The sequence below is a fragment of the Cheilinus undulatus genome, linkage group 7 (assembly GCF_018320785.1).
Source record: "Cheilinus undulatus linkage group 7, ASM1832078v1, whole genome shotgun sequence".
Taxonomy (NCBI): Eukaryota; Metazoa; Chordata; class Actinopteri; order Labriformes; family Labridae; genus Cheilinus; species Cheilinus undulatus.
The window spans coordinates 35,780,220-36,049,909 of NC_054871.1; the positions used below are offsets into that span (position 1 = coordinate 35,780,220).

Genomic DNA, 269,690 nt, shown 5'->3' on the forward strand with positions numbered 1-269,690 from the left:
TTTCAGTTTGCACTGTTGTATGGATTTGCATCTATTTAACAAAAACCTACAGACCAGTCAACATGAGTGACATTTTGCAATTTTATGGCGAGTTACTTTTTTTTTTTTTTTAAGCTCACAGTCGTTTGGGGCTCAGTTGTACATAAACCTAGCACAAAAAGCAGGGAAGTTTGGGATTGATAGATTATTTCTTTGTTGTAACAATGCTTCTTGGCAATGAATCTTGTATTGTTAGAAAGCCTGTTTATTTTCCTTTAAAATGGTGCCATATTTGTAAGGAACATGCATTTGTGGGATGAGCAGCAGAGCTGAGTATGTGGGTTGCACCTATGAAAAAATGGCCAAATCTTCTCTGCCAATGCCATATAGCTTATTCTGCCATTGACTCTCGTTTGGTGGATTCAATGACTGAAGTCTAAAGAAACAAGACATAGTGGCAATTCAGCAATTTATTTATTTCAAAAAACAGGAGCCTCAGTAGCAAGTGTAAGAATCATATACAGCCACAACAGGCTGGCACCTCCTCCTCATGCTGGTCACCAGCCTGGTCACACACTGCTGTGGGATGGCATCCCATTCTTAATAATAATAATAATAATAATAATAATAATACATCACACTTATATAGCGCTTTTTGGACACTCAAAGACACTTCACAAACAAAACAAAACAAAAGGACCAAAGGGGGTCAAGAAAATGCAACAGGTGAGTTTTGAGTAGTGATTTGAAGTTTTGTATTGAGTCCGAGTTCCTGATGTTTTGTGGGAGTGAGTTCCATGGGGTGGGGGCAGCTGCAGTGAAGGCTCGGTCCCCCAAGGTCCGGTGCTTTGTCCTGGTGGTGGGAGTGAGGAGGTTGGTGTTGGCTGATCTGAGGAGGTGGGTGGGGCAGTGCTGCTGAAGGAGATCGGTGAGACAGGGAGGGGCCAGGTTATGGAGGGACTTGTAGGTGATGAAGAGGACCTTGTATTGGATGCGGTATGGTATGGGGAGCCAGTGGAGTTGTTTGAGAATGGGGGTGATGTGGTCTCTGGAGTGGGTGCGAGTGAGGAGGCGGGCGGCAGAATTCTGGATATATTGCAGCTTTTGGAGATGGGTGGAGGGGAGACCATACAGGAGGCTATTGCAGTAATCGAGTCTGGAGGTGATGAATGCATGGATGAGGATTTCAGCAGCAGGTTGTGAGAGGGAGGGGCGGAGACGGGCGATATTGCGGAGATGGAAAAAGGATGTTTTGGTGATGTGAGTTATGTGCGTTTTGAATGAGCGAGTGGAGTTCATGATGAAGCCGAGGTTCCATCAATGAGGAGGGAGATGTTCTGAGCTGAGGGGAGGAGAGCTTGGGGACCGGTGATGAGAAGTTCTGTTTTATTGCTGTTGAGTTTGAGGAAGTTATGGTCCATCCAGGTTTTGATATCAGACAGGCAGTATGTCATGGTGGAGACAATAACAGGGGGCATGGATTTGGAGGAGATGTAAACCTGGGTATCGTCAGCGTAGCAGTGGAAATGAAGTCCATGGTGACGGATGATGTGGCCGAGGGGTAACATGTATATGATGAAGAGGAGGGGCCCGAGCACCGACCCTTGGGGAACACCGGTGGTGACAGGGAAGGTGTGAGATTGGACGTTGTTTATGGAGACGTAGTGGTGGCGGTCGGAGAGGTAGGAGGAGAACCAGGAGAGTGCTGTGCCAGAGATGCCAATGGATTGTAAACGGTGGAGGAGGATGGTGTGATCGATGGTGTCAAATGCTGCGCTGAGGTCAAGGAGGAGGAGGATGGAAAAGGAACCAGAGTCGGCGGTGAGGAGGAGATCATTTGTGACTTTCAGAAGGGCTGTTTCAGTGCTGTGATGGGGGCGAAAACCGGATTGGAATGTTTCAAAGAGCTGGAAGTTGAGAAGATGATGTTGGAGATGGGAGATGATGGTGCATGCTTCAACCTTTTTTTTTGCAAGTCAGTTGTTTTGGTCACTCTGGCATGAACAGCACGCCCAAGCTGATCCCACAAGTATTCAACGAGGTTGATGGTAGGACTGCTGGCAGGCTATTTCATCCTCTCCTCTACCAATTCTGTAGATAACCTCTGTTAAACCCCACTCTGTGGGGGCTCCAAGTCACTGGCTGCAGAATCTCATCTCGATATCTCTCTGCATTCAGTGATGACAAGCCTTGTTTTTCCCGTGAGGAAGATGCCGCCTCACACCTTCACACTGCCTCTACCAAAAGATGTTGCTCTATAAGCACGTGTCTTCTCAAAACTTTGACCCTATGAACTGCCAACTGCCATAGGCAGAATTTGGACTGTTTGTTGAACATAACGTTCCTCCACATGTTCAGGTTCCAGTGCACGTGTTGCAAACACTAGTGCAAAAGGGCCTGATGGTGAAGGGCAGTCATGGTAGCCCTATGAGACCTGAGATTGGCTGTGTGCTGTCTGTTCTGGATTGTCTGGCCAGAGAGCTGGCCATATTATCCTGCAAACCTTGACTGCAAATCTGTAGAAGACGGCCTGCAGTTCCAAAGTGGCAGGGTGAGGGAACAGCCTTCTTGGAGTGTCATCTTCTTAGGATGCCCACTTCCTGGTCTGTTTATGGTTTCATTCTCCCTTCATTCCTTCTGTCATGAGACCTGTGTGTCACAATGGGTATTCTAATCCCACTGGCTGCAAAATCAAATCTACTTAAGGGTACAAATAAAGTAACTTGAACCTGAACCTGTCTTTGGCATCCCCCCTTATACAGAACTTGGTCTTCAGTTTGGAGATGGTACTAAAGTTCACTACAAATAATGCCACAACTTTTAAAGATTCATTTTTGGGCCTTTACATGCTTTATTTGATAGAGTAAGGACAGTGGATAGACTCTGAAACAGGGAAGAGATTGGGGAGAGAAATGCGGTAAAGGGCCACATGCCGGATTCAAACCCTTGCTGCCTGCGTACATGGGTAGCACCTTAAACCACTCGACCATCTGCACTCCCAAATAATGCCACAACTTGTTTTTTTTTGGAACACCAGCTTGAAGTTGCCCTACAGGCCCTATCTAGATCATTCAAATGTGGCATGCTGATTCTTGGAGCAGACACCTACTGGCCACTATAACAGGGCCATGCTCACAGGTATGCCAGAAACTAAAAACAAGGGTAAATAGCAACAGCAAAATAAGTTGTTCAGCACTGGCCAAGAAAATCTAGCACATTTTTCATAGGAGCAACCCACATCAGCTCTGCTGTTTAACCCAGAAATGCATGCGCCATTTTAAAGGGAATGGAAATAAACAGGCCTTCCAACTATATTGCCAAGATGCACTGTTAGAAAGAAGAATTAATCTACAAAACACACATTTCCATACTTTTTGTGCTAGGTTTATGTAACCAAACACTTGATGAGTCAGTTTTTAACTTTGAAATTAAAAAAGAATGTCATTACATAAAGGAAAGAATTACGGGAACCCTTCAGGCAGGTGATTTCCTTCCTTAAGAAACACGTCTATAGCAGTTACACCTGTAGCTAGTGCCCGCCCACTTTACACGTTGACCAATCAGCGCAGTGAACACAGATGCCCCTCAGCGTTGTGACAGGTTTTCGCTCCAGTTTCATGGACAAGGAAGTTATAGTGGGACGAGAAAGAATCCTGCTGCTGTATTTATGTAAAAGAAAAAAATCTCCATAGCGTAAGTGCTTGATACCGTATCAGAATCACCGACAATCCTCTGAATGGCAAAGCGAACAGGGCGACAGAAGAGCCAGCTGCCACCCTGCTACTATGAGGGATACCTGGAGAAGAGGTCGTTCAAAGATAAGGTAGGTTTTAAGGGAACACGTTTGGGGGGTTTTCTGTGCTGAGGTTATCGATATTATTTTTTCTAATGCAGCAAGTGAAAGGAAGAATGAAAAAAATATACGTTACTGTAGGCCGTTACATAAAATGTACAGGAGGCGAAACCCTGTCTGGCAGCCTGTTCAAAATATTAAATAGGTGGGCTGTTGCATATTTTAGACTAAAGGACAGTACTTTTAAATCACTGATTGGGCAGTTTTACGTACATCTATTCAATAATTGAAATGTAGGACCACTCACTACTTTAAAATTGTAGTTATCAGCATAACCAGCATAACAAAAGCCTAGAGCTGTAAAGTGGAATACAATACAAGAGAAAAAAGCCAACAATTATGTAAAGGACTCTATTTGGAAAAACGGGAAAACTCTACTAATTTCTGTGCTAATTTTTATGATAATTACTCAATTATTAGTATTACTTTTACTGTAACAGGATTTCTGTTAATGCATGAGGTTGTTTTCTCTCACACAATGTTCCCAGAATGAGGATGGAAAGAGAAGCGGGATAATGAATCATGGCATCCAAACAATGTACGGAACATTTGAAGAAGTTCTGACAGCTTTAGTATGTTTTGAATGCTCCTGGCAGCTTTAATATGTTGTGTATGTCAGAGTTAATCAACAGCTTAGAAACAGACTTGTCTCTGATCATCATATTTCTGTTTAAGGACATCCTAGCATGTGCTTAAGGTATAAGTAGGCTGCTACAGACCTTTTTTCAGTGTGTCTACACACTAAAATAAGGGTATGGGATGAAATTGTCAAGCTAGAAACAAGGTGAATTGTTTTTTCAGTGGGTGGAGCTGCCTGCTGTTATACAGTTTCTCATAATTTGTGTGGACTTTGGCATTTACTTTTTTCTAACAGTCTGTTAAGAGCTCTTGTGTCACTCCAACTGGTCTGACTGCTTCTCTGTTTTTGTGCCATAAAGATATGAGCAAGTCAGATAGTAGTGTCAAACCAAAGGCATAAACTGGCACAGCAGGATTTGCAGACCATAAAACCTGCGTTCTGATCCGTCAAACCCCAGCGGATAAGAGATTAATGAGAGCGGGACATATTTTACACAGGAATGACTCTGATCATAAATACATAGCACCTGTTATGTTTGGAAATAATCTGACACCCATTCAAATGTTGACGCTTTAATTTATTTCTAGTTGAACACAAACTGATGCTTTGTCAAGGCCAAAAACTCTAAACAACTTTACTTTCCCACATAGAGATGAGTTTGTTCATACACCTGATTTGGTTTATGTTGACCCAATTCCAACACTGTACTTATTCAGTTCACGCTTTGGTTTCTGGTGTGGTTGTAACAAACATTTGACTCATCGAGTCTCTAGAAGAATGTCACCTGTGCAGACTGCAACTGTCCTCTTTATTTCCTCGTTATGTAACAAGAATTTTTAAATCAGTTGCAAACATACCCTTGTGTTTTTTCTCCATTTCCCTATCTCAATAAACTTTCTTTTCCTTGTGTGTGCAGACATCTCGGAAACTGTGGGCCTGTTTGTGTGGAAACACACTGTTCTTCTTTAATGACAAGAGAGACAATAATGTAAGTAATTACAGACAGTTGTGGCTATCTAACACTCTGTATCACATCTCTGTAACTGATTATTCGTCCCTTCTTTGTCTTTGTTTGTATGTGTTTCATTAGTATGTAGAGAAGGTAGAACTCAGTGGATTCCTGTCAATAACAGATGACAACAGCCAGGATCGAAATTTAGACGCAGCCAGACTCAACCTCCAGATGAAGGATGGAATCATCAAATTCAATGTGAGATGAATAAACAAGTATGCAGATGTTTGTCATTTTTTAAATCATGCCTTTTTTCACTGTTTTCTTTCCTTTGTTGTCCCTACAGGCCCCAACCACAGAGGCTCGAGAGCTGTGGAAAGGCTATATTCACTCTGTAGCTGAGGTGTGTGCTGTAATAAGCCTACCTAATTCAAAGGACAAAAAAATCCCTTAACGTTTTTTTGTTTAAAATAATTCAAATTTAAGAGACTGGAATATGAATACTGTAAAGACATTTGAATAGACGCTCTCTGAAAACAGAAATGTTTTGTCTCTCTGCAGCTGTCTGTACCTACTTCCCTTAACCTGCTTCCTGGCCAGATCCACATGCTAAGAGAAGCAGTAGAAGAGGAAAAACAAAGAATAAAATCCAGCCCTCCACCCTCTAACAGAGACTCAGACACTTATGTTTGCCTCAAACCAGACATGCCAAGGTGAGTATTGACAAGACTGGTCACTTTTAGAGTTGATTTTATGATTTTACTGATCGATTTTAAAGCTCTTATGGGTCTTGCCCTAGATTATATCTCTGAGACGCTGACCCAGTATGAGCCATCAGGCACACTTAGATCCAGGGGCCAGAGCTTCCTTGTCGTTCCAAAGTTGAGACTCAAATATAAAGGAAACTGGGCTTTTGCTCTTAGAGCCCCCCGGCTTTGGAACAACCTACCTGTAAAGATAAGACTCCCAGATTCAGTATCAGTTTTAAAAACCACACCTTAAAACTCTCCTTTACAGACTTTCTTTTGTGTGATATCTGTTTGTTTTCATCACTCTTCTATACATTTTGCTGCTCTTACTTGGTTTATCGATGTCTTTTTCCTCTGCTGTTGTTAAAACACACTTTTTTGATTTATTTACATGTCCTATCTCTTTAAATGTTTTAATCCTGTTTTTGTATTACCTCTAGTGATGTGATTATGGCTGCCTTTCAAGATTGTTTTTGTCACTTTCATTCCTTTAAATTGTGTCAATTCATCTTGACTTTTGTGCTTCAGTTTGTTCAGAGTCCATGCCTTTGCTTTGTCTGTTAAAGCACTTGGTAAACCTCTGTTTTAAAAGGTGCTTTATAGATAAAGTTATGATAACAATAATAATAATTATTACTATGTTCAAGTGAACCACTGCTGATTCATATGTGCTCACTGCAAAGGGATCATACAGTGTTGATGCTAGCCATTAAGGTATCATCCCTGAAGAGTCCTCGGAAGACTAAACTCAGTTACACTTTGTATTTTTAGAAACTGTCTTCTTTTCTTAGAGATATTCTTGATTCCTTGGAATTTGTAAGTGGCACTCTTCACCTGTGGACAAGCATCTTAATCCATTTAGCTGTGTTGTTCTACCAGTTCAGCCTTTAGCGTTGATGACGTGTTGATGGATGTGCATAGCAGTGCTGTCAAGGCGCAATGATGTGTCGTCCTGGTTGGTGACTTTTTAGTTTTCAGATTATCTAAATGATTTAAGGAACTGAACAGCAATTCTCAGAAATAATTGAAATTGCACTGAGATATTAAAAAAATGCTTAGAATATAACAGATGATGCATATTGCTGGCGTCAGGCCAAACCCTCATATCTCCAAAATCACCACTTGTCATGGCATGTGAAAAAAACGGTACTTTTCCAATGATTTGATACTTTGTTTTCATTGGCAGCTTGTTTTTTCACATTTTTTTCTAGCTTTGAAATTTGTCAAAATCCACCGGCAGATGTAAAGGGTGACCAGTAGACCTGTTGTATTAAAAAAAAAATAAAATCATGAAAAATGGAGATGCAAGGTTTCTGCACGATGCCAGCCATGCAAGTCTAAGTACACATGGCTGGTATAGCAAAATTGCGAATGGCTCACTAAATCAGTCACAGTTGTAATATAACAGGTATTAGAACCTAAAAAATCCTGGATGATCTCTTGCATAACAACTGCTCCTCATAGTCCCAGACAGAATACTGGTGATTAAATTCACATCTAATCGTTCTGTTGTTATGTGCTCTAACCAGACAGCAGAATTGTATACATATTCAGTACATATACAGTGTTGCTGAAGTCTGACTAAGTCGCTTCTATAAAGACTGTTTGGTTTTATTCCATTAGTAACAGTGAGAAGATTTGCCCTCCGTTTCATCCTGTGTCTTCTACTGTTCTGCAGCTGTTACCACAATGTGTCCCGTCTGGAAGCAGAGCTGCTGCTGGAGAGAGAAGCAAAGAAAGGGAACCTGCTGCTGAGGCCAGGGAGAGATGGGAGCTCTTTTGCTGTCACCACAAGACAAGACTTAGCTGGGTAAATATGGACATAGGCCTACTCAAAACATTAACATCCACACTCTCACATTTAATATTAAGATGTAAATACATACCACAAGTCTGAATAAAAACATAGTTATCCAATAGTCAGTGAAAAAGTCACAAAGTTATAGCTTAATCAAATGTGCTGCCATGAACATTTTTGAAAAGTTTTTGTTCATCCGTGTTTGATCGCCTGTTTCTCTGCTTTCTATCAGCCCTGTATTCAGACACTACCGTGTGGCACGTAAACAAGAAGGATTTTCCATTGATGTGGACAATCCTGTGAGTATTTAAAATCTGCTCTGCCTCAAATGTCTCTATCAAGGAATTTAGGGCAATCAAGGAAACAAAAACTGGTTGCATTGTTAGCCGTAAAATTTTGCAGTTTTATCACTCAGGAGAAAGAGAGAAGAGAGGAGATTGATTGTAGTTAAGATTAAATGCAGGTAATGTTTTACTGGGGAAGAAGAGTATCATAAGAGGCAAATTATGTTATATAAGATCATATGACGCTAGTCCTGCTGCCACAGTCACATGCTTTCTGCACTTGTCTTCTTTGGTTTTCTCGAATGAGGATTTAATTTGAATGCCAGAGTCATGACTCATCTATTGCAGGTGTTTTTACTAGTTCTCATAAATTGATACATGCATGTAGTTTGTATGTGTTTGCATTTCCAAGGTGGTTTTGCACTGTTTACATTAGTTGTTCATTATTTTGTTCATTTATTAAAGAAAATATTTCAGTTGCAAAGAGAACATGTTGCTTTCTTGCTAATGACACTTAGTAAGTGTAATAGGTTAAACGGTCATAAAACAGAATTTTTATTGGGGTTGATGTGGTTAAGTGTAGCTCAAAATTACTGCTCTTACATCCCACATGGAAATCACTGTACTTAAACAAACGTGTTCTCTGTTTAGGTTTCCTGTTCAACATTACATGATGTGATCAACTACTTAGTGCAAAAAAGTGAAGGAGCTCTGATTCCTCTCAACATGGAAGGAACATACGACCGAAGAATCTGTAAGATATTTTGGTTTTATTTGTCTACTATTACTACTTCTTTTTCTTCTTTTGGCTTCTCAAGTATCAAAGTACGACTTCCCTGCTTACCTATAAAATATCTACGTTTCTTTGGTGTCCAGGCACGGCAGCTTTTTATATAATACCATTTATGCACAGAGTCATTTAAAGTAGTTTAAAGTTGAAAACAAAAATTTTATAACACTAACAGCATTAAAAGGTGGCAAAGGGGGCATTGTAAGCATTGCAGAAACAGAGTAATGCATGTTAATGCATGTAATCAATTTTACAAAAACATGTATTAACCAGCAGGCCTGCATGACTCAATGAAGTGCTTTATTTTTACAGCTTTTATTTTATCAGATAAAGAAAATGGAGAGAAGAGTGTTCAACAGGCCCCGCCAAACAATGAACCACCAAGCCTGCCCCCAAAACCAGGTATGTGCCCATGTAGATAGCAGCACGCCATCATGAACACATCAGCTACTGTTTGTTAGACCTGCTTACTGTTGAGCTTTGATGCATTCAGGTATTTAAAAAATACCAACCCTGCAACTGTGTATCTTAATCTTGGGCTTTATCCAAGTCCCCATGACACGGAACTGAGCTGAAAACCTGCAATTATCTGAATCTGTAAGCATGTGTGTTATACAACAAACCAGTTACACAGACCCTCCTATAAATGTGACAAATCTAAAGTAAGTGGTTAGGACCAGAGTTTTTGCTCTAAGGTAGAATTTAATTTTCAGCCCACTTAACCGTATCCGTATGATTACTCATAAGGGACATAGGGGACAACATCCTCAACTCACAACATGATATGATTATGAGTCTGGGTTTACATTTTATCTTTTTTTTACATGTTTTTCTATATTTTTTCTTAAGACATGGGCTTGAATAGGTGATAATACTCTCCTCATGACTTCTCTCCTGCTTTTACATTTGTACGTGCTTCCCCGTTTGCATGCCTCTCTTATTCAGTGGCTGATGTTGAACATGAAGAGACAAATGCACATAACACCCTTAGCTGGTTAAGGAAACAGAATTGCAATATATTTGTGTGGTTTTATAAAACTGATTTCACTTGTCATTCTTGAATCATTTTTTATGGTATTGCGAGGCATTTTTAAGGACCCATTAATCATCTTGCTTGTTTTTGAGCCTTTAGACAGATGGTAGAAATTCTTCCTTAGAGATTTGCTTAAACTTTGGATTAAGTGACTGAGGCAATCATTGGCTATACGAAAAGTCTGCAGAAGTGTTTCAAAACCTTGAAATCTTGTGACTTCTACCAACCGTGTCTGCTTAATACTACTCATCAGGCAGGTGTTCGCTCTAATTTGTTAGAAATGTAGAAACTACAAAGACTGACTTTGAACCCTTACATTTCCTCATAATCATTCAATTCAAATTCAAAACAAGTAAGAACATTTTGATTAAAAAAATTTACTGAGGCAGTAATAAGGCACAGCTGTGCTTTGATATAAACCCTAACATCATCATCAATTGGCTGAAACTCTGAAAGACCCAGTGGGCCCTCTCTAGTTGTGATTTATTGATGATATGATGTCAAAGTATGTGTAAGATTAACACAGGTGCTAGCATCCTGGCAAATAGTTTACACCCATTTCGAAGCTGAAAAGTGTGTCAAGTTGTTCTGATGTTAAAATGATCTATTCATGCCACTTCATGATCTGTTTTTAAAACTTTTTTTGCCCATTATTGCCACTTACTGTTGCCACTTTTATCCCAGCTCTGCAAGTTATTGCCCATTTTTTAACCTGGTTTCATCTTTTAATGCACATTTTTGCCCCTTATAGTAAATTTTTGCACCTTTTTAAACCATCTTTGCCAAATCACGTGCCACTCTTATCCCAGTTTTGACACTTATCACCCATTTTTGACACTTTTAACCCATTTTTGAAACCTTTTTTGGTCATGTTTAATAAACTTTGCCTCTTTTTTGCCTTTCATCACAGTTATTTCATTATTTTTCATTAAAGTTGTCTCAGTTTATTCTGCTTTATTTTCTTTCTATCTTGAATCATACATTTTTTAAATTTTTTGTCTACATTTTTTTATCCAGCTCCTAAAACATCAATCCCTGAACCAGCACCAAAACGAGTTGAAGGGAATATTTATCTGAATGACATGTGTAAGTATGAACCCACCTCCACCCATCCCACCAATCGGTCCATCTATCATTGCTGACATTTTCTCTTCTGTCATGTAAACACAAACTGGTCTGACTTCATTCTTCCCCACTGCTAACTTTAGTCTGTTTTTTTTAACAGTGGAGGAGATGGAAAAAGGGACGGAGGAGTCCCCAGAGGTCCCACTGCCACGTAAGTCTCTTATCTGTCATCTCAAAGTAAAAATATGTCCCCTTTATAATCTTTGTGACATATTACATATCTTTTTGAATGTAATCATTACAATTTTGGTCTTTCTAAAGCTCTAAGGAGAGCAATAATGCCTCCAGCAATAGCTCCCCGCAAATGGTCTAGTACAGCATCGACTCCCTCTTCTACCAAAGATCCTATAACAAAAATCCTCTCAGAAACTCCAGGACAGAGTAAGTTGTCTATTCTTCCTTTGAGATGATACAGTCTTTGGATTATTTTCAGTCTAATTACTTTATGTGATGCTCTCTTGGCATACCAATGCTTAAAGTTTGGTATTTTTTAGTTCCTCTTGCAGCACTCTCTGAGCTGAAACTAAAGCTGGAACAAAAGGCAAAGAGTGTAGAGTGACATCTCCAGGTGGGAATCTCTAAAAGCCTCTATGTCTCCAGTCCAGAGCCGTTAACTGAATGAGTTGTGCAAGATGAAGAAAGACATACGAGCAGAGAGCAGCTCTGTCCACACGGATACCCTCCTCCTTGCGAACTGGCTGTCAGCAGTAAAGCTGTTTCAAAGATTAGCACTTCATTGATTTGCTCTTCTCACTCTCCCTTTAACACATTGAATCAGCTGTAACTACTGTATATGTCACATTAGCCTCACCATGTTTGTTGTACTTTTGCACATTAGCCACATGTACATTCTCCCAATCATGCTGTATCAGTAAATCACTGTTCTTGTGTACATTTTTAAGCGTTGTATGTATTGTATATATTTTTTGTATAAAGCTTAGATAGCATTTCATTTCCTGCTTTAGAGGCATGTATATACTGTTTGTTGCTGACCGTTTTTGTGTATTTTTCTTTCTCTCAGATCAAGTCAGACACAAGTATGTATAAGCCAAGCAACAGTAAAAATGAATGAGAAATAATACCTTGTAAAATGTTGTGTATGTTTTTCCTTTTTTGAAGCAGTAATCAAAAACAATGTTATCATACTTCTTTATTACCTCAATGACTGATACACTATGGTGGAAAACTATTTACAATAAACTGTGACTTTATGTCAGCATGTGAAATAAAGTGAAAATAATTCTCAGCTGGACACTTCTTTAAAGCATTGCAGGCTACAGTTATTCAGAAGCATACACTCATACAAGGAGGAACATGACAAAGCAAGACTGTAAACAAGTGACACAGATGCTACTCAGAGGTTGAGCGGTGCACAAATAAGGACCTCAGCTTCCATGTTTGCCATCTTTGAGCACCAAATCTGGCTAACCTTGGATAAATTTGTTAACTGAGGCTTCTTTCTATGTGTTTTATTGGACTATGGAGAGTCCACTACTAATAACTGGATACTTTTCAGCAAATTAAGAGGTGCAATTAGGTATAGACACATACATACTTTACATACAACCACTAGGGTGCAATCAGGTGAATAGAATGTCAGTACAGTCATTTCCAAGCTCTTGAAGCCATATCTGAACACGCTATGACTTCTGTACATGTAACACTGAAGAAATCTCCCTTCTAACTGTCTGTGTAGTCTAGCTGTCAGATTAAAGTCCACAGCTAAATGTGACTAATTTAAGCTAACAGAATAGGAGGTTCTTGAACCCAGTTTGGACCTGACTACAGAAAGTGGAATATATCAAACACTGTTAACTCTGCATGCCTTTGCAAGAAACTAAAACAACATCCCTATGTGTTTGTTATTTTTATAATCCATTAGTAGCTGGCATAGTAGAGCTGAATAAACCCTGATTGAGTGAAGAACTACATTCTAGTCAGTAGCATTGTCTAGTAGCATGTTTCTTTTGGGTTACATAGGTTGGTTGAAGACTAGAGGCAGATTTAGTACTGGAAAATTAACACCAAGCAATGTTATCAAGTTATATTGACACGATACGTTGTATATTGTAAAGGGAGACCGTTTCTTGCAGTGAAATATGAGCATTTTGTTCTGTTTGGAAATGAGGAGGAAGGCACAGGGAGAGAGCACGCAGGACAGGCATTTACCCTGTGCCCGCAGCTAGCTGCATTGACAGTACGGCTGAAAGTTTTGGTGATGGACAGGAAGAAAGAGCAGCGGCCAGCGCTAAATCAGTGCTCTAGCAGCAGGACAGTGCTGAGTGAATATGCAGAGAGAAACTAATACGACTAAAGCTAATGTGTCCCAGGTGATCTCAACAGCCAGAGTCATACTTCTGTAGAAATCTGCCTGACGGCACAGATGACTCACTTGTCCTCAAAACCATTTATGCTGTCATGCAACACAGACACTGCAGGTGGAACAGGCTAGACCATCAGAATCCAGTGACACAACACTTTCATGATATGGCTTTGACTGCAGCAGAGATTATGTTCTGCAGCGGTGAGTGTGGTGGAGCACAGCTGGGGGGAATCCAGCTGGCTCTGTGGATGGGTCTAGGTGAGGCTGGCATTGGAGCTGCTGGTGTTGCTGTTCTTCCTCTGACCGCTTTGCACTATGCTGGGAACTTGCAAGCCAGTTACCACTGAAAAACTGCCATTCCACACCTGCAGGAGAAATAAAACAAAACAAAAACAGGGAGTTAAAAACAAGAAAAAGTTGCAGAACAAGAATTTGAATCATCTCCAAGCTTTAAACAAAGTCTTTACCATGAAAGCTGGTATGACTGGCTGCTGGAACTTGGTTTTGAAGGTGTGCATTAGCTGTTTTGTTTTGGCATTGTAGAAAGACAGGACACCTGAAGACAATGAAGACAACATATTATAGATGTCAACTATGTTTTTAAATCAAACTTCCTAGTTTCAAGGTTTTTCAGGAAGAAAGTTATAATTCTCTAGTTTAGAAAGTATAAATAAATAAAAAATACAAATTTTCATCCATAAACATTATCTTCGAGGAAAAAAAAACAAAATCCACCTGTTTTCTGTTTGGTTTCTTTTAAATTTTAGACTTTACACATTTGTAAACTAGAAAAGCACTCAGAGATTGCAGACCTCTGCCATTAGCCCTATCTCCCAATAGTAAAGAATCCTTTAAAAAATCCCTGGATCCAGGTAGTGATCCTGATCAGTCCCAAAATCTAATCAGTTCCTCCTTATGCCATTTCTGACATTTCCTGAAAATTTCACGAAAATCCGTCCATAACTTTTTGAGTTATGTTGCTAACAAACTAACAAACAAACTAACTAACTTACTAACTAACTAACAAACAAACAAACCCACCTGATCACATAACCTCCTTGGCAGAATTAATTAACACTTTACAAACCTTGGAAAATTTTTAAGTTTATCCTTAGAAATTTCAAATTTTTTAAACTCAGAAATTCTAAGTTTGTTTTCTTGTAAATGTACGAGTGCATGATCTCAAAAATGTTGGGTTTTGTGGCAAAAAAATTTACTGTTTTGCTCACAAATCTCCAGATCCTCTTTATTTTTTCATCTTTTAGTTGGGCCCTCATATGCCTTCTTAAATTATGTTTCTAATCATGATTTTAGAGTCCAGTAAAATATGTGACCTTTAAATTTAGGAATTTCCTGCATCGGTCCTGATGATTCTCAACAGCCACAGCGTTCAATTTGCAAAGATGTACACGCTAATGACATCATAAGGCTGTGTAAACCCTGGGGCCATATTGAGACAAAGCACTTTGTCTAGTGACCAAAACCAGAGGAATTTTTGGACAAAAAGTAGAAGGAATTTCGGTCACTGAAGGTAAGTGAGACTTTTAGTCCTGTAAACACTAAGACTGCCCCACAAGTCCAGGTTTTTGACAATGATCAAAAGCAAGTACCAGGCAAGGCTGAAGGTGGAAGGTGATCTGCAGTTACGTAACCCTGCATCAACTGCATAATTACAAACACATTGATCCCACTAAATTATAGCGTAGAGCATAATAATCAGTTATCATTAGGTCTTAAATTCAGAACTGAAAGTGAATAACCGATTGCCTGGGTAATATGGATGTTTAAGGACATATGCAGAACAAAATATTAAATTAAAAATGTTTAAATAAAAGTGTTCAAAGACGAGACATGAGTATTTGAAAATATAGTTGTTTAGATTTTTTATGTTATTTTTCAAGGGGGTGGGGGTCCACAGAATAAATTATTTTCTCCTAGAGGAGGTTCATTTTCCCACACTTAGAAAACCCCTGGTCTAGATGTTTTTTTTGTTGTTTTGTCTGTAATGTTTTAAAATGCCTAATTGTTTGGACACTAGTTTGGACATTGTCAGGTTTGTTTTCAATAGAAATCAACAATTTCACAAAATGCCTTATTAGTTTCTGTTTTTGACTGATCAAAGAATCAGGATTTTTTTGCAGCAATACAAAATGTTGCTTTGTTCAGACCAAATGAACAGAAATATTCAACTTCTGTTATTTTGTAGCTAAAAATATTTTCAACAAACCATTACTCACATTGTCTGGGACCATGAAACACTATTCTTATGTTAATGGGTTGATCATACCTTCGTCATAGTTCACATAGACTCCTATACTGTCTGGGATGGGACAGTCCAGTGTTCGGGCCTTGTTATTGTGCTTAGCTGTGAGGCTCTGCTGCAGCCAGTTGTTTAGATGGATGCACCAGGAAGCGCCGCTTTTCCCCAGCTGGTCAAAACGTCCGAGACTCCTCAGGGCCACCCCCACTGCGAAGGCTTTGCTCTCTTTGTCGAACTTCACTTCCCAGTACTGTTGGCCGGCGTCTATCACCGTGTCAGCTGTCGTGATATGAGCACAGGTAAGTGAAGGGGGCAGTGCCAACGTCAACGGCAGTATGTTGTTTCATGGCTGACAACCATAAATTACTTGTGCCTATTAAATCTTGGTTACATAATATTTGATGAGAGTTATTAATGTTGACAGCTTCAAAACCATATCTTCAGTTTGGAATGTGTGAGATCCTAAAGCACATGTCAAGTCTGGTTAAAGTTTGGATATCCATGAAAGCAAAATGTTGTGCCTTTATTTATTCATATCCATCTGATGAAATCAGCAAACCAGTTTCCTTGAGCAGCTATCCCCCTAGCATACTCAGACATCTCTTTGCTTTGATGCAGGTGTACCAGGGCTCACAGTTAAAAGGTGATTCTTCATCTTTTTCTATTTTCCCTGAGATGTGAAAGTTTGAGTACACTCAGCTATTTAGTTATTTTGCTGAAACTTCTAGCAGTGAACTAATTTTTGCTTTCATTGCAGCTCATTTTCAAATTGCTATAAAGCCATAACTGCAGTCTGGTGTGCATTTTCCAGACTGTACAATCCTGTTTTTGCTTACCCAGCACTGTATAGGACTCTGCAGTGAATCTGTCTCTGCCTGGCCGTGCTGTCGGTGCTCTCTTTGGTGACATCAGAGCTGACCTGATGAGACAGAGACAGATGGTAGACGACAAACACTCAGAGCTCCAGATTTTTGAGATGTACTCATAATGACAGTAAGTACATGACCACAGGCCTTATGAGTTTTTTACATCTCATTTCAAAGTCAAGGCTTAAATTTAAAGACACTGCAGCTTTAGATCCAAACAGACCTGGCTGGAGAGTGCATCGGAGAGTTGGTTCGGTTCTTCTCCTTGCGGATGTCTTGTATCTTCCCTCCACTGCTGTCCCACTCAACACTCAAGTCCTCCACCTTCAGGTTCTGGTGGGCCGAACCAGAGTCCAGTTTAAAGGTGAAGGCTGCAAATAAAACCAGACGATTTATTAAGAAAACTGATGAAACATGTTCAAATATTTCTACTGACAAAAACTGTTTGACTTTTCATGCATTGTCAAGTTTAGAGAAACATTAGCCAAGATCTAAACATAGTATGCCTCCATTTTTCTTACCATGAGTTTCTAGTGTAACCGGCTCAGAGAACTCTCCTGCCACAGCTTTGTTACACGCTCTCACTCTAAACGTCATGTACCGGGTGTCAAAGCGCAGACCTGAGGACAAAAAAAGCTTCCTTTATGAGTCAGCTTCCTCAAAGTTCAGACATCCTCTCACAATCATCCTCCCACCTGTGAGTGTGTGCTCCATCTCCCGTATCCCCTCCACCACCATCCACGGGTAGTCTTCTTTGATGCGAGGCGGACCCTCATGGTTTGTGCGTCGATGCTCCAGTATGTAGTGGTCGATCTTGTTGTCAGGCTCAGAAAGTGCCCACACGATAGTCACTGTGTTGTCACAAACCTGGCATTCTGAGACCTGGATCTCTGGAGTTGCTGGAACTGAAGAGAAGACAAAGTTTGTTTGTTACAAGGGAGGAATATGAAAAATGCATTTCCTTTATTAATGTTCAGGAAGTTCAGTATCGTTTGAAGCATCAAATGAAGTAGTTTAACCTCCATAGACCTTGTGTGCAGATATGAGAACATTACATTTTTGTTTTCCTGGAACACAGCAATTATTTCTGCTTTTTGCTTCAAATGTTGGGAGTATTTAAAATTTAATTCCAGGAACTTTTTGAAATTGTGGGGATATGTTTGTATTTTTTGGATACTTTCATTGGGGGAAATTTGCTTTGAATTTATTTTTGGCATTTTCCTGGGGATTTTGAGCAACTGTTTTGATTTTTAGGGGAATTTGTAAATTTCAAGCGTCTTGTTGGGAATCTGACATTTTTCTGGGCTGGTGTACTTAAAAACTTTCAAGAATTTGTGTGGAAATTTTAGGAATCTATTTTTTGGATTGTTTCATTGGAAGTTTTGGGGAAATTTGTTTAAAATCTTTTGGCATTTTTATGAGGAATTGAATTTCAGGGGAAATTCATGGAAATTTATTTGAAATTTTCTGGGGGGGGGGTTGTACATAAAAATTTTCAAGAATCTTCATGGAAATTTTTATGGATGTTTGATGGAATATTCCCTCATTTAGCGGCATTTCAATAAATGTATTTGTAAATTAAATGAGAAGTTTCAGGGGGACTGCGTTTATATTTAGGGGAAAAAATTAAAAATTAAAAATTAAATTTTGGGGGGATTCACATGGAATTTTATGGGAAATTGCTGTTTGAATGTTAGGACTTTATATACAAAGTTTCGCTTAAACATTATAGAAATTTTGGAGAACTTTTCACGGGCTACTTTATAAATATGTTTAAGAGTTTTCACAGAAATTTCTGGTAATTTCTTTGAAAATTTTGTGTGGATTTTGGAAAGGAAAATTTCCATGAAAATCAGAACTTGTGATGGAAAGTTTGTTCATGTTTGGCCTTAAAGAGTCATTGTGGTCCATCACCAAAAAGACTCCACCATATGTTTCAGAATAACTGACAACATTTCTTACTAGCTGAAGACCCCAACAACAGCCGAACATCTGCTCAAAAACCAATCCAGTGCTGTATTCTTGGAAGCAAAACCTTCAGGAGATTTGTGTCCATCATTTTTAGTCAAAACTAATTCCCATTCAGTGACCAGGTTGAGCATTTAAACTCACCAGGTCCAAATTATCCCAGATAAGAGGGAGAAACTTAAAATGCATAACAAACAAAAGTTGGGGTCTCAGGAGGTTAAACATAGAAGTTATTTTAAAGCATTAAAGCACTGGTGAAGAATGTTGGGTTTATGTGGATTGTGGCGCCCCCCAGTGGACAAAGCAGTGCTTTTTCTGTTTTGCTTGGTCTGTCCTGCTAAGTTGGGTTTTTATAAACAAGTACTCATTCTGCTTTCTTTGAACAGTTAAAAATATTACTCATTTGGGATTTTTTGTGATAGCTTCAGGAAAAATAATTCAGATAAAGTGATTGCTTTTAGCCACTTGGGGGCAGCGCCACACTAAAATAAGCTGGATGACCCTGCTAACCATAAAAACATAGTTAAAGTGTCAGCATACACTAATTCATCAAATACAGCAAAATTATCATTTATTTTCAGTATTTTAGTGTGAACCTGGTAAATAGAACTCCAAAATTCACTCTTAAGCTTGGTCTGTTCGTTAACTTGTCAGTTAGCTTTTGTCTGTTTGTTGCTAAACAGGTGGTAAACAGTAGCTTCACCAGAGCTTTTCTCTGAAAACAGATTCCAGCAATCACACTGAGCCCTAAGGGGAGCCGAGTGGGCTGTAAACCACACCAGTGCATCAGTGAGATTAGGAAGTCTCGCACAGCTGCAGAGTGGGCTGTCAGCCCTCTGTGGTTTCATCACTGTGAGCGACCCCTTTCACATTACAGAGGGCAAGTCATTTCACTCATTAATACATAATACCAAGAGGAGGAGCTTATTGAAGCCAAAGCAAAGGGACACTTGTTTGGCACAGAAACACTGTTAATGTTTTGTGATTTGACTTTCTGGGAGAGAGTTTGGTCCAAAAGAGGACTTTTCAAAAAGAAAAGAGGACTAGTTAAGGCAACTTTAAAGTTAATGTCTGTATTCAGTTTATCGACATTTGTCATTATGGCAACATTTAACAGCATTAGGTGATGTCAAAAATTTTTAAACTGTAATTCCTGTAGTCCATCTTAAGTATACTAGTAATATGAACCATAATATAGAATATAATTACATTTTTTGAATGTATAAATAGGATTAATATTAAAATGGGTTGAGTTGGAACTATCTTATGGTTAGGTAGTTCAAACCTTAATAATGCAAGACCCAGTCTTATAAAAAAAATTCTGAAGAGGATTTGACAATGTCTAAAACAGATCCGTATATGGACTATTGCTTGGATAGCCCTGTAAATATTGAACTTCATTTAAAAAAAAGAAAAAAAAATACATATATTTATCAAAAATTTAACAGGACTTGTACAAATTTCAAATTATAGATATGAATCACTCAAAATTAGGGAAGCACAATATTGGATTGTTGCCTATATCCAATATGCCGACAGTCACAAAATAATTTTAGCCGATACCAATATTCAAATGTATGTCAGACCTGAAACTTCAGTTCTTAAAACATACAATTTGAGTTTGAGGATAAACAAATTTCTGTCCTTAAAACACTCTTTAGAGTTTAGGAAAGATGACGAATAAAGAAAAAGATTCCAGCAGATGTACATGTCGTTCAGAAAGTATTCAGACCCCTTTATTTTATTCAACTTTGTAGTGTTGCAGCCTGATGCTACAATTGGAAAAAAAAAACATTTTTTCTCACATTAATTTACACTCTGTCCCCCATCATGACAAAGTAAAAACAGAACTTCAGGGTTTTTTTTGCAAATTTATTAAAAAAAAAAAACCTGAAGTATCATACTGAAATAAGTATTCAGACCCTTTGCAAAAACACTTGTAAATCAGCTCAAGTTCGTCCTGTTTCTCTTTATCTTTCTTTAGATGTTTCTATACCTTGATTGGAGTCCATCTGTGGTAAATTAAATTGGTTGCACATGATTTGGAAAGGTACAGCCTCTGTATAGAAGGCCTCACAGCTGAAAATGCATATCAGAGCAAAAAAAACTGCCTATAGAGGCAGAGGGGTGAAATGGCTAGATGGACACCTCTCCTCATTGTAAAGCACATGAAAACCCACTTGGAATTTGCAAAAAAAAAAAAAAAAAAAAATCTAAATGAAAGCTAAGCGGGCTTTCATGTGTTTTGCACTGAGGAGAGGCTACTGTCTCGTCACTCTGCGATGAAGCTCAGATCGTTGAAGCACTGCAGTGATGTTTGTCCTTCTTGAACTTAATCTCATCTCCACACGGGATCTCTGGAGCACAGTCAGAGTGATTATCAGGTTCCTTGTCACCTCTCTTAGAGGAGCTTTCTCCCCCAGTTGCTCAGGTTGGCCAGGTAACCAGCTCTTGGAAGAGTCCTGGGGTGCCATATTTCTTCCATTTGAGAATTAAGGAGGCCACTGTGCTCTTGGGAACCTTCAGTGCAGCAGAATACCCTTGCCCAGATCTGAGCCTTGCAACGATCCTGTCTCTGAGTTCTGCAGCCAGTTCCTTTGACCTCATGGCTTGATTTTTCTCTGATATGTAGTGTCCACTGTGAGGTCCTCTATAGTGAGGTTTACCACAGGTGGACTCTAATCAAGGTGTAGAAATATCTCAAGAAAGATTGAGAGAAATGGGAGAAACTTATCTCGATGCAGTATTTCAATTTATCTTTCTAATTTATGTGCAAAAAATTCTAAAACTCTGTTTTTTCACTTTTTCATCGTGGGGAACTGAGTGTATATTAATGAGATTAAAAATAATTTTTTGACCATAGCATCAGGCTACAAAGTTAAAAAAAAAAAAAGTTGAAAAATGAGGGTGGTCTTAATACTTCCTGAAAGCACTTCAGGTCTGTTGGTCCAGCCAAAAACTCCACAAACGAATTTGTTCTTACAGCCAATATTTTCAGCTGATAAAGGCAGGGTTTTTAGACAAAATATTGGTTTAAAACATTGTCAGGCATCTATACATTTATAGATACTGTTAAATGAGTTTTTAAGCTTATATCTGCTAATACCAATATATAGATAATAGATAATATGAATAACATCCCTACTCAAAAGTCAATGTTTGTAATTCTTTTAAATATAAAATCTTAAATGAAGTAACTAGTAGCTACAACCAGTAAAAGTAGTAATTGTCCCCTAGATGTAAAGAGTAGAAACATGAGAAGGAGGTGCTCAGTTCAAGAATAGCACTGGTGTAAACATACACCACACCACTGATGTAGTTTCTGTTTGCGGTTCTCTAGTTTCAATCTGGATTTCTTTGTATTAAAAGTGGAGCAGACCTGGGAGAAACTTGAGGCCCTGTAACATCCCCCTCTCCTGGCTGAAGTCCACCATCAGGTGACTCATGTTGTCACTGGCTTTAGCCTTCAGGGAGAGGCGAAAGGCTGGAGCCATTGTCACGCTGTGGACAAAGAGAGACACACAAAACAACACAAACAAACAGAGTGGAAACAAGCAGAACCATTATTCAACTAAATAAGAATTAAAGAACACAGATGATTCTAATACGGCTAATCAAGAAAAGCCTCTAACTAGACTTCTGTTTCTACCACTGCACTCATCAACCTACTCAACATTTAAGCTAAAGAGGGAACAGCAGTCTCTGAGGGAGAAGCTGGCACAAGATGGTACAAGACAGTGGCAACACAAAGACAAAAGGCTCTCAGCAGAAAGGTTTCCATGGTGCTTATTGTCTACCAAATGGGTGCGGTAGCTACATATCTGAACGCATGCATCTACATGAGATAGCTTAATGTCCGGGGGAGTCTATGACAAAAGGGAAGCAATGGATGGCTGAGTACTATACCTATCCTTAATGTCTTTGGCCGCCTGGTGGAGAAGCAGAGAGGGCGTGGAAAAAGAGAAAAGAGGGGAGAGATACGGAGCAAAGAGAGAACTGAGTTGTAGCCCATCATGTAGTCTTTAATACAAAAACATGCCGGTGGCTGTGTTAAAGTAACTGCTAGTATGACACCACAAGAGGGACAGTTTGCATCATAAATATGGACAATGAAACCACCATCAGTAATTATAAATGAGGTTATATACAGATAGAAGAGCAAAGAGTGACGCAGCATGTCATCAGAAGTAGAGTCAACTGGTTACCTGAGTAAAACCGTCTGTCTCAGAGGAGCACAGCGTCTGGTTGGCCAGCTCTAGCAGCTCCTCTGAACTCTCCAGGGCTTTGGAGCAGGCACTCAGCTGACTCTGAAGAAAAGATCATACCACAGTCAAACAGAGTACATCTGCTAACTCTAACATATTTCTATCTGAAAGAATGGAAGTGCTCTGTTCCCAGAAGAAGAGTCATTTGAGAATCATGGCACAGTCCTGAGGCTACAGAGGTTTAATGTACGCAACATGACCAGGACAGAGAACTTTAAGACTTATACAATTGTAAACTGGGGAGAATAATAATACCTTGTGTCAGTGCATGCGAACATAAATACTGATGAAAGAAGAATAAATAGTAGACAGTAAAATATTAGCATCAGCTGTAAAATCTGAAATACTTGTTGTTTAACTTGTGTTTTACTGCAAACACGTACTATATCACAGGCTCTTTAAAGAACAACCATTCATAGATCAATAAAGATCTATATCTATACCTATACCTATATAGGGTAAAGATCAATAAAATAAAATAAACTCTTAATTGTCTAGATGACCAAATCAGCCAGCATGTAAAGACTTGATGTTTACTCTGTATGGCTTTCCTTTCCCACCAATCACTTTTATTTTCATTTTATTAAGATGGTTTACTGCAGTTTTTATTAGATTAGAGATAAATTTAGTTAACTTACTTCCTCCCCCATTTCCAAGGACAAGTTTGTTTCTGTGTGAATTATAAGTAGCACTCTGGTTTAAGTAAAAATCACATTTATGATTCTTTTGATTGATGCTGAGATCACATCTATCAACCCTGATTACTTTCTGATATTCTCATCAACACAATGGCAAAACATGACAACTGTCCTAAGTGTTGCTCCGTTTCTTACACCCCAGGTTACTAAGAGCGTCTATTGCACATTTTTGCTAGCATGATTGTGATGGCCTCTGTTACTTCTTGAAGTCTCCTGGAGCTGCTTTCATAGGATGTTGTATTACAAAGTGTGCCAACTGAGTTGTGTTTGCAGGACTTGAGGGGCTATCACCTGACCTTTCCATTTTTTTTGTTTCTAAACTGTGTTGTTATATAAATACATTAAGTGTGAATTTCAAATGATTAAATCAGTTTGTTTTGTGACTGTTAAGGAGCCACAACCATGCAACAAATTTAGACATTTTTTTGTAACTGTTCCACGTCCAACTCTTAAAACCAGAGTGGTTATGTGACTGAAGTCATTTTACCTTTTTGTTCAAAAATTAACACAGATAATCAATAAGGATGCACAATATAATCAGCATGATATTGGTATCAGCAGATATAAGCTTGAAAAATACAAATATTGATATTATTATATGAAATTTTCTGCCCATATTTACAAATGACATATCAGCTACAAATATTGGCTGTATGTATGACAATCTTTGTGAAGCTTTACGCTGGGCAAACAGACCTGCATCAGCTGAAGTCTATTTCTCTTTTTCATCCTGAAACTTTAAAATATGTTCTAAGCAATGAAGCTTGTTTCTTTACTCATTCATAAACCCTCATATGTTTTAGGGAACAAAAAACGTGTGGTTTGCACTGAGGAGAGGATACTGTCTAGTCATTCTGGCATTGAGTGCACATTGGTGAAGGGATTCAGTGATGTTTTTCCCTGTGGTACTTTACTCATCTCAACACAGGATCCCTGGAGCTCAGTCAGAGTGATCTTGGTCACCTCTCTTACTAAGACCCTTCTCCCCCGATTGCTCAGTTTGGCCAGGCAACCAGCTCTTGGAAGAGTCCTGGTTGTTTCAAACTTATTGCAGCAGACATTTTTTGCAGACATTTTTTGCAGCCTTCCCCAGACCTGTGCCTTGCAACAATCTTGTCTCTGCACTCTGCAGGCAGCTCCTTTGACCTCATGGTTGACCTCAACATGATCTCATGTTTTCGCTCTGATATGAATTGTTAGCTGTGGGGCCTCTTACAGACGGGAGTGTGCCTTTACAAATCCTGTCCAATCAATTTAATTTACCAAAGGGGGACTCCAATCAAGGTGTAGAAACATCTCAGCTAAGACTGAGAGAAATGTGAGGCACCTGAGCTTAATTCCAAGTGTTTTTGCCAAGGGTCTGAACACTTATGTAAATGCGATATTTCAGTTTTTTATTTTTAATAAATTTGCTAAAAAATCTAAAATTCTGTTTTCACTTTATCATGATGGGGAATTGATTGTAGATAAATGAAAATAAAAATTACTTTTTCAACTGTGGCAGCAGGCTGAAACATAAGAAAAACTAAGAAAGTGAAGGGGGGTCTGAATACTTTCCTAATGTACGGTATCTTGGTATCAATATCAGTATTGGCTAAAATTAATTTGGAAAACCCCATTTTATCAGATATTGGGGGAAAAAATGATTAAATATTACCAACCAGCAGCTGCCTTTCTGTCATCTTCTTCAGCTCCCACATTTTTCAAACTAACTTAAGTATGGTTTTTCTCTGCCCCTCTCTTAAATTAAAGCAAGAGCTATTTTGATGAGAGGAGTGCAGCACACGCTGTGCTGCAGAAGGATGGGTGCACTCTATTTACCTACCTGGACAAAACAAGCACAGCATGTAGGAAATTTCAATTTTAATTATCTTATTTTTATGAGCGTGGGAGTCTCATAAAACCAACACTTGATTTATAGCAAGCACTAATTATGATGAATGTTTTTTGATTTTATTAAAGCCTAATGAGTTTAGATTTTCCAAGAACAGAGTTGGCTGTTTATATAAAGCTTTGAGATAGCCTTTCAAGATCAAAATCAAAAACATATGGCCAGGTGGCTTTGTGTTTTAATACCAAGACATCAAAATAAAGAAATACCATTCACTAAGTGATCTATATAATTCAAGAAATGACAGAACAGAAAGGCTGTCTTTTTACTTTTACATTTTCTAATACAAAAAGAACACATATCTCTCCTTACATTTAACTTAAGCAAATAAATAAAAAAAGATAACCTACTTTTTTATCATGCATTAAGAAATTTAATTATAAAAGCATTTACCTGTAGCTCATATGTGCGGCTGGCTCTCTCCTGTTTGATGCGTGTCAACATGTTTTCCTTCATCTCATCCAGAACAGCATGTAGTGAATTGAATTCAGACTCCAAGTCCTCCTGGACTCTGTTCGAGTTAGCCTGATATTACAATAAAATAAGTAAGTAAAGGGGAAAAACACATCTGAGGTAAGAAGCTGGATACACTGAAAGAAAGGAGAATAGAGGGTGTGTGATTGTACCTCTAAGTTGTCCAAGCTCTGTTTAAGAGTGCAGGCAAAGTTTGAGATCTCCTCATTCTTCATAGCCAGTGTGTGGGTGATTTTACGCAGAGATTCCTTGAGAAAATAAATGTGTTTTCATTGAATCAACGTGCTTGTTATGCATGATAAGGGTGAATGAAAACACAATGCCTTTACACATTAATATTCTTCATCAGTGGCCTCACAGACTGAAGCACAGGGGAATGAATGGCTGCAGTTTCTCCTCTAACACTTCACAGCATCCTCTGTAGTGTTCAGAGTAATCATTGTGTTTGGAGATGGCACATGGAGCTTTGGGCTTTGAGCAACCTTTTCAACATGATTAAACACGGGATCAGAGAGGGACAGAAAGGGAGGACACTTCACGGGCGGAAGGATGCGCATTTCTAATTAAATTATGCAGCTTCTCCACAACTGAACAGCCCACTCATAATAAACTGGGTCGATTGCATTACAAATCTCACCTATATGTCGACTGCCACTCTAGTTATGTTTTATCTACAGCTGATCTTACCGCAGTGAAAAGCCCTTTCTTGCCAAAGGACAGTGTAATGTTTGTTGATGCGAGAGGAGCTACGCCAAGGCCCCCCATCCCAGACTACAGCGCCGATATATCGATAAGAAGTCCTCGAAGGTATAAACAAGGAAACTCCAGCGCTAAAAGGACTAACACTGACTCATATATTGTACATTTCTGCAACAAACGAGCCCGTGCCGCATCCACAAACTCCTCAGTTCCGCAGCTTTATCCTCCTCCTTCCTTTGTACACTACGCCCTGAATGTCTCTCCCCATCAGAGACACCTGTTCCCCCAGGCTCCGGCTCACCTTCTGGTCCCCCATCTCGCCGCCCCAATGCACCGGCGCCACTCCTGCTGCAATAACCGCCGGTATATCTCCTCCGTTCCACGGTTTTTTGGTTTATTTGCACAGTGGAGCTGGTACTGATGCTGCCGGAGTGCAACGCATCTTCGTACGAACACCAACCACCAACGCCTTTGGGCCGTAGTGCGTAGGGCGCATGCGTCAGAGGAGCATTCTGGGTACTGATGTTTCTGCTCAGCTGCCTTCAGGAACGGTCGGACAAATCGAAGAAGAGTGAAGAAACCAAGTAAGAAGTTTGTGCTTCCAACTAACAACATTTGGCTTGTTTTACCGCGCTTAAACAGAAAGTAGACGCTGGATAATCTAAAAAGTCCAGTTTTTGTGCGAACTAGTGTAGTTACAAAGGAGAAGGAGGGTGGTTAGTTAGCCAGAAGAGCGTGGTATATATGACAAAACGACTTTAAAACATATATTTATGAATACAGTGATTTAAAAGACGAGTCAAATAGTATTGTGAAATTCAGTATACAGACCTTAATTTTCTTCTCTGTATGGACTGTATATTTATAAAATGCTGCCTCTCTACAAGGTCAATGTTAACTATTGTGCACATACAGTCCAATTCACCAGTTCAGTTTTTGGCCAGTCCAACACCCGTATTCTGTATTGTAGTATCATACTGTAATAGGCTGCATAATGACTGTTGTGATTTATTTATTGTGTCAATGCATGAGTGTTGGATATGTTGCATTTGGTACTAGCCTTGGTGCCACATTTCATCAATTTTGTTTATATTTCCTGCCCATTTTTGCCACTTTTGACCTGTTTTTGCTATTCTCTGCCTATTTGTTTGTCTCTGTTACCAAATTTTTGTCACCAGTAATTATTTTGCAGCTTTTAGCCTATTTTTGGCACATTTTAATCTTATTTCACATCCTTTATTGCTCATTTATGCCACTTTAAACCCATTTTTGCCACTAGTAGCCCCCTTTCACCCCTTTTTATTTGAAATTATTTGCCATTTTTATTCCCAATTCACTGTTCTTTTTTTGTCAATTTTTGACACTTTAAATCATTTTTGCCACTTGTAACCCCCTTTTTTTTAACCCACTTTGCTGCCTGTTTTTGCAACTTTCCACCTGTTTTTTTTTTTTTTTTCATTTTTTCCCCTCTGTTAAACAATTTTTGCCACTTTCAACCCTGTTTTCACTTTTAAATCCCATTTCACAACCCATTTAGCCAAGAATAAAAAACCTGAACCTTGATTTTTGCCACTTTAAATCTATTTTTGTCACTGGGAACCTCTTTCACCACTTTTCATGCCCAATTTTCTGCTCATTTTACCCTCAGTTCACTACTTTTATGTCAATGACCACTTGAAACCCCTTTTCACCACCTTTGCTGCCTGTTTTGCCACTTTAAACTCATATTTAAACTCATATTATAGTGATTTACATTTACTAAGAGCTTAACTGTATCAAAGTGAATGTAAGACATATATTTTAACACCAGAAATGACTTATTCTTGTGTTTTTTTCCAATAAGATTAAAAGGTTATAACAATGTGAAATAAAAGCACTGTTAATTTTATATTCACACACTACAACACAACAGAAGAACAGAAATATTTAGTACTTTTTAATATTATCACCACTGTAGCTGAGCACTAATTTGAATGTTGTAAAGAGTTTATTCTACTGATGAATTCAGAGGAGGGGAATATTCCCCCTGGAACCCTAATGTTTGGAAAAAAAATGCAGCAAAAGTGCCCTCTAGGATGCCCCTGTTGTAAATAAATTGGTGCATCTTAGAAAATAGAATATTGTGAAAAAGTGTATGTTTTCCCCTTTGATTAAATACAAAATGTGAAACTTCTATGTAGATCGATCTCATAGAGTGAAATATTTCAAGACTTTTTTGTTTTAATGTTGATGATTATGGCTTACAGCTCACAAAAACCCACTTTCTCAAAATATTAGAATATCCCGAAGAATCAGTCCAAAAAAGAATTTATAACACAGAAAAATTGACCTGCTGGAAAATTATTCTCACTCAGTTATTGGTTGGATCTCCTTTTGAACAAATTACTGCATCTATGCGGCGTCGCACGGAGCCAGTCAGTCTGTGGCACTGCTGGGGTGTTATGAAGTCTAGGTTGCTCTGATAGCCGCCCTCAGCTCGTCTGTATTGTTGGGTCTGGTGTCTCTCATCTTCTTCTTGATATTTCCCCAGAGATTCTCCACTGGGTTCAGGTCAGGCCACTTGGCTGGTCAATCTAACACAGTAATACCAGTCAGCAAACTAGTTTCTGGTATTGGCTTCACTGTGGGCAGGTGCCAAGTCCATCCTGGAAATGAAATTAGTATAAATAAATATAGATTAAACTTCTCAGCAAATGGAAGCACAAGGTGCTCTTTTATCTCCTAATAGGTGGCTGACAGCATTGACTCTGGACTTAATAAAGCAAAGTGGACCAGCAGCAGCAGACATGACAACCCAAACCATAAATGTGCTTTGATACAGCCTCTGATACAGCCTGAACCAGAGTAACTGTACTTTTACCTTTTCACTAACATGTTGCACACACAGCATCAGAACTTGACCAGAAGACAAACTATAGCCTTCATGAGGTAAGATCCAGTCTTTAACAGTCAGTGATATATATGATATATATGACAGTGTAATTGAAAATATGGCTGAGTTCTAGTTTAGCTCATATAAACCTATAAAAGCCACTGTCCTACTTAACAAATGATTTGATATCATTTCAGTGCAGACAGTCTGTCTGAGCAAACAAGCTCCTCAGGTTGTGGTTTTCCAACTATACAGATTCTTTGATGAGGTGTTTTGAAAAATTGTTTCTCAGATGAGCTGATAATACACAGACGTTTGTTATGCAAAGCCCTTCCCACACAGTACACCTCTATTAAACACGGCTTTTTGCAATATGTGAAACTGACTCATTTTTAAATAAATATTTTTGATGCCTTTATAGTCCCTCTGTATGTTACGGAAATTCTATTTAGTGCAAAATCATAACAAGTTATCCCAGGGCAGGTCTAGACTGTATTCTTTATAATACAGTTTACTAAAACTACTGTAAAAAATTTTAATAGTGCAGACATTTGGCAGCAGTGGTGGAAAAAGCAGGCAGAGAGTTTGAGCAGAGCTGAGCTCCCATTGGAGGCGGTCTGCCTGAAGTTTGGTAGAGAGGAGGAACTGACCAAGTCAGCATCTCATGTGTCAAACTACATTGTAAGAAAGTATGAATTGTTTTATCCTGTCTTATGTCAGTTTATCCCCCTGAAGTGAATCAAGCAGGTTGTGGTTGGAAATTGAGTCTCAAAGTTCTCATGCTCAGTTGTGTTTTGACACAGGAAGCCAAGAGCTGATCATGTAGTTAGATGCTTTGGGGCAAGGTGAAGTGCGTTTTAGCACCCTTGCACCAAAAGCCACAGGGGTTTCACAAACCCCCTTCTTTTTTTCTTGAAGACATTGCTGTCTTTTAGAAGAAAAGAAATGTGTCCTCAGCAGGAAGCTGCGCCTGGTTGACAATGAAGGAGAAGTAGCTAGCTGCTTTTGTCTTTTCATCAAAGAAAATGAAACGTTTAAGCATTTGGTCCAAGTTCTGTGATGACTTTTTGAAAGCCTACACTATTTTCCATCATATCTTGTTGTTATTTTTCTCACAATACAGTAATACACAAAAAAAACATCTCCTTCTCCCTCCCACACAGACAGGTTGTTACGTCTAGCGCTGTCATATGTGCAGCAGAGACAGGATGAGTCTGAAATCAAGACCACCTCTCATATGACACCATGGAAATGTGGCGGAAAGAAGTGGCTCTGCTCTTACTTACAGGTAAGACTTGAAATTCAACTTGTCTCTGGCTCAAAGTTAGGTGGCCACAAAGTTATAAAAAGTACTTTTATAAAGCTGCATTTTATTCAATAATTTTTATACTTTGAAGTGACTTAATCTCCTCTCTCTATCTTTCTTGTCTGCCCATCTATAGTAGCAGCAATGTTGATGTCGGGCCAGGAAACTGTGATCCTGGATAACAAACAGAAAAGCAAAGATATTCCTTCTGGTTCCTCTCTGATTTTGATCTGCGGTTTAGATATTGGCAACACCCAGAGATATCGGGTGAACTTTAATTTTTCCCCTCCTGGACCATCCTTCAATGAATCAAGCAAAAAAAACCTATCAAATGATATGTTTATGAGATTTACAACTACCTCCACCAGTGCGACCTACAATGAAGAAACTGTGTTGCGACTTACTTTAAATGCTACAGAAGTAGAAAGTGGATGGTACATTTGTCAAATCAAAGTAGAGCTTCCTGACCTGAAGTTTTACACCAGTAAAGGAGCAAAAATCAATGTTGGTGAGTATTATTTTAATTTAAAAATATAGTGACACTGCACTTTAACTACTCAAAGTTTTTCTCATTTGCTTTGGAACTTAAAAAAAAGTTTTTCTAGCTGCCAGTATAAAAGAACAGTTTCAGCTGCTACATTTAGAAAAAGAGTGAACCTGCAGAAGGCATCCTATCTAGGATGATGTCAGTAAAATAGTCAATACTACCAAAATGATAAGTTTCTTTGGCATTGTGGGGGGAAAAGATGATCAAAAATATGAGGATGAAAGCAAACTCTTGTATTTTCTTCAACTCCTCACTGTCACACTTTTAGAGGACAGTTTAAGTGATGCTGAATGCCTCCCGTTACTGTCATTGCTCTTCGCTCAGCTGAATTTGATTGTGTTTCAAAGATGCACAAAAAGAAAATAGGCATTTAGTACTGCATGAACTTTAATGAGGCCTTTTGCACCAGAAATAGGGTGAAAAATTAAAAATTTCATCAGCCCTGCCTTGAGCTAAAACATTACAACCCGTCCTACGCTGGAAACAAAAGACCAAATCCATCAGATGAATCAGTTTGCATTAAGAAAGCTCCCATTAATGACTTAAATTATTTTACAACCTTAGAGAACAGGTAGACCATATTATCTGTGCTGATTTAAAGGGACACAACATTAATCCCCATGTAATCAAATTTCTGTGAGCAATGCCAAGAAAAAAAGTCCAGACTCATTAGTGAACCACCATCTGCTGAGACTGGATGATCTGAGAAAGTATTAGAGGGAGGAGCAGAATTAAAACATTGATCAAGAGAAATAAATTCACAGTTTGACAGGGAAACAGGCACAGAATCACGAGTTAACATCGGTACATACAGTATGCATTCACTAGTTATGTAGCAAAAAGAAGCAAAGCCAGGGTGATGACATCTAGTAGCAAGTTTATAATTTGGTAAACAGAAACGGACTTACAGCACGCTTTAGTCATCACATTCACACCCGTTCACACCACATTCAAACACTGATGGCAGAGTTTGTTATATAAAGTGGTCAGCAATGTTAACCCGATTAATCAAGTTAAACTGGATTGATGAAGGTTAATGAAGGTCCACATTAGCGTGCTGCTTTTAAAATTGCGATTGTCTATTTCATCACACTTTGGCTAAGGCGCATCAGTGTCTCCCTGCAACCACAGTGATGTAAGTCCACCACTGCCCCTTCATGTCTCATTTCATTCTTAAAAACTCACAGACAGCTCAGTGGACAAGTCAGAAGATGTGTGAACCTTGTGTTATCAAACATTTACTTTTTTACGGTCCCTTATCTCCTTTGGGATCCGCAACAAGTCTCTTTCTCTGTGGTATTCAACTTTGATCTACCTATAAAAGCAGTTCTTTGTCCAAACAGAAAGTCATATATGCTTAGTTTAAGACTGGTGAAGAATACAAAGCAACATAAAAACAGTTCTGAATGCAAAATAGTGGAATATTAAAATGTGATTAATCACGATTAGCTACAGAATTTCTGAGATTAATCTTCTGACAGCACTAGTTTTAACTAACCGCATTCATGCACATCTTTACACATTCACAAATCACTGGTGCAGCAGTGGGAGCGAACAGAGCTTAGCCTAAGTGTCTTGCCTGGGTGCTGGTGTAGCTCAGTTGGTAGAACCGGCCTCCTTGAGCAGAGGCTACCGTCCTCCACACACTGGTCGCTGGATTGATCCCAGTCTTGGTGCATGTTGTCCCCCACTCTCTCTCCCCTGCACCAAAAAAAAAAAAAAGTCTTAAAAAGTATCTTGCCTAAGAGTGTATTAGTATGTTTCTGTAGGAGCTGGGGATTGAACCTCTCCTGATTGTAAGATTGCTGACACTGCCTACACTGTAAAACCTGAACAAGATAAGCATACTCAAAATATTTGTTGAAACTGATTTTGTCAACGTTTTTGAGTAGACTCAAGATAAAATATCTAGTGTACAGTACAACCCCAGATTAGTTAATAGCACTGAATGATATAAAAAAATTAAGAAACTGATAAAACAGTGTTTTTTTTAGTAGCAGGTACTTAACCATTGTAAGTTATATCAACTCAATTTTACTCTTACATTTATGTTAGGGTAACTAAACTTCTTTAAGTTAAACTAGACTGTGGAAAATTTCCTACACCAAAATAATTCTGTTTGAATCCAACTCACAACAACATGTTTGAGTACTTTTCATGAAGCTATGTTCTTCATCCGCTGCTATTCTCCCTTATTTCTAACACATACTTCAATCTGGAAGTTACTGAAAGGTAGGAAGGAAGTCCTCTTCCATCATGTTCAATATACTATCCACAGATTATTGTTATGCTCCCCACAGGTGAGACTTTTCTAACTCAGTCAGTAACTTCACTCATGGTGCAAAAGTCTAATGTCCTAAGGCATTCTTGGAAAACTGCAGATTAAGAAATGATTGTCAAGTAGTTTGAGTTCAGTTACAGAAAAAATACTTGAAGTGACTGAGTACTGTTTACTTAAACTTTTAAAAAGCATTGTAGCAATTCAGAAAAATTGAACTGAAAAGGCTGTTTTGGATTTTTATGTACAACAGCTCATTCTTTTTAAATTCCTCCAATTGTTCAGTCTTACAGAGAAGGAAAGTAAGGTGCACTTTGCTCAGAAAGTACTCTTCCACAGAGTTCAGTGACTTTTCCTTGTTAAGCATGGTTCCCATGGTCAGGACTTCTCTGAGTCAGTAACTCCACTCATCATGTAAAATTGTTTCATGCCTAAAGGCGTTCTGGGAAAACTGCAGATTAAGGAATTACTGTCAAATAATTTTAGTCAGTGACAAAAAAAACTTAAGCTGATTGAGTTCTGTTTACTTAAAACTAAAAATGTGTTCAATAAACTCAGAAAAAAAGAGTTGAAATAGCTTTTTGGGATTTTTAAGTTAAAATGACTCCATTTTTTAAACAGCCTTCAACTGTTTGGTTTTATAGTTCACTGATCCACAGTTGCACAGTAAATTCAGCAGCCACTCAATATCAAAGCTAGTCGCTGTCTCTGAGCAGAGTGTGATGATTACACAGACTCTCGGTGCGATATTTCTTGTAATCCAGTCATTTCCCAAAATCCTAAAAAAAAGTAAACATGAAAACACAGCAGAAAATTAAACATAGCAACTATATTAACAGACTTAGCAACCTGCTGTAGAAAAAACATACAAATCAAATCAAAATATGAAAAAGAAATACCCCACTCTTACTACAAATGAATTTCAATATGCTGTTTATCTGATAGTAAAGCTATTGTATAAACTAAGAAGTATACTTGAATACATTCTCAACCAATATGCATTTATATACTTTTGTTCAAGTTAAATCATTTGCCCTTTTTCTTGTGCAAAAGTAACAAACTTCACATTTCTAAACAACTTGAATTATTATCGATGTATTGAGTCAAAGCACCTGAGAAAAACTATTAATTGCGATTCTGCTTTTACATCCTAGACACTGCAAAACCTTCAATCTTTGCAAGTATATTTGTCTAATTACATGCCAGAAATATCTAACTACATTCATTTAGATGCTGAATACATCTATCAAGCCAGTTTATTTCAAGATATAAAAACAAGAAACAACACCTTTATTACTTGTCTCAGATAAAAAGCAGAGTTGACCTGTTGGGTGTAATGAAAATGAAATGAAATGAAAATTAGATGGACTGTGTTAGTTAGTACACTTGCTTAGATAAGAGTTTTTGCATTGTTCTAATGTACCAGACTGAGCATGATCATAAATCTGAATAATGTGACGTGACACAAGGAGGGGATTAATTCATACATTTATACACTCATATTTGCCTTTCCTATATTAATATTTTTGATAATAACATTATGTTTCCTCCATGGCAGCAAAGAGCAAGGAACATACAATGTACCCGCCTAACACGCCCATAGTTATGGGTAAAAAAGGTGTGTGTGCACAAGTACTTAGCTCTTCTGAAAAGTAATGCACCATTTATTTTGCACTGTTGGGACTGTTATGGTGATGGTGAGCATTTTCAGGTGGATGTTGCTCTTAGCGGAAGGATGTTGATGTCTATTAATAAAGGTGATAAGACCAGAGGTGTGAAGTCGAAACTGTCTCAAGGTTCAATGTGTTTACCTGAAACTGTCGTGAACTGCACTCTTGCTTTTATTGCCAAGTACGTTTTAATATCCAAGAAATCTGACTTTGGTGTTTAGTGCAAAACAAATAACATAGAGGAAGAATAAAAGTATCAAAAAGCTATTAAAAAGTAAAATTAAATAATAAGGGATTAGACTTAAATATAGATAGATAGATAGATAGATGGATAGATGGATAGATGGATGGATGGATGGATGGATGGGTAGGTAGGTAGGTAGGTAGGTAGGTAGGTAGGTGGACAGACGGACGGACGGACAGAAAGATTGATTTTTGTCATAAGTAGTAAATGAAAGGTTTACTAAAGGCCTTGCACTGCTGTTAACTTAAAAGCCTGAGAGACCTTTAAGTTTACAGCAGTGCCACTATTGCTCTTTGTAGAAGTACCTTTTTAGTACTGCAAAAATGTCCATTTTTAATGTCAATAATTCATAGAACCAAGCAACTGCACTTATAAAACTAGTTATGTATTATGTAGCAATTGCAAATCGCAATATTGTCCTGTATAACTGCAATCGCACATCATTATCAAATTGTGCAACATGACTTGCCATAGTGACTTGTTAAACAATTAATCTATTGTGAGTCCCACACACTAATTTGCCTACATTTACAGATAAAGCAACATCATGTAATCATATTCAAGACAAGGTTTTTCTTTTACAGTTACTGACCCTCCAAAAGACCATCCTTTCCTGCTGCTGGACTGGTGGATGTGGCTCTTGTTGGGGGTTTCTACTGTCATTCTGGTTGTCCTGCTCCTCATATGCATCTTGCTGAGAAGAAGATACCGCAGGCTCAGAGGTACCTACATTTTCATGTTCAGGGTTAAGACAAACATCTAGATCTACTGACACGGCTGTAAACACATCTAAAGATTGCAAGATAAGCGCTGTGTAGGCAAGAGAAGCAGCAGGACTGGGGGAAGATGCTGCTCTGAGAAAAAGACAAAAAGGAAAACTTTCCAAAAAAACGTAGACATGCAATCAATTAATATTGCTGGTTTATTTCTGCAAGGATTTGCATTTGAGATTGCATGTTTTTTGTGTTGAAATGTGAATTGAAGTTATATAGGATGCTATATCTGCCCACCTCACGTCTAGTGGATGCACACAGTAAGCAGGTGGTTAGTGTGGTTTGACAGCAAAGTGTGAGACAAACTAACGTCTGTCAGAGCGGAACAACGAGTGTGCTACCTTCTCCTGTGTGGTTTAAAAACATGGCACAATTTTCTCTAATTTTTTGAACAGACCACAGCCCTAAAAGGCAAAGACCTCATTCTGCAGGTAGGGCTCAGTACATAAGGAGCACAGTGGGCAAAGTGACAAAACCCAAACAAACAGATATTTTCAGAAGTGGCGCAAGCAAAGCGGAAAAAGCCACCCACACTGAACCACCAACCCACTACTTTATCCACTTTTCCAGTTATTGATGGTCTTTCTTGAGAATTATCTACCATTCACACTTTATGATTTGCGTACAAAACAATTTCATATCTAAAAAAGTGTCCTTATAAGGAGATGATCTTTCATATGGAGGATAAGATTAGATAACTTAAAATGACATGACACAACATAAGATGTACCTTTGCTGAGCTCAATAGTGGGAAAATCAAGTGTTTTAAACAGCAAAGAAGATATACAAAAAATGGACATGATGCACACAGTCAGTAATGAATCAGTAATCATATAAAAGGGAGCAACAAAACTGCGGTTGTACAGCCACAGAAATAAAGTTTATACATGCACACGTACATTTAGAGAAAGTGAACATGTTACTGCCTCAGCTTGTGAGATCCTCAAACCATAACACATCAATTTCACAGTATTTGTATTATATAAAATTGCACCTAAGTGCTTGAAGTTAGTTTGCATTTTCTTCTAGCTTTTTTTAGCACTGATAATAATGATGGTTATAATAATAATAATAATAATAATAATAAAAGACAAAAGTGAAGCTTCAGTTAAGTGACTCTGCCAGAGCTGTGAGACTACATCAAGTCTATTCATTGTAAACTGAAAGACTTTAGACTTATCTTAAGGTTTAAACAAACCAAAATTCCCCCAGAATTCTTACATCCTCTGCTTATTTTTCTTTTTTCCCAGTGGTCGCTTTCCTAAAACCACTTTATGACGATCAATACATTGTTGTAATCATTTAATCACAAAAAAAGTAAAATTACTGCTTGTAGTTTCTTTACCTGGTTGATATGCTATCGCTGTTTGATATTTCTTTTTAAAGACAACTGTGAACTGTGACCAAATTAATAGAAAAAAATGTCATATTTTCCTTTGATTTTTTTAAACAGTTAATTCCTGATTAAATTGATGGCGAGAATTGATAAAGAGGTACAACTATGCTGATCATAAAACATATTTAAAAGTATATTTTCAGTAAATACACAATTATCTGCCATTGTCTTAGTAATGCACAGAATAAGTCTTTAATCAAATTAGGTACTGTTATTCTATTAAGTTATTTATTAAAATGTATTTAAATATGTATTTCAAATATTCACCACCTTTAAAAATTAAAGCAAAGTGGAGTTTAAAGTAGGACAGACATGTCGCTGACAGACACAGCTATGTCTTTCATCCTCGTGTAAAATGGAACAGGGCATTCGCGGTGAGGGCACCAAAACTGTGGAACAATCAGGTCAGATGAGTCAGTCATTTCTTTTAAATCTCTTTAAAAAAAAAAACACACTTTCTCAGAGAGCCTATCCTGACTTTGTTATATGCTTTATTTTTATTGAATTTAGGGTTTTAAAATCTCTTCAAAAGAATTTTGTCTTTAGAATTCTTTAAAGGCATTTATTGTGTTAATTTATTGTGTTTTGTTTTTTGTGATTGTCCTTTTGCTTTTGAATTATGACCTGCCTGTTTTATGTTTTAATTTTTATTTATTGCCGCCCTTTTAAAGCACTTTATAGCTGTGTTTTGAAATGTGCTCTAAAAATTAAAGTTATAATAATAATAATAATAATTATTGTTATTAAAAGATCAGAATTACTGCCAGAATTTTCTCTGAGGCTCTTCTTTCTTAGCATTTAAAATGTGTATAAATCTATTTAAATTTAGCTGAGTACTTATTACATGAAACAGCACTTTGTTTTTTGCACAGTGGCATAACCAAGAGAATGTAGGAAAATCTGTCGGCCCATAGGTCTGACTTTAGAAAAGCAGTTTTGATCCTTTCTTCAAAATATGTTTTATTGCTTGTAATTGTAGGCACATTTTATTAGGGAAATCTGGCCCACATAACATTACAGCCTCAGATAAAAGTAACATATTTAACATTTCAGATTATTTCAGATCTATTGCCCCCTGAGGGATACAGTTATGTACTTGAATTGAATTAAAATGAATTGAATCAGTTTGTTCCCAACAAAAGTATTTCAACATCATGTGAAGATATGTGGCTGAGGGTTTCATCTTCGTTTTTTCCCCTTGAATGCAGAAACATCCCATCCCATCTATGCAAACACTCGCATGGTCACCAAACAGCCTTCACCTCGGCCAGGGATGCAGGCTGACACCCTAAAGAAAGATTCCTCCTCTCAGAACATCCGGACCCCAAATCCTGCCAGGAGACACGACAATGGCAAACGGAGAAACAGACCGTGAGGAGGTTTAAGACCTCACATGTTGCTGAGCTTGCTCCTCCTCAGATGTATGTGGAGACTACAGCTTGTTGAGTTTTGTTGTAGCAAAGACTGTCTTCATCATCACAAAGCTCAATACAATGACAGTTTATGTTATTGGCTCCTTCTTTATTATTTTTACATATTTCTTTTACATTTTTGTGATAATTGTGTTAAGCAGTCTATTTAAAGTGTTTATTTATAGACCCATGTTTCTTTTTGTAATTAGATTTATGTTTCTGAAATAGCTATTGAACCATTAGTGTGGTTATTTGATTTTTTTATTCATATAGAAAAATCCAAATAGAACTACAAGGTGATTCTCTATGGCATGGCCAATAATGGATTAGCAAAGTTTAAAAATAGTTTATTTTTATTTTCCACTCTGAAAAAGAAAAATGACTAAAAGTCATAAATAAATCAAATTTATGCTCTCAGACTGGATATTGTCATCAACAGGGCAGGAGCCTCAGATTTATTGAGTCAGGGGTCCTTATGTTCATATAAAATTTATTGGAACCATGCTTATATATGAATATATATACAAGGCTCACATATTTTACTGTGGACCTCATGCAGTTCTTGGCTGAAATAGACTTTAAAATGATATGTAGATCCATGCCCCCTTTATATCAGCAAATACTGACACATGTTTTTGTAGAAATGTGTTAAAAGAATGATACACAAGGAGTAGTCACTTGATGCAGCTCACTTCTTTTTCCTGAGAAAAAAAAAATCAAATACTTCAAAGTAAATGTGAATAGTCAAATGTGACACTGCTTCTACTGGTTTCTCTCCATTGCTGGAGAATTGATTCTGCACTGAATGTAAAGTTTAGTATGATCTAAATGAGACAGAGTTGATGAGCTTTACACTGTAATGCATTTACGTCTTCAGCCCTGTTGATGACAACATCCTGTCCCAGTATGTGAAAAAAAAGACTAAATTATAATATTAAAAGTGTTTTCACTTGATTTTAGAGCTTTTGCTCATTCATTCTTTACATTGAAAAAGAAAAGCACACTGTACTTCAATTTAGATTTTTTTCTATTTCAAAACTTAAGATTTTTTTGTTCGCCACGAAACAGGAAGTAGTTCATAAAAGGGTATAAATGGTAATAAAGCCATGAAAAATGGTTTAAAAAATTCTTGGTGCACTAACAAGCTCATGGATTTGAATTCCGTTTGTGGGCGCGGCTTAATGGCTCAGTGGCGGCCCCTAGAAAGTTTCAAAAACCAGCCCTGGCAGCATGTTCAACCAAGGATTTTGACATTTAGAAGGCATATGTATTCTGCCTAACTTGACATGATGGATCAGGAAAACCTTTAATACACCGTGTTTGGGAAAGGGCAGAGGATTTGAAAAAAACTCCGAGTGTGATTGGATAAACGTTGTGTCTGTCAAATCTTTACGGGCCAATCAGAGCAACAAAACACGTGACATAGCTGCTATCGAGGTACGCGTGCGCAGCTACCGAGGAATAACACAAACCATGGCGACTACAGACATGTCAGTACACGACTTTTGTCATTTTTTCTAAAGAAAACAACTCAATGCTGTTCTTTGTTCTTTTAACGAAGAAATGTCATCAGGTTCTGATAAAACTGGCGCTTTAGCAGCATCCACGCTTTCTCTTCCGTCATAATTGCACTGGCCTCTTGTTGCTGCTTGTTTACGTCACTACTCCGCCGCAGCTGAAATTACTGCCCCTCGTCGCTGATTAGTCCTGTCACTTTCTAACTGGGCCCAAACGGTTCAGATGGGAGCCTTGCAAGATGGATTAGCCAGTGAAAAATAAGGAAATGGGCGTATCCATCTGCTTTGCAAGGTTATATCATGCCAGGACGTACAAAAACATCTTGGACCCATTTTGCCAAGTAAACAGGAAGTCCTTCAATATTTTTTTTGTTACAACATTGGTCAGCCAAACTATTTCCAGGTGTTCCTTTAGGACAGTGGTTCCCAACCATTTTTCATCGGAGACCCCCCACTCGTTTCAAAGACAATCTGAGCCCCCCCCAAGATCCTAACAAAAAAATGATATTGTCATATTGTTGCCAAAAATCAGTCAAAAATCATTGGTAAAACCCTAAGGAACCCTAATTTTGACAACCTCAGAGCAGACAAAGCCTTACCCTGGGCTGAGATTTTTGGCGCCCCCCCAGGGTGTCCCGGACCCCAGGTTGAGAACCACTGCTTTAGGATTATATAGTCTGAAGGCATTCATCTGATTGACTAAAAAATTGTTGTCTGCTAGAAAAGACCTCAGGTAGTCTCTGCAAAGTTGACCAAATCTGCCAGTGCTTTTTCTTTAAATTAAGTACATTTTTACTAGAGTAACTGTACCTTTACTTGAATACAATAAGCCTGTACTTTTTCCACCCCTGCCTGTTGATGGCAGGATCATGTCTCAGTGTGTGAAAAAATGACTAAATGATCAAATCAAAAGTCATTTCACTAGATTTTAGACCTTTGCCTATTCTATCTATTCTTAAATATAAAAAGAAAACCACACTGTATTTCAATTAATATTTTTTCCGAGTCAAAAAAAAAGAAGCAAAAACCACTATTTTATATATGGGTGCCATTTCCGCAACATAAGTCTAAACACCCTGTAAGTAGCAGCAATCAGCCACTAGATGGCAGAAGGTGGATGGTATATTTTTTTCTTTATTTTTCAACACCTGATATGTTTTGATTGTGTTGCCAGTAGTCTCGGTGGAAAGAAATCACAGTGGCAAGTTGAATTTTCTGGCACCATGAATTGTGAGGTGTTCTGATAAAATGCCAGTGTTTAGGCCTATTTGAAATGTGTGATTTTTGTGTCTATTATATGTTAAGATACTGTTTTGCTGTGTAGTTTGTAATTTTTACCATGTTGTAAGCATATAATATTATGTAAACCTGGCTTTAAAGTTATTTTTTCATTTCAGTGATGGATAAAGTCATTATAAAATAAAGAAAGGAATCCTCCAAATCACAGAGATGTTACTATTGTTTTGCGGTCACAGTTGATTGGTTGCGAAGTGAGCGAGTGTGTTTTTTTGAAGAAAGGTAGAGTCACATGACCAGGCACTGCCTACCACGGGGAGCTGCCAGTTAATCGCTCCCTGCAGGACTCAGATGTGGAGTGAACGTTACAGGTGGAGCACAGAGAGTCGAGTCTGACCAGACAAACAGAGGCACTTTCAACGGCGTTTAACGTAGATGCTGACAACTCCCGGTGAGTCTGACACCGACGACATGAGCCTCTGTTCTGACTTACTGACTTGTTTGTGTGCAGCTTCGTCCCAGCAGGCTTCTATTATTTTTTGCCACAGGTTAGTTCTGGGAATTGGATTAGGCAAGCTGTAGGGGTTTAGAGGTGTAACTTCACTGTCTTATCTAAGATTATGGGAAATCCTAATCTAATAATAGAAGCTAGACTAAGCAGTAGTGGGATCTGCTTTAGGCTGCGTGCAAACACTTTCATGCAGACAGACAGAGACAGGGAGATAAAAACTTGTGGGGTCGTGGGTAAAGCTTCAGGTTAAATGTCTCAGCAGTGCATTTTGAAATTAGGCTGTATTTGTTCATATAAAGTGCAAAGATAGTCCTCACTGAAAGCTACTGACTCATTAAGTTTCCCTTTAAAGCTGCAAAAAGAATCTAGTGGTTGCTCTCTAGGTTTTCGTTATTTGTATTCACTCCACATAACCAGTGCTACTACAGCTAAAAATATGCATAGTCCATTCAACATCAAATCTACTCATGCCTGTGTTTTTATTATGACTAAATAAGACTGAATGGTACAGGGGTGCTCTTTAGTAGCTTTGTAGGTGGTGAGAGTTACACTGCATGATATGTGAGTGTGGCTGAGCGAGCAGAGGATATATAAATGCTGTCAGTGCACTTGCTCAGGGGATTGCCCAATTTCAGCTGTCACACTGCAGCTCAGTGGTGCCGACTCACACAGCACTGTGTAGTCAAAGCTATGCAATGATGCATTTACTTTATTATGTTTTATATACATGCACTTTGGTTGTTAATTTTTCTATGCTTTAATGCCTTCGTTACAGAGTGTTTTATAATGATAGAGTAAAAAAAGTACTGATCCCCAGTTATATACTCACTAAATGCTGCAGCAAAGGAGTGCATTTTAGTCCACATGCAGGAGGTTAATTGCAGAGGTTTATGATGAGGTTTACCTGGACAATTGTTCTGATTCTTTATTACTTTTAGATAGCCTACTGTTAGTTATTCAACATACCTTTTAAAATAACTACATCCATTTCTTTAGATATATTTGGGATCTTTGTATGCCTTATTCAAAGAGAAGAACAGTGTATAGAGTGGGGGAGATTCATGCGGGAAAAGAGCCTGCAGGCTGGACTTGAACCTGGGCTGCCCATGCACATGGGGCGGGACCTAACTGGTAGGCAATCTGCGCCTGTACATCTGTTTCATAAGGCAGGTGCACTCCCTAAATTGCACAAGTATTTTGTCAAAATTTCTGTTCTGAAAAGCTGCTGATATATTTTTGCAGTCAAGGCAGTGTGCATCAGTTTGCATGCAATTTGTGATGACTAAAACCAACAAAGTTTCAGATATAAGGCACAAGGGACTTCTTTGTGTGTTGCTGTTGTATCAAAACAGGTATCAATTTCATTTGCGTTTGACTAGTATCATACTCGAAGTTTTGGATTATCTTAATTAGAAGATGAAAGGAGGTTTTCTTCATTAATCTCTCAAGGAGAACTTGAGTTTTTCCACCCTGTTGTTGAACATGCTACCCACATATAAGCTGAAATCCATCCACAAACAGGATCATATGGATGCACAAATGGAGAGATGTCAGAGTGGGGGCTGCTGCCCACAAAGGAGCGCTGACCTCGCTTAAGGGCACCTCAGTTTTCAGAAAGTGTACTGGCACCCCTCCAGCTGCTAGACTGATTTCCAAACTTAGTTTGACTTGGACTTGGACACATGACCCTCTTGTTCCCAACCCAAGTTCTTACAGACTGAGCCACTGCCGCCCCCATAGAAACAGGAATAACCCAATATTGGTTGCCCAGAGGACCCGTGGACTTTTTGCAGTGGTTTCGATATCCTTTGATTATGCATCCAATCAAAGTTGAAATTCTGGAATCATGTCAGTCCCAACATTTACACCACTCAACATAATGACATGTTTAATCTGTAATACTTTACAGACATTCATACTTTTAAAGACATTCAAATGCTCAAAAAGCAACTGTCATGTTTATACTAGGTAATTGCTATTAACTTCGATCTAGAATTACTGCACTAATTTTTCTAATTGCAGTTAATTGCATACTTTATCGTCCCTTTCAACGAACTTCGGTTAAGCCCCTGCAGCATCTCCCTACAGCCACGCACAGTGATGTAAAAAAAAGTCTACCACTGTGCCTTAATGTCTCACTTCACTTTTGAAAAAATATAGAAAGCTCAATACACATATTAAGAGTCACCTAAACCATATGTTATTAAACATTCTACTTTTTACTGTTCACTAATTTCTTTTTTTAATCCATAACAAATTTGTTTTTCCATGGTTAAGTCTTTAATCTACTATGAAAGCAGGTCTGTAGCCACACTTTAAGTCAGTTACCCTTAGTTTAAGATAGAAAGATCCAGAAAGGAGAAATAAGCAGATTTAAATGCAAAATAGTGGAATTCTTGAATGCAATAAAAAGGGTGTGATTAATCGAGATTAACTATAGAAATCCTAAGATTACCACAATTAAAATTTTTATCTTTTGACAGCCCTAGTTTATATCAATATTAAAAACTAAAATACCTTGCATTCCTTATTTGACTTACCCCTGTGTGTTTGGCTTTCTGTTTCAAGTGTAAGAAAAATGAAAATATTTGCTGCAACCCTGGTGCTGACTCAGTAAAGTTAAATAGACCATTTCAAGAAATCAGGTCTTTGGTTTGTTTTTCAATCTAACCTGCTCCACATGTATTTGTTGTCTTGGGTGTGGCTGGCTGGTCACAGCAAAAATTAGGGTTTAAATTACATTATTAGGCTTGTCATGCCATGACATCCATTGATTATTTGTGTGTATTTCGCTTCGATTTAATTTATGCAGGACAGGCAAAAACGGAGAGAAATGGAAGGTAGCATGTTGCAGCCTTGGTACTTGCTTGGTAAAGTTGAATAATCAGTTTCATAAAATCAGTTCTCCAGTATGATTTTCAGTCTAACCTGCTCACCACATTTTGTTGACTTGGGTGTTCCCATCTGTCAGTGAACTTGTCACACAACACAGGCGGAGCAGGCAAAGTGTTCTGCTCCTCTTATTTTTCCTTTGTTCCCCAGCTCCTGCTGAGACTTGCCTGAGCGTACATGTGTTTTTCCTCTGTATTTGTGTGTGTTCAAGTGTGCATTCACGCTCACCCAGACGTGTCTCACCAATGAGCACTCATTTGTCAGAGAAGAAGTGACAATCTAACCGAACAGGTTAATGCATTTTTATTTATTCTTTGCAACATCATCTTTATTTTCTTTGCTTTGACAGTATACGATATCCACAGGCTTAATGATACGTGCTGTTCAAGGCTTGAAAACTGTCCACACAGCATGTTTTAAAGTATTGTTTTCCTGCTAATTACAACTCTTGGAAAAAAGGTGGCAACTACTGTCATTATCATGTAAAGAACCGTTTGTTTTTAGCCATCTGAGCTTGCAAAAATATAACCTGGTGCTGAACTGGGGTGTGTTTTCCAGTGAGTGTTTCACAACAGAGTGTTGGTGACACAAGAGGAGTGTCAAAGGTGAACTCCCTCCCACAACCAGTTTCCTGTTTAGGCCCCTGTGATGGAACTATGTATCTCTCCTACCAACCAGCCTGCCAGCATGCTGCTTAACTGACTGGCACACAGAGACAGACAGGAAAACAGTCAGCCAGTGACTCAACCAGCGTCAAACCTGTAGAGCAGTTACTCTGCCACACAGGTAAATCAGTTAGAGCCAGAGGAGGGCTCGCCCGTACAACACAGCGCAGTGTAATGCAAATGCACCTCACCATACCCGAGGCCTTCACTGTCACGGCTCGCTCCAGCTGTTCCACTGTTCACACAGCTCTTTGGGTTTGGATTTGTTATGAGTCACGGTGATGACAACACTCTGCTTGTCTGTGCATGCTTCAGATGCTGCTGTTTAGGAGTTTGACTTTGAACGCAGCACGTAGTTGTTGTGAGAAATCACCGAGGAGTTTTGTAGATATTGTGGAGGCTCCTGAACAGACTATAAATATCCTCATGCTTCATGTGGTTGGAGTGTCTGGAGATACAGCTGTAGGGCTTCTTCAGCCCATTGTGCTGCTTCATCTGCAGCCTTTGAACTCACAGTTGTTCACAGTCTATGACTATGATGAGGAAAAACCACCAGCACGGTGCAAACCTTTTCAGGATTTCTGCTTAGCATAAAGGTACATGTGCCAAGTCCATCTGTACATTTATACAGACACTATTTTTGTTTTTCTAGTTTTGTAGATGTTCCTTTCCCTCAACTATGACTCTCTAGTTGCTGTATTTATATGCAAACGGTGTTCAAAATGTCACATTTCTGAAGAAAGCGTCACAGTGTTTTTCATTTTATGCTTGTGCTACACTGTTTTTCATATCTTTTGCCAAATTCAAATGTTTTTAAAATCTGTGTGGATAAAAACCGAGGGTGTCTTTTACAGGAGAAATACAAAGTTACACAGAGTTGTTCTGCTTTCTCTCTGCTAGGAGATCACCAGATATCACAGCAGTGCTCCACAACATACCCTTTGACTCGGGGGGGAGCAAACTTAATTTAATGGTGGTTTAAAGTTTCTGTGCTCACAAAGTGTCAGAGAGACAAGCTGAAAGGATAAACAAAGATGAGGTCTGAGAACTGAGAGGAAGTTATAGCATCAAACTCCAGCATATTGAAAGAATCAGTTTTACACCACCAGCTGAATTTTGTCACCTTTAATTATTCTAATGATTTACTAGTTATAAAAGCAACTCATAAAAAGGTCATTATCCACTTTGTAGTATGCTGCCAAGTGTAGCTTTTGCAGCTAATGCACCATTAAAAAAATGGAGTTTGGCAATGAAATGTTAAAGCCTTCCTCTGAGCATAAGGAGTCAAAGATACCATGGGAGGGTCTTTCCTGATTAAATTAAAACAATAAAAACAGGCAATAAAAGTTTGGAGACCCTTAACACAGGCTAATTTATCTGGAAAGCTTAGAATAACATTAACTCATGCACAATCAAGGATGGCTAGTTTTTCGAGAATCTCAATGCTCTACAGTTAGCCCTCTGTAGTTTTAACTCCTCCAGGTTTACATTAGCCAGACAGTAAAAGTGAAGTGATTGGTCAAGCAGGAGGGCTGTGGTGGTTTTAGTGGTAGTGTGATGAGTGATTATCTAGTCTTTTTATAGTATAGGTGCACGACTTAAACTTTTGATAACATAGTAAGTTAAGTGTCTGCTGGTCAACTGATGCATTAAATAATGACCTTCTTAAAACTCAAATCAGTTCACCCCAAAGTCCAAGTCTATGCTTGTATCAGATTTAACCAAAAATCCCTTAATTCACTTTTTTAATAAATTGCATATCTTTTATTTTGTAATAAATCCATCAGTCATAACAGATGCCAGAAAAAAAACATCATAGTCTATTACAAACCCCCCCCCTACCCCAAAGAGGGGTCAGTATACTTCTAGTTTGACCCCGCCCTGGGATTTCTGTGGTCTTCTGCGTTGTGGCTGAATTGCCGTTGTTCCTAAACGCTTCCACTTTCTAATAACATCACTTACAGTTGACCATGGAATATCCAGCAGGGATAAAAGTTCACAAACCGTCTTATTGCAAGGGTTGCATTCATCTGATTACCACACTTAACATCACTGAGCTCTTCAGAATTACAAATGTTTGCAAATGGAGACTGCATGGCTAGGTGCTTGATTGTATACACTTGTGGCAACGGGTCTGATTGAAACACCTGAATTCAATGATTAACAGGTGTGGCCAAATTCTTTTGTCCATACAGTGTACTTGCCCCATTTTAAGATTTTTTTTCCTTTTCTGTCCTGCATGACATTGTATGACATTCTTTCGAATCCCTTAATTCATTCTTTAAAATAGTGCCCACAAGATTTAAGCTCAGTGACCCTGACCTTGTACCACCAATTTTTTTCAGTTCATCCTTCAGCCAAAGTGGACATTTCTGCAAAGGTTGGAGAAAATGCTTTAAAACATTCTTGAGATATTGTGTTTACAAGCAAGGCCAAAGGCCCAACGCATGATCTCTGACCTCCAGATCTATTTAGTCCACCCCTCAGGCATAGGAAATTTATGTGAAGTTTGTGGAAAATCCCTCAGAGTATTCTTTAAATGTTGCATTCAAAAGCATGGGATGACCATGAGGTCAAGTGCCCTTAACCGTTTACCTCCAACATCATCCTTGAGTCTGAGAGGGCATTTGTGCAAAACTTGAAGAAAATCCCTTAAAGTGTTTTTGAGACATTGCATTCTCAAGAATGGCCCTCCTTCAAGAGTTTCTCACTTCTGAATAGGTGAACTCATGAATAGAAGTAGTAGTAAAGTAAATATTTGACGTGGCATCCAGCCAGACACACATCTCCAAATGAATGCTAATGTGGCTTGTTGACTGCTGGATGTGGTAATAAGTTGCCAATGTGTTCACCAGAATACATTTCATTGAGGAGTGAATTTATGTTCATGCTTTCTTCTGTTTTAACTCCCACAGAAACAGACAAAAAACACAGTTTTTTACTTTCTATGTCAGTCAATTTATATTTATGTAGTTACAATTCATAACAGGTGTTTTACATTGTAAATGTTTCAAAACAATTTTCTTAAAAACTGAGAGAGGATAACTGTATTCTTTGTTATGACATTTATAGAAATCCAACATGAGCAAAAGACTTTGCAACATTTAGAAAAGTAGCAGTGGTGAGAAAAACTGCCTGAAAACTGAACAGAACCAGACTCTTCATGAGCAGCCATCTGTGGCAGCTGTGTTGGGCTTAGAAATTGGGATGAATGGAGAGACAGAGAGAAAGAGATGGAGACAATCAAACAGAGAAACAACAACAGCTAATACAGATTTATGGCTTCAGCGCCAATAATATTAGCAACAACAGCAAAGAAATGATAACAGGCTGGTCAAAGTTTAGAACAGTTAAAGTCAACAGGCCTATTAAGTATTTACAATGTTGTTGACATTAGGGTTGGTCTGATAGCAGTAAGGGTTGCAGATTTGATATTAACTGATATAAATGATTCATAACCATAACCAATTTATCTTTGGAAGATTATTTCTTTGTTGTAACAATGCTTCTTGGAAATAAATCGTATACCTTTGGAAAGCATGTTTGTTCCCCTTTTAAATGGTGTCACATTTGTAAGGAACACACATTTGTGGGATGAGCAGCAGAGCTGAGTTTGTGGGTTGCACCAATGAAAAATTTGCCAAATTTTCTCTCTCATCATAGGACTCCCTACTGGCAACATGAGATGGCACAAATGGTTCTTACCTTCATTTCTATTACTGTGCTCAACCTTTTAAGATCAGATTTTGAAAGAACAACATTGATAATTTTTCCCTACGCAGACATGTTACATTAAAGGATGTTTGACCGGTGATTGTAAACATTTCAACATCTCACCAATTTGACAGGAAGTATTTGTAATTCTCATACCAAACATCTGATTGCTTTCAAATTTCACACATACATGAAGGTCTGCCCCTTTTCACATTCAGAAGTTAATTGCATTGTTTTGCTGTAGCTCCCCTTACTGGCAACAGGAAGTGACATGATTAGGCCTTTTCTTTATTACTGAGTTGAACCTTTCAAGCTCAGATTTTGATTGCAAGGTAGCAATATTTGTCCACAGCAATGCCATGTCTTGTTAAAGCAGTGGCTCTAAACATGGGGGTCTGGACCCTCTTGACACTGAGGAGTCACCAGATGCCCTCCAAAAAAACAGAGAATATTTTTGGAATGAATTCAAACTGGGTGTTTTTTTTTTTTTTACCAATTAATTTTTCAAAATGTATGTGTAAAATTGTTAAATACGAAATAAGAATAAAGTGTTTAAAAAAATTCTTTAGAAGTAGGCTAAGTCTGCACACGGCTGTTCTTGAATGTGCACTGCTGTTTTCAACTGTGCTTCAACCAGCCTCAGGTACAGGCCGCAAGTCTTTGGCACCTTTATTTTGGGGGTCGTGGGCTGAAAAGTTTGAGAACCCCTGTGTTAAAGGATGCCTTTCTGCAGATAGCAAGCATTTGTCTTGCCATTTGAGACAGGAAGTTGGTCTATCTCTGATTTGAAACATCTGATTTGCTTCAAATTTCACATGTATAATCACAGTCTGCCTCTCTAATATTTAAATTTGAATTTTATGGCTTTGCTGTAGCGCCACCTTCTGTTAGACACCAGTAGCACCTTTTACATAATGCCTCCTGTATTATATTTATTCTTAAATTATAAAAATCAGTCCTGCTCTTATCGCTTCTACATATCAGCATCTTCCTTTGTCATACTGCCACCTACTGTTGACAGGAAGTACTACCTCATATAAAAAGTGCACTTTGCTCATTAGTTTGAATTTTTTGAGAGTCTTGTGAGGATTAACACGGTCTCTCTGCAGTGCTGCAGCACACCGCACGGTTTTGCTAACACCCAATAGTTCCCACATACCCACAGTTGCGACGCACGTTGACATTCACTGGGATGCAAGGGCCCTTTAGTGCTGCTTGTTGCCCTAGCTTGAATTTGCTCACATTAAAGAGTCTCTTGTTATTTAAAAAAATGTACGTAGTAACTTGCGTGAAGACCTTTGCTTTGGACTCCCGCCACCCTTTCCCTACACTCGCTCTGTTAACACATGCTCATGTCAGTGTGTGAGTGTGGCCATGCATAAACACAGGAAGAGAAGAGAGCAACAACTGCTGCATGCTCTTTTATTGTCTCAGTCATACCTGCCTGTCTGCAGTGTTTTAGAGGATCTGTCAAGCACTGTGAGAAACAACCTCCAGTCATTCCATTCAGCTTTAACCCTCAACCTACACACTCTCTGCCCCCCACACCCCAACAACCCCCTCACAGCCTGTGGGCAAAAATATGCTAGACGTTGGCGCTCCAACAACAAATGAGCAGTCCTATACATGCAGCAGCTCGTCCTGCTGTGTCAAGTAACAACAAGGAGGGAGCATGGCAGTTTGTTGCAAAACGCACATTGAAAACCGAGGTTGTTCAGAGGCACTGGGGAACGAGCTTGGCTGCCTCTCCAGGGAATTTGGAAGCTGTCATTTTCTGTCAACAGGCGAGAGCTCTGCGGTGTGTGTGTTCAAAGGATGCACCTCTATGAAATGATACGAGTGTTTTTCCCTCTGCGAGCTAAAATCTAAATAAGTGTTGCAAAGCAGCTGTGTTGTGCGCCTGCCTTTGAGCCGTGTGCACCAAAAAGATAAGAATATAGTTTTTACCTTGCGAGGCTGCTCTTAAGTATGCTTTGTATGTTATTCAGAGAAAAAAAAAGTGCCTTGATGAATTTTGAATGAGGCCGCGCTGCTCAGTTAGTCAAAACAGAAAAGAAAGTCGCCGAAGTGATAAGTCTCAATTCGGCGTGATTCCCAGGGTAGGGATGGAGCGTTAAAGCAGTGAATTATTGTGATCTGCATGCATGCCTAAACCTGAACTGATCCCCTCTGCTGCATGAACCCCGCTGAGCCCAGAGGAAGCTGGTTCTTATCAGGGAGGAGGACAGGAAGACAGAGTGGAGGAGGAAGAGAGAGTGGGGGGGTTGATGGGCAGCAGGGCGATCTGCAGTACTTTACTTAACATCAGTTTCCTCTGTACGGTTTACTTATGACTTCACAACTCTGCATTTACAATGTGCTCTGACGATGCAATGAAAGGGTTTATGATTTGTCATATGACAGCTAAATGTGACCAAGCAATCTGGTTGGACAGGAAGTGGACTTCTCTCTCCTTGTATCAACCTGCCTTCAAATTACAGGAAGCCTTGACTATATAACAGGATGGACAGCATTATTGTTCAACTGTTGTACGAAGATGAAGCCAAGATAACCCTATAATGGACACCAACATACTTCCAAAGTCTGCTCAGTAGGAATCAGATGGAAAGGCTGTCAACAAAAACACACATGTAACTTGCTGAGAAAATGTCAAAGTACCCTCAGGTCAGCTCAGTTCACAGCAGAACAGATTCATGTGTCAATATGAAGAAGATATTCACTGTTATTGAAGTCAAGTTGGATTCTTCTTTCTGTTTCCCCTCTGCTGATCTCCTTCAAACAGAGATGTCAATCAGGGCATCTCATATCTTTTTTATAGCATCAAGTTACTAGCCTAATTAAAGAAATCTCTCATAAAAAAGCTACAACTTTTGATACTAACTAGTAATCCTGACAGAATTCATGTTTGAGAAAAACATATGACTTGTTTTTAACTGTGAGAGTTTAACTCTTCCCATCTGTTTACATGGAAGAGGTGGGTTTTCAACCTTTGCTGCAGTCAGTCAGTAAGGACAGCTTAAAATATTTTGGCTTATTGCAGCAAGGTGTTTCTCTGCACATTCTTTTTAACAGTCTGTCTTTATTCTTGATGATAGATAAAGGCTGGTATCTCAGAATAACACAACAGGCTATTGTTCTACTGGTTTTATGATCAATTGTGATGTACAAATATAAACAGTAATGTGCGTAAGTTTTAGGCATGTTTGGGCCAAAAATTAGGGCATAGATTTGGTGAGTACACAGTCTGCCTGACCTGTAATTTTCACATACAGTGGCTGTGCCATGATCTGCCAGCTTCCTCTCTAGTCAATCAGATCAGCTCCATTGTCCACGCTCCAGTCCGGCACCGTTGCGTCCCTGAAGCGCCACAATCCACTCTGCTGCGCTTCGCTGGTGATATGCTGCAGGTCTGTTTTCAGCACTGGCCACTGCCAATCTGTCAATCAGAAAGCCCCAGATAGGAAGTCAAAAGCGTATAGTATCCGGTACTTTTAAAATACAACACAATGCACAGACTCCCGATCGTAAATCATCCCTATATCAACATTATGTCTCATCCTGCTGTGAGAGCAAAAGGTCAGTGGGAGGTCAGTGGTTCACAGAGCTACAAAAGCTCCATTGACAAGGAAAAGTTGACTTTTGAGGAAATTAAGCCTAACATTTTTTTACATAAATCACATATCCTTAATTCAGTATTAACCTTGTAGCTTCCTTATGTACTCACCCATGGCATAAGCCATAATATCATGGACTTATACCAGAAGGGATGATAAATTAACCCCAAAAAGGTAAAACGGGTGGGGCACTGTGTTAAAATAATTGTGGCTTAGTACTAGTAAAAGCACAAAACACGAATGAGATGCAGAGATGAACAGAAGGACAGCTTCTAGTAGCAGTTCCCATAACATTATGTAAAAAACTTCTACCTAACATCCAACATTTCTACAATGAAAAACAAGTTTTGTCTGTCAGAGTGGCTTCATCATGAAATCCACCGTGACAGGACATGTCCCGTTACAAGTTTAGAAATCAAAGATTCTCTGGCTTTAACAGCTGTTGGAAATATCAGGAGTGATTTAAGTTTTATATACATACAACATAAAAGTAGTAATTTTTAAATTAATATAGACAATTCATTGCAAAAATTCAAATATTGTAGCTTTAAATGAGGCTGAAACCCAAGACAGACTACACCTTGAAAGTGTGGCTCAAAATCCCAGGTTTTTCCTTTAAAAAGCCATTAAGTATTTTATAGTCTTAGCTTTCTGATGTAAGATCTAAATGATCATCTCAAGCAGGTTTACTGTCTTTAATTTTCACTAACTTGCTACTTACTGCCTTTATTTTGTTGTTGATTATTATATGACATTAAATAATGTTTGCTTCTTATGAGTCAGAGGAAAAATACCAGCACTTCAAAAAGACATCATCACATTCACATTGCAGTTATTGCAATGAGGACACATCATAGTTTTGGAGTTTTTTATGTGTTAAATAAAGATTCCTGAATGATGAAATGTTCAGTAGAAAAAGTGGACGGAAATACTGAGTAGCAGGCAAACTGAAGAGAATATGTTTTCTATTTTTTCCCATCTTCAAATGTAAACATCAGTCTTAGCATTAAAAGCCAGTCTTCCCACGTCATGGATCTTTTTAATTATTAACGCATAGATTTTTTTCATATCTCTCTTCACAGTTGGCACCATGAAGATGATCTCCTCCAGCACTCCTCAGCAGTAGGCGGGCAGCATGGCTTCTGCTCCTCCTTCCAGAGAGGACCAAAGTGGCTCATTAACGCTGCGCTGGAGGCTAACGCCGACATAGATCTATTTTACTCAGTACCAAGACTTCAAACTGAACCGAAGCAGGCTGAGTTCCTCTCTGCTGGCCTGGTTAAACATATGTGTGAACTGCCTTTAAAAACAAAGATGACTTGTGCCAGAGCGTCACATGTTCAGGAAAGGGCCATCAACACAGTGTAATAATAGCAACATCTGGACTGAGGCTTTGGACCATGTTTTGTCTCTGATTGGGTGCGTTGGTGGCAGAGCTGGACCCTGCAGCTCTTCCACACTTAGATAAACCTGGACTCTGAGCCATGTCTCTTCTGACAGTCCTGAGCATCGTCTGTGGATGGATGCTCCATGTTTCATTCAGTACCCTCAACACACACTACGGCATCCCACGACAAACTGTCCCCTACCAGAGTAAGACCCTTACTTCATGTTCCCTTGAATGCCTTTGCATACTGTGCCTATAAAAAGTATAGACCCACTTGGATGTTTTACCATTTTATTGGTTTTATAAATCAATCATGGTCAAGATAATTTGGCTTTATTGGCAGAAGATTTTTAGAAAAAATGTCAAAATGAAAACAAATTTCTTTAAAGTAATGTCAATTAAATAAAAATATGTAATAGAAAATAGGCGACTGTATTAATATTCACCCCCTTTAAAGTGACCTACCTAATTCAACAGAGGTCCAGCCAGGTGGTGCTAGTAGTCTCACAATTAGTGAAATGGGGATCACTTGAGTCCTGTGAATGTCTGAAGTGATTGTAGTATAAAGACACCTGTGTCTGGAAGGTCCACTGTTTAATCAGTATTCTTGGCTACCATTACACTATGAGGACAAAAGAACACTCAGAGAGAAGGTTATTGAAAAGTATAAGTCAGGGGATGGATACAAAAACAATTCCATGGCACTGAACATCCCACAGAGTTCAGTTAAATCAATCATCAAGAAATGAAAAGAATATGGCACATGTGTGAACCTGCCTAGATCAGGCCATCCTCACAAACTGAGTGACCGTGCAAAAAGGAGCCTAAGAGGCCACCCAGACACCTGTGACTACTCTGAAGGAGTTACATGCTTCAGCTGCTGAGAAAGGAGAGACACTGCATACAACGACTGATGCTCAAGCTCTTCACAAGCCAAAGCTCTATGGGAGTGGCATGTTGAAGAAAACTCATTAAATCTCAACTAGCGTTCACCAAAAGGCATGTGGGAGACTCCATGGTCAAGTGAAAGAAAGCTCTTCGGTCTGATGAGACCAAAATGGCCATCAGACAAGACACTTGGCTGTGTTTGGCGGACTCCAAACACTGCACATCATCACAAATACGCCATCCCTACTGAGAAACCTTGTGGTGGCAGCATCATGCTGTGGGGATGCTTCTCAGCAGCCGGCTCTAGAAGGCTTGTGAAGGTAGAGGGTACATGAAAGCAGAGAAATAGAGGAAAACCCTGTAGGACAATCTTATTCAGCCTGCAAGAGAACTACAGTTTGGGAGAAGATTTATTTTCCGACAAGACGATGCACTGAAGGAAAAGAAAAACCTACACAGAAATGGGTCAAAGACAACAAGGTGAATGTTCTGAAGTAGCCCATCAAAGCCTAGACCTAAATCCAATAGAGAATTTTTGCCTGTTTGAGACCTATCCACACAGACTCAGTGCTGTGATTGCAGCCAAAGGTGCATCTACTAAATACTGATACGAAGAGGGTGAATATTTGTGCAGTCACCTATTTTACATTACATTTATTTAATCAAAATAAATTTCTGAAGATCTGCAGATATTTTCTTTGACATTAAATATTTTTTTTGTCCATAAAGCCAAACTATCTTCACCTTAATTGATTTATAGAATTAATTAAGGAGTAAAACATCCACAGGGGTACTTTTTATGGGTACTGTATGCTTAGTGATTTGTGGCAGATTGACTCCTGTGCTGGAGCATGAACTACCTAAATTTCTATTTGTTTGAGACTATATTTGAGTATTTTGTTTGTGCTATAAGAACATGAAGTTCAAATTTAACTGCTTGGTTTGTGTGCAGTATGGCACAAGCTTCTAAATTTAAAAGATTTTTGTTCTTTCGTTTTTGCTGTTGGGGCATTTTTCCAACTTCAAGCAGTTACAGCAACTGAAAAGTACAAAATACAATATAATGAACCGCAGTGTTATGCAGATATTCTTCTGTTTAGATGAGCTGCGGCTGTTCAGGGAAGAAGGGATCTTCAACTACTCCACCATGCTAATGAGGGATGACCTGGGTGTAGTGCTGCTGGGAGCCCGAGAGGCTATCTATGCTCTGGACATCAACAACATCTCTGTGAGAAAGGCTGTGGTAAGAACATAACATGAGATTCAAGAAAAAACTGTCAGAAAATGTGGAAGTGTGGTGCTTGTTCTGATTAATTTGAAGCCGCTGTAAAAAGCTGATAAAAGCATGCATGGCTAAAAAAGAGTAAGAGAGGAAAATGCAAATACTCTTCTGCATTATAAAATTGTTTTTAATTAACTTTTAATTATTGCAGATTGAAACTGAAAGATGAAATGAGCATTCATGAAAATTTGTATGCAGTGGTCGAAGGCATTTTATCAAATAATTAGTAAGCTGCTCACCGTCAGACTTTTGGTGCCTAATCTTGGATTACAGCAGGGTTTCCCAAAACTTTTAGCTTATAACTCCTTCGAATGAATTCATGTCTATTTGTGATCCCACATCAAAGGTTATGAAGGTGTGGATGTGAATTATGAGCAGTTCAGGCAGAGTGTTTTTCCTCCAAATGTCAGATATGGAGGATTTTTTTGAAGGCTGACAAGGTGAAAGTATCCAGTATTTCACAAGATTTCACAAGGTTTGGACTCAGTGGTCATAAAAAGCAAAGCCTCCCGCTTTCTTTTATTATTCAGAAATATTTCATTTGCTTAAGTCATAATCCTAGATTCTTTGTATGTCTTTCTCTCTAAATCATGGCTAAAGATCTACACAGAATCACCTTAGATTGTAATGATATTTTCTCCAACACTGTTGTCTCTTTAGCTGGTGTGTGTTTGCATGTGGAATTTAAATGAGCAAGAGTCTTGTGAGAGCTCTATATGGTGATCTGTTGATTTATAATTATACTTCCACAGATAACAGTCACAATTAAAGAGGGCTTAGCGACCCAGCCAGCAGGTACCTTCTCCCAGAGTAACTAACTGGTCTTGGCATGCTGAAAACAATGACATGTGTGAGGTTAAATGAGCTACAGCTTCACTGTCCTGCTGTGGGTTGCGACACAGTTCCTGCATGCTTTGACAAGACTCCCTCTCTCTGTTGATGCAGGTGTATTGGCGAGTAACTGAGGAAAAGCAGAGGGAGTGCAAGTACAAGGGAAAACATCTAGAGGTTTGTGTAATGTCTTTCAAAACACTCTAAATTTTACTTCTAGGGCAAAGATAAAGCTGTAAAGGATGAGTGAAAGCATTTACTCCCTGGTGCAGTTTATCTCTGTGCATTTGTAAATCATTTATATGGGACTCTTTTTTTTCCTTTTCAACTCTGCACACTGAATTCTCTTTGAAGTGCTTTGCTTACAGCTACAAGCCGAATGTCCAAATAAAGGCATGAGATGAAAATGCACATTCACAGCCTTGACCCTTTGGTCAGCAGCTCAATTCAAGGCAGCCATGGCAGTCGGTGTATGTATGTGGCATGTTTGTGTTTTTGCGGCTGAACTAACAGAGCTCCGACCTTGGCATTCTCTGGGCTGGATCTTGTTGCAGGTGGAATGCCGGAACTACATCCGAACTCTGCACAGACTGAACGACACTACAATGTACGTGTGTGGCACCAATGCTTTTAGCCCCTCCTGTTACCACATGGTAAGTGTGCAGTGTACTATGCAGTTAGTTTACAGGATTAAAAGTTAACCATGAGGTTTGGGACATTCAGCTCTTTTGCAAATATGTGCACATTTTCCCTTATGATGATAAATATGGGGACGTTTAGAACTCCCCTATACGGAGGAGTGATTGTGATTCTGCATGCTTTAAGCATGAGGTCGGCACCCTTATTTTTTCAAGAAATGACATGAAAGATTGAAACTAACAACATGAATAAAACTCCTTAAAACTTCCCAAAAATCTTATTTTGAATTCATAAAACAAGTGCAAACTCTTCTTATAAATAAGAATTCTCATATAGAGTTAATAGTGCATTTCACGGGACTATTTTATGTTGAGGATTAATACAAATATAGTTTATGCTTACTATAATCTGCCTATGTTTATCTGATAACACATCAGCAAATGAATTACTGTAGCTAACTGATACATTTAACAGTATTTACCATGTTCATTAGAAGTATTTCTTATTTACTTTTAGTAGAAAAGCGAAAGTATACTTTATGTTTACTCGGATCAGAGGTGGATCTAGAGTTTTCTTATTTTTGTTTGGGCCATCAAATTTGCTTGATAAGAAAATTTAGGGGGGGGGGGGGGGGGCAAACATAGAGCAGAATTACTTTGGATTTTTAATGATAATTTTTTGGGAAATATTTTATTTAAGATTTTTATTCTCTCATATCATTGCCAAAAACACTATTTCAAATTCTGGTATATATGCAGTGACTCTTTGTAATGCACACGCTGGAAATCAAATCCAAGAAAATTAACAATTTTTTGGCAGCCAGGAGTTGTGGTGTCAAAAAAGTTAAAAAGTAACAATCTAGTGGCAACATAGAAATATGTCCATAACACAATAAAGCTTAATTATTAATGAAGATGTTTTTATAAGTCATATTCTAAAGTAGAAAGAAAAGGAGATGTGCCACATTGAGATGCAAGGAAATTTACTACAAGTCTGCTTCAACTCAGCCCAAATAATTTTTCTCTAATGCTTTATTTTGGTTAGTCAAATTTATAGAAACAGAAGCACCACTACAGCTTTTTTGTAAACTGACTTAATGTGTATAAAAACACAGAAGCTAGAAAATATATGAAAGAAAAAAACAATACAGACTGATATAGACACACAAGCACATACATATCCATGTGTAACATACAAGAGGGCATACAAGCATAAAATCTACGTATGTCTTACCCCCTTGACTTTTTCAATTTTGTTATGTTTCAGCCTGATGCTACAGCTCACAAAAACATTTTTATTTTCACTAATCCACTCTCAGTACCCCAACATCTTAAAGTTGAAACAGAATTTTAGAAATTTGTGCAACCAAAAACTGCTTTGATTTTACAAAAAACTTCAAGTGGGCTTTCATGTGTTTTGCACTGAGAAGAGGCTTCTGTCTAGCCACTTCTTCATAAAGCCCAGATCAGTGGAGTAGGCTGCAGTGATGTTTGTCCTTGAGGAACTTAATCCCATCTCTGACCATCGGGTTCTTGGTCACTTCTTTTATTAAGGCTCTTCTCCTCCGATTGCTCAGTTTGGCCAGGTAAACAGCTCTTGGGAAGAGTCTTGGTTTTGCCAAACTTCTTCCGTTTAAGAATTATGGAGGCCACTGTGCTCTTTAGGGCAGCAGATTTTTGTTGTGGCCTTCCCCAGATCTGTACCTTAAAACAATCCTGTCTCTGAGCTCTGCAGGCAGTTCCTTTGACCTCATGGCTTGGTTTTTGCTCTGATATGTATTGTCAGCTGTGAGGCCTTCTATAGAGAGGTGTGTGCCTTTCCAAATCATGTCCAGTCAATTTAATTTAGCACAGGTGGACGAAGTAGAAACATCTCAGCAAAGATTAAGAGAAATGGGAGAAACCTGAGCTGAATTTCAAGTGTTTTCACAAAGGATCTGAATACTTTTTTCAATGTGATATTTCAGTTTTTTTTTTTTTTTTTATCTTAAATTGATTTGCAAAAATGTTTAAAATACTGTTTTCACTTAGTCATGATGGGGTACTGAGTGTAGATTAATAAGAATTTTTTTTTGGCTGTAGCATCAGACCACAACATAACAATGCACTTCATATTATTAGATAAATACCAACAAATACTTCATGAAAAAGTCTCAGCAGGACACTTCAGATGAACTAATGTATATTATTGTTGATATTGCAACAAGTTAAAGGGTTATGTAGTAGGCCCATGCCTGTTACATGCCAGACCCTCACAAATACATCATGTTTGTTGTTAAGAACATATGTGTTTTTTTGTAAAGCTTGCTGTTCTGGTATGCATTTTGATAAAAAGACGGAGTAAGATGACTTCCAGGTCAATTCAGTCCATTTTCTGGAAACAGCTTATGCTGTCTCTGTGACTTTTTTTTTTTTAAAGATTTATTTTGGGTTTTTTAGTGCCTTTATTCAACAGAGGAGGACAGTGGATAGAGTCGGAAATGGGACGAGAGTGGGAAGAGATATGCAGCAAAGGGCCACAGGCTGGATTCAAGTCCAGGCCGCCCGCATACATGGGTCTCTCCTTAGACCGCATCTGCGCACCCTCTGTGACTTTTTAAAGGCTTTTTTTTTTCCCTCCAAATCCAGATGTGTGTCCAAGAAGACCTATAGATCTGTGGATCAAGTTTCAACATAAGATTGATTTCTGACAAGGCAAAAATCCGATCATGGTTTAGGATTGTTTTTTGGGTTGGCCATAGATCCACCAGAGACTAGGATGGATTATCAACCTTCTATCAGTTTCAAGTCTCTGCAGCATATTATTTGTTCTGAGAACACCCCCTGAGTTAAAGATGAAGGATATATCTAAATATTCTTGGTTTTTCAAATTGTAACAAAGTTGCAAATATATGACAGTTGATGTTAATGGGCTTCAGCATTAAATGACTGCTAAAGACCTCTTATTCTAATTCACTGTCGGAACTGTCTGAATAAAGTTACATATTGTGTTCCTCCTTTGTCTTCACTTTAAAAAGTTTTATTTCCCCTCTGTCTCCCTCTGTTTCCGGCAGACGTTTTATAATGGACAGCTGAGGCTGGAGGGAAAGCAGGAAGAGGGAAAGGGGAAATGTCCTTTTGATCCCTTCCAGAGATACTCCTCCCTCATGGTTGGTGAGTGTTTGAGTCAGGTGCTGCTGCCAAAGAGAACAAAGCACAGAATACTGCTGAATGTTCAAAGTGCATCAACAAAAGTGATCAAGCATGATAACTGTTCGCAGACTTTGATAGCCACGAGACTGGAGCACCACATGTTTTATAAATACCTCCCAGCATCTGCTCTCTCCTTATTCATTCATCACACAAGTCCAGTTCAGATCAGTTCATTAGTGGGGATATAAATCAGATAACATAATAATTATAATTTCCAGGAATTTTTCCTCACATCTTATTCCTGTCTAACAGGAAATGACCTGTATTCTGCTACATCCATCAACTTCTTGGGCTCTGAGCCTGTGGTTCTGCGCAGCTCGGACTTGGCTCTCCGCACTGAGTTCAAGAGCTCCTGGCTCAGTGGTGAGTTCCTCCTCTTCAAAAAACTAGCCTTTAAAAGTTTTATATCACAGTCGGCATAGTTTAGAGGCATCAGCCGCAGCAACAACCACGCTGCTTATGCATGATGCAGCTGTTATCTGTGGATAACCTTCAATGTAGCTGACACAGATCAAAGATTTGAGATTTTTCTTTGCTTTTTGCATTAAAGCGCTCATTTCGTGTTTTATGATTTCAGAGCCAAACTTTGTCTACATGGAATTTGTGGATGAGAGTTTTGATAGTGCTGAAGGCGATGATGATAAAGTGTACTTGTTCTTCAGTGAGAATGCCATGGAGTATGACTTCTACAGCAAAGTAGCAGTGTCTCGAGTGGCCCGTGTCTGCAAGGTATCATTAAGTACAGAATAAAAACTAACAGTCTCTGCAACACCTCAGGTATTTTCAGAGTTTGAAGTATTTAAAGGCAGTGTTGTGTTTAGTTAAGAGAGAGAAAATATTACCTTTTGTGTCTAGGCTCATGTCCCCTGTCTGACACAGGTCTGATTGTTGTGGCTAAAGGGGATTACTTGCAGAACTGCATATGACTGAGCGCTCTGTCTCTGTGTTTAGGGGGATATGGGAGGCCAGCGGACACTGCAGAGGAAGTGGACTTCGTTCCTGAAGGCTCGTCTAGATTGTTCCCTCCCTGAACCCAGCCTGCCCCCCATTGTCCAGGATGTCTTCCTGCTTAAGCACAAGGACTGGAGGAAGAGCGTCTTTTATGCTGTCTTTACTCCCCAGTCGTAAGTACTTAAAATCAAATCCTACAGCTTTATGGCTTAGGTGGGTGTTGACGTGTAGCTGCAGACAAAGCCAGTGATGTTGAGTTTGTTTTGAGCTTGTTGCAACAGACATGCATTTTATGTTTGCTTTGAGATGATTAGATTATCCTTCTTTTTTTTTTTTTTAAGGAACAAAGTCTTTTAGTCTGGGCAGTTTCTTCACTGCAACCCCAAATGAGAATCCTTACTGTGGAAAATGTAAACAAAGGCCAATTCATCCCTTGAATGTTTGATCCTTTTATTGATTTTATAAATTAATCAAAGTCAATATAATTTGGCTTTTTATTTACACGTGCCTTATTCCTTTTATTTCTTCATGATGGATTTAACTGAACTCTGGGGGATGGTCAGTGCCTTGGAAATTTTTTTGGTATAATCCACTGATTTAAACTTTTTAATAACCTTTTATCTGAGTTGCTTGTAGTGCTCTTTGACTTCATGGTGTAATGGAAGCCATGAATACTGATTAACCAATGACTGGACGTTCTGGACACAGATGTCTTTATACTACAATCACCTGAGACACGTTCACTGCACTCAGGCAACTCATTTCACTAATTTTGTGACTACTAGCACCAGCTGGCTGGACCTCTGTTGAATTAAGTCAGTCACTTTAAAGGAGAGGAATATTTATTTTTTTACTTTACATGTTTTTATTCATTTGACATTACTTTGTAGAAATCTGCTTTCATGTTGACATTAAAGAGGTTTTTTTTGTTGTTGTTTTTTTGTTAAAAAAAGAAAAAAGCCAAATTATATTGACCCTGACTGATTTATAAAATCAATGAAAGGGTAAAACATACAAGGGGGTAAATACGTTCAGGCACTATATATTCCTCATAGTTATAACCAGTCATCCGGGGTAAGTTGGTCATATTATATTAATATCCTTGTGACTTCCTTCTTGCCTTTGCTGTCAAAAGTTTTGTACTAGTGTCTTATGATATATTTTCCACCCATTGAATAAAATACCACCACATTATTTTTGGATGAGGGACTTTTTTAAGTTTTAGAAGTATGCTTCAGTCAACTTAAAATGTTTGCTAATTTGCTGACTAAAAATGGACAATTTGATGCTTCCAGGAGCTTGTCCCAGGTATCTGCTGTCTGTGCATATGCTGTGTCTGCCATCCGAGATATTTTCAATGAAGGCAAATTCAAGACACCTGTTGCTGTGGAGACGTCTCACGTCAAGTGGGTGATGTACACTGGAGAGGTACCAGTCCCTAGACCGGGAGCGGTGAGTCTGAGCACTTTATTGCAGCCAAGTTTGTGGCTATTAAAGTGTAGAATGCAAACCTTAACAAAAATACAAGGCTAAATAGAGGATTTTGTTTTTCAGTGCATTAATAATGTGGCCCGTAAAATGGGGATGAATCGCTCTCTGGACTTGCCTGACAAAACCCTCCAGTTCATCAGGGACCGTCCCCTCATGGACGAGGCTGTTCGCCCTCTGACAGGAGGGCCGCTGCTGCTCAAGAAGGGAGCTTTGCTGACTCGGATTGTAGTGGACAGTGTGTTGGCGCTGGATGGACAACAATATGACGTCATGTTCATTGGCACTGGTAAGAAAGTTATCTCTGAAAAAATACAGGAGACCAAATTTAGGGGGAAATGAGAAAAAGTTTCAACTTTAGCTGTGTTTACAGCATGAATATTCTGCTACAGTGAATTTAGTTTTTGATCAGAAGGATCTCTGATGCAGATTCATTAAAAATAAGGAAAACATTAGGGTTTTTATTAATCAATATACTCAAGCTACTCTGATTCATAAAGACTACCTGGTTTGATGAAACAACCCTGATGTCACTGTTTTTATTCAAATTTTACAGAACTCAGATCGATGCAGAGAAATATGTGACTTCTGCCTTTTTCCAGTTAGAAAATAAAGGACAAAACACATAGATGTGGGAGAAAGGGCTACACATTTAATCCCAGTAATATTGCTTTTTGTAAAAAAAAAAAAAAAACAGGGCAAGTATAAATTTATCCTGATTCAAAAAGGAAAAGGTTTCTTGAAAACAAGCATTGCTTTCTCACTGACCTTAGTATAATGGCCATTCTGCCACACAGTTTTGATCGAGTCAGAAGCTCAAGCCAGCTACCCTCATATTAATTGGTGGTGGTCAAAAAACAAACAAACAAAACATCATTTGGATTGATTTCATATTCAAGAAAAGCATACTATAAACACAGCTGATGTGTTATATATGAAGAACATCAGATTGACATACAGTGCATTAAGAAAGTATTCAGACCCGCTTCTGCTTTTTCAGTAATCTGATGTTGCAGCTGTGTTGCAGCTAATGATGCTTAATCAGTTTAGAATACAAAAAACACATTTCTCATGAGTAATGAGTGTGTAAATAAAGGTCAGTATCTTTGATGTGCTACTTACATTGGTATGTAACGTACTAATTTTTTATCTTCTGTTAGAAAATGGTTACATTCAGAAGGCTGTCAACTACGATGGAGAAATGTTCATCATCGAGGAAGTTCAACTGTATGAAAATCCTTTTCCTATAAGCATCCTGCGACTGTCATCCAGCAAGGTTACTCATGTTTATTATAGGTGCAATCTGATTTATTAGACCATCATTCTCACAGGTTATAATGACCACTGCTGTTTTTATTTGCAAATACTGTACAGTGAGCTTCAGTATGAATATATATTGCAGTTAAATTATATCACCTCTTAATTGCCTCCAATAGGAGATGGAGAGGCTTTACAGTAATAAAGATTAAGTGTTTATGGTTGGTCACTTTGTGTGTCTTTTGTGTAAACAGGGTCAGCTGTATGCAGGTTCTGAGTTTGGTGCTATCCAGATGCCCGTCAGTAACTGCAGCCACTATGACACATGTGCAGACTGCATCCTGGCCAGAGACCCTTATTGTGCCTGGGACTTCATCGCCCAGCAGTGCTCCTCAGTCTATAGCTTAGCATCGTCTTCAAACCCTGCATTACAGAGTCTGAAAGAGGGAGATGTCTCACAGTGTCCTCAGCCAGGTATGTTTATTTACAGTTGTTTGATCTCATGCATTGCTGGAAAAGTGTTTTGAGTCCCAGAAGTCTTCTTAATTAGTATTCAGTTGAAAAATCCTGGTGTTTGTGTCTTTTTTAGAGCCGGTAGCAGCTGTGGATTTCACTCTGGTTCCAGAGAACAACATCCAGCTGCCTTGCCAACTCCACTCCAATTTGGCACAGGTCCTCTGGCGCTTCTCTGACCAAACACTTCAGTCCAGCAACAAATACTACATCTACAATGGGGGCCTCCTCATTCTGAGTGCTTCTAAATCGGACGCAGGCTTGTACACATGTGACTCAGTGGAGCAGATCAATGGCAGAGCGTACAACCGGACTGTGGCTGTTTATCGATTACAGCTCTCCTCTGGCTCAGGAGCAGGGGGCAGCACTACTCCTGGATATGGCGTGACAAATTCCTCAGACTCTAGTAACAGTCTGAATACAGCTGCACCAGCACCGGGGCCAAACGAGGCCAGTGAGGACCCGCTGTCCCCTGAGAATCAAAGCGACACTGGCAGGGTGACACGTTTAGAGGTGGCCGTGGCTCTGCTCTCTCTGCTTTGTCTCTCCCTAATGGGCGTCATATTTTGGATCTGGAACAGAGGGCATTGGGAATGCGTCAAGTTTGCAAAACGTTCTGGTGCAAGCGAGGCAAAAAGGCAGTCAGCCGAGTACATGCATATCCCGAACAGAACTTCAGAGATAAAGCTCCTGGGGCCTGAGTCCGGTAGACCTTGCAGTGCCAATAATAATCACTCTGCTGTTGACTTCAAAGGAAACGGGGAGCACCACTTCACACCTATGGCCAACATTTCAAGCCTGGATGGTCTGGGATACATAAACGATGAGTCAGAGATTTGACTCTGCTGAGGTAGAGACATTAGGTGAAGGGCCGACGACAGTGCACTAATTAACTTCCCATAGGTGTCCTGCTGTAAAAAGCTTTTCACATTATAAATTCTTTTGATAGGGGTGCTCTGTCTCCATGTCAATTCCTGACAAAGTTCATCATTTCTGTACTCTAACTGGGCAGCTGATGTTCACTAAAGAGAGTTTTCAGGACTTCTGGTGGACTTTTCACTCCAGGAAACAGTTGAAAATTCATTTTTGTATCAGTGTAACTTTTGTATAATTATTGTGAATACAATTTGTGTAAAATATTGTGTACAGCCAAGACATTTTTTTCAACCACTATTTATTTGACAATGAAGTTTTTATTTCAGCAATTGTAAAACTTGTGATTGGAGTCTTGAAAATGTGGCTAATAATTACACTGTTAGACTTCCAGTTTGGTCCGTGTATTTTCTGGCAGTTCCAGCCTCAGAAAACCCAGAGAAACTTTTGTTATTATGTTTTTTGCTTTTGACCAAAAAAATGTAATAACTTAAAAAAAAAAACTAAAAACATGTTCATGTACATTTTTCATTTCTAAAAAAAGGAACAACTGAATAATAGGCTGTTTTGCAGTTTTTTTTGTTTTAGTCACAAAAATGGAAACACTGGACACTGCATCAATTGTTTTGTACACACAATAACAAATAAACCTTTGCACCAAACATTACAATCATAAAATGTAAATTTGACTCCTGCTGCATACATGGATAAATACCTCCAGCAGTCCAGGCTTATTTATTCATATTTATTTATTGTCCCCCTAATATTGATACAGTCCATTAATTCACTAATACATTTCCATTGATATTATTTTAAATACATTGTATAGAGCAAATAGACCTAATATTATACTGTAAAACATGGTGGATTGCTTTGATTTTGACATGAAGACTTTTATTTTGAAATTTGCACCTTTCCCATGGGGTCAGATGATTTCCTTTTCCTCAGGTGTATCATTAAAACAGAAAACAAAATAACAGAACTTGAAGATAAAATTGGACCAAGTTTTTCTTAAATTTGTTTTCAAGTTTTTACCATTTTCATTGTAATCACACAAACAGGAAAACGGAATGCAACATAAAATTAAAAAATTGGTCCAGTTTCTGTTTGTTGTTTTTCCAATTCTGTTTTTTGTTTTCTTGTTTTAAAGAAAGACTTGAAGAACAGGAGAAGATGTGACCCAATGGGAAAGGTAAACATTTCAAATTAAAAGCCTCCATATCAAGATAAAAGCCAACATAACCACCTACAGTATAATAGAGGGCTTTTTTCCTCTATACAGTGTTTTACAAATCATTTAAGTAGTAAATTTACAGGTGAATTAATGGTCTTAATTATTTTTAGAAATAGTTTGATTACACATACAATCCTAATAAACCTTTCACACCTAAGAATACAATCATGAATATTTTTTTTTCACCTTTGGGATTGAAACAAGAAAAGACGGAGGAAAACAGTTTTTCCCCTGTTTTCAATTTTATTAAAAAAAACAAAAACAAAAACCGAGCAAGATTTTCTCTGTATTTCTGAAGCTTGTTTGAACCAGCAATGGACCTGCCTGAAAGTACACTGACCAAGGCTCCTTTTTTCCATTTTTTCTTTTTTTTTAATTAACAGGAAAATGTTTTCTTTATTTTTTTCTTTACATTTTCTGTCAAAAAACGAAAAAGCTAGATAACAAGACTTCCCCTGAATTTCTGAGGCTGATTTCAAACAGGAAATGGAACTGTCTGAAAATCCACTGACCCGGTTTCCATGCACATTTCATTTGATGGATACTGCTGGCAAACTAGGACGAACCTAATCAAAGGGCAAACTAGCTGTGTAATAACTCAGTAGTTTGTACTGCTCCCTTCGTTCAGGTTTACAGCTTAAAATGGACCATAGATTTACATCTACGTTTAGAAATTCAGACTTTTGTTAGTTGAAATAGAGTGAACTCATGCTCTCTGTCTCTTATCACAAGATGATTTCAGAGCTGTAAATGTTGTCAAATCATTGAGAGTGTCATTGGGAAGTACAAGTGTGGGTGTACATTTCTGTCAGTGAGCAGACTCTACATCAGACACAGCAGATAACAACTCTGTCTTTTGGTGTCAAACTTTGGAAAATTCAGTCTTTGTTGATAATAAAAAAAGGGCTTCCTTGAGAGTTTGACATGTGTCTAGCTGTCAGTAATGATTACCTTTCTGTCACACAGCTCAGGAATGTATTTGAAAACAATCCTGGGATTTAACCAGCATGCTTGTTGTCTTTAAACAGGAACTCATGTGAATTTTACAGCACTGTAACATGGATAATAATATCAGCAAAAACACACTGACACCAAAGCTCTGTCTGTTTTTGTTGCATATGTCTGAGACAGATGAAAATTATAGGAATGTAGGCAAAATCTGCGGTGTCTCTTTCACACTGTCATTAACTTCAGTGCTCAGAGCTGCCGTATGTTTCATCTTAAACAAGTGCTGTAGATCTGAAAGGGTTGAAGTAGGTCTGTACTCAATTATTAATCAGTGCAGTATAACATACTTGTCAGTAAGAGCCAAGGTTATATATTTATCTTACCAGGTGGTGGATTTAGAAAATACCACCAATGCAGTTGCATATATTTTGCTGTTAACGGGCTTTCGTGCTTGGATCTAAATATTTACTCCACAGGAAGAAGATGAAACATTTGCCTAGCATGTGGGCTAAAACTGAGGTGTAACTTTCTTTTTCCTTCACCGGCTTTGCTTGTCCTAAAAATCTTTAATGAGGTTTCTTCTCATACTTTGAGTTAAGGCTTTCTTGCATTTTTTTCTATGTTGCTCATAGGCTTCTTTTCCTTCAAAATCCCACTCAGTTTCTTCAAACATTTCTGAGTAAATCAATACAACAGCAACATTTCTTTGCAAGAGCGCAGGACTCAACGCTGAGGAGCAGGGAGTCAGAGGAAAAAAAACAACAAATAGGGCAGCCAGCTCATACATTTTCCAAGTGGTGGGCAGTAGTCCAAAACATATGGCTCAGGGTGTTACTGGTATTTTTGTAGACTGTAAGTTAATTAGTCTATTTTTACAGCTTTGGGGTGGTATAGATGTCAATATAAGCATTAAAGCGCAAGCATTGTTGTTAAACTGGATGCATTTGCATAACCTATCACTCGGCTGTATAGTAGCTTGGGCTAGTTTTGAGTTAAGTCAGTATTTCAGCAGAAAAATCCAAACATTAGTTATTTATCCACCCAACAAGTACAAACAGACAGACATAGTGAGAATAAGAATATTTATTGAAATGTTGCAGTATTTAAAGGCTATTTTTATGTCCATACATTTCATCACTTATCTAATAACATGGTTCAAATAATAATCTTGGCAGTTTGCTTTTGTAACAAAAGAAAAAATATGTATTTTTAAACTGTGGAGTAGTCAGACACCTTTTTATTCCAGTCTGTCTATTCTTCATAAAGGTCTCACTTAGAAGCTGAGCTGTTACATAACCTGCATGGTTAATCTGATTCTGAAGTGAGGTTTATTGGCATGTCAGTTTCTTCTGTCTATACTTGGAAAATCAGTCTGCATTGAAACAGACTTTACTTGTAGGCTCTCACTTCACTGTTAATGCATTTTCACTTCTTTATCTATCCGCCTGTTGTGTAGTCTGTGTCTGTTAGTATTGGCTACATGAGGTCAGTTTATTTGAAGTTAGAGAATCTGCTTCGTCCCACTCCCATGATAGGCTGCATGCAAGTGCACCCCAGACACCAAACACAAAGTATCATCTATCTGGGTGAAAGTGAAAATGGCTGGAACATTGACAGCAGCTGATAAGGTGCTTTCACAGCAAGGCGCTGACCACCAAAAGCAAACAGTGCAGCTCTGGAATTACAAGAACCGAGAAATACTGACACAGAACAAACAAAACATCTACTTTGGGTGTTTTCTTTTCCCAGTATAATAATAGGAAATAGGAAAAGCAATTTTTTGACACATTGGTGCTCAGTGATAGGTCTCTGATTACAGAGGAGGGTAATACACCGACATCTTTTAAAATACGCTCACACACTGCTTCACTGAAGCACGAGTCCAGTTTAAAAAAAAGTGGCACTTGTGTAGGTGATAGTCAAGCAAGTTGTTTCATTACAGGCAAAGTATGCATGCATATTGTGGTGCATTTCAGTAAAGCACAGCCAAAGCAGGCAAGCACGGAGCTAAAAGGCACAGCATATCAAAATTAAGTAAATTCCTACCGGAATACATAATCTCAAAACAAAAAAGTCTGAAAACAAGGAAATCCACAAAGTAAAATTTGTGCAGCTGCAATAGAAACAATCTAAGCATGCTACAATTTTGCATGCAGATCTGATTAACACATAAAACAATGCAATCATAAAGATCCATAAGGCACATGTCATTCATTTGCTATCAACTCCGGTTTGTTTCGTTACTTAAGTTGCTATTTCCATCTTGTAAGACTAAGTAAATTCATTTAACAAAAGTGGTAGTTCTCTCTTTCATTTTGGTACACTACATGTAAACAAAGATGGAATGGAATGATATATCTTAAAGATAATCCTCCACTACAAGAGCAGGGCATTAGTGTCAAAGCAGTTTGATAAGACTTTTTACAGACATCCTGTAATATAAAATACATTTATGTATTTTTTCTTTTTAAAGATTGAAATGACATGGAACTTTTCATCACAAAATAATTGCTGAGTATCTGTCTCCACCTAGAGGCGACTCTCAGCTATCACCACTGACTGTTGTCAGGATAGCTTGGCACTGCGGCGGGGTACTGAGGCAAGCTCGGGCCCTGGGCTGCCTGGGAAACGGCATTGAACCCTGCTTCTCTCACCGGAGCACTCTTCCACATCCCAGTGCTCCACTCTTCCTGAGCTCGTGCCATGCTGCCTCCGCCGCCACGGTACAGTCTGTGCACCTGTAAAGGGACCGGAAGAGAGAAAGGGAGGGGAATATATTCATAATGTGTGCCTATTTTCAATCATCTGTGTGGGTTTGGGACAATAACTGAAATGCAAGCGTTTGTGATATTTCAGCACTCACCTTAATGAGAACCAGTGCCATTAAAGCAGTCACCAGAGTGAAGAGCAGTGCTGTGATAAGCATCACTATAGCCGAGCCCACATTATAGCTGAAAAACATCACTGTGGCAATCCAGCCACTTTGATGTGTAGGTGAGAGTGACATGGAGTAGTGGGTTAGTGTATCACATTGTTTGCAACAAGCAAATATTCAAAGTTACTTATGAGCCATTAAGCAGTGGGGAAATGGATGTAGTGAAAGACAGCTTAATGATGATGAGTGTAAAATTAAGTCCATATAGTATCATAAGTAAACAGCATTATTTCACAAGCACATGTTCTGTTATTGAACACAATAGACACTATAAATCAATTCAAAACTAAGCTGGCTTCCTCAAATATGAGTCATCTTAATATTTTTAAGATTACTTCAACAATAATTTAGAAAGTGAAAGCATGACAAATGTGGTGTAATGACTGTTTAGCTCAAAACCCACAAAATGAAGAATGCTTAGAATTAAAACCAGAAGTTTTTTTTTGCAATTATATTGTCCCCCTCTTTCTCCACTTTTATGGAAATCCCCATAAGAAGTATGCACATGACGTCACGGTTGACAAGTCACAGCGATTACACTCAGTGAATGGCAGAAAACACATTGGCTAGTGAGAAGCAACAACCATGTTAAGCCTGAATGTAGTGAAAAAAGAGGTGTACTGAAATCAACATTTAAGGGAAACAGGGTCTGTTGAGCCCAGGTGAAACTAAAATCATAAGTGTTTAATGTAACAATTATTGCCAGACAATGTTTTCTGCTGGAAGTTTTAGTCCTCATCTAATATATCTCTGAGAAGTGTTTGAAGGCTTCAGTAAAGGAGCCACAGAATGTAAAATCAGAGTTACTTTAGCATGCTGAATGCTTTCTGTATTGTCTACACCAGAGGTATCCAAACGTTTCCAATGAGGGCCACAAACAGAAATATATTAGGGTGTTGGGGCGACTTACATATATCTTACTTGAGGATATTAAAGTTAGTAAAACCAATCAAATTATGGTTAAGCTATGTTTGGTGATTGAGCATCCTTAAATGGCAAGTTAATGGCTGACAAGATACATTTTACCGATTTTTTTGGCGAGGGGGGGGCGCGCAATCAGATTGCAGGGGCCCCTGGCAATCACTGGATTCACCCCTGAAATGCTGTTGGTACTTCTTTTGCTATCCTAATCTTTCAGAGCCTTATAAAATTAAAGTGTAGTTACTCTTTTGAGTGCCAATGGGCTCTATGCATGAACTGCTTCCGCATTTGGCATTAGACAGCTCCCTCACTTCCAGTCGGGAGAAGAGAAAGGCATATGATGGCAAATTCGTTGCGGTTTACTCGCTGTTTGCATGAGTTACCTGAGCTGACTGTCAATGACAAGTTAAATTTAGTTGAAGATGTACATTGCAGCACGCAGCAACGATGTACAGAGGTGCTTTTAACCTGTTTTTGAAACATCATTTTAGCATGTTTGGATGCCAAGCGATGATGACAGAGTAAACACAAACAACAATCAAAACAAGAAAAACAATCGAAACAAGAAAAACCAACGAAACGGACAAATTAAGGCAGTATAGGAGGTTCTGGATTCTGTTTTGGCTTAGCATGTATCGTTGGGCGGAAGTTGTGAAGCGGCCTTATTTTCCACCGGAAATATGCCAACCCCTGCCATGCATAGAGCCCATATTTTTACCATTTACAGTGGTGCCCCAATGTTATCACTTAAAAAAAATCAACAAATGATTGTTGTCAAAATATTTGTTTGCAGAATCAGCATGGTAGTACCGTCTTGTGCTAAAACTACTAAGTATAATACAGTCAAGCACAAGCTTCATGTTCTAATGTGGGCCATATTTTGTTTTATTTTAAGAATTTGCAGAGTACTAGTCACAAATGGACCGTAGACAACATTTGGCCCCCAGGTCACAGTTTGGACACCCCTGGTCAACACCATCCCGACTAACTGGTTCACTTCAGATGAAAAGATCACTTTGAGTTTCTGCAGATCATGCATACAGTATCAGAATGATGAGGGCACAGCATCAAAGGACACTGGATTATATTTTTGTTTGGTCCTTATGTCCTTCTGTTTTTACCAAACATAACAAATAACTCATCTGTAGTTATCTTTAACAGATTAAATCAAATAAATAAATTTACATGACTTCTATTTGAACAAATACCTGTCTAAATTTTAAGAATTTTATTGCCATTTTGCCACTTAGACCAATGTATGTCACAGCTGGGAACTCCACGTAAATGCATACCCGCTGTAGAATTCTTAACATAATCTTAATGGCGTGACATAAAAACTGTTATCCCATGTTTACATATAACATGCCATGTCTGCAAAGTGACCTAGCCTACTCAAACACCAGCTTAAACTAGGAATCCACAGAATAAAAATGAACCCATGACTCTGTTACCTACTTAATAACATGTTATTTTTGTGTCTTTGTAATCATCAAACAAGATGTAAAGATGTAAGAGTATGCTGGGAATACAAGCTCAGATTTGCATAGATTTAGTATAACACCCATGACACTGGAGAACCAACAGATAACATGTATACAATCTTCAAAGCTGGTTTGGTTGGACTCACCATGTTCCCCAGCCAGAGATGCCTATAGTCTGGATAAGGGCCAAGACACATTGAAGGAAGAAGACGAAGAAGAAGGCCATGAAGTTGAATGAGCTGTCAGCCCTATGAATGACATCACACATATAAGAGAATATAAAATGACCTGATACAGCACAAAAACAAGCTTGAGTTACTCTATTTTTGTTGCAAGGGATTTCCTCCTACTTGCTGTCACCTGTAGATACAATGTGGGTCCAACAGGGACACAATTATACAGTACAAAGCATAAACAAATGCTGATTTAAAATACTTTGAGTGATAGGACCTTAAATTTTTTAATCACGCTTTTCTTGGTATTTCCATGCAATAAATATCAAATGGGAAACAAAATAATTGAAAATAATACGTGCAGTATGAAGCATTATAGTCAGCTAGAAATGGATTTCAGATGAAATATGATGAAAATGTTTTAGTTTTTCTTAAACTGATCACTTGTTAGGAGACCATCAAGCATCTAGTAGTATTGCAGGTGCAGTGATAAACGTGCTACTTAAAACAGCCTCACATGCAGAACATCCACTGTTAAAGAGAAAAATGATCAGACCAGCTCACAAACTGTTAGTCCTACTCAACTTAAACTTAGAGTGATTTCATGTGAATCCTCTGACTTGTCCAGACTGCATCGTTATACTAATGATTTTGATAATCATGGTCCAGTCATAAATTTAGCCACACAAATAACTGTAAATACCTCTGAGTCCAAACTTTGACCCACTTTTTCTCTGTGGTTTCCTGTTCCCTGGACTATCTGAGTGATCAGTTTGTCACTGTGAGAGTCCTTATTCACATCTGTCACAATCACTCAATGAGCCACAGCGGCTCTTAAGCAATCGATTTCCAAGGTCCTCAAAATCAACGCTTACCAAAACTCTTCAAGAGCCTCAAGAATACATCAATAGGGAAAACAACTACCTAAATAACCCATCTTCATCCACTGACAGGCAACAGAATGACAAAATAAACAGACACTTATTTGATAAAACCTACAAGCTCACTTAAAGTGCCCCCATTCAGTTCTCTCATTTAAAGCCAATGTTGTGAGTAACGTTATCTAAAAGGCAGAGCTGATCAGGAAAGCTGTTACCTGTAAGGCTTTACCTTTCAGAGGACTCTTTGAAGTGTAACATCACCCTTGCTACTTCTCACAATTAGAAAAGAAGACCAGAATAATGTTTGGGTCAAGCAGGTTTACATAGCAGTCTTCATGTGTCACTTTGAATCTTGATAACTGCAAAGTGTCTCGGTGTCATATAGACAAGAATTTGGAAACAGTTTTGTTCCTTTTCTTACTTGTGAGAAACATATCACGTCACAAAATGCAAAATTTTCATGACAAATAAAAGAATTTCTTCTTCTATCTTGTTCATATACGGAAATCTTTGTACAGACCTGTGGCTTTGCCAAGGCTACCTGCCAGCAACTGTCACTTCTAAAGGTTTACAGATTAAGACTGTCTCAAGCTACAGATATCTTGGTATTTTGATTGATGAATCTGTCTTTCACTCCTCACATTCAGCAGCTGGTTAAAAGGCTAAAACTGAACAAAGCTTTCATTTCAGAATTAAATCCTGCCTCGCCTATGAATCCAAAATGAGGCTGGTTGCTTCAACGCTTATGTCAGTGTTGGACTACGGTGATGTTTTGTCTCAGAGTTTTCATGCTCCCGACACAGTGTTTGTTGTATTAACGTGTTGGATGGTTGCTCAGGAACAGGAACTTATAATTTTTCGTTCTCAGGATGTTTTCTTACTGTCCCAAGGGTCAGAACTGAACTTGGAAAAAAGGCCTTTAAATGTGATGCTACTTTTGGCTGGAATGAATAACAGAAGGTCCTGGAACTTAATGACTTGGTCTCACTGGACGCTTTTAAGAGGATGCTAAACTGGAGGCTCAGAGGCAGACACATCTGTTTGTAGCTATTCTACCTGATCAAAGGGGTTTTTATAAATGTTGTCCAATACCGACAAATACTTTGCATTTATTCATTGTTTTCTAGTATGCGTTTTTTTTTTTAAGATTTGTTTTTGGGCCTTTTCGTGCCTTTATTGGATAGAGGACAGTGGATAGACTCGGAAAAACGGATGAAATTGGGGGAGAGACATGCGGCAAAGGGCCTCAGGCCGGATTTGAATCCAGGCTGCCCGCGTACATGGTGCGCGCCTTAACCACTCGACTACTGGCGAGTGGTCTAGTATGCTTTTAAGCTTGTATGTATGGCTTATGTCTGAATCTTTTTTAACTATGCTGCTGTCTATCCTGCCCTAGACACACTTGAAAAACAGATCTTTAATCTCAATGAGGACTTCCTGGTTGAATGAAATATAAAACAAATAATATTCACCCACTGTGTTATGTGCACCCAATTAAACTGCAGTTGAAAAACGATTTAGGTTCATGAGATTAAATAGAGGAACACCAACCTGAAGGCTTTGTAGAGTGGTCTGAACCAGCAGGTATAACTGCACGGGCTGAAGAGGATGAGCCACAGAAGAGAGAAGCCAAAGTTGGTGGCATTACCACCACCAGCCCACCAAGCAATACATGAGATAACATTTATGCACAGGGTACCTGAGTACACTGCAGGGGACAGGGGAGATGTAAAGGGAGGGGAAAAAAAAATAATATTATCAATTTCACTTAACAGAAGGAAGAATGCATATTTTTTTCTTCCAAAATGAAGAGAAGTTATAAAATGTGCAATGTATATATATATGCATGCACTCACTCATCCAAAGTGTGTAGACTCTGCGCACCAACTGTTGATGGGGTGCAGGGATCTCCTCTTCAATGTTCTGGTAAAAGCATGGCTTTATTTTCATGAACTTGGGCAGTGGGGGGAAGTTATTTGCACGCTCTGAAATAGGAAGTGGTATAGTAGATTTGTAAAATGTAAAATTGAAAAACCTTAAACATTTTGGATGTAATAAAAAACAAGTCTTGCAAGTACAGCTGTTTAAAGAGGTAAGAAAAGCAGAGGATATCAATAGGATATAAAAATTGACAAACCTGCCATTTTGAATTCCAAATTCTATAACAGAAGAGAGAGCAAATACGAGCAAAAACATGTCAATACTCATATTTTGATGCAATTTAGACAGCAAACCAAAACAATTTCACTTATGCTTGCACATGTTAAACTCCCTTTTATTTGAGTTGTGTCAAGGGTCAAAGCATTGCTGACATTTACACGCTAGTTAAAATCTTCAACCAGTTGACTGAGGAGGATGACTGTAGCTCTACATGGCTGGGGCGGCGGCACATTTTAACTTCAGTCAAACTCTAATGCAAACAAACTTTAAAACAAATACACTGTGTTTTTGCAACCAACTACCCTTCAGACTTTCACCTATCAAAGGCACCATGCGTTTTCAGTTTTTGCTGTCATTTACAATGAATTTGCTATCAGCTGAAGCATGCTGTTGGGCAGCTCAGTAACGTTATTTAACATATACAAGGGTTAGCTCTGTTTCTTTATCTGCTGTTGCTGCTTCATTTGACTATCTTGCTGGAAGTTTGCTACGACAACAAAAACACTGTAACAGCTGGACAGAGTAATAAAGACATATTAATATTACCGGGATAACGTTTTTCTTCTCTCGTTTCCGTCGACAACAGCAGGGGTCCAGGAATCATCCAGGATGCGCTTTTTCGACCCCATGAAGCTCACTGCGGCTGCGCTGGATAGTAGCGTTTGTAGTTTCGAAGTGTGTATAGTCAATGCGCGTTGGTGCTTAAAGAACTACAAGTCCCAGGATTGCTGAGAGCGGTAAACGGGAAACGCGTGACACATACATGGCACTCACTTTGAAAGGATCCCACCCATTTAATTATATGACTGTAATCTGTAAACAGTTTAAGACATGCTCGATATTTGGTATTATGTTATAGCTCAGAAATGTTTACGTTATTCACAAACATGCGACACCTCGTAACTGATGCGCAAAAAATACTGCAGTGATTGTTAAGCTTTCTCTCAAAGTGGGTAAAATCTAAATGCATATCAAACAGTTATTAAGGAATATCATATGCTCTGTCTTATTAAGATATCTCTTGAACTGATATCCTTTGGGAGGCAAAATATGACATATGTTCCGATATCTTCTTTCATTTTGCTACCTGAACATGGCAACTTCGACCACTTAAAGTCAAACTCTGCAGCCAATGAAAAAACCCGATATATCCAAAATTAGGCGTGAATAGTTGGGATACTGGGAAATACCTCGATTCATAACCCCGGGTGTCCCCGTCGGGTGGGTTGATTGTTACACCTTTATCCTGAAAAGGTAATTCCCAATAAATTGACCTTAGATATTTGTCATGATTTACACGAATAAAAGATTTTCTGCCAATATTTTTTACTCTAGGTCCAGTGAAATCTTCCTTGGCCTTATATCCAACCAGGCACGAGGAAGCGCGCAACACAGTATCTTAAAACAAACGCCCCCTTTGGTGACCAGTAGCCGGCTTTGCCCAATCAGCGCCGTTTATTGATGAAAGTGTCATACTCCCGCCAATTCCGACTGAGGAGCGCGAGGCAGTCAGCGGGGTAAACCAAGGCAGTCTGTAGGAGATGAGGAGAAAGAAGGCGTAATGGTTCATGTAGATTAAATGTCGTTTCAATAGCACTGTTGTTTTCGGTTGGTTGACGGGAACACATTTTGCGGTTTACGCAATCTTTACCATTGTTTCTGCCGGTGAAAGTCGCAAACGCGAGGAGCCCCGGCTTAGTGGTTGGGATGTTGGCGGCGGAAAACCCATCTGTTGACGGACACTTAGCAGCGACAACCCCACGCAGAAGAGGTAACGTGAATGCTAATGATGCATGGCTAGCAGGCCTACAACTGTGCATTCATGATTCATCTACTGATAAAATATTCTTAAAGTTGTGATTTTTATCAGTTTAATCAAGTATTCATCAAGTAATGTCAAACTGACAAAGGTCGACCTCTGGCTTACTGCTGACTTAGATATCGTGAGGTGAACGCTAGCCTAGGTAGCATGTCCAGGTAACGTCAAAGACAGCTACCAGTATTATTAACAGGAAAACATGAAAAGCTGCAACCAACGGTTTTCACGCCGAAGCTAACTTTTGTACACCCAATTTGCCTGCCCGGCATAATGATGTTACGTTACCATATGTTCATTTAGTATCTTTAAGTGGGGCAAAAGTGAGTGGGGTACAGTAACGCTGTGCAGGGTAAATTACACTTCAGTCAACCATCTTATCCACCAGTGAACCTTTTATCTATAAAATACTTCACTCCTAACATCGTGAGTATTAGCAAGCTTGGCTATACGGTGCCCTCTACTAATGTTGCTATACTATATTAGGGAAAGAGACACTGGCTAAGTTTCTCTAGCAGGCAAGCTAGGCGTACTAGCATCCGTGTCTTGGTTAACGTTAGCATATCAAATGGAAACCCTTTTTATTCATCGAATCTAAAGTTACTCTTTTGGCTTCTTTCTTTCTCTTCTTAATCCGCATTTCTTGTGGATTTGGTCACGGACTCACAAGCTCCACCACTCTCCGATAGTTCAGTTCAGTCGTCTTGAATGTTTGTTTCGCCTGACAGCACTTCAAAGTGCTGGGACTCGGCTGGGCCTCCAGCAGCCTCAGATACACCGGTTGGCGGGAGAGCAACCCAAACACAACCATAAATGTTACATTCGTTGTCACACTGTAATGTAGTCATGATACTGTAACCAACTTATATAATGCCTAATTCCTCACATTTGTCGTTAGTACTACCGTCTTTGTGTTGTAAATTCGGTGGATTGTGTTATTTTTTCAGGTTTGAGGAGGCACAGTGCATTAGCAGCACAGGCAAGAGGCTAATACAGTAGTAAACCAGTCTATACAATACAAATGTTGCCGACTGAAGACAGTGAAAGATTGGAAGTGTGATCGGATCGGTACTTGTGACGTTGTTTTTACAGATAAAGTAACCCATACGAATTTCATCTCAAGCTTTATTGACAGTGTTTACTATTTTAGGGCAATTTTGGTTTGATTTATTACAAAATGCCTAGATCCAAAAGTTGCCAATGATTGATCTGTGCCTTTTATTTCAATGTTTCTTTCGTTTTTGTTCTTTCAGGCATGGATTGTAAGTCAAGTAACAATGCCAACAAGAAACTTATTCAAGGTAAACCCAACACTTGCTGTTTTGAACAGTTTTTGCTTACATTTGAATTGTTCCTACTGTTTTCATTATTTTTTGAAACATGTATGTATTCAATGGTAAATTCTTGTAATATTTTAAACATGTTGGATTTTTTAATGCTTTAGCATTTATACATGACAGGGTTACACATAAATCCAAACCATTACTAGTACCAACAATAAACAAATAAAACTAAAAATAGCCTACATTAACACATTTCACAACAACGTCAAATATAGGAGGAATAAAGAGTGCATGTTCCACCACCCTGTTAAATATTCATTTCATCATCAAAAGTTCCAAATTATCCCGTACAGGACTGACACAGGTGTCCAAACAAGGCAAGAAATAGTTTATCATAATTGATCTGATTTAAATCAATACTCCTGGTGTTGAGATGCACTCCCATACTTGATTTTAAATAGTTTCAGTCTTAAGCTTGGTATCATCTAACAAAACTGCTGTTCGGTTCATACCAAGAAGGTTAAAACACTAAAGAACCCATGCTTCTATTGAGAAACATTTTGGTATATGAATTTTCCAGTCAGACAAAATCATTCTTACAGGCTGTCAAAAATGCTAAACCGACAGGTATTCTGTATTGTCTCTTTTTAGCTGGACATGATGTGAAATTTACATTAATGATATCTGAGGCTAACTTGCAGACTTCTGGCCAAAAAGACTCCTTTGGATTCTTAAATTCTTGATTTTACCTTTTACCTTCCTGGATTCTTGATTTTACCTTGTTGCACAATCTTGATTTTAATTATTTTAGCTTCACTTTTGTGCCTCACTACAAACAAATGAGGGTTACCCCTCATTGTGTGTTTTGTGGATGCAAATTAATAACACTGAATACTTCGAAAATAAATTGACAGTCACTAAGAACAAGACATTATTTGATATTTATTAACATGCAGGATACCAGCTGAATTATTGTTATTCTATTGGAATCTGTTCATGCAGTTATAATCATATATATTAGAAATAATCGTTGCACTTTTCTCTAGATTTCTTTCTTTGAATTATTTTCCCGTTGAACCATTCACAGGAACTAGAAAAGCACTCAGAGAGCGCAGACATCAGCCCCATATTAGCCCCGTATCCCAATAGTACAGAATCCTTTAAAAAATTCCTGGATCCAGGCGGTGATCTTGATCAGTCCCAAAATCTAACTAGTTCTTCCTTATGCCATTTCTGACATTTCCTGAAGATTTCATCAAAATCTGTCCACAACTTTTTGAGTTATGTTGCTAACAAACAAACAAACAAACCCAGCCGATCACATAACCTCCTTGGCGGAGGTAGTAAGATCTGAGTGCATAAATCAATTCGTCCATGTGTTTGTCATGAGAATGTCTTTTGTTTGTCTCGTGAATAAACAATTACCACTGTGAAATTGTTTCAAACTTTACAGAATTTGAGTTTGCAGACTGCATTTTGATGAACAGCTTTGCTGTAGATACAATGTCTGTTTGACAGTAAATAGCCACCGCGTATCTAGTATGACGACAGACTTTGTTTTGTGTTTTCTGCTGCAGCTCGTCTCCCATTCAAGCGTCTGAATCCTGAACCTAAAGAGGACCAGCCGCACAAACGCCCTTGTGCACATGCCTGCCCCAGTACAGGAGTGTCAGACAGGGAGAATGAGTCCTCTCCTCTCCCAGTACACAGTGGACCACCCTTGGTTAATGGTCGCGGGCCACTTGATGGTTTCCTAAGTCGTAGGCGCCCTGCACCCTCCAATGAAAACATGGTAATAGACCTCACCTCGGAAAACAGTTCATCTCCCACCAGGCGCCTTCCTTCATCTGCTCCTGCCTCCTCCTGCCTCCCAACAAAAGACAAGCACAAGAACAAGGACAAAACTGCCTCTTCTGGGAAACCCAGCAATGTTGATCTGACACCTGAAGTACACACATTAGACTGCACAGTAGCCAGCAAAGATAATGATGAGGACTTGGAGGAACAAGATGAAAATCAGACATCAATCTCTCAGCTTGACACAACACAGGATTCTGAAAGTGAGCCAGAGGAGCAGGATGAGTCCGGAAATGTTTCCAGTTTAGGAAATAAGTCCACACTGTCTGCATCATCAGTTGACTCCTCGTCTGAAAGCTCACCAGAAAAGTCAAAGACCGAAACCCCTACAACCACCTCAACACCTACGACTACACCTAAAGTATGTTCATCTCCTGTTGCTTGTTTTTATTCAGTCTCAATAAGTAACTTATGATAACTTATCTGTTAAACCATGCAATATTAATCAGTATTACCAAATGCTTGTCATTAAGGTAATGTAGGCAAACACTATCAATCACACAGTTCCTTTTAAAACGCTCATCATGGTTGTTCACTGTTTAGAGCAAGTTTTGCAAAACAATTAGATTTTAGAGGTTTGGTGACATTTTACCATGTTTTCTTCTAGAGATGAATTGTTCTGATATTTTTAGTTATAAATGATGTTAGTTATCTTATTTTTAAATGCACTTGTGATGTGATGTCAGCTAAGTGTTGAATAAAATTCACCCTCTTGTCAATGGCTGTTTTGACAAAATCAGACACCTGTCTATCAGGAAAGTTAAACAATGTCTGAGTGTTTGGATGCAATGTGAATAGGGGAAAGGTATTAGGCAAACAAAATCCTGGTTTGAAAGTATAGGGCAATAGAAAACACTAACCAGGATTGTGAAGCTGTTTAAAAAACATTTCTAGAATTCTCACTTGATTTCTTTCCTCTAACAACATAGGAGCCAAAGACCACTCCTAAGATACCAGCAGATGAGAAAAAGATAAAGAGACGCTCATTGAAGGTGGGATTTTTAATGCACTCTCGTCTGAATTCTCTGCATCATTTTCTTATTGTCAATTTAAAATGTGTATCAAACACAAGTTGCTGTGTTGCTTGTCAAATTTCTCATCGATTTTGGAGTTGGTATATTGATACATGAGAAAAACTGACCAAACAATCACACTTGTAGAGTTTACAAGAACAAGAGGAGAGGCTTCGGCTGCGGCAGGAAAAAGAGCGCCAGAAAGAAGAGGCTAGGGCTGCAAAGGAGAAAAAGAAAGAAGAAGCTCGCAAGTTGAAAGAGGAGCGACAAAAGGAAAAACGAGAGAAAAAAGAAAAAGATGAGCGAGAGAAACGAGAGAAGAAAGAAAAAGAGGAGAAGGAAAAAGCCGAAAGGCTAAAAGCTAAAGAGGAGCAGCGTAAATCAAAGCTAGAGTGAGTAATGGAAGTCCCTTGGACTTAAAATTAATAAGTCAGCTGTGTTTATATGCTTTTGATGACTTAGCCCACTGTTTTCTTTTTTAACTGTTCTCTTTTCAGGGCAAAGCTTGAAGAAAAACGCAAGAAAGAGGAGGAGAAAAGAATGAAAGAAGAGGAAAAACGGTTGAAAGAAGAAAAAGATGTAAGTCGGTTTGAAGAAAATGTAATTTTTTTGTGCTGTAGAATTTCTGTTCCATATTTAAATTGGACAATTTTATTGGGTGTATGTTAACCAACACATCTCCTCACAGCGCCTCAAAGCTGAGAAAGCAGAAATTACACGGTTTCTTCAAAAGGCCAAAATCCAACAGGCCCCAAAGGTTAGTGGCTGCAGTTTTTCCATTAGAAAAATATCAGGAAAAAAATCACGTTTTTGTCATTGTAGTAAGGACTCGAATGCATTTTTTTTCTATCAGGGTAAATGTATTTTATTGTCTTCTTTAATGACATGTGAACTGTTTATATTTTACTGACCAGTGGGAGAACTTTAGATTTTTTGTGTATACTGTACCTATACATAACATTCTGAGGAATGCAGCAGTGCATTAGTTTTACATGGCTATTGGCCTGTATCAGGCCCTGTTTACAGATATTTACCCTTTGGCAAGTAATGCAGCATGAATGAATGTCAGTAGCAGATTTAATGCTGACATTTATCATACCTAATTGCAGATTCAGATAAGAGGTTTTTATTGCAGAGGAAGTGACCTGTTTGACAATTTGATCAGGTTTTTGGCTCAAACATGAGGACATTATGGCACTGTTGAAGTGGTACACAATAGGAGGTGATGGGGAATAAAATAGTATTTGTAGTCAGCTAAATTGCAAATTTACACAGCCAAATTACCCTGAATTGTCCCAATTATTGAGTCATGTCTGTGTCCCTAGCTAAGGCCCAATAAGAGCTAGTTGGAATTTTTAAGTCATTGCTGCAGGATCAACATTAGGGTTTTATGTTTTGGACTGGAAAATATCCCTCATATATTGTACCAGCTCACTGTCAACTGAGTTATTTCATACTTATAGCATGACTAAAACTTGTTGTTTCTCCATTACAGACCCTTGCAGCAGCATGTGGAAAATTTGCTCCATTTGAGATAAAGGAGAATGTGTACCTGGCACCATTGGTCCGGGTTCACTGTGATGAATCAGTCCTGGAGGAACTAGATCAGTGTTTATTGAACCCTGATGAAAATTTAAATGGACTAAAGGACTGGATTACGCAAAAACCTCGTTGGTCTGGACCCACCAAACCACCACGGACTAAAACACTCAGGTGAGACTGGCTGTAGAGATTATCTCAGTTTATGCAGTATAGATGCCTCATTTTCACTGACTTCAGTGTTTATTACAAAAATAAGGATTGCACTTTTCTTATTTTGTTTACTGAAATTTTAAAGGTGCAGTGTGTAAAAATGGGACTATCAACATCTAACAGTCAATTCTGGAGTGTGATGCTCATTTCTCTGGTGATTACTGTGGGAACCAGTCAAGTTTAAAAATCAATACATGCTTAACTGTTATTTAGTTCCTTCTATGGTGCCATAGAAACAGGCAAAATGCAAAAATCCAAGATGGCAGCTTCCTTGGAGGGGACCCTCCCTATGTATGAATAAAAGGCTTATTCTGAGTTAATTTAAAACATACATTTAAAAAATGTGTTATCAGATGTCAACACTAATTTAGATCAATCTACTTATAAATGTTATGTTTCATTTTAACCAAGCATGTTCTGCTAAATGCTAATAGGCTAAATATTACACACTGTACCTTTAATCCAAGTATACAATAGTGGTGAGTGGTAAACCAGTATCAAGAACGTTGCATGTAAAATATCTGCTACAGAATAGATTTTTGCAACCGCATCATCACCAAGTGTAACTGATGCTGTTGTAGCAAAGCAGAGTGAAATGTGACACAGCTCAGTCTTAGTGCAGTCATCAGCACGTTTCCCTCCAGCGTGAAGAGCAGCCTGGTAACAAGCCAAACATCAACGGCTTGTTTCAGTGTAACTAATGTGCAGCACAGCAGACGGGTAAAATGTGTGCTCTCTCCTCTTGTAGCCTGAAGTTTGTAATAACTGCAACATACAGCAAGTGTTCCAACTAGGGGCTTTGACACAAGCAATGATCTGCAGTGGACTGATTCATATTATAATGGATTACACAACTGTTCAGATGTGTATTTTAACTAATGGATTGCTTGTTTAAAGCCCATAATGATTCAAAAAGCAGGTTGTGGTGTTAGACAAGGTCAGAGAAGCAGCCAAAAACTCAATAGTTCGTCAACCAGCTGGTAACACTGCGAAAGCCAAAGTAAAATCACTATAAACACTGTTTTGGCCAAGTTATTCACAATAAAAGTTTGTTGTTGTTATATCAGTCGAGTGCTATATTGTGAATGGCCAGATCAGTAGCGGCTAACACCTAAAACACCTGAGCAGGAGAGAAAACAAAATTAAAACCACAGGTGCAGTTACAGAGAAGTGAACACAGAGAGACATTTTTATGTGGTTAGATGTTCAGACATTTGTTGAGCAGAGTAGTCCTGCGAAATACTCCGTAGATGCCTAAATCAGCTCATGATGTCCTTAAAAATTGTCCTTGATCTCGTAGCGTCCCCAACTCTTTTCTGTCTGGAAAGTGTTTAAATTCCAAAAACATTTGTTTTTCTCCTGAGGACAGTATATGGTGAATTTTTTGTAATTATGAAACGAGGCCAAATTGATGATGACATTGATTTTTAACCAAAAGAAAAATAATTCCCCATAAAGCAGAGAGACTTCAGGTTTTGTGTGTCACTACGCAGAAACCCCAATGTGACCTGGACACGAGACAGCTGTTACTGTGTGTATAAACTTGGGCTGGGCAATAAATTGATTTAATTGATGAATCGGGTTTTTGGAAAATTAAGATTTTAAACTTGAAAATCGCACTAATATCAAAAGTAAAAGCTACTGTAAGAAGCTTTAATTTTATGTTAATTCTGGCAACCCACAGTGTTCTCAAACAAAGAAACGTCCTGCTCAGTTTTGATAATCATATTCACCCTGAATCCCTTTTTTATGACACTGGTTCTGTGGCAGAGATGATGAGCTATCAAATACAGAAATAATTAATATTCCTCTGAGCCTCAGTATAAACAGACTTTAAACTGCTGAGGATTTGATGGACTTCACTTGAACGCTGGGCACTTACACAGGGCAGCTCAAATGAATGATTTAAAATTTTTTTTGTTTAATATCTTTGCCCCTGGTGGTATGGCATGCTTGAGTCCGTTTCTAGCTCTTTCCCCTGTGCATGCACCACTGTGTACTACGTCATCTGATTGTGCCCTCGTGTCTTGGTTACAGCGTGGTGCTTAAAAGGCTTTACCATACCACCATATCACAGAATAATACTTGTTTATAATAAACAGATAAAATCAAAGTAAAATCCAGTTTTTGGGTTAGGATTAGGGTAAAACTTATCCCCTCCCTGGCAAATCACACCCTGCAAACCGCATTAACATCACTGCTGTGTGCTAGGAGCCAAGGCAGGCTGTTATTTTAATGAAATAAAGTTACCTTTAAAAGAATAAGATACATTTTGGGCTGACTGCTTTGCTGCGTGATTTGGTTAAGATCTCATTGCGAAAATAAGAGGCCACCACACAGTAAATGTGTTATTTCTCTTTAGTCTTACAATAAAATATCCAATCTCTTTATTGTCTCTCTTCTTTACTGTCCTCAGAGATTGTGTTGCAGTGGAAGGGCCTAAACCTGATGGTATACCGGACCGTAAACGTTACGGACCCATGAAGCTGCTTCAGTTCCATGAAAACTACCGTCCAGCCTACTGGGGCACCTGGAGTAAGAAGAGTTCACACATTTCACCTCGCTGTCCACTCAGACAAGATAAGGTAAAAGACACTGCAACGGCATCAAACTTCAGCTTGCTTCAGTGTTTTCACTTTACGTAACTATATTTGTTACTGCAAGAGTAAAGGCTGAATTTTCATTACAGGATCTGTTGGACTATGAGGTGGACAGTGATGAAGAATGGGAGGAAGAGGAACCAGGAGAGTCCCTGTCACATAGTGAAGGCGTGAGTTTCAATGCTGGGTAGAAGTTTTAAACTTACAGGTTAACGTGGCTATTTAAAAAAATGGGTAGGATTCAATGGCCCGCTTTAAAAGGATATTTGACTTCTAATTCTGAAGCAACATTTTGTTTGTCAAAAGAGCAACTGTTTTGGCAGCTATTGGGAATCCTTGCAAGCTAAACTAAACATGCCCAAACAATGGCAATTCTTAAAGGCTTTAAAAGGAAATACTCCTAATTTCAGTGATGTTGAAAGGTACCTTGCCTGCGTCTTTTACGCATTAAATTCTGAAAAGACAGTAAATCCACTGTCTCTGTCTCCAAAGGGGCACGCCTCACCACTCCCATACAAAAAGGAGCATGTGTCTAAGAGCTGGTAGTTCATACAGGGCAATACATTGTTAAAAACAAACTCATGTTGACACAGGTTACATTTTGTACTGTCTCGAGCTCTTCTCTAAGTCTGGCAAATCTTTTTCTGGAAGAACACTTTATTCTGAGAATTTTTCTCACTGCAATAATTTTATTATACTGATGTGGTAGAGATGCAGTGTTTTAATTAAAGAAAAGTTTTCTCCGGAGAGTAAGTAGACTGCAAGAAAGGATGGTCACATTTAATTTACAGGTGCAAATGAAGCCTGCAGGACTCTTACATTTAAGGCAGTAGTAAGTTTTTGTCTGCAAACTGCAGAGGATTTCATAAACTTCACTGACTGACCTGAGAATTATAAAGCTTATGGTTAATGTCTCATTTTGGTGCATTCCGTCTGCATCTTTCTCTCTCCCTCCCCTGTATGCATGGCTTTTGTAGACCAGCTTTGACATGACAAAGCATTTAAAAGGATTACATAATAACAACCTCATACAAATCAAAGTAAAATATTGTTATTGAAACATATAGTGACATGCTGGGAGATTAACTGAAAGATAATCAAAACTGACATTCAGAGCCAAGGTTATTTTTTCCCCCTTTGTTATCCTCTCTCTACTAATGCACCATCCCCTTAAAAACACACCACTCAGTATCACCACTCAGACCAGGCAGTATCTGGTGTGACCAGCATTTGCCTCACGCAGTGCAACACATCTCCTTCGCATAGAGTTGATCAGGTTGTTGATTGTGGCCTATGAATTGTTGGTCCACTCCTCTTCTATGGCTGTGCAAAGTTGTTGGATATTGGCAGGAACTGGAACATGCTGTCGTATACACCGGTCCAGAGCATCCCAAACATGCTCAATGGGTAACATGTTCAGTGCGTATGCTGGCCATGCAAGAACGGAGATGTTTTCAGCTTTCAGGAATTGTGTACAGATCCTTGCAACATGGGGTCATACATTATCATGCTGCAACATGAGATGATGGTCATGGATGAATGGCACAACAGTGGGCCTCAGGATCTCATCACAGTATCCCTGTGCATTCAAAATGCCACCAATAAAATGAACTTGTGTTCGTTGTGGTCCAGGTGGCTGGTCTCAAATGATCTTGGGGGCTAGGATGCTAGATGTGGAGGTCCTGGGCTGGTGTGGTTACACGTGGTCTGCGGCTGTGAGGCCGGTTGGATGTATAGCCAAATTCTCTGAAACACCTTTGCAGACGGTTTATGGTAAAGAAATTAACATTCAATTCACGGGCAACAGCTCTGGTGGACATTCTTGCGGTTAGCATGCCAATTGCACGCTCCCTCAAAACTTGTGGCATCTGTGGCATTGTGCTGTGTGATAAAACTGCACATTTAAGAGTGTCCTTTTATTGTGGCCAGCCTAAGGCACACCTGTAGAATAAACATGCTGTCTAATCAGCATCTTGATATGCCACACCTGTGAGGTGGATGGATTATCTTGGCAAGGGGAAGTGGTCACTAACACAGATTTGGACAAATTTGTGAACAATATTTGAGAGAAATAGGAATTTTGTGTACATAGAAAAAGCTTTAGACCCTTGAGTTCAGCTCATGAAAAAATGGGAGCAAAAACAAAGTGTTGCATTTATATTTTTGCTCAGTGTAGATTTAGCCACATGATATTGTTTCACAAGTACTCAAGACTGATGCATTAAACTTAGAAAAATAAACATTTCTGGGAGGGCTGGGCAATATGACCTAAAATTCATACTGCGGTATAAATTGAATCCCTTCACGGTAACAGTATATATCACATAAGAGTAAAAGTTATAATGGAAGTGTTTCTGAATGGTTTATAGGCCCTTAGCAAAGCTTAATTGATAATAAATAAATAAAAAACAACAAAAAACAGATACAATTTAATTTTGAGAAGATTTATTGTGCAGATCTTAAAACTCAGCATTCTATGGTGCAAAATAGTGCAAATGAGCACTAAAAACATTGCTGACATTTTCAATAAAAACAGTACAAGTCTGTTTTCAATATTGCAAAATGGTGAAAATGTTGTCAAGTACAATTGCTCACTTCTTCAAGAACTCAAAAATAAAATGGATATTGTAAACAGTACTTCTAGTAAAAGAGGCTTTCTATAATGCAAATGTCAAAAACAGTGAAAATTTTGCCAACAATAATTTCTCACTTCAAGAACACAATAATAAACTATACATTGTAAACAGCTCTTTAAGTACAACAGCTTGTTTTCTGTAATACAAAATAGTGCAAAAGTTACCAAACACTAATATTTCTACATCTTAAAGAACCCAAAAATAAAATAGGTATTCTAAATAACACTACTTCTAGTACAACGGGCTTTTGTTCTATAGTGCAAAAGTGTTACTCAACACCAAATCTCTCAAGTTGCAGATATTTTTCAGAAAGAAATGCTTAAATTACACTTAGCTTTCAGTTAAGAAAAAACACTGCATTTTTCAAATTAAAATCAAGCTGCAAACACAAACACTAAACTTTGGTGTTTACTCCAGTTCACCTGCTACCCATCCTCTTTTATAAATTGTTAGCCAGGAACACAAGCTTGTTCACAGTCTCTGGCTTTAATGTAGACCAGTGGCATGCAACAATGTTGCCACCAATGCTAGATGCCCTCTCTGATGGGGCACTGGTGGCAGCGATGCAAAGATATTTCTTTGCAAGGCTTGCCACCCTTGGGAAAGTAGCCTGATGCAGCCTCCACCACTCTAGTGGGTTAGCTTCTCCATCAACCTCCAGTGACTGCAGGTAACTTTTTATCTCCGCTTCAATGGCATCTCTGTCAGAGAGAGCAGCTGGGCCAGGCTGAGTGGATGCTTTTTTGAAAAAACTGCCCAGACTCCGTTTCACCTTCTTAGATTCTCTCTCCTCAACCTCACCAGCAGCTGCCGTGCTTGTTTGTGGGGGTGACTCTGTGGCAGATAAAGCTTGCATCTCAAGCAGTGCCTTAATTTCCGCTGCTGCGCTGGTCTTGATGTACTCCTTCTGTCATCAGCTATATATGTGTCTTTGAACCGTGGATTGACAAAGGAGGCCATATCCAGCAGGTCATTGGTAGCAGGGTCAGAGTACTTCTCAGTAAGATACTGGAGGATAGCCGTCTTCATGTGTTTTGTCAGGTCTGTGGCATCTTCAGAATGAGGAAGAACTGTATTGTTTAGCAGATGAAGCAGAGGTTTGAGGTATGACACACTGACATATTCTTCGCCAGACAGTCCATCTGTGAACTCCATTAGGGGACTGAGGGTCTTGCTTACAGATTCCCAAACATCAGTGTCCTACCAAAGAGGTACCAGATGTCTGGTCTTTTTATCTGCTCTCAGGACCTGTGATATGGCCTTCTCCTGTTCAAGAACCCGCTCTATCATCTGTTGGTGTGACCCCCACCTTGTAGCTGTTTCAGTGATGAGCCGGTGAGGGGGCAGGTGTAGCTCAGCCTGGGCAGTGGCCGATTCTCTCTTCCTTTTCCATGTATTTGAAAAGGCACTCACAATCCTTCTACACAGGCCAATTGCGCGCTCCACATGAGGATCTTTCACACGTCTCTCTGTTAACAAAGTTAAAAGTTGTTATTACTTTAGTTTCATCCCCAGAGCATCAGACATCTCTACCAACAAAACATAAAAATACTATTCAGTAATCTGATAACAGATTAAATAAATGAATCAAAATTATTTTGCACCATGTAGACGTGAAATTTAAAATGATCTTTATCAGTGTCCATATTATCAGGCTACATTTAATTCAATTTATTAATCTATTTGCACATTACTAAATGCAAGTACAAAAAATAGTTCTGTAATTAAGTTATGTGAAACAGGATACCCTAGGAGGCTGATGAGCTATCTTAGTGGGGCATGGACACACAAAATAAATAATACATCCAGTAAATAACACAATCAGCATCATACACAGCATACAATAATAACAGCTTTGCTGGTTGGCTATGCCAAGTTGCACTTATGCCATCTCTGTATACCAACCTAGTGGAGTAAGTACATTAAAATAGCTTATCATGTTACACTCCTATAAAGAAAAGTTTTAACCTACCAATGGTGAGATGGAGCCTGTGACTGAAGCACTGCAGCCTTTTCCAGTCATTCAGAGTCACTGCCTTCACCACATTTGCGCCGTTGTCAGTGGTTATGCACACTTGAGACTCTTCCCTGAGACCCCATGACTCCAGCGCATCCTTTAATCCTTCTGCTATCGCTTCAACCGTATGGTCATCAGGGAAATATGAAGTCTATAAGCACCGGCTGGCCAGTTCCCACTCATCAGTTAAGAAATGGATCATGAGGCTGATATAACGCTCCATGGTGTGACTCATGGACCACAAGTCCGTAGTATTGCGAAATACTTTGATTCACAGAAGTCTTTTTCAACTTTCTCTCAGAGCTGGCCATGCAGTTTGGGCATTTCTGTCTCGCGGCTCAGCACTACGAATCGTGGATCATGGGTTTTGATCATGTCTTGAAACCCGCTGCGTTCCACTGTTTGGAAAGGGACCATGTCTTTGCACAAGTGTATCGTAATGGGTTTTGTAATGTCAGTCCAATGCTTACTCTTTTTATCATAGGGAGTACTCTTTGAAAAAGCTTGCGCAATAGAGGTCTGCGGTTGGGTAATAGGGCAAACTTTTTTCTTCCCTCCTGTGTTCGGAGACTGACTGGGTGTTTGAGTGGAGCGCATCCTCTGGCTCTCCTCATACTCAAGGACATGTTTTGTTTTTAGATGGAAGAACAACATGCTTGTGTTACCTCTGCTTGCAGGCACTGTCACTCGACACGACTTGCAAATGACATTTTTCTGCTCACTATCCAACTTTGAAAATCAGAGCCAAGTCCAATTCACTGACGTAGCACTGTTTTTTTTTTTTAACCGGCTCCTCCTCCTCCTGCTCCGTGGTCTCTGTGCTTGGAGCCATTTTCACACTGAGGCAGATATGATGACATCATCAACGAGTGTTGTTGCGATTGGTTGGTAGAGTCCAAATCTCTACCACAGGACAAATTTATATCATTTATACCGTCTACCCCATATACCTCACACCACTAATTTCAGCCATTTGTTTTAAAATGATGTAAATATTACAGCACAAACCAAATCAGGGGTGGGATAACCATTCATTAATCATTACCAATGTATAAAAAAAAACTTTAGTCGTAATTCTTACATTTGCCATTATGGACCAGCCCTAATAGTAACTGAGTAACCAGCTCTGGAAATGCTGTCAAAAGGTCATGTTTTTACAGTGGGTCAACTCCCACAAAAAAGGGAATGTCTTTTCACAACATGGATCACATTCTGTAATGTAAGACTACAGCTTTTATAAGTGTCATCTCATCACTGCGTACATTTTATCTTCATGCAGTAAGTAACAGATGTTCATGATGCAAATGAAATAAGTTCACCTAAAGGAAAATAAAGACAATTTAAAGAAAATGGAGCATAGAAGTAAACTGTAATTAGAAATAAAGCTTTCAGTGCTCAAATTTCCTGACTCATTTTAATTTAAAAACGTATCAGTTACTGTTTAATGTTAATGTTGTGTGGAACTTGAGATCAAATGTGACATATTTGGGTTTTTTTCAGTAATCCAGGCTTAAATCCCAAATTTTGCTTTCTGCAGTGAGACAAATATCAACAAGGATTTATTGGTATTCTTTCAATTTCCAAGGGTTCCACTGAAATCAGCACCCATGGGTCCCAGGGATTGACTGCAGCAAAAACCTTGCATCATCACTGTAGTTTCTATGAATCAGTATCTTGAACAACAGCTTAAAAAGACTTGTGTTGATATTCATGATTTTCAAGCTTTCCCATGTGAAATTTTGTTTTAGATTGAGTAAATACATTAAAAATATAAGATTAATGTTTAAAAATATTTTTTGGCTTGTCTGTAAAGTTAGTGAAAGCAAGATTAAAGAAGGCCTTAGCTCTATGAACTCTGAGGATGTTATGTCCATCTAGCTGGAAAATTAGAATTAATGAAATGCTCATATTTTATTCATAAAGACTTTCTGATTATTACAGGAAGATGAGGAGGAAGGGGGTGATGACGATGATGATGATGGCTTCTTTGTTCCTCATGGCTACCTTTCTGAAGATGAGGGGGCGCTAGAGGAAGAAGAGGTATATTTGCTTCTCCTTACAACAACACTATTTCTTATGTTCAAAACGGTGTTCTGCCCTCTTATGCATCACTTTTCACAAATGCAATTTTCCAGGATGGTGGTGACCTGGAGAAACAGAAACTACGGCAGAAACTGAAAGCAAGGGAGTGGGATGAGCTGATGTCCAGCAAGAAGAAGTGGAAGGTGCTTGAGCCGGTGGTGAAGGGCTGCGTCTGGGACGGAGAAGGACCTGGGCTGCAGCTCTTTCAGCCTTACGCTGTGTGTCTTGTTGAGCCTTTACCCAAGTCTGAAAGCAGCCCCAGCCCAGAGGAGCTAACACAGAAGAGCGAAAAGGAACAACAATGTGAGTGTGCTCCACATGACTCACCTGCATAACCTGATTAAAAATCTTTGTGTTCATATATCAGCATAATGACTAAATCAAATAGAAGTTTTCTTGTTTAAATTGTTGAGCCACAGCCGTTTTAAATTATTATGTGGAAGGGACTTTGTTTATTTACAGTCAGATTTCTTTCACATGTTGCTGATTTATGAACTCTTGATGCCTTTAAATAATGATGCTCTTTCTTCCTACAGTGCTCGGTCAGCTGCTGCCTCTTCTGCATGGCAATCTCAACAGCGGCAAAGTGATCATTAATGAGTTTCAGGAGTTTTGTCGCCAACAGACCTCTTCCTCCACCTCCTCTTCACCTCCTGTACTGTCCAGCCCTCCGAGCCCAGCAGAAAACATCCCCACCAGGTTTAAAAACACTGACATAAAAATAGACTCAAAACAGCTACAAAGACAGAAAACGGATGTAGTTTTTTTCTGCTTTCTCCAGCCACTGTGCATTTTATTTTGAAAACATCTTTTTGAATATTTCTTCTTCTTTTTTATCAGAATACAATTGAGACGCCTTATCAAGAACAATGCAGTTTATGAGAAGCGCTCCACATACAGACGCTGCTGCTGGTACGTGCACACAGAGGTCCTGTCCCGTTTTGGCCAGGAGGCTCTGCCTGTGCCCTGCCAGTGGAACTACCTCACCCCAGGAGCCCGAGAAGAGTCTCGTGAAGAATCCCAGGCAGCCACAGGGTCCTTGGGAAACTCCCCCACTACACCTCAGAACTCGTCCACCACCCCTTCATCATCAAATAAAAGGAAAAGCACGGGCAGCATGTCGATCACGAAGTTCATGAAGAGATGTACTGACACAGAGCAGGTAGAGAAACACAATTAGAAGTTAAGACTAGCATGCATGCTGTAATATAATATAATACTTCTTTATGTGCCTCATCTTTACCCTTTCTTGTAATCACTCTGTGAAAATATGATTTAACATATTGATGCAGCAAATTACATCGATGTTTTTTCCCCCAGACGGAAGCAATGGAGGCAGATGGTTTTCAAGCAGACACTGAGGATGACGATGAAGAAGACTGTGTCATTGTTTCCACACAGGGTGGTGAGTAATCTGAAATTAAGTTCTCGTTTCTGATATCTAAGTTAGATTTGATAGTTTGAATTAATAACAGTTATATTTCTGAAGTACTCTATGTTATTGGGCTTTTTGGAGTCATACCTTAACATTTAAACTTTGGTAGCTGTTTATCACTGCAAATTGTCATGGAAGAGTAAAAACACTTTAAATTTTTAGTGGAGACTTGCATGTAAAAGTAGACAGATTTGTTGACCAAATTCCAGTGGATGTGTGTGTTTAAAACTGAGGAACAAATGGTTTATAACTGGGCTTTAAAAAGCTAGACAAACCTCTCCAAATGCTCTCTGTCCAATCTTGTAAGGGTTATTCAATGAACCATTTTACAGGGATCACATTTGGAACCAAATAGATGTTCTTGTCAGGTTTGTAGCTCAAGTCTGAAGCTAACTAGCCTAGCTTGCATCCAACAATCAACCTTGTGTGGCCTCGTATGAGTTATGGCTATTAAAAATGAGTAACTAATTAAGAACGGAGACATTTTTCAGTGTCTTTCTCCTTCAATATACCGCTGCATTCAGGTCTTCCACTGATTAAAGCAGTGCAGTAGGTCTTCAAAAAGTTGTCTCAGAACCTGTCAATCTTTTCTGAACTTCTGGCACAGACTCAGTTTCTTTTAGAAAAAAGAAAGTCACCATGTTAGATCAGGTGAATAGGGAGGTTGATTAAGCACTGATTTGTTTTTGGGTCAGAAACTGCTTTACAGAGAGCACAGTGTGCGCAGTAGTGTTGACTCACCGTAGACCCCTCTGAAACCCAGTCCTCCAAAATGATAACCTTAATCTCAAAGAAAACAATCGACATGGTCTTAAATTTGGACTTGCTTTGTCGTGTTTTCTTCATCCTTGGTTACAATGGTGTTTTCCAGTGAATTGACTGCTGTTTTGTCTCAGAATCGTATTGGAAGAGCCAAGTTTCATTGCATGTAATCTAGGGGTGTTAGAAAATGTCAGTACACTAATATATCGCAATATTTCACGGTGCAATACTGTATCGATACTTAAAAATGCAGTATAGATATTTTAAATTAATAATGTACTTTGTTGGTGCGGTAGTTTGTGGTGTAATTTCACCCCCTGACTGCTAGTAGGCGGCAGCCACCACCAGCTGGAAGCAAGCAGTTGACTCTTCCCTCTTCTCCTCTGCTTAGACAATGAGATTACGCAAGACTTCTGGTCTGAGCAAGCTGGTTGCTCAAGCCTACACAGTAGTGCAGCTTCTGCTGCATTCATGGCAGATATGTGGACTTATTTTGGCTTCCAAAACATTAAAGGCGGTATAGAGCTCTACAGGAGTCAAGTCGTTTGTAAGATATGCCACGCCAGAGTGAAATACTTGGACAACACGACAGACCTGAGTGCTTGGCATCATAGCGATAGCTTAGCGGCTAACAGCTAACATGAGAGAAGCCTGCTGAAGCTCTCGCTGATTTTTACTCATCATAATTACCCAGTCAATACTTTTTACATCGTAGTGTCGCTAAGAATGATGGCTTCCGTAATACAATAATAAAAACACTGGCCTGTCGCGTCACGCCCTCCTCACAACACAGTCTATCAGTCCTTAAAGCTGGACATGAGGATCGGTCTTCCTCCACAAGCACCTTGTCATTACGTTAAGACATACGAGCTGATGTACCGTGAACAAGTACAGGTGCATCTCAAAAAAAATAGAATATCATGAAAAAGTTCTTTTTTTTTTTTTCACTCTTTTCTGAAAGTGAAACCCATATATTACATAGACTTGTTACACATAGAGTGAAATATTTCAAGCCTTTATTTCTTGAAATGTTGATTATTATGGCTTACGAATAAGAAAACCCAAAATTCAGTGTCTCAAAAAATTAGAATATTGCATAAGATTAATATAAAAAGGATGTTTTAAACAGAAATGTCAGGCTTCTGAAAAGTATGTTCATTTCGGTGCGTTCAATATACGGTTGGGCCTCCTTTTGCATGAATTACTGCATTAATGCAGCGTGGCATGGAGGCGATCAGCCTGTGGCACTGCTCAGGTCTAACGGAAGCCCAGGTTGCTTTGATAGCGGCCTTCAGGTCATCTTCATTGTTGGGTCTGGTGTCTCTCATCTTCCTCTTGACAATACCCCATAGATTCTCTATGAGGTTCATGTCAGGCCAGTTTGCTGGCCAATCAAGCACAGTAACACCATGGTCATTGAACCAGCATTTGGTACCTTTGGCAGTGTGGGCAGGTGCCAAGTCCTGCTGGAAAAACATCTCCATAAAGCTTGTCAGCAGAAGGAAGCATGAAGTGCTCTAAAATGTCCTGGTAGATGGCTACGTTGACTGTGGACTTCAGAAAACACAGTGGACCAACACCAGCAGATGCCATGGCAGCCCAAATCATCACTGACTGTGGAAACTTCACACTGGACTTTCAATAAATAAATATAGACACCCACATATACATACAAATTTATATTTATTTTATTAAATTACAAAAATATTGCTTTGCTCATAGTATCGCAGTATATCGATATCAGCACCCCTGTATACTATCGTATCGCCAGATTCTTGCCAATACACACCCCTCATGTAAACACCCCTTTAAAAAAAAAAAAGGTTTTCTTTTGTTCCAAAAATGCCTCCACAAATTATCTTGCCTTGTTCTTTTTGGGACAACTTTGGCACACATGTTTTTCATGTTTAACTTTTCATGCAAAAAAAGATTCAGATTCAGCTGTTTTGTTCAATTTCAGCAGAACTTTCAAGTTAATGTGTAGCTCAACTTTCAAGTAAATAATTTTCCCACACTTTAGCAAAAACTTGTGCACTTCAAATCAGTAGCCAGCAGTCAACTTAAAAACGTGACTTATTGGAAACTTGCAGCATTGGTGCATGAATACCCAACTTTTGATATACAACACTTGGTGTGACTGAATCACGGGGTTTTATCCTCTTAAGTTCAGTCTCATTATTTAATAGCCATATTTAATAGCCATTAGTCTTATAATTTAATAGCCATACCTCATATTTTATGCACAAATGGAAATTTAAATTGTTTATCCTTATGTCCAGTATTATTGTGCGTAGGCTAGTGCCTACAGTGATGGCTAGTTTAATCATCTTCAGTGTGATGACAGATGAAATTTCAGACCAAAGATTCATAACCTTTTTAGAGTTCTTTCACTGGCCAGTATAGGTAAGTCTACTACACCAGTCTATACACCAGTAACCTGACACGCCAGATGGATTTGTTTCACACATGCATCTGGAAAACCTTCAATACTAAGCGTTGGGGAAAGGGCAGAGGATTTGGAAAAAACTGTGATTTGAACATTCTGTCTGTCACATCTTTACGGGCCAATCAGAACAATAAAACACGTGACGTAGCCGCTATCTAGGTGCGCGTGCCCAACTACTGAGGAATAACACGAACCATGGCAACTAAAGACGTGTCAGTGCACGACTTCTGTCGTTTTTGAAAAGAAAACAACTCACTGCTGTTCTTTGTTCTTCTTTTAACGAAGAAATGTTGTCAAGTTCTGATAAAACTGGCGCTTTAGCAGCATCCACGCTAATCTCTTCTCCCATAATTGCACCGGCCTCTTGTTGCTGCTTGCATACATCACGACTCCGCCGCGCCTGAGAGTATTATCTGTCGTCACTGATTGGACCTGTCACTTTCTAACCGGGCCCAAACGGTTCAGACAGGAGCTTTGCATGATGGATTTGCCAGTGAGAAACAAGGAAATGGGTGTATCCATCTGCTTTGCAAGGTTAATACACCAGTAGACTTAGCTATACTAGCCTGGAAAATAATCCACTGGTTTCACTAGTAAACAACCAGGCTACTAGCTGAAGCACTATAATATGCAGAGCTTTCACCATGGCTTACTGGTAACTCCTGTTTGTTTGTTTGTTTGTTTTTTGCAAGTAAAGCAGAGCTCAGTCATCTTTAACATGGCATAGCACATATCAGTGCTCTGCCAGCTGACAATAAGTTGTCAGTCGGAGCTAACCTAATCAGCTTGGCAATGATGAACACCAGTAATATAAAAAAATTTAAAAAATCAATAAAATGATGGTACAACTTTTCAGTGCTTTAGTACTGAGAGACAGGTCTTGTGCTTCAGTACAATTGCTTAATGTTAATTTTTTAATCCACTGGATTTGAACTCTGCATCAGAAAATCTCCAAAGGTACTGGAAATGTTATCAGAGTATTAAATGTTATGATGCAAACATGTTTCCATAATGTGACGCCTTGTTAATTTTTCTCTATAGCTTCTACCAGGGAGAGTTCCTCCACCAGTGGAGACTGTCCGATGGAGGTCACTCCTTCTGACACAGCCTCTCTTCCTGTTACCAGCACTGCTCCTACACTCGCCACTGCCTAAAAACAGGAAGGTCCAGCTGTTCACACCAAGAAACCCAATGTCACTCATTAATTCCTGCTGTCTGACTCTGAACTCTGCTGTGTTCAAGACGGATCAGATGCTCCTGCGAAACAAAGTATCACACACTGGTACAGGCAGCTCACAGCAGATGGAGACTGCTCAGTATTGAGTGCTACATGCCTAATCTTTCTCTCATAAGTTAGGGGGCAAACTTTCCTCTGTAATGTAGTTGTGCATAAAATGAGTGTCTTACTTAATTATTGAGGGCAGATTTGTCCAATAGCTGGTCTTGGTTTTGTATTAAAGTCTCAGTCAGACATGTTTGGAAGGGGCCAAATTACATGGAAAATGGAAACCTCTGTCTCTGCATGAGCTACAGCAGATTAAGTTGAGCAGAGAAAGGGAACGCTGAACTGCATTGCCCTATTTTCTCAATAAGAGTCATACAGGAGATCAGAAATGGCATTATTTACAGTTTGTGATGTGTTGATTTCATGTTGCCATGATGTTATTGGATTTCCTCCAGTATAACTGTATATATGTTGTCACATTAAGAGTTGGAAATGGAGAGGCTGAAAGTCCATCTCTACATTTCCCTATGGGTGCATTTATTCTGCATTTTCTAAATCTAACAGCTCACTGGAGTAGTTGCTAGACCTGTACTTGCACCAATAAGTCCAGTGTCACAGTGTTTTATAAATATGTATTTTCTGTATTTTTGAAGAATACTTGAACAGGATAAATTCATTAAACATGAATAAAAGTACTGCACTTTTAAATTCCATTTATTTCCTTCCACCAAACCTGAAACATGTTTTGATGTGTGATGCATGCAACGGCTTTCTTCTAATATGTTAAGAATTTAACTTTTTCATCTACCTGCCACTTGCATTTTTACTCACCGCTCTATTCTATCAAGCTGCATTATTTAATGAGATATAGTATAACAATCAAGGCTTAGACTATTCAAGTTATAGGCTGTTTAATAAGGGAGTTGTTGCATAAATTATCCAAACTGTTGTTTTTTTTAATGACCAATCTGTCCTGTACTCTACTATGCAAACATTTGCTGTGCTTCCTTGCACATTTTCTGCTGTCTCAAGCCAAAATTCAGGCTTTGTTTATCTTTTTGGACTTGTGACAAGCAAAACGTTGGTTCAGAGACACCTTTAGCAGATAGTTGCAGTGAAAGAACGACTCTCATGATGCTGAGTCAACCATCGAACTACACAGCTACCTGTAAACATTTGACAGCTCAGAGACCGGGAGGAGGAGGCAGGGTTTTTGATCAGTGAGTGTGTCGGTCCACTAGGCTTTGCTCAAAGTCAGTATGAACCAGCAAAAAAAAAGGATTTGATTTATGCTGGTTACTCCAACAAAATCACTCTTAGGTAAGGCTACTTTTATTAACCTGCCTCAGTGGCTGGAAACTTGAGCAAATTTGCCTGAAACTGCTAAAAAATACCCACATTTTTGGCTTGTGGTAAGTGCTATTTCCCACCCTTGAAAACAACATACCTTATTTGGGTCTGTTCTGGCAGGTTAGACTTATCTAAGAATATGGAGGATGTTTTAGTGCCTGAGTGCTCAACAGAACATGTAAAAAAAGGGCTGTCAACATTAATCCCATTATTTACAATGAACTATGATGCACAATAAGTGCACTCATTTTTTTAATCCCATATTGTTTTTTTGCTTTTAACAAACATAATAAAGCTACTGCAGCATCTCTATAGCCAGTGATGTAAAATAAGTCCATTAATGCACCTTATTGTGCCATTTTAGTTTGAAAAACTCCATCAGCTTCATGGACAAATCAGAAATCACCCCCATCTTTTTCATGTTAACATATATCCTTTTTAGGATACAAGTTACTTTTCTGTGGTTAAGTTTATATTAAAATCTTCAATCTACCTATACAAGCAGCTCTATTACACAACAGTCCACAGGGCCAAGTTAAACACCAGTTTAACCTTGGTTAAAATAGAGTGCTGTGCCTTCTAACCAATTATTGATCCATTTTCTCTATTAATACTACTTTTAACCTATTGGGGACACTCCATTATTATTATTTTTTTTTTACCACCCTTAACCCATTTATGAATGCTACCTCCATTTTTTTTCCCATTTTAGTGACCTCTTGTTGCTACTTTTAACCCAGTTTTTGCCACTTGTAGGCCATTTTTGCCACTTTTAACCCGTTTTGATGTCTTTGTCCCTTCTAACCTTATTTAAGCTACTTATTTCCCAGTATTGCCACATTTTGCCTTTTAAAACTACTTTTAACCCATTTTTTCCCAATTCTTTCTCTATTTTTGCCACTTTTTTGCCCGTAAAAGCCATTTTTTGCCAGCTAATCCTGATTTTTTTGCACATCAGGATTAGCTCTGAAGTCTGACATTACTTTCTTAGTGGTTTATTTGAATGAGCCCATCCAAATTGTTAACATCAACAATTAAAGGGTAATTTGTTTCAAGAAAAGTTTATATTTTTAAAAAGGCTGTTTTTTACTTCAGCATACATTAATAAAATTCTTTTTGCTTTGATAAGAGTGGTTGTTATTCAGGTTAAAAATAAAATATGGTTATCACATCTTACCTTTACAGTTGACAATAATTTTGCAAACCTTCAGGGGCCCCCAATTTGTTGAGCCCCAGAAAGATTTCCCCTCCATCCCTTCTTATGGGCAGCTGTGGGTATATATAGAGGTATAACAATATTTCTAATAATTCTGTTTATTAAACAAAAGATGCAAGCAATGTTTATTACAGGCAGTTTTAAAGCAACAGAATTCAACTCAGTATATCAGGACTTGTCACAACTCACCAAGTGTTAATAAAGGTTGCAATGCCGATGAACAAAAACACTCTTCTATTTAATATGAACTTGTGAACGAGCCAGGAGAGAAGTGTACAACATTGCTTATTATTGACTTGGCCTTAAAATGCTTGGGTTTTCAGTCAGACTGCACATCTGGCACCAACACCTACCCAGCTGTTATGTTCTGTACTTGTGCAACTGCAAGCACAGGTTTAAAGTTGTGACAGATTTTCAGTCAAAAGAAATGCAATTTAAATCTTCTGGGATCTTTGTCAGCTGCATGGTTGTGCAAAATTAATACATGACAGAAGCAGATGAGCAATGGGAGGTAGGTTGTTGTCATTTAACCAACCAATATCTAGATAAACTTTAATAAGCCTTTACAGGTTACTTGTGTAAATGGAAGAGCTAGTAACAAAAGAAATGGATCATCTCCCAGTGAAGTGAAAGATTGGACTAAAACATGTTTAAAGGTTTACTTAAGTCAGTTTCACACATTTGGATTCAGAGCTTTCTGTGGGGCTTGTAGGAGCTATAATTTTATATGCTCCTTCCATGTTATAAATACAGTACAATTTTATGCCAAGGTGATGTGGTAGATACAAACAAATACAGTCCATGCTGCCAGTTTTAACAACAGGAAAGTAAATCATGCCTGTCTACATGCTAGAGCAAGTTGGATATATGAAGCTTCTGCAATGAGTCTTGTCTACTACACTTGTAATGCTGTACTTACAGAAATGTCATTGCATGGCTATGTCAGCATAATACACAGAAATCCTTATCAATATTTGTAAATGGTCAATTTTTAGCCAAATTATTGAGAAAAAACTTCGGATTTGTGGTTTAAAATTTCAGTTTGTGCTCACAAATAGAAAAATAAAATACGATTTGAGGTTTCAATTATGGACACTAACACATTAGAACTATAAACACCATCCACACGTATCTCACACTAAATTTATACCAGACAGCCAACTGTTTACACACAAACACCGTTTTAACTCGAGCAGTGCCAAATGAAAGAAAGTTTCAAAGCCAATTCAGACAGAAACCAAGCCGCTTTACATTATAGCAGCTCAGTGCTGAGACTTTACACACAAGCCAACAAGATTCATCCACATTTACTGGTACTTGGCTTCACTGCTCTACTCAGTTTTCTTCTACATGCCTGTACAGCCAGAGAAGTACACTGTTAGTAAACAGACTGAAAAGAAGGGGAAGTAGTGCTGACACAGTTAAAACAAGGTCTCTCAACATGCCACGTGAAGTATACCTGACTGGTTGACTGTTGGGTTGAGCACAGAGGACTGCTGCTGCAGTCTGCTTACAGCACAGCATGTACATTCACTCAGGATGCAACAGAAACACAACACTTGCCCCCTGCTTTCTCCGTCCATCTATCTGTTAGTAGTGCTTCCTTCAACACTATGTGCTGCTGAGACAGTCTGTAGTGTGACTTTATCCCCGTCATGGAGGAGGAAGGGTATGCTCAGCAAAACAAGCACATTAGGGTGCACTGCTACTTACTTAAGATAGAATATGAAAAAATAAGCTTATCACTAGTCATCTGTAAGGGGCAGGTCCATCCCAGCAGTGCTGGAGGGAGGCAGCAGGGGATGTTCAGGGACTGACTGTCTGCTCAGCTGAGGGTCCGAATGTTTTCCAGCAGCTCTGGTTTAAGGAGTGTGGGGCTCTTTCCACCGGCAGCAGCAATATCTGCCTGCACAGCTGCATCCCAGGAAAATGTGAGCAGGGCTGCAGGGACCTGGGGTAAAGATACAAATATGATTTCATGTTTAACTGAAGCAATAAACAGTCAAAGTTCAGTCATTTATCTATACACTAAATCATCAAAGAAAAGATCAAGGCAAGAACAAAAAGTGTCAGAGGCTTTTACTCAATAAAAGCTCATCAAGAATAACTCAACAGATCTAGTAACAACCAACATGGTGGTTCAGTGGTTCAACGGTTCAATAAATGGTTCAATAAATGTCTCAAAACTGGCCTTTTATACCTCATTTGTTCCTACTTATTAGGTTCCTTTTCAAACAGCTTGAAACATACATCTCAATAAGGAAAAAAAACCTGTTTCCCAAAAAAAGAGACTACCTCATGTTGTTTTATTATTTGACCATTATCAATATTAATTTCAGCATAACATACTATAAAACCTGTTAGAGAGTCTTTTATAGAGGATCATTTACATGTTATGGGGTTTGATTATAGAAGATGAAGAATATTTGAACTGTGGCAAGAATTATGACACATACATCGCCGGACAGGTCTCTGGTTTCAACTCACCAGGTTACACTCTGCGAGAGCCACGTCTTCGGACTCTTGTAGTTTCTGACTTCCAGGTGCGATGAGCTCAAAGGGCTGCCAGCCGTCCACCAGGGACTCTCGAACAAACCCAAACAGCACCGGCAGCCGGTCCCATGCATAAAAGGTCCCTGTCGTGACACATCATCTTTACTAACCTATTTCCATTTATATTTGAACTTTTGGTGAAACATAGCCTTACTGTAGTCACTTAATGACTTTTTTAAGTGTTCTGGATTAGTTTTAAAATGTTAACATTACCTTGTAGCAGGTTTCCATCAGGTAGTCTAACCCTGAGCAGGGTATAGTTATATTTCCTTCTTTCCCTCTGCTCCTCTCTCTCTCTCATGGCCTTCGTGCGAAGCATGGCGTTCTTCTCCACCAAATCACTCCTGAAAAACACATAAAAGATGTGAAGATTGTCTAATATAGTTCCTTCAAATGGTGAACATACAAGACTAGAAAACAGGATAGAGAGTTAAGCATGATGCAGGAAAGACTGATAACAATCAATACTGGGTGTTTTCTAGGCTACTGACAAACACAGCACCATGTGCTAACAGCATGACAGCACAGCATTGACTGTCCACGCTGCATCTTTGATATATTTCCCTCGCTGCCATGTAAATGTCAGTTTTCCCCTTAAACAATATTATATCCAGTACTTTATCTCAAGTGTGGACAAACAGAGGAGAACTGCTTTTACTGCAGAAGGTGGTATAGTTTTGCCTCCATGTGATAAAACTCAGAGCATTTCAAACACAGATAAAGATAATATTAATGCAGCACCATCTCAGATTTTGTTAACCAAGCTAACAATCTCTTTGAGTGAGAGAAGACAAAAAAAATCTCTTTAATTGTCCATGTCAATGTGAGCAACAGGGTAAAATAAACATTATCAAGGGTGTGTTACAGGCTTGACAACCGTGGCTAATAATAATATGTGTTCTTACTATTTACTGTGCAATTGATGTGTGCAAAAGATGTGTGGTCTGAGATTGTTTGGAGCAGATGCAGCTTTGAAAGAAAATGTAGCAGCAAATAGTTTTGACATCTAAAGCCCAATGTAGCGCTGGATTGCATTGCACTATATCATGATATAATTAAACCTCTCTAACCACTTATTCTAAATGTTTCTGTACCTCTGTTGCTGCTCCCTCTTGAGCTCCTCGGCCGTCAGATTGTAGAATTCTGGAGGCAGCTCGAAGCGTTGGGCATTTGGAGAGGGTTTGAAAACTTGAGGCTGCCTGTCCAGCTGAGCCCTGACTGGCTCTCCTCTCTGGAGACGATCCCTCCTCTCCTTCATCAACTCCAAGGCATCGGGACTCTGTTCTAGTAAAACCAGGAACTCCTCTTCCTCTTCTGAAACACAAAACATGTAATGATGACTGAAAATGGCATATTACACTTTCTATATTCTCATTTTAAAATGACCTTATGAAGATTCACAAGCATTTGTAAATAAATGGATCAGTTTACCTTGACCCTCTACAGGAAGCATGATACTTGTGAATCCCAGGGCCTGCAGGAACTCTCTGCTGCCTTCCACGCAATTAACTTTCTCCTGGAATATCATAAAAGTACATACAGTATAAAGGAAGTAAAACAATACCTTCCCTTTTGTCATACTCTCAAAGATTACATGAAACTATTAAAAATTAAACTTTGATCATGTTTGAGGTCAAAACTACAAACACACCTGGAACACCTTGTTGCTGAGTTTAATCTTCCTGTATTTCTCTTCTGTGGGGTTCTTACAAATATTGTCAACATACCTGTTCAAGAAGAAAAAATAAAATACTTCCATTTGAAATATGACATTAAGGAAGATATTCAGCCATTTGAGAAAAGTGGAAAACAAGTTAGAGAGTCAAATGAAAGGAGGCCTCATTAGCAGGGCTTTCCATAGACATATTGAGTAGTCAGCCAGTAGGAAAAAGTCCCTGATGAGGGGGGTCCAGGGCTTTGGAGGCCCTGTCCTACTGTCTCCATCTCTGCCTCACAGGGACAGGTTCTCAACATGTAATATTAATATGTAACAGTCTATAATGTGCCCTGAGATGTGTTTGACGGTCCGTCACATTAAAATGCTGGGTTGCAAATGTGTGCCTGGAAAAAAATGTGGGAAAAAATCTATGATGTGCTCTTGTTTTGAAGGATATGTCCTTATTTTTTTCCATTACATCTTTTGATTCCATTTGAAGTCCAGCTGCACCATTTTATAAAATCAAAAACACGTTTATGATTGCAAAATGTTAGAAATTTGCGTCACGATTTGACATTAAAGAGATGTTGGTCCTGATGTACGACCAGTTGAGAACTACTGTCATAGGCTATCAAGTCTCCCTGGAAAAAAGGTCGCTGATCTTAATGGGACAAACCTGGTAAGAGAAAGGTTCAATAAATAACAGACAAATTGCTCACCCCAGTTCAAGAGGGAGTGAGAGAGAGTGATCTGATATCATTAGGTTGCTGCCACCATGACTTCTGAAACTGCCTGTTATACAGTTATGACAGAGACAGTCTCCATGCAGTAGAATGTAACTCTCTTGTTTTGCTATCTGTCGATCACTGAAGTCTCCTCTCAGCTGAGCACTCCCGTGCTCCTACACCGACAAACTAAGCGACGGGGCTGACAAAGACAAACGAGCATCTTCCTTGTGATCCAACCAATTTCAGTGGGGGATGAGTGCTTTACATGTACAGCAAAAGCTAGGTGCTACTTATTGGTCTTAACTACTTTATTGAGTAAACAATAGGGAAAAAGTAACTGGCTGTAATTAAGTGCAGAGTTGGCTGTTTGGCTGACAGCTTGTGGAAAGCCCTGCTTTTAAGGAAGAAATTTATCATCATTCATTAACAATGATGTGTCTTACTTGCTTATAATGTCCACAGCAGCCTTGACTTTCTCTTTATCTTTGTTAAATGTGTGGATCATCATAACAGAAGCTTCAACTTCATCCTCCTCAAACCGCTGGAGGTAAAAACAAGGTTTGTGTTTTGACAACAGAGCACATTAGAATAACATTCAGCCATTGTGAACACCAAACATGCAGGGAAGAATTGAAAATAAGTTTGGATTTGAGCAAAAACAAACAAACAGCAGCTTCAGACGTACCATTAGAATGGCCTCCTTAATATGAACTTCCCTCTCACTCTTAGTGAGAGTGGTTCCAGTAAGAGGACAGGTGAAATAAACACCTGACACTGACAGACAGGCTGGATCCTTCACTGGCACTTTGGATCCCTGCAAAGGATTAACATTCACCGATAATGCCAGACTACAAACTGAGTAATACAAAATCTTCATGTTGTTTTTTTAAATAACCAAACAAATATCAAAAATACCTACCTCCGCTGCAGCTGCCTTTTCTTTTTCAGCCAGAGCAGCCGCCTCTGCCTCCAGCTCTCTCTTTACTACAAATACAGAAAGCATGCAGCCAGTCAGCTTTCTTTTACATGATCAAAAAAAAAAACATAGTCTTTACATTTTAACAGATCAGTGAGGTTATTTAGAAAACTCTCTCTAGACTGGCTTCCTCAGTAAAACTACCATTTAGATAAACTGTCAAACCCAACACTTTGAATGAAACAGAATTTAGTCAAGGATAACTGAAATGATCATTACAGAAGTATTTGGCTAAGATTACCTGAAAATACAGATTTTGACAGTGTTTAGAAGGTATGCACAGTATTATCAATATGATATCGATATCTGCGTATATCAAACTGAAATAAGGATTGAACTTTTAGGTCTAGAACTACATTTAAATATTTGTACCAATATCGCCCAAAATTAATTTGTCAATATCGGCATATTGTATATGGACAAAAATCCAATATTGTGCATCCCAAGTATTAAGGTTGAGGTGTAAATGCCCTCTGCTTATAAAGAACAACAGTGCAACAGCACTATTTTTCTCTTTAGTCTTAGTCTTTAGATTAAATATCTTTTAGTTTTAGTAATTTCAACCCTTTTTAGTTTAAGTTGACGAAAACCCAAAAACATTTTAGTGTAATTTTAGTCCATAAAAAGTCTCCAAGCATTTTTTGTCTTTACTTTAAGTCAAAGCATTTATTCTCTAACCTGAATCAGGAAACAAATCATGTTAGTGTGTTCTACACACTCCGCCAAACCTAAGGTCCCTGCTTTCTACTGCTAAGAGGCAGAATAGCTACAGAAGCATTGTGTTTTTTGACAGATTTACCCACAGTGGAGAAATGTCATGGATTTTGAATGTCCGAAGAAAACGAAATTGCATTTTAGTCTGGTTTTAATCATCTTGACAAAAACTAAACTTACATTCTGTCAGTTTTAGTCATCTCAGATCTATCTTTGGCTAGTCTTAGTCAATTTTTGTCATGGAAAAAAAAGGCTGTTGATGAGCAATTTTAGTCATAGATTTAGTAGGTAAAATTAACACTGGAGTCAAAGGTATAAGAAAATGTTTGTTTTGTGATCTTGAATTGCTTCTTCATCTAAAAAACACAGATTTTAGAAATAAATATTTCACTTGTAGGGGGTTGAAAAAGATAGCTGTGCTATAATATAGCCTGTTATTTAGCTCCAAACTTAAACTTAAAGTACACTCATTAGAGGAACCTTCAAGCACAAACAAAACTTTCAAGGCTGTAAAACAGGAAGTCATTAACATGGTTCGTCACCCTGCTTTAGATATTGTGACCTGTTGCACTTTATTGTATGATCTTGTTTATCATGTCAACTTACCCATTATATGACAGTACAAAATACACAGTCCTACTTCAACTGCCCTAACACAATCAATGAACTCTCGGTTACACGGGGAGGGGTGCAAATGTGATTTCAGACATCATTGACAGCTACAGTTGTTTATTCTCACCCTGGTTCCTAATGGCGTCCTGAGAGGTGTGGACCTTCGGCCTCTGATGCTGTTCAATCCTCGCCAGAGCTGCAGCTCCAGCCCTCTGGGCTCCTTCACTAGGAGCATGACGATTATTCTTTGTACTGGAGCTGCTCTGCACCACCTCTTGCCTCCTACTACAGAGTTAAAATGTCAGACAGTAAATTTACAGGACATATTTCTTCATGTTCGGTCACAATTTCCGTTAACTGGAGGCACCACAGCATTTTCTCGCGCCAGAGAGCTAATGAGCCTGTATGCTAACAACAACACCCGGGCGCCTATATCATATTATCTCTGTTTTCAAGAGAATAGTTAGGCGGCTTTACGGCGAGTTAAAGTCACTTTGTTAAGCAACTTAGAACACTGACTCAATAATCTTGTTCATGGATTAACTAACTCCAACCGCTGTGGCTATTATATAACGTTGCTAACCGCGGTGAACGATTAGCTTGTGAAACGCTATCTAAATATCTGCACCAGTGTTGTTAACGCCACGATACACTACTAGCAAACATATAACCCCTCAATGAGCAAAAGACATCCGTTAACTGATTGAATTCCGCAAACCGTTGACAGCTCAGGTTAGCTTTGTGGCTAGCATTGGAGTAAATGACCAAAGTTTGGTATTTACCTCGCATCTTCAGTTAATTTCTTCCCTGGTCCCGCGGATTTAAATTTAATGTCTTTCTTAATGTCATCGAAAAACTTCTTCATTTCTTTTAACTGTCACAGAAGATAAATGTAAGAGCAGAAACACAGAAATATAGACGAAAACCTATCAATGCTTGGCTGGGAGGAGGATCATAACAAGTCTATCAGCTGACAGAGACCAGCTTCCGCCCCACAGACGGTCATGGCGCCACCCTGTGGTAAAACAGAGAAATGCAGAAGTCGTGACAATATGTAGGAAGATCGAGTTTAATTGCTTCATTTCCACAAGTTATGCTTCAGATGTTTCATACAGATCATTCGAAATATTTTTTTTCATTGGAGCACCATCAGGTACAGGGCTGTCTGAGGTTATCACTGTGGGATTTGTTGATAACCTCAGCTCCATAAATTAATAAGTTATTAAGCGGACTCATCATTAAACATGAACATTTCTTAAATATAAAAAACAAGTCTGAATAGTGTTAATTAAGATTTTACCTTAGTGTGCTTTCCTTAAAAAACATAAGCGCATGCTCACATATATAAACCCCCTCAAAATTGCATACCAGCACAACCCAATTACCACTGGCATGGTGAATACCAGGAATGGAAAGTAACTAAATATATTTTCTCAAAGTACTGTAACTGAATAGTTTTTTCCGGGGAACTTCTACTTTTTAAAAATACATTTCAGATCAGTTCAATCATTTACTTTTACTTCTACTTCAGTAAGTTTTAACCAGAGTAACTGCACTATTACCTGAGTACAATACTTCTGTACTTTATCCACCTCTGATGACTACATAGTAACACATAGAGAGAAAAAGATTACACATCACATCCTAAAACAACAGTTGGACTCAGCAAACAAAAGTAAATAGATCTAAGCTTTGCCCACTGTGATTTCAAATTTGGGTGAATGTGTGGGCAAAGTTCCCCATCATGTACTTCAGCAGTGTTTACATTCGTTTTATATGGGTTTTGTTATGTTTGGATGTTGCCTCTTGTACAGTGATCCCTGGTTGAGTTCTTGTGGTCATATTTTTTTATTTCTGGTGGACTGTTGTTGTTTGTGGTGTAAGACACATCTGCAGTCTATAGTTATCCACTTAGTTTGAATTCCCACCTGTGACTGTAGGTGCTTCTAGATGCATACTGCATCAAAATACATCGCATTGCTATGAGCTTGACTCTCTGCTTTGCTCTTGCCAGAAGTGGCAAACTTTACCACAGATTTTCAAGAGTTGCGGCAGCTCTGTCAAATTGTAGAATATTCAACATGTTCAAAAGTGTAGTTGAATTATATGCAGTGCGGGCAAATAAAGAAAATTTGAAGGTATTAAATTTAACTCTATATAAGTTGAATTAAGGGGTATAGAAAATGGATGGATGGATACGTTGAATTAACACTGTCAATTTTGCAATATCATGAAAACCATACAAGAGGATGGTGGCTACCTGAGTAAAGTTTAAAAATATAAAAGTGAAAAATGTATTAATTAACACAAATGCTCATTGTAACTACATGCATCTATTGATAAACAATGAGATTCAATTAAAGGCTATTTTAACGGGACAAAGTAGTTATCTGGAGAAAGCTTCACTCTGATTACAGCAGTGATCGATTTTACGAGGGACACTTGACAGCAACATCGCACGCACTCTTTCGGCGCCGCCGCGAGTGCCACGTCAAACGTGACGTAGCAGGAGGTGTAGTCCGGGTGGGAGGTGTCTTAACCAGTACCATCAACCTCTTAGTCGCTGATAGCAAGTAAATGGTTTGAAACCCTAGAGGAACACTTGTCCAAGGTAAGAATCCAGTCTTTCATCCATGTATGTGTTTTTACAGGACTGTTTGTTTCATCCGCTGTTAGCCGGGGAGCTGCCGGTGTCTGCTCTGCACCGGTGCCCTGTCAGTCGCGTGCTGCTCATGCTCGATACAGCCGTTAACACAATGATAACCAGAGTTTACACAGCAAACATGTTAATTGTGAACACAACATAGTAACAGGTACCCCTTTTTATTATCCTAGCGTAACTCTGAATGTAGCATTCTTACAACATGAATCTGGCGTATTTACTGTGTTTTGGTAAGATACATCTGAACTTTGAAATCATGAATACAGTCTTTTGAAAACCTGAACTGAGAAAGCGTGGATATTTAGTATCAGAACTCCTCTATGGTGATCTATCGCTACGTACAGTTATAAGAAATGCATTGTGTCTAGCTGTAGCCCTTAGTATCTCATCCTGATGGTTAAAGGTCTCTCCTGTAGTGATGATGTCCTGGTCTAGCAAGGTGCTCACTGAGGGCGTGTGTACAAGGAAAAAAATAATTAAGCATTCCAGAAGTACCTTCTACCTTTCCCTACAGTTCCTGTAGAGCATACAAATGTCATACTGGGTGTTCACATGACTACTGGTTGTGCTTGTTTTACTGGCCATAGCTGACATGCAGGCATACAACAGAGCTCAAATTTGTGTGAACCATCAAACAAACAAACAAAAAAATGTCCCATTCATCCCATGTTTTCATGTACATATTTCAGGGTGACAGAGTTAATAAAAGTGCTGTTGATCATGGATCCAAGTACAAGCGGACTTGCCCAGAAGTTGGCTGAAGCCGGCCAATCTCACCTCCTTCAATTCTGGAAGGAGCTGAGCCCTGAGGAGCAGGCTGAACTGATCCAGGGTCTGCAGGGGATGGACTTTCAGGAGATCAATGGATTCTTCAAAAGTGCCATGGAGACATCCAGCAACACCAAACAGGAGAAAATGGATGCTCGCATGGAGCCAGTGCCCAGGGAGGTGCTGGGGAGTGTGACGAGGGACAGGGAGAGTTTAAAAGACTGGGAGGTAGCAGGTGAGCTCCTCCAAATGGTTGATCCCCTAAGATTCTGATTTTAATACAAGAGAATTTTTGGCAATATTTGTTGGTTCAATCATTCATACTGCAGAGGAGCAAATACAAGCTCTTAGGCAATACTTGATACTTATAGTAAAAGCTTTAATCCCCTTCAATAAGACTAGGGTATAGCAATGAAGTGGTGCTGTTGACTAACTGTCAAAACGGCACACAGGTGGGCCAAATGAATAATAATTTATAATCAATTCTAATTGATTTTAGACTGGGAAACCATAAGGTGTTTAAAATACTCATGGTAATCCTGATACAGTGATGATGAAATGGCAAAGTGGCATCTGTAATAAAACTTTTTGTTAAAGCTTATCAAGACATCTACTTTAGAAAGCCCTCTTTGCTCGCTGTGTGGTTGTCCACACAAACAAACTTCCCAATCTCAGTCTCCTGTGTAGGTTTGACATATGAGTTAGTCAGCTTGCATTGGTTCACTAAACTTTGCGCAATCACTCTTGCAGTGGGGGTCTGACCATTTAGCGAGCATGTTGAATTTTTTTCCTGGGAGGATGAAAACATCTGGTTTTGGTTTGAGCCTGACGTAAATAGAGTTACTGCTTGACCTTCATTCATGATGTCACTGTGCTTCTGCGCTAACAAATCTGAGTGCGTGTGTGTGTGTGGGTGGGTTGGAGCGAGTAATCATTGTCTAAAGGGTCCACCCAGTCTGCTGTTATAAACTTTGTCGTCTGGTTCTTGTAAGAAAAAAAATATTGCATAGCAAGTCACGTAGCAGAAGTTTATGTAAGATAAGCTGGAAGTGTTAAAGACTATTGACCAATGAACTGCAATAAAAGCAATTATGCTTGTTTAGGGTTATTGGTTTTCAGGGCAAAGTTATTATTATTACCACTGTCAAAGTCCAGAGGGACAAGTCATAAAATGTTAGGTGTTGGCTTAATACAAATGATAAAAAATCTTTCAAACAAACTTTTAACCATATTCTTTATTCTTCTTTGAATAAGAACTCAAACTGCCGTGTTCTTCGTTTAGGTCTGCAGTGCATCTCTCAGAGCAAAGTTGCAGTGTTGCTGCTGGCCGGTGGCCAGGGAACCAGGCTGGGTGTCTCTTACCCCAAAGGCATGTATGATGTGGGGTTGCCGTCCCACAAAACCCTCTTTCAGATCCAGGCTGAACGCATACTGAAGCTGCAACATCTGGCTGAGCAGAAGCACAAAACCAAGTGCTGTATTCCCTGGTAAGGAAGGTTATTCAGAGAAGACAAGTAATATCACAGCAATGTCGCCAGGCTTTCAGTCAGTTTAATTGCTGCTTTATACATAAACAAGAACTGATCTCAGTTTCAGTGTACGTATTTATTTTCATAACGAAAGCTGAAAACATTTGGCCTAATTGTGTTTGATGATGACTAAATGGGTCAAATCTCTGCCAGCATCAAAGGAAACTAATTGAAGGAAGTTGTGTTACTGAAAAAGGATTATTCCCTGTGGACAGGAATCCAAGGACAGTTTGAAAACTTAATGATGCAGATACCAGGAAGGCAGTGGAGTGTATAAAGTTATAACAGTGCTGTAGTCAGGACTTAACAGTTATGTCAGATCAAGCAGAAGACATTCCTTCAACAGATCTGATCCTATAAGGAAGTTGTTTCATTTTTATTGCTTGTCATAAACATAAGTGTTACCTGTCTTAACATCAGATTGAAGTCAGACGTTTTCAACGTGTTGTCTTGAACCTAAGGAAAAAGTCAAAATTATTTTTTTGGGCATATAACCCTCTTTCCTCCCCTACTTGTTCGATGTGTTTTACATATACAAATGTAATGGCATTTAAAGGAATCTTCTGTTTCTTCTGTTTTGTCTGCAGGTACATCATGACCAGTGGTCGGACAATGGAGTCCACTAAGGACTTCTTCTTGAAACACAACTATTTTGGCCTGGGCAAGGAAAACATCATCTTCTTCCAGCAGGGCATGCTACCAGCCATGGACTACAATGGCAAAATCATCCTGGAGAACAAAGGAAAGCTCTCCATGGCCCCTGGTAAGATCACTCATGATCATGACTTTAGCTCCATTGACAGAGCTGTAAATGTCTTAAACATCATAAATAAGTGTGACTATGTCTGTTTCTCAGATGGGAATGGGGGTCTCTACAGAGCTTTGGGGAACCAGGGGATTATGGACAATATGGAGCAGAGGGGAGTTGAATTCGTCCATGTGTATTGTGTTGATAACATCTTGGTCAAAGTGGCCGACCCCGGCTTTGTTGGTTTCTGTGTACAGAAGGGTGCGGACTGTGGAGCTAAGGTTGGTCGATCCTTTGGCTTTTTTGTTCTTTTCTTTGTTCTTTTCATTTTTACTGTATCTACAACCCCTCTTAAAGATTGCAGTCATTCCTTAAGATGAACCATAATGTTCAAGTGAAATTTTTTAAAGCTTTACATGGTCAAAGTGCATTTAAGAATCAGCTATCATAAAGAGTACATCACAGTCATATCACCTAATCATATGGTCAGGCACCATTTGTTAGAAATAAAAAAATGTTGATGCACCAGCAGGTTGAACAGTAAGCTCATCGTATTCCTGTCAGTAATGTTGTTTGATAAAATCATCCCTCATTTATGTGCTCCTGAAAACCTGATAAGCTCTGTGGCCTCTCATCAGACAGGGAAGTCATAAAACTGTGATAAGGAAACAAATAAAATAGGAACAAAAGTAAAAAAAAAAAAAAAAACAATTAGATGGTGAAAGAAAGTCCATAATATTGATTTGAGTGAAAAACAAATTTATCTTGACAAAGCTGAATATGACTCAACTTTTGTGAAATATCAAACATTTTTAAACTTAGAAATTTGAGCGCTGTTTTCTCCTTGCATGCTTCATAATGTGTCACATGACCTTCGATGCCATCCACTGATACTTTGCTGAGTTTCTGTTTCTTGAGTTTTCTGTCCCAAAATATTTTTGCTTTCATATTGCTTCTTCACTGCTCTTTCACATTTTAATTAGAAACTTTGTTACAATGGTCTCTTTGGCCGTTTACCTATTTGAGTAGTAGTACATTCATTTTTCCAAAATGTAAACCTTGAATCATAGGCTGTGTAAAACATGCATGTAGGCTTGGTGAGGTCACACATTGGCACAGGTGGAAATTACTGAGTAGCATCTGAGGAGATGTACAGTAAAATATGATCATTCCTTATTAACTAGAACAACATGATAATAGATATCCAACCAAGTTGTTCAGATAAAATCCCACCTCTGTAATAAAGTGAAATGCACAGCAATTGACATTGTAACTAAACTCACAGAGTTGAATTTAACACTAAAAGTATCCATATTGGCCGACACTACGTTTAAACTTCACATTTAAAAGTCTTAAATATTTTAAAGTTGGCAGAGCTGCTGTAAGTCTTGATTATCTGTGGCAAGGTGAGTCGACTCTGGCAAGAACAAAGCAGAGCAAGGGTCAAAGTCAACATCAGAGCAAGGCATACTAATGAAGAATAGGTTCTATGTGTTTAGAGCACCTAAAGTCACAGGCAGGAACTCTAACTCAGTGGATAACTTCACTCATGGTGCAAATGGGACAACCGAAGTGGAAAATGTAAAAGAGTGTTGTACTCAAGTAAAAGCATTGTTACTCAGGTTAAAATTAACTTAAGTAGAAGTAAAAGTTCTGATTTAAAATGTGCTAAAAGAAATATAAGTACCCCAAGAAATACTCAATAACAGTCCTTTAAGTAGATATAATTAGTTTCCACCTGTGCACATTGGTTTCTGAGGCGGACTTTTGTAGTTCACTGGAAGCATTTGCCAAAGTATTCGGCTAGTACCTGGTAAAGCTAAAGCTGAAATCTTCCAGTATGTTTGTTCATATATATGGAGTGGGTTTCAGTCTAGTATTTAAAAGGTGTGGCCAGTTTGCTATAGCAACAGTTTGCCTTGTTTGTAGTTTGACCACACAGCTGCACCGTCTACTCCTTACCACTGGGTGGAGACACAGACAACATTTCCTTTTCTTGTGGTTTTACTGAGAAATAAATTGATTGCAGCTTTCTAGGAAATTGTAGTGTAGTGCTGTGAACTTTCTTTTACTATTCATCATCGTCTCAGATAACACGTGTGATGTTAAGATGTCACTTTTTCCTGAACAGTTTCTTTGGACAGAGTGTACTTTCATTTTGGATGGAAAAAAGCTTTTCGGGGTAAAACTATCATCCTCTTGTAAACAAACCATTTTCTTACTTGGCTTGTAATATGCACCAGTACAGCCAACATACTGGGCATGGAATAACAGCTTGGTATGTGCCTCAGTAAACAGGTTCATCAGGTTCACACTGGTTAAGGAAGAAGATCCACCAGCATAGCCAGTGTAGTTAGTTTCACTTTAAGTTTTTACAATCACATATCAAGGCCTATGCAGTCATTTGATCAACAAAGGCACTCCATAGAAACACACCATCCCATGAACAGTGCACTGTTGGTAAAACCCAAATTTAAATCTGTGTTTCATGCACCAAAAGGTTGCCCAGCCTGTATGGGCTTTCAAGATGCTGGAAATAAAACTGACTAGAGCAACAATATCATGAAAGAAAAAAGAGGAAATACAATGCTGAACATGCTAAACAATGGCAAACTAAATAATAACAAAGTCTAGTTTCTAACACTTTAGAACTTTGGCCATGTTTAGCACTGAATATAATTTTAATCAAACATAAAGTCTTTTTCTATGCTATTGGAAAGTAAATAAACACAAGCTGAGCAGGCCAAAACTCATTTTTTGTAAACAGATACTGAATTATTTCTTCCTGAGATACAGGAAACACATGTGGAAAGGTTTCTGAAATAGTTGTATATTTTTTAGTTTAAACTGCAGGACTATGCGTTGATTCAACAGCCTGTATAGAGTGGTTAAATCTATAGGATTTTCCCATATTGTGCCCCATACATTTTGCCCTCTACAAGGCCTGGCTGCCGAGATGCATCCCCACGGCATGATGCTGCCACCACCATGTTTCTTAGTGGGGATGGTGTGTCTGTGGTGTTGTTCACTGTCCACCAATCACATTGTCTTCAACTTGTCCATAGAGTCTCCCACATCCCTTTATGCGAACTCGAGTCGAGATTTAATGAGTTTTCTTGTATGCTCAGAGTAGTCATATATGTCTCGGTGGCCTCTCTCACTAATCTAGTTCTTGCACGGTCACTCAGTTTGTGAGGACGGCCTGATCTAGGCAGATTTACACATGTGACATATTCCTTCCATGATGAATTTAACTGAACTTCAAGAGGTATTCAGTGCTTTGGAAATTATATTATATAGAAAATAACATTTTCTCTGAGTTGCTTGGAGTGTTCTTTTGTCTTCATGGTGTAATGGTGGCCAGGATTACTGATTGACCAGTGACTGGGCCTTCCAGACTGTCTCCAGCTGTAAAAAATATAAGCAGTTGTTACCAAGGCTGCTACACAATGAAAAATAAACAATAATCAAAGAGGACAGCTTGCATCAGTTAGGAGTTGACTGAGAGCTTAGTAAGTGACAGTGATGCACAGGAAGCAGAAGCTGGTCTTAAAACAGTTTAAACACATTTATGTTGCTAAGGTCTAGACTTTCTGCTTGGGTAAAAAGATATGATCTAAGAGTTATTCATACATGAGAAGGCAACTATTGCTATCTGGACTTCCTAACTTGATTATGAAAGAGGTAGATGCCATGGTATCTTCATTAAACCACAGAGTAGACAAGTTTTCATGTATTTCATCTTGTGAAAGTTTTATGTTCATGCCTTTTTTGTAAATATCTTCTATTTTTTTTAGGCTGTTTCATCGCGTGCTATTTACTGATGCTACTATGTATGTTTTGAGTGAACTCGGTGAGATATTTAACTTTGAGCCTTTTCTGTTTGACATTAAGTTTTGTGGTGCAGCAGAGATGGAAGGATCAGATCAGAGCAGAGTCCCACCCTCCCCGATAAATTACTGAGCTCTGCTTCAGTTCATGTGGCTTCCCCACCACCACCCCTCACCCCACCCCGTTTACAAACCCCCTCATCAGGACGCTCTGTCATTAGCGACAAACAGATGGGGAAAGGGCTTTTTCACTATAGCTTAGTGACTGTAAAAGGAAGAATACATGCTAGAAAATCAGATCCTTTTTTATTTGCAGTTTTGGTCTTCCACCACACTTTTTTTAAAATATATTTTTTTAGTTTATTTGCCAGTCATTTTCTAATTTTATTTCTATCATCTCTACCACTTTATCTGAAGATCTGATAAAAATGGGACATCAGAAACTTTTCTTTCTTTTGTTTTTGTTTTTCCTTTTTTTTTTGGAAATGTTAATATAAACACTTATCCTACTAATTACAGGATTTCTATGATCTGTTTTTGTAGGTGGTAGAGAAAACTAATCCAACAGAGGCAGTGGGTGTAGTCTGCAAGGTGGATGGCCGCTATCAGGTGGTGGAGTACAGCGAGATAACTCTGGCAACCGCTGAGAAGCGCAGCGCTGATGGCAGACTTGCGTTCAATGCTGGAAATGTTGCCAATCACTTCTTCAGTTTCTCCTTTCTTAAAGACATCGTACAGTAAGACACTCATTCATGCATTTTGTACATCTGTCATCCTTTTTTCCCTCAAAATTATTCAAAAGAAGCAAAAACCCACCTTTGCTAATGCTTTCTCTCTATATACCAGGAAGTACGAACCACAGCTGCAGCACCATGTGGCCCAGAAGAAGATCCCATATGTGGATGCACAGGGTCAACTAATCAAACCAGACAAACCAAATGGGATTAAAATGGAAAAGTTTGTCTTTGACATCTTTCAGTTTGCCAAGTGAGTGTCTTTTTTCCATAGAGGGCACAGAGTGTGTGACAACATCAGCAGCTGCCTCTTACTTTAAAACTGAAAGACTAACAGTACAATGAATATCTTGTGCTACCTTTGAGAGGTGGCTACTCCATATATATTCCTCTGGCAGGCCTCAGGGTCGACATTTGACTGGACCATGATCCATCCCTCCTTTTATGGACCAACCCATTTTTCCAAACCCATTCCCTATCCACTAGCCCCAGTCCTGCTATTGCTCTAAGGTCTGGTCCTGAAGCAGAGCCTGCCAAACTCTGCAGGAGTATGGAGGTTTACGAGCTGTTCTCTCATTCCACCTCCTCCAGTGTTGCATGACATCAGCTTTGAGTCACGCCACTACTAATAGAACTTTACATCTAATGAAAGGATTCCTGTAAAAACTGAATGATGGAAAAATAATGCAGACACATCCAGCTCTTTTGAGGTTTGTTTGCACTATTTCAAAGTAAAATGGATGAAAAGTAGTTTGTGGTGCTGCTTGGTAGATGGATTACAGTTGTGTTCGGACTGGCACGCTGGCAGTTTTAGAAGAATCCAGATGGCCTGACTCATACCGAAGCCAGATTTTCAAAAAAGTCCCACTGTTTGTGCCCTTTTTCTTCGCACTGTTGTGTTGAGTTAATTTGCTTTAACACTAAAATTTCAGAGTTTTTTTTATCCCTAACTGAGCACTTGGTCTGTTTAGAAAATGGATCAAGGCCCCAGGAAAAGTGTGTCACTGAGGGGATTTTGAGATATATTTGCTGCTTGAAATTCTTATAAAAAACTTTAAACTTTATAGAACATAATGGGGCACAATCTTAGATTAATTTCTAAGTTCACAGAAGTGCAGACTTGCCTTTTTAAATTAGTCATTTATTTACTATTATTTTTTATGTGTACCTGTGAATTTTTCTTTTTGGTACCAGAGGTCTGAACAATACAGTACTGAACCTAACTTACCTTGAAATACCTGACTAAGACTGGCCTTTTCAGAGGTGGACTTGTGTTAACAACATCTTTAGGGCTATTTTTTTTTAAGAGTTATTTAACTGAGACAGCCTCATTGGGATTACACATGTCATTTTCAAGAGTGTACTGGCCCAGACAGACAGCAGCACAATTAACAGAATTACTTTCTTGTTAGAAAGTGGACACGTATATTTTTAAAATAGAATAAACTATTTTTAAACATTGAAAGTGGTCCAGCTCAACTTAGCAATATTGTAATTAATCTTTTTTTTTAATTTTTTTATTTCTTGAGTGAAAATTTATTCAAACAATATCAGTTTCGTAGGATAAGTTGATAAATGCCATGAACTGATTTATTTTTTCAAAGGGAATAATAGATTTGGACACAAAAATACGCATGTCATGTCACTGGCCCTCACACGTTAGTACAACATCTGTATGACATGCTTATTTGCAGTTAAAGTAGCCAGGATTAGTGGAAACTGAAATGGTGTATTATTGCTATTTTTTTTTATACGAACATGCAGCTCTTGAGTCACTGCCAAAGATAGGCCAAAAATGATCTGCCTCTGTCCTCAGAGTATCTAAAGGACTATTTCAGTAGTGTTGTCAGTTTTGTGCAAGTTACTTTGAAACCATTTTTCTCCAAAACTTCAACTTTCCAAGAGATATAAAACAGCATAGTTTTCAGCTTTCAAAAATGCACTCTAGAAAAGTTTATTTATGAAATATTTCAAATCAGTAGATTTGTATATCACTAAAAAGCAACAGTAGGCCAACAGTTTTTATCATTTAGTGTGTTTTTTGTGTGCTAATGTGCTTTTGTGTGTCCAACAGGACATTTGTTGTGTATGAGGTGCTGCGGGAGGATGAATTCTCCCCTCTAAAGAACGCTGATAGCCAGGATGGAAAGGACACACCCACTACAGCCAGACACGCCCTCATGTCCCTCCACCACCGCTGGGTGCTCAACGCGGGGGGCCACTTCATTGATGAGAACGGCAGACGTGTGCCCGCCATACCAAGGTGACCACAGCTTGCTGCACCACACTATGATGCATGTCATACTGTATAACTGGAAATTAGAACAAACACCTCGTTTGGCATGAAAGAAATAGGTTAAAACTACATGCATAGGCTTTTTTTTTTGTATTAAGACATTATATTCTTTTAGCCTTACATTCTCACTTCCCCTCTCTCATGCTTGGTCTTGCTCCTGTGTGTCCCGTGCAATGTTTCCAGAGATGGAGCAGCAGGCAGTGTCACAGATGCTGGCAACAGAGAGTAATTATTATCCCCCTGCAGTACCCAGCGCATGGTGATGGGGTTTTGGCTTTCTCTCCCTCTTGCTCAGAAGTGTTAACACTTTATAATGTTGATCCTTGACGTCCCCTCTCCTTCTTTACCACTGAAAAGAAAACACATGCCAGTCGGCTGCTGTTTTTCTGTCTTTTATGCCAGTGGTGATGAAGGAGGTGACAGCAAGGATCAGTTTAGACGGGTAAAAATGCAATTCTCTTCAGATGATGTACGGCCAGAATGAGCTGCTGATGGATGGTTTCCCTTCAGATGATTGCTACTAATACACATAACAGATTGCATGCTGGGTAGTGGGCTACAGATACACTTTCAAGCAATCAGTGACAGCTGTGCAACAAATAATGAACCTGTTGATTTGTGAGTATTTTTTCCATCTGTTTGTTTATAAGAATTCAAATGAGCATGTGCTTTAATATCATTCATGGCAGGCGCTATGAATGTGGGCTTTTTCTTAATCAACTATCTCTTTTTCACAATACAGCTGTGTGGGCAGCTGCCCAGGGAACACCTGATATACCTGATGTGTGATTAGTGATTGTTGTCTGTAATGATTATCTTAAAAATAGTTGGATGGCACTAATATGGGGGAAAGTCTCTCCAGTTTCTCTGTGCAGCGATGCATCCACATTAGCTGTCATTCATCTGTTTTCTTCTCAAGAGGGATTGTTACAGGTCAGAGGGCTAATCACTGGTCATGTTTGGAAGTGCTGATTCTTTGCCTTTGAACTCTAATCACAAGCTGCAGTAGAAGAACAGCTGTGCCAACTATGTACAGCTGTTTCTTTCAAACCCATCCTTCTGCCTTTCATGAGACAATCACTCATTCTGTTTCTCCTTTTTACTCCTTCTCATCCTCCTTGAATTTGTTCCTTTTCCAATGTAGCCTGAAGGATGGAACAGACCTGCCAATCAAATGTGAGATTTCCCCGCTGGTGTCCTACGGGGGAGAGGTAAGGAGGCAAAGCCTGTTGAATGTAAATGCCAGATGTAGTCCTGCTCCTGCTCTCAACCTGAAAATTAACCTGTGCACTCACTAACAATGTCCTGATGGAGTTTTTTTGCTACTTTAAGGGCCTTGAAGAGTTGGTGAAAGGACAAGAGTTTCATCCAACCCTGATGATCGACGAGAACGGAGTCCACGAGTTAGTGAAGAATGGAGTTTAGACAATGAAGAAAAGAGAGACAACCCAAAGACTGACCTGACCACGTATGCAGGGAGATACTGTGATGTCATCGCTGTGCAATAAGAAATGTTGAGTGCATGTTTTCATAAAGTGGCTGTACCGTCCAAAATTTATGAATGAGCAAGATGAAGTGTAACGTTTACAACTCGTCACCAAGTTTTCTTTGCCTTGTATGTTAATGTCATTGTTCATATTTGTGTTGAAGAGCACTTGGCAACAGAATTAGATGAAGGACAAAGTCTCTGTCATACCGACTGGATGAAGCAGTCTTCAGGTGCATCTATTTATTTTGCTTATGAGACTTATTTTTATATGTACTGATAGATGCTCAATAGATGGCATATACCATCTATCCATTTTATCTGTTGATTTTTATACAACATTATACTGAGATGACATCATTGGAGAGATTTTTCTTACTAGCATGTAATCAAAGTAAATGGTACAGGGGTTGGGGGGTATTTATAATATTGGCTTCTCTTCTGTTTGGAATCATTGAAGATGAGGTATTATCCAGCTTAAAGAGATGCTTTGATTACTATCATCTTTATTAAACAAATGTCCCAAGGTGAAAAAAATCTGTGTGTGTGTGTTACATTTAGAATATGTGGCTGTATGTGTAAAGGCTTTCAAAATTAATTATGTGAGAGTTTTGGTGAATTAACCAGCATGTGGCTATGACTATCACTGCTCTGTGTGTAGCTGTCGATTCAGAGTTTCCAGCACATGTTTTATGTTTTAAGATTGGCCTGAGTGTGCAGCTCTGCTGCAGCTATGCAGGAAATCTTCTTTGAGGCTCCACTCTAAGTTATTTGATTTCTTTCTGAAGCTCCATAACTGCAAGAAGATGTGAAATAACCAGAGGTGGAAAGAGCACATGACTATTGTTCTAAAGTAAAAGTATAGTTACTTTGGTGAAAATGTATTTAATTAAAAGTACTGGTCTATAAATCTACTCAAGTAAAAGTATAAAGTATTTAATTGAAAGTTTTCAATTAAATACTTTTTAACTTATCTAATATGAGATTAAATCACAGTTTGTCCTACTGCAATTTTCAAATTGCAAAGATATGATATTTCTCTGACGTAAAATGTGTTTAAATACCATTTTACAACTTTTTTTTGAAGCAGAGATGTTATGCCCTCCACATCACACAAGAATTCAAGTGTTTTTTTTATATATAATAGTTTGCAAAAACCCTACTTTCCATAATTTGTTTACATTTTTCTTACTAGAAATTATAATGACATAAAAATGATAATTCCCTTCAATAGAACAATTCTTAATGAATTTGTCATGAGTCCAAATTATCACAATTAAATATATTTTTGAATTATTCAGCCCTATTTATTACTGACTTTCATATTGATGTTTACGCCACACTTATAGCAGAGCTTTATGTTGTCATGATGATTGTTTACGAGGCTTTAAGATAAGTAAATCAGTCAAATTACTGTTGTGACTGAAGTAAATGAATAAAAATATGTCAACAACTGATTCATGCATCATCTAATTTCATCCTAACATATATACCTGTCTTACAGGAAAAACTTGTCCTTTTGGTATTGTGTTTGTTATAATGAAGAATGATTTATGCTTGTGGGTCAGGTCAGGAACTAAAAAAATAATTGTTTATTAAACCGCAATCACAATACTGAATTAAAAGAAAAAGGATTATTTTCCTCCATTGTTGAGCCATAGTAGGTACTAATGAGTTGTGCAGTAAAATATGATCTGTCCGTTTGGCAATAACAAGTGAATAGATCTCCTTGTTCAGGTGAAGTCACACCTTTATAATAAAGTGAAACACAACTGATGTCATGGGATCTAATGTAGACTCGTTCTTTGCTATGTGCTTCTGTGAAGTCAACAGAGGTGGAAAAAGTACAAGAGTAAAGTACTAAAGTAAAAGTACAATAACTGCATTGAAACAATTTCAATATGTACTCAAAAAAGTAACCCGTAAAACTACTCAGTTACACATATTTTAATAAATGTAATTAGTTACTTACACCTCTGGAAATAACCAGGGGCGGAAAGTAACTGATTACATTTACTCGAGGTGCTGTAATTTAGTAGCTTTTTTGTGTACTTGTACTTTTTTAAATCACTACTTTTGCCTAAGTATTTTTTTGGAGAAGTATTGTACTTAGTTACATTTTTAAAAGCATAAAGTAATGAGTAAAAATAAACACTAAAAGCCAAAACGAGGAGGTCTAAGCTTTATCCAAAAACAAGAAAATGGTTATAAGTTTGACTTCCTCAACACATGACGGTCAATTGCAAGTAGCGAGAGAATGATAGCACATTTCATCCTGTTATGTTTAACTTTAACCCTGCAAAGCAGATGGCTACGCCTGTTTCCTTGTTTCTCCCTGGTGAATCCATCTTGCAAAGCTCCCGTCTGAACCATTTGGGCCAGGTTAGAAAGTGACAGGACCAATCAGCAACGAGGGGCAGTGCTTTCAGGCTCGGCGGAGTAGTGACTTATGTGGCTGATGCAATTATGGCGGAAGACAGTGTGGATGCTGCTAAAGCGCCAGTTTTATCAGAATATGACGACATTTCTTCATTAAAAGAAGAACAAAGAACATCAGTGAGTTGTTTTCTTTTCAAAAACGACAAAAGCGTACTGACATGTCTATAGTCGCCATGGTTCGCGTTATTCCTATAGACTGTAGAAAGAATGGTTATTCCTCGGTAGCTTTTTTTAATTTTTTTTTTTTTTTTTTTTACTGAAATTTTATTGAATACTTTTTACAACAAGAACAGACAGGTGCTCAAACATAAATATACAAACAAAAAGGTATTAAACATAAAATTATTCCCTGGTAGCTACACACACGAAATTCGATAGCGGTTACGTCACGTGTTTTGTTGTTCTGACTGGCCCCTAAAGATGTGACAAACAGAACATTCATCCAATCACACTCCGAGTTTCTTTCAAATCCTCTGCCTTTTCCCAAATGCTTAGTATTGAACGTTCTGACATGTCAGGTTAGTTTCACTGTAGGTTAAATAACATCTTGTAATGAACAACCTTGTTGATCCATATTCTCTTGTTTTGTACATTGAAGAAAGATCATATCTCACCTTGAAAATCCATTGGGGATGACAGGTAGCACCCAGTACTCTGAGTTTAAATTACTTTTACTTGAGTAGAGCTAAAGAGCAGTTTTTGTACTTCTACTGAAGGGGGTTTTTATCAAAGTAACTGTACCTTTACATGAGTAAAAAAAAAATCAGGTACTTTTTCCACCTCTGGAAATAACTACACTATGGACACACAAAGAAGAAAACAATTAGAACAGTAGAACAGCCAATAATCAGTTTTATGACACAGCCTAATAAGATGGCTTTTTTATTACAGTCCTGAAAATGTAATTTCAAACTTTGAATTTAAACTTACTTGACAAATCCTAACCCAGTGAAATAAATGCTCCAATGCTCCATAAATTTGTGATGAGATGACAGAGAAATTACTTCAGGAGACAGCCGCTACAAACTTTGAATCATGGTTGCTTCAGCCTCTGGTTGTCAAAAGAAAGGCTCTTTTCAGAAGGAAGAAAGCTTTCTGATTGAGCATTGGATTCAGCCTTAATTGAAACCGTATGTGTGGCATGTGGAATTCTGGGTCTTTGGCATGCTCCCAGGAATCCACAGAATGTGAAGGTTTTTTTCCTCTCTCTGTCTCTCTTTCTTCTCTCTCTCTCTCTCTCTCACTCTGTCTCTAGCCTCCTTTTTCTCCTCTCTCTCTTTTTTCCAAATTTGCAGGGGTGTCTTACATCAGCCCAGTGAGCCTTGGTGAAGGCAGCTGGTGGACGGAGAGTGAGCGAGTGAAAGAGAGAAACGTTTTGGATTGCTACGTCCAGCCGTCTTGACTCTCACTGGAATAATCTCAAACCATCTCTGAACAAATGGTCTGAAGGACAAAACATCTTCAAAGTAAGCCCTTCTTCTCTTTTTGTTCTTCTTCTGGAGTGTAAATGTTGTAGTTTTAAGTCTTACCACAGTTCCTGAGGTTTCTCTGAAATGTTTAAAATTATTACTCTGGTTGCATGTTTGAACTTCATGTACTTTTTGTGTGAGGTAGCTGCTGTTAGCATGGCTTACTTAAATAGTGGACAACAGAGCAGAGCGCTGCAGTGTTGAATTCAGACTTGCCTCTGCTCTGCTGCAGATCCAGCTGTTTCAAACCCAGTCAGTACATGCACATTAACCAGGCTTAGATGATTAATGCCTTTTTCTTTTATTCAGGCACAGTCTCACTTAAAATCATGACCAGGGTTTGAGAAAGATTAAAGTGTTTCACCTCTTAAGTCATTTAACAATTTCTTAAGGTTTACTGATGCATAAGATTAAGGGCTGTCCTTAATGAGTTAAAGTTAGTTTAAGCTTTTAGGATTTAAATAACCTGACTGTCTAGACATTGAAGTGATGGCTGCATCATACAAATGTCCTTCTATTGTGCAGAATTGCTCCGAGTCTTTTATTCACATGCAACAAAAAGAAGTGTAACTAAAGTAAAAAATATGTGACTTTTATTTGAAAGCCTGGCTTAAGCTCACATGTTTTTGTTTGCTTTATTGTGGTGGGGTGTGATGGGAGTCTGTTTTGGACAAGTCAAACAACTGACTCATTTATGGCTGCTTAGATTCTTTCAAAGTTTACTGTGGTCATCTGATGAAATGTGGAATACTCAAGTTACAGCTTTGACAAAGATTTCCATCCTTCCAGCACATGTCCTGCTTTTGTGTCACAGAGGTGGTGTGTGTTATGTAGGTGTTATGGAGGTGGTATGTAGGTGTCCTCCTGTGGCATGTGGGCGATAGAAGTTCACACAGAGGCCCTTATTCTTCCTCATCCGAGTTATTTGGTAACTCAACTCGACACTCATCTGAAGAGTTAAGAATATGTATGAGCTCACAGCTGGGAAATTTGAGCCGGCACTCAAGGACCTGAACAGAAGAGGTGCTGCTGATCATCAATGGAGTAATTGTTATGTAGAGGTCAAGGTGATCCAAAGGTCGTGTGCGTGTATACAACTCTAGTTGATGGAGTACGCTGGTCCACATAGGATGTACGGCTATTGAAAAATGAGACTAATGCTGTAATACAGTTTTATTGAGCATAACATTTTTCAGTGTCTTTCTTCCTCAGTATACTCCCTTTCTGCATCGACACGCTGCTGCATTCAGGTCTTCCACAGATCAAAGCAGAGCAGCAGGTCTTCAGACAGTTGTCTCAGAACCTCTGTCATACTTTTCTGAACTTGTGATTCAAAACGTGTTCCTTTGAGCACAGATTTGATCTTGGGAAAAGGGAAAAAGTCACACGGTACTAGATCAGGTGAATAGGGAGGGTGATCAAACACTGATTTATTTTTCCAGGCAGAAACTGCTTTACCAAGAGCGCAGTGTGAGCTGGTGTATTGTCTTGGTGAAGAATGAAAACATTTTTCCACAATTGCGGTCTTTTTCTTCTGACTTTTTCTCACAGTTTTTCTAGAACCTGTTTGTGAAAGTGCTGATTCACCGGCGACCATTCTTGAACCCACTTCTCCAAAATTATACCCCTGGTGTCAAAGAAAACAATCGACATGACCTTGAATTTGGACTTGCTTTGTCCTGCCTTCTTTATCCTTGGTGACGATGGTGTTTTCCAGTGCATTTGCTGCTGTTTTGTCTCAGGATTGTATTGGAGGATCTGAGTTTCATCACTTATAAAATTTGGGTTTCCTTCAAATTTGCCCACAATTTTCTTTTTGACCAGGTGTCAAAAGTTTTGGGACACCACACACTTTTGTCATGTTCAAATTTTCATGAAAATGTTGCAGAACGGTCTGTTTATCAATGGAGACCATTTCTGCTATCATTCTTATACTGAGCTGTCGATCATTTTGACTGATTTGTTCATTTTGTTGAATGTTTTCAGAAGTTTTTGTTGTGCATGGGCGCCCAGAACATTCATCCTCTTGGACATCCTCTCTGTCACTAAATCTTTTGTCCTTACAAACACACGTGACATGAAGTGTTCCCCATACATCTCAGTTGATGTACCAAAAGATTCAGCTGCTGTTTTGTTCAATTTCACCAAAAATTAAAGCGAATGTGTAGCTAGCAGCGAACCAAAGGCGTCACTTATTGGAAACGTGCAGCAGTCGTGCATGAATACCCAACATTTAATATATAACCCTTGGCAAAACTAACCATTTGGTTTTATCCTAATAAGCACAGTCTCATTATTTAATTATGATACCTTGCTTAGGCTGCTGCCCCCGTGACCCGATCTCGGATAAGTGGAAGAAGATGGATGGATGGATACCTTGTAGATGAAAATAATGTTTAGTGACAAAAAAATTACATAAAAATACTGAGTATATAGACTGAGGCATAAACTGAATCTTTCTTTTTTCACTTTAAAATAATGACATCATCATCATTTTTACTGCTGGAACAGCCCATCAGTGCATTAATTGTAAAAGGCTTTCTACTTCTTTTTAAATCTACTATTCACATCCATATTGATTTATACGTATGTAAATCTTGTTTCTTTAAACAGTCTAAAAGCTTACATTAATGACATAATTGTCAGCCTATCCTATTTTCATCATCTACAATAAGTAAGAAAGTGGGGTTATTTTAACTGACAGCTATAAACACATCTAAAGCAGTGGTTCTCAACTGGTTGGTTATCAGGACCCACCACCACTTCCTGAAGAGAAATCAAGACCCAATTAAAAAAAAAATCAACAACTCACATTTATTCAATGAAAACTGTTGCAGTTGGACCCTGAAAAAAACATACCAAAGAAAGGGACAGAACAAATTAAGCAAATTTAATAAGCACATCTTGACGTGCAAACATATTATTTTACTCCACTTTCCCAAAAAGCATGGGAATTTGGTAATTTCTCAAAGAATTTCCTTAATATTTTGTGAAAACCAGCTATTTCTTCCAAAGAAAATAAGACAAATAAGTAGAAAGTTGAGACAAATATGGGAATTTACTCATCATAGGGAAACAAAAAATGCATGTCTTATTTACTGTGTCCACTTTGGGCTTTGTACAGACTTGACCACTTTTATTTTATCCTGGTACACTGGAAAGAGCATCACGACCCAGTTTTGGGTCCTGAACTACCAGTTGCGAACCACTGATCTAAAGTGAGTCATTGCTATTTGTTGCATACAAAACATTGAATGTCCATAATAATATTCAACCATCAGAAAGAAGCTCCTGGTTCAAGAAATACCATAAGGCTTAATGCAGCACAAAGCAGCAATATATTATAACTTTTAAGGAGTCTGACCTTGAAATGCTCCCTGATGCTTTTACACTCTTACTATATTTTCTCCAATGCTTTCAGTCTGTGCAGCTCTAAATCCACTGAAACAAACATGAAGTTGAGGTGGACAGGGCGAGTAAAAAAAAACAACAAAAAAACAAATCAAATTAAGAGCCCCACAAGATTTCCATGAATGCAGTGAAGACCACAGATTGATTATTAATTTGGGTTTAATAATATGGTGGTGTGAATGTTCCCTTAAGGGTCTTTGTTGTTCTCTCTAGGCTAAATGAGTAAATAGGAAAGCATCTCCATTAAAGTAAATAATTACTTTGTCAAAGACAAAATGTAGATTTATTATTTATGACAGGGAAATATATGAAATGATCTCAGATGGGGTGTCTCACAAATAATTGTTTCAATCAAATGAGACAGTTGGAAAACAGCAAGCATGTCTGTGTGTGTGTCTTTTGAAGGATTTGATCTCCCACCACCGTGTTATTATCTGGCTGTAATTTGAGCTTTGATGCACAAGTATGCTACCACTCATAAAGGCTAAAACACATTCCTCTTTAGTATAATTTAATAAGACTTCATGTTTATTGCAAAAGCACACACTCTGGGGTGGATAAAATACTAGAGACAGAGAGTATGGAGAGAAACCACATTAGGAGTTTGTTATCATCACATCTTTCTGACATGTCATTTCAATTATCAGCCCTTCCCTCCAGTGTTTGGAGTCTGACTGACATCCTCACCCTAATCACAAACCACAGCAAAGGCTGTAATTTCATCCCCACATTCAAAACACTGGAGGCACCCAGTGCTTACCAAGCTTAGCTGTAACTTGACACAGACGCTGTTTGATTGGAAGTGTTTTCAAATCAATGCTTCTGGCAGAAGAAAACCAGCTACGCTCTCGCTCGCTGAGGTGCATGCTGTAATTTGGTATAAATAGCAGCGTTTCAGGGAACATCATCCCTAAAATACTGCGTTGTTGACTTTGTATCCCACACATGCTTGAACTCCGACCCTGCCCAAACCAGCACCAAACTCATCACCCACCGTTTCAGTGGGATTGGGTTACTCGAAGCCTAAAGCAGACTTCATTCATCCCTACTAGTCTATTTCTAAGCTTGCACCACTTGTTTGACTCCGTCTGATTAGAAGTGTTGTAGAAGTGAGGCCAAAAAGTGTTCATCAAAAACGCTTTTCCAAAAACTGATGAAGAGCATGTTTAGTTTTTGTCAAGGAGACTGAAAATGACTGAAATGTTAGTGCGTGACGGTCAGACTTTCAAAATGACGAGTAGAAATGAGGTGAGAAAGTAGGAGGAGATCATGTGTCTGAGTGTGCGTTGACCAAGAGAGCATGAGCTGTTAGGTAGATTGAATCCACAACTCTTCCAGGGGTAGTATTTGCATCAAGTTAAACCAAAACATAATAGCTGGTTGAAAAAACTCCCCTCTACATCCTGCTGATAATAACATTCAGACTCGTAATATTGGCAACAACTGCAGAACAGACCTTCTTGAGACCGTGCTAAACACACCCAAAATTTATATCAAGTTAAAGATATTAGTGTAATGTTGAAATCTGTGTTGAAACTTTCAGGATAAAATGTAGTGAACTTGTCATGTTGGGATGTGTTGAGGGTTGTTACAGTAAAATTAATATTAGGGGAAGTAACAGGGTCTCCTATCAGTTACCCAGACCATGGTGCTCTCTCATAGTCTAATTTGTCCCATTTCATATTGCTGACACCCCATTGGCCAGCTTGGCAGTGAACCCACATAGTGTACACACACATGAGCCATGCTGCACATACAGGGAACAGCTCCAGAGTGTGTGGTGCAGACAAACACTCTGCACTGTGTGATTGAGCTTCAGACACTTAAAGCCTAGAGGAGACAAAGCTTTGAAAAAAAAACTCTGGTGAAACAGATTTTTCTCCCTGTTCCTCTTTCTGTCCACCTCACATGGAGGATCTGTGTATCTGCATGGATTTGCACACTCCCACTGTGTCTCTCGTGAGCAGGCTGGGCAGTGTGTTTCGTTAATTTGATGTATATTCCAGTAATATTCTCATTTAAGAGCAAGCCCCTTTTTCTGTGATTTAATTATTTTCCTAGTTACAGTTATATAATTAACAGAGGGTTATTTATAACCAAATATTTCTCTCTAGAATGTAAACTTAGCATGTTAATTAGATTCACATATCATTTAAAAAGATTTTGTATTTTGGAGGCCAAAAAAATAAAATTAATAAATAAATTACAGAATAAAAGTAAACAAGAATACAGGAAATAAAGGCTGTGACACAGTTTTCTGGTGGACATAAGCTTAAATCAAAACTAAAGATGGTGATGTGACCTGCTGCAATTTGGAGGTCTATTGGAGAAAAGATTTAAAAAATCTTTTTGATGTCAATAAAATAGTTTTTAAGGGAAGAAAATCTATTCTGACATGCCAGATGGATGTGTTTTACACATCCATCTGGGAAACTTTTGATATTCAGCATTTGGGAAAGGGAAGAGCCTTTGAAAAAAAAAACTTGTAGGGTGATTGGAGGAACGTTCTGTCTGTCACATCTTCACGGGCCAATCAGAGCAACCAAACACGAGACGTAGCCGCTACAGAAGTGCATGTGTGCAGCTACTGAGGAATAAACTCCATATAGAACTGCATAAGGTGAACCATGGCGACTGTAGACATGTCAGTACACGACTTTTGTTGTTTTTGAAAAGAAAACAACTCACTGCTGTTCTTTGTTCTTCTTTTAACAAAGAAATGTTGTCACGTTCTGATAAAACTGGTTCTTTAGCAGCATCCACGCTAATGTCTTCCGCCATAATTGCACCGGCCTCTTGTTGCTGCTTGCTTACGTCACCACTCCGCTGTGCCCGAAAATACTGCCCCGCGTCGCTGATTGGTCCTGTCACTTTCTAACCGGGTTCAGACGGGAGCTTTGCAAGATGGCTTCGCCAGTGAGAAACACGGAAACGGGCGTATCCAACTGCTTTGCAAGGTTAAAGAAGATCTGTATCATCAAATACATTTATCCTCAGGTCAGACCTGGAAAAAAAAAAATTGGAATTGTGGCAAACAAGTTTTAATCAATACACCTCTGATTTAATCACTGCAAGAGCACACAATTTTTTTTTAAAGAAATAAAGGAATGGATTTAGCTTTTTAATTTTGCTCTCAAAGTGCACCAGATTGATGCTTTAGCTTCAAAATGTCCAAAATTTTCTCCCTGGGGGCCATGCCCCTGGACCCCCTAGACAGTTTGGAGTCCCCTGACCATAGTCTCCTAAAATCTCATAACAGGATCTAACATCATATTGTGTTCTTTGGTAACATCAAGATAAGAAATTTTAAAGTTTTGGGAAGAAACCTGAATAGATGCGCTTGTATTTTTAAAACGGTCAAGGCTCTGTCGAAACTGTTTTCTCACCTTTCACCAAATGATAAAAAAGTATTGACATCAGTTATAAAGACTTGAATTTTTATCAATAAGGGTATCAGTATCATGAAATATAATTATCCCATCCCGGCAGTACTTCTCTAAATTTAAAGTCCTTAATACAAGAAGGTCAGATGTTACATCAGTAAACTTTCACTGTTTCTGGGTTTGACTTATCAGCAAGAGAATGCATGTTTCTAACTAAAGTTTGAGAACTTTTTGGTGACTTATACAGGATTGAAAGGTTTTTGAGTTTCTATTGACTAGACTGAATTTTTAAAGGTTATAAAGGACTAAAACTGAACTCTAATGAATATTTTAATCTAAAGATGAAGACTGAGTTTAAAATAGCTGTCAAATTAAACACTAATTGTTGACTGGAAAGAAGAATATTGATCTCTTTTTGCGTATTTTACCTGTGGAGTGATTAGTGATGTTATCATTAGGCTGCTTATCCAGTCAACAGAGAAAGCTGCTCAGATAATAAAACAACAAAATAACAGTAGAGCAAAAGTTTACAATCTACATTTACATCCAGTCAGAGAGCCAGAATCCTCCCATGTTTGCACATGTCCTCTGTCCTCACTCACGGCCTCCCTCCTGTTTGCAAGTAGCAGTTTCCTCTCTGTTTGTTTGTCTGTTAGCCTGAAAATAATTATCTGTCTGTCCACCTCGACGTTCTCCAAAATTACAGGCTGACAGGGAAGATCTGAGCTCGTATTTTCACATGAAAAGAACCTCAGGACGCGCTGCAGGCTGCCACTGTGTACAAATGACAGCCTGCAGCCAATGAAAGAGTTGTCACTGCTGACGTATCGGGCCGCACGGACGGCTTTTTATAGACTTGCTACTATCTGCTCTGTGGTTTCAACTCCTGTTAACTTGGATCTCCAGAGAGTGGAGATATGAAACCAGAGCAGAAAAGTTTGTGAGTATTTTTACTCAAGTGAAGTAATAAGAATTTTGAAATACTTTACATAATTCAAAAGCAAATTCTGTTCTCTGTGTCACCATTTAAAGAAGTATGATTACAGATGTCTCAAAGAGCTTCAAAAAGAACCATTTCCCCTTGTGTTTTTCAAATTTCTGTTAAGATTAAACTACTCCAAATATTCATTAAATAAAACCTTAGGATGAGTATACTTATTGCAGAAGGAGCATTATTGTTTCCCCTCAGATGAGCATAAATATCTCACTGCTTATAAAGGAAATCACACTAGATGTAACTTGACCAGCTACTTGAACACATCCTTCAAACTCTTAAAGCTGATAATCCTTTTTTTCTTTTGGATTGGACTTCAGTAACCAGTAAACTTAGTTAAGCTTTCTATAAAAAAACATATTTTTCCTTTTTGCAGTGATCACAACAGAACTTGTTGACATTAAAGAAAGCACTTCTAATCTTCGCTGAACACAGAAAACTGCCGCGTGCGGAGGATGGACCTCTGCCCTGATGGAGGAAATGGAAAAAAAAAAAAGAGCTTCTTGGCGTGGGCTGGTGTTTTTCCAATCTGACAGTGTGGCTTTAAAGTTCAGGGCCTGGATATTCAATCAGAATGGATTTCCAGTTAAAGATTTAAGGCTATTCTCCTTACATAACAAACAGAAATGTCTTATTTCAAGGTATCATTAATTAACAGTTATGAGACTTTGATGAAAGCAAAGCAAATGGGCCGTAAGAGTCCTGCAGTTTTGTATTGCGTCTTTCCCTTGTGCACCAACTGAGAGCCTTTCCAAACACCTGCACATGAGTTTAAACAGTTTGTATTCTCAGGCAGTGAAAGGCCCTGCATGACACAGTAAGTGAAGAGATACAGCAGGTGGATAACCTCAGTGAAAGCCGTGTCTTTACTAAAAAGCTGACATTAACCTCTTCTTCATTACACAGTAGGCTAGAAAGGCTGTCACATTTAGGGCCCACTTCAGACCCTGCGGTTGCTCACTCAGTTTTAACTCTGGCCTGGTACTGAAGAGGGTACAGATTATGAGATTCAGACAGACCAAGGCTAAAGAACATCACATGAAGCAACATCCATTCTTAGCTTTGTAGCTATGGTTATATACTACTTTAAAACTACTGCTGAAAAGGCAGAGTCTTGTTATAATTTCAGCAGTGTGTATCATTACATGTGCATGTGTGGTGTAAGATGACATAAAATTACCATCACAGTCACATGCAACCCGTACAAAAGAGCATTGTTTTCCCTGCAACCTCTTTTCAGTCAAGAACAGTTAATTACATGTGTGTGTAGACATGCACATGTGTGCAACTCTCTCAGATTTTACTGCCATGTGTTTACAAGGCTTCACCTGGATGTGATTGAGAAATGTTTTTTAGATTTCATGCATTACTATGAAGAAAGAAAATATCAGCCATGCTAAAGTACAGCCTCCAGGGACAACCTAACTAAAAGCCCATGTGGACAGTTATGATGCTTGGCATATAGGCTCTCTGTATAGCAATCAGGCCCAATTCCAGTCGTTTAAACACACATACAATAGACATATACAGTATATGCAGCTTCTAGCAAAATGCAGAGGGATATATATTTAAAGAAGTAGGTCGTTGTTTGTTGTCAGTATTTTGTCATAATATAGTTACACAAAACTGACAACACACTTATAACTTGGTGATTTTCTGTTTTTATTGAGCAGTTGATCGTATGGAGACAAACAGCACACAGAGGAGAATACAGAAGTATGAATCTATCAAAGGTCCCCTAATGGAAACCATGTTGTGATTTGTGACTTGACAAGAAGCTGTCTGGAATCTCTAAACATCATTATAACCGCAGGTAAAACTAGAGGCTGATTTTTGACTGTGGCACCACTGTAGAAATGTCAGCTAGAATGTGCCAGACCCTTATACCCTTACAGCAAAAGACACATAATGCCCAAATGCTCAAAAGCTTGAAGTCATTATCAAAGTCACCGGTTCCCTACCTGAGGTTCAGGTCTGCTAGGGGGTGCAAAGATCTCAGAGTGGGTGTGAGGCTTTGTTCACTATGAGGCTGAACTTGAATTTTCACACATTTGCTGGAGTAATAATACACCTAATGGGCAGTTTGTTAATCAAAGTTGTTGAGATGTTTCCTTACTCAGGTTTTACCCTTTTATTGATTTTATAAATCAATCATGGCCAATATAATTTGTTTCCTGACAGTTCTTTTAACAATACAACCTATTGTCAAAGTCAAAACAGATTTCTACAAAGTAATGTCAATTTAATAAACATAATGTAAAATAACCGATTACATAAATATTCACCCCTTCGAGTCAGTATTTAGTAGATGCACCTTTGGCTGCAATAACAGCACTGAAATCTGTGTGGATAGGTCTTAATCAGACTTGCACATCTGGACACTGTAATTTATTCCATCCTTCTTTGCCAAACTGCTCGAGCTTTGTCAGGTTGGACGGGGATCAGGTGTGAACAGCCCTTTTCAAGTCCAGCCACAAATTCTCTATTGGATTGAGATCTGGGCTTTGGCTCAGCCACCCCACAACATTAACCTTGTTGTCTTTTAACCATGTCTGTGTTACTTTCACTGTATGCTTTGGGTCATGTCCTGCTTGAAAATAAATCTTCTACCAAGCCATAGTTCTCTTGCAGACTAAATAAGATTTAGATTCATCTTACCCTCTACCTTTACAAGTCTTCCAGGGCTGGCTGCCAAGGAGCATCCCCACAGCATGATGCTGCTACTACTGTGCTTCACAGTGAGGATGGTGTGTCTGTGGTGATGTTTGGTGTCTGGCAAACATAGCGTCTTGACTGATGGCTGAAAAGCACCATTTTGAGCTCATCAGACCAAAGAACTTTCTTCCACTTGACCACGAAGTCTCCCACGTGACTTTTGGTGAACTCTAGTTGATTTTAATATGAGTTTGCTTCAACTGTGGCTTTCTCTTCACCACTCTCCCATGAAGCTTTGACTGGTGAAGAACCCAGCCAACAGTTGTTGTATGCAGAGTCTCTCCCATCTCAGCTGCTGAAGCTTGTAACTCCTTCAGAGCAATCATAGGTGTCTTGGTGGCCTCTCTCACTAGTCTTCTTGCATGCTCACTCAGTTTGTGAGGCCGGCCTAATCTAGGTAGATTTACACATGTGCCATACTCCCTCCATTTCTTGATGATGGATTTGAGTGCTTTGGAAATTTTTGTGTATCCATCCCCTGACTTATACTTTTTAACAACCCTTTATCTGAGTTACTTGGAGTGTTCTTTTGTCTTCATGGTGTAATGGTAGCCAGGATTACTGATTGATTGACCAGTGACTGGACCTTCCAAACACTTTGTATTGTGTATTTATAAAATCAAAAATGCATTTGTTCCCTTCTTTGTTTAAAGATGAAATGCCTGTATTCACATGCTTTTTAGTCCTTCTGTTTGGTGGAAACAAAAATTGTGAACTAGTAGAAATACTAATCACCAACATATCATCACACTTACTTTAGCAATAACCTAAAACACTGTCCTTACTGAACTTTTAGCCTGGCTATAAACTTTCAGTTTCAACAGGTTACAAAATTAAAATGTAAAATAAATTCAAAACTGCTGTTTCAGCTGTGGAGAAGAACTGGAGAATCTTTTGGCAATTTATGCAATTGACTTACTTATTTGCCCTATTTAGTACTGAAGAGGATGAGCAAAGGAGTCTGGTTAAGTTACTCATATCATAAGAAGATTAATGGTCAAATTAACCCATTAGATTGTTTTATAATCATGTGTAAATGCTGCTCAATTTGTCTACATTGATCAGGAAATATGACCATGTTGAAGTGTGATTATAGGTAATTTTTTTCTCTCTTTTTTCCTGATATCACTACATTTAGAATTGGGTTTTTCCTGTCTTTTGGTGAAGTATTTAGTTTTTTTGAACCCCCCTGGCTGTGTTTTCCTCTGCAGAGGCTATTTTAAGTCTGTTGATTCTGCTGTGTGTGTTTGTGTGTGTACATGAGAGACATCGACAGGGAACAGAGCCAGGTTAACCTGTGTGTTGACTTAACAGGCTTTCCCAGGGTACAGGACCTGGTGGTGCACCAACATTACTCTGTGTGCTGGCCCTGACTCTCCCAGCAGAAAATCTGGTTATTTATACAAACAAGAAGGCCTGGGAAAACAAAATACAACCACCAATCTGTTTGCAGTGTGAGGGTTCTGCTGGAGGACATGGCAAAGAGCTCTAACCGAGCAAGAGTATCAGGATTCAGAGTTAAAAGATGAGAACTACGCAGAAGTAGACAGGGTTCTTAAAATTAAGCAGAGTTTTTTATGACCTTGCAATTATGGAGATTTTACCCTTACAAGTAGTGTGTTTGTTGGCTGGAGTCTTTGAGATGGTAGTCTTCTGTGGGGAGTATCTGAATCCAAACAAGTTCTGTTAAAAATGGTTGTCTCTCCTTTCACCAAATAGTAGAAAAGTATTGGTATCATCGATAAAGACTTGAATTATTTAGGAGTATCAATAAATAAATACACAAATTTAAAAATGTAGTATGACATTTAGCACAGTCAGGTGGACTGGCTTTGAAATTCAGCCAGTGCTTTTCTCTCAGTATTTTCATTTCTTACTTTTAATGTACATGTTAGGATCTACCCTCACAGAAAAACCTAGCACACACAAAGAAAAGTTCCCCAACTTCCCTTGAACCTTTGAAATATGCCAAACATGCTTCTCCACTTTAAAGGCCCTTGTTTTGATTATTTAATACATGTTGAGCTCAGGTTTATTATTTTTCGTTTTGGAAGGATTTTAGAAGTGTCAGTGAATCTGACCCGAGTTTATTTGAATTATGTGTCTGTGTTTGGAGTTGACTTTCATGATATTTAGCAATCAAAAATGTGAGACAGGAGATAAGATAGTTTTGATTCTTTCGTGTGAAAACTCCTCTTATTGTCTACAATAAATAGCTACTCTGTTTGGACTGCTGACTTATACAGAAGGTAGCTGAAAGAGTGTCCAAAAACATTCCAGGCATATCCATAAATAAAACCTTTAATCAGTATCAGTTGCTTTTTGGATTTCAACTGAAAAACTAAGATTTGTGCTGGTTTCTGGAAACCTCTCTGAGATAAAGCCCACTCCTCACACTCATTGTACACAGGCCTCTTTATTACATTAAATAAAGCCTGCTGCCCCATATTTAAAACCCCTTGTGACCTTTTCCCTGTGACCTTTACCTTGACAAAGGCCAAGATAGACCATACACCAGCAGGCATGCGCAGTGGTAATTATGAAATGTACACACTTAAAAAAAATTATCAAAAATTATTTTTTAACATAAGAAGAGTATTTAGAATGTAAATAAGATGTCCACAGAGCATAAATCAGCACCAAAATTTGATAGACCAAAAAATTCCCTAGGAAGGACTTCTGGGCCCCATAACTCCACTATGCCTTTATATTAAGCAAATTATAGTAAGGTAAGCTACAGTAGATTTATCAAATCTGTAAAAAAGTAGATTTCTGTGCTGTAAAAATACCTTTTAAAGATCAGGATTTGTTGCACACAGAAGCACTGACATTACACCTGTTATGAGCCTACTGTATGGTGTTTATTTTTAAAGTCCTGGGACCAGGCGTGGCATTATGGGTGAGCGCTATGGGTCTGTGCCAACCCACTTGTCCGTTTGGTCCACCCTAAAAGTTTAGGTGATAACAGACCTTGCTTGCTCACACTTCTGTATAGTATAGCTATTTAAAACCTAACATACAGTTTTCCAAAACATGTAATCTAATAAATGTGCAGCTTTCTGCTGAAGTCAAAACCAGTCATATCAGGCCATATTATGCTGCCATGTTTGTAAAACTACTGCAGGTGTGCTTGTGCATGCACACGTTTCTCAGCTGAGCAGCAGATGAAAACCGCTCTCTCACTGATCTCATATGCAGTGACTAATACTGACATGTGATTTCACTTCTTGTTTAACCTTTTTTTAATGTCATGACAAAAAAGAATGGCAAAATAAAAGGAAAGACATGAGTTAGTGCTGAATGTTCCTGTCTAAACTGATTGTCTTTAAATTGTCTTAAAAGCAAAAACCAAACTGTTTCTGATCCAAGCTCAAATTGACAGCACCGTGCACTGCTGTTTCCCATTGACTCTCTCTCTCCCCTTCTTGCTCTCTCTCTTTCTGCGATCAACAAACATAATAATTCATCTTAACCATCAGGAAGAGAGATTTAAAAAAAATAGAAGTTAAATAAGTCTTCTGAAGATTGAGTCATGGGTCTTAAGCGTGGCAGATAATTAACAGAATAATATTTTGCATTAGGCGATAAATCTGCATGCCTTACTAGTGCCTTTTAATGAACTGATAGGACTCATTAATGTCCACATGTAAACAAGAGGGCTGTCTTTATTTCAGGCTAAGTGTTTCAAACATTTCTAGTATTTTGAAAAAATATAGAACATATCCGCTATAAGAAGGTTTAACAGTTTCAACTTTTGATATTAGTGGGCCCAGCCAAAATTACATGGGGAAATCCAAAGTTGTAATAATATTTATAATGATAACTTTATTATATAACAAAACCCGGTTACATAGTGCATAGAATAAAACAAGACTCAGTCAGTACAGATTAAAATAGATCAAATCCTGGTGCTGTTCCTGCTCGATTGAACACAACAGATAAACATTGTTAACTGATATCTGTTAATTTTAGGGTTAAACAGCTCAATTTGTTTGTCAAATTTGCAGGTGCAAGATTTACAAGTAAACTAATTACCTATCATTTATTATAAACACAGGCTTGAAATCCTAGTCTATAATGCTCTTATAAACTGTAATGAACCTTCTGCCTCGAGATTCATTTAATTGCGGCTGCCTTCCTGTCTGCGCTCTCCCCCGGCGCTTCACTGGATGTAAATATGAGAATCTTAGCTGTTAGCATGCTGCAGGAACAGTCAGTATGACCGTTTTTAAGTAATAAATGGAAATAAAGTGATATGTAGGCTGTCAAGAGCTGAACTCATATATAGCTCAACTGAAATGAAAAGGCCACATATCAAAGCACGATATTAATCTGTAAAGAGGAGTGAAGGCCGGCGGAGCTAGCCGCTGATGTTAGTGGGTGTGATGTGAGTCTGATATATGTACAGTGTGGCTATCACAGAGGCCCTGTGATGGATTTGACTGTTTTTTAAGTGCTTTCTCCTCTTTAGACTAGTCAGTTAAACGCAATTTAAAGGAGCGTTTAGCCAAACCTTATCTTTCTGCTTTGTACAGTGTTTTTGAGTTTTATGAAAAGTGCTTTATAAATAAAGTGTATTATTATTATTATTATTATTATTAAATTGGGAAATAGACGCATAGGAACATCCCCAGTTCATTTCACATTATTTAGCCAATGGCTGATATCGACCAATACCGATGTAAAACCGATGCATCTGTGCATCCCTAGCTGAAATGCACTGACAGACAGGGATGCATAATACCACACTGTTGTGGTATCAGTAGAAATGTCTCAAGGCATAAAGATGGCAGAGCTTCGTCACCGTTTTGTCGCAGAAATCCACCATGAAAACACCCACTGGTTATGACTGCTTTAATCTAAATAGAAAAGGGCCTCATGATGCTCTTTGCCTTGGCCCTAAAGTTACTAAAACCACCCCTACCTTTCCTGCACTCTACTCTTTTACAGTGTTTCTGTTCAGATTGGACTAACTGTATTGGTTCGTTAGTCAGCTGAGTATAATTTAATAAGACATATTTTCTAGAGGAAGAGTTCTTCTCATTTTTTGCCTCAGTTTGAAAATTTAGAAAAAATATATGGTGACCAACTCAAAGGCCCTTAGAATATGCTCTTTGGTGTTAAATAACAATAACAGGAGCCCAAAGGTCAAACTTGCTATAAGCTTTGCAGGTGGGGATGCCTATGTGGCCTAAATCCCCTGTCGTTTTCCTGCTCTGTCCATCAGGAGCTGTGAGAATAAATCCACCACTGAAGGGTTTGTGCAGCTGGCTGTGGTCCTCTCTCTCAAATCCCTCTATCTCTCTTTAACTGTTGCAGCTTGTGTTTCTCAGAAACTCATAAAATCAGCCATTACAGTGTTAAAATGAACTGTATGGAGAAGTATTCAGTTATTGAAAATATCACACTTGTATAAATGGCATACAACTTTTCAGAAATAAGCTCATAACTGTTTCCCTTAAACGCATATTTTAAAGTATCAAGGAAAAAAAAAACCTGGAGTGGATGGTTTTTGAACCCGTGATAGGACATGAATAAATTTTTCCTGCTGTTTTACTGTAAGAGGAGAACAGAGAAGTTTCCAGAACAGTGAACCTGTGCCCGTGTCTCCAGCACTCATCTGATGTTACTGTAACAGAGACCAGAGATGGAAACACAGCTGCTCTCTTCATGCAGGTATAGAGAACACAGCTGGATCCAGAGGAAGCAACAATACAACTGATACACAGGAAATATTTTTCTCATCATTTGAACAATTACTTAACCGTTTCCAGAAAGTTTCCTGTGAGAAACTTACTACTCTCAGTTCTACATTTTGAAAAGTGCTGCATTTTTCACCTATTGAACCCAATTTCTTCAAATAATTTACAGTCAACATTATAATCAGTGTTAAAGAAGTATGTCTACTTCAAATGTTACATTTTTCCCCATTTACCTTAAGCTCTTTTCTGATTGGTTCTTCTCTAGGAATGACTGACTCCTCATCCAGACCCTACATTGTCATGTTGCCGTCTTTAGGCGTTTGCACACTGAGTCTGTTTTTTTTGTGTGTGTGTGTGTGTCTGAGTGCACGTTCAGTGAAATCAAGCTCATGTTGTGTTAATTATTTTTACACACTGACACCGAAACTTTTGTCTGTCATAATTTTTTGGAACAGGTGTGAGTTTTTGTGTTTTTCGCATCAGTCCAAGTCATTTAAATGACACAGCCACGCATGGGCGTAGCACAGGGGGGCGAAAAGGTATTGAGCAAGGAGGGACCCTTGAGAAGCCTGCAATGAAAAGAGTGTTTTAATTTTTTTTCTTAGTAATTAGTGTCATTATTGAACCAAAAGCATTTGTTGCTTGGCTAGCCGGTTAAGGGGAGCCATGTGTAATATTCTTTCTGGGGGCCCAAAATCCCTAGCTATGCCCATGCAACCACGCAGCGATACTGAATTGAAAGTTGCTCTCCATCTCTCCAACTTGGATCCAGTGTGATTTTAACGGAGTGACAGAGCCAAAGGCTAGCAGTACGAAACAATTTGCCACATTCTACAAATTTAGCAATTTTTAAAATTTGAATACAAATAAAACTCTGTGGACTCAGTGTGCAAGGTTCAAGTGCGTTATGTTTTTTAGGATTGCAGATAAAAAAAAAATTAACTCATCCATAAATAACAAACCCAGCGTGTGAAGATCTTAATGTGGTACATTGTGAAAACGTCCTCATTCATCTTCCCCTGCCTCTTGTATGAAATAAGATCTCTTCATTATTTTTTCTCCCCCTTAAACAGTTTTTCTTTGCTCCCCTGTTTTATATCTACTGGCTCTTTTCCACAGTTGTGACATTTTTCATTGGCAAACCTGCATTCTTTGGCTGGGTGGTTCTCTCCACCGCATCTGTAGCATTTTCTAATGTCCAGCTGGGGCTTTGGTTGTGTGTCGCTGACCTTGTTCACCAACCCCGCTGCTCTGTTCAGTTTACCAGAATCCCAGAAAAGACAACTCTTTGGTCATTTTGAACAAACTCTTGTGCATACACTTTATTTTTGGTTATGTTAAAAATACTTTAGTCTGACATGAATCGTGTAGAATAAAAGATGAGCTAAAAGACAGGAGATTAAACTTCGACTCACGATTTAACCTCTTTTCTATGTTTCTGCTGAAGTGCCCGCTGACTGTAGGCTGGAGAATTTTATGATCTGTTCATCTCTTTTAAGATAGAAACACTACCTTATTCACTCTCTAAAATATTGGCATTTATGAACGTCTCTCAGGATTTTGTCTCTTATTTATCTGGGATCTTTTGCAGATAAAACGTTGAGGGGATTTTAGACTTTCGAAGATGGTTAGTTTTTGTTTAGGATGATTTAGTCTGACCTTATTGACTCCAGTCATGTGGAAACAGTTAACTTGAGACCTCAATAAATTTACAACTAATTTAGCCCCTTCAGCTGGTACAAAACACACCACAATAAAGAAGTAAAGCTTTCAAAGCTCAGAGATTTCTGGGGTAGGACCCCCCTACACATATCTGAGGTAAATCCTCCATGTAAAGCTTACATGCCTTGTACCTATGGGTGTGGTTTGCTTTTTAATTGTTTAAAGTTAAAGGAAGGATAAAAATAAATAAAAGTGTTGAGTGAAGGACAGTTGTAAAATCCCTCACAGCTGAAGAAGAAGAAGATTCTCCAGAAGAAGAGAGCTGATAAAGAGTGAGGGAGGAGAGAAACGACAGATGTCAGGAAAGGAAAGGGTGGAGGAAATGTGTGAGCAAAGAGAGGAGTTGAGAATTATTACAGAACAGGCTTAGGTTGTATTGACTGTACAGATTTGAGTATTCATGAAGCATGAAGTAAAAGAAAAAGTAAAAAGAGAAAGAGAGAAGAAGGAGAGAAGAGAAAGTGAAGCCACTGGTGGTTTTAAAATCAGGTGAAGACAAAAAGAGGCAGAAGATGAAACTGTTGGTCAGATAATAGAGCTTGTTACAGAAAAAATAGCAGAGGTGCCAAGAGTTTATGTGACTAAGATTCATATCAAATTTGCTCTTTCAATGGTAATATTATGGTCATAAATCTAAGAACTCATTGTTTTTATATGTACTTTCAGTGGAGGAAACTTCCATCCAGGAATAAATGAGTAGAGCAGAGAGAGAAAAGGAGAGAATTAAAGATTAGAGGAGGAAGAGAGAGCAGAAGGAATTGATCACATGGTAGATGAAATGTCAATTTTTAAATCATGTTATACTATTTGCCTTTGGAATTTAGAAATAAACATAGGTTATTAGGTTACAGGTGTATACTCAATACTTAGGTGCTGATTATTGAATAATGTTTATACCAAGCCGCAACCTTCAGTCCTGAAAAATGAAGCCAACACAGAAGTGCAAAAAATTGCAATACCGCAAGTGTTCACTTGAAGCTGGCTGCAGGAATATTGGAAGTCCTGTCTGGTCATCTGTTAAACAGCCGGTTTTTACTCTAGGAATAAACTGATTGGCCCACCTCATTTGATTGACAGATAGCTCAACAGGCAAAGGCTATGTTTCTGTCAACCACAATGCTAGCTAGCTAGCTGACAGGAAGTCGCGCTTGGTGGGCGGGCCATTAGGTTGATCCAAAGTTTGGTTGAGACCACAGTTTCAATATGGAAGCCTCCACGGATTGGCTTCAAAAGCTGTTTGAGTCTGCCTATTGTAAGCAGACGACTGACGTCACACAGGGTTTGTCCAATTCTTTCTGCAGTCTATGGTTTATACTCAACTCACTTTAAAATCATAGACATTGTTTTTTTGATAGACACGTTTACTTCTCCCAAATAAAATATTTGCATTCCATGAATACAACTGACTTAAGATAGATTTAAGTAGCATCTGTAAAGCAGGAAGAATGCACCGCCCCCCCAGTCTTGGGCTCCTAATGTTGGCAACACCTAGCTCCGCCCCTTATGAGGATGTTTTAGGATTTAATTGAAAAGCTGTGCTTATTTGTGATTTTTTTATGGCAATATTTTTTAACCTGTACATCCAAGAAGCCTTCTAAGAGGTATCAAGGACAATTGGTGCAACAGTGCATGCAAATCAGCACAGACACACACACATACAGGCCGCCAGTTATTCTGAGATAGGTTGTCCATCACAGCTGACATAAAGTTGTCTATATATATTTTTGGCAGGATCTTTTGCCCTCCTCGTGTTTTTATAGTGGTGTTTATTCTCCATGACAAAAATGCTGATACACTGCCACGGAAGAACAAAATACTCATACACAAAAAAATGAATGAATATGGGAAGTCGACCAGGAAAGCAGAAACAGAGGGAAAGTCGCACTGGTTCATGATATACCCACTCTCTCCTTCTCTCCACAGATGGACAGTTATGAAATGCAAAAGAGTAAAAATAAAAATGATATTTAGCATTTTTAATGTAGACTACAATTTTTGCTCTTAGTTTCCTAAGCTTATAAGAGCTTACTAAGCCTATGTGGCCCTGTTTTATTTTAAGTTAAGGTATTCGAGGATTTAAAAGTTTGGAAACTTTCTTAAGCTTGAAGCCAAGCAATGCTTTAGGATGACTGCTAGCTTTCAGTGTAACAAATTTTGGCTTGTTGATAAACAGTCATGGGACTAAAAATCAAAATAATTCCTCTTTGAACCCTGCAGTTATTTAACTCTTAATAAAAATTACTGCAGACTGAGAGACTGAACCCATGTCCAACTCAGAGAAAGCTTTTGAAATGTTTGAGCAGTAACGTAAAATGTCAGTGATTGGCAGTGAATGGGCCAGAGCTTGCAAACACACCAGTACAGTCCGCTGAGAGTTTTCAACCAAAGGTCAGTTTCCCTCCCTTATATAGTACAGACAGCCTTTACATGAACATTCCCTTGCACATAGTAAACACATTTTTGACTTCCAAATGCACACAAGCCATCAGGTGTTTGTGTTTCATTAGCTATGAAAAGCCAACAGAAGTTAATCTTAGAGAAGGGGTCTCACAGGGAAGTGGTAGTAACCCAAAACAGCAGGAAATGGAAGTAAGAAAAGCAGTGAGATTATGATAAAGGCACAATGAAAGAGGCAAGTCAGAAGGTCGTTAATGTCACAGGTCTGTGGACCAGATTTCTTAACGCTCTTTCTTGTAAGGAGTTTAGAGCTGGTTATGAAATCTACACTGGTGCATCTTGCCACTGAAACAAATGAGACTGTTTGATATGAACTGGATTCAAACCTGCGTTGAGGACTGTAGCCTTTTAAATGGAGCCTGCTGAGGTGAACTGGTGCCCAGCTTTAATGCTTTTAATTACCAAAAAATAGTAATTAGATGTGGGGCAGTCAAATTATTAAAAACGGGGTGACAAATAAAAGGTAGATGTTTGACAACACAAGAAGCAGATGACTTTTAACTTGTCCACGGGCCTGCTGATGACTTTTAAAGAGAGATTAGATATTAAGACACCGTGGTGCTTATTTTACTGTTCTGTAGCTACAGTGGCTTAACTGAAGTGTACTGATGAGAACAATAAAGCAAACAGTTATGCACTAATTGTAGACCTTATTGAATCACAATGAATGCATTAATTCTGACAGGCCTAATTAATAGAAGTTATTATCACTCAAACCACAACTATAAATGTTCTTCAAAATTTTTAAGGATGAAATTTTTGGTTTAGTTTTTCCATGTGAGAACAGGATAGTGGATGGAATCATTAATGATGAAAGAGTGGGGGATGACATACAATGAAAGGACAAGGTTGGGAGTTTGGCCTGGACCACCATCTTGAGAGCTGTAGCCTTTATACATGTGATTTAACAAGTGCCACAACCATTTTTTCATATCACCAAATTTCAAGTCATTTCACTGCTGGAAATCTGAGCAAACTTAACTGGACATGTTCCGGTAAACCTGTAAACCTGGCCTTTATGGCTACATTCACACTGCAGTTAAAAGTGACCTGGGTCAGATTTTTTTTGCTCACATGTGACTTGTGTCTTATTTTTCTCTGACAGTGTGAACAGCGCAAGTCACATTGAATCTGACCTTTTCGAATCAGAATCAGGCCACTTTCGAATGTGGTTCTAAATCAGATACGTATCTGATCTTCTGGAAGTTGACTGCAGTGTGAACAGGCAAACAAAAAAAACGAGATCTGAGAAAAGATCAGACTTTAGCATTAAGGCCTGCAGTGTGAACGTAGCCTATATGAGTAAGAGATTTAGTTAGAATGGGCTTAAGTGGAGTGCTGGCAGTCTGCTGGCCCTGTTTCATTGAGGCAACAACACATAAGTACAGAGATGCAGAAGAGGGGGATGCAGAAAGAGGGACAAAAGAAACAACAAATGGAAGACAAATTTATGGTCATCATAAGAATAAATGTGTCTTCTATGATGTAGTTTATGGTTATAACATCAATAATGATAGTAGCAGCATATGCACAAGTAGCCAGTGTAGAATTATACAGTGGCTTTCGAGGGAGCCCCATTTTCCAATGAGCACCACGACGTTCCAAGTTACATGCACATAAATACATATATCAGTGCAGCATGTTCAACATCAGAGTTAGCAGTCATTCTGCCACTTCTGCAGGGAGTCAATGCTGTCAGTAAGCTGCCGTTCAGGCACAGTAACAACAACTTAGGTATCACACAACACGCTTTATTGGAGAAAATCAGAGCAAAAATACTTTAAAAACAGACAATCAAAGGAAACATGTTGTTATAGCTATAAAGTCCTTGATAAGTTCAGGTACATACGTAATACTGGGCCTTATGTCAGTGCAGCGCTGCCATGCATGAATGACACAGCTGGAATAGATGCAGATTTTAGTTGATTTGTGGAGACAGGTGGTTGACAATCTTAATCCATTTATGTAATTAATAAGTGAACAAACAACACTGAGATATTTATACTATTGGTTTTATATTTCAGGAAACCTAATGTACATAAAATAAAATAATAACCTACACGTTGACAACTTCTTTAGAGCTCCCCTTAAAAGCTCCCCCATTATGTGAACTATTGAATTAGCAATGACTGAAAGAAAACAGATAGAAAATGAAAACCTAACTGTAAAGCAGCATAGTCTATTGACCAGACCAGAGGTCTGCAGCTCTGAGCAGCATGCTGCTGATCTTTCTGTTATTTCAATGGAAATGTCAGGAAAATGTTATTTTTGGCTGGCAAAGAGCACCAGGAAATGTCTCACACACACCCGCGCGCTCATGTGTGTCTGTGGATATTCCCACAGTTCTCTGGTAGTCTTGTTTTGTGTCATGAGTAATTGGGTTTAGATAACCCTGTGGTGATGTTTCTTTAGTATTTACACTGGAGTTGTAGCATAAAGTCTGTTTTTTGTATCACAATGAAGCAACAAAAACATGGGAATGGAGACGCATCGTACAGACTTCTAGATCTCTGTCTGCTAACATTACAGCACCTCATTCGCTGCAGTTTTATTATATGAGATGCAATTAACATGGTGTGAACAATAAAACTAACCCCAGTTATATAACAGAGACTTTAAGCAGCTCCTTCCTGGGCAGATCTACATGGAGCTGTGAAGCGAAACTAAGTGGAAACTTTATCAAATGTGGGTGAAAGCTTTTTAGGCGTGTAACTGAACACATCCTCGCATTGTTTTAAAAATGTAATGAGCTGTGTTGCCTGGAAAATTACAAAGGGTGGATGTTTCTCTCTTTTGTCAGTTTTTTTAAAGTGTGGACAGAAATAATGAATAAAATATGGACACAGACTAGTAGAGACTCATTGTTTGTTGTGTTCTGTCTGTTAGACTGAGTGGTCAGTTGGAGGCGGCTGGTTGGCGCTGTGTTGGTCCAGCTGAAGTCATGTCTATGACTTTTTCCTCTTCCTCCATCATTTGTGCCTTTACTTAGTCTTTCATCATTTGTTCCTACAATTAGTCTGAATTATATAACAACATAAAAGAATAAAAAAAGCGTCTTTCGCTCTTGTATGTTTGATATAGAAATATCATCAGAGTTTAACTGGCTTTTTCTCACAGTGCGATAAATCACTAAGTAAGTGGAAATTCCAGTTTGGTGGCCACCATTGTGTCATTTTATTGGGTTAAATAAAAAACATGCTTCCAATTAAACTCCATTTTTTCCCTTGTATATCCAAACAACTGCTTGGTTCCCATGAATACAGAGAAAATATATGAAAATAAAACATGGTTATAATCCTAATTTACCGAGCTATTTTTAGCCGTTATAACCTCCTGGTGTGATCTTAAATTAAAATGCTTTCTTTTTTATTCGCATATTTCTTTTCAATATTTGATCTTCAGTAAACATTAAGATTCTCACACTTCTGCGGTTAGATTTTAAGACTTGAACTGCAAGGAGAGATAAGTAGAGTTAAACATACAAGTATGTGTTTTACATCTGTGTAACCTCCTGTATCGTTGTCTTTCAGATTGGAAACCTGTCTTTGTCCGCGTGTTTGGGATGAAGCTCCTGTGGGATGTTCACTTCCTCCTACTCATCGTCCTCTGCCTGTTTGGAGCCGTCACATCCCAGGTTAATCCAGGTCTGTGCTACCAGGAGAAGTGCAAACAGCATCGGTCATTTTTCTGTGTAATGATTCCGATTTCTCAGACTAGAATGAGATCATTTTCAGAAGTTTGCAGTACTATAAAATGGCTTTTGTGAGTTTTGGGTTGTGTTTTTGGGTTCCAGTCCAGACTGCAACTGATTCAGATTCTGGCTCAGTGCGTCTCTGTGGTCCCCTCTCTCTGCTTTGGGCTCTTTGATCCCAGCACACACAGCTCTCTCCAGCTCTCTTTGCTGTTTGGGTGGTTTTTGTAATGTCAAAGAAAATGGTCCCATAATTTTTAACAAGGAAAGAGGGTAGCAGCATTTGGTGGATAGAGACAGAGTCAAATGGGAAGCAAAGAGTGGTTTTTGGTTATAGTTGAAACTGTTGAAAAACAGCTGATATTTGCCAACAAAAACCTATATCTGGCTTCTGTTTATGACCTCACTCTCAAAGCTTCGGTTATCAGGCTCAGTTTTTTTATTGTTGAAAGGATAATGCTTGATAGTGCTCAAATAAGATGGTGATAATAATGGCTTAGTCAGAAAGGTTAAATCCAGAGTTTACAGAACAAAATGACCTCACTGTACTGAGCAGAATTGAAAAAGAAAGAAACAACAGTGGAAAAAATGCCCCCTCACTTCCACATCCTCCCGCTTTACTCCACCCAACCTCCAACTTCAAAATAATACATCTGACAGAATACTTAAACTGGGAATTCAGTTAAATTTTGAGGTTGTATGAGAATACATACATACTTTTATTTTCTAAAGCATATTTATTATCAACTGCAGCTGACTTGAAGTGTCTCATAGTCAGTTTAAACAGCTGAGACTCAGCGCAGGACAGGTAGACATGATAATATAAACATCAACACAATAAATGAAGCTGCCAGAAATAAAGTAATACAAAACATGATGAATCTCGCGGTATTAAAAAACGAAACAAAAGAAGACTTATTGGGAAAAAAGTGACATTGGCATTCATTAAAAAACAGATGCACTTTATTATAACGAAATGGCCAAAAAGTGCATCAGGCTTAAAAATATACAGTGCTTAACAAATTTATTAGACCACCTGTGCTTTAATGCGAACTCTTTCATTTTCAGTCAGCTCTCGACATTTTACCATGTTGAACAGGAATGAGGGATTTCAAACTGAATTGACCCAAATTTGAGCCGGCTCACTGGGCTTCTCTGAGAAGTCAGAAATGAATCAAGCATAACATTCAACCACTGTTTTTTCTGTTCAGGAATGCCAGTAAATAACTATAATTTGACATATTAATCAAGAAATATTAATGTGCTCTAGGTTAGGGTGGTCTAATAAATTTGTTAAGCACTGTACACTTGTACTTTGGATCCAGTGTTTACTAACCTTCTAAAGAGCCTCCATAATCTCTGAAACTTAAAGGGATACTTCAACATTTTGGCAAATTCGCCCATTGCCATAATTCCTATAATCTTAGTAATAGGTTTGTCACCTTTAGTTGTCGGCGATTTTTAGATCGGCGCTGCTGAGTTGGGACCTGCTGTGCCAACTCAATGTAAGCAGACAGTATTTCCGGCTCTCCCTCATCAAACTCTTCAAATACACAATCCATCAACTCCAAAACGCTCACGTGGACATGTTGTGACCTGCACATTCACCACGCTATGAAATAATAACGTATAATTATGTAACATTACGACAATGAAGCAAATACTCAGAACTATTTCTTGAGTAAACCACTGGGCGGAGTGACACGGTGCAGCAGCCATGTCTGGAGTGTAGTTCCAGCTTTGCATTCAGCTTTAAAACATCTCCGTCTTGTAATGCTTCATGATTATTTCACAGCGTGCTGTTAGAACAAGCCAAGCGGAGCACAAAGGATGATGGATATGCAAGGGCTGAGAACTGTAGTTCTCACTGCCCATCACTCTGCTTCATGAACAAAACAAATCTTTTTGCCCCGGAGCATCTTTATTTTATTTGGGGAAAAAAATGAAGACCACCTTTAATACAACAAAACAGTTTTCAAAAAGCATGTTAGCAATGTTTTAACTGGGGCGTTCATTACTTAGGATTACTATAGTCAAATCTGATTGGTCAGGTTTTACCTGTAGTCAACTAACCATTAAAGTTCTCTCTGTCTCTCTCTCTCCATGTCCATCTCTCCTTGAGCTGCTTTATATTTTAATTTGTAACCAAAAGAGATAAACCACAAAATTAAACTTCTTCTCTGCTAGACTAAGAATTAAAGTGTATTTCATGATAGGACTTGTCTTATCCTAGATAAGTCTGCAATATGTCCTTAAAACAATGTGATAAATGTCCATTTACAATACAGATGGCTCAGAGCTTAAAGCATGGAGGACCCCAGAGTAGCAAGATTCAGAACTTGGATTTTTTAATCTTTATACCATGGTCTTGGTGTATTTCTGATTGTGATTGGCTCTGGAAGTTCCATCAGTGTCCATTTACTTCTGATATTCGGACATCTATGGAACTTCTCAAGTAGTTCCAGTCAAAAAATGTTTACACTGTTTCAAATTAATGCACCCCAGCAAATCTTGATTTTTTTAGTCATTGCATTATTTGATGTCTGGAAATACTGCCACTGCCACAGTTGTTTCTTATGTTTTTCTGGAGCTATAAGTTAAGAAGTTGTTGTGTTTAATTTTTATCACAATTGTTATGTGGAGCCTCTGCCTGCACGTTGAATTTCTTAAACAGTTTTATAGCATGAGCTGCACCGACATGCATGAATACACACACAGATGCACGCATCAACACACTCTTAAATCTTGGCTTTCCCTGTTTGTCATTCATGTGTTTTTTGTGCCAAAGCTAACAGAATAAAATAGAGCGATAGTAGAGTTTTACGAGGCATTTTACAGAAGCAATGAGAGGGAGAGGGAGATAGAGATCACAGAGATTCTTTGTAGGAGTATTTGAGTAACCATAGTGTGGTTACTTTAATCCACGTCATCCTACTATACGTTTACATGAAGAGCTTTATTTCTGACGCATTCATACAGATGTGAATGAACATGGGATGCTTGATACAGTTCACATTTTGTACAGAGTATTGTAGCTTTCAGCAATGAGCTAAAGGCTTTTGAATATGTTCTTTTTGTTGAGACATCTTCCCACCTTCATTTAAATAAGAATTTAAGAGTCTGACTACCGTAGGAGTGACTTCCTTTGCCTCTTTCTTTTCTCACAGCTTTTTTTTTTTTTTTTGTGCGTGTGTGATTGTGTGTGTGCTTATGTTCACACACACACACACACATGCTGTGGATCCAGCTATCCCACTGGAGTCTGTGGCTAATGCATACCAGACATTCTGACAGCAGGAAAGTCCATTCAAATAAGCTCTGTCTTTCTCCCCAGCCCTTGTGTGTCTGTGCGTGTGGATTGTGTGTATACTGTGTGCATCGAACAGTTCTGGACCACTCATAAGTCATGGAAAGGACGGTTTGTGCATCCGATCATGGTCAGAGTTCAACACGTTCAGTATTCAAGACAAAGTTTTGTACCTCTAATCTGACCCCAGAGATTTCTTCACTCAAAAACCACCAGTGTTTTTTTTTTTTTAACAATCAGCTCCAGTGTTAATAACAGCCCCGATCTCAACCTCCCTTAATATATGGAAGCAGGATATATGCACCTATAATTCTGTCTAATGCTTTCGTTCTGCTGCATTGAGAAGAGGCTCATTTTTCCACTGTCTGGAAATATTCATAGCTGAATTTAGTAGAGCTGAGATGTTGAGTGATGCCAACTTTCCCCTGTTTAAAATTCCCAAGCAATGGAGTTATACCATCCCTGTCTTTCCCATTCTACTCGTGAGTGGGCGAACTTTATTTCTCTGTAGAGGGGGAGTAGGTGTGGACACGAGCAAAGGCCTGGCAGAGCAGTCGGATATTAAGAGGCACTTCAACTGTGGGGCTTCTACTTGTGAGGATGTAAACAATGATTTAACTAAATCACTGTACCCCTATCACCCTTTAAGGAGGGACTTTTTTGACCTTTTTACAATAAAAAGTTAAAGTGCTTGACTTGATTGATATTTCTTTGTTTTAATTACTGAATCAGTTTGCTAACATTATGCTTGGCCTTCTTGCACAAGTACTTCAAATATGATTTCACCAAAAAAAGGCAAAAAAACGTTCTCGACTAACCACAACACATTAAAATGAAATGAAAAATGATCTAGAAATCACTCCTTTGCGATGTGGTGTTATAATGATGGTGAACCTACTACTGATTAGAACTGCAACTAAATAACAGTTCGAAAGACAGTAAGGCCTAACATCATAACAGAGGCACAGAGTCACATACAAATTGCATCAGGAGGATAGTTTGGTAGAAATATCTCAAGGATATAAAAAATATAAATAGGCACTGGGTTGACATGAGAACAAAACAGTCTGATTAAAAGGATTGGATTTGTCACCTTCTCTCAGGTTTTTGGGCAAGACTTCAATGGCCATAATTAGTCCGTAATGGTAAGGTCCTAATGACATATTTGTATTTAGCCAGTCTGTCACACAGCTTAGTTTCTGTGAGGCCAGCATTAAGGCGGCCACATCCATGTTTTCAACTTTAAAAAGTTGTTTTGGCCTAAAATCATAGCTTACAGTAGCCATTGTTGTTACCAAGTCACCAGACATGAAGTCTGAGTCAAATGTCAAGTCCTCAGTATTCCAGTCCAAATCTGAATTGCAAGAAAATATTCTAAGTCTAATCACCAGTTTCTGAGTCTAAGTTTAAGTCTTGTCCTTGCTTGTATTTCAGGTTTTGCAAGCATAAACCATTTTTGGTGCCTCTTTAGGCATCCTAACATGAATGTGCATGCAGGTGACCTGCCAGGCTTTGCTTAAAAGTGCATAAATCATTTGGCCCTTATACAAAGAATTATAAACAATTAAAAAAAAGTATATGTCCTCCACTCTATTTTCTCATTATGAAGACAATCAAAGCTGAGTCAAACTCAAATCATGTGTCTGAAAAGTAGACTCGAGTCATAATCAAGTTTGAGTCTTGGTTAACACAACAGTTTCATATTTGTAACCACAAAAGTCTATTAAAAAGAATTAAAAATGCTTTTCCTCTTAGACTTGTCGCTGGTCGTCACACAGTTATTACTTCAAAATAACTGCTTAGTTTAGCTCTTTACTAGGCAAAGGAATGGCTCCTAAGCTGCTAAATGCTTAACTAGTATTTTTTCTGCAAGCCACCTGGTAGCAGGGGGTCACAAAAAAAAAAAAACATACCCGCGGCAAAGCATGTTAGGGACAGCATCATGCCTTTGGGCTGTTTTTGTTCAGCTGGAGCTCGGGCTATAGTTAAGGTGGAGGAAATAATGAATAGTTTAAATACCAGTCAATTTTTGAACAAAAGCTTTAGGTACTAAAAAGCCGAAGGTGAAGAGGAGAGCCAGAGCCTTAAATTCTGCTGAAAGTCTCTTGAATGACCTGAAGAAGGCTCGGTACAGGAAATGCACTCAAAATCTGACAGATTAGAAGTGCTTTCTTGCAAGGAGTAGTGAGAAAATGTTGCCAAGTAGAGATGCATGCTGATAAAGCCCTACCTCAAAATGACCACATGCTGTAATGAGATCAAAAGAGTCTTCAACAAAGTTTAAGTCACAGGTTGTACATATTTATGCAGCCAGGTTTCTGTCATTTTTTTGTTTTTCCTCCCACGTTACTTTTCACACTCAAATTGGCCAGGATATACAGCACATGTATCTGTTTGTGCAGCTTTAGAAAGTGTCTCAGATTTGAGATGACGTTCTTGTTTATGTCCACTGTTCAGGAAACTTGTCATGGCCTTTCCCTACAATAAAGCAGACAACAATTTGAAGATCAATACAACCAACTGTGCTCATAACTGATAAGTTTTCCTACAGGTGTGAACATCACCTTGCGTGACTACACTCTGTATGTGTGTGAGACTGTATTTTGAGCAACGGTTAGGCAGCAAACATGGCAGAACAAACCTGCCTTTCAGTAGCCTTGGTGCGGTAAAAATCAAGAGGTGAGGGAGAGGAGGTTTGGCCCATTACTCCTTCATGTCTCTCTCTCTGTTCCTCCACCACACAAGGCTGGTATTTTTCCACCTTTTTCTGGGGTGATATTTTTAGATACTGTGGCCAAATGTTGAGCCTGATGAGTAGTGTGTGTGTGTGGGTTTGTGAGTCCATATGAACACACTCGCCTTCCCCCTTGGCTCACCCGAGGGGTCACCTCTGAGTGGGCTGGGTAGATAAATAAACACAGCAAAAACCAACATTTGGAGGAGCGGTCGCACATCCGGCATGCCGTATTGAAACTCGCCTCTATGACTCTGTGGAGGATGTGGTTAAAGATTCTGATAATGACTCCTATTTTCTTCAATTAAGTCCCAGACAGTTGTTGTGCTTATGGTTAAGTTGCACAGTTTGTGTGTATTTGTCATCCCAGTGTGGAGACAGTTGGAGAGAAGATGAGATTATGTATTGGAGTAATCTCTTTTTCTGTCTTTTAGCTGTCTTCACTGTACATGGTTGTAGAGCCCGACCGATTTATCGGCGGGCCGATTAATCGGGCCGATTACAGCATATCACAGATTAATCAACATCGGCCAATAATTAACTGATTTTTTTGCTCCGTGGAATTTTGTTGTTCTTTTCTGTCCGTGTCTGAACTCAGCCCACTCGGCTGCAGCAGAGGACTAAGAGCAGAGAAAAGGCGAGAGAAACTGCATTTTTTTTACTCCATGGTAAGCTGTGACTTTATAAAACAATATAACACTACATTTAAGTGGCCCATGACAATATCGTCCTTGCGGAAACATGCTGTTAGAGTACGTCAAGGATAGCTTGCTAGTTTTTTCATGTAAGAGCTTATTACAGCATTTTAACATCGTCTAAGCTGCATCTTTGAGAAATAAACAAAGATAAATGCAATTGTTAATTCACATGTCCACCATTATCTCATAAAAGACTATTATACAGCGTTTTAATATATCATATCATACATCATATATCGGCTGATATATTGGTTATCGGCTTTTTTTAGCCCTCAATATCGGTATCGCCATCGGCCCCAAAAATCCCATATCAGTCGGGCTCTACATGGTAGTGAATAAGGCAACACTTTAGGCTGTCTTAGGAAAGAAATTATTCTAGCTCCTTAGATTCAGTTATCACCATTCCTGAGTTTCTTTTAAAACACTGATGCACTTTGACATCTTCTCTTTCCCTGTTTGATCTGAAATCATACTTTGGAGAATCTGCTGTTTCTTTTGACATTAATTCTGACCATTTATATTTTACTACAGATATCGTACATGCCGTTTGGAAACCACAACCCTCATTAAAATGGTTTTACATTCATGGAGCCAAGGACACCACTAATATGCTGAGAATATGAGAAAAGGAAGATGATTTTTCTTGATGTGGTTGTCTGCTTAAGCCAAGGCACTTTGGTGTGCATAGAGAAACTGGATAGGAGGGGAGGGGAGGGGTGTAAACAGGGGGAATGAATTACTGGGGCTGAAAGGATGAAGGGAGACAGAAACAAAGGTTGGAACGGACAAGTTAAAAGAAGGGAGTAGGAGGCTATGTAGACATCTGGAAGAGTTTGCTCATGCCTCCTTTAAAATGTCACAGTGCCATTATGAAGCCATCATTGTTGTGCTGAGAGCAACTGAGACTCAGTAGGTAGAGTTGATCCTCTGTGCTGCCAGTTCAGTCCTGCTTTCACATGTTGATGTGTCCTTGGACAAGTCACATAGCCCCAGAGTGCTCCCACTGCTGCGTCAGTGGTGTGTAAATGTGTATGGATGTGTATGAATGGAATTAGTCTTTAGTGATGGCCACTCTACATAGCAGTCTTCACCATCAGCTTAGTCCATTTAACTCTTAGGCCCTCCTTTAGAAAATCACACTCTCCCTCTTAAAGGCCTTTTAGGACATTGGATATATTTCAAAATATTAAACATGAAAGAAGAAACTTTTTTGGTCCTTAACTCCAGTCCTCATCATGTATAGCAAATGTGAATTCATTTTCATACTTTTAACCTTATAAATGTATGTTTATTTGAATAACGCCACTTTTTAGCAGGTGCACCTGCATAAACAGGTGGACGCACATGACTGTATTGTTTACACTCTGCTCTGCAGGGATTGGCTGCTTCTTGGTTTTCAAAACTTTTATTTATGATGCAGACAGGGTTGCAAGGAATACAAAGAGGCTATTTTCTTATGAATAATCTTGGTTATTAACCCTCTTAATCCCTATAACCCTGAAAGCAGCAGTTTTCTGCTATATAATGTAACCTACTGTAAATACCATATAACGTCACGACACATCAATCACATAAGAAATGAATGAATCAGATGAAAACCCATAAAAACTACAAATTTGAAGGGATAAGTCCAGGATGCATTCCTAATATTATCAAATTCATGATTTTTATACCATGGCTATGAGATACAAAAATTCAGTTTTTCCTGGTTTTCATCAATACATTTTTTCCAGCACAGATTTCAGTGTGTTTTGGCTGCACCAACACACTCACACACACACACACACTCATTAATTTCTCAATACACATACACACCAGACTCTTATATCCTTAGAAAACATCCAAAGTAGTTTTAGTTGAGATAATTTTTTCCCCTGGCCTTCAGTCACTGTTATATCCTAGCAGTTCAAACAGGGTAATTTTCTCCCACAATGCCTCTCTGCAAACATTGAAAAATGGCAAAATTTGGCAGCATTTTTTTGTGTGCAATTATTATTACATCTGAATGACTGAATTACAGAGGAATTAACAGGATTTCTTATTTCTGTATTGCAATGGCAGTAGAATGAAAATATGTGGTTTTAATGGTAATCAATGTGGCCTAAAAGGACTCCAGGAGGGAGAGTGTGAGTTTTTTGTCTACACAGTGGAAAATTCTGTCACCACACTGTGGATAATGCAATTCCAAAAGTTCATTAAAAAATGAACATCTTTGTCAAATATCAAATATCTTAGCATTATCAAAAAATACAATTATAAAGCCCTTAAAAGGCGTCCACAGCTCTTTCTCTCAACACAGTGGTGTATTTAAATATGACGTACTTCTCACTAATCTGTGCTTTCATTAATGCTGATGCACCACACTGCTGCTGCTGCTGGCAAAAAGCTTAACCTCCTCCACCCCAGCCTCTTCCTTTATAACAGAATTCTTGTTGCACCCTCATATTCATATTCATGCTACTATGGATTTATTGCTTTTGAACCCATTCTATTGTATACAGTACCCCTTGTCATAAATATATCTATTCATATGGGAGTTTCTAGCAGTGTGCTCCCTGGAAAGTTAAAGTATGCTGCTTGACTAATGCAGGGAGCATCTTCTGAGCAGAGCCTTCTTCGCTAAGTAAACTGTATATCCATTTTGCAATAAAATTGTGAAATGTATGACAAACGTCTTCCTGGATGAAGTTTTTTTTTAACATTTCCTCCAACTTTCTTTCTTGCTGCGAGGAGCCACATTTCTTGATTTCAAATAACTAATTTGAACAGAAAAAATTCAGGAAAGTTAACCGCTGGACATGTATCGGCATGATGATAAATATCAACAGAATCTGAATTTGACAAAAAATTGTTCAACATGATTTCTTTCTTAATAGTTGACCCATGTCCTTCTGTTAACATTGATGATGTGGGTTTATGACCTGTACTTCTGCCAGTCAGCAGATATACATTCCAAGTTTAGACACGCATGTTGTTTAAGGTCATCTGTCGCGGCCCCAAAACCTTCAGGGGGCTTCCACATCGTGACTTTTTAAGCAAATATTTTGAGGAGATCAAGAAAAGAGGAAGAAGGGATCACATGAAGGGAAGAAGATGGAAAGAATAGCAGAAGAGAGACAGAAAGGCCTTCAACCTCAAGTGCCGCTGTTGCTGGCATTTTCTCAAAGGTTTTTTTGAAAAACAAGGGGCCAAGCTAACAGGGTCTTCCTTTAACTTCCGCTTCCAGCTTGACTGAAAGCAGCAAGCCAAGGCTATCACATGCACAGAAAAATCTGAAAAAAAGTTCTACCAAAGGCTCTTTCATCCTTGCTCAAGGCTAACTGATGGTCATATCCTGTTAGGTGGAGTTATCAGTGTTAGTTCAAAACACAAGATCAGCCCAACCCTGTAGATAACACGCAAGGAAAAGGTGCCCTTTCATTTTTAGCCTTGGAAACACCCAGACACAGAAACATTCATTCAGAGTCCGTAAAGGTTAAAAGATGTGTGTCACGCTCAGTTAGCCGCCGGCCTGCTGAGACTTAATGAGATGACGAGTTTTCAAATCATGCTGTTAACGTTTAACACTTCTCGCTACAGTGGAGGACAGATGAGAAGAGGAAGGGTTTGGACCACACAGGAGGAGTGAGAGGAGGACAGAGAGGAGACGGGCTCAAACAAATATGAGGGGGTGGAGGGGCATGCAGGAAACAGAGGGCATATCGCTTCTATTGACCGCACGGTGGGGGCGTGATAACCTCAAACCAGACAGCTTCCCCACACACAGTCACTGTACATGTGCTTGACACCAACACTGTTTGGACTGGCAGACACTGGATGGATTGAGCTTATTATTTCAATAAAGCAACCACAATTTTAGTGCAAAAAGTGAACAGCAGCTTTTGTGTGTGTGTGTATGTACATGTTAGTGTGGGGCCTTTTCACATTGACTCCCCTCCCTTCATCCAGAACTATTCCCCACATTTTTTCAGCTTTTTTGACAGATGCTGAGAATTAAGGCATGTCACACTGAAATACCTGAGGGTGTCTGGTGAATGGTTGTATGGTTTTGATTTTGAGTTTTCAACTCTAACCGGCGCTGTGGTTGGTCTGAGAGAAGTGAGGGGATCTGCATGTCTAAGAGCATGATAATCCAGCTAAATATCTGCCCTTTTTATGAGAATAACATGGCCCATGCTATTATTAACCAAATCTAACATTTCACTGTTACTCATAATAGAAATTATATAACAGAGGAAGTCTGAACCCCCCCCCCCCCCCATTTTAAAGACAAAGGAACACATTTGTTTTTTGAATAAAATCTTTATTGACATATATTGACGACATCATATAAACACGCACCCTAAGGATATACAATTACATGGAAATACAGTGCTTATGAAAAGTATTCACCTCTCTGTATGTTTTACCCTTTTATTTGTTTTATAAATCAATCATGGTCAATATATTTTTGATCTTTTTGACCAAAAAGTAACAAAAAGAAACTCTCAGATGTAAAAATAAAAACAGAATTCTATACTGGAACATCAATCAAATAAAAATATATAATGTAAAATAAGCAATTTCATAAATATTCACCCCCTTCAAGTCAGTATTTAGTAGATGCACCTTTGGCTGCAATCACAGCACTGAGTCTGTGTGGATAAGTCTCAGTCAGGCTAACACTCCTTTCACTCCATTCTTCTTTGCAAAACTATTCAAGCTCTGTCAGATTTCACAGGAATCAGGTGTGAACAGCCCTTTTCAAGTCCAGCCACAAATTCACTATTGGATTGAGGTCTTGGCTTTGACTCGGCCGCTCCAGAACGTTCACCTTGTTGTCTTTAAACTATTTCTGTGTAGTTTTCCCTGTATGCTTCAGGTCATTGTCTTCTGGAAAATAAATCTTCTCCCAAGCTGTAGTTCTCTTGCAGACGGAATAACATTGTTCTGCCAGATTTTCCTGTATTTTGCTGCACTCAATTTACCCTTTACCTTTACAATTAGAGCTGGGCAATTAATGGACAAATAATTGAAACTGACATTTAGAGCCTCTAACCAACATAAATCTGCTGTGTCAATTATTCCATTTTTTCCCTTTTAATTCTCTCTCTTCTCATGTACCACCTCCTTAAATCAAACTACTGGCTGTGTAGTGACGTGGTAGGTAGCCAGGTGTTGCGAGACATGTTGCCTGCTGTAAACCCAGGAGGAATCCAAGAAGAAGTATTAGTCATGTGCTCATTCCCATTCAATCCACTAAAACTCAAACACGGAGCTGAGTGTGTTATATGAGCAGCAAAGTTATTTACTACTTTTTATATAACAGTATAAAAATAATTTATTTTGTGAGCAAGAAATGCAAGTTCTTTATTTTCTTCTTTTCTTAGAAAATTTAACTTTTTACAAAAAAGATTTTCATTTCAGCTGATGTGTGTTTTGATTTAAATTGTATCAATAAATTGTTAATCTGTGCCTGTTCCTTTCAGTTATTTGTTTTATAACTATACAAGTATTTTCAGAACAAGGGGTGGAATAATCATTCATTTATCATAATCGTGGTAAAAAGTTTGATTTATCGTGACTTTGATTTTTGCCATAATCGTCCAGCCCTATTAACAAGTCTTCCAGGGCCACCTGCTGAAAAGAAACGTGTTGTGGAGCATTCCTACAGCATGATGCTGCCACCACCATGCTTCCTAGAGGGGATAGTGTGTTTGTGGTGATGTGCTGTGTGTGGTGTCCACCAAACATAGCATCTTGTTTGATGGCCAAAAAGCACCATATGGTCCCATTACACCAAAATAGTTTCTATCACTTTACCATCAAGTCTCCCACATGCCTTTTGGTGAACTGTAGTCCAGTTTAAAATGAGTTTTCTTCAACTGTGGCTTTCTCTTTGCCCCTCTCCCATAAAGCTTTGACTGGTTAGGAACCCTGGCAAAGGTTGTCATATGCAAAGTCTCCCATCTCAGCTGCTAAAGGTTATAACTCCTTCAGAGTAGTCATACTTGTGTAGTTGACCTCTCTCACTAGTCTCCTTCCTGCATGCTCACTCAGTTTTTTGAGTACTGCCTGATCCAGGCAGATTTACACATGTGTCACAGTCCTTCAATTTCTTGATGACGGATTCAACTGAACTCTGCTCTTAAAAACAGCCTCTCATCACTGCTTCCATCTCTAGTGCTGATTGTTGAAAGTTCTTTCAGAACTACAAACATCACTGAACAGATTTTTATCTCTTGACCATCATGATTGTCTCCAGTGTCCTCTCATCTGTTTCTGCCTTCTAGTCTAATTATGAATCCTGTTGTTGCTTCCCAGGTGTGTGCCGGTATCCTCTGGGCATGTCAGGAGGACAGATACAGGACGAGGACATCTCAGCTTCCAGCCAGTGGTCTGAATCCACGGCTGCTAGATATGGCAGGTAGGTGCCCTCCTCTCTCTCTCACACACATACTCAGACAAACTCTCACACATGTTTCACCGTATGTTTACCCTGATAATGAGCTTGTGTGTGGGTGGTTGATCCTACAAGGTGCCTGTGCTGGTTTATTTGCTGTGAACCACAAACTGGGGTATCAGTTCTACTCACAGCCGCATGATTGAGGAGCCTTGTTTGTGTGTGTGTGTGTCTGTTAGAAGAACTTGGGTGGCCACTGCTAAGTATCAGGATAATGATGTAATACACTTTTCCTATCCCTCCGTGTTTTCAGTCTTGCCCAGCTCCCCCTTGTCCCCCAGGCAGCCCTTTACCCAAAATTAGCACTTTAATGAATTTACGGCCCAGGCTGTCACTTTGGTGTTTTCATAACAGGCTGCAAGGACTGAAATCCACCACCGCACTCACTCTTACTTTCCTCTCACCTTTCTTCTCCATCCTGTCCTAATTTTTCTCCTCTTTTCCTTTTCCTGCTATAATTCTAATATGAAAATCCACCCACAGTTTTTTCCATAATTTTCCTCTCCCTCCTTCTCTTGCTCTCTTTTCTAGGTTGGACTTTGAGGAGGGCGATGGCGCCTGGTGTCCGGAGATAACAGTGGATCCGGACCACCTGAAAGAGTTTCTCCAGATCGACCTGCGCTCCCTCCACTTCATCACTCTTGTGGGCACGCAGGGTCGACATGCAGGAGGCATCGGTAACGAGTTTGCCCAGATGTACAAGATAAAGTACAGCCGTGATGGAAGCCGCTGGATCTCATGGAGAAACAGGCAGGGCAAGCAGGTAAATCAACCCACAAAGATGTTTTTTTATGTTTGTGTGTCACGTTATGATCTCTTTGAACCTTTATTACAAACCTCTGATAAAGATGCAGTCTGTACTGATACTCTTCTTCTGCCTCTTGGTCATATTTTTATGGTCTCTTATTGTTTATATCTGATATTACTCTGTTTATAGACCTTGCAGAGATAGTCCATATCACAGACATTTTCATTCTTATTATCTATTAATGATAATGGTAGGCCTTGACTTATTATCACTAAGAGTCAGTCATTCTCAATCATACTTAAGCCCATTCAGAAGGTCAGGGTGTGTTTTTACTTGCAGGTGATTGAAGGAAACAGAAACGCCTATGACATCGTACTCAAGGACCTTGAGCCGCCAATTATTGCCCGATTTGTTCGCTTTATGCCTGTAACAGACCACTCCATGAACGTCTGCATGAGAGTGGAGCTCTACGGCTGTGAATGGCTGGGTAAGAGGACGCTGAAGTGAGAGGAGAGAGGACCAGAGAGGCTAATGAGTGAGAAAGATAGATATCAGGATCAGCTGATTATTTGTCATCTTTTCAGGAAAAAAACTGTACAATGTTTGAACACTTTTTTTTTTTTTAGCACAGATGTACATTTTAAAAATCTGCCTACATTCTGAATATGTACAGTGCCTAGAAAATGATGCAACCCTTGTTGCATCATGTTGTTGATGTTTTACCCTTTTATTGACTTTATAAATCAATCATGGTCAGTGTAATTTGGCTTTTTTGATAGAAAACAAAACCTGTTTAATATCAAAGTGAAAACAGGTTTCTACAAAGTCATGTCATTTTAATGAAATTATGCAATGTGAAATAAGTGACTACATAAATATTCACCCCTTCAGGTCAGTATTTAGTAGATATATCTTTGGGTGCAATCACAGCACTGGGTCTGTGTAGATAGGTCTCAGTCAGGCTTGCACATCTGCACACTGCAATTTTGTTTCATTCTTCTTTGCAAAATTGCTCAAGTTCTGTCAGGTTGCACTGTGATCAGGCATGAGCAGGCCTTTTCAAGTCCAGGCCTAAATTTCTATTAGTTGGAGCTCCTGGCTTTACTTCAGCCCCTCCAGAATATTTACCTTGTTGTCTTTAAACCATTTCTGTGTAGCTTTCTCTGTATGCTTCAGGTCATTGTAGTGCTGGAAAAAAAACACCTCCTCCAAAGCCGTAGTTCTCTTGCAAACTGAATAGGATTGTCCTCCTAGATGTTTCTATATTTTGCAGCATCCATTTTACCTTCCACTTTTAAAAGTCTTCCAGGGCCGTCTGCTGAGAAGCATCCCCACAGCATGATGCTGCCACCACTGTGCTTCACAGTGATGTTCAGTGTTTGATGTCTGCCAAACATAGCATCTTGTCTGATGGCCTAAAAGCACCATTTTGGTCTCATCAGACCAACTTTCTTCCACTTGACCATGAAGTCTCCCATATGACTTTTGGTGAACTCTAGTCAAGATTTTATATTAGTTTTTTCAACAGTGGCCAAATTACATTGACTATGATTGATTTATAAAACCAATAAAAGGAAAAACATCCAAGGGGGTGAATACTTTTCATAGGCATTGTATTTTTGCTCCTGTGCTCAAAATGCTCAAAGTGCTCATGCCGCTTCTGTATTTTTGCACACTATTAGCTCTTGTGCTAAGTGTAAAAATCCCGATCTAAAGCGCTTTTACCTAACTTTTAGTTATTTAGTGAGATTTGTTGAAATGTCTAAAAGCAGCTAGACCGAGTAAAAGGGAAATTACTAAAATCTGTATGGACAGATTTACAGCCAGAATTAAAGGATCCTGTTAGCCAAATCTTCTCATGCTCAACAACCATGTAAAATGATTTTGTAGGTGCCAAAAATGGATAAAGCAGTAAAACTCTGCCATAATTGCACCGGCCTCTTGTCGCTGCTTGCTTATATCACTACTCTGCCGCGCCCTAAAGTACTGCCCCTCGTTGCTGATTGGTCCTGTCACTTTCTAACCAGGCCCAAACTGTTCAGACGGGAGCTTTGCAAGATGGATTCGCCAGTGAGAAACACAGAAACGGGTGTATCTATCTGTTTTGCAAGGTTACAAAATCAACAGAACAACTTTAAAGGCTTTAAGAGACCCAGTCTGCTAAAAGGGTGAATTGAAATATTTTATATAGTTTTGTTCTTGTGCTTCTCAAGTGCTCTTAAAGAGAATACTTTTGAGAAAAAAACATCACTTGAAGGATAAAGACTAAGTTAATATGTGAAGCAGAAAGTTGAATCTTGATTCACTCTTTGTGACGTTTCTGATAAGGCAAGCTTCTGATATAAGCGTCACCATGCCCTTTAAGACATTTTGAATAATCTATTCTCTACTAACACACATGCTCCCTGTTTGCATGCTCTTCAGAGTTTCTGTAGACCCTTAAATAGTCTTAAATTACACATTTGAAAGGTCATAAAAAGTCTTAAAATGTCTGATTGTTGCCAGTGAAAGGTCTTTTAAAAGGCACACTGACTAAGACTTGTTCTTATCCAGTCTTTTTTCTCTAGCCAACCTTATATTGAGTTTTATTCATCTTCCTCCACAAATGATTGCATAAATATTCTCCATAACTCAGAGAATTCTTTGTTTGATGTTCTAAATTTCCTGGTCTGATTGTATCTGACTCCCTGTGATTAAATAAACTCTATACTGTTGTAAAACACAAGTCCAGTTCTCTAACATTAGGTCTGCTAAGTTTCCCATTTAAAAAATTGTGCAGTCTACCTTAATTTTAACAAATCTTCCTTGAAAAAAATATTATTCTGCTTTTAAATAATTAAACTGTTTAGAATCAAAATCATAAATATCACCCGCATAGGGCATATTGGTAGAATAGAAGTATTACATTACATTGACATTTATGGCCAAACATGTCTTTGTCTGATATTATTTGACATTTCAGAAACACTTCATTGAATAAAGAAAACCAGCCCTGGTCCAGGGTACTGAGAAATCTCACACGCATTTCATTTTTCACTGTTTGCTGTTCTTAAAATAGTGGTATTTTTCTTATTTCAGGTCTTAAAAAGTCTCAAATGACATTTTTAAAAGCGTGTAGGAACCCTGATTTTTGCTAATTAAAAAATTAATTAAAAGCTTTGAAGTTCTGGTTGATTAGTTAGTTCTGATTTTGTTGGTAGCTATAGTAAGCTTAAAAACTTTCCCAAAAATTGTGCTTTTGTACAACATGATTGTGGAGTTGAATGTATGGAGAAACTAAACAGAGAAATGATTTTGTTTTTATTTTTTGTACAGATGGTCTTGTGTCGTACAACGCTCCAGCTGGAGAACAGATGACTTTGCCTTCTTCCCCTGTTTATGTTAATGACTCTGTCTATGACGGCGCCGTCATCCACAGGTTTGTCTGTGATTCACTGTTCCCTTCTTTATTTTATATACAAACCATCACACCGCTTCATCATTGTTCTCATCCTTTCTTCCCTCTCATTGTTGTTGCCTGGTAACCATGGTGACGGCAAAGAGACAGACGTAGGAGTAGGTCATGGGGGTTGACTGTTAGGCAATAGCTCATGGGAATAGCTGAGTCAATCCTGCTCATGGAGTTAAAAAAATCTGGAGTTAACCAATCAGTTTGATGACAGTAGTGTTTGGATTATGATATTGTGAATAATGCCCTCCATGACAAACAGAGTTTCTTCTTTCTGTTCTGGAAACGATGCTGAGGGAAAAGAAAATGGCCTTTATTGTGGTATCACAGCCAGCAGAGAGAGGATTTGTTTTTCACTGCTGCCACCTAGTGGCCAAAGGTCATATCATAAAACCTTTAAAGGAAACCTTTAAAGGATGTTTCTTTGCCTCTTTCTTCACACCTTAATTTCTTTGTTTTTTATTTTTTTTTCTAGTATGACTGAAGGCTTGGGCCAGCTGACTGATGGCGTGTGTGGTCTGGATGATTTTACACAAAGCCATGTCTACAATGTGTGGCCGGGGTATGACTATGTGGGTTGGAACAATGAGAGCTTCCCCAGTGGTTTTGTTGAAATAATGTTCGAGTTCGATCGAATACGAAATTTTACCACCATGAAGGTGAGGCTTTTGATAAATTATTCTTCCCTTAATACCCTGTTATGTCTTACTAATAGTCCCAACATGCCACCTCATTTATGTCCAGGTCCACTGCAACAACATGTTCTCACGACATGTCAAGGCCTTCCGTCAGGTGGTGTGTTTTTTTCGCTCTGAGTCGGACTGGGAAGCCACACCCCTTTCTTTCAGCCCTGTGGTGGACGAGAAGAATCCCAGTGCTCGATTTGTCACCATGAACCTGGCCAATCACATGGCCAGTGCTATAAAGTGCCAGTTCTACTTTGCTGATGCCTGGATGTTGTTCAGCGAGATCACCTTTCAGTCAGGTAGGGACTGAAGAACTAGTGGTAAACTACGTAATTCAAGTAAGATGACTTGTAGTTTTAGATTTGTATAGTTTATTTACTTATTTTACAAATATCTGGAACAGGAATGTGTATTATTCTGAATAAAGAGGGAAACATCAGACAAAACTCAAGATAGTTTGAAGAATATGAAAGGCATTCAAATCTTAAGACAATGAATAGAAAAATACACTAACAGGGATTAGCCTGCACCCAGAAGAAGGTGCGAACCCATATGTATTGGTGTCCTAGAGGGATACCAGAAGTACTTCTGTTGTCTCTCTTATGTATCAGTCTGAGTTTGACGGGCTGTAAGGTTATATTTCTTTTAAGTTTGATTAAAAAAAAACTTTTAACGAAAGAACATTGCTCAAGACGTGGCTTTCTGATCAGCTCTGTGCCATCTGGCCTTTCAGATACAGCCATGTACAACACAACACTGGCTCCACCCAAGACGGGTCTCCCACCGAACTTACCGCCAGGTCAGTGATAACACCACATCCACCCGCTCACCCACCCACACATATGCACACACTAACACACAACAGAACTGATAATACTTTTGATGTCATCACAAATGTTCACAGGGAAAAATCAGCTCAGTTTGGGCCCTAATTCCTCCCAAAAAATCTTCCTGGAACAAGACAGTTTAGGATCTTTAGAGAATTTTTTAAATGAAAATCCTGAAAGGTATATTTATACTCACATGTGACCTACAAAAGTAAATAAGACCATAACCAATAAGATTGATAATTTATACTTATTTCCATGCTACTACTGTAGCTGAGTAGGAGTCAGAGAAAGTCAGGTACAGCATACAGCAACAACAGCCTTTGTGTGGTTTACCACATCAGATATTAATGATGAGTTGCACATTGTTTAATGTGGTTTTTAATGTGTGTGGTATTGGCATGAATAGGAGGGTTTTTTTCCCAATTTACTGCATATGAGCTCAGTGTCTCTGCCCACCAGTGTGATTGTACAGTGATAGGCCAACAACACAATAAGGGGAGCATTAAAGCTGTGCCTTTAAACTTATTTACAAAGTTTCAGTGTATGCACATTTTTGTGGCGCTTTAACAAAGCATCACAAGGCCAACCTGTCCTGTGATGCTGGCTATGCCGAGACAGACCTATATTCAAACATGCTCAACCAACACCAGTAAAAACAGCTGACAAAACAGCAATTAAACTGTGATTTCTCAATAAATGATTCTAACAGCAGCATGTGACTCATCTCCTGTATTTTCTTGTTTATTATGAGCACGGAGAAGTGATTTAAATATAGCTTACTTTGATCAGGGATTGTGGAGCAGGTGTATCATCTCATCCAAATACATTTAAAAAATAAAGTCCAGTTGTTTTCCGTCTCTGTCACTTACTTTTATAAGCTCGTACTGAACTGACTCAGTCTGAACTGTGCTAGTCTGCAGAGTAATTCAGCTGACACTACTGTCATTAAAAAGGCTCCCTTTTACTATCATTTTCCAAGCTTTCAAAAAAAGGAGCAACTGAGAGCAAAAGAAAAGAAAAACAATGACAATGATTTTCATTTTTATAGATCATGCTGGCAGTGGAGACAGGTGCAAATAATTGCATCATTGAAAGTGAGCTCTTCCAGGCAAAATTTTAGCTCCCATTATTTGGCACACCTAAATAGAAACTCAAGCTACCGAACAGGCAAAACTCTATTCAGGTTTATAAACATCTTTTTCAGTCCTGAAAATCTTGACCTGTTTGTGAACACATAATAAACCTGAGTCTTGTTTGAACTTAGATAACTTGTTAACTGTACTCACCTTGAAGTAACTGACAGTTGAAGCATGTTTTTTGAAATGCACAAAGATGCAGACTGCACTGTCTTTTTATTTAAACAGTCTTTCCCTGCTTAATCCTCAGAGGAAGACCCCACTCACAAAGTAGATGACAGCAACACCCGCATTCTGATTGGTTGTTTAGTGGCCATCATCTTCATCCTGGTGGCCATCATTGTCATCATCTTGTGGAGGCAGGTGTGGCAGAAGATGTTGGAGAAGGTGAGATCATCACTGATTTGAAGTGATGTGTCAAATTTAAAAATGAGATTTCTGAGAGCTGTGTTGGAGGGTGGTCAGATCTGTTACTTCACCCCCCACGTCCTTTATTCTAGGCCTCTCGTCGGATGCTGGATGATGAACTAACTGCAAGTTTGTCAATACAGAGTGAGACATTCGCCTACAACCACAACCAGTCGAGTACAACCAGTGAGCAGGAGTCTAGTTCCACTTATGAGCGCATTTTTCCCCTGGGTCCCGACTACCAGGAGCCATCACGCCTCATATGTAAGCTGCCGGAGTTTGCTCAGAGCTCCGAGGAGCCTGGTAGGTGGAGAACATTTCTTCTTTCGTAGACACAATCCTTACAGGAAAAATCAACGTTGTTTATGTCCTCTCACTGACAAGGAAAGTAACAGTTTCATTTTTTTGTACCAGCTTCAACCAGCACTGCAGCTTCTAAATCCACTACAGCTACTGTGATCCAAGATGGCGTCCCTCACTATGCAGAGGCAGACATTGTTAACCTGCAGGGCGTGACTGGAAGCAACACTTACGCAATCCCTGCTCTAACTATGGACCTTTTGTCAGGGAAGGATGTCGTAGTGGAAGAGTTCCCCAGAAAGTTGCTCACATTCAAAGAGAAGCTTGGAGAGGGACAGTTTGGAGAGGTGTGTGCTTTAGCTAAGCCTAAGCACTTTTTTTTACAGCTTTAATAAGTCATATTTAAAGTGATGAATTGGACTTTTAAAATTTGACTTATTTTATCTCTTCTCATTTCTATTGTCTCTAAGGTGCACCTGTGTGAGGCAGAGGGAATGCAGGAGTTCATGAATAAAGAGTTTTTATTTGACATCCCTGAAGATCAGCCGGTTTTAGTGGCAGTAAAGATGCTCCGATCAGATGCCAACAAAAATGCAAGGTACAGACTGTATAGAAGTTAGACATGGCCTTTTGTTTTTTTTTTGTTTTTTTTTTTTTGTTTTTTTTTTTTTTTATTTGGTCTGTTGGTTTCATGAGTAAAGCTGACGTTTGTTAAACTTTCCTCTCTCTCATCTCCAATAAGAATTACAATTAAATGACTGTCTCAGCTAACATTTTCCTTACATATTTATTGTTTCATTTTATAGTCATGAGTCTTCCTCAGTACAGCCTGATGTTCATTTGGCAAATTATTGTCCTGTTGGAGTAAAATTGACAATAAGGGTGAACATGTTTAAGGGCTTTACTGGTAACCATAGATCAGCGTTGGAAAGTCACTAAAACCATTTTCTAACAGCACTGTAGAGTAGTCTTTTAGGAAGTTGTGCTTTCTTGCGTACATTTTGAAATCACTGCCCTTATTTCTACTTACATAAGTTTTAACTAGAGTTACTGTACTTTTACTTGAGCACAATACTCTTGAACTTTAAGTATTAGTTAAATATTTCAGAGCTGATTTTAACTCCCAAACTGCTGTCTTCATTGTTGGACTTATTTGACAGAGTTGATCCAGCAGTGTTGGTTCAACTCTGTAAAGAGGCAACAGATTTAAGCTCCATACTGTGCGAATTCAAATCTGGGGTGTGTGGACAGTGTCCACAGTGTCCACTCATGCCCTTTGGCAGTGTGTTTTTTGTTTATTTATGGTGGATTGTTGTTGTTTTTTATGTGTGACACATTTGCACCATGGGTGAAGTTATCCAGTTTAGATCCGTAATTTTCAACCTAAAGCAAACCTGAGATCAAGCCAAAATCTCAAGGCACATCATCTTCATATCCATGAATTTCTCTTTAAATCTTCTTTTGGTATTTTTAGTTGATTTATAGTTGTAGCAAGAATGCAAAAATGCTAATATTTATATTATTTTAGAGTACATTTGGCCAAATCAGCCTTATTCACAGTTTTTTATTAAAGCATTCTTTAGTAACAAATCCAAACCTTTTGTACCTGTTATAAGTCTTATTGCATATTGCATATTAAACGAAGGCGCAGTAAGAAAATACCAAAAATATTACAGAAAATGTTAGTTTTCTAAGAGGTTGTCCAGTTTTTTGGATACTATTTTAGTCATATTATTCACACATTGATGTACAAATTCCTAAGTCACACCTAGACTTGCCTCAAGGCACACTAGTGTTCCTTGCCACACCTTTTGAGAATAATTGTTTTAGGTGACCTTAAAGGAAACATAGTACATCAGTATGATTGCCTTACAAAGTTGATTCTCTGCTTAGTTTTTTCTAGAGTAGATCCACCTTGTCATAGATTATCAGGACTTCAGCTTTGACATATTGTGAAATATTTAACACTTTCAAAAGTTTAGTTTTTATGTAGTGTGGGCCAATATAGACACTTTTAGTGTGTTAATATAACTCTGTATGAGTTGAAGTAAAACTGTAAATGTTTCTGTGTATTTGACTTTATTTTAGAGTAAGATTATAGTATGACTAGATGTATAGACCAGTACTTCTTCTTAAGTACGTTTTAACCAGAGTAACTATACATTTACTTGAGTACAATAGTCTTGTACGTTTTCCATCTCTGCAATAGATTAGTTATGACCTCAGAATGCCAACAAGAAGAGAGATGAGACAATGTACATTCAGCCTATTGTATAATATGCTCATATTATGCTACAAAAAAAACAAGATATGGATATCATAATAAAAAGGCTTTGTTTTAATAATTCTAACTACTCTGATCTGTTTTTGGTAGGAATGACTTCCTGAAAGAAATAAAGATCATGTCCCGTTTGAAGGACCCCAACATCATTCGCCTGCTGGCCGTGTGCATCTACAGCGACCCTCTGTGTATGATCACAGAGTACATGGAGAACGGCGATCTCAACCAGTTCCTGTCTCGCCATGAACCTGAGGGACAGCTTGCTCTGCTCAGCAATGCACCTACAGTCAGGTGAGTGGTGTGGAACAGTAGTAAGAGGCTGATCTATTTGCACGACTATTTCCATGTTGCTTTATTTTCCTCTGATCACAAGAATTGTTTCTTTTCCAGTTTTAATAATCTGTGCCACATGGCTGCTCAGATAGCATCAGGGATGAAATACCTCTCCTCTCTAAATTTTGTGCATCGAGACTTGGCCACACGGAACTGCCTGGTGGGAAAAAAATACACAATAAAGATTGCTGATTTTGGCATGAGCAGAAACTTGTACAGTGGTGACTATTACCGCATTCAGGGCAGAGCGGTGCTACCAATACGCTGGATGTCATGGGAGAGCATCCTGCTGGTAAGACCATTACTGCCTAATGAAAATCTCTTGTATTTTACAAAAAAGACTTTTTCTTACCCTCGCTTCTGTTTTATATGTTTGCGTGAAGTAGAATTTTCATATTGTTATATTCACTCTTGTCTTATGCAGGGTAAGTTCACCACAGCTAGCGATGTGTGGGCCTTTGGGGTCACCCTGTGGGAGATACTAAACTTCTGCAAAGAGCAGCCTTACTCCCAGCTCACTGATGAGCAGGTGATAGAAAACACAGGGGAGTTTTTCAGGGACCAGAAAAGACAGGTGAGTAGAGGTAGAGATCACTTGATGCACACATAAAATTCACTGAATTTCTTGCTGATTTTTTTGCTCCCTATCCTTCAGATCTACCTGCCTCAGCCAGTGCTGTGTCCAGACTCTCTCTACAAGATCATGCTAAGCTGCTGGAGGAGGAACACAAAGGAACGACCTGGCTTCCAGGAAATACACAGAGCCCTCTTGGAGATGCAAGCATAAGCCTGGGCATCGATTCCCTGTCTGCTCATGTCTGAAAGGAATGGTGTATCTTCAAGAATAGACCATGATTCAGACACAATCCAGGTTTAAGCTAACTTGTTTCCATAGAGAGACAGGTGTTCATGATATGGGAAACACTGTTTCATGGACTTATATGCTACAAAGATGAGCTTCCAGGGACTTTGGGTGGGTGTTGGATCTTTTATGCATACAGCTGTAGAAAAACTATAATGCTTTATAATACACCAACCCCTAAACGTGTTTAAGGTTTGATTCTTATGTTTTAAGGATCAATGATAAATGTAGCAAGTGACATTTGGCACTTTTTAAATTGTATTATAATTTTTTTATTATTATTACGTTCAAATTTTTCACATTTTTTTTTTTAATGAATTGTGCAACATGGTTGAAAAACTTTCATTTGGAGGACTGCTTGAATGTAAAAGAGGCAAAGTGCAGCGACACTTAACCGTCACATTTCATCATTTTTCAAGAATTTCATCTCAAAGACCGCAGATTTCCAACCAGAAAATATCAGAGTAACTCCATCCCTCCTATCTCCAGTTCCTCTACAGTTTTCCTTTGATTATTTGAAGTGTATATGACTGTGTATTTTCAATAGATAAGTCTAAATCTCAAATAGCAATATTTTGTATTAATATTTATATGTTTATATTTGTTTGCTCTGTTAATGTTTTGTTGATATTCCTGGGGTTTTATATGCTTTTAAGATTTTGTGTTTGATGAATCATGTTTGACCTGAAACAGTTACTTTTTTACTCACATTTTGATCTATAAACTAAACAAATGGCTCCTGTGTAACTGTGGTTCCAGATGGGTACGGCTGTGCCTTTATTGATTACAAACTTATGGCAGTAGAAAGCTCACTGACAGCTGATCAGATACTGGAAGACCTTATTAGAATGAATTTGTGTGTTTGTATGTGCTACGTTGGTTCAACTGTATGTGTCAGTCAGGATTAATGAAAACACGCTATTTAGTATGTTGTGGGCGATGAAATTAAGAAAGCAGAGGAAGTGGAAATGCTCAGCCTTAAATAATTGTGTCATTAGAACAGTATGACTACTTCACATAAGTTTATATCAGTTTATGAAATCTGTCTACTAATGATTCAACTAAGGTACCAAATTTTTTTTGTCTTAAAATTACTCTATGCTTGATTCTTTCCTCTTAACTTGCATTATTCTGTGTACAACTCTCTTATGGTGCCGTTTTTATTCCGCATACACCTTTTTTTTTTAACTTGTTCTGTAGTATTTGAGGGCTCTTCACTCTTATCAGAGACCTTTCCCCTACTTTCATGGTACATAAAGACACTCTAGTGAGCTAATGTGGTCGAGTATTCCTCGTTGTTGTTTTGTTTTCAAGCAAGACAAATAATCTGATAGAGGTCAGTATTAATATCTTTACAAAATAGATTGTAAAGACAAGTAGGCTGTCATTAAATCTAGATCTAATAAAAAAATACAATCCTCTCAGTGTTCGAAGGATCAAATGTGTACATGTTTGTAAGAACTGCAGTTTCACACCAACAAATTCATTCTGTTTTATTTCATATTTGTGCTTAATGTTTGTCTGTCTGTGGGAATGTTTTACATAACTGTAAACTAAGTTTCTACATTGACTGCCAAAATATCAATAAAATTAAACAGGGAATTTTACGCCTATTGAACTTCTTCCTCATTCATGTTAGTGGTGTGTCGTTCATGACCGGGCCGGTTCAAAGAATCGGCTCTTTTACATGAACCATAAGTTTTGGATCCGTTTGAGAGCTGTCTTATAACGTTATTATTAGTCGTATCATTATAATATATATATTGTTTGTGTTGTGTAATTGATTAACAGAGGTGATCTTTTCTCTACCACAGACTTGCCATGCATTAAGGACTTCATACTTGATGGTGTGACAATAGTATTTTATATCAGGTGTGTCATACAGCCCCAGTCATGTAAGCAGATTTCATCTGACCTGCAAGGTGTTTGAGGAGACAGTGTATTTCCAACAATAATTACATGATATTTTCATTATTTAAAGAAATTAAGCATAATTTTTTTGCTCACAAGTTGCTGTGGCTAGTAGTTTTCCAAAATCACTAGTGACTCTGAATTTTCCCCAGCCACAGTTTTCTTGTTGGCAGTAACATTGTACAAGATTAAGGTTGACTATGACATACTAAAATTTACTTGATCTTTACTAGATCTGCAGTACTTTTCAGCTTCCAACTTTAACCTATTTTTTTTGTCATTCACTTTGGGGAAAAACAAATTGATCAACAAAGTTTGTGGTCCATGAAGTGGGCTCAAATCTAGCACTTTGCAATTATTCTGGAGGAACATGTACCCCTTAGTTTGAAAGAAAAAAAACAGCCTTACTGAAATAGGCATCTACCACTCAATCACAGTTCACAAATAGTGGTACTAACAGCCAAACCCAGTTGAAATACAGCACAGGGTGTCTACAATGAATTCAGCCTGCCAAAGTGGTGGGTGGGAGCCACTGCACTAGCTGCCATGGCTGAAATCCACATGCATTTGGCTAGTTGGCAGGTGTTTCTGTCAAGTCTTGATTATGGCATCCCTAAATTTGGCAGGCCAAGGAAGCCAAGGTACAGGTTACTTTATAGATGGGATACCTATGACTTTTTATGTAAAGTGGTACCGAATATAGAGTTGGAGCTTCTTGCTGAGCTGAGCCTAATGACCCAGATCACTAAAAAGAGCCTGAATTCCCATCACTCGCACTGAACACGTTTCGAGGCGGCTCTTAAACTGAGCCGACTGATATCCCAGTCTTATTGGCTGAATGCTGCTGCTGTATCCAATCAGCGTATGGGGGCGGGACTAATGCTGTGATCCAACAGCAACTGGACATCGTCTATGGAGGATCCGCTGGACTTGTTGCTTTTAAAGTACATTTAGCTGTTAATCGAGTGAACTATTAATGCTCCTACTTTTCAGGTCGGGCAAGGAATCATGAATAAGGTTGTTTTGGTGACGGGAGCAAACAGGTAAAAACGATACTGTGTTTTATTTACTACTGTACAGCTGTTAAAAGTCTCCCATCTACAGTGTTATCAGTCCGTCCTAAGAGATCTTTCTTCGAAACCAACTTCCGGATAATTTGAATATTACCTTTTTTTCAAACAGTTTTGCAATGATCGTCCTATGATTCATAACAGATTTATTATTCCTAACTTTTAAGATTTTATCAAGACAAGCCTTTGAAAATGAAGTTGTATGACCCTGTCATATTCTGTGTGACGGCTGAGAATATTTTGGTTCATAATGTAACTAAAGTCAACTTTGTTGGTGCTTTTTGAGTCAAAAAGTATCAGCATAAGCTTTATAGGTAAGCAGGTATACTAAGACAAGAATATGACTTTTTCCCTTTATTCAAAGGTGACAGTTTTACTTAACAACAAAACTAACAGAACAAAATATGCTGCAAATTAAACAAGTTAAAATAAACTCACCCTATTTACTGTGCATGCAATTCAACAGGTGATATGGGTATACATGGTCCAAAGTTCAAGAAATGCTGGAATGTTGTGAAGACAAATGGGTTTGATAAAGCATACCATGAAAATGTATAGTACATGCATGCATACATGTCTCTGTACAATACATTACATAAAGACCTGCTAGAATTAATTGTCACTAAGGATAATTTCTTGTAATAAGAATCTTCCCATATAAAGGATCAATTAAGTACTTTTAAATAGTACAGGGCAAGGCTATTATAGTTAAAGAAAACTAAAATACAAAAATCATTTTCGGATGCAGATGACTTTTTTTATCCCAAGGGGAATAAAGTTTTTGCAATCTACCATACATACATTTACAAACAGTAAACAGGTAACATCAGTAGGAACTGACAGAGAGGCTCATTGACACGTTGACCCTCATGGGGCCTCATTAGTAACCACACACTGGAGGTCAGGCAGGTTACAATGTGCATCTAAAATTGGCAGACAGAATATAAAAATTAAAAAAGATACACAAAGGTGCATTACAGATGACATTATGAAAAAAGTAAAAATAATCAAAACTAAACTAAAATGAAGCATTTTTCCAAAGTAAAAACTAAACTAACAAACAAGCAGGAAAAACTCATTAGAACTAAACTGAAAATGAAATAAAAAGTGATGAGAAATGTCAGAGTTCTATAACCTTGGTACAGGATATTCTTAGATGAAGTACAGTAATGACACTGTATGATTGACAGTTCATTTATGTGCTTCCTTGCAGTGGCATTGGCCTGGCACTGTGTGAGCGCCTCCTCTCACTGGACACAGAGGGTCTCCAGCTGTGTCTGGCCTGCAGGAACATGCAGCGGGCTCAGGCAGCTCGCTCTGCCCTCCTGGCCTCTCACCCTAATGCCCAGATAGCTCTCCTGCAGATGGACACCAGCAGCATCACATCGGTATTCAGCGCTGCTCAGGAAATTAAACTGAGGTGGGGGAGAACAGACTTCATCTAATCCATGATTTTAAGCAGGTCTTTATCAGACATTGTGCTTTATATACAGCATGTAACACAAAATACTGTTGATGTTTGCAGGTACAATCGTCTGGACTACATCTACCTGAATGCAGGCATCATGCCAAACCCACAGTTTGATTTAAAAGCCTTCTTCAGAGGCCTCTTCTCAAGGTACTTTGGATATTTTGTATGCTCTCTTGCAGCCTCTCATGCTTTCACTGTGTGGTTGAATGCCACTGAACTCAACTCTCAACAGCTTTTTGAGCTGCATCAGTGGCATTTTAATAATCTGAACTGTCCAGCCTGTTGTGTATCAAGTTTTCCTTTGCTTATCCATTTAACAGCTCAGATTTCTGTCTGTTGCAGAAAAATCATCACCATGTTTGCCACGGGTGAGGGAATTCTGACACAGAAAGATTGTATCACCCCTGACGGGCTGCAGGAAGTTTTTGCAACCAATCTCTTTGGCCACTTTTTACTAGTGAGTGACTGCTTTTTAAGATACTGAGTTATCATGGACATAAAATCAGAAACTAGAATATTGTATCAGTTTTCTGCAGGGAGTCGTTCTTGTCTGCCATTTGCCCTTGATGGAATAAATGTGATACAGGATCTGTCTGTCACTTAGCAACACTGCTCATTAAAAATTTACCTTATGAAGTGTTTGAGCTCTAAGGTCACTGCGGACAGTATTGTGCTTGCTGTGTTTGCAGAAACAGTCTGACATGTATTGGTTACCTTCACAGATAAACTTGCCTCAAGCTTCTGCACAAGGCAGCAATCTCAAATAAATGTGTTCTAGTTAAATTTCATGTTTCTGAGCTGCAGTCCTGTTTTTGTCTGATCAAGGCTAACAGACATTGATTTTTTTTTCATTAAAAGCGAGATTTCAATGCTGCAAATGGACCATAAAAATGTTTCTTTGTGTTGTATTCTTTTCCAGATCAGGGAGCTGGAACCAGTCCTGTGCCATGCTGGCTGGTCCTCCCAGCTCATCTGGACCTCCTCCAGTAACGCTCACCGCTCAGCTTTTAACTTAGACGATATTCAGCACCAGCAAGGCACCCAACCCTACAGCTCCTCTAAATACGCTTCTGACCTGCTCAGCCTGGCGCTGAACACACACCTTAACAAACAGGTCAGAACTCACACACGCCATACTCTGTCCTTTATTGCTAACTGTATTTTAATGCATCAGTTATTGTGCTTTCCAGGGTTTGTACTCATCTGTCATTTGTCCTGGGTTTGTGATGACAAATTTGACCTACAGGATCCTGCCCTCCTTCCCAGCATTCCTCTGGACCCTGCTCATGCCTATTTTTTGGCTTGTGAGTGCAACTCTTTCAGTGAAAATGGCCACTTTAGAAATTATTTGGTCAGATCTAAAATTTAAATTTTTCCTCATTTCAGATTAGAATGTTTACCAATACATTCACTCTGACGCCTTATAATGGAGCAGAAGCTCTGGTATGTAAAACCCATTTAAATTGTTTGTATACATTTTTTAAACAAATTGATGCATGAACATTTATCTTTTCTGCAGTTTTGGTTATTTAAACAAAAGCCAGAATCACTCGACCCTCAAGCCAAGTACCACAGCTTAACATCAGGGTTCGGTAGCAATTATACACAACCACGAAAGGTACAGTAATTGAATAAAAACAATTTTTATAGTCTTATAAATCTGTTTATATTGTGAGTAAATGTCTTTTCTGTTCCTCTTTGCAGATGGACATTGATTTGGAAACATCAGAAGCTTTGTATGAGAAACTGCTGCAGATGGAATGTGACGTGAGGAAGAAACTAAAAGACAAACAGAATCAATCTCAGCATGGTCACAATAGTCCTGTGTCCTTAAGATGAATGTAACATAATAGAAATTAAAACGTCAGATATGTTGGGATTATCTTGGAGCAGTATGCACTCTGTAAAACCGAACAAGTTGAAAATACTCAGAATTTTTGTTGAAACTGATTACATCAAAGCTTTAAAGTAGTGGGAATACATTTTGGAGTATGGCCCAACTAAAAATCTATATTTTACACTGTTATCCCAAATGAGTTAATATAAGCTCAAAATATTAGAGGCAGCTGATTATGTTGATTTTTAAAGTAATATTCACAGAAAGAAACTGTATTTGTTTCGTAGTAGCTACTTAGCAATTTAAGTGATATCAAGTCAATTTTACTCATACATTTAACCTACACGTTTTTCTCTTATGTCTATCGTATATATCTTGAACATTCATGCCACCCAAAGAAGGCAAACTTCAGTGACTGTAAGTGAAAACTGAAATGTGCACTCTACATCAGGAAGTCCTCTTCCATCATGTTCAGTACACCATCCACTGTATACTGGGGTTGCTCCCTACAGGTGGGACCAGTGGCAGATTAAGCCATTTTGAGGCCCTAGGTGAACACTGGCAGAGGGCCCTTCACATCCATTCTCCCCCCTTTTAAATTCTTATTCATCAGAGAAAGACCGATGTAACGATGTGAATCCAACCATAAATGACAGTTAAGCTTTGTTTGTTTTGAATAGAAATGTCAAAGCAGGTTTCCAAATTTACCATTTGGGGACTCTAAAAGGACGTATGGTAACCAAATCACATCAGAGAATACACAATTTTTATGTTTATTTCAATGAAAAATGACAGTTTACTAAGATAAAAAGAAATCTGGGCTCCATTTAGATTTCTTTCTCTTCTGGTCATGTTTTACAAACCAAAATCTCTCAAAAAATGACCAAATTTATTTATTTGCTAATATTTTGTTAAAATTAATTGTGAAATATTAGGTAAAATAACAGTCACAACAACTGACTTGTTTTGGTGTTTTTCATGTGATTTTTTTAAGAGATATAAGTCACACTAATGTTAACATGTTATTTACATTTTATCATTTGCAGCTGGCTTTTATGCCACAACAACATGAACAAGTTTTACTTGACACTTTTAGCTTTTAATGAGTGTGTTAACTCCTTAGAATTCCAAATGGGTGGCCAGGCCAGTGCAGGAGACACGGTTAATTTTTTATTCCCCAGGCAATTGTATTGTATATTCTTTTACATCTCCTGCCTAGGGACCACAAATGAAAATTAGCTTTATAGTTAATTCTGGCTTGTCAGTTTTGTTTTACATGGCCCCTGTCAAATAAACTAATAAACTCATCTAATTACCTACCTTTGCCTTAAGGTAAAATCCAGGAGACCTGTCTGACTGAGTCAGTAACTTCACTCATGGTGCAAAAGAGTCTAATGCCCAGCGGCATTCTGGGAAAACTGCAGATTTAGGGGATGATTCTTCATTATATGTCATTGCATGTGAATATGATGACAAAAAATAGTTACAGTTATTACTTAAAGCTAATTCTGTCTGTCAGAAAAATAGAGCTGAAATTGCTATTTTGGATTTTTAAACTTAAGTCAATATTTTAACAACCATCAACTGTTCGGTCTGACAGTGCACAGCTGTGCAGCGTCAGAGCATGTATTTATTTTGAGCTTTACACAACAGAAGGTATCCTGGTCAAAGAAGACAAGTGAGATCAAATGAAGTTTGTTTATTGTCGGTTTCATCCATATCATCGTCAGCTGTAACGGCAAATGTGGTGGGAAGAATGGTTGTACAATAAAGCTGCATGTTTTCATCTATTTCTGTCAAGCTTTTCTTCATCTCATCTCCATTGCGCTGTTATTACACTGTAGGACGAGAAAACAAGCGAATCAGCAGACATGAAGCTAAAGCAAAGTCACCAACTTTTCAAGCCACCCAGGAGGGACTGTACTCAGGTCGGTTGTTAACTCCACGGTCTTGGCGGCAGAAGGCAGTGTAATCTGACAGCAGACTGTCAGTGTCATCCCACATTTTCACGTACGTGGACTGTGTGAGTCCTTCAGCGGTGTACAGCGGTGCCGGTAGATGCGGACAGGCGCACCTGAGATCACGCTCCGGAGGATTTGGTGCGCAGACCCAGCAGTCACCTCCGTGCTCCGCTGCTTGTTTTCCTGACTCACACTCCTCCTCCGATCCGCTCAGCTTCGGGTTGCAGAAAGCCCAAACCATGCCGCAGAAATAGACGAAAAACGTACCCATGACCATCACCATGAGCGCGTAGGACTCTATCATAGCTTTGGTGACTGGAGATGTCATCTCCGGATGTGCAGAAGTAACAATAGGAGTGAGTGGGAGAGACGGTGAGTGCATGTGGCATCGCTCTGTGGGCTGGACCACTTCAGCCCAGTTCAGTGGGAGACTGAGACAGGCTGGTCCTTTTTATGTCCTACTCAAAATTCAACATTTTAAAGCCAGTGAAAGGACTTTGTACTGGTTATGAATCTGACTGAAATTCACAACAATGTCTATTTGGGATCCAGTAAAGCAAACAAAACCATCAGTGAGACAACAGTAGACAATTAAAGCCTACAGGAGCATGTCAAAAAATTAGAAAATCATGAAATTTTTTTTTTCTTCCTGTGATTTAATTCAAGAAGGGAAACTTCCATATATTTTAGATTCATTTTATACAAAGTGAAATATGACTTATAAAATAAGACGTTTTTTGTCTTTTAATGTTGATGATTATGGCTTACAGCTCACACAAACCAAAAATCCACTATCTCAAAATATTAGAATATCACAAAAAAATGTCAAAAAATTGAATTATTATACAGAAATGTTGACCTTATGGGAAATCATGCTCATTTATGCACTCCATACTTGGTTGGAGCATCTTTTGCACAAATTACTGCATCTATGCAATGTGGCATAGAGGTGACCAGTCTGTGGCACTGCTGGGGTGTTGTGAAGCCCAGGATGCTTTGATAACAGCCTTCTTTGTTGCTCGTCTTTGTTGTTGAGTCTGGTGTCCCTCATCTTCTCCAGAGATTCTCTTTGGGGATCAGGTCAGGTCAGTTGGCTTGCTAATCAAAGACAGTAACACCATGGTCAGGAAACCAGTTTTGGTGCCAAGTCCTGCTGGAAAAGGAGGTCATAAAGCTTATCAGCAGATAGAAGCATGAAAAGCTATTATCTCCTGATATGGCTGACAGCACTGACCCTGGACTCAGTAAAGCACAGTGGGCCAACAGCAGCAGATGACGTGGCCGAAACCATCACTGACTGTGGAAACTGAAAACACTTCAAGCACCTTGGATTCTGTGCCTTTACAGACGCCGGGACATTGATTTCAAAATGAAAATTATCAGTGAATTTAACAATCTGCAGTGCATTTTAATTAGTCAGTTTAAAATGTTCATTGGTGGAAATGATTTATCATGAATTTCTGAGTCCTTTGTGATACCATGCAGAGGAAACCACTCTAAAATTCATAATATGGCTGGGAATAAAGTAGCAGGTCATGAAAAAAATATGCTTATAGCATAAGTGAGACTTTGACTTTAACCTTTTTTGGGAACAAAAAAAGCAGAACATAAATAACTAAAGTCACAGTGAAGCCTATTTAGAGAGTTCTGCATCATGGCTGATTTGGACTCACAAAGGAAAACTAAAGTACAGTCTCCCAAATAGGCTTTAAACTTTTAAGGTTAATTGATGTCTATTCTAATTGGAAACAAACAGAAAAAAATGCATGCATTCATTTATCTGAATTATATATTCACACCTCAACTGCCCTTTTGTCACCCAGCCTGTCACCCAGGCCAGCACTCCTAACAAGCCCATCAGCTGCAGGGTTGGTGTTTCCTTATATGGTCATACATAACCACAGGCACATTTCCCAAAATACCATCAAAGTGACTGTTAGGCTGGTTTGATAGCTTATGGTAGACCCATGACTGCCCACAGATTTCACTGGGCCCCTGCTAAACCCAGAGAATGAGCCACGCTGGCTGTGATTAGTTGATCCCATCAGTGTGTGTGTGTTGGATCAGTAGCAATGGTGCTAGTCTTAGTGCCACTTTTCATCAATTTTGTGCACTTCTTCTGCCGTGTTTGCCACTTTTGACCCATTTTTTTGCCACACACTGCCTATATTTTTGCCTCTGTTTTGCCATTATTAGACCCCTTTTACAACATATTATGCCCATGTTTGCCATTTTCAACCACATTTCACTATTTTTTTCACTTAAAATTCATTTTTTGCCACTTGTAACCCCATGTCATTACAAATATTTGCCACTTTATGCCTATCGTTGCCTCTGGTATCCCACTTTTGCCACTATTAAACCCTTTTTTATCACTTTTTATGCCAATCTTTGCCACTACAAACCCTTTTTATTGCCTCTGTTAACCCATTTTTTTGCCACTTTTAACCCTTTTTGAATCTGTTTTAAGATTAAGTTTTTACATTTTGTAGAAGTTTATATACTCTTTCATACTTAAATTTAAAAAAGTATTTGTTGCTTTGATAAGAGTGGTTATAATTCAACTAAAAATCACAGATTTTTTTTTTACAATGGACCATGATTTTGCTGACCTCCATGGTTCCCCAGTTTGGATGAGCTCCAGAAAGCTATCTCCTTTATCCTATCCTATTTGACTCATTTTTGCAAAATAATTAACCATCACTTTCTTTGGACACAGCGTTTCACATTTCTAGTCTTTAATTTTTTCATCATCAAAAAGCTCAGACACTACCCTCACTCAAACCATTGGATTGGAGTCGGTCTGTGGTAAAATAAATGGATGGGACCTGATTTGGAAAGGCACATACCTCTCCATATAATCTCAATTTGCATCAAACTCCAAATAAAAACAAGCTTTCCAAATCATGTCCAATCAACTTAATTTACTACAGGTGACTCTGGGAGTATGTTGACATACAGCAACATGATCTGTACACTTGGAACCAAATGAAGGCCTTCTCATGACACCCACCCATAACAATTTCAGGCTTTCTAACACCAGGCAGTGGTAGCCTACTAACATTTAAACTTATTAAAAGCGCGAAAATAAGTCCAAACTAGCAGTAGAAAAGAGGACTCTTGCTCTTTAGTATGTTCTGAACTAAAATCTCAGGGTTATCAGTGTTGAGCTTGTGGCTGTAAACTTAAGGCCACTGTAAGAAACTAATTTAGCCTACTTTCTCTCAGCTACAACAGATGCACCTGCTGTCTGCACTCTCGATGGCGAAGAACTGTAATAACAGGGTAAACGTATTTATTAGGACTAGCGCCCTTTCCAGTTTAAAAACGTTTAAATGTTGTTTGCAGAAGTTGACAGACTCCGTAAGTTTAACAGAAAAGTCAAAACAAGAGTTCAGAGTGTGTTTAGAGCACCCATGCTTGGCTTCAGAGAGATGTGCTACATTAAAGAGTCGGGCAACTTGGGTAATGTAGTTTTTTTATTAGTCCACTGGCAACATAGTAAACTGCAACTCGTCTCTGAAAAACTACATGCCCCACCCGCGCAAATTCGAAGAACCCGGATGTCTACCGCGCCGGAAGAGAAGAGGGTCCTTTTCCCAGCCATCTTGTGGCTTCATCTAGCGAAGTGTTCGCACCAAGCCTCGTAGAATCGGAGGAAAATCCTGCTGAAGGGGCGCCATCATGCCCGGACAAATGCAAGAAGGTTTTGGCTGTGCCATAACCAATCGGTTCGACCAGTTATTTGACGACGAGTCGGATCCGTTTGAGCTGCTGAAGCAAGCTGAAGTGAAGAAGAAGGAGGCTCCTGCTCCTGGTGCCGCCAAGACTGCAGCACAGGCTGCCAAGCAGTCCAAAAAGGAGTCCCAAAAAGACAGAAAAGCCCCACTGGCAGATAAGAAGGAGGAGACCCAGGCACCCGTCCCACTGAAGAAAGATGGTAAGATCTATTTCAGCGTTAGTTGTTATTCAAGCTAAAAGAAAATGATTTTAGGCTAACAAGCTAAGTTGCCTGTTACTAGCTAGCATCGCTTAATAAGCCTCGATGACATGAGGTCCGCATGGCAGCTTCTGTGGCTGTCATGTGCTGCAGCAAGACAATTATTTAAAAGTTGAATTAAGTGTGAAGTTGTGGGCTTTGGTGACAAAGTGAGGAAGACTTCAACTTGTTTTGGCTTGTCCCTGTGCCTCTTGGCCTTGTTAAACAGGCACAACCCGAAAGCCTGCCTAACCAAAGACTGCCTTCAAAATGTTTTAACTGTTTCTCCTCACAGTTGTGGCTTTTATCAGGAGTAGTCAGCTGCTGTGACTGGATTTAGTCAAAGGTTTGCGGTGTTTGAAGCCGCTGACTTTTTAAAAATGTAAAGAATTAAAGTTGGAGATCAGTCAAATGTCGCACCTGATAATTTAACTTGGCAGAGTAATGTGAAGAAGATAGGCGCTAACATCGCGGTGTTGCAGTCGTTAAACATTTGTAGCAGCTCCGCTCTCATAGCGACCAACCGCGTGGTTGTAGTGAGGCGCGTGCTGAAGCACAACCTCTCAACTGCCGCTTCCTATTGGTGCACAGTACATGTGCATAATGGGCCTGACTCACAGCATTTACTTTCACATTTCTGCTGTGCTCGATTAAAATCAAGTGATCCAAACGGCTTTTTCACCGGTATCTTGTTTTTGTATTTACTTAGACTCCCTGCGTGCCGTGTTCTACAATCACGAGTTATGACTCAACTCTAATGAATGCATGTTTGAAGTTGAGCCAGTATCTGCCAAGTGTGCTCAGATCTGCTCGAGAGAAGATGAGACAGGTGCGCTGACTATGGCGCACCCAGCTGCTGCTGTGTAGTGAAGGGTGTCTATTTTGGTAGCTTGTGATTTGGGTCATGGGTGGGACTTGTTGTGTCACATAGGGGGAATTACAATCAGCCATGTGAACCTAGAGTTAAACACATGTAGACTTCATGTCAAAACATACTGACAGGGCACTTTTACAGATCAAGTGAAAGATCTCACTACTAATTTTGGATCCCTTTAAAATAAAGCATTAGCTGCTTTTGGACAGAGTTTCATCCACATATATGTCAGTATTTGTATGGCCTTAAAGTTTTAACTTTTTACACCATGTCAGAGTAAAGTGCAGCCAGAAGAAAACTGTACAGCATGAAAAAACCTATACCCTACCAGCTGCCTTAATTCTGAAGTTCTGTACATGTAATTATATGATTTGCTCAATTTAAACAGAACAATCACCTCCTTTTCTTTTGTCCATGGCTCAGCAGTAGGTCCTAACCATCAGTGCTATTGGTCCCCTAATCCTCCTGTTGTGGTCTATCCTAGGTGCCGGCATGAGGAGAATGGGCCGCAAGCCGGAGGGTGATGGCTCCAGACCCCAGGGCGGCCAGGGAGAGGGGCGCCCCCTCACAGACAGGCGGCCAGCGGACAGGCGGCCCCCACGACGCTTTGAGAGGCCTGCCGGTGAAGCTGGAGACAAGCCTGAGGGAGGGGAATTCTCAGTAGAGAAGTGAGTTTAGGTTCCAATGAGCGGAAATTTGACTTTAACAGCACCTGAACATAAGAGGAGGAGCAGAGTGAATCCACTTGAATTATATGGACAGTGCAGTGATGAGGGAAAAGCAAGTCTAAGTTGGGTCTTTCATGTGATAAGGCTAAGGATTTTAATATGTGCAGCTTAATGTCATGTTTAATTGTGTAAAATTAATGTAAAAACAAATCTAAATGCCACAAGATAGATGTAGACCAAAAAGAAAACAGAAGACTTGGAATTTTAATCAGCTTGAATATGAACAAGTATATATTAATGACACCTGTTGAATGTATGAATTTGGTTTCCTCTATGATGGTTATACTAATGTTGTCAACCTTATCACATAGCTCAAGCTCAGCTAGAATGGTTAAAAAAATTGAAGCTTGTAGATTGTCTAAGTTATGCAGTTTACTGATTGGAAGGACAACTTGTGCCTAGATGAAACTCTAACCATGCTCTTTCCTCTTGTAAGACCCATTGGTGACAGGCCGATGAGAGGACGTGGCGGCGGAAGAGGAGGCCGCGGAGGCAGAGGGCGCGGCATGGGTCGCAGTGACGGCTTTGATTCCAGAGGAAAGCGTGAATTTGATAGGCACAGTGGAAGTGACAAATCGTAAGTACTATTTCAGCTCTTATGCAGTCAAGCCATGGCAGTTGGCAACAATTGTGTGAATGATAACACACTCTGTCATGATCCTGGCTAAAGCAAATGTTGTTTCAGTAGTCTGAAAGGTGAGGAGAAGCGTGGCGGCAGTGGATCTCACAACTGGGGCACCGTCAAGGATGAACTCAAGTAAGTTCATTAAAACTCCCACTATATATGTTAGAGGTTTTAGAGCTAGCGAGCACCTGGATATTCTCTCATGGGTAACTTCAGGAATGGCACAAGTGTGTGATAAGTTCCCTCCTGTAAACTGTTAAGAGAACACTTTATGTTTTGTTTTGTTTTGGGTAGGCCAACGACTTTGATCTGGAAAAGTCTTAGTATAATAAGCTACAAAAAATAATTTCTCATTCTAAGTGGATTGTTCTTGATATACATGGGTAAGGATAAATGCAATAAATAAATATTTGTGTAATTTTAAACAAGCATGTGAGTTTGGAGTGGTCCTAATTCAAGAAGTTCAAAAGATTAAGTCTGACATCGAGTTGATTGGAAAACACAAGTATCTGACCCTGACTTTTTCTTTCTAGTGAGCTCGACCAATCAAACGTCACTGAAGAGAACCCTGAAGGAGAGGAGCATCCACCTGCTGATTCTGAGAACAAGTAAGTTCTTGTCTTGTGTCCTCTCTCCTATTAATATTTTATGTTTTTATTTATTGCCGGAGACAGTGCACATGGATGAACGTGGACATGTAAACGTGCCAGATTGTAGCCAAAGGCTAATTTCCATCCATGGTTACTGACAGGTTGATGATATAAATATAAAAGTGGGCATCAAGCATGTACGTAATGAAAATATACAATATACATAAAATCCAAAAACATGCAGAGACCAAACAGCAGACACAGTAGGATGTTATACAAAGGCCCACATATAACAATACTGAAGGTGGCTGAATGACTTTGCTTAAGACTGACCAGAAATAAAGTCACCATTGCTGTTAAAATGCATAAGGCAGATGGGGAAGTGATTTAGTGTCAAAGTGCTGATAAACTGCACATTTGCCCTTAGCATTTGCCTATTTAAAGGTGCTGATATGATTGCAAATAGCCCTGTTTCACAGAATTAGCAAATACAGATGTTTATGCATGCATTATTGCACAGGACTAGCACACAAGTGTATTTTTGTATGACATATTGCTCAGAAAATGCATACATAGTTGTAAGTATGCATCATAGATATAATTAAAAGGTTAAGCATGGTCACAGTTCTTGTTATATGGAATCTTAATGACTTTTGCATTGACTGTATGAAGTGTTAGGGTTCAGAGGTCATGGTCAGGTTCATACCTCAGTTTTGGGGCCACTGTTTGGTATGATTTCTCTTCAACAGAAAAAAGCAACAAACTCCTGGATCAGTGTTCCTAAGTTTCTTTAATTTATCTTTATCACACGATAGTGACTATAAGTTTTTGTCTTCTTGAGCTAGATCACTGATACGACCTGTAGTTTATAAAGATAAAACAAATGAGTGAGAGACTAAAAACAAAGACGCAGCAATAAACATCTTCTGATTTATGCACATATGATGTACAATAAAATGGGAGCAGTTTTTCATATTTTTGCAAACATTTTAAAATATATTTTTGGGGGCTTTTTGCATTTATTCAGATAGGACAGCAAAAGAGACACAGGAAACATGGGGAGAGAGTATGGGAGGACATGCACCAAACAGCACTGATTCTGGGAATCAATCCCGGGATCAGTGCGTTGAGGACAATAGCCTCTATATACAGGTGACTGCTGTACCAACTGAGCTGAACTGGCACCCATATTTATAATTAACTTATGGGTCTGTGTATACCAGTGAAAGACCACAGGCTGGCTGGGCACTTGGGATGGCATATTGTAACAAGGCTTAAACTTAAAAATACTTAAGGCCAGGGTTCTATACAATTTTATACGCGTGAATGGCCTTTAAATCTAGCTTATTAGCTTCGATACTGCGTTTAACCCCCCTTTTTACTTAAAAACAGTGGCGCCAGGTTAAGTTGTTTTACATGAATGTTTTTAGCCTAACTCTGTTGATTGGCCCATCATCTGATTCTGTCTAGTATTCATCAACATGTTAGTTGTTTCTACAAAAAAATACTAAACCTGACCTTTCCCTGAAAACAGCTGCAAAGAAGCCATCGGCTCTGCTAACTCTACTGTGTATTCCTGAGTGTTGTGGTGTTATTTCTTCTTTTTTGTTTATTTAACAACAGTTAGCAAACAGTATTACTGTCACCTGGATTGTGGTGTGAATACTGCATTGCAATTTCCTTTTGTCTCTTTGTCGTGACTACATGCACCAAACCATGCTACTTAGTTATAATGGTTTGGTACAAATACTACTACATGCACTCAGAATGCCCTCTGGCAGCTTAGGGCCTGCTGTTGTGGACAAGAACGTTGAAGTACAAATTGACATTAATTAATGTTTAACTTTAATGGTGTAAAAATGTGTGTGTTTGTGTTGAAGGGAGAATGAGGTTGAAGAAGTTAAGGAAGAAGGCCCCAAGGAGATGACTCTGGATGAATGGAAAGCCATGCAGGACAAGGAGAGGGCCAAAGTGGAGTTCAACATCCGTAAGGCCAATGAGGGAGCTACTTGGAACAAAGGATTTGTGCTGCACAAATCCAAGGCAGAGGTGAGTCTGTCCTATGTTTTGACTTGCTTTGAACATTGTTTCACATGTGATGTACTTGACTTTGTAGATCTTACGGTTCTTTCAATTAATATAAATGCAGTTTAGTAAATTTGTACAATCAAACGCTAAAAACTAGGGGTGTGATGAGACAAGATTTAAGTTCATGAGATGAGACTGTATTTAGCCGTGTTTTTTATTTTGATAACAGAATATGGACTGGACTGTCTTTTCATTTCACTGAAAGTCACAACATGTAAAGATGCAGATCCATTTTTATTTATTTATTTTTTTTACCACTTTTCGTCTTATATGAGGTTAATGTGTTGTTTGATTATGAATGAAACAGCACTTCAAATCGGCTACATGTGTAGTGTATCACATCCCTACTTTGCTACCTTGTCCAGCAGTTCTAATGATAATAGAATCAGTTTGATGAAACCCTGAACTCTTTTTGCACTGTACTTTTTAAATTGGAACAGAACAGACTGAAATAAAGTAGGCTGAATTATTTTAATAATAAAAGTATTTCTCATCCTCTATGGGGATCATCAACATTGCAAACATTGAAAAGAAATCTTTCAACACGTCTGCCTAATCTAAAAATCATTTTGTGGTCTTATTTTTCTCCTATGAGCCGTGACAGTGTTAGACACAACGCACAAATCTCCTTCTTTTAGCAGTGTTGTGTGTGTGTGTGTCTACTCTGCTTACTGTTGCGTTGTGAGTCAGAACAAACGGGGCACTTTCTCCACAGGCTGCCTCACAAATCCATCAGAAATGGCAGGGATATGTATATATTGGCACTTTCTGCTTGAGTATTAGATGTCTCAATCTGTGTAGCCTGCTGATCTCATGAGATAGTTTTTACCTCAACAGGAAGTCTTGTCACCTTGTGATCTTGCGAGATCTTGTGCCATGAGATCTCGTCACACCCCTACTTACAACTATCCAAAAGCCCTGCCCCTTTATAAGGGGATTGTCCTTTACTATTGGCTTTTAAATTGTGAGCTTAATTCAAATTTTCTGTTCACATAGCTAGATAAGGAGCAAAATTTTTACGCAACCGCGTCTGAAATAGTCTGTAAAAGTGTGAAAGGTCAATCAAGTTTGAAAGTTGCAGTTGCCGTGCATGAGAATACATTTTTCTGACTTTGGTTTGTTACATTATACTTAAACAAAGGCAACTTAGTACAGGTTGAACATAATCTTACCTGTGTCTGTATGTTTGATGAAATTAAGGAGGAGCTAGACTTCTAATGGCAGGAAATGTGCAGCTTGATTGTTTGTTGCTGAATGTCTCTTAACCATGTATCATGTTTGATGCATGATTTTGTGAGACCTCTATCTAATCACTGTGATAAATATATCCTTAAAATTCTTCTGTATACAATCTAATCAATGATAAAAATGCCCTCCAGCGGATTATCAGTTGCCAGAAATGCCTAATTTATCAAATGTATTGAAGAAAAATGTGAATTTTTTCTTTTTTTTTTGGAATACACTAGAAAAGTAAATATCTCAGTTCCAAAAATTGAACATTTTTGGCCATTATTTTAGGTATTAGGCTTTACAGGGTTAAAGTGCTGGTTTTGTTGTAAACATGTATTTCTCATTATGTTTTGTCATTGTTTCTTATTAAGGATAAAAAGGGCGAAGTGATTGAGGCAGAGGTAGAGGAGCCCAAGGTAAATCTTTTCAGTTGACACACAATTCCTTAACTTAAAAAAATAATTCTATTCTTGCAAACAAAAATACAAAGCAACGAACATGCAAGGTAAATGTTTTAACTGTCATTTTTGTAATCCAGGCTGAGGATGAACACCACTTCCGAAAACCAGCCAATGACATCACGTCCCAGCTGGAGATCAATTTTGGAGATCTGGGCCGTCCAGGCCGTGGCCGCGGTGGACCACGTGGTGGCCGGGGAGGCCGTGGCCGTGGTGCTCCAGCTGCTGGTGAAACAAGACCGGTCCGCGGAGGAAGGACTGACAAGGTAGATGGTGCAATATAACTTCTTTAACCTGAAGTATGTCAAAACACCAGTTTAATAAATTTTGAATGCAGCAGAGATGCGATGCTCTACACATCATGCAAATATGCAAGTGTCATTTCTATCTAGAGTATAGTAGTTTACAAAAGGCATTTTTGTTTTGGCATATTTTTCTTATTAAAAATGAGACATAAATGATCATCCCCTTCAGTACAACAGTTTATTTCCCATTTGCAATACGAGTCAAAATGATTACAATAAAATATTTTTTAGACTTTTCAACCCTAGTTTAATCTATCTGATGCTGTGGTTTTAATATAGGACGATGTATTGCCTGTTTTTTTTTTTAAATACATATGATGAACTTGTCTTTTTAAAATCTTATTCATTTATATTGTTTGCTTTTCCTCAAGTCATCTGCGTCGGTGCCAAACGTGGACGACCCGGAGGCCTTTCCAGCCCTGGCTTAAGCCCAGCAGGTGTCTCTCAGGCCTACAGGAGTCTCTTAAGCACCTCCTCTACGAGGCTTGCATGTTCCTGGATCCTTCAGCAAAGTGAAATGATGGAGAAGACTGTCATTAACTATGGCACTCAACGTGAGGACTGAGTTTTACCCAATAAAACAAAACAAAGTTGGAAAAAAACAACAAAAATTAACAAAAAAACAAAAAAAGAAAAGGACTTCTTGCTACTCCGGAGCAACTTATTGGTAGAGGTTTTGTACTTGGAAACAAAGTGGCAGGGATGTTTTCATACAGTATTTTTTTCAGAGGTTATGCATTGTCCATTGATAAATTTTTGTAATTGCTGCTTGAAAAAAATGCATTAGAAAATGTAAGCATAAGAAGAGTGACTTTAGCTTGGTGTGAGCTATTGCTTTTTCGCTTTGAAACGGGCACTGAGGAGCTCCTACCCAAGCTCATTAGCTCTGCTGCACCAGGTGTTTCTGAAGATGTTACAGCTTCACTCATTGAGATTTACAGAGTTTTTTTTCTTTAGCACTGGGGTATTGTTTTATATTTTATACAGGAGGTCTATTCTTCTATGATCTTCGGCCTGTAAATCTTAACTATTTTCTTAAATTCTTTCAGAGACTGTCTTTCACATGGTGCAAATAGGACACATCTTGATCCTTGATCAAGTGATGCTGCCTACATTTGAATGCATTGAGTAGAACCTAAATCTGCGTTATGGTTCTTTTGTACTGAAGTGTTCCAGAGGAGAGGAACACTTTGGTGGTAACTCCTTAATTTAAAGACAATTACAAAGTGGATTAAATTGGATCTAACAGATACTTCATGTGTTCTGATTTACCGGTATTTGGGTACTGCACAACACCTGATCTCTCTTCCTTCCTGCTCATTTCATCCTTGATCACGAGCTTTGTGCAATTCATTTAATGCCTTTGTTTTGTACTTTGAGTGATGCAGAGAGGAAGTGTCTTCATACAGCAGAGATGTGGCTGCAGTCCTCTGGAAGCGCTCAGGCCTTCTCTGTTCACACTCCACATGAGCCTCCATCACAGATGTAAACTGAGCCTAGCTTCAGTTTATTTCTGTAGTCTGTTCTGTGTTCATCTTTTCCTCCACTGTTGACCCGCCCTGTAGCTTCCACAGTGGCAGCACTGCATAATTGCTCTGAAAGAAATACAGCTGTTCATTGTGTGGAACAACTGAAGTGCTCTACAATGTGTGAATCCCAGCCCTGCTATTAGAGACCTCTGTCGGTAAATAAAGATGGTTGATAAATTTTTTGCATTGTCGCCTTTTTGCAGCCTACACTCAGGCATAAGAGCGATTGAATGGGTTTTTCTGTTTTCAGCAGCCAACAACCACACACTGTCATAAAAGACAGGACAGAAGATTGCCATCTGTGTAAGGTAAGTGTTTGCATGGATGGCGTCTGAATTAAAACTATGTCAATCATTACAAGACCTGGCTACTACTGCAAAGGGCAGGAAATCGATTTTGTCCAAGGAGTGTAACTCTTTAGTATCTAAAAACTGAAGTACACTTCATATTATTTTAGACTACATTGAGTTATTTAATATTAAAAAGATGTTTTTTTGATATGTTGGTGCTGCCCAGTTTAGAGTATAAAACTTCCATTGAACTCCAGGAACTCTTTATACTAGTTTGAAGTGGATCTGCAACATTTTCTAAAGGAGGTAAGGTGATAGATTGTGATAAAGGCAGTATTGGTCTACTGATTGGGAAATACCTGGATGGCTTGTAATGAAATTTGGCACAAATTTAATGTATTTGATAGGATGATCTCTAGCAATAGAGTGGTTAAAGAATAAAATAAATTGGTTACATTTTGGAATCTAATCTTGGTTTATTATTTTTAAATCTTGACAAAACCTCCATAATGTGTTCAAACCTCTGAGTCTGATGGAAATCTTTCACATGAAAAATCATCTTGATCCCAGCAGACAACATAAAATGTAAGGAATAGAAATTCAGCTTAACCTCTAAACTGATCTGATAACATATTCACAATGATCTTCATAAATAAAACAGAAAATATGCACAAATGCTGGCAGATATAGCTACTTTGCAGATGAAGTGGGGGGGGGGGGGATTTTGGCTGTTGATGTAATAGCTGTGAATGTAAGCACAATATTTCTAGCTGTGTGGATTTTTGGCGCCACTATGTGGACAATCTACTGTACATTGTCTTAAGTACTATAAAGATGGCTTGTAAATTAATCTGGGTTTGATAATCAAGGCCACAAATGGGGGGGGGGGGGGTTTAAGGGGAGAGCTTTCCGGGGCCCAGCCAAACGAGGGGGGCCAATGGAGGTCAGCAACATCATGGTCAATTTTAAAGTTAAGCTGTGATAACTATATTTTATTTTTTTAACCTGAATAATTCTTACCAATGCAACCAAAAATGAATTTTGCTTATGCTGTAGTAAAAATGAAGCCTTATTAAAAATGTAAACCCCCTTTCTTAAAACAGAACTACCTTATTACCAGTGATGTTAACAATGTGGATGGACACACTGAACTAAACCATGGGGAAAGCAATGCCAGAACAATACGTGCAAACTTGCAAAAACAGTGGCTAATATGGGCTGCAAAAATGGGATAAAAGTGCCAAGATGAGGTGGCCAAAAATCAGGGTAAAGTGGCAAAACAGTTGTACGAATGGGAAAAATTGTAATTTAAGTGCCTAAAGAAGTGGCAAGAATGGTATAAAATTGTAGAAAAATGGCCAAGAAGAGCAAAAAAAAAAAAAATCACAAAAATGTGTTAAAAGTTGCAAAAAAGGGGAGAAACAACAAAAATGGGCTAGAATTGGTCTTAAACAGGGACCAATTATTTAAAGTGGCAAAAATGTGTGGAAGACATATTGAAAAGGGGTTAAAACCTAGCATGATTAAGTAATTCAAACATCAGAACCCAGTAATAGTTAGATCCCTTTCAGGTCCAAAATGAGGTAACTGTTAGTTAGTCCTACAGATCCAACACACATGCATTGATATCATCAGTAACTCACTTCCGGGGAGGACCATTTCTCTGGGTCGTTCACGGGCCGACCATTTCTGTGGGCATGTCTGATGGTAATAGAAGACTTTTTAAAAAAAACAAAAAATCAGAACTAAGATTTTCCACAGGTTCAGGTTGAACACTTTAAACCACTGGCTGTTGAATTCTAATCATGGGCACCCCTTGTCTTTGGTGCTGACAGTATGAGGTTATTTGCAAACATTTAGTTTGGTCTGATAATATTTGGATGGACTGCCACATCATTTTGTTCATGTATTCAGTCATACAGAAGAAGATATGTAAAACATAAAGCGTTAATACAATTGGTCCTTATCTCCTGATCCTTTTTTATTAAGGTGCATGATCAAAAAATGAAAGAAAAACAAATGTAGCGCTAACATTTGCCTCGATCAAACTTAATGTTGAGGGTTATAACCCATATTAAATAGTAGTATTCTATACAAAGGTATTAACTTATTTAATATTTTACAAGCTGTACATCAACACTGTAAGTCTTAAAATGTTAGCATACAGAAAATAGTATTTAGTTAGAGGTACTAGTGGTCACCTGGTACTGTTTTTTCTGGTCTGATATGATTATTAGTAGTTAATGAAACCAGTTACCAACGTTTGGAAACAATGTGCTTTTATCAAAATGTACATAATTTGGCAAAAGTAAAACTGATCCAAAAAAATAAAGAAAAATAAATAACTTAGCCTCAGATTTATCAGCATGAGAAATGCCACAGAGTAGCACAGTATAAGAAAGAAGTGATGCCAGGGGCTTATGGTGTCAGCAGCACCCAGGCTCAAGTGTTGATTGGCTAGAACTCATGACTCACAAAACTGCCGGAATGGTTGAGAACTCGACTTCAATTAACAGTTGTAACTGATCAAAAAAGATTGAGATGCTTAAAACATGAGACATCTTTTGTCAAACAGCAATATCACTCACCATTAAAAAAAAATAATTCAATGTTAGAATGTACTTTTATTCAATGGTTGAGCTGAGATTGAGGCAGGGATTCTGTTCTAAAGGCCAATGTACTTGACAAAGGAAGTGAATATGCAAGAGTCAAGAAATTAAAGTTATCCTTTAGAAGAAATAAAATATATTTGGAAATGTGGCAAAAGGAAAAAACACAGTAATAAAAGAAACAGGATGGCTGAATTTATTAGCGTAACAAGTTTATGGTGGGCCCTGGTGCCCAATTTATATTTTATTACAGCATTTATTCATACTGATTTAACAGCATGTCTTACAGCTCCTTTACAGTTCCACTGAAATACCAAACAAACAAAATCACTCCAATAAGCAGTTTACAATGCATATAAATGAGAAATAAATAGCCATGAAAAAAAGCACACACATCTGTACATAATGAACGACAGCATCTGATACATTTACATGCAGACTTCATTACTGTTTCATTAACAACAAAGAGGCCTAATCTAATCACACACAAACCGTTTATGCATATTTCCATATGAGAGGTAACAATAATACTGCTGTAAATCAAGTTTCATCCCACTATGATTGGTCCATTGATGTTACAGGACCCAATACAGCACAGGCCCTGAGGTAGCCACAGTCTCCTCCGGCTGAATTCCAAGTTGCTGCTTAAGTGTTAGTGCCCCAGGATTTTCCTTTTAACGCAAGTGGAAAATTAACATGTTCTTTCTTATTTTTTGTATCCCGACGCTCTGGTCAAATACTTAAAGGTGAGGTAGACACAAATAACAACACCTGACTTCCACCACCTTACCACCTGAGCTGAGTGCACTGGTTATGGTATAACTTTGCTCTGTGCTGCTCTGAATAAAAACAAAGATAATGCATGAAAAGAAAACACAAGCACTCCTTTTGTCAAACACGATTGCTTCATAACACCTCAGAAAGACTTTGGCAAAAAGATTTCGTTATAGTTATGATACCAATCAGTAAAGAGGTAGATTTTGGCCTTGTTATTGAGATGTGATCCAAAAAGAAACTAAAATAGAAGAATCTATTCACCAATGCCCCCTCCATGGTCAGAGTCCATTCTCTATGGTTTAGTAGTCTCACGTTGACAGAGGGTTGTAGTTTTGGGCTAACACTACATGTTCTGAAAGAAGTCTGTGCAATCAATTTTGACTGCATCCAGAGTCAGCTTCCCTCCAAACTCCAGTGACCCCATAAAAATGTTGTGGCTGGAGAAGAAACCCATTGTTTGTGGGAACTCTTCTTCCTCCTGATCCTCTTCGTCTATTTCTCCCAGCCCATGTGACGAGATGTAGTCAATGGTTGAGTTTGTGTCCAGAGAGGTCTCTGTTTTATCAGAAGTGTCTGAATCGTGGGACAAGCTCTTGATGTATGTGGTCAGAGGGTAATGCAGTGTGGTTTGCTCCATCAGAGGGGTCAGGCCTGTTTCAGACGAGAGCTGTGTGGAGTCAACAGGAGATGAGCAGGTTTCACTACTCAGATTGGGCAGCTCCTCAACATCCACTAGGATTGGCTCTTCTTCCTCTTCAGTTATACTGCAGGGACTTCGCGGCAGCTGGAGGTTAATTTTGCCCTGTTGTGAAGAAAGGTATAGGCTTTAACTATAAAGTGTAATTTTCAATTTAGAAAATGATCAAGCATTTTTTATAATCACCTTCTCCTGTGTACACTCTTTTGCCCATTTGCTGTTTGCAGGATCCAGAACAGCCTCCAGCATGAGACACTCAAAAAGACCGCAAAACCTAAGAAAGCATTTGGCATGTGACTGAATAGTTTTGCATGTTTTGGAGTTTTGAATGCTTTTTTTTCCGTCGCATACATACCTCTGCTTTACAGCTGGACACTGCCACAGGCATATCAGAAACAGCACGAACAGCAGGATGACAAGACACACAAGCAGCAGCGATAGAGGGGCTTCCTCTGCAACGTGACAGTTAAATAGAGGGATGTTAAGTTATACAGTTAAACTTTCTAGTATAATCTTTTGTGGTAGAATATTTTATTTCCTATCACTGATACACACTAAAAACAATCACCAGGTGCCAACATAAAGACTGAAGGTGAAAATCAAATTATGTTGTTCATATTGAGGACATTGTTCCTCTTCTTATTGTGCTTTAAGTGAGACACAAAGGACAAAATACCATCAAGTCTATCAAAGTTTACCCAAAGTGTGCAAGAAGTTCTAGTAATGAAGTTACTCACAAAAGACCATTTCAGATTTCTAACACAAATTTCCCTTTTGTTACAGAATCTGCTGTCCAGCCCAACTTAAATCTAAGTATATCTGTAAGGGTGTAGTTCTATTAACTAGTCATAACCTGTGCATACACATTAACCTGGCCAGCCAGGATCTATTTTTTCAAGGGCAAGTAACAACAACAAAAATATTACTAATTTTGATTTTTATCGCTGCATTTGTGGCTTACTACTGTAAATGGCATGTCTGTCTGTCTGTGACGATTTGCACACAGCACTGTTGCTCCAATTTTCCTCAATACCTCTCAGAAGACTTCTTTGGTGTACCGGTTTGCAACTGGTGTCATACAAAAAACACAAATATGTGCAGATTATCTATAAAATCCCAAAATGTTGCCAGACATCATTTGGGGACTTCTGCTACGTTCCAGCTGAGTGACGTCACACCTGAGTTGAATGCTTTCCATTTGCTATGAGCTTGTAAGACTAAGTGACAGCCAGAAAACAACCTCTCTGTTCTCACATTAAACAAGATAATATAGGAGGTGCGTCACATGTTGCTATTAGAATCATTAACTGAATAATCACGGTTTAATTGCTAATTTATCAGCTGTAGTCACTAGTACTGTATAAATATGTTTGAATATGGGTCCGTCTCCACATAGCTAGCATCAAAAGACAGGTGGGTCCATGCCTCTTTATGTAGGCAGATGCTGCCTGCATAAAGAAAACTCACAGCTTACCCTTTGTGCTATCTGTAGCTGATCAGCTTTCCATTCATAAAATGTTTTCAACCATCCATTTCTTCATTCAATAATAATAATAAAAAAAAAAGAATCTTGGAAAACTGCTTACCCTCGATGAAGAACTTGACCTTTTGACCTGCAGGACCTTCTCCTTTATCAGTGGAAGCAGTCATCCACAGGCTGTGGGTATCTGGAGACAGACCTTGGACAGTGTACGTCTTCTCTGATGCTGGCACAGAGTCTGAAATACAGAGTTACACAAAGGTTAATATAAAGGTGTATTTTTTGGCTCTAAAAAGAAAAGACATGAGTTAACTGCATGTTTTAGTAAAATAACAATAAGATAAATGGAGATCTTACAACGCTGCAGGTGTCCATTGCTGTTCTCTAAATAGATACTGTAATTTCTGATACAGCCCCCACGCTGACCCCTGGGAATCTCCATCCAGGTCACTTTCACTTTGTTTCCATCTACCTTCTCTTGGACCGATGGGCCAGCTGCTGGGACTATGAACAAGAAGATATAACTAGTAAGATATTCAGTACGATGGCTTGATTTTTTTTTTGTTGAAAGAATTATAATGCCATTATCAGAAACAGAATCAGCTTCATTGACCAAGTATGCTTACACAACAAGGAATTTTACTCTAAAATAACTAAACTGATAAAAGCATGAAAATTAAGATTTAAATTCATACAAGCAATTGTAGGTATCATTTCTTGTATATAAAAATCTCTGTGCATTGATAGTATAGTTGCAAGATGTGCAAAGGGTGCAAGGATGCTGACTAGACATGATCAGAGTATAAAACATGCAAGTGGGCAGATTTACATTAAGAAGAAAGACTATTTAAGACAGTTGATTGGTGCAACTGTGCATATGAGGTGAAACATTTTACCACAGAGAGCCTTCTTACAGCATTTGAGTTAAAGTAAATAAATAGTTTAATAACTTGCAGAATCTGAATACAGAAAATAGATTAAATGACTTATTAGTATGTTAAATAGATTAATCAGTGTAAATATGCATTTTAAGGTGAGGCACTGTGCTGATAAGACAGCAGATCAGTGAGAAGCTTGAGAGAAAGAAAGAGTGGGGAATGATGTGGGAATGGAGCCACAATCCAGATTTGGACAAGGCCTACTGCTATGAGGACAACAGCCTCTGTTCATGGGGCGCAAGGATACAACCACCAGACAAATGGTCAAATTATTGAAAAATTAAATGATTAACTATTTATATTACTGACCAATTTACTTCTTGTCCTTTGCTGATTGTGTAAATAATTTTTTTTTTTAATAAACTGATTTAAGTCTTCTATAATCTTACCTGAATCCATGATGACTTCTCTAAATTTTGTTTGACCCACTGAACTGTCATTATAAAAAACATACAGTGCTATCTCATAGCACTCAGCTGGCGTTATATCTGCATAAAGAAAGATAGTGTTAAACATTATACAAACACATTACGGAGGAGTGGAGAAAATGTAGTTAAAATGATTAACTATATCAGAGTACAACAATGCTAAAGCTTACACATCATCTCCTTGCTTTTTGTAATATACCTGTGTTAACTACAACTCTACATGTCTCACCGGTAATAACCAAATGGTTGTTTCTCCCTAGTCTGGCCCATCTGAGATCTTCCTGTTTGTTCCCCTCTGGGTACCACTCCACCACAATATCTGCATGCAGAGATGCAGTTTCAAGCTTTCCCCAGGAGATGGCGACGCTCTGGTTGTTTGCTGAAAAGTGAACATCCTGAGGGGGCTTGGCTGCAAAAACAAGAGCAGATAAAACATTTACACTTGATCTTCAACTTAACTTTAAGACAGCATTTACACCAACTTCATGGATGCAAATAAGACTGCTAGTCTCAGACTAAAAACTGCAAACATTCACTCATACCTTTTCTGTGTCTGGTTGTAATTCTAGCAGGCGGTGAGGGTCCTTTGGAGTTGTAAGCCCACACTTTCACTTCACAGTCAGCACAAAATGGGACTTTATAGTTCCAGGCTTCCGCACTCATGTTAGTGGTGAAGATCAGAGTTTGGGCTTTTTGACTGTAAACACTGACTTTGTACTGAATGATTTTTCCTCGAGCAATAGAAACACTTGGCTTCTGCAATCAGAGAACATTTTAAGAGTCAAGTTTAAAAAACAAATTTACTTTGCTTGAATGAAAAGAATAAACGAATTATTTCAGATTACTTTGACAGAGCTTTGGATTTAGCTTTCTTTATATTATACAAAAAATAAAACAACAACAGCAAAACAGTAAGTAAGACATCATCATTTCTGTTTAGCTGCTCTTTTCTTGTAAATTGAAACTGTTGTGTGTGCAGTCAAGTTTCACTTATCTCTCACTATCTCACTTTAAGTGACATTAAATGAGTGTATGTGTGTGTGTGTGCATGCGAGGGTGTCACACCTCAAAAGTGGTCAAGGGTTGACCTTTACTTTGTGCATAACATGGTGGTGAAGCAGGAAGATCATAAAGTGTTGCTATGGTTACAACCTTGTACGCCCACGCACATTCATGGTGAGAGACAAAACATGGAGACTACAACACCTCAACTCACAAGTGGTGTGCCAGTGAAAGCCTTCACAGTTGTTCACTGTTAACCTTTTAAAAACTCTTTGACAGGACAAAACAAAAATGGGAGAGATCTGAAAGAAGAAGAAGGTGTTTTTGACTTACTTTCCAGTACAGCCTCAGGGAGTTATTATCAGAGGGATCTTCTATGTACCACACATCCAACTCTTTGGCAGGAGCTAAAACAATAAAAGCAATCTGTTATCAGGCTGTATTGAAAAAAGGATAGACTGCTCATAATACAGCATTTAAATTTTAAATAATAGAGAAAAGTGATTTTACATAAGTGACGAAAATACTGACAGGTTATCTCCAATTAATAGTGTTAGTCTGTGATGTAGTTCATTAAGTCTTATAAACTGTGGACAAAAAGTAAGGAAATTTGTGTTTGGTAGGTTATTTCTTTGTTGTAACAATGCTTTTTGGTAATAAGTCTTATACAGTTGGAAAGTCTGTTTTAAACGGCATTTGTGGGATGAGCAGCAGAGCTGAGTATGTGGGTTGCGCCTATGAAAAATGTGACAAATCTTCTCTGTTTTGCCAACCAGCTTATTCTGCCATTGACTCTTGTTTGGTGGATTGGATAATTGAAGTCTGAAGAAACAGACATATAGGCAATTTAACAATCCATTCATTTAACAAAAAGGAGCTACAGCCAAAACAGCCTGGCACCTCGTCCTCATGCTGGTCACCAGCCTGGTCACAATCTGGACTCACTGCTGAACATAACATTCCTCTGGATGTTCAGGTTCCAGTGCACGTGTTGCCAACACCAGCGCAAACGGGCCTGACAGTGAAGGGCAGTCATGGCAGGCCTCCTGGCAGCCCAGTAAGACTGAAGATTCGCTGTGTGCAGTCTGTTCTGGATTGTCTGGGCAGAGTCGTCGGCCATATAGTCCTGGAAACCTTCTGTAGAAGACTGCCTGTGGTTCCCTAAAGCCGGGTGTATACTGTGCAATTTTCCTGTGAGTCAGCCACGAATTTAGAGTCGCACAACCCCCTTTGGAGTCGTGCTCTTGCTTTGTAAACGATTCAGTTGCACAGTATGAGATGACATTCTACCACGGCCATCGTATGGTCGGCTTGAAATCGCACAGTGTACTGATCTACTTCGCACAGTGGACTGATCTACTTTAACAGCCCTAATAATTTGAGGCAATAGACAACATTTTTTTTACTCTATAATGATTTTTTTAGAGTAAACAATAGATTTTTTCCCCTTTTGCAACCTTTCTTTTTCAGTTATGAGATAAACCAATTTAAACAAAAAGCTAAGACATGATTTGAAGTTACGATGCTCACTTCTATTAAAGAACATGATCACTTTCAGTTTAAAAAGCAACTCATTGTTTACAGTGATTAAATAACTTCCTCAAGCAGGTTTCAAATCCCTCTAAGCTGGTTCTTACTTCCTTTGATGAAACCAGTGGCTTACTGGTATATCAGATATTTATCTGCCTGTGGTCCATATTATCATCAGTTGAATCTCATGTTTGGACTTGCTGTGATAGCTTAGGAACTACATGTATATCCAAGATAATTAAGAAGACATACAAGTGTGATGAATGTGTCAATTACATACTTGAAAACTGAGTAAAGACACCCTTTTACCAGAAATGCTTCTTCGTAAAGTTCTACTATAAAAAAGCTGCTTAGCAGTCACACACAGTGATCATATTCATACAGAGACCATATCTCCATATCTATATCTCCACACCATCATCTCTACAAATATGCAACGATATTTCTGATGAAGCATCTCTGTTTTCTTACCTACAATCAGGGACTCATATTCCTTATGAGTCTTAACAACAGCACTTTAACTGCAATTTGTAACTGTTCTCAGTGAGATCTACTCAGGGTTTGGGCCCTAATCCTCATACAAGCAACACCTGTCATACTGTACAACAGTGACACACATAAATGCAACACTGACACATATACTGACACGACGTGCGCTGATGTGTAGACTCAAGGCTTCTATCTGCTGAGGGCAGAAGTTTCAGAATAGTGGAAGATAAACACAGACCCAAATGTTCTCCTGTGAAAGTTCCATGGAGGATCAGCGCATCAGTGCTGTTCGTGTGTCTGTGTGCTCCAGCTGTGTGTCTGTGTATATGTCGCTCTTGTAAGCCAGGGTGTGCAGTGTGTTTAAATATTGTTTGATTAATATTCTCTTAATATTAACTGTTTATACAGGGACACCTAAAAGATAAAGCCTCAGCATATGCATGCATTATTAAAACATGATTAAAACTTTATGCATATTTGCAGGGAATGTTTCAAATTTGACATATACTGATAGTTAACAGATTTAAGGCGATACAAACACTGAAACTTTAAATATGGTTGACCGAGGCAGTGAGAAACAAAGGCAGACTATTGAAGAATCACTAACTGTTACAGGATTTAGGAGAAATGGTGAAGATTTGTCTAAGTGAGAATCAGAGATATTTATGAAACCAGCTGCAGTTTTTTTCCTAATGAACCACAAACTGATTCAGTATTTTATTATTAGTATAAACTTCATTTACATCTTAGATGATCTCTAAGAGCAAATTAAGACATGTCTTTGTGATGTGCTGTTTCATACGTACAGGGTTAAAATGGAGCATGTGTTTGATCTCATACCAGACATAACTAGTAACTTTTCAAAACCATGAGCCATTGTGGCTGGTGAGAAAAAAAGATTAGTCAAGCTGGTTATTTCTGGTTATATCTGAGTTTTATCACTGTTGAGGGTTTTGCTTGAGGACAGCTGATAGTCAGTGGTGAGCTGATTTGAACACAAAAAAGACAAAGGGAAGGAAACATTACTGCATTATCTGATATCTGAGCAGATAATGGGCCACAGACAGACTGTAAATACTCTCAGATTAGCATGTCTGCAGACAGAAAACTTAAATTCAGGAAGTGTAAAAACAGACAGAAAAACCATCAACTTCAGATTAAATCAGCCAGTGTTCTTACACCCCTTTTATACCACAGAAATGTACTTTTTAAATGTACTTAAATCCAAATGTGTTTAAGATACTTTATGTTGGGTATAATACAGACAATACAGATATGATAGATATGTTGGGTGCTGTATGTGGGGACTTTATTGTGGATTATTTTCCTTTGTTATGTAATCTCTATTTTTAAGCCATCGTTCTTTTTTTAAAAATTTTATATTCCTCTCGAATATATATCCTGATATTCAAAGAGATCGTTTTCTCATTCACAGGTTCTTTAAGAAAATCACAGACTTAAAAACTGATTAATATTATAGAAACAGAACATGCGTGTACTCACCCTCCTCCTGAGTCCAGCCAGAGGTGTTTGTACTCCAAGGACTCCAGTGTCCAGTGTTGAATCTTGATCTGGCTGTGAAATAGTACAACCTGAAGGGCTCCAGAGGTTGAACCTGTACTTGACTCATCTGCAAAACCAGAGAGTAAAAGTTCGTTTATCTTTAGTTTAGTTTCAATTCTTTAAACTTACTTTAACAAGCTTCCAGCACGCAGCTACATAAAGATTTTTGCATGTGCTATTTACTCTACTCCTTATTACTCAATAAGGATGCCTGACAAAGCATTAAGGACCAAATTCTTCTTTCTTTTTGAGACTTGGGTAGCTTGAGAGCTCAATTTTTTGCACACTATCCTGATTTCATATCTAGCTTTGGCTTTGAATCAGCAGATAATGCAGTAAGGAAACGTCTGCAATAAACATCTTCTGCAACATGCTTCTGCAACTACCCAAAATCTCAAGAACAATGAACAGTTTAAACATCTTACTGAGTTTAAAGTAGAAGTCCATGTTTGCGTGTCTGCTGTGTACTGGATCTCAATGTACCGAGTCCTCACAGACTGCTCCACTTTGACGATGCACATTCGGGAGAAACATTCAGGTTGGCCAAGAACAGGAGCCAATGGCATTGCTGCTCAGAGGAGTCACACATTAATACAAACAGGGCAGGTGAGGAATTATGTGCAAGGTAGGTTTTTACATTATTACTGGTCATGAAAATTATTAATTTATGCAAAGAGCATGGAGAAGGACAAAATTCTATCATGCTTAGAGATCTGAAATACAAAAAAAACTGCAAAGATCATGTTTTATCTTTCAGAAACTCTGAATCTCACAAAATTAAACATTACAGCCTGACTAATAGCTGTAGTATTTACCAATGTCTGTAAGTGTGTAGTTTAAGGGGATGGACTCAGCAGAACCCAGCACATTTTCAATCTTGACCCACACAGAGATCTTCCTGGCAGAGCTGGACACAGAAATACTCGCAGACTGTGACACACTTCCTTTACTGGAGATGCTGTGCAGCACAGGTGCAGCTGTGTGGTTCTCAAATACAGATATCTCCCTGAAACACACAAGATATGGTTCATTGGAGAGTAGATCTGAACAACATGAAAAAATTATAAGTAAAACATTATGTAAATGGCATGTTTGTTGACCTCTCAATCCATTATTAACTCACCATAGCACGGATGTGTTCCTAACAAAAGTGTTGCGTCCTTTCTCCCGAGTGCACTTCACAATCCCAGTTTTGTTATTTGTGACATTGAGGATACAGGAAATGTTTTTAGGTTTTTCTGGTGGGTCTGTTTAACAAAGGATATACAAAATTTAAACACTGAGCAAAACAAACAAATCTGATCATCTGCCCTAACAAATAAGGATGCAACAGTACGCTTATTTCTGATAGTAAGTGCGACCAAGCAATTTCAAAACATTTAGAAATTGCTATTACAATGTCAAATAAAACTTCTGTTTTTAAAGGATGATCCTTGTAACCAATACATGTTTACATGTTCTGTCTCCATGTTATCAGCACATTGCATTAAAAATATGCAATGTGAGCAGTACAGTAAACACCACAATGCTGAACTGGCATGTTACAAATGTGAACCACTCTGTTTTTACTTCTCAGTCAGCCAAAACTTTGTGTTAAAAAGAAGAACTCCACTTAAATGTGTTATATTAAATGGTCAATCAGTGGTACCTTATGCGAATAGTTGCCCCTCCTCTTGTAAGTTGCATACATTTTTTGGATATAAATATTTTTCCAACACATGCTAAGTATTATTTGCTTGCCTCCCTTTTTTGTATTTTTGTACCTTGTTTATTTACTTTTAATTATTCTTATTCGTTTGCTATTATCATTTATTTATCTAATTTAAGTATATATATTTTTCTTCTCTTGTTTTCGTCAGGTGTCGCGATGAAGGGTGCGAGGGTGTATGTATGTTCTCATGCATTAAGTTTTTCTGTAAAATGTAGAAAGCTATAAATAAAGTGGGGAAAAAAGAAGAACTCCTTAATGCAGAAATACTTGACACACTCAGACTTGAACATGTGAACAGGAGAAAAAAAAGCAGAACAAGCTAAGACTATTTTTAGTGCTCTTTTAGCATGAAATGTTTCAGCCGAGCCATCAAGTTTCATGTTGAAAAAGCATGGACTGCAAGGTTTTCTGTAGATTCATTTTAATGAGACTAACGTGCATCATTTGCTACTACATTAAGGACTTAGACAGTCATTCAGTTTGAGGGGAAGAGATCCGAAATGATCTGGATCTGTGCATTAAAGGGGATACAGCACAAAAAACACTAGCATTTATAAACATGTATATTTGGGTGTCTGGAGTATCTGCAAACCCAGGAAATGTGACAAAGCTAACTCAGTTCCTTGTGGTCTGAAAACAAAAACCTGGTAGTTTGTTCACATTCTGTGCTTCTTATGATGCTATATTGGGAGTCATTATAACAATTAAGGATGTTCCCAGGTGTCTATTTCACTATTTGGCTATACGCTCATTTAAATTGCGTTTAACAGACTAGTCTAAAGAGGAGAAAATAATTCATCACAGGACCATTGTGTCATCTTGTATGAGTAAGCCTGATATACACTGTATAGCATGGCTAAAATTAGCAGCTAGCTCTACCAGACTTTGTTCCTCTTTGCAGTTTAATATCATGGTTTGATATGTGCCCTCTTTTCCCTTCTGTTGAGTAGTTATGTACATACCAATTTATTTCCATTTTCTACTTAAAAAAACTGTCATAACACGCTGTTTTTATTACTCGCTAACTGCTAAGCATCTCATATTTCCATCAGGTGAAGTGCCGGGGGATAGCTCTGATAGGAAGGCAGCAGCCATTAACTGAAGCTACAGCAGCTTCTAGAAGTGGGAGGCCTCATTACAGTTTGAAAGAGCATAAGACTTCAAGATTTCAAGCCTGTGTTTATAAAAACGACAGGTAATCAGTTTAACTGACTTGCAAATCTTGTGCCAGCTAATTTCATACAGTAACTTAAACATTTAGCTGTTTAACCACGTGCATCCCTAATAACAAGACCTGCCCTGCACTTGGCATCACCACCTATTGCCATGGAGGCACACAGCTGTACTCTTATCAGCACTGCTACAGGGAAAGAGGGGCAGGGAGAGAAGCAGCTAATTGGCATTTAAAGTGACACACCTAAACAGACTGCACAGAGAAAGGCTTTTATTAGCTGGTTTATACAGTGCTTGATCCACATTATATTTTGACTAAAGTATTACACTGATGTTTGATTTAGACCACAGGGGACTGTGTTCACATAATACTTACAGCCTGCCTCAATGTCCATTCCACAGGGTTCCTTTGCAGGATGACAAGGGTCCTCACAGCTGAATGTTCGTTCCTCGGTAATGTTGACCACTTCATGATATATTGTTGTAGAATTCAGTACTGCATAGTCCCGTTTTGTGGACGGGGGATAGCTGCGAATTGATCTCTCAGTTGATCTTTTACTTTCGCATTGAAAGGTGCAATACACTCTAAAAGTGGAACCTCGGTGCACCACACGCCCAGCACTGGACGAGATGGAGCAGGATTTGAGACCTGAGACCAGTGAAAAAAAATCATTGACTTTGTTAATGCAAGAATAATTCTTCATCATTGATGTGTTGCATTTGTAGCAAATAAGGAGATGTAAACAAGGTATGCACCCTCTCATGCATATGAATAATTAACATGGATGGTGAAAGAAAACAGGCAATAAATTATGAAAAACCATGATGTGGAGATGTAGTCAGAATAAAAGTTTTTTTTCCACATTTGTGTGTATTACCTCTAAATTAACGTGGATAAAATAACATGTGTCTAGAATGTCAGAACGTCTCTACTGTAGCTTACCTGTGCAGAGCTGCATAGCCATCACAGCAGCCAGGATGCTCCATGCTCGGGACATGGTCGCCATGATTTCTCACTTACAAAGTCTTCATGTATGTCTCTGACATCCCCGGAAGAACTGATAGTTAACTTTAAAACAAACAAAAGTTGGCAAACCAGGAGGTCATTGAGGATTCTAGATGGAGACGCTTGTTTAAAAGATTTTAAAACAGTAGGCTATTTTACAGCTTAATTTCTGGGAAGTCACTGGGGACTTTCCAACCTTCTTTCTGTCGCATCAGTTATCCCACTAAAGTAAGTAATGGGCTAATATCAAACCGTGTGGTTGGTTAAAACACCGCCATATCGAAGCACTTCGCCATAGCTAAGTGCTGAGGTGTATAGGCTGAACTACATGCGGTTAATAGTAAACCTAATACATAGAGGATAAACCAACTTACCCACCGTGGTATCTCATTCCAGACATATATCAGCCTTTATGTGCTTCTGAGCCTGTTAGCGCTGTATATCCATCCTTATACGTCGTGCAACACATCTCTATTAGTATGTCCAGATAGAGTCACAGTCAGAAGAGCTCGCGCTGGCTAACTGCCGCCTCTGGTGTGATGTAACTAACTTTAACAGTCACACATCATCACCGAAGACACACTAACGCACGCGCAGGTGTTGACTGGGTCTGGGAAGATCTAAGCAGCTGGTGTGTTGTTCTCTACAGCTACAACTACACATGACTACTCAATATTATTCCATGTAAAAACGTATCATAGATAATAGCAGTAAGTTATAGTTCCTCCAACAGGGGAGACCGGGGGCAATTGTAACACACTCAATTCCTCCAATTAGAAACAAGTTAGAGTGATGAAACTAACCTGCACATGCTCAGAAGGATTCTCTCTCTGCCCACTGAAAAACAGTGGGGATACTTCCACACCGCAAAAGCTGTACACAAAAAACTGATTTTGAGGTATGAAAGTTACTTTTTGGTTTGACAAATGTTTTTCTTCTGCTGTCTAAGGTTTAGATGATAGTAAGGTCAAACTCTGTTTAATCTGATCCCTGGCCTTTTGGTAAAAAGAAAAAATCAACATGAACAACCTATGCCAACATCAGTGCTAGTAGCTAGAGTGAGAGACTTTATTATGGCTGCTGGTTTGGGGGTGTTGTTGTAACACTGTGACTGGGGGCAATGGTAACACTGTTACAATTGTGTTGCAATTGCCATAGCCTGCTACAAGCCATACTGCCTAATGTAAGCACATGCTGACTTAGTTTTTCTTTTTAAGAGTAGATACATTTCACATATTTTTAAAGAAGAAAATGCATTATAATTAATCTTGTTTGTGTAGTGGTGTTAATGTGTCTATTGTGCAGTTTTATTAGTTTGGCTACAGAGAGTTCTTGACCGATGAATCTGAAATTTTTTTCATAGATCCAAATAATAAAATGTATTGAGCAAGAAATAATTTTGTACTGTGACTTATTAGTGAAATAAGCTTTGGTGTGTCCATAAATTGCTACATCTTTTGCTTTGACTTCATATTACAGCCTACTTGACCCATCTGAAATATAGAGGGTAAATATGATGTTTCTGAATGAATGTTACAATTGCCCCTTATGTGGGGGCAATTGTAACACCCTGACTACTTCAGTTGAACTGAACAAAACAGTTGTGCTTTTATGAGTTAAAATACAGCAATAACTTTATTAGCTAGTGCAAAAGTAGATGTTTCTTATATTTAAAAATGGCTTGTGTATTCCAAGTAATCTGTGAGTTATGAAGGAAAATGTGAAAAAGGTTACAGTTGCCCCCAGTCTCCCCTACTTTACTTTGAGTTAATTCCCTAAAAGACATCTCCACAAGTTTTTTTAAGCCTATTTGTTTAATTTGGGTCAATGACATGACGTTCTTATTTTTTGTGTCCAAATCTATTATTTCCTTTTGAAAGAAAAAAAGATCAGTTAATGACATTTATCATTTGTCCTACAAAACCTACTTTGTTTGAATACATTATACAGTATACTAATAATGTATTCAAACAAAGTAGGTTTCGCAGGACAAATGATAAATGCCATTAATAATTTTTTTTTCAATACTATGCTGATATGAAGCTAATAAAGTTAGCTAAATATACTTGTCTAGCTTATCTGAGGTAATGTTGTCACTTTGTACTCTCTAGTAGAAGGCAGAGAAATGAAAATGTTATCCCATTTGAGGTAAAACAGTAGAAGTTTACAGATTTTGGTATCCAAATTGCTCTAATAATCACTTTCAGTGTCTCATTTCTAAGCAAAGTCTCATTTAGATAGAACGGAGTGGAAGTTGCGCCCATGTTTCACGCAAAGAATCATGGGGGCTAGGAATAAGGTGGATATGATATATGGGTTTCACTTTCTGAAATGAGTGACAAAAAATATTGAACTTCTTCATGATATTCTAATTTGTTGAGATGTACATGAAAAATTAATTTGATATTTTGGCATCTAAAATCCTAAAAATTAAGCTTAGCATAAGTTCGAGCAGGAAGACTGTTTTATTTCCATTCTTCCTTTCATTCATTACTCTCTCAAGTGTCTCCCTTTTCCCTCTCCATTTCCAGCTCTGGTAATCAGCTAGTATGGGCGTCCTCTCACTTAAAGGTGCAGTGTGTAATATTTAGCCTAGTTGCATTTAGTTAAACAAACAAACTTGGTTAAATGAAACATGACGTCTATAGGTAGGTCTATCCTAATTAGTGTTTATCCACCTGAAAAAAATGTGTGTTTTTTTTTTTTTTTAATTAATTCAGAATAAGCAATCTATTCATACATGTGGGAGGGTCCCCTCCACGGGTGCCGCCATCTTGAATTTTTGCATTTTGCATGTTTCTCTGGTGAAAACTGTGGCAACCAATGGAATTAAAAAAAGTGTATCTGTTATTTGGTCGCTTCTGTGGCGCCATAGAAACATGCAAAATGCAAAAATTCAAGATGGCGGCATCATTTCAAAGAGGGCGTATGATACTTTTCGATTTTTAAAACATAAATATAAAGTCACAATGTTGGGTGTCCATACTTCCCGTATGCAAATTTTCAAACCGCAAGATAAACTTATGTGGCAGTAATCTTGGAATTAGAGTGTAAACTGATGAAAATGGTTCGTTGGGAATCTCTCCGAGATTCTCCCGAGACGAGATTTAGATGGAGCAAACTGAGGTCATCGCAATAGGATCTCCTGACTGGTTCGTCTGTGCTGCCGGCAAAGCAGAACAGACCACCCTCACAAGAGAGATGAATAAATACACAGCTGAATGCGGCAAGGGATAAGTCCACCATTATCAGAGCCATTTAGTAACACGGTAATTAAACTTCTCTATCCTTTGCTGCTGCTGGTTTTCTTCCCCCTCTCTCTCCAAACTATCAGGGTCAGACTCCGGGTCTAACACGTATGTATATCAAAATTCACCATATTTTACTCAGTCGGACTGGTTCATTCAAAGTTTACGAGTACTAGCATAACAACATTAGCCATATTTTCCGTCTGAAACGCTTCGTTCAGAAGCGTTTCAGACGGAGGTTCTAATAAGGGTTTTTCAGGACACCAGTGTGAGAAACATGAGGAGTTTTTTAAGCTGTAAACCATGTGAGGCTACTACGTGAGTATCAGAGAGATGGTGTAAAGCTTTGAAAAAAGGCATAATACCCCCACTTTAAGGTTAGTAAGATCATCAGAAAATGTTTGTCCTGGAATTTGGAAGTTCTTAAATGTCAGGGTGATGCAACCATAATCAAGGGACTTTTATTTTGAAATTAAGTGATTAGAAACAGATTGTAACATAATTTGTCATTAATTTGACTACAGCTTATACTCATGGACAAGCAAAATAGTCTATAGATCCTTTTCAAGTAAGGATAAAAACATTTCTTTTCAGTGCAGTACACTTTCCATGTCAGGTGGTACAACCAATGTAAAACTGCTAAAAAAAATACTTTACCATTAAACTCTAGATTTTATGTAAAATTATATGTACACTTTCTAACAAGAACAAAAGTAACAATATGTGTCCAAGTATTTGCCTGTTTAATTTGAAATTAATTGCAAATGTCAGGTGGTACAACCAGTGTTTTAGGTGGTACAACAAAGGTCAAACAGCAAAATTTTATTATACCACAAAATTATTTATTTTATTCTAAAAAAATATATTTGTCCACTCTAACAAAAGTAGAAGTTCTTGTGTCGACATGTGTCAAAGTCTTTTCTGATTAATTTCAAATTAGTCACAAATATCAGGTAGTGCAACCACAAATGAATGAATTCTTACACAGTATGTCATTGACCCTTTAATTGTTAATCATCACATTAAAAAGTTTGCTGTGGATTTTTTTTCATGGTTGGCTATTATACTATTCCACTCATTCACTTTAAATGGAATCATCAGGAGATAGGTAAACATTATGTCAGGTAAATATTCATCATTTCATTTTCTGACAGATTAAGGACTCTTTCTCTCATTCATATCTCTATGTGCTGCAGTGAGGGGCTTCCCCCCAAGCAAACCCACATGTCAATATCTTGGCCTTGGCATATGACGTGAGGAGGGCCAGGACTTCTTACAGTCTCAATACAAATGAGGAAGTGAGAAACTTTCAGGAAGTCCTCAGCACTGTGTTTAACAGCAGGTGGTGTATAATGTGAGTGAAAGTACAATGCCACACATTGAGCTTTTGTCTTTGAGTGGGGACACCCCTAACTGACTTCAGCCTGGGTGTGTTTTGGAACAATTTTACTCTCCTTCTCACTTCAACTACTCACAATAACAGAATGCTTATACTGGAGCATGCAGAGGTCACACTTTGTTACTTGAATAACAAACACTTTCAGCAGTTCATGCAGAACAGGACTTGGTTCTAGCACATGTGGGTTTCCAGCTGAATGAAATAAACACAAGACTTATCCTTATCAAGACTGATGTCACTGCCTTCATTGAAAGTTAACAGCCAGCTACATACTGTGTTTTTGTTCATTGTTCATTTCCCAAATCTATCAGCCACGGTGGCTTGCAAGCCATTAAAAGTGTCATAGTGGTGAGATTTGTACCAGAAAACAGTAAAATTTAATCCCCAACTTCTGTCTCCCTGCTCTGGCACAGAGCCAGGCAGCTGAGCTCTGTTCAGAAGCCTCTTTAAAATTTGAGAGGATCCTGTTTCTCCTGAGTGGTCGGGGCTTCAACTCATTCAATTGGCATGCCTACACTAACCTACAGCAGATTTTACTCTCTTTTCTCATCATTTTGAAGCTTAATTTCATAGTTTAGAGATGTTTTTCATTACTGTAATTTGGCGTTGTGGTTTATAACATATTGGCCTGTCATACAACAAACCTAGAATACAGGTTTATTATCACTTTACAGGGACTTTTTGAATAACAGAGTCTGTAACATAATCACTTGGGGTAAACGGTCCTTTAATAATGCTCTTGATAGTTGGTTCAGTAGTGCAGGTTGTTTCGTCTGTTTGCCTGCTACCTCTGAGAGTCAGAGACAGTAATTGTGTTGACAGCAGCCAACTGAGGAAAATAACCAGTAGTTTGTGATGTCTCAGCTCCATACAGAGATAAACAAGGGTTTGCTGGTTCCTGAATCCTTATTTCACCCTGCTCTAAGTTCTGACAGGCCAAGTCCACCTCCACATCATTTTCTTCCCTCCTCTCCAGCATGAAACCTCCATTTATGACACTTGTCGTTTCTTGTGTTTCAGGCCACAGCAGATCACTTACAGTGCTGAGAGTCAGCGCTACAGGTGAAACAGAGAAATCCACTTCCAAATGGGAGAAAAGCCCTCCAAGTAATCCTCCAGGCATGCATGAGTTTCTGTCCTCCTGTACACTTTCTTGTGCGTCCCCGTGGTCTTCCTCTGTTATCCTCACTTCTTCTGCTTGTGGCGCCACTATGGAGATCTGAGGTTTATAGCTAACATGCTCCGGCTGACTGTCGACAAGCATCGCCTCAGGATCTGACAGCAAAGGCATCTTCACCGTGGGTTGTCCTAGTCTGTCCTGGGAAAACTCAATGTGGACGTTAGGGTACACGTCATCACTTTCCTCCTGAGAGATCAGAGTGACAGGGGACAGTGGAGGGTCGCTGCACGTTATGGAGAAGGGCGGTTCACTTCTGTCATTCTGGAAACCAAAACAAAAACAAAGCAACAAATGCATAGAGTGTCATCAGACTTCTGGTATTCACTTGCTGCAGCTTATAAAGCTGCATGGTGTCAGAATGAAAGTACATCACTTCCTTTTGTAGGCCAGGGTGTTAAGCCTATAGAAACAACAGTGGCTGTGGCATATAAGAAAACTGCATTTGAATGTCAGGAAACTTATGATTTCAGATGTTTCTGTGATAGTTTTGCAATTTTGCTTGTAATTTGGGTTTTGGTCCAGATGTTGCAGTTATCAATTTGGTTGTTGTGGTAACAGATACTAGTAAAGACAAGAAGAAGGAAGTATGAATGTCAGCACAGTTTGGTTACCTGCAGCAATCTGATGGCAAAACTGTTTCCTGGTTTTGGCAAGTTTTCACCAACCCAGGCAGGTCCACAGGATATACATTTCTGTTTGATTCTGAGAGAGAGACAGCTTTGTTTTAGAAGATAGCAGTGGAAAATTTTTCAAAATTGCAGCATAGAACTAAAATATTCTGCTGCTATCTTATAGTATGACAATGTAATAATGATAGAGGTACAAATTCAGCATCACATGTTCTGACCATGTGTAGCCCTTTCTTGGGTGGGTTAAGTTTCTGTTCTGGTGAATTTTGTGGCTTCATGTATATGTGCTCATTTTGTGGTGTGGTATTTTCTGAAACTTGCCAGTTTGCATCCTTTTTTGCCACGTGTAAAACAAAACCTATACTATTCAGAATCTGTGCATGCATTTTGTAAAAAAAAAAAAAAAAAAAAAGACCTTTTATCTCTGAACACTTACAGATTAAATATTACCTTTCTCTGACACAACTCCAGCAAAGCAGGTTGGCTATGATCCCTATAAAAAGAGTCATGATGAAGAATGTCACAATCAGCAGGCCTACTGTAGGAGACAAGAGGGAAAAGACACAAAAGTTGAGTTGAAAACATGTCAGATAACTCAGAATCTCCTTTGTCTGGACGTTTTGAAATTGAACTATTACAGCTTTGATTGGATTTTCTTTAATTCATGTGTGTGATGGCAGTAGGAGGCTGACCTGCAGGGGTTGTAGGCTGAGAGGAGACCCTGCTCCCCCTTGGACCTTCTCCTGCTGAGGTGGATGCAGTCATCTGCAAAGTCAGAGCTCCATCAGGACAGTCCAGCCACTTCTGTCTGAGGCTGGAGCCAGACACCGTCACTGCAGAGATGCAAATGAAAACAATAGTGGTTTTATCAAAGTAATTTATGACAATTACAATAAGCTAAGTCATTTAAAATGCTTCAAATATGGGGGCTGTTTAGGATTAACTGACTTTATTAAGTTGTACAGTCAGGAAGAATTCAGCATTTAGATATTGTGTAGAATTGAAAAGATATTCACCCCCTTTAAAGTGACCGAACTAATTCAAGAAGCCAGTTAGTCTCACAATTACTGAAAGTGTAGTATAAAGACACCTGTGTCTTAAAGGTCCAGTCACTGGTTAACCAGTATTCCTGGCTACCATTACTCCACGAAGACAAAAGAACACTCCAAGCAACTCAGAGAAAAGGCTACTGAAAAGTTTAAGTCAGGGCTGTGTACAAAAAATTCAAGGGCACTGAACATCCCCCAGAGTTTAGTTCAATCCATCATGGAGAAATGGAAGGAATATGGCATGCGTGTAAATCTGTCTACAGGCCGTCCTCACAAACTGAGTGAACGTGCAAGGAGCCTAGTGAGAGAGGTCACCAAGACACCTATGACTGCTCTTAAAGAGTTACAAGCTTCAGCAGCTGAGATTAGAGAGACTTGTCACCAGTCAAAGCTTAATTGGAGAGTGGCATGTTAATGAAAACTCAGGGAGACTCCTTGGTCAAGTGGAACAAAGTTTTTGGTCTAATGAGACCAAAAGGTGCTTTTTGGCCATCAGACAAGACACTATATTTGTGGACACCAAACACTAGCTTGGACACAAAACACCAAACACATCCCCTCAAACACAGCATCCCCACTGTGAAGCATGGTGGTGGCAGCATCATGCTGTGGGGATGCTACTCAGTAGCTATCCCTGAAAGGCTTGTACAGGTAGAGGGCAAAATGAATGTAGCAAGATATTGGAAAATCATGGAGGACTTATTCAGTCTGCATGAGAACTATGGCTTGGAAGAACATTTATTTTCCAACAAGACAATGACCTGAAGCAAACAGTGAAAGCTACACAGAAATGATTTAAAGACAACAAGATGAATGTTTTGGAGTGGTGGAGGCAAAGCCCAGAACTTAATCCAATAGAGAATTTGTGGCTGGACTTGAAAAGGGCTGTTCACACCTGATCCTTGTGCAACCTGACAGAGCTTGAGCAGGTTTGCAAATTACAGTGTCTAGATGTGCAAGCCTGACTGAGACCTATCAACACAGACTCAGTGCTGTGATTGCAGTTGAAGGTGCATCTACTGAATACTGACTTGAAAGGGGTGAATATTTATACAGTCGCTTATTTTACTTTTCATATTTTATTCAATTGACATTACTTTGTAAAATTCAGTTCCCACTTTGATATTTAAGAGGGTCTTTTCGTCATTTTTTGTCAAAAAAGCCCAATCATATTGAACATGATTTTTAGAATCAATAAAAGGGTAAAACATCCAAGGGGGTGAATTAATTTATAGGCACTGTGTTTGAAGACTAAAGGTTCTAGGTAACCTTGAAGTCTCTGATCTGAGCCTGCAGTGGGACTGCAGGCTCAGATCAGAATTTGTCATTCACTCTTTATAAGGTTATGGCAAATAGACTGTTCTTATAGAGTGTTTTTGTCACAGTTCAAAGGCAGAATAACCCAAGTGCACGACTCAGAGCAGGTTCAGTCTCTTTAATGTAGGCAAAAATATACAAGGAATAAATTCCAGGCGGGTAAACTAAATCCAAAAGGGGCCAGGCTAAAGGGCTATCCAAATAACAGTCTAAGTTCAGAGAACTGGTGAGAAAAGGCGGACTAAGAAATGCTACAATGCTAAGGGGGTAACACACAAAGGCAATCTGGCAGGGATCTGTGTGAACTGGCTAAGAGCTGGGAGTTAATGAAGCAAGGGGAAACAGGTGTGTGGTAGGGATGAACAGCTGAGGGCAATCTAAATGCTGATGGGAGGGGTAGCTGGGTCTGAAATGACAGGAGAGTTAGATCTCAGTATAAACACCAAAACAGGATTTGTAAACAAGAGAAATACTTAAATTGGTTCAAACCCTGACAGTTTTGTCTCTAGACCACTCAAACTATTCTCTATTCCCTTTTTCACTGTGTAACATTTGCACATTCACATGCTTTTGGCTGCACTGTAAAGTTTCCCTAACTTTAATCCCATTCAAACACATTCAAATGCTGCTGGCTATGCCTCTCAGGAGGAATTTGGGTTCAGAGTCATGCCCGAGAACGCTTCAACAGGGGACTGATTCTATCACGCTACTGCTAAGTGTTCAAATGTAAATGTTTCATCACAGATTTGCATGAAGATGCAATGACAGCAGCACAATATGATATTTGTATTGCACACTAATATGTTTCCACTGTTAACCTGAGTATAACGTCTTGTTTGGTGAAGAAGAGAATGTGAATAAAGTCTAAATTGTATTCTTTTTTCTTTGTCTCAATATGGCATCAGTAACTGCCATCTTTAGACTATCAGCTTGTTCTGAGAATAAGTTTCTAAGGCATCTACAATTGAACTCCAGAAATAATGCATCAAACAGGCAGGCAAGTTAGTAACAGTCTCACAGTTGCATGTGTGCATGAGGTCATGTGGCTTCCTGTTCGTGGTCAAAGTGAGTTCTAGAAAATGCTACATGATTCACTGAATGCATTAACAAAAACTATGAGTGTACCAGTCTTTGAAACATTATGAACATTTTAGATTATAATCAGACAGATTTGGTTCAACAGTGTTGAATAGATCATATAAACCAGGCTTTAATGATGTATTTGATTAAATTTCTCAGTAAATGTGATTTCAGCTTTAGCCACTACAACTCCATAAAGATGTTATATTAATAACAAAACAAAAAAACAAGCAATAATCAGCTTAACCTGTCTATCAGCACATTACTGGAAGTGAGAGGTGAAAAACCCTGCTGATGCACTGCAAGTTTGTGGGAGGGGAATAACAGTGGGATGCTGGTAACACACTTTCCATTATGTGACAATGGCATCTGCTGTGACGTAGCATATAACTACTACTGCTTTTCTACATATTTTCCCACACGTGTGCATAGAATAGGTAAGCCACAAGGCCGCAACGCATGCATACATATAGTTAAATGACACCATGACCTCAAAATGGATGAGGATCACAGCAAAGCTGCATTTCCTCCAAACGTACAGGTCATACAAGAAGGCGCAGATCAAGTTAGCCCAAACAGCAAAAACAGATCACCTGGCCAGTGATATGTAAGGCAAATAGTTATTTCTATTCAGTATAAGTTTTAAAATATCTAACCAGGTGTGTAGATAGGAATCCAAGATTTATGGAATTAAAAGAAGTTTTTAAAATTCTTTTAGTATTCAAGGTTGAAAGCAGCCCATCTTTCAATCTGAAACAAAGGAGCCTGATAACATACAAACATTATTTAACAGGTTCTCACTGCTTTCTGTCCTTTGACACTACATGTCCAAAACAGCGATCAGGATGCCTTGTAACTGCTCACCTTTGAGTTCTGTGTCACTGGAATCAAGTGTTTGGAGATAGATGGTGTAGTGTGTGATGAAACCTCTCTGCTGGTCTACTGGCAGCTCATCCCACTCAATCAGGATCCGTGTAGCCTCATGGACCAGAACTGAGAAAGTGGGACCTAAACATGGTTCTGAAACACAAACATGGAGATTGAGAAGAGGAGAAAGGTGCACACATATTTTCATTTACTCATGTATCACTTGATGTTGTTGCTGAAAATGTTTCTTTTTTTAAAGAAAAAAAAAGCACATATGTAAGTAGCCTGGATCTGACATGAGAAGATCTGAATCAGCATGACTTGTGCTGTTAACACTGTAAAAAAAAAAATCAGATATGAATAATATAAGAGCATAAAAAATAGATCTGGCTCACTTTTAACTGCAGTGTGATTGTAGCCTGTGAAACTTACCCTCTTCTTTGGAGTAGACCAGATGAGTTGATGGCGCGCTGACACCTCTGCTGGCCACAGCAAACACAGAGATATTGTACCTCACACCTGCAGTCAAGCCTGAAACAGTACAAGAGAAAAACATTCTCATCATAAACTGCTCAATATTTCATCAAAATTCAGCTCTGCAAATGAATGCAGGATCACTAGTATTATAAGTCTCAATAACAATTTTATTAACCCAAAAGTAAGTGCACAAAGTTCCTACAAGGGGGCAGTGTTTCATTTAACTGAAGTCCTTGGGTTAGTTTACGGCAGTAATGGGCAACAAGCGACCCAGCGGCCACAAGCCGCCCTCCCCCCCTCACTCAGTGTGGCCCTCGACTTCATTTCAAATATTGAGAAACTGTAAAATAAGGAAAACATGATACAATCTGCAATAAAAACAAGAAAAAAAGACACATTTCTGTTATTATCTTTGATTACTAGTACATATTTTTAAGATTAGTGATATAATTAACTTTAACAGTCCTCAAAACATTCTGTATGCATGACTGAATAAATTTGTATTAAACAACTAGATATGCACGTAAAAGAAAAATGAATAACCATATATTTTTATGTTCATTGCATGATATAAGCATTTTATATTGGCTTAAATGCTGTGTCATGTTGATTAAATTAAGCATTAGCATTTGCATGATGAAAGATATGTATTTGTTCCATTTGCTAAATTAAACATAATTATAATTGTTAAGTTGAGACAAGTTGGCCCCCTGCAAGTGAGAATAAAAATATTGCAGCCCTCTCAGTAACCAAAGTTGCTCATCCCTGGTTTAAAGCAGTGGTTCTCTACTGTTTCAGTCTCAGGACCCACCACAACCTTCTTAATGAAAAATCACAACACAAATTTTTATCACTCAATTTGTATGAATTGTCCATCTATAGTGCAACCTTTGCCATAAATGCGTAAATGTGGGGTAAATGGGTGTGAATTAATAAGGGTGGCATGCTGTGTAAAACTTTATTGTTTTCTGGAGATCTAGAGGAATTACATTGTTATTGGAAAACCAGTTTTACCATCTCAGGATAATGAGTTATTAAGTCAAGATCACAAGAAAGAAAATGTATTTGATATTTTTGGAAAAACACAGACTTTCTGTAACATTTTTTTGTTTCTGGTACACATTCACAACCTACCGGGGGAAAAAACCCAGCTCTGCGACACACATTTGGGTCCTGATCCACCAGCAGAGAAGCACTGATTTAAAGCTTCGTGACTTGTTTATGTGTTTTGCATGTGTGCATAGACAAGGGCAAGTCTGTTCTGTTTGTTTTACCTGTGATTGTTGTTGCGTTTTCCTCTTTGTCCACTTTTTGCCACTGCAGTGCTGCCACAGGAACACTGGTCCACTCCAGCACATAATACAGCAGGTTTTCTCCAGACAGTGACATGTGTTTGTTCTCCGGCCGCGACCAGGACACAAACACAGCACTGCCATCAGCTGCAGGAGTAGGCTTTCTCAAAAGAGGACCAATATTTCCTGAAAAGGTGGACACAGATAGGATGACAATTCTCCTGGTTTGTTGTTGGCATGGACTGCTACATTTTGCCTTCTGTATGTGTACCTGATTGTTTGAGAGGCACATCTGAAGGTGGAGATGTCCCATACAATGTGACTGCACTGATTCTAAGCGACTGGACTTGTGCTGATAATGGGACTGAGCACTGGCTCAGAGCAGCAGCACAAGTCATGCTCTGTTTCTGATCGTTGCCAAGGAAGATCATGAACTGTTGTACCTCACCACTGTAATCTTCTGGATTTGGATGCTGAGGAGAAAAAACACAACCACCTATCATAAGTTAGAATAACCATTGTGTATCTGGTTCACATATTAAACATTTTTGGAAATATATTTGCTTATTTACTAAGAGTTACATGAAAAGCCATTTTTCTGCCAATTGAGTTACAAACCACAATATTGTTACCAAACTATCATAAATACAGGGCTGTGAAAAAGTTGTTGTGATTTCTTACTATGATATATGTAACACTTAAATGTTTCAGATCATCAGACCATGATAATCTGAGTAAAAAGGAGTGCAGTTTTTAAATGATGGTTTCATTTGTTAAGGGAAAAAGCCATCCAAACCTACCTGGCAATTTGTGAAAAAGTGATTGCTCCCCTTGTTAAATCATGAATTAACTGTGCCTAATCACATCTTTTGGAAAGCTGAGATCAAATTCACCCTGCCCTGATTACTTCCTGACCTGTTTAGTCAAGAAATCACTTAAATTGATCCTGACTGACAAAGTGAAGTAGGCTAAAGAAGTTCAAGAACATCTATTAGTCTATTGAAGGCTACAAAGTAATTTCTAAGGCTTTTAGACTCCAGCAAACCACAGTGAGAGCCGTTATCCACAATTGCAGAAAACCTGGAATTTACTCAGGAGCGCCTGCCCTACCAAAATTACTCTAAGAGCACATCGTTGACTTATCCAGGAGGTCACGAAAGAACCCAGAAAAACATCTAAAGACCCGCATGGTCTCACCCGACTCAGTTAAGGTCAGTGTTCATGGTTCGACAATAAGAAAGAGACTGAGCATCGGGTAGGGACACATAAGAATCATGTGACAGGTCATGCCCACAATGTGATGGCGTTTATTTCAACGTAGGAAGTGCTGCAAATACCCGTGATCTTGTTTATAAAGATTTTTGTTATGTGCGCTTTCTTCTTTCTGTAGTTTTACAAACCCATCACTGCAACAAAAAATCGCTCTGAAACATGGTGAATGTGTGAAATGTTAGTGTATATCCCCAGATTTTATATATGCAACAAGAAGGATCGATCTATCCTCATCCGGTTTCCAATATACCGCCAATCAAAAATGAATATGCAAATGAACATACGCTACTCTGGGTTCTATTAAAAAAAAAAAAAATGAAGGTTTCTGAATCGGTTTTGTCAAAATCCAGACTTAAACCCGGTTGAGATGCTGTGGCATGACCTTAAATGTGCAGTTCATGCTGTAAAACCCTCCAATGTGGCTTAAATAAAACTATTCTACTCAGAAGAGTGGGCAAACATTGCTTGTCTGCAGCTGTTCCTGCCAAAGGTGGCACAACCAGTTATTAGGTCTGGGCCATTACTTTTACACATAAGGCTGGTAGGTCTGGATGGCTTTTTAACTTAAAAAGTGAAATCACCATTTAAAAACTACATTTGCTGTTTACTAAGGTTATCTTTGTCTAATGTTAAAATTTGTTTGATGATCTGAAAAACTTCAGTCTGAAAAATATGCCAAAAAAGAGAAAATAAATAAGGAAGGTTGCAAATACTTTTATAAATGCCAAAATTAATAAACAACTTAGTCACAGCACCTTCCACAAAACTGTCACCATCTGCTCCCCATCCTTCCTCTTGTAGCCGAGAATCCTCCACACATGCAGCTGCTGAGATGGACCTGCAGATAAGTTTGTGGGTTTTGTGCGTATGCTTTCAAAAAAACGTCTCCTGACAGCCTAAGTTAAAAAATGAGTAAGAGTGATAGGCTTGCCTTTTCCGGGGCTTCTCCCCCTCACAGAGGGACTCCATTTGCTGCAGTATGGCCTTTTGCTGGAGGCTGATGGGGTTGTGAAGCAGGTCATGTTTGAATGCTTCTGACATGATATTGAGAAACAAGCTCTCATTTTGAACTCATAATTAGTCAGAGGCTTGAGGCCTTCTACTTTTATCAGACCTTCACTGGGCTCTGACCTCTCTCCAGCCTCCTAAATGGGAAAAAAGAAAAGACAAGAATGGAGAAAAGGCATTTTTATATATGTTCTTCTGAGGCTTCTGCTGCCATCAAACCTCGGATGTCATAACATTACTTTACCCAGGAGTTGGTCTCTGTACGCAGCCTGACCCAGGATTGGAGGGGCCCTGAGGATTCAGCTGTTTTCCATCTCAAAATGGCTGCTATGGAGTTATTCAGAAACTCTATTTGCATAATTTGAGGGGTTTCTGGTATCACTGAAGTACAAAAACAACAAAGAAGTAGTGAGCACTCAAACAACAGGCTGATGAGCTCCAAGTAAACATAAATAACTCCAGATCAAACTTTTGAACAGAAGCTAGGGGTTCAGAAAAACCTAGGGAGGTGGTTCTCAACTGGTAGGTTGCGACCCAAAGTTGGTTATGGAGATGCCTTCATGAGTACCTGGAAGAACTGTGGTGGCACCCGAGGAGGACATATGTTCTTATATTTTTTTGTACTCTGTTTTGCTGTAACAATGATGTAAATCTGTGTTGCTTTCTCTAGATCTTGGATCCTTTATCTTGTTACCTTGGGATGACAAAGCTGATTTGTGTTGACTATTTAAGATGTCTTGAAAACAACAAAAAAATCCATGTTAAATATGAGGGGTTTATTCTGTCTCTTTCAGCAATCATATGGTAATATGGCTCATGATTTCTTCTTAAGGAGGTGATGGTGGGTCCTGAGGTTAGACCAGTTGTGAACCACTGACTTGGAAAGTGCAAAAAGTTTTTTCAAGTAATCATTTAATAAGCTTTGCCCACTGCTGTTTCAATCTGAAAGATTTGTGGGCAGAATTTCCAATCATGCCCTTGGGCAGAGTGTTTAGCAGTGATTCCTGCTGGGGTTCTTTTAATCAAATTTCTGGTGAGTTGATGTTGTTTTTGATGCGAGACACATTTGCAGGATGATTAGTGAAGCTATCTACTGAATTAGAGTTCCCACCTTTGACTATTGGTGTTTCTGAAGTGTTCGTTCTCAGCAGGTTTAGCATCATGACCCACCACAACCTCCTTTATGACCAACTGTGACCAACATTTCTTGAACTTTTCAATCATAACCACTATTTTTTAAGAAAAGAATGACTGTTTTTTTAAAAATGGAACAAAAAATGTAATAAGAACAAAGAGATAAAGACATTCCTTCAAAATAAAAGCCTATGATAGACTTTTTGCCATTTTTTTTTTTTTCAGACACACATCTGCGATTCACTGAAAATGGCAACATGACCCACTTTTGGGTCCCAATCCACTAGATGAGAACCAAGGTCCTAAAGGATACATAGAACATAATCTTCATCATTATGAAATGCCTTATGAGGTTGACTCTCTGCTTTTTTCTGTCCTGAAGAGACCCACCTTTCCACAGATTTTAAGAGTTACTACAGCTCTGTCATACTGTAAAATATTTAACACTTTCAAAAGTGCAGTTTAACTCTTAGTAGTGTCGTGAAGTGACCAATAGACACTTTAAAAGTCTAAAATTTAACTCTGCAAGAGTTTAATTAAAAAGTATATTTGCTGTATAACTGACCTTTTGTAGAGGTGTAACTTTACCTGAACAACCTGGTTGGAGATCTATTCTCCTGTTGTTCTTGCCAATAAGGAAAAATTAAATTTAACTTTACAACTCCTCAGCAGCTACTCTGTATTTTAAGTAAACTTTAAATACTTTTTACTTTTACTTGAGTAGATTTATAGACCAGTACTTTTACTTTAGTAAGTTTCAACCAGATTAACTGTGCTTTTACTTGAGTTCAATACTGTAGTCCTGTCCTTTTATCACCTTAAAAAAATAAAGCGAAACATTTCACTGATATTATGGGTTGATTCTTCAAACTGTGACATATCAAAATGCCTCGTTTTCAAAGAAAATGCTTAATAATTCATATTCAAAACCGTTTTTCTTTTCATTAGATGCACACTCAAAGATATGTGGGTGTGAGTGTAGCAGGGCTTACCTATATCCTTCATACAGAGGATGAATGGATCAGACTGTGAGGCTCCTAAGTAATTGTAAGCAGTGACTATTAGATGGTATGTAGTGTTTTCATCAATCTGTGCTTTTGGGATGGAGACAACATCAGCGCTCTTGTTCTGAACAAACACTTCAGGGGTGCCATTTACTCTAAAAACAAGAAAAAAGTTAGGGAATACTGACCTTCATAAAAACAAGGGTGCAGCTAAATTGAAAGTGAAAATGACAACATACCTGCGGATTGAAACGTTATAAGCAGTTTTAAGGTACGTTTCCTTTCCTCTGAACCACGAGCAGTCTATAGAATTGGAGCTCCTTGTGGTTTCACAAATAACATTTTCAGGTTTGTCTGGAGGGTCTGGAGGACAGAAAAAAATGGAAATGGAAGCACACCATTATACTCTCACCTGACGATTACCTTATGAGGCTATTCAGCTTTTACAAAACGTGACATTAAAAAGTTATTTAGAGTTTAAGCCTGTGAGGAACTTTTGGGTTTTGTCTATTTTGGTGACCTTTTCAGAGGATATCATCCTGCTTTCTTTTAAAAATCTTATTTATTACAAAGTCTAACACTTCATCTGACACTTTCCATCTGAAAGAAATTTCAAGCATTAAAAATCCCTCAATAAAAATGATCAACATGTTGGCTTAAAGTATCTTTTGTGTCTGTTAATCTTTGAGAGAATTCAGAATTAATTCCTGAGTATTTCAGAACCATCCAAAAATTCCTCATTCAGGCATTTTTGTCACCACCAAGTGGCAAACTCCTGCATTGAAAATTTAAGCCAGAGCTAAAGTGAACAGAAAAATGGCAGTTCCTCAGGTGTCCACTTGAGGCTAGTTGCAGAGGTCCATAACACCCCATGTTAAAATGTCAGTTTTTTTTAACAGCAGATATCAACAATATTTCAGCCTGATTTAAAAATTATTTTGGTCAGAATACTTCATGTTTTTAAAGGCATTCACTGTACATGTTCTTACATAACTCATCCATTTTGGTTTAAGAAAGAGACAAGTTATGCAGAGATAGGAGCACGGCTGATATGACTGTGAGCTGACTCTTTGTCTTTGTGTGTTGACAGGCAGACTAAACGTTTGAGACAATGTTTTCCGTCTAGCTTCCACCACAGACTGGTTTCAAAAGACAGCTTCGGTAACCGAATAAATGATCTCACTCAGACTTTGCCCATTACTATTTATAGCCTGTGGCAATGGGCACCAACCTTTTATAAGTAAAGTTCCCCTTTTATGTTAACAGAGAAACTCAGATCATACCCACCAAAACTCAATGAGAAAAATCAATAAATATTTTCCTTAACTCCATGATTTCATTTTACCCACATTTAAACCAGCAGATACAGACTTCAATCTGTCAGAATGATAATAAGGGAAGACTTGAACACCTAATCAGCCATTTTATACTCTTATTGAAGGTTTGCAGTCATTTAGATACTGATACTTAACATGAGAGTTTAGAAGAGAATTGAATTCATTTCAAACTTTTTGAGAACAATTACAGTCACAAACAACCAAAAAAAGTGAGGAAAAATAAGTTATTTGAATATTTACTCGAGATGTCTCCGAGATCTAACCGCCCAGATCCAAAGGTTGGTAACCCTTGGTCTATGGTCATCACACTTTGACCTTCATGATTTTCTCTAACATTCTCAGATACCAACTTTAATACTTAAGTTATTCTATACCAGCTGTCCAGAGCAGTGTTTACTTTAAGGCAAAAGAACACTAACATTTCAAGAGAGGTCTGGTTACAGACTGTACACCTCTGACGTCTACTCTCACAGACACATCTGAGACTTTGTGTAGCTCAGAAAGGAAGTTTTAAATTCAATTATTCGTTAAAAAGAAACAGTCTTGCAGTTACATTTATAAATTAACCACAATGTAAACATTACAGAAATAAGAAACATTTCATAATAACCAGAGAAAAAGGTCAGAGGTCTAATCCGATATTAAATTATATATAGATCCATTTTTATGTAGTTACACAGTGTCTTGCTTTACCTTTCTTAAGCTAACATAGCTATGCTAACAATGTAATTAACATAGCGAATGTAGGTAAGCTAGCTTTAGCAAATGTAGCTTAGGCTTACATAACTAACTAGATGATGTATCTAGCTTACACAGCTGCTTTGTAAACTTAGCTTTAGCTATGTTAGCTTCATAGTTATGTACTGTGTAGCTCTGTTATTTATAGCTAAGTTAGCTATAGAAACTTCAGCTCTAGCAAATGTAGCTGAAGCTAACTGCTATGTAGATAACCTAGATATATAGCTGCTTTGTGAGCTTAGCTTTAGCTTCATTAGCTAGGTAGCTACACTAGAAACTTGTATCCGTTATCTATGTTGCTAATATTACGGATAGGTTTGGGGTCTTTTCAGGTAAAGCCTGGGAAATAAAGACTACAAATCCTAGTGACACAGGTCGGTTGGGAGGTGTCACTTCGGTCTGTGTGTTTGAAAAACGGTTGATTGTGAAATTGGGGACACCTGTACAGAGCAGCGGGGATTCGCAGCAGCTGCAGAGCCATGATAAATAACTACTTCATGCTTACATCTGATGAATAAACATGTGAAGTTGGGTTGTTTGGCCCGCACCGTCCTCGCTTAGCTGCCTCTGGTTTACTGCTCAGCTCATGGTTGTGTTGTCACGTTTGGATGCAGTGACTGCAACTCCATTAATTGGGGTTGTCTAAGTTGCATTCATAACACTATGTTAGCTATGTAGCAACATTTTCTATTCAGCTAATGGAGCTACGTAATCCAGGCTTGCTATGTTAGAATGTTTTCATGGAGGTTGAGTTTTTTTCCTGTTACCCCACTTTATTAAACATTTGATCAGGTTTGCCCTTACCCTAACCCTAAATGGAAATTTAATACAATTTTATTAGAAAGTCTTGTGCGTATTTCTGTTCTGAGATATATGACATCTCATATGAATGATCTGTAGACTGGCCGTCCGAGATGAATGGTCTGCAGCCACACTGTCTTTGCCATTGCTGCCTTCCACCTTTTCCTCATCTAATGGGTTTAGTCTGCCATGACTTATGTTAGACAAAAACACTGGGAAAAGATAAGTAAAACAAGTGCACCCTGGCCAGCATGAAGAAGTACCACTGCACCCTTACCAATTTCTTTATCCTCTTGAAATAATTTAGAAACAACTTAAGACCTACAGCCCAAAAAACTAAAATAACAATGACACAATTCAGCCACCAGCCTCCTGCTAATCAAATTCTAAGTGTTTGTTTGTGTTCCTGATTTGATTCCTCACACATTATTTGCTGAATTCTTTCAAACGTACTACCTTTTGATTTATTTGGCCTTATTTTAATATGGCTGTAGGTATCAGACCCCAGATGGGACAAGCAGTATTGAATATGGATGATCTAGACATCAGAGCCACTTGTACTTACAGCCACCATGCAGGTCCAGTACATTAACGTTCTTCACCTTGTCTTCAAACTCCAGTTTGCAAACCAATGAAGATTTTGGCACCTGGATATTAAACAGATTAAACATTGCAGCGGTGCAGTTGATTCTTTGTGAAGGAGCCAGAATTTCACCACTGTGCTTCAGAAATATTTTGCTCCTAGAGGACAGAAACAGAAGAACACCTGAGTATCGTTCCCAACATATCTAAACTACAGCTAAGAAAATGCATCCTTTCCTATAGCATTATATAAAGGCTATTTTTTCCTTATTTCCCTACCTATGCCAGCACTTCTTGATGTGACAGTAGACCGTCAGGTTTGAGCTGAGGAGGAAGGGTGGAGCTGGTTCTACTTTCAAGGTGCCAAGGCCATTGAAGATCACACAGTTAGCAGGTTGCAGAGGAAAATCTGAACAAAATAGACAGGTATGCTGGTTTTCACAGCTGTCTTATTGAAGGATATAATTTTCTGAATTAAATAAATGGTACACATACAGACATGATGTTAAGAAGTGGCTAGTAGATGTGAATCATACATGGAAGGAGTGCACGAATATGTCACTCAGGTAAAAGTACAGTCTATTATTTAAATCTAAAAATTATTGGTCTATAAATACACTCAAGTTAAAGTAGGAAGTAACATATTCAAAGTTTACTCAAAATGATGAGTAGAGTCATTATTTTGATAAGTATATAGGATCTTTTCTTTGTGTGGAGTGAACAAAAAGCAGTGCCCCCCCCCCCCAAAAAAAAAAAAACTCAACTACATAAAAACTACAAAAAAGTCTCCAAACTCAGAAAAGCTAGTTGATTACAGTAACTCCTGTAAATCTCGGTAGACTGTATCGTACCAGTGGCTTTAGATATATTTTTGTATAAATGCTTATTTCTATTGCCACAAATCAAAAGATCTTGTTCTCACCATTGCGGTCAGAGCTGCAGCAGCAAGGCTAACAGCTACAAACCACCAGAACTACTTAGCTTTGATTGACTTTTCTCACTAAAACCAGGCTTGGATTGTTGCAAAGGGACATGGGCTTTAATCGATACAGTACTCACATTTGATGGAAACACTGAAAAGGATAATAATATATTTCCAAATAATTGAGTAGAGATTCATCTCAGCTCATCTTTCTTGTCCTCTAAGAGCCCACTCAACATGTCTCACCATCTGTAAAAGAAAAAACAAAAAGTTGATGTTGTTACTAATAAACAAATATTTCTTTCTAAAGAAACCCTTCTGTTTCAGGGAATTTCCTCGGACAAAAAGTCATCTTAAAAAAAAAAGATCTCATCAACCTTTTCAAAGAAGCTGTTCTGACTAATAAGAGGAGAAAACATGTGAAATGTACATCTTATCTTTAAAAGGAAGTTTTGCAGATTATAAAACACAGCTCTCCAAATGAATATCAAAGGTTATAATCCCTTTATTTAAACAGAAATTTTTCAGAGACATCTTGAACTGTGATCATGATATTCGATAAAAGTCTATTTCAACATTTTCTTTGCCACTTTTTCTCCACCACAAATCAGAAAACATGTAAATGAAACTCACCAGAATTTCACACCACTTGCATTCCTTCGACAGTCATCAAGGTCTCCTTATTAGATTATTATCTAACGTTATTTCTGCCTAAGTGAACATCCTCTTGAGATGACTTACTCTGTGAGAAGCGTGAGACTCAAGTGATCTCTGCTGTGCAAATGGAACATCTTAAAGAGGACAGTGACCTATTTTGGTGGTATTTTGGTGAACAAAGTAACTTTGAAGATACCTTTGTAACTTTGCTGCCCTATTTCAGTTGCCTGTTTTTTATCACCACAAAGGCTCAGTTGACTCTAAATGTCAGCATGTGCTGAGCATCTGTTCCCATTAAACGTGCTGCTGTTAGCACAAAACAAAATCATCAAACATGACTTACTGTCTTAGTTTGTCCTTTAAAAAGATGCTGACTTGAAGCCTGAAATCTTAATTATTCTGTTTCTGTCAGTCCTGACCCTTTTAATTACAGTAAGTCTGACTGTGCTGATCCAGTGATTGGTAACTTAGACAGTTCGTATAAATACTTCTCAATATCTTTTATAGTTTTCTCTGAGCTGACACATATTAATAGAAATAGCCTTAAGAAAAAAATGGAGTAAATCAAACTTACATTTGTTCTCCGGTGGTGCTACCTTATTTAGAAATAGCTCATTTTGATGCTCTCCTGTGTCGTTAGTCCGAGGCAGTGCTAGAATATGTTTGAGGAAACAGTAGTAAGTGACGCTCTCTCAAGATAAGGGCTTTTTTCTACTCTCGCCTCAAAAGTTTTACAGGGAAAAAACCAGAGGTAAGGGAGGGTGCATGTTTTTCTGAAGATAAAAGAGACCTCAAATTTGCAAGATTCCTGTGTTTACTGAGTTTGAATACCAAAAGTCAACAGTCAATGTCAGGAAAATAACACTTCAAGTGCTACTTTTATGAACTAAGTTACAGAATATGGTGATTCATGCTGAAAAGGACCAATTGTTTATTAACATTTTCTGTTACACCAATTGCCAACAACACATCACATGATCGAAAAAAATCACTAAGCACAAAATATGAGAGGATATTATAAATGTGCATGCTTGAAAAACAGCATCGAGATAGAAAGAGAATGAAAGATAGAGAGTGATAGTTTCTATCTTTATCTCATCTAATAAACCCAAACCACAGTGAGAACATGAGCCATCTGAATATGTGGCTGAATGACTAGCACTAATACAGCTCTTAGTGATTTCATTGAAAAAGACTGAAAACATCTCATAGAAAAAAAGGTTTATTTAGGAAGGCCTATGAGTATGTACGAGGATAGATATTACATTAAGGCTCTACATTTACTGTAGCTAAAGGATAAACTGTGATATGTGTGTGTGCTACAAAGTGAATATGCTTAAACAGCATGAAACATACAGTTGAAACCAGAAGTTTACATACACTATATAAAAAGGCACATAAACTTTTTTTTCTCACCGTCTAACATTAAATCAGATTAAACTTTTCCTGTTTTTGGTCAATTAGGATTACCAAAATTATTTCTATTTGCTAAATGCCAGAATAGAATGAGAGAGATCATTTTTTAGACATTTTTTTTTTGTTATTTTCATGAGAGTCAGAAGTTTACATACACTAAGATTACTATGCCTTTAAACAATTTGGGAAAGCCCAGATGATGATGTCATGTCTTTGGAAGCCTCTGATAGGTTTATTGACAACATTTGAGTTAATTAGAGGCACACCTGTGGATGTATTTTAAGGCACACCTGAAACACACTGCTTCTTTGTGTAACATCATGGGAAAATCAAAAGAAATCAGCCAAGATATCAGGAAGAGAATTGTGGACTTGCACATGTCTGGTTCATCCTTGGGTGCAATTTCCAGATGCCTGAAGGTCCACGTTCATCTGTTCAAACAATTATACGCAAGTATAAACACCATGGAAATGTCCAGCCATCATACTGCTCAGGAAGGAGACGGGTTCTGTGTCCCAGAGATGAACGTGCTTTGGTCTGAAAAGTGCATCTCAACCCAAGAACAAAAGCAAAAGACCTTGTGAAGATGCTGGCTGAAGCTGGTAAGAGTGTGTCATTATCAACAGTCAAACGAGTCCTGTACCGACATGGGCTGAAAGGCCACTCTCCCAGGAAGAAGCCATTACTCCAAAAGAAACATAAAAAAGCCAGACTACAGTTTGCAAATGCACACAGGGACAAAGACCTTAATTTTTGGAGACATGTTCTGTGGTCTGACCAAACTAAAATTGAACTTTTTGGCCATAATGACCAAAGTTACATTTGGAGAAAAAAGGGGGAAGCTTGCAAGCCTGAGAACACCATCCCAACTGTGAAACATGGGGGTGGCAGCATCATGTTGTGGGGTTGTTTTGCTGCAGGAGGGACTGGTGCACTTCCCAAAATAGATGGCATCATGAGGAAAGAACATTATATGGAAATACCGAAGCAACATCTCAAGACATCAGCCAGGAAGTTAAAGCTTGGGTGCAAATGGGTTTTCCAAATGGACAATGACCCTAAGCATACTGCCAAACTGGTTACAAAGTGGCTTAAGGATAACAAAGTCAATGTTTTGGAGTGGCCATCACAAAGCCCTGATCTCAATCCCACTGAAAATTTATGGGCAGAGCTGAAAAGGCATGTGCGAGCAAGGCGGCATACAAACTTGGCTCAGTTACACCAGTTCTGCCAGGAGGAATGGGCCAAAATTCCTGCAAACTATTGTGAGAAGCTTGTGGAAGCATATCCAAAACATTTGACCCAAGTCATACAGTTTAAAGGCAATGCTACCAAATACTAATGAAATGTATGTAAACTTCTGACTCTCATGAAAATAATAAAAAAATGTCTAAAAAATTATCTCTCTTGTTAATCTGGCATTTAGCAAATAGAAATAATTTTGGTAATCCTAATTGACCAAAAACAGGAAAAGTTTAATCTGATTTAATGTTAGACAGTGAGAAAAAAAGTTAATGTGCCTTTTTATATAGTGTATGTAAACTTCTGGTTTCAACTGTAGATGCCACTCTGCAAGAGTTAGTGGTTTAACGCTGAACAGCACAGAGCTGGTAAGGTTTGGGACAGTGAGTGCCTCCTAACTTGAACTCCAGGCTGGGCTGCTCTCCTTCAGGTGCAGTGAAAGAAAACCTCTGAAGAAGGGAAGTGAAAAAGAGGAATAATTCCATCCTAGCCAGCTGCTCCCCAGGGCACACACGCTTACCTGAGGATACAAAGAGCAAAAGATTAGCCTAACACAAGACATTCATTATGATTGATAATATAATTAAGATACTAATAGATTTGCCCTGAGATGCTGAAGGCTCTTGATGTTGATTGACTGTCTAAGCTGACACTTCTAAAGGGTCCTATGGTGGTCTGAGATAGCGCCTGTGGAATAATGGATTTAGGGGGTAGTTCCCAGAGGGTGTGCCCAACTACTGGGGTTTCACACTGCCCATCCTCAGTGGGCAAGTGTGTTTCATAGTGCTGAAAGGAAGCGCTGACTGATAGTTGAACCTTGGACACAGTAAGAGCAATGCAGCTTCCATCCTGGACATGGGAAAATGAGCCAACTGTTTATTCTTATAGGCCTTCTAAGGGGTGCAGTGCAACATTCGTTGGTAGTAAGCCAATATGACCAAGGCTTAGCAAACTTGAAGAGGCCTGTTTTCGTAATTTTGGAAGAAACTGTCTGAACAAAGAGTCATATAAAGAAAGGGACTCCTCATCCTAGGAACCCTTGCTGCAGGGCACATTCTCCTCTCTGATAGGAGGAGATATGAGGAGACTCTGCAGGGCATCCAGTATGTTCCACCACCATTCAAGCAGCAGACCAGCTGCCTTCCACTGTTGCTCCAGTTCCCAGCTTTAGCTTAAGTTTTAGCATAGACAGCAATCAGGCGGTTAAGTACAAGTTTTTGTTTCATCCTTATAAAGAAGAAAAGAAAGCCCAACGGTATCCGAAGAAGGACACACAACTCTTCTCCCACCTCAGAAGGACAGTACGAGCCCTTCTCTTATCCTAAAACTGAATCTTGCTGCCACAAGACTTTTAACTTGCAGGAACAGTGGAAGGAACATTAATGAACTGACCACTGAGTGTTGGGTGTAAAACTCTTATAACTTTGTTTCCCAGCTTTTGCTACTCTCAGTGTCATCTATTGTCCAAATATGGCTTCTCGAGGAGTATTTCTGATTCTGATATGACAATAATAATGTTGAACACTAAACCACTAAACAACAAAGCAAAGGGTGACGTCCAGGTGGCTCTGTCTACTCATCATTTGCAGTCTGTCATTATAACTTCTGACTTACCAAGTGAAAAAGGAAGGAAGGCGTCTCTCTTCCTGAATTGGCCATCTTGATCCAGAAAGTGTTTAGGGTTGAAGGAGTGTGGAGTCTCCCACATCTTCTCATCATGTAGAACTGAGTTCAGCGTGGCCATGATCATGGTTCCCTGAGGACATGTTAAGTGGAACATTTATTCGATTGGCTAATTATCGATTTAAGTACGTTTTTCAGTATGAAAAGTGTAACACTGAGTGGCAGTGGAAAGCAATAGATGACTGTTTTTCCACAGTGTATCTGTATTCATATGGACATGTATGTCAAGGATTTCCCTCCCCATTGTTTTCATATGTACATCATGTACCTTTGGGATTGTGTACTTGTCAAGTGTAGTGTCCCTGGTCGCCATGCGGGGCACATTGAGGGGGAGGATGTTGCCCATTCTCTGGATTTCATGGATGACTGCGTTAGTATAGGGCATGTTTTCTCTGTCATTTAATGAGGGCACTCTGGATGAACCAATGACAGCATCAATCTCAGCCTGGACTCTCTCTTTCCTCACAGAGAAAAAACAAAACAAACAAGAGAAAAATGAGAACATTTATTTCTGCAACATTTGAGGAAAAACCCACATCTCTTCCTATACGTGACTTCCCTGTCTTAAAATGTTGCAGGGTACAACACCAGCTTTCATTCCTTTTTTAACTGACTTAAGACCATATCCAGATAAGACTTTTGTCATTTTCCAGTAACTCTGAATGAACCTGTTTTCATCTTTCTTAAGTTCTTAATCCTTACATTCCAACGCTGAGCCTCAAAATACAGGCCCATGTCTGTCCAACCCTCCATTTCCTCCTGCATATCTGGGGCTAGTTCATTCATGTCATGGATGCATTAAGAAAACCCTTCCAAAGATAGAGATTAGAATCAGATATATGAACTGATTATTGTGAAGGAGCAGCAGTCTGGAATCTGCTTTACTCCTCCCTTTGTCTCAGGTTTGGCAGTCTACCAAAGCCCCCATTCTAGCTTCCTGGAATTAACTCTATCTGCAGGGGAGAGAAGTCTGATAACTCGGTATTTGGTTCATCCCTCAGGCACTGTAACGTAACGGAGGTCAGCAAAATCATGGTCCATTATGGGTTAAGTTAAGCAGTGTAACCATATTTTATTTTTTACCTAAAAACAATCGTATTAATGCAACAAAAAGTTATGAATTATGTATACTATTTAACAATGTAGCATTTTTGAAGAGGTAAACCCCGTTTCTTAACAAAATGGGGCAAAGCGGGATAAAATTGGCAAAAATGTGGCAAAGATGGGTAAAAAGTGGCTAAAAAAGTGGCCAAAACTGGGTTGAAAGTGGTAAATATGACAAAACTGGGTTTAAGTGGCAAAAAAGTGTCATAACTGGGTATTACAGGCAAAAAAGTGACAAAACTAGGTTAATAGTGGCTACAATGTGGCAAAAGTGGGTTATTAGTAACAGAGAAGTGGCAAACTTGGTTTAAGTTACAAAAAAGTGGGCAGACTGGCCTCAAAGTGGCAAAAATAGATCAAAACTGGGTTTGAATGGCAAAAAAATAACGTACCTGGGTTTTAACTGGCAAGAAAGTGGCCAAACTGGGTTAATATTGACAGAAAAGTGGCAAAAATGGGTTAAACACCATAAAATAATAGCAAAACAGGGGTTTAAGTGACAAAAAACAGGCAAAACTGGGTAAAAAGTGGCAGAAAATTGGGAAACAGTGATGAACATGGGTGTAAAGAGATAAAAAATGTAAAGTGGGGGCGGGCAGGAAGCAGAAACAGCAACACATGAACACAGGGACTGTTCAAACTGTGATTCCATCTCAATAACTTATGCACCATGCACCGGAAACCCACTTGCACAGGTGTCTTTTTCCTTTTGCACTAAATTATTTTTGTCAAATATTCATTTAAATGCAATTATTCCTGGTATTTATTTACTTTCTGTATTTATTTTTGCCCATGCTGTTCTTAGTTACTCATAACTTCTCAGAATGGTACTCATAATATTTCTATTTCTATATACCTTCCACTGCTCGTAATTTATTTATTTGTGCAATACTTTATCCATACTGTGTCCATATGTTCATATATTTATTCAAGACAGATTCTGTAACTTCTCACACAATAACCTGAAGGTATCCTTCTTCTGATGTTATTTTATTTAACTTTACTGGCCCGAAAAGGTTACACACTGTCCTTGTATATATGTATATATCTTTTTGTCTTTTATGTTTTTCTGCCTACTTTCTGCACATTCTGGACCACAGTGTTGTTTTGGCTGTTTTTTTTTCTCTGGTTTGTGGATCTTACTGTTCTTGTTTTTCCTTGTTACTTTTTTAATTAAACAGCTGAGACTTGAATTTCCTTCGGGATCAGTAAAGTATGTATCTATTTTAAAAAAAGACAAAAATTGGTGCGAAAAGTGGTAAAAAGGGATGCAAAAGTAACACGACTAAATAATTTTACCATTAGAACCCAAAACCTGTTAGCCAGGATGAATGCTAGCACTAATGCTACTGATCCAGCACACCTTCGTTGACATCAATAAATCATGGCTGGGGAGGGCCCATTATCTGGGTTGTCAGGGGCCCAGCCTCTTCTGGGCAGGCCTGCTCAGTAGTTCTTCCTCCTTGCCTAATATTGGGCCTTATATTTATAAAGTCATGCCCTTCCAGAACTAAGCTAGCATGGGATAGGACAGACATGACTCATACATTAATACACACCTTGTATTTGAGGGTAGTAGATCATGTAAAGCAGTCCCCAGTGTAAAGTAGTGGCAGTAGTTTCAGTTCCACCAGCAAACAGGTCCAGAGTACAGAAACACAAATTCTTGATATCAAAACCAGACTCTACGTCCTCCTTCTATAAATCAAACAAAAGAAAGATGCTAACAACAGTCAACACATTTCATCATAAAGTGTAAAGAGAAGAACAATATGCAAAGAAAAAAGCTTTTACCTCTCCCATTTCTGCGAGGAAGCAGTCGATGTAGTCTCTCGGCGAGGACGGGTCCAAGCTTTCCTTGTGTTCTTTAATCTTGACATCTATGAAGTCAATAATCTCTTGTAACAGAGTGAAAGTCTTCTGGTGGGATCCAGGCATCCACTTCATCAGCCAGGGCAACATGTTATACAGCTACAGAGCAACAGGAGAGTTACAGATCATCTCTGAGTCAGTCACTGAAAAGTTTAAATCAGGCACAGAAACCAGGGAAATGAAACCTTTCTCTGTAATGTACCACAACTGGACATGCTGCAGCATTTACTGCACAAAGGGTCTATTTTATAATGTAGATGTGGACATACTGTTAGAGACAGTGCACAGAGGCTGTCACTGACCTATAATTGTGTTATCACCTATTGCTCTTCCTTTTCTCGCAACTCTAGGAAATCTTTCCCCTTAAGAGCTCTCTTAGTTTATCTTTACAAGGCTGTAGTCTTATCTTTGAGAGAGAATTCTTAGAAAACACTGTGATTCTAAGAACTTTCTCTGAATTTCCTTATAAAGAACAATTCTTTGAACTTATGAAGCTTCATGAAAATGGCCCCTGATCTCATAGCAACAATTTCTAGTTTGTTATTTTTAAAACCAGGATTGATGCTGGACTTTCCTGCAGAGAGTTCAGCTTAGTGTATAGACATGTACTTTTTTCTTGACAGAAGCCTCTCTTGCAAGAGACAGTTTGAGTAAAGGAGACAAAAAGAGAGAGAAACTAAATCAGTGTAAACTAGTATTAGTGATGGCTGAATTTCACTAAAGGACGTTTCCCACTGAAGTTGTAAAATGGTGCCTATGGCCACAATGACAGGTGTATTTAAATAGAGCAGAGCTATCGGTAATGTTTGTATTCTAAAGAGCAATTTATTCATGCAAGTCAATATGTTTGCTGTGAAACAAAAATACTATGATTCATGCATGTTTCATTCTCTGGACTGTTTGTAATCAACTGAATATTTCTAAAATTTTGTTATAACTATAAAAATATGATCGTATACTGAAAAAATGCCTTCAGGCCATATGCAGACTACATTTGAAATGCAGTTCTATTTGGGGGTTCTTGTGTTGTCCTTCAATTACTTTTTAAAATCTACTCACCTTTTAGATTTACTCTCCTACTTTAATCTGTCAGTAATGACTCAAAAGAACAAGACAAAAAAACTACAAACAAACAGTAATTAAAGTAACTAAGGGTAAAATAAATTGAACAAGTGATCCCCAACCTTTTTCACACATAAGCACTGAACAGTCAGAGGCCCTTTTAATCAACATTCAAATTGTAATATACAGTATTATGTTAAATAAAGAGTTACTGCATTGATATTTCAGTTTTTGGTAATGTTAATAATGAGCCATAATGAATTATTATTGTAGACATGATTGCTAATTTACATTGTTTTTTACTACATACCTTTTACTGCAGTGCTGAACCAATAGTTGACTTTTTTAAACTCTGTTTACACATTTTTAAACCTTATCTAGTGTCTAATAATCAGAAATTACAAAAAGCCTATCGCCTTCTGAAGTCTACCTGGGTATATCCCGATTTATTGTGGCTTTTTTTGCACATTAGTCTCACCTGCACACCCAGACTCGCCTCTAAGTACACAATCTCACTGAAGTTCTTAAGAACTCTCTGGAACTGCTTGTCTTTGTACTCATAGCGATCCCCAAACACCAGACAGCAGATGACATTGGATACAGCGTTGTTTAGCAGGTAATGGGCATTGAAAGGCTGGCCTATCGAAGAGAAAAAGCAGATACAGCAGATTTTATATGACAGTGATTATGAATGATTAACAGGTTTGAATCAGTTAATCGAACGAGCTGAGCCCTTGCGAACATTAAGTAAACAGGTGAGGTCCTGCAGATAATGCAGCAGGGATGAAGTCACATGTACATGGTCAGAGGTTTATAGTCCAACACTACATGTCAGTAAAAATGTTTCATGCTCCAAAGCCTACTATCAAGTTTATGAGTTCAAATCTTGTTTTGCTGGTTGTTAAATTTAAAAAAAGAACTTTCAGAGTACCTTGATGACTGGCAAAAGCCTCGATGAGATATTGGCACTCCTGCTGAATGGATGGCTCCAGGGTTTTCTTGCCCACTCCAAAGTTTCTGAGAGTATGAAGAGAAAATCTCCGCTGTTGCTTCCATATGTTGCCATTTGACATCACAAGACCTTTCAGACACACCAAACAGCATTAAGCTGAAGTAATTGGATATGTTTATAAGTCACTACCACTGACACAATACAATACAATACACAAGAGTGCATGACACAATACCTCGATTTCCAACCAGTGCATCAAAAATTGGTACATTAGGACGATCGGTGTAGTCCTCTCCTCTTTGGACCAGCGCTTCCCTCACAAGCTCATATCCATTAATGACCACAACTTTTCCTCCAAAGAACCGGATGCTGAAAATGTTTCCGTATTTCTCTGCAAACTGAACACAAAGAGCAGACCGGTGTTGAGGCACAACTGTGACAAGACGTATGTACAAGATGATGAACGTCCTGGGCTTGTGAAAACTTTCAATACATTGTTTTAAAATGGTCGACCACTCAGTTTAAGAATGAAAGCAGAGATTGTCTCCATTGATAAATGGGCAGTTTGGCAAGTTTTGCATGAAAATTTCAACATGACAAAAGTGTGTGCCAAAGTTGTCCCAAAACTTCTGACTCCTGATCAAAAGGAGCAAATCTGTGGAGAAATTTTGGAAAAAACTGAAGAAAACCCAAATATTTTAGAAGGAGTGATTGCATGTGATGAAACCTGGATCTTCCAATATGATCCTGAGACAAAATGGAATCAATGCACTGGAAAACACTGTAGTCACCATGGATGAAGAAAGTATCACTGAGCAAGTCCAAATTCAGGGCCGTGTTTGTTTTCTTTTGACATTAAGGGTATAATTTTGAAGGAGTGGGTTCCAGAATGGTCAACGGTGAATCAACTGAAAAACGGTGAGAAAAAGTCAGAAGAAAGAAACCACAATAGTGCAAAAGGGTTTCATTCTTAATTAAGACAATGTGCCAGCTCACACTGCGCTCTCAGTTCTGACCCAAATCAAATCAAAGTGCTTGATCACCCTCCCTATTCACCTGATCTAGCACTGTGACTTTTTCCTTTGTCCTGAGATCAAATCTGTGCTCACAGGAACACGTTTTGAGTCTTTGTGAGAAGTTACAAAAAGAACAACAGAGGTTCTGAGACAACTGTCTGAAGAAGACCTGCTGCATGGAAGAACTGAATGCAGCGGCATGTCGATGCAGAAGAGGAGGAGATTGAAGGAGAAAGACATTGAAAAATGTTTATGTTCAATAAAACTGAGTTACAGTATTAGTCTTGTTTTTAATAGCCATACTTTGTATGACTAAATGTTTGACTAATGGAATGAAAATGATAGTGCTATAAAAAAAGGCACCTCTTAAAAGATAAACAGCAAAATAAGCAAACATGTGGACAACATCAAGTTAAAATAAAAGTGTGTGTTTTGGAAAATATAAAAGAAAATGTATCAACCTGTTTGGGTAAATTTCTGAGTTAAAGCAGATTATGTTTATGATTATGATTTGGCCAGGTTTGCTGCAAGAAAGAAATTTCCATGTTGTGACAAGCTGGGTCCATTTATCACCATCTGTTTGTTTTTATCATAACAGCCCGTAGCAACTTGCCTTTTACCAACCTGAAAGACTCTGAGCTTTAGAGAAACTTTCAGGGCTTTAGACCAATAAGCCACACCCTAGCTCTGCCTAGGAATGAAAGTAACAGCCATCATTTTCCTGTGATTTCAGGCACATTATTTTTATACATTATGTTTTAAAAAGTCTTTAAAAGAAGGATCAAGTTTGTATAATTCTCATCAGATTTATCAGCCTAGTGCGTTGAATCTCACCAGCCAGAATCTACCATAAATAATATCCAAACAAAAAGCTGACACCACAAATAACAGAAGTCTTCTTTTTTTATGACAGACTATTTGCTGTCAGACTGCTTTCCCCTCTGCTTCCTTCATACTTTAAGCCTTTCAATGGTGTTGATGATTATGGAAAGGAACTTTTCATCAGCTGTTGAATAGTAACTCTGGATGGTTAACTTATTCTTCCAAAGTTTTTCCTTGTGTGCTTTAAAAAAAAATTTTGATTGAAAATTGAAGTGCTATGCTATACCCTTTTTAGTTGGAATAGATGACCATAAGCTTCAAGTGACTACAGGATAATTATTTATATAAACTTTGCACAAAAAGTAAGAAAATTTGTGTTTGATTGCCTTCAATGATGACCAGCTTTGTTTTTCCAGTGAGGGAGATGCTGCCCCACATCATCACACTGCCTCCACCAAAAGATGTTACTCCATTGGTGCAGCAATCAGCAGAGTTCTCTGCATCTTCTCCACACTTTGACCCTATGATTCAACTGCCGTAGGCAGAAACTGGACTCATCACTTAACATAACACATCAAATAATGTTCCTCTACATGTTCAGGTTCCAGTGCACGTGTTGCCAGACACCTACTGACCACTGTAGCATGGCCCATGCTCACAGGTGCTGCCCTGATTGGCAGCACCTGGGGGTACCAGAAGCTCAAAACAAGAGTCAGTACCAACAGCAGAATAAGCTGTTATGCATTGGCAGAGAAGATTTGGCACATTTTTCATGGGTGCAACCCACATACTCAGCTCTGCTGCTCATCCAACAAATGCATGTTCCTTACAAATATGGCACCATTTAAAAGGGAAATAAACAGGCTTTCCAACAGTATAAGGTTTATTGCCAAGAAGCATTGTAACAACAAAGAAATAATCTACCAAACACAAATTTCCTTACTTTCTGTGCTAAGTTCATTTATTTATTTCTAAACCCTGTAGTTTATTCTGAAACCAGACACCTATAGATCTGGTGGTTTCACACATAGGCACACAACTAACCTCTGTGAACTGCAGATGCATCCTTCTGGGTTCGATGCGAAGAAGATCACCAATAAATGGAAGCGGCCTCGGTCCAGGAGGAAAGTCTGCCGGTACTCTGTTCTTCAGGAAATCAGCCAGTAACACAAAAACACACAAAAAGATCAAAATACTTTTGTAGTCCATCCACTCAAATGCAAGTACACTCATTAATGCCTCCATTTTTAAATGTATTTGTGTGATATCTGCACAAAACCAACTGAACAGGTTCTAGTAAACCAAATGCACTTTAACACACAGAGAACATGTCAATCATTAACACGTGACTTCCAACCTGCCCAACCTGAACTTCAAATTAAAAGCACTATACACACAGTATATGAAGGCACATGTGCTTGCATGTGAACCCTGTTTGCTGAATTTTTACTCTTAGTCCAACCATTTATTTTCTTGCCTCAATCTGGTACCAAGTCATGTTAGTGTGCACACTGCCAAACCTGGGGTCCCTGCTTCATACAGCTTAGAGGCTGAATAGCTACAGCTGCATTGTTTTTTGACAGATTTACCCACAGTGGAGAAATATGGATTTTGAATGCCCAGTGAAAACTACATTACATTTTAGTCTAGTTTTAGTCATCTTGATGAAGACTAAACTTATTTTTTGTCAGTTTTAGTCATCACAGATCTTTTTTGTTAGTCTTAGTCTAGTTTTTGTTATGGAAAAAAAGGCTGTCAACGAACATTTTTAGTCATAGTTTTAGTTGACAAAATTAACACTGGTCCACTGCAAAGCTTAAGCACTCAAAGGACTCAAATGGAGTCAAATGTGTAGTGTCTGGGTTTAAAGTTTAAGTTTAAATCATGGAAAAAGGGCTTCTAAAATGGTCCACTATATCTCTCGTCTTGTCACAGTGCTGAATCTGATGATTTCAGGAGCTAGCAAAAAAGTGATGAACTTCTTAAGCTAATTAACATCTAAGGTCTAAGAATGGTCTGGTCTAAGAATAAGTTTTCATGAACAATACACCAATAACACCCTCCAAGGAGGCAGCCTGAAGGCAGCAGAAAGAGACCCATGTTGTCTGTGGTATGGGAGGGAGGTGACTATCCTGCGTTACATCCACTGGACTTGGATGCACAAAGATACAGTGTCTCTGATGTAATACAGGCCTAATGCACTGTCAGTATACCTGTATGACCATCTGCTTGGATTTAATGAGTGACTAAACAACCATGTTCCATCTTCTAAATTTACTTTCAGTAAGTCCTACAGGAAAGAAAGCAGAAATGAGACAAAATGGAAAGTTGGTAACTTGGTGTAGTAGTCAGCCCCCACAGACTTCACTATTTTAGAGTAGGACTGCACTAAGCGGTCAACACAAGAAAAAAAATCATCTGAATTTGGAGATTTAGTGTAGGTATCTGAGACATTCAGCCTGGCATCTTTACCTGAAATAAACTGCTTAAAATTTTTACACTTGTTGCAATAAATGATAATTTCATTGTGTCATATAGATGACTACATTTGCCTTCCAGTAGAAGAACCATTAGCGTGATTACAAAAGCTCAGTGGACTTTACATGTCAGTGTACTGAGCAGTTGTTCCCATTAAACTTGCTGCTGTTAGCACATAATGAAGTGATCAAACAAAACCAAGTGTCTGACAATTTTCACTTTGAAAATATGCTTATGCAGCTTGCAGCAACCTCATTAACTCTGTTTCCATCTGTTCTGCCCCTTTTGTATTACAGTAACTCTTGTTGTGCTGATGGAGGAAATGGCAAGACAGAAATGCTTTCACATACAGTAACAAGAAAAACATTGTAGCTCAAATTTGTTTCAGACCTGACTCCTATTGACATTAAGTCAGCCTTAAGTTCTGAGTTGGTTAAACAAACATAACTGTTCAAAAAACAGAGGCATATCTTATCTTAATGCCATAGTCTTATAAGTGAAATTCAGAGTCACAATCAGGAAGACCGTTCCCTTAGACAAATGTAAATAGCAATGTCAAAAATCAAATCTTAGAAATCACGCTTTTAATTCTGTATGGTTTGTTCAAAGTGACTCATTATTTTCATAGTAAATCTGTTAAAGTCTTTTTATTTGACTTGCTTTTATTGTGTACATCTGTTTCTATTGTAATGTTATTGTAATGTTTACTTTTTAATTTAAAAACTTGACTGTTGTATCTCCCTCTGTAAACAGCTTAGGTCTTTTGCAAGATCAGGATTATGGAGGAGAAGAAAGCAGGGGTAGAGGGCAAGATGAGGATGATGGAGGAGAAGAAAGCAGGGGTAGAGGGTAAGATGAGGATGATGGAGGAGAAGAAATCAAGGACAGAGAGCAAGATGAGGACAATGTTTTTTTTGCTTGACCGGTCAGCTAAGAGTGCCCTGTGTATTTTTTATTCTTGGGGCCAAAAATCCCTTACCACACCCCTGGTACTATACAAATAAAATCATTATCATCATTATTAATTGTGTTGATTCATGCTTAAGAAACAGTACACAGGTGAAATGAATCATTAACATTTTCATTCACAAGCTTTAATGAGACATAATTTGTCCAGCAGGTCCAGTTTGTTGCATATTAGATTTTAAAAATTACACAGTAATGTACATGTGCTTGTTGATTCTCTAATCTGAGAAATCAGCCCAAATTACAGTGAGAACATGAGCAAATAGCAGTCTGAAAGAAGCACATGCAGCGACCAGTTATGTTAACACTCATTCATTAAATCTAGCAAATTCAGTTTGTAACTGAATGATCATAAATGAAGTTCTGAGTGATTATCTGACAAAACATATTTGAGCACATCTGTCATAAGTGTTCATAGAAGGTCTATTTAGCAGGAAGTAAAGAGTAAAATATTTTCTGGTAAAGTTTAACTTTAATTACAGGAAGAGTATAGAAGGTTTCTATTATTATCCTAAATGTAAATATGCCAGAACAGTGTTGTCTGCATGTGGACCATAGATTGTTACTCTCAGACAGTCGTCAGTTTATTTTAATACAGCGCAGAGGCGGTAAGGTTTGGGACAGCGAGTGCCTCCAAGCTTGAACTCCAGACTGGGCTGCTCTCCTTCAGGTGCAGTGAAAGAAAACCTCTGAAGAAGGGAAGTGAAAAAGAGGAATAATTCCATCCTGGCCAGCTGCTCCCCAAGACACACACGCTTCCCTAAGGATAAAAGGATGAGTTATTTTAACACAAGGGGTATGTTTGGTTACACTGCTGCATTTCAGAGTCTTCATACAGGCCCAATACTACAGAGTCAAACTTAAAAGAGGAATTAAAATGCATTAGTGCAAAACAATGTAGTGCCTGCTTGAAGCTGAATCCAAAAGCCAAAGAACCCCCATTAGCCCTCATGTTAAAATGCCTACTTTAATGCCTCTGCACTGGAATTAGCCAAGGACAGAAGCATTAAGTTTTTGGGTTGCCTGTCCATTTGCATGTATAACCATCTGTCTGTCCAGCCAGCCCAAAATGCAAAAGTTGAACATTCTTAAGATAACTTTGGTTATGAATCGGCAAAGACTGATGAGTTGATTGACTGAGAATGCTTTGATTGATTTTCTTCATACCTTGAACATGTGTTCACCACGACTTAAGGATGAAGTCATAAGCAGTGTTGGGTGTTATGCGATACAAAGTAATGCAAATTACATTTGTAATCACCCTACATTTGTCTGTAACACAGTAGTGTAATGCATTACTGCGGCTAACCTGGTAGTCACATTACTGAGCACTGCTAGGGCAGTTCTTGAGAAGGCTTTAACATAATTTCTTCAAACGCTGCACACATATTCATCCTGACTCAAGGATGAAGTAATAAGATTTTGGAGGCTTTTGGTCAAAGATGAAGGTCATGGGGCCTGTTTGCATCTCTGGTTGTAAACATGATACCTCATGTTCCTTTGAAGGATTTTCGTTAACTTTTGCATGAGTGTCCATTAAGATGCAACAGTTTTGGAGGTTATTGGTCAAAGGGTCATGGGGCTAATAAACATCTGTTGCCATTGAGCCACTTTCTCTAGACAGCTTTGAGAGATTGTTTTAAAACTTCACACAAATGTCCACTTTGACTCCATAATTAAGTGATTACATTTTGGAAAAAAAAATCTGTACCTAGGGTTAATTTTTTTATTAGTAAGGCCAGGAGTTGTTGAAAATCAGGTATACAGCCATAATTACTCAAAAAACAGCTCTAACAATGTTAATCTACTTTTTGTCTAAAGCTATACCTGCTGAAAAGGGAAGGAAGGCATCTCTCCTCCTAAATTGGCCATTTTGATCCAGGAAGTGCTGAGGGTTGAAGGAATGTGGAGTTTCCCACATGGTCTCATCATGTAGAACAGAATTCAGGGTGGCCATGACCATGGTGCCCTGAAAAAAATTGTATTATTAGAAAAATAAATCAATTAAATTATTAGGCCATTATTGTGAAAGTAAATCTCAACAATGGTTTGAAAGATTTTCTTTAAACTTTGCACAAATGTCCATTTGGATGAAGATTTTGGAGGTCAAAAGTTGGGATCACTGGGCCTAATGCTGATTCCTGCATGCACTCACACCATTAAAGAAAAAAGATTTCTACCAATCACACTACCACAAAAACCACCCCAGCCCTTCTTCTGGACCCACCACTGACTGCACATTCACTGCCTGGTAATTGTATACCTTGTAGAGGCATGTAACTGTCACTTAGTAATCTACTTTTGTTAGCATTTCTTTAATTGAGTTTGATAATAATAAAAAAAAAACAAATATTAAAAAAGAAACTACATGGTTCAGTTACAAGATCATTTTTCTATCCTGTAGTTACAGGAGACTGACTCAAAATAATAAAACTGAAAAAAGAAAAAACCACAGCTTCTTTGTTTTCTAAATTTAAGAGTGTTGGTAGTTAAAACTTAATAGATCAATTTATCAAAGCTCCCTACACACCACCGACCCATCACCATGTAAAGACAAATATTTCAAATCTGTGTTGTCATGTACCTTTGGGATTGTGTACTTGTCCAGTGTGGTGTCCTTGGATGCCATGCGAACCACATTTAATGGAACAATGTTCCCCATTCTCTGGATTTCATGGATGACTGCGTTAGTGTAGGGCATGTTTTCTCTGTCACTTAGTGAAGGTACTCTGGATGGACCAATGATGGCATCAATCTCAGCCTGGACTTTCTCTGCAAACAATGAAAACAGAAAACTAAGGCAGTTATTGTATGGTGTTGACAACTGAATTTCACCTTTCTCCAAAGTGTTGTAAATCGAGACAGAGGGGGCAGCTCATCTAAAGGCCTTCTTCCAAGTTTAGTTCTAACCTTCGGGGCTGATGGCGAGTAAAGATCCTAGGAATGAGGATTATAAGTTCCTGAGCTCTTCTGACTGATGTAGGTCAGAATGTAGGAAGGAAGAAGACCAAGAATAGCATTGTAGATAAGAATATGCCAGTGTTTCAGTCTACATGTGGACAAAAGAGACCATACGATCATACGACAAATAATGAGTGGGGGATTTAAAGTGATGGATGAACATCAAAGCTCCATTATACGCAGTGTCCAGAGCATTTACAGTCACTAGAAAAAGTGTGTGAACCCTTTGAGATTTCTTGGGTTTCTGCATAAATTGGTCATCAAATGTGGTCCGATCTTCATCTAATTCACAACAATAGACAAACACAGTCTGCTTAAACTAATACTGCACAAAAATGATATGTTTTCATGTTTTTATTGAACAAAACATGTAAACATTCACAGTGCAGGGTGGAAAAAGTATGTTAACCCCTAGGCTAATAACTGGTTGGCCCTCCATTGGCAGCAATAACCTCAACCAAACGTATCCTGTAGTAGCAGATTATACCTGCACAACGGTCAGGAGGAATTTTGGACCATTCCTCTTTACAAAACTGTTTCAGTTCAGCAATATTATTCGGATGTCTGGTGTGCATCGCTCTCTTGAGGTCATGCCACAGCATCTCAATCGAGTTGAGGTCAGGACTCTGACTGGGCCACTCCAGAAGGCATATTTTCTTCTGTTGAAGCCATTCTGTTGTTGATTTACTTCTATGCTTTGGGTCGTTGTCCTGTTGCATCACCCATCCTCTGTTGAGCTTCAGTTGGCGGACCGATGGTCTTAAGTTTTCCTGAAAAATGTCTTGATAAAATTGGGAATTCATTTTTCCATCAATGACAGCAATCTGTCCTGGCCCTGAGGCAGCAAAGCAGCCCCAAACCATGATGGCTCCTCCACCATATTTCACAGTTGGGATAAGGTTTTGATGTTGGTGTGCTGTGCCTTTTTTTCTCCACACATAGCGTTGTGTGTTCCTTCCAAACAACTCAATTTTGCTTTCATCTGTCCACAGAATATTTTGCCAGTAGTGCTGTGGAACATCCAGGTGCTCTTTTGTAAACTTCAAATGTGCAGCAATGTTTTTTTTGGACAGCAGTGGCTTCCTCCGTGGTGTCCTCGCATGAACGCCATTCTTGTTTAATCTTTTACTTATTGTAGATTTGTCAACACAAATGTTGGCATGTGCCAGAGATTTCTGTAAGTCTTTAGCTGACACTCTAGGATTCTTGTTCACCACATTGAGCATTCTGTGCTGTGTTCTTGCACCCATCTTTACAGGACAACAACGCCTAAGGGGAGTAGCAACAGTGCTGAACCTTCTCCATTTGTAGACTGTCTTACTGTGGACACATGAACATCAAGGCTTTTAGAGATACTTTTGTAACCCTTTCCAGCTTCATGCAAGTTAACAATTCTTGATCGTTGGTCTTCTGAGAGCTCTTTTGTGCCAGGCATGGTTCACATTAGGCAATGCTTCTTGAGAAGAGCAAACTCAAAACTGGTGTGTGTTTTTTATAGGGTAAGGCAGCTTTAACCAACACATCCAATCTCATCACATTGATTGGACTCTAGGTTGGCTGACTCCTGGCTCCAATTAGCTCTTGGATAAGTCATTAGCCTAGGGGTTCACATACTTTTTCCACCCTGCACTGTGGATGTTTACATGTGTTGTTCAATAAAAACATGAAAACATATCATTTTTTGTGCAGTATAAGTTTAAGCAGACTGTGTTTGTCTATTGTCGTGAATTAGATGAAGATCGGAGCACATTTGATGACCAATTTATGCAGAAATCCAAGAAATCTCTAAAGGTTCACATACTTTTCCTAGCAACTGTAGACTCTGACTAAAGCGTGCACGTTTTAAACATCACCATAGTCCAGTACAGGCAAAAAAAATGGCAGCAACCAGTCTCTTTTGCATTCATAAGAGTGGCAGGATTTAGTTCTGAAATAAAAACTTGGTTCAGTTTAAGCCTTTAAGTTTAAGCTGCTGAATGTGGGGAGCAAACGGCAGAGATTCATCAATCAAAATACCAAGATACTTGTAACACAAAACAAACTCTATCTGAGTACCCTGGGAAGTTGAAATTGAAAGAAGGTTTGGGGGCTTAGATTTAGCATTTCATAACAGCATGAACTTAGTTGTATCAGCATTCAATGCAAGTTTTAAATCATAAAAAACTCTGAACAGTGTGAAAAGCAAGCTGAGTCAGCTGAGTAGGAGCTTGGCCATGGGTGGGTGCTGAGCAGTACATGACAGTGTCATCAACATAAAAATGAAAATTTGCATTAATGCTATTCTGATCAATACCATTTGGCTGAAGCATAGCCATCTGCAGGGACGCATTGAGTTCTGTTAGTAAGGTAGTTACTGAACCAGTTTATAGTTTAATCAGGCTGTCCTGATTTAAACAAGCTGAATTTAAGAACTGAAACTTCAGAACTTTAAGAGCTGCTGTGGTTGTTCTGTGTTTCTTTCTAAAATCAGATGGGGGGAAAAATATTGTAATTACTGAAAAAAATCCTTGAATTGGTTACTAACAAGAGTCTCCAAAACCCTGGCCAGAAATGAAAGTTTGGAGATGGGCTTGTAATTATTTAAAATACTGGGGTCCCCCCTTTGAGCAGAGGGAGGGCATGTGCAGATTTCCACACTTTGGGGATGTTGTCTGTGACCAGAGACACATTAAAACGTGGGTTAAAGGAGGTGAAATAAAATCAGCTGCTAACTTTAAAAAGCATGGGCCAGCGGACTTTGTTGCGTCTAAAATCTTGAGGGCTTCATGCACCTCAGAGACTAAAACAGGACTAAAAGCCAAAGAGTTAAAGGGGCTAAAAGAGTGGATGGACTGATCCTGGCTACCAGAAGCATCAGCAACTGAATTAAAAATTTGCAGGGCTAAAAGAAGAGTTAAGAGACTCAAATCAAAATCTGGAGGCTATAAAGCACTTATTAAAACAGACTAGCACCTTGATCTTGTAAGAGATTTTTTGAGTCTTTCAAAGTGCATAGAGGAGGCTCAAAGCCTTTATTGTTATCAGATAAGGAACTGATAGTACTCCAGAATTTAGAGGGGTTATTGAGATTTATTGTGGTTCGTTACTGGAAATTATTGGCTTTGGCATTTCTGACTTTTACTATAGTCAAGAGGTTATAAAAAGAAAGATACTCTAGAGGGCTCCCCAAACTTGTTTATTCCACCTCAATGGATAGTTCCTGTCTAAAATTAGTGTCAACATGGTGTTCTCTTCATTCAAATACAATAGTCTATATAAAAGCTGTTTAAAGCTTTCCAAATAAAATCATGTCAAGGGACTTACAAAACTGAGGAGGCAGAGGATGGCCCAGGTCCCACTCATACACACTTACCTGATAGAGAATTCAAACTATAAAAGCCACATTAAGACCTTTACAAAACACAGGCATGGGACAGCTATGACTCATACACATTCACACACACACACCTTGTATTTGAGGGTAGTAGATCATGTAAAGCAGTCCCCAGTGTAAAGTAGTGGCAGTAGTTTCAGTTCCGGCACCAAACAGGTCAAGAGTGCAAAAACACAAATTCTCAATATCAAAACCAGACTCTTGGTCCTCCTTCTATTAATACCACAAAAGACAGACAGAGTTTTAGTTAATACATGTTAATAGAAGATACAAAGAGAAACACAATGCACACAGATTAAATCTTTTACCTCTCCCATCTCTGCGAGGAAGCAGTCAATGTAGTCTCTTGGTGAAGAGGAATCAAAGCTGTCCTTGTGTTCTCTGATTTTAATTTTAATGAAGTCAATGACCTTCTGTGCCAATGTAAAAAACTTCTGGTGAGATCCAGGAAGCCACTTCATCAGCCACGGCATCATGTTATACATCTACAAAACAATAAGACAGTTACAAGATCAACTTCAAATGATTCAGTAATTCAAAACATGTTGAAGGCTTGGACAATGTGGTAAAACAATTCTTAGATGCATTTTTTTAAATACCAACACTAGTCACAGGTTAAATTACTAATGAGCATACTGTTAAATTTACCAAACGAAAAAACAAACACAACATAAAAACAATGTGAAGTGTAATTTGTAATTTGTAATTTGTAGTATCCATAAATTGAGTATGTAAACAATATTAAGAAGGTGCCAATGTTAGGACTGCTGTTGAATTTGTCCAGCCAATTGTATGGCTTGGTGTACAGACATGTTTCTCCTGATAAAGGCCCACTCTCAGTGCTAAATTATGGACCTACACCACCCATTGATAGGTCAACAAAAACAAGATGCTGTTGCATCAGCCTCCTCCACTTCTTTGATTAAGTCTGTGGATTTAATTTTCAACAGCACTTTGGTACTTTAAAACGTGTCCTGTGAAAAAAGTCATGAGTCATTTTCTCTGTCTGGTAAAAGGTCATTACTCTACATTAGATATCCAAAGAGCTTCACAGGACTGTATGTAACTTATCTAAAATTTACAACCTCAGAAGTGTTGTTGCAATCAGAACACCAATATCTACTGGCAGAAAAAAACATGCCTTCAGGCCTTTAGTAAGGAGTAGTATTGTATAAGTAGCATTAAAATGTGTTGCACTTTTAAATCATCCATTGCTTTCATCTCAATTCTGTGGTGACTTCCTAGAACTAAGACAAACATACAGTTGCAAAAAAAGGTACGTGAAGCCCTTGGTATTACCTGGATTTCAGCATAAATTGGTCATAAAATGTGAAAGTGTCTGTCTAAAATGTCTGATCTTCATCTTAGTCACAACAATACACGAACACAGTCTTCTTAAACTAATACCACACAAACAATGAAATGTTTTCATGTTTTTATTGAATACAACATGTAAACATTCACAGTGCAGGGTGGAAAAGTATGTGAACCCTTGGATTTAATAACTGGTTGACCCTCCTTTGGCAGCGATAACCTCAACCAAACGTTTTCTGTTATTACAGAGCAGACCTGCACATTGGTCAGGAGAAAGTTTGGACCATTCCACTTTACAAAATGGTTTCAGTTCAGCAGTATTCTTGGGATGTCTGGTGTGCATCGCTCTCTTGAGGTCATGCCACAGCATCTCACTTGGGCTGAGCTCAGGACTCTGACTGGGCCACTCCAGAAGGCATATTTTCTTCTGTTGAAGCTATTCTGTTGTTGACTTCTGAGCTTTGGGTCGTTGTCCTGTTGCATCACCCATCCTCTGTTGAGCTTCAGTTGATGGACAGATGGCCTTCAGTTCTCCTATAATATGTCTTGATAAACTTTGGAACTCCTTTTTCCGATGATGATCCAGGCCTTGAGGCAGCAAAGCAGCCCCAAACCATGATGCCCCCTCCACCATACTTCACAGTTGGGATGAGGTTTTAATGTTGGTGTGCTGCACCTTTTACCTCAACACATAGCTTTGTGTGTTCCTTCCAAACAACTCAATTTTGCTTTCATCTGTCCACAGAATATTTTGCCAGGAGTGCTGTGGAACATCTAGGTGCTCTTTTGCAAACTTCAAACGTGAAGGAATTTTTTTGGGGGGACAGCAGTGGCTTCCTCCGTGGTGTCCTCCCATGAACTCCATTCTTGTTTAATGTTTTACGTATCATAGATTGGTCAACAGAGATGTTAGCATGTGCCAGAGACTTCTGTAAGTCTTTAGCTGGCACGCTAGGATTGTTCTTTATCTCACTGAGCATTCTGCGCTCCTGCGGCACTCCTAGGAGAGCAGCACCAGGGCTGACCTTTGTCCATTTATTTGTCTCACAGTGGACTGATGAACATCACGGCTTTTAAAGATACTTTTGTAACTTTTCCAGCTTTATGCAAGTCAACAATTCTTAGTCGTTGGTCTTCTGAGAGCTCTTTAGTGCGAGTCATGGTTCATATCAGGCAATGCATCTTGCGAATAGCAAATGCAAAACTGGTGTGTGTTTTCTGTTGGGCATGGCAGCTTTGACCAACACTTCCTATCTTGTGTCCCTGATTAGACTCCAGGTTGGCTGACTCCTGACTCGATAAGCTCTAGGAAAAGTTATTAGCTTAGGAGTTCACATACTTTTTCCACCCTGCACTGTGAATGTTTACATGTTGTATTAAACAAAAACATGGAAACGTATAATTGTTTGTGTGGTATTAGTTTAAGAAGACTGTGTTTGTCTATTGTTGAGACTTGGATGAAGATCAGAACACATTTTATGACCAATTCATGCAGAAATCCAGGTAATTCCAAGGGGTTCACATACTTTTTTCTTGTAACTGTATATTAAGTATTTCCAGTGTATCAAATGATATGGTTTAATAATAGACTCTATCAAAAGATGGATGGCATAAAAGCTAAAGTAAGCCAAAATATTTGGAGCTCTCCTTGCCTGACTGTAGTATAGATAAAAGGTATAACCAGTGATGTGTGTGTGTGTGTGGGGGGGGGTGTTTACCCCCTCCCCCTCGTGGCCCAATTGTTGAAAAACACGTGCTAAAGTGCCCTCTCTGGAGCCAAAACACATGTTAAAGTGCCCTCTTGGGAGCCAAAACGCGTGCTAAAGTGCCCTCAAGAACCAAAACACATGCTAAAGTGCCCTCTTGGGAGCCAAAACGTATGCTTAAGCGCCCTCTTTGGAGCCAAGACACATGTTAAAGTGCCCTCAAGAGCCAAAACACATGTTAAAGTGCCCTCTTGGGAGCCAAAACATTTGCTAAAGTGCCCTCAAGAGCCAAAACACGTGCTTAAGTGCCCTCTTTGGCCCTCAAGAACCAAAACGCGTGCTAAAGTGCTCTCCTGGTTGGCAAAACACACTAAACTGCCTTCTTGGCTGGTTAAAACATGATAAACTGCCCACTTGGGTGGCAAAAAGGCGTGTTTAAGTTTCCTCCTCATTGGCAAAATACACTAAACTGCCCTGTAGGGTGAAGAAAACACTAAACTCCAGAAGACCATTAGGACCAAGACATACTATAAAACATTACTGTTGCAATGACTTTTATGCTGGGCGCTTTTTTGATCTATATTGAGCCAGAACTATATCTCACAGAACCAGTTTGGATTATCTGGTGCTAATATGGTGTTAAAATGCAATAGAATACAGGAAATGGCATCTACTTAACTGAAAATGTTCTGGGGGAAGACCCCCAGACCCCCCTAAGGATTTATTTATTTATTTATGTGTGTTCTTCACAGTCCAATGTTGAATCTACACAGTTTTTGTGGATGCTGATCCTAACTACAAACTAACTTGAGTAGTCTGTCTAGTTAGTCTGTTTTATGGCTATATAATGTGCCATTTGTGTAACATATAAACATGTCTAAAGTGCCCTCGAAAACACGCCAAACTTAGTGCCCTCTTCAGTGGCGAGAACGCGCTGTATGTGCCCTTTTTTTCTTTTCGCCCCTGCCCTTGAAAATGTCTGTGCACGCCACTGGGTATAACAGAGGTATAAATGGATTTGAGCTTGCTATATTACTTTTCTAGTCATCTGACAACTCTAATTGCTTTTACAGTGCAGGTCACACCTACCCATTCACAGCCTTTCACTCCATTCACACACTGATGGCAACGGTTGCTGCGGGGAATTAGCCATCAGTATTAGCTAATCCATTCGAATGCATCCATGTCTATTTAAATGCTACAGATGAACCAGTGGGACAAAAACTGGGGTTAAGTGTCTTGCCCACATTGACCTAGGACTGCAGGAGCTGGGGATCAAACCCACAATCCACAACCCTTCAATTGTGAGACGAACATATCTTCCTACTGACCCACAGTCACCCTATATACTGTTAGGTATACTAGGTTAGCGAACATGATCTCCACGTACTCGACTGCTAGATCATGTTTAATTTTAACTTAACTAGTTTAACTTTTGGTTGCACCACTGGTTATACCTTTTGGTTACATTACTTTTGCATTATAATGTAACTTCTCCTGAGATGCAATGTCACTTAATTGCCAGTTAAAATGGTGAAGTTAAACATTACAAATCCCTATTCTTATAAGAGGGAATGAGAGTAGACAAGATAGTTAGGATCTCTCTTTTGTACTCTTTAATACAAAAGAGGCGACGCTGAGCCTTTTTATCTGTGCTTTTGTCGACACTTCTTGTCGCTGAAAATCATCATTTCTGGGCCTTTTTTGTCTTTCAATTAGAAAGGATAGCTAAAGATAGGGATGGGTACCGAATTCTGTACTTTTATAGGTACTGACTGAGTACCAATTCACGTAAAATCAAACGGTGCCATCTTTCTGTACCTAAACGCATCCATGTGACTGCAAGAGAGTGGAAGAGTAGTCAATTTTCCATGCTGGACGCAAACACAGCATTGCATGCTTGTAAGTAATGATGTCGGTAGCAGCTAACTGAATCAACAAAACAGGCATAGCTGATAGGAAGCGGTCAAAGGTAGCGCTCCATTTTTCAAAATATGATGCAGGTTATGCTGCAATATTTGTGACACGAAGTTCAAGATTTACCACAGCAAAATTTCTAATCTGAGGAAGCAGTGTGATGATTGACATCTCAGATCAGCTCCCGCTGCTTCCTGCTCGTTTGCACCCCCCCCCCCATACCAAATCCTCAGTTTAAACAGCATGATTTGCCCGTTTATCATGTTAATATCAACCATGGAAATATAGTAGATAAAGGGATACGTTTGTTCGCTCAGTCACCTAACAGACACTTGATTAGGGCACGGTGTGGACTGCCCAGTGTGACTGTGTCCTAAAAGTTGCTCTCCATCTCTCCAACTTGGCACAGCTGGTTCCATAAGAAGCTGTCTGTCAGGATGGATGATTTAGAGTGATTTTGAAGGAGTGACACAGCCACAGGCTCGTCCTCACTGCTTATTTTTATAGCAGAATTAAACAATTTGTCACTTTCTGTTAACTTTTTGCAGTAAATACAAATATGTCACCCTGTGTGTGACATTGATGCTTCTGCATGGACGAGTGCATGATTGTTTGATGAGTGAGGAGCAGACTCTGCCTGACCTGGGAAAGATGACATCTTAGTTTTGTTGGAAAAAGAACTGCATGAGGAAAGAAGATGTGCAGTACACATAGTTCAATTTTATACCTTTATTTATTTAGTTAGTTATTTTGACTCCATACTCTGTTGTTCATTTGTTTTAAACTTATTCTCCTTCCATGGACCCAAACACACATTTTTCCAAGAGGGGAAATTGGAAGAATAGGAGGTAGTGGGGCTGGGTTTTACTTTATTCAATATAAAGAAAAAACACTGGGTAGCTCTTGTAGTTTAGGTTTTCCATGTTGGAATAATTTTTTAAAAACACTTGTGATGTTAAATTACAAATGGTGTGCGATGTTGTTTTGATATATTTGATATTTGATAGTGTTTTGCTATTGAAAATTCAGAAGTTTGAGGTTATATAACATTTATTATTGCATATTTTTCACACTCGGGATCGGTACCGTAGTAGTTCAAATGTGAAAGGTGCCCATCCCTAGCTAAAGAGAGACAGGAAAAAGGGGGGGAGAGAGAGAAGAGAAAAAACATGTACCAGATTGCAAAAACAGGAACTGATCCTGCAACCAGTGCGATGAGGATTATAGCCTCAGTGCATGGGTGCCTGAGTTCAGCCAGCGACTGGGGATCTTCAGCTATTATGAAAGCCAGAGAATTACCTTGTTATTTTTTTGATTTCCTCATCCTTTGACTCAAACCAAAATCGTCTGAGTGAAGTCAGAAGAGTAGAATGAATGCGTACTAAGGAGGATATTTGATTTGTTTTCTGCCATCCTGTTATGCTGATACAGAGGTAACAACATGATAGTCTGAATGGTAACTGTAATGTCACTGCTGAAGTTACCAACAGTAATATGCTTTTTGTATTGCATTTTAGACAAATGGAATCCATTTACAGAGCCAAACACTGCTTTAAATAAAGTTCTGATACCTGTCAGGTGACAGATTTCACTGCTGACATCTGAATTTTTGGAATCTAAATCACATTTTTACCAATACCTTTAAAAAAAATCCTTTGACTTCTGGGGTCATAACAAGTTTACACAGAAGGCTCACCTGTGCACCTAGAGTTCCCTGCACATACACAATCTCATTGAAGGCGTGAAGAATACTCTGGAACTGCTTGTCAGTGTACTCATAACGCTCCCCAAACACCAGGCAGCAGATGACATTGGACACAGCATTGGATAGCAGTTGCTGGGCATTGAAAGGCCGGCCTAAGAAGTGAAGAGGAAAAGAAAAAGTACATAAGACTTGTACTGATTTATTTAATTATGATGATAAACAATTAACAGGCTGGATTCAGATTCTGTATACCTGGACCAGCCACAGCTAAAATGAAGCAAACAGGTGTGGCTCTCTAGATAATGAAGCACGTAAATTGTCACATGTCCATGCCATAGTCATGGGTTTATAGTCCAACTCTACAAGGTGTTGGTATGCCTTTGTGTGTCAAAGTTAAAGGTTAAAATAATGTGTGAAAAAGGCTTGCTATCCAGATTATTAGCTCAAAATTTAAAGCTTTTTCTTGTTAAACAAATGAAAATTTATTCTTGCCTTGATAACTGGCAAAAGCCTCAGCGAGATATTGGCACTCCTGCTGGATGGATGGCTCCAGGGATTTCTTGCCCACTCCAAAGTTTCTCAGTGTATGAAGAGCAAATCTCCTCTGTTGCTTCCATGGATTGCCATTTGATACCACCAGACCTTTGAGAAATACCAAACAGGGTACTGTTGGATTTAAATCTGATAAAAACAGTACAACTTACACCTGAACAATACAGTGCACACTACCTTTATTCCCACCAATGTCTGTAAAAAGTGGTACTATGGGGCGATCCACGTAGTCCTCTCCTCTTTGAACCAGGGCCTCCCTCAGAAGGTCGTAGCCATTAAGGACCACAATCCTTCCACCAAAGAGTCGAACACTGAAAATCTTCCCATACTTCCCTGCAAACTGAACACAAAGAGCAGAGTAGTGTTCAGGTCAAAGAGTAACATGACTCCTTCTCAGGATGGAAAAAATGAAGGAATCCATATAACTAAAGAATGTTACAATAGAAATAACTCCCCTTGTTTATTTAGGTAAGGTATTTAATTTAGGGTGTGGCCTTCAAGTTGATGATCATCACCTTAAACTCCCCGAAATACATTTCTTAAACTTGAATGCTACTTTCACCCCTACATGATCAATAGTATAGGTGCTTGCATGTGCCCTGGCTTACACATTGTGGAGCTGAAAAGTGTATCAGGCTTTTATTGGTTCTTTATGTTGAAATAATTCATTTGTGCCACTTCTTAACCCCTTTAAATCACTCCTTCCATCTTTTTCAATTCAAACCCCTTTCTATAGGGGCAGAGCTTAACTCCATGGCCTGTGTGTACTTACACTAAACGCTCAATTTAATGGCTGACAGGCAAATATATTTTCAGGTTTTTGGGGATGACACTTGGATATGTAACTACGAAGTACAATACGGTCAAGAACAAGCTTCATGTTCAAATGTGGGTTATATTTCATTTCATTTCTAGAATTTGCTGTGGGCCAATCGAAATGGGACCATGGACCGCCATTTTGCCCCCAGGCCATAGTTTGGACACCCCTGATGTAGATAAATAATCTAATTGCAATTTTTTTCCCCAACATTGCGACTGTGATTATTTTTTAAGTTCTGCATGTTATGTATTTTTCAACAAACACCATCAATAAATTCTATATCTTATCCAACAAAATATTACATAGATTAAACTGTCTGAACAATTTTGAAAATGATCTAATTGTGATCATTATGACTCATATTGCAAATTTGATATGAACTCTTGTATTGAAGAGAGTAAACATTTTTATGTAATATTTGTTTTGATTAAGAAAAACTGACGAAAGTGTTTTTGTAAACTATTCCAACAAAATGACTCTTGAATGACTGCATAACATGTAGAGCAAAAAATTTTTGCTGCAAGAAAAACACGCACTTCAGGTTAAAGAAATACTGCACCCTCCCGTTAATCTTTATTTCGATCAATTGCCCAGCTCTATTTTTCCGCACATTCTGAGCCACTTTTAACTACTTTTCACCACTTGTTGTGCCCATTTTTTTCTACTAACTGCCTCCTACAGACTGCGTTTTTTGCAGTCTTATAAGTTTCTAGCATGCTCTACTGTGCTTTTAGTAACTCATACATCAAGTTTGATATGTGTAGACTATACGATGACACCTCCCACAAAAAGCCGCTGTATGGCCTCCACTCACCTCGGTGAACTGCAGGTAAAGTCTGCTTGGCTGGATCTGATGAAGGTTACCGATCAGAGGAAGAGCCCACGGTCCCGGGGGAAAGTTTGAGGGCACTCTGTTGTTCAAAACATCAGCTAATAACAAGAAAACAAGGGAAAATATCAAAATACTTTTCCAGTCCAGCCACTCAATCCCAAGTAAACTTGTAATTGTCTCCATTAGAAAGTTTATCTGTGCTAGCGTAAATATTCACTGAGCAACATCAGCAGGTCGACAGTTTACAAAAGCAGAGGAAAGCAAAGCTAATACTTCTTAACACATGTCTTCCGGTTAACGTCCGAAACCTTCAAAATAAAGCACATCACACACACAGGAACAAGTAATTGAAGCCGTAATTACATTTTACTTTACTAAAAATATTTGCATCCCTGAGACTAGTGGTTAGTGGGACATGTCTTTAGATGTTTTATTGAGCTGTCAACTAAAGAATTGACACTTTTTATTCCTTAGCAAAGACCAAATCTGGTTGATAAATGTGTTAAAATACAGCTCAAAACCTGTAAGAGCTTTTTGGGGCCAAGCCAAATTGGGGGCCCATGAAGGTTTGCAAAATCATGATCCACTGTAAAGTTCAACTGTGATAACCATGTTTTATTTCTAACCTGAATAACAAACATTTTTTTACCAAAACAAAAAAGAGGACAAAAACGGTTTTTCAATATGTATGCTGAAGTACAGCCTTCTTACAAAAAGAAAATGTGTTTTCTTAAAACAAACTACTCTTGTATTGGTAATGTTAATGATGTGGATGTGGGCACACTGAAATAAATAATCAGGAGAGTAATGTCAGACTTCAGAGCTAAGCATGAAAAAAACATTAGGATGCCAGAAAATAAAGTAGAAGAAGAGAGGCAAAAAAGGGTTAGAAGTGTTAAGAAGCGGTAAAAGTTGGCATTGATGGGTTAAAAGTGGCAAAAACATTGTAGTGATAGGGAAAACAAAAAAACAGCGGGACACTGAACATTCTCCTGTCTACTTAAACTGCACAGCAGCAATTTATTGTATTATATCCCAGTACAAGGGCTGCTATTTTAATGAGGAATTCAAACAAAGCACACAAGGGCAGCTTTATGCGCAATTGATTGGAAAAGACAAACACACTGAGCTGACACAAGGTAGAGAGGCTATTCTTTGTAAAGAAAAATATACAACTACCAAGAAGTAGACTGGTTCTAGATCTGCTTTTTACCATGAGTTAGGCTAAGGTTGGGCTGGGTACTATATCAATTTGTCATGTCAATATATTTTTCAAAAATGGTGAGTGAGTAGTATCAGTAATGTGTTTGGGTAGAATCTTCAGCTGGAATTAGATCATGCGGACCCTTTCCGATTCAGCAGGATGACTTGTTGGAATATTAAGATCAGGAGAGTTCAGTAGAGCTTCATATGGGATGTTAAATGACTTTACAAATTTTTTTGTTTGTTGGTCTGACTTACGTGAAGATTGCATCTGGCTCTTGATATAGTTAACTTGGTCAAAATCCCAAGAATATTACTTGTCTGTAGGGATGTATAGTGTGGCAAAGTAGGGATAAGGGCTATGATAAATTTGCACCAATACAAGCCAGACAACGCCACCTAGGGACTTTCACCCTAGGAGTTTACCCAGTTCTAAAGATAAGAGGCAAACACAGGTTCACTCTACAAGGAAGACAGAGACGTGGTTCAAAAAGCAACTCAAAAATTTATTTATAAGTTTAAATGCAAAAATATATTAACTGGACTGGGACTGGAAGTGGCTGTGGGAAGAAAAGAGGAGTTAGTAATTGGCAATGAATTTTAAGTCAAATTTATGGAAAGGATGTATCAAAATTTTATTGCAATTTATTCTTTTTAACAATTGGTCTTTAATTAATAAAACACTTCCAGGCGAAGTGGCTAAAACCAACAAAAAGGGAAGGGGGAGTGAGTGGGGGCTAGCAAGAGGGAGGCAGTCTACCAAAGGAAGTGTCCCAGGAGTGCACTTACCCACCACACGTGAACTCACTGCAAAACACAGCAAACAGGTGCAGACTACTGTGTCCCAGTGCGCCTATCACTACAACAAAAAGGTGCAGGGAACCACCCAGAGTGCCTAGCCTCCACCACTAGCCAGCACCCACTGCACTGTAAGGGACAAAACAGAAGAAGGTTACATCAAAGAAATAGTTAAAACCTATATAAAACCAGTTGGTCCAGCTAAAAAGGCCTATTTTAATGACAATTTGATAAAATGCTGCCAAAACAGAACAAGCAAACTACAGCAAAACTAAGGCAAAACTAAAGGCTAAACAGTGGGCAAAACAAGACAAAACTCAGGACAAAACAGCAGCTGATTGTGTCTGAAATAAAAAAAAACCAAAATCATTACGCTGTCATAAAAGATGTAATTATTTCAGACACTTCCTGTTGACAATATGCAGCTTCTCATACCTGCCCAGGTAGCTACATTTACCCAGCTGTCCGCTGATCCCGCTTAACACCACTACAAAAGACAGATACAAATGTTAACTTCCATTGAAACAATTCAAATATGTTCAACAATGTTGTAGAAGGTAGCAACCCTTGATTCAATGGACACCAAGATGACCAGGTAAAAGTGCACAACCAGGAAGGAAACTCAGGTCTGACCATGTGGCAGCCACCAGGCAAAGAAAAAGGAGAAAGAGGCAGCTAACCTGTCACAGGTGGCTTAAGTAGGCTCTGCCAATCTGGAGGGGGAGGAGTTCACCTACTTTTGAGAGGCTGCACAGCTCACAGCCTCTGCACTCAGATTCTCTCTGCTACAATAGCATGATTAATACTTAAACAAAGTTGGCATGTAAATCAATGCAATATTGAGAAGCAAAAGCTCAGACTTTCAACAGGTTTTAGCATTAGAATTTAGCATTAACTACCATCAATTCTAAATGGAACTGACAGATCAACTGCTATCAAAGTTGACATATTTGTTAGCACATTTATGGTTAAGGAAGTTGTCCTGGGTAGAAGAACAAGGTTTTTGCTCTGTTCCTCTGTTTTTATACTTTTGAATTCTTTCATAAAGTCGTACGCATATTAGCGTATTTTTCAGCCTATCAAACCTCAACAACACTCATAGTTTGATGTTGATCCATGAATTATTCAATCTCTACAAGATTCTCTAACTTGTGACTTCCCCTCTTCACACCCAAGCATCCACTTGACTCTGCACATTTGGACAGGGCATGTCTCAACATGTCCTGGACTTGTCATTTTATATAATGGTTACACATGTTTGATTACAATCTTCTGGTTACTTTTTCTTTTTTTTTTAATATCGGTTTCCATACAGTCTCCTAACAGCTTGCAGCAGTTAGCTTTTGATTCTTAATGATATAGGCTCTATGTTACCTTTACTCAGAGTAGAGGGTGCTTTTACTGTGGTCCTCAAACAGAGAATGATTCAACTTTACTTGACAGGACACTTTGCATTTTATTGTGTTACAGCACAGAGGCAGTAGTGATGGGTCATGCACAAAAGCTGTGGCTCTGAGAGCTGATGCTTTGTAGTGAATCAGAAGAGCCAGCTCGCATAGAGTGAGAGCCGGCTCCCAGTTTTTTTTCCTTTCACTGCTTAGCTCTCACAGTGCCCCAGCTCTGGTCAGAACTTTGTTTTGATTGGCCAGCATGGGGGTCACTACCCAATCTGTCCTGCAAACCCGATTTGTACTGTGCATGATGGGTCCTGTCAACCCAGTATTTAGTTTCTGGAGTGATGGTTGGAAATCATAGGTAGCCCCTAACAGGAATTTGACCAAACTATCCTCTACACTCCAAAGGTCCTTCCAGCTAGGCTTTCCTTCTCTATACTCTTCCAGTAACCTTGCAAAGTAGATGCATATGCCAGTTTCCATGTTTCTCACTGGCAAATCCATCTTGCAAAGCTCCCGTCTGAACCGTTTGGGCCCAGTTACAAAGTGACAGGACCAATCAGCGTCGAGGAGCAGTACTTTCGGGCGCTGTGGAGTCGTGATGTAAGCAAGCAGCAATTTTGTGCAATAATGGCAGAAGACATTAGCGTGGAAACTGCTAAAGCACCTGTTTTATCAGAACTTAATGACATTTCTTTGTTAAAGAAGAACAAAGAACAGCAGTGAGTTGTTTTCTTTTCAAAAACGACAAAAGTTGTGTACTGACATGTCTACAGTCACCATGGTTTGTTATGCAGCGTTCTATGGATTTTACTCCTTCAGTAAGTGGCGCAGCTCGGTAGCGGCTACGTCATGTGTTTTGTTGCTCTGATTGCCCCGTAAAGATGTGACGGACAGACTTTTTCAAAGGCTCTGCCCTTTCCCAAACGCTTACTATGAGTGGTTTACCAGATGGATGTGTGAAATAAATCCATCCGGTGTGCCAGGTTACTCTCCCAGTTCATCCACTGTCCCCACTTAGCCTGAGCCACAGCCTCAGTACACCCTCTACAGTCTACCCTCTCCTGTCGACGTACCTGTTCCACTACAAGTTTATGTTTAGGGCCTACTTTGTTCCACGTTGGTTTGCCTGAGCCAAGTCTCAGGCCTCACCAGCCTATCTGGACATTGCCTACAATCTCAGCATGCCTCAGAGTTGCCTCTGCCTCATCTACTATCTGTTCAGGGTTCTATTTTCTTCCTCTAGTCGGATTTGGAACCACATTGCTAATTACTCTGTCTTTTGCTCCCTAATAACAACTCTGTTCTAACCTTTGTGCACTTGAACTCCTTGGTAAGCAAGTAATTGGGAGCCTGAGTATCCCTTTACCATACAGCGCCACACTACTTACTTACAAGGCAACGAGGAGTTCCTATGGAAATGTTTCCAGCTTTTCTGCCTTTTATATTGGTATCTCATTAACTACCTTCAACCTCTCTGGGAGCCCTGACTTGGCAATTCTTGCTCCACCTGTTCAGGTCCTCATTGTACCACCTTCCAAGGCTCTTTACTGGCTTTTCCCTAATCAACAATCTTGATTCTTACAAAGCCTTTCCAGTGGCCTTTTTCTTACATGGCACTGTTGTGGTCACCAGTGTCATGTCACCCATGTAAGCCCTGATTGGTGGGAAGCGCATCCCATCCTGCAGTTTCTCCTCACCTGCCACCCACTTAGAAGCTCTAACAATGACTTCTATCACCATTTCAAAAGGTAGAGGGGAAATAGTGCACCCTTCCATAATACCTACCTCTAGTCTTTGCAAGCCTTTTATAAAATTTGGAGCACTAATACACATCCTAATACCCCTGAAATATGTTTTTACTAAATATACCACTGCCTCTGGCACTGAAGAAATCAAACACCCTCCAGATAA

General features: G+C 38.7%; 14 protein-coding genes across 22 annotated transcripts; 7 read left to right on the plus strand and 7 right to left on the minus strand.

The window, feature by feature from the left end:
• Positions 1–3,582: 3,582 nt before the first annotated feature.
• LOC121512767 (signal-transducing adaptor protein 1-like) lies at positions 3,583–12,149 on the plus strand. Its single transcript, XM_041792204.1, has 13 exons — positions 3,583–3,802; positions 5,329–5,400; positions 5,503–5,622; positions 5,711–5,767; positions 5,926–6,077; positions 7,792–7,923; positions 8,144–8,210; positions 8,847–8,949; positions 9,298–9,387; positions 11,036–11,104; positions 11,244–11,294; positions 11,405–11,524; positions 11,638–12,149. The coding sequence occupies exons 1-13, from the start codon at positions 3,716–3,718 to the stop codon at positions 11,700–11,702; spliced, it is 1,185 nt and encodes a 394-aa protein (XP_041648138.1). The 5' UTR covers positions 3,583–3,715; the 3' UTR covers positions 11,703–12,149.
• Positions 12,150–12,280: 131 nt separating this feature from the next.
• fsd1 (fibronectin type III and SPRY domain containing 1) lies at positions 12,281–27,060 on the minus strand. Its single transcript, XM_041792203.1, has 13 exons — positions 26,889–27,060; positions 26,041–26,136; positions 25,808–25,939; positions 22,766–22,867; positions 22,467–22,489; positions 21,940–22,061; positions 17,288–17,497; positions 17,114–17,212; positions 16,816–16,963; positions 16,563–16,645; positions 15,754–16,005; positions 13,934–14,022; positions 12,281–13,831 (listed from the first exon to the last, which is right to left on the minus strand). The coding sequence occupies exons 1-13, from the start codon at positions 26,901–26,903 to the stop codon at positions 13,721–13,723; spliced, it is 1,482 nt and encodes a 493-aa protein (XP_041648137.1). The 5' UTR covers positions 26,904–27,060; the 3' UTR covers positions 12,281–13,720.
• Positions 27,061–42,160: 15,100 nt separating this feature from the next.
• si:ch211-129c21.1 (uncharacterized protein LOC563087 homolog) lies at positions 42,161–68,685 on the plus strand. Its single transcript, XM_041790882.1, has 14 exons — positions 42,161–42,289; positions 54,317–54,827; positions 56,610–56,752; positions 57,737–57,799; positions 58,177–58,275; positions 61,314–61,413; positions 61,705–61,815; positions 62,030–62,181; positions 62,404–62,576; positions 63,699–63,855; positions 63,958–64,180; positions 65,052–65,167; positions 65,403–65,622; positions 65,738–68,685. Exons 2-14 carry the CDS (start codon positions 54,719–54,721, stop codon positions 66,499–66,501), a joined length of 2,430 nt encoding a protein of 809 aa, XP_041646816.1. The 5' UTR covers positions 42,161–42,289; positions 54,317–54,718; the 3' UTR covers positions 66,502–68,685.
• Positions 68,686–69,784: 1,099 nt separating this feature from the next.
• Positions 69,785–77,911, minus strand: scamp4 (secretory carrier membrane protein 4). The gene is made up of 7 exons (XM_041790901.1): positions 77,814–77,911; positions 77,245–77,266; positions 76,964–77,092; positions 76,659–76,815; positions 74,200–74,301; positions 71,580–71,697; positions 69,785–71,454 (listed from the first exon to the last, which is right to left on the minus strand). Exons 2-7 carry the CDS (start codon positions 77,249–77,251, stop codon positions 71,266–71,268), a joined length of 702 nt encoding a protein of 233 aa, XP_041646835.1. The 5' UTR covers positions 77,252–77,266; positions 77,814–77,911; the 3' UTR covers positions 69,785–71,265.
• Positions 77,912–78,766: 855 nt separating this feature from the next.
• On the plus strand, positions 78,767–100,881 carry chaf1a (chromatin assembly factor 1, subunit A (p150)). Its single transcript, XM_041790878.1, has 16 exons — positions 78,767–79,038; positions 80,337–80,384; positions 81,944–82,584; positions 83,153–83,215; positions 83,384–83,628; positions 83,734–83,815; positions 83,925–83,993; positions 84,732–84,949; positions 87,405–87,573; positions 87,678–87,758; positions 94,183–94,281; positions 94,377–94,626; positions 94,860–95,022; positions 95,164–95,485; positions 95,644–95,728; positions 100,008–100,881. The coding sequence occupies exons 1-16, from the start codon at positions 78,975–78,977 to the stop codon at positions 100,118–100,120; spliced, it is 2,712 nt and encodes a 903-aa protein (XP_041646812.1). The 5' UTR covers positions 78,767–78,974; the 3' UTR covers positions 100,121–100,881.
• A 1,958-nt stretch (positions 100,882–102,839) lies between these two features.
• Positions 102,840–110,971, minus strand: ubxn6 (UBX domain protein 6). The gene is made up of 11 exons (XM_041790893.1): positions 110,780–110,971; positions 110,125–110,282; positions 108,615–108,679; positions 108,381–108,509; positions 108,139–108,236; positions 106,962–107,037; positions 106,742–106,826; positions 106,405–106,624; positions 105,524–105,654; positions 105,245–105,393; positions 102,840–104,708 (listed from the first exon to the last, which is right to left on the minus strand). The coding sequence occupies exons 1-11, from the start codon at positions 110,860–110,862 to the stop codon at positions 104,583–104,585; spliced, it is 1,320 nt and encodes a 439-aa protein (XP_041646827.1). The 5' UTR covers positions 110,863–110,971; the 3' UTR covers positions 102,840–104,582.
• Positions 110,972–112,502: 1,531 nt separating this feature from the next.
• On the plus strand, positions 112,503–125,616 carry uap1 (UDP-N-acetylglucosamine pyrophosphorylase 1). Of its 2 annotated transcripts, XM_041790886.1 has the most exons (11): positions 112,503–112,608; positions 113,349–113,662; positions 114,710–114,914; positions 115,544–115,719; positions 115,813–115,985; positions 120,078–120,271; positions 120,381–120,521; positions 122,343–122,531; positions 122,748–122,789; positions 123,709–123,775; positions 123,897–125,616. In XM_041790886.1, the coding sequence occupies exons 2-11, from the start codon at positions 113,380–113,382 to the stop codon at positions 123,987–123,989; spliced, it is 1,563 nt and encodes a 520-aa protein (XP_041646820.1). In that variant the 5' UTR covers positions 112,503–112,608; positions 113,349–113,379; the 3' UTR covers positions 123,990–125,616. The 2 variants fall into 2 exon arrangements, with proteins under 2 accessions (XP_041646820.1, XP_041646821.1); XM_041790887.1 differs by lacking the exon at positions 122,748–122,789 and having other exon boundaries at positions 123,897–125,615.
• A 2,178-nt stretch (positions 125,617–127,794) lies between these two features.
• ddr2a (discoidin domain receptor tyrosine kinase 2a) lies at positions 127,795–177,848 on the plus strand. Of its 2 annotated transcripts, none has more exons than XM_041790879.1 (17): positions 127,795–127,955; positions 151,873–151,986; positions 165,076–165,178; positions 165,746–165,977; positions 166,302–166,449; positions 169,278–169,380; positions 169,886–170,069; positions 170,155–170,395; positions 170,830–170,895; positions 172,313–172,449; positions 172,563–172,773; positions 172,885–173,117; positions 173,241–173,368; positions 175,145–175,342; positions 175,442–175,676; positions 175,809–175,958; positions 176,040–177,848. In XM_041790879.1, the coding sequence occupies exons 2-17, from the start codon at positions 151,905–151,907 to the stop codon at positions 176,169–176,171; spliced, it is 2,583 nt and encodes an 860-aa protein (XP_041646813.1). In that variant the 5' UTR covers positions 127,795–127,955; positions 151,873–151,904; the 3' UTR covers positions 176,172–177,848. The 2 variants fall into 2 exon arrangements, with proteins under 2 accessions (XP_041646813.1, XP_041646815.1); XM_041790881.1 differs by having other exon boundaries at positions 172,614–172,773.
• Positions 177,849–179,057: 1,209 nt separating this feature from the next.
• Positions 179,058–184,303, plus strand: hsd17b7 (hydroxysteroid (17-beta) dehydrogenase 7). Of its 2 annotated transcripts, XM_041790900.1 has the most exons (9): positions 179,058–179,200; positions 180,441–180,647; positions 180,753–180,845; positions 181,041–181,155; positions 181,618–181,812; positions 181,889–182,002; positions 182,085–182,141; positions 182,218–182,316; positions 182,403–184,303. In XM_041790900.1, exons 1-9 carry the CDS (start codon positions 179,166–179,168, stop codon positions 182,535–182,537), a joined length of 1,050 nt encoding a protein of 349 aa, XP_041646834.1. In that variant the 5' UTR covers positions 179,058–179,165; the 3' UTR covers positions 182,538–184,303. The 2 variants fall into 2 exon arrangements, 1 of the variants encoding a protein (XP_041646834.1); XR_005992080.1 differs by lacking the exon at positions 182,403–184,303 and having other exon boundaries at positions 181,945–182,002; positions 182,218–182,302.
• Positions 184,304–188,065: 3,762 nt separating this feature from the next.
• On the plus strand, positions 188,066–197,084 carry serbp1a (SERPINE1 mRNA binding protein 1a). Of its 4 annotated transcripts, none has more exons than XM_041790894.1 (9): positions 188,066–188,436; positions 189,834–190,017; positions 190,514–190,654; positions 190,763–190,834; positions 191,236–191,310; positions 193,170–193,341; positions 194,982–195,026; positions 195,149–195,334; positions 195,745–197,084. In XM_041790894.1, exons 1-9 carry the CDS (start codon positions 188,181–188,183, stop codon positions 195,799–195,801), a joined length of 1,188 nt encoding a protein of 395 aa, XP_041646828.1. In that variant the 5' UTR covers positions 188,066–188,180; the 3' UTR covers positions 195,802–197,084. The 4 variants fall into 4 exon arrangements, with proteins under 4 accessions (XP_041646828.1, XP_041646830.1, XP_041646829.1 ...); XM_041790896.1 differs by having other exon boundaries at positions 190,766–190,834; XM_041790895.1 differs by having other exon boundaries at positions 188,067–188,436; positions 193,173–193,341.
• A 2,914-nt stretch (positions 197,085–199,998) lies between these two features.
• On the minus strand, positions 199,999–213,174 carry il12rb2 (interleukin 12 receptor, beta 2a). 3 transcript variants are annotated; one of them, XM_041790884.1, is made up of 16 exons: positions 212,974–213,174; positions 212,533–212,658; positions 211,966–212,238; positions 209,829–209,952; positions 209,521–209,711; positions 209,131–209,273; positions 208,646–208,772; positions 205,457–205,530; positions 204,664–204,877; positions 204,351–204,530; positions 204,083–204,181; positions 203,113–203,259; positions 202,862–202,993; positions 201,631–201,727; positions 201,462–201,549; positions 199,999–201,380 (listed from the first exon to the last, which is right to left on the minus strand). In XM_041790884.1, exons 2-16 carry the CDS (start codon positions 212,594–212,596, stop codon positions 200,922–200,924), a joined length of 2,412 nt encoding a protein of 803 aa, XP_041646818.1. In that variant the 5' UTR covers positions 212,597–212,658; positions 212,974–213,174; the 3' UTR covers positions 199,999–200,921. The 3 variants fall into 3 exon arrangements, with proteins under 3 accessions (XP_041646818.1, XP_041646817.1, XP_041646819.1); XM_041790883.1 differs by having other exon boundaries at positions 212,970–213,174; XM_041790885.1 differs by lacking the exon at positions 204,083–204,181 and having other exon boundaries at positions 212,970–213,174.
• Positions 213,175–216,742: 3,568 nt separating this feature from the next.
• il23r (interleukin 23 receptor) lies at positions 216,743–234,705 on the minus strand. Its single transcript, XM_041790902.1, has 17 exons — positions 234,565–234,705; positions 234,069–234,180; positions 233,289–233,418; positions 232,993–233,168; positions 229,791–229,914; positions 229,540–229,706; positions 227,658–227,794; positions 227,337–227,550; positions 227,161–227,243; positions 225,405–225,606; positions 225,116–225,319; positions 223,797–223,895; positions 223,362–223,517; positions 219,744–219,884; positions 219,502–219,589; positions 219,034–219,124; positions 216,743–218,683 (listed from the first exon to the last, which is right to left on the minus strand). The coding sequence occupies exons 2-17, from the start codon at positions 234,127–234,129 to the stop codon at positions 218,027–218,029; spliced, it is 2,730 nt and encodes a 909-aa protein (XP_041646836.1). The 5' UTR covers positions 234,130–234,180; positions 234,565–234,705; the 3' UTR covers positions 216,743–218,026.
• A 2,805-nt stretch (positions 234,706–237,510) lies between these two features.
• LOC121511983 (cytochrome P450 2J4-like) lies at positions 237,511–247,062 on the minus strand. The gene is made up of 9 exons (XM_041790889.1): positions 246,802–247,062; positions 244,155–244,317; positions 243,899–244,048; positions 243,446–243,606; positions 241,828–242,004; positions 241,593–241,731; positions 239,198–239,385; positions 238,861–239,002; positions 237,511–237,766 (listed from the first exon to the last, which is right to left on the minus strand). Exons 1-9 carry the CDS (start codon positions 247,000–247,002, stop codon positions 237,591–237,593), a joined length of 1,497 nt encoding a protein of 498 aa, XP_041646823.1. The 5' UTR covers positions 247,003–247,062; the 3' UTR covers positions 237,511–237,590.
• A 2,273-nt stretch (positions 247,063–249,335) lies between these two features.
• LOC121511981 (cytochrome P450 2J4-like) lies at positions 249,336–264,627 on the minus strand. Its single transcript, XM_041790888.1, has 9 exons — positions 264,364–264,627; positions 262,907–263,069; positions 262,670–262,819; positions 262,169–262,329; positions 255,844–256,020; positions 255,610–255,748; positions 251,786–251,973; positions 251,029–251,170; positions 249,336–249,961 (listed from the first exon to the last, which is right to left on the minus strand). The coding sequence occupies exons 1-9, from the start codon at positions 264,562–264,564 to the stop codon at positions 249,786–249,788; spliced, it is 1,497 nt and encodes a 498-aa protein (XP_041646822.1). The 5' UTR covers positions 264,565–264,627; the 3' UTR covers positions 249,336–249,785.
• Positions 264,628–269,690: the final 5,063 nt, after the last annotated feature.

Bases quoted from the DNA above. Each gene is read 5' to 3' on its own strand.
- LOC121511983 (XM_041790889.1), bottom strand. From the start codon at position 247,002: ATGGAGGCATTAATGAGTGTACTTGCATTTGAGTGGATGGACTACAAA. The intron at 243,607-243,898 runs GTACTCTGAAAG...TCTCTTCGATAG, and splicing joins GGCTTTTGCCAGTCATCAAG to GCCAGCCTTTCAATGCCCAT. The intron at 242,005-243,445 runs GTGAGACTAATG...GTTGCTCTGTAG, and splicing joins AGGCGAGTCTGGGTGTGCAG to CTGTATAACATGTTGCCCTG.
- scamp4 (XM_041790901.1), bottom strand. The intron at 76,816-76,963 runs GTGAGTGCATGC...TGTCCCCTGCAG, and splicing joins AGTCTACACACTTTGGATGA to TGTACTCAGGTACCCTGTGC. The intron at 74,302-76,658 runs GTTGGTGTTCCT...TGTCATTCATAG, and splicing joins CCACTCTACAAAGCCTTCAG to GGCTGACAGCTCATTCAACT.
- ddr2a (XM_041790879.1), top strand. From the start codon at position 151,905: ATGAAGCTCCTGTGGGATGTTCACTTCCTCCTACTCATCGTCCTCTGC. The intron at 165,179-165,745 runs GTAGGTGCCCTC...TCTCTTTTCTAG, and splicing joins ACGGCTGCTAGATATGGCAG to GTTGGACTTTGAGGAGGGCG. The intron at 170,070-170,154 runs GTGAGGCTTTTG...ATTTATGTCCAG, and splicing joins GAAATTTTACCACCATGAAG to GTCCACTGCAACAACATGTT.
- hsd17b7 (XM_041790900.1), top strand. From the start codon at position 179,166: ATGAATAAGGTTGTTTTGGTGACGGGAGCAAACAG. The intron at 180,846-181,040 runs GTACTTTGGATA...TGTCTGTTGCAG, and splicing joins TTCAGAGGCCTCTTCTCAAG to AAAAATCATCACCATGTTTG. The intron at 181,813-181,888 runs GTCAGAACTCAC...TGTGCTTTCCAG, and splicing joins ACACACACCTTAACAAACAG to GGTTTGTACTCATCTGTCAT.
- LOC121512767 (XM_041792204.1), top strand. From the start codon at position 3,716: ATGGCAAAGCGAACAGGGCGACAGAAGAGCCAGCTGCCACCCTGCTAC. The intron at 7,924-8,143 runs GTAAATATGGAC...GCTTTCTATCAG, and splicing joins ACAAGACAAGACTTAGCTGG to CCCTGTATTCAGACACTACC. The intron at 11,105-11,243 runs GTAAGTATGAAC...TTTTTTTAACAG, and splicing joins TATTTATCTGAATGACATGT to TGGAGGAGATGGAAAAAGGG.
- uap1 (XM_041790886.1), top strand. From the start codon at position 113,380: ATGGATCCAAGTACAAGCGGACTTGCCCAGAAGTTGGCTGAAGCCGGC. The intron at 113,663-114,709 runs GTGAGCTCCTCC...TTCTTCGTTTAG, and splicing joins AAAAGACTGGGAGGTAGCAG to GTCTGCAGTGCATCTCTCAG. The intron at 123,776-123,896 runs GTAAGGAGGCAA...TGCTACTTTAAG, and splicing joins TGGTGTCCTACGGGGGAGAG to GGCCTTGAAGAGTTGGTGAA.
- ubxn6 (XM_041790893.1), bottom strand. From the start codon at position 110,862: ATGAAGAAGTTTTTCGATGACATTAAGAAAGACATTAAATTTAAATCC. The intron at 108,237-108,380 runs GTACGTCTGAAG...TTTTACCTCCAG, and splicing joins TTAAGGAGGCCATTCTAATG to CGGTTTGAGGAGGATGAAGT. The intron at 106,827-106,961 runs GTGTGTTTGTAG...ATGATATTCCAG, and splicing joins TCAGCAACAAGGTGTTCCAG to GAGAAAGTTAATTGCGTGGA.
- chaf1a (XM_041790878.1), top strand. From the start codon at position 78,975: ATGTTGGCGGCGGAAAACCCATCTGTTGACGGACACTTAGCAGCGACA. The intron at 83,629-83,733 runs GTGAGTAATGGA...TTCTCTTTTCAG, and splicing joins CAGCGTAAATCAAAGCTAGA to GGCAAAGCTTGAAGAAAAAC. The intron at 94,627-94,859 runs GTGAGTGTGCTC...TTCTTCCTACAG, and splicing joins GAGCGAAAAGGAACAACAAT to TGCTCGGTCAGCTGCTGCCT.
- fsd1 (XM_041792203.1), bottom strand. The intron at 22,490-22,765 runs GTAACCAGTTGA...CTTCTCCACCAG, and splicing joins AGACAGACGGTTTTACTCAG to GCGGCCAAAGACATTAAGGA. The intron at 16,646-16,815 runs GTCTGTTTGGAT...CTGTCTCATCAG, and splicing joins CCGATGCACTCTCCAGCCAG to GTCAGCTCTGATGTCACCAA.
- LOC121511981 (XM_041790888.1), bottom strand. From the start codon at position 264,564: ATGGAGACAATTACAAGTTTACTTGGGATTGAGTGGCTGGACTGGAAA. The intron at 256,021-262,168 runs GTGAGCCTTCTG...ATTGTTTTGTAG, and splicing joins AGGGAACTCTAGGTGCACAG to ATGTATAACATGATGCCGTG. The intron at 249,962-251,028 runs GTATAGCTTTAG...TTTTATCCTTAG, and splicing joins CTTCCTTCCCTTTTCAGCAG to GGAAGCGTGTGTGTCTTGGG.
- serbp1a (XM_041790894.1), top strand. From the start codon at position 188,181: ATGCCCGGACAAATGCAAGAAGGTTTTGGCTGTGCCATAACCAATCGG. The intron at 188,437-189,833 runs GTAAGATCTATT...GGTCTATCCTAG, and splicing joins CGTCCCACTGAAGAAAGATG to GTGCCGGCATGAGGAGAATG. The intron at 190,018-190,513 runs GTGAGTTTAGGT...TCCTCTTGTAAG, and splicing joins GGGGAATTCTCAGTAGAGAA to ACCCATTGGTGACAGGCCGA.
- il12rb2 (XM_041790884.1), bottom strand. From the start codon at position 212,596: ATGGCGACCATGTCCCGAGCATGGAGCATCCTGGCTGCTGTGATGGCT. The intron at 204,878-205,456 runs GTAAGTCAAAAA...CTCTGATTGCAG, and splicing joins CCCTGAGGCTGTACTGGAAA to AAGCCAAGTGTTTCTATTGC. The intron at 203,260-204,082 runs GTAAGATTATAG...TCTTGTTCATAG, and splicing joins AGAAGTCATCATGGATTCAG to TCCCAGCAGCTGGCCCATCG.
- si:ch211-129c21.1 (XM_041790882.1), top strand. From the start codon at position 54,719: ATGTCTCTTCTGACAGTCCTGAGCATCGTCTGTGGATGGATGCTCCAT. The intron at 56,753-57,736 runs GTAAGAACATAA...CTGTTGATGCAG, and splicing joins TCTCTGTGAGAAAGGCTGTG to GTGTATTGGCGAGTAACTGA. The intron at 57,800-58,176 runs GTTTGTGTAATG...ATCTTGTTGCAG, and splicing joins ACAAGGGAAAACATCTAGAG to GTGGAATGCCGGAACTACAT.
- il23r (XM_041790902.1), bottom strand. From the start codon at position 234,129: ATGAATCTCTACTCAATTATTTGGAAATATATTATTATCCTTTTCAGT. The intron at 219,590-219,743 runs GTCAGCCTCCTA...TGTCTCCTACAG, and splicing joins TCAGCCTACAACCCCTGCAG to TAGGCCTGCTGATTGTGACA. The intron at 219,125-219,501 runs GTAATATTTAAT...TCTCTCTCTCAG, and splicing joins TGGAGTTGTGTCAGAGAAAG to AATCAAACAGAAATGTATAT.